The sequence below is a fragment of the Suncus etruscus genome, chromosome 8 (genome assembly GCF_024139225.1).
Source record: "Suncus etruscus isolate mSunEtr1 chromosome 8, mSunEtr1.pri.cur, whole genome shotgun sequence".
NCBI lineage: Eukaryota > Metazoa > Chordata > Mammalia > Eulipotyphla > Soricidae > Suncus > Suncus etruscus.
Window position 1 is genome coordinate 46,641,166 of NC_064855.1, and position 288,358 is coordinate 46,929,523.

General features: G+C 38.9%; 2 protein-coding genes and 1 pseudogene across 3 annotated transcripts; 1 reads left to right on the forward strand and 2 right to left on the reverse strand.

The window, feature by feature from the left end:
- Positions 1-235: 235 nt before the first annotated feature.
- Positions 236-29,606, reverse strand: HSPH1 (heat shock protein family H (Hsp110) member 1). Of its 2 annotated transcripts, XM_049778771.1 has the most exons (18): positions 29,396-29,606; positions 26,753-26,810; positions 23,786-23,926; positions 22,716-22,838; positions 20,780-20,879; positions 18,614-18,747; positions 18,028-18,272; positions 16,792-17,020; positions 15,047-15,153; positions 13,533-13,666; positions 10,887-11,086; positions 8,990-9,121; positions 6,605-6,742; positions 5,383-5,508; positions 2,935-3,042; positions 2,726-2,845; positions 1,830-1,991; positions 236-1,121 (listed from the first exon to the last, which is right to left on the reverse strand). In XM_049778771.1, the coding sequence occupies exons 1-18, from the start codon at positions 29,500-29,502 to the stop codon at positions 915-917; spliced, it is 2,571 nt and encodes an 856-aa protein (XP_049634728.1). In that variant the 5' UTR covers positions 29,503-29,606; the 3' UTR covers positions 236-914. The 2 variants fall into 2 exon arrangements, with proteins under 2 accessions (XP_049634728.1, XP_049634727.1); XM_049778770.1 differs by lacking the exon at positions 8,990-9,121 and having other exon boundaries at positions 29,396-29,530.
- A 63,285-nt stretch (positions 29,607-92,891) lies between these two features.
- On the forward strand, positions 92,892-233,057 carry B3GLCT (beta 3-glucosyltransferase). Its single transcript, XM_049778461.1, has 14 exons — positions 92,892-93,005; positions 94,101-94,140; positions 100,749-100,858; positions 126,846-126,922; positions 127,370-127,481; positions 137,003-137,139; positions 143,304-143,367; positions 148,472-148,591; positions 151,389-151,458; positions 156,490-156,603; positions 161,641-161,740; positions 165,655-165,774; positions 203,850-203,994; positions 231,115-233,057. Exons 1-14 carry the CDS (start codon positions 92,892-92,894, stop codon positions 231,280-231,282), a joined length of 1,491 nt encoding a protein of 496 aa, XP_049634418.1. The 3' UTR covers positions 231,283-233,057.
- On the reverse strand, positions 190,131-190,290 carry LOC126016688 (uncharacterized; annotated as a pseudogene).
- Positions 233,058-288,358: the final 55,301 nt, after the last annotated feature.

Genomic DNA, 288,358 nt, shown 5'->3' on the forward strand with positions numbered 1-288,358 from the left:
ACGAACTTGAACACAAAGTCACTTAGTCATTTGTTATAATAACCCTATCTCCTTTCCTTTTTTCATTTTGTTTTGGAAACACCTGGTGGTACTCAGGGTTGGCCACTGGTTGGCCATTGTCTGGGGACAATGTAGTCAGGGGTCAATGATTCAACCAGCCTCCTACATACAAATTACAACCCACTGAGCTATCTCTGGATCCTCAAATTCCATTTTTAAGTCAGTGACAAAACGGTTTAGAAATGACACCATAAGATGAACTTTATTTTAAAGCTCATAAAAGGCTTCACAATATCAGTTACAATCACTATTTCTTCCATTCTATACCTTCACATGACAATGTATTGTATAACCAGAGATATATTTTAAAGTTTATGTTCTGCATGCTGCTAACACATTTCACTAGTGTTTTGATGCCTTACCAATGGATTTTTAATATCAAAGAAAAAATCATATTCTATTAGACAGAATTTTAGAAAGCCCTTATGAATCAGACAGTCTTGTTTATAAACACCCACACCCACGCACATGCTGAAATGGAGAGTAAAATGCAAGAAAACTACCTTGGCAAGAACAAATGCTTAAAGATTTTAATTACAGCCCTCTTGAACAAGCAGTACAGTTTATTTTCTCCAAAAGACAAGTCAATTTCATCCTCAGTGATGCAAATGGTAATACTGCACAGAAGCTTAGTATGAATTCACAATTCCACAGGAATCTGAAAGTTACCAAGGCAATTTTCCCTTTTAGGATTGTAAAGACTACATACTTAAGCTTTCCTTTTTCATATAATACACAGATTTTCTAAACATCCTTAAAAAAGAAAATATAAATAGTCTTCGTATGTTATGTAGAATCAAGTACTATGGCAAAAATATTTTATTAATTGAAGAACTAAGCCAGTTTAATGTTATCTAGTCCAAGTCCATATTAACAGAACTCTTCTCATTAGGGTAACATTCACCATTCTGATGAGGTGGCTCAGCACCAAAATTATTTTTGCCTTCTATATTTTCTTCTTTTTTATCAGTATTTGGACCATTAGGAGTTCTTTCCAGTTTGGGTGATTCAATTTTTGGTTTAGGTTGTGTTACAACAGATTCACAAGTATTGTTCAACTCCTAAAAAGGGAAACCAAAACTAGTTACTATCGGGTTAATTTTCAACTACATTTTTAAATATAAACTAGTATTCTTCATTAAACATTACATATGTAAGTGAGCATTCATTCCTTTTATATTACATTTGCCCAAACCATAGCTTAAAATTTAATTAAGAGAAAATTATTTGATATATCAGGAACTGGTATCATAAATGACCTCATATAATACAACATACACATACACATACTATGCAACTGAATATTAGAATCCCCAGACCTAGGAAAAAAGAAAATGGTTCCCCATAGATTAAATAATTTAACCTTAGGTTTAAGGTCTTTAAAAAAAATCAGTGAGCTGGAATTCAAGCTTAGTCAATGTCTTCAAAGCCTCATGTTTCCTTAACCTTCACTATATTAATATCCTCCCAGAGAGAAAATAGTTACTTTCTTTTCTCCTTTCTCCTAAGCCATAAGCATTCAACAAGGCCTTTTCTAACAGAATATTAACCTGGGATGACATCATCTCTACTATTAGGAACCTCCTAACCCAATTTGACTTTAGCACTGCACTTAACCTTGTTTATGGTCAAGTCTCTCTACTAAGGCAAGTTAGATACAAGTCTATATAAAAAAATATACAGTCATTAAAAATATAGCTATGTTTAGAGTTAAAAATTGAGTCCCTAAGAAAACAGAGCAGGGGACAGTATTAAGCACCAATACTCACTTTTATTTTTGCTTTTATTTCCTGAACACGTACAACTGGATCTGAATCAAGACTCTTTTTAGCCTGAGCATTCATAACATTATTCATCCACTCCATTACTTCATTAACAGACTTTTCAACCTTTTTCATTTCAGACTCATCAATATGGTTATATTTCTCATCCTAAATGGGAAAATCAAAGCCAAAATGTAGAAGTTAGTATAATAGTAGTGACCTTCAATTTGAAAATATTTTGGCTTGCTCTTCAAGGCTGTGTTCACCCTTGAACATGTAACTCTCCCTTGCTTATCTATTTCTTTGCTTGAGTATTTCTGCTCTGTAGAAGGTTGCTTTCTCCTCAATTACATACTTCTTTCTCTTTCCTATCTTTCTAAATAAATTTCAATAAAACTTATCTTGTTTCACAAATACACAAAATGAGTATTTTTTAAAAAGCCAATTTTCCTGCAAAGTGGTCTCCAATACCAAACCAAATCTCTCATTTTAAGAATCATGATGGGGCCAGATTGATAGCATAGTGGTAGGGCGTTTGCCTTGCACGTGGCTGACCCAGGACCCTGTGTTCGATCCCTGGCATCCTATATGGTCACCCAAGCCAGAAGTTAACCCTGAGCATCAATGGGTGTGCCCACCCCCTAAATCAAGACTCATGATAGTGGGGGCCGAAGCTATATTACAGTCGAGTGGGTAGAGAGCTTGCCCTGCACAAGGCTGACATTCCATATGGTCCACCCTCCACTCCGCTCCACCAAGAGTGATTCCTAAGCTCAGAGCCAGGAGTAACCCTAAACACCACCAGATGTGGCCCAAAAAAGGGGGGAAAAAAAATCACAGAAGTTCATAGTTAAATTCACTGAATTCTAGAATAACTTCCTTGCTACATCTCGAAGACTTACCTTATTTCTGAAGTCAGCAGCTATCTTGGCATAATGCTGCAATCTCTGACCTAGTTCTTCAAACATTTTTGGTCGTTCTTCAGCTTCTTGATACCGAATTTTAATTGGAGTGCCAATTTTCTAAAATCAAATGTATTATATTGTTATGTCCTAATTACAGTTCAGTAGTCACCATCTGAACCACATTCCCAGGAATAAAATGGACCTACCATCAACTCCTCTAGTTTGTCCACATAGGCTTGTTTAGCTTGGTCCTCTCCTTCTTCATAGAGCCAGTTTTCAGTGTCTGTGAGCAATCTCAAAAAATTCTGATGATCCTATATATATGAAATATAAAAATTAGTACGATCTTAATTAAATCTTCACAATAAAATGAATTTATTTTTAGACGCCTTAAACATAAGTGACAATTTAATCTTATTTTTTCTAGGCAGGTTTTCTGATTATCTTGGTTCTTCTCATTGCAAAGCTACCGAGTTTAATACTGCCCCTATTAGCTCCATGCAATAATTTATATGAGAGAAGCAAGTTACATACTTTGGCATACATAGACACTTGAGGACTTTTTGTAAATTGCTTTTATTAATCTACCTGCTGTAATATGTAAGAAATAGAAATGTCTTCCTGTTCCAAGACTGATGGAGGGATGGAGGATGAGGTCTTTCCCCTCCAGCTCAGAGCACGCGTCTGCCACCCTGTCCAGCCGACGGTTCTGAGGTGAAACGGCGGGTAAACAGCTCGCAGACAGTCAGGCTTGTGGGAATATTAGCTTTATTCGGTGGACAAGACTGAAGTCCAAAGACTCAGCATAAGTTCCAGCCAAAAGCCTCTCGCCTTCCACAGACCCTTGTTTTTACCCCCCAGAATCAGGTACCACCCAATGGTAGGATCAGATACCACTCAATGGTGGAAGCAGAATCAGGTACCACCTTAGGGTGGGGGCAGAATGCCAGGTCACACCCTAGGGTAGGGCCAGTCACGATCAGGGTAGGGTCAGTAATATAATAACCCCCTAAAGTATTTACATATACAACAATTCCCCCTTTTGTTTAGGGTAGGGTCAGTAACATAATAATCCCAAAAATATTTACATACACATCTTCCTGTACCTTAGAAATCCAATTTTGGTATAATCTATGCATTCAAATGTGGTCATGGAAAAGTAATCACTTTTCTACTTCTAGAACAATCTTTGTTTTAGGGCCATAACCAACTGTGTGCCCATTGATCTCCCAGCAGGGAGACTTCCAGAGACCACGATGTGCTGGGGACTGAACCCAAAGCTTTTGCATGCAAAGCATATGTGCCAGTCCTCTGGTGCATCTTTAAAAAAAAAAAAATAGGGGCCGGAGACATAGCACAGCGGTGTTTGCCCTGCAAGTAGCCGATGCAGGACCTAAGGTGGTTGGTTTGAATCCCGGCGTTCCATATGGTCCCCTGTGCCTGTCAGGAGATATTTCTGAGCAGATAGCCAGGAGCAACCCCTGAACACAGCCGGGCGTGGCCCAAAAACCAAATAAATAAATAAGATAAAATAAAATAAAAGCCAAAAAAAACACATTAAAAAAAAAGAGGCCAATGAGAGTATGCCCGGCAGTATGGACCTAATAGTTCTCTGCTCTGGCTCAGCAGTACTTGGGTGTCAGCAAGGCTAAAGGAGCAGTGCTGGGGACCATGTAGCCAGTGCCAGAGATAAAGAAATGAGACTCACATATGCCAGATGCTTATGCTTATGCTTGACCTTTTCAGCCATTCCCCAATCCAACAATTGGTTGTTACTATTTAACTCAAAATGATCAAATATCAAAATTAAAGCACATTGTCAATTCCCATCATTTGTGATGTGGAAAAAAAGTTCATAACAAATCCATTTTGGGGGTGGGTGGGGGCCCACACATGGCTCTGTACTTAGGAATCATTTCTGGGGAACTTGGGAAACTACATGGAATGCTGGGATGCTGGAGATCAAACCCAAGTCAGCCACAGAAAGGCAAGCTCCCTACTCACCCTGCTATACTAGCTCTCTAGCCCACAAATTCATATTTATCTATTCTAGTTTTGTTTAGCTCTACTTCAGGATTCCAGCCTAAGACAGTATTTTATACAGTAGAGCCGGGAACTGTAATATATTACAAAGCAGCCCAACATCTTAGGACTATTAAAATTAAAGTCTTTAAATTTCAAAAGCAATTCCTAAGCCATTCTATATTTATCTAGCCCAATTTTCCCAGAAACCCCCGTCGTGCTTCAGATAAAGACTTTGAGAGCTTAGAAAAGATGAGTAAGTAAAAAGTCTTATGGAGAGAAAATAGTAATAGAGCACCAACCAAGAGAATCAGATTCAAATTTTTAAATGTTAATTTGAGGTTCCTAGAAGTGTTTTTTTTTAATTTATCCATTTGTCTTGCCCCTGAAATGATGTCAGAACCTGAATAAATATTTGGTAAATTCTTTTTTGTGGATTACCAAAAAAGCCACTGAGATAATCTAGACTGTAATAAAAGTGCACTTCACCCGGAAATCTCTCTCTAGTTTATTTATGTAATTTCTACATTAAGCAATTCTGATTAAAAAGCCCTAAGCAAAAATTTAAATGTCAAATTGATAATAAACAACTTTATATGCAATTATCTCAATTAAAACACCTCTAAACATACCTGTTCACATATAAAATTTTCATAGGGTCCACAAAGCTTGTCCCTAAATTCATACACATATTCCTCCACTGCGTTTTTAGCATCATTTCTTTCCTTTTCTAATTTATCCTGCATTATCATCTTTCCCTGTCAGGAAACAGAAAAAAAGGTTAATTCCTTTCATTTATCTGCATGCAACTAAATTTCAGCTCTTTAGAGTCCCATATTAAAATCAATAAATACAGCAAAAAATTATTATAGTTTATTATTATTATTATACAGTTTAACTTTTACCTCATAAAATAAGTTCTGCACTTAGAAATAGATCCTGGCAGGCTGGGAGACCATATGGGATGCTGGGTATCGAATCGAGCTCTGTCCTGTGTTAGCCACATGCAAGGCAAATAAATGCCCTACCACTCCTGCCCCGAGATCCTTTATTTTCTAAATTCACATATAACTCACATTTTTTATAGTTATACCTAATTCTAAGATTATATTATAATGATCATACCATCTAGATGTCACGGCATCTTTAAAGCAAAGATAAATTATTTACAAAACATTTATTTGAAAACTAAGTTCAGTGTTGCTAGTTCAACAAAGGAAAATGATATCTCAATTTTTAATACATATTCCAACATATTTTAACAAAAAAGTCTGAACTGGTCCGAGAGGACAATGCCTGTCCAATGATTTTTGTGCTAGGATAACACATCAATTTTTTTTTTTTTTTATAAAACTAGCAATCAATTTGTTTTGGGATCTGGTTTTATATTTGGGGGAGGGGGTCACCTTAAACATTGCTTAGGAAAGCAGCAATGCTGGGAGAATTCAACCAAAGGCCCTCTCAATTTTAAACCAAGCATAGAACTAGGGCAAAGACAGGGGCCAGAAAGATAGTATGAAGGTGGGCATTTGCCTTGCATGCAAAGGACAGTAGTTAAATCCTGGTATCCCATATGATCCCCCGAGCCTGTATTTCTGAGTGTAGAGCCAGGAGCAACCCCTGAGTGCTGCCAGTGTGGCCCAAAAACCAAATATATATACACACATATAGACAGCACTGTTGTTAAAATGAAATAGAAAATCCAATAGGTTTGCCTCCATCCTTTCCTGAGAACTGTCTTAATACTGTAATCTGGTTAAGGTTAATAGCCATATATGTAACAGAATATATGTAACAGACAAAGCCAACAACTAAACACAATCCAAAGTAATAATATTTTATTTAAACACTTACCTCTGTCTCAATATACATGTTAAGAAGGTCTTTCCCTAATTGCCAGACCAAGTTGGCCTCAATTGGTAATTCAACATTCACCACCTTTATTTTGGCTTTTTTAGCTTCTGGAGGCTGGTCAACTTTCTTTTCATTTACCTGAAGAAGAGGGAGAGATACAAAAAGAAATACTTAATCTTTGAAAACTAAAAGCACCTCTTATACTTTAGTGATGCCCTTAGACAAAAATAAAACCTCCAAAGTTATTAGTCTAGTCCCACTTGTATCTGGGATACACCATTACACCCTTTTCTTTCAGAATTCTCTATGCTGTTTTACCTATTTTCATATTGAACTTAAGTTTCATTCCTCTAAATTCTTCTCCACAGAGCTTTACTTTCTAACTGTACATGTCTTAAGTCTACAACTCTCTCAACCCCACACTACAAAGTGCAAGCTGTAACTAAATTAACACATCTTAAATTTAATGCATTCATACATCAACTCTTTTTATTAGTCCCAATAAAGCAAAGTTTTACCTGCTTTAATTAAAATTAGCACTATACTGATGATTGCTTTTTAAAATGTTCTACTTTGGAGTACACACACACAAACACACACACACAATCTTATTTCCCAGAGTCTTTGCGTTGTATCATTGCTTATCAGTCCCTCAAGGCAGAGATAAAGAAATCTAAAATGCCAAATGAAACAATGAAATGAATGCTTAATTAAGTATCTTGTGTATTCTTTGTGAAAAAAATGTCTTCCCCCCAAAATGTGTAAAACACAGGGCTAAGGAAATAAGTACCCCCTATGGCCCTTAATCTTCCAAGTCCCTTTGCAGTTGGTAGCACAAATGAAAGAAACAGTATTTAATGTTTCTAATGAGTACCATGATTGGCTGGAATAGTAAAAAAGGAATAAACAAGCTCATGAAGCAAAACCCATACTGTGGTGGTATAAGTGGAGGAGATATAAAGGTTGTTAAAATTCTGAATCCTTTACAGTAAGAAACTGGCAACCAAAAGAATTTCAATGATTTCCCTAACTCAGATGGGGTCATACTACATGTTTCTCAGACTTCTTACTCAATGTGACTTACATCACATCTATGAAGTACTATAGTTCATCTGGCCATTTTTGACCTAATCAATGAGACACATAAAGTACCCATATTTTCTTCCCTCCAATGAACATGAGACCCTTCCCACGTAACATGTGTGCTATGGGGACACACACCAGAAAGAACAAAAACGAGGCAGAGGACACCCACACTCAGAAAAACAGAAATGCAATAGCTATTTGGGAAACAAATGGTTGACGAAAGGCTATGCATGGTAGCACAACAAAAAAACAACTACTAACAAAACCATTAAAAATGACATAAAGTATTTGATAATGACATGGATAAGGTATATGGAAAATATATAGAAAAATGTTCCAAAATGTCTATCTGTGGTCCCACCCACAACATGATCCCAAACACCATTTTCTACAGACACAGAAACTACTGGCACAAATTTTTAAGTGTTACATTAAGTGATGAGAAGTAATGCTGAGACCATTACCTCAAAAACAGCTAGCTGCTCCTCCATCATTACAGATTAAACAGGAGAAATAAAAGGATTTCAGAAACCAATTCAGAACCTACAGACCATGACCAATCAGGCCATGGGAAGATTCAAACCTGGAAACTTTTACAAGCATAAAATGCATTTGATCCCACTGACCTATATTTCTTTGAGAGTTGAGAGTTCTATCCTAAAAATATGGGGGTGGGATATGTGGGGCAGAGAATCAAGTCACCAATAAAAAGTAATTTACATGCACCTTGAGCCAAGAATGAAATTCTGCACCACATACAGTGATCTGGAGTAACAATGGAAACCTCCAAATATCCATCTGACCATGAATTTTAAAGGTCTGAGATAATACTAGTTTTGCTAGTACTTATCAATGGAAGTGAAACAAAATTAATAATGACTTTAAAACATATCCTGGTTATTACTGGATCGGCACAATTACTGTAAGCCTGACTAGAAACTTGAGAAAAGTTTACTGGGCTCCTATTACCCATGTATTTATCATTAGACTGGAAATGAATCACACAGCATGGGGATGCACCCCTGGCATAAGCATATTCCTCGGACAGCAAATGCTATGTGCATTGCTTAGATTGGCAGTTTATCAATAGAAGCTTTCAGGTCTAAAGTAGTTCCCTTTGTTAAGCATAAGTACTTCGAGCTGGTTTTAGTTAGAAAAACCACATTGAAACAGAACAGGAAAATAATATATGGAAGAAAGCAACTTGATGCTTTCTCTTGAAATTATAGATTTAATGATACCATTAATAATTACATGTTGCAACACCATCTAATGGAATGAACTAGAAGAATCACTCACTTTGTCAGCATCAGGGATTTTGTTTTCTTCTGAGGTAAGTTCAGGTGAAGGGGGAGACTGTGAGGTTTGTTGGCCATCAGTTTGTACCTGGGGCTGTGTTCCAGCTTCACTGTTGTCTTGCTGGATATTTTTCTGAAATGAAAGCCCAGGCACAAAGGATGTAGAAAGCAGGTGTACTTGTATAAATTTAAAAGGTTATCGGGCACCAAAGACAGTACACTGAATTTCTGAAATCTTAATAAGTGGGGAAAGATACTGGAGATAAAAGTAAAATGAACAGATTTTTAAAAACTTCTTAGAAATTTTAAACCTTCAAGAAATCCTTTGAATGACAGCAGTTAATAAAATTAAACATTAGTAGGCATTTTGATTGGTGTGATGACAATCAAGAATGCTCCCCTTAAGACATTCTCGCCTTCACCTAGCCTTGCTTATAGACATTAATAAAAAAGCAGAGGAAACATTTTTACTGCACTCTGACCCAGAAGCAACCTTCCAAAAGCTAATTTCAACAGCAGCTATCATCTATTTTGACTTATCTCTACGCCAATGAACTGAACAGTTAAATAAAAAAATACTTAACTATTTGTTTGGGGTTTTTCGGAGAGTGGAGATTTTAGCATTTCAGCTCATATATGCAAGGCCCTTTCTGTCCCGATTTAGAATTAATACAGCCATCTATTTCTAACTCAAAAAACTCTCAGGACAAAGAAAGCACACGTTAGTAGATCTCAATTCCCAGTAAGTCAATTCTTATGATGAACTTCTTCCATCTTTGAGAGAAACTGGAAACATTCTAATTAACTATTTTTTGCCCACTCTAAATCTCTCATATTTTTCTTTCAGAGCTTAAAGATCCTAAAGCAAACACTAAATATTCAGAAATAAAGCATTCCTGATATGCAAACATATCCACAAAAGGTTGGGGAGATTGAAACAACAGGCATTGATAACTGGCGTCTGTAGTCAAATGAGAAAGATTACGGCACGGGTCATTTAACTTAGTATACTGAAGTTTTCTAGATGACAACAAAATGAAGGCTCAGGCGTTAATGCCCCCTTAAACATCCTAAGAAAGTCAATGGTGAAACTATTTTCCCATCCCAAGATGCCACACTTTATCCTTTCCCCCTTTTTTGGGTGATGCACACATCCAGAAAGAAATGCTCAGGGGTTATTCCTGGCTCTGAACTCAGGAATTACTCCTGGCGGTGCTTTGGGGGACACCATATGGGACGTCAGGGATCAAAGCCAGGTTTGGCTACATGCAAGGCAAAAGCTCTACCCACCATACTATCGTTCTGGCTCTTTCTTATTCTTTACTGAACATTGTACCATCTGCCTTTTCATTTAAGCTATAATGCAGCTTATTACCCAGAACTATAACCGTTATGTTAAAGCTTATTAAAATTCTTCTGTTCATCATGTAAAACTACCACTTAAGCTTAAAGAACGTGAACACGAGATATCAAATTTGTATTCTGCTAGCCATCTCTACAATATAGCAAATCATATAAGTAAAAAGCAAACAAGTTAAGAAATACCAACTATGCCATACAATTAAAGAAAATAAGTTTCAATATTTGGTAGAAATTTCAATAGTTATTTTATTTTTAAGACCCATTTTCTTAATGACTTACTAGTCAATATTTGACCTTTATGATATGGTCCATATCTCTCCAAATAACTTTACTTTAAATAAAGCTATGGAGAATTGAATCACATTTCACTAAATCCCAAGCTGTAACTCACCTAGACTCTGCTATTGTCATTACCCCAAATTCTAATCAAAATGAAGAAAAACCTATTTTAATCCTTCCTTTTACCCTGAGCCTTAAGAGTTTAAAATTAAGTCAGCTATATATCCAAATCCAAATACTCATGTATACAAACTTACATCAGTGTCTGAACTTTCAGGTTGTCTCTCACTCTGACATTCCATGTCTGATTCCACTTCGTTCTCTTCCGTTGGAATTTTCTCCACCATTGATGCTGTGGAGATGGTGAAGATGCCATGGGTATTGACCCGCACTTTGACTTTCACTCGAGATTTTTCCCCATCTTTCTGCGCAGAAACATTCTGAACTATGAATCGACCTAGAAAAAAGTGTAAGTGATCATTTTAAAATGGAATCTAAATCTCTATAAAGGAAAATAGAAATATAAAGACAAAATTTAAATAAAACCACAGCTGTTCTAACATCTGTCCATTTCCTCTACCAACTCAGAAACCCTTTTAATGTGTTCTGTAAAGAGTTTCCTTTTAGGAGAAACAGGTCTTCCAAACAATGCTCAGAGAGCCAGGGAAATCTCCTTCAGCACATGGTAAATGGCCAAGTAGGGTGATAGTGGAATAATCAGACAATGGTGGGGAGTCACCTGGGACACACCTTAAAGGCCTACATTATGCATTGCAAAGGAGTCAAATCTGGGGCCTTGCACTAAGCACATACTCCAGCCCTTTGCGGTATCTCCCCCCCACCAGGGGGGAGAGATTTGTAGGCATAGAGCATATTTTTAATACAGGTAATTAGTCTTAATATGCATACATCTTCAAAAGGAAGGGCAGTCTTGAGAATGTTTTTATTTAACAATTAGGACATATACTGAGTGTAAGGAACTGATGACAAGCAGTTTCTTCCATATTTTCCAGATGGATGAGCACAAACCAATCATGAAAAGCTATCAGAAAATATTCTAGGCAGATGATACCAAGTCCACTCTGCAATTTAATTACAAGCATCTTTCAGATCATTCTGTCTGATGTAATAGTGAAAACCAATTTCCAATTTTTAACTAAGAACAGTAAACTAAAATCTCTATCGAAGTCTGAAATTATGATTAATACAGCTGTTCTAGAGGCATGAAGAATCTTTAAAAGCACAAACTGAGTGGCTCAGATTATTGTGTAACATGGGCATTTAGAAACCCCCCCACTAAGCCTGAAACAGCTGAGGCAATCCCAAGAAATCTGCTATTAAGGACCACTAGGGAGATAGGGCCCAAAATAAAAGGCATAAAAAATGCCCAGGGAAAGCATGACCTTGTGAACTTCATCCCAGGCACTTCACATACAGCAGAGGTAACCCTGACCACACTATATAATCTAAGGTGTCTAGCGGGAGGAAAAATAAACTATATAATCTAAGGTGTCTAGTGGGAGGAAAAATAAATCGGTAGTTATAAACTGCAGACTGCACTAGACAGATAACACTTAGGACATTTACCCTGCAAACAGCTGACCTAGGTTCAATTTCCAGAACCACATATGGTCCCTTGAACCCCACCAGAAGTGATTCCAAAGCCCAGAGCCAGCAGGAAGCCCTGAGTACCACTCAAACACCCACACACAGAGAGGTCACAATACTCATTATAGTACTCAGGAACTACCAGAGTCGTGCTGAGGGGCCATGTATTGGGGGACCACAAATGCTACCACTTGAACCAGTTCCCTGGTTCTTTAAGCTTTATAGTTTTGGTGATAACAAAATTCTGATGCCATGTAAAGAGCTTGTATTTTATCCACTACAGACTACACAATTAATATACAGACTTCAACCTGTTGAAATCAAGATTTCACAAACTTTTTACCTACCAACTAATTTTGGGAGGAAAGAAGCCTACATAAAAGAAACCTACATAAAAGTAAACAAAACTCCTTTGGGTCAGTGCTACTTTAGTTTTAATAAGGAAAAGAATAAAAATAACCAAATGATTCCTTCAAATAAATTCATTACAGAAAGCATAGAGATTTAAGAATGAGTCCTAGGGGCTAGAGCAATAGTAATAGTGGATAGGGTATTTGTCTTACACACAGCTGACATGGGTTCGATCATCTCATATGGTCCCCTGAATCTGCCAGGAGTAACCCGAGTGCCTCCAAGTGTGAACCACAAAACCAAAACCACCTCCCAAAAAAAATGAATCCTAACAAGGTCTAATAGTATTAAGTCTATTTCTCCCCTGCAGCTCAATAAAGACACGTGCCCATGTCTCAATAAAGAGACATAGGCACAAGAGAGATACCTGGAGTGACTATGGGTCAGGGGAATACTGGGCAGAGAGATAGTACAGAAGCTTGCCTTAGAGGTGGTGCTCCTATTTGATCTAGCATTGTGTGATCTCCCAAACAGCTGGAAAAGCCCCATGAACACCGTCAAGTGTGATCCAGTATTTCCCCATCCCCATAAAATAGGATACACATTTAAAAAATAGCTTCAATGGTTTCTTTCTGTGTCAAATTTTAAAATGGATGTTATGTCTCACATATAGAAAAGATCATTATTAAAAGCAGGTGATCCTCTTCTAATCATTATCACATTAGAATAGAAATTTTAAATACATGTACTTGGAAATAACCGTTCATCTATACAGGCCAATTTATTCATCAATAAACTTAAGTCGTATCTCCATCACTACTATTTTAAACTGAAATTATGTTTGTACGGAATTTTGTTCCACTCAACATACTAGGAATAAAAATAAAAATTCTTAAATTTGTACACAGTTGTCTTGAAAACAATATACACAAGTAACAGCTTACCTATTTTTGCTTCTGGATACGGGACTCCTTTAGGATCAGAATAGAAAGCTTCCAGTTCAAAAGGCCCCCTTTTCAGGAAGGTAAGAACTTTAGAGAAAGGTGCAGCATGATTTCGACTGAACACTTCATGGACACTAGGGAACGGAAAAGATACTTATTTAATTCAATCCTAAGAAGTTTCCAATGATATTTTTATAAGCAACAGGAACAAAACAAAACACAAAGATTTCAATGGAATCATAAAAGAGGAAGTAAACTGGAACTATCACATTGTCTGACTTTGAAATATATTACAAAATGACAGTAATTAAAACTGTAATATACACATCTATGAAACAGTATTCAAAGTCCAGAAATAAACACACTAATACTTAGATCTATGACAAAGGAGCTAACACCATGAACTAGGAAAGACTTAAGGTAAACAGTATTATGAAAATAACATCGCATGAAAAAGATAAATTTGGAATACTCTAACTCCAGGTACAAAAATAAATTTAAAATGGATTCATGACCTCCTAGATGTCAGATCCAAAATTAAGTACACAAAACACGAAATATACAGACAACCAATCCCAATAAAAGTGAAGTAAACAATAAATAAACATAAAGTAAACATAAGTAAACAATATTAAACTAAAAACCATTGATATAGCTAAGACAAAACAAAAAAACAGCCTACTGCTATTATTTATGTATAACATATACAATATATATAACATATATGAAAACACATACTGTATATATGAATGACATGTTGTCAATAACAAATGTACAAAGCACACAACTCACCAACAAATTATGATTTTTTTAAATAGAATGGGCCAGGAGATAGCTGGATCACTTCTCCCTGGTGTTCATGAGTTATTGAATTCATTCAATATTCAATACTACAAGACCCCAGCACCAGCGGCTGGGTATATATAGCCTTGGAGATTGGAGACCTGAACACTGGCCCCTAGTTTTGCTAGGCCCGAGCAGTGTCATTTTACTGAGCCCAGGCATTGAGCCATCTGGCTATATATCCTAAGAAGCATTTCCAGATTCCATGACCATTGTTTGAGAGGCACCATACCCCTGCCCCTTCATGAAAATGTATATTTGGAAACCTCTGATCATATGGACCCACCAAGGGCCCCTTCTTGATGTGTTCCAAATACTGAAAACAGAACAAAAATTGGGTAGATACCACTCTGGACAGGACACATAAAAATCAAAGAAGCATAGGGAAAGATGCTTATCTAAGGTTGTGAGGGAAATACAAATAAAAACCATAAGAACAGTCTTAACTCACCTATGAAAATGACTTATGTAAAAGTGATTAAGTGTTGATGAAAATACAGAGAGAAAAGAACCCATATGTACCACTGGTGGGAATGGAAATTGTTACCACCATTTTAGAAAGCAGCATGTAGCTGCCTCAAAAGCCAAACATAGACCTACATGATTCAAAAATCCCATACTTTCTCTTGTACATTAAACTACTGTAGCTATTATTATTCATTGCTACATACCCTTCAGGTTCTTCTGAATCATGGTTCCATACCAGAGATATTGGAAAAGGGACTGCATCAGTGACAGAAAATTCTCTGACCTTAAATGCCGGGGAAAGGATTGCACACTTAAAAAGAAAGAAAAAAATTATCAATGAGCACAGAATAACTTCAACGTAAATTCAAGTCAAAATGACCTCAGTAAAACTCATTTGAATAATTTTTGCATGAATACGTCAATCACTAAACATAAATTTAAACAACTTTTAATTTTATTATAGTAACTGATTTATCAGCAAATGTAATAGGGCATTTAAAAAACTACTTGTCTTTCTAGAAATGCCCTGGTGATTCAATTACAAGCTCTATCTTTTGAATGTGGGTACATACGAATAGCTGTCCACAAATGACCACAAAACTAAATATAAATAGTAAGGACTCAAAAAGTCAAAAGTTTCAACAATTTTAATGACTGAGCAGTGGTACACTTACATTTAAGAGTAATCTAACGGAGATAGTTTTTAAATTAGCTACATAAAAATGACAAAATAGATAATTAAACTGAAGGTCAGTTAACTTCTGAGTAGCGTAAGTCTTCAAGAGAGCCCCCACAAATGAGTTGAACAGATGGTACAGCAGGTAAAGCACCTGCTTTGCATGTGGCTGACCTGCATTTAATCCACAGCATCCCATATGGTAAAAAGGGCATAGCAAAAATTGGTTCCTGAGTATACAGCCAGGAATAACCTGAGCATCGCCAGGTAAGCCTCATAAAAGAACTGTTTTTAAAAATGAGCAAGCCCAAAAGAAAGTGTCACTGGCAGTGCTTTCTTTAAATTGTAATGTCTGAGGAAACAGAAAGTATATGGCAAACAGTAATAATCCCTTAATCAAGGATAAAACAACCCCCGCATAAAACACAATAGTGTTCAGATAATAAATTTTCAGTAATAATCAGTATCTACAAGTTTTACATTCTTTTGATTATAAAAAAATAGACTAGACTAAATGTGTCTGTTGATCTAATTTTAAATTGCAGATGGGGGCGAGTAGCACAGAGGTAGAACAGACTCTGGTTGGATTGCCGGCATCCCATGTGGTCCCCTGAGCCTCTCAGGAGCGATTTCTGAGCGCAGAGGCAGGAGTACCCCTTGAGAGCCACTGGGTGCGACCCAAAAATGTCCCCCCAAATAAACTGTAAATGGATCCTATTTCAAACAAGGTAACTTAAGTTTAGTTACATCTACTTACAGTTCTAAGACTTTTTTTTCCTAATCAATGTAACTTATACATGTGGTATCTTTGCTTTGTCAAATGTTATTCCTCTGAGTTACTTTATTTGATGAGCAAGTTAGAATTTGTAGAAGGAGCAGGTATCTTATAAAGCCATCTGTTGTTAACCCTACAAATTCTGCCCCAAATCAAGTGTTTATTGTACCAAATTGCCATTCTAATTTTCCCCAATGTGCTTTGTAGCAAATGTCACCACCACACAGCTAATTAGTACTCTACAGCTGTGTTTTCTATGATCTTCTCAGAATTATGCCTGTTCTTAATCACTGGTTTGGCAGTTCCATTAATTTAATTCTAGATTTCCGTAGATGTTCCAGAGTTGAGTCAAGCCTCCCCATGGATTTTAAAGTAACTTTTATATGATGCTGAGGGTGGTTCTGGTTACAATACAACCCTATTACATGAAATAAGGCAGAAAATGTTTAAGGAAGAAACAAGAAAGAAGAGGGAAGGAAGGATGGAGAAAGCAATACCTGTAGCGCACATCCTCGAGCGACTGCTTCGTCTGCATTGAGAGTTGTACTGACATCTTTCCCAAAGAATTTGGCAATTTTTTCTTTCACAGCTGGAATTCGCGTTGTGCCTCCAACGATCTCAACAGCACTCACATCTTCTAATTTAAGCTCAGTTTGTTCCATCAACGAATAAAGTGGAATGTCTATCTTTTGCAGGAGTTCAGCACAGAGTTCCTCAAATTGTGTTCTTGGTAAGGAAGCGAGAGAAATACTTTAAAAACTATTTTTTAAAGTTATCCTAAGAAATGTCCTATTTATAAACAATTAACTTTATCAAATCTAACAAATTTTTTAAAAACCACTGATACATTACCATTAAAAGAAAGTGGCCTTTATATTAAGACTGTCATTTACTTCAATGTTTTATGTAATCCCACTGTTATTTTTAAACTCCATGTTATTTAAAAGTATTTCTATGAATTATTTCATAAAAACATAATTATTGGCCCAAAAATGCAGAAAAGAAGCAAATACTCAAGAGACATCACTTTAAAAATAGCTAGCATAAATCATAGAATATTTTTTGGTTTTGAATCACACCTAGGAGTGACCCCTAAAGGTTTATGGGGCACCACTATACACCGTGCCAGGGGGAAAAAAAGGCCAGAACAGAACAGATAACAGCTCTATACAAGGTAAGTGCCCTACCACCTATAACATCTCTCTGGTCCTAATATATCTTTTTAAAAACCTTATTAGAAAAAAGGATAGTACAGGGCTTAAAGTACATAACTTGCAAGTGATTAATCACGGTTCAATTTCTGACACCACTTACGGTGTCCAGGCACTGCCAGAACTTACTTGGAGCAGAGAGCCAATAGTCCCCTGACCAACACCACATGTGGCCAACAACCCCCCATCACCAAATTAAAAAAAACAACTCGGGGCCAGAGTGATAGCATAGCAGTAGGGTGTTTACACGCACACAACCCAGAATGGACCCATTCAATTCCCAGCATTCCATATGGTCCCAGGGCCCATCAGGAGCAATTTCTGAGCACAGCAAGGAGGAACCCCTGATCGCCACCAGGTGTGATCCAAAAACAAATAACAACTAGTTCTACTGTTAAGATTCTTTCAAGAAGATGGTATGAAAGCTTGATATGCTGTCCAGGATTTAATAGAACAGCCAGAACTAATATCAAGGTTCAGAAAGACCTTTCTACTTTATGTAGCAAAATTTTCAACACAAACCTGTTCATCTTTCCTGAAACATCTTTGTCATTCATAAAGCACTCTATATTCAATGGTATATCTGTGCTATTAGAGCTCATTAGCTTTTTCAATTTTTCACACTCTTGATACAGACGAAGGAGAGCTCGAATTTTGGATTTTGCATCCAATTTGTACTTAGTTTTAAATTCTGCACAGAAATGTTCCACCAACTTTTCATCGAAGTTTTTTCCTCCTAAGAAGGGATCAAAAGCTGTTCCCAGCACCTAATTTAGTTAAAAAGAAATAACCCGATTATTATTTTTTAATCATACTTATAACTTGAATCTTAATGCGACTCAGACAACTGAAAAATCAGTTAAGTTCTATTTAATTTATAACATAAAATCCAAGTTCCTCAGGAGTAGGAACACAAAATCAAATTAAACAAATTTTGACTTTCAATAATTTCATGGGAAATGTGATTGCCTGTCTTTCCTAAGAATAAAGATTAAGCTAATTACACCATCTTTATGAAGATCAACATTAAGAACTGTAAATTACCAAGAAAGTCAATAAACTCAGTAGCTTTAAATATTGACAAATATAATACATTTTTGTCAGTTACCTTCAATTTTCCCTTGTTAAAAGCACATGCAGAAACTTGAAAGGCTGAGTGTCCCATATCAACAAAAACCACTATCCGAGGTTTCTCATCTGGGCTTGGGAGATCCTGCTTATAAATGCCGTAATTCAAAGCAACTACAAAAAAAAAGGTTATGTTTCAATTCTTTGGTTCACATTTTCATAGACATTTCACTGTTACAAATATATTGGTAACAGTATCACATTGTTACCAATATCACATACATGATACCTAAGTATATTACAAACATTCCTTCCAGACGTAATTCCAAACTAATTTTTGGCCCACCAACTACATCTTTCCTTTTCTGATCAGCGCTATATTGCACCTCAACATATACACATGAGGCAGATAAAGCACACATAGTAAAAATATGATGAAATATGGGGCTGGAGCGACAGCAGGGGAGAGGGTACTTGCCTTGCAAGAGACCAGCTCAGGTTCAAACCCCTGCATCCCTTATGGTCCCAAGCCCACCAGGACTGATTCCTGAGTGCAAAACCAGGAGTAACCCGAGCATCACCAGGAGTGGCCCCAAGAGGGGAAAACGCACACACGCACGCACGCGCGAAATGTTTTCACAGGCATTTCCACATAGGCACAAATGATATGGAATTCATTATAAAATATTTACTTTGCTATTCCAGAGAATTAAGAATCTAATATATAACTAACTGAAACTCTTACTACTTTTTTTAGATATCACATTTTAGTCAAGTAACTAATCTATCCTATCTTCCTTAGCTTTACTCAAACTTTGAAACTATTACAATATTAATCATTTGTCTTTTATAGCTACTTTGTTTATAACAAACATGTTAAAAAAACTAACAAAAAATATGTTAAAAACATGATAGAAGGGGCTGGCAAGGTGGCGCTAGAAGTTAGGTGTCTGCCTTGCAAGCGCTAGCCAAGGAAGGATCGCGGATCGATCCTGCAGCGTCCCATTCGGTCTCCCCAAGCCGGGGCAATTTCTGAGTGCTTAGCCAGGAGTAACCCCTGAGCATCAAACAGGTGTGGCCCGAAAAACCAAAAAAAAAAAAAAAAAAAAAAAAAAACATGATAGAAAACTCTTCCTTGCTCTACCCAAAAACACTAGAGTGTAACTGGCCCTCTGTTCACTTCTAAACATAACTGATAAAATCTTTAGACCAAGATATCTTAAACTTTTTCTACTTATACTTTATACCTGAAAAGTTTTATATGATCCCATATATATAGGCATAAAAAAGGCAAATATTTACTGAAAATTAATTAATTTTTCAAGTTCCCATTTTTTGTTACATGACACCACACCCATCCCCATCCTCCAATATGGGTCACACACTAAATACTTTTAGAAGTAAAGTTCTAGACAGTACTTTCCAGATTTATTTGTTCTTTTCAGGAGGGTAAAACAAAAATAATGCAGTTCCCAGGAAATTAATTGAAAAAAAAAAAAAAAAAACAATGAGCCTCAACTGCACTGGAGGTTACTACTGCCACAAGTGGTATCACTCAATCTGAGAAACTGCTCTAGGAGAACTTTTGTACTTTATTCATCACTACATCTGACAAAAATAATGTTTGGGAAATGGGACAACTTAACTTAGTTTTGAGATTCAATTCCAAGTTGTGTATATTTGGCAAGTAAATGAGATTTTTTTAAATCTAAATAAATACTTGGAGTCAAAGCAATTATGAAACCCCTAAAGATAAGGTGTTGGCAAAACTTATTTCCTAACCAAAAAAAAATAAAGTTAACATTCCCAATTCTAGAGATTGAAACAAGTACATTAACAACTTTTTTCCTAGGGTGCAATAATTGAATCCCAGTTCAATCCCCAGCACTGTACTGAGAGGCGACTCCTGAGTACCAGCCTGGAGTAGTAACTTAGCACTGCCAGATGGGACCTGAGATCCCAGTCCATCCCCCAATATTTTTGTTTAAATAAAAGCAATTTCACACTGAACACAGGCATCTATCTGAAAAGCAGATAATTCTACCTTGAAATACATGAGGTCTCTGCACTGAGTTATATATTGGGTCCAAGAATATTTTTCAATCGGCTGTGTTCCAAAATCTACATGCAAAAGACTAATATAGCACCTGGTGTGCTTTAACTCTAGGTTTGACATTTCTACAAGAAAAGTAGCTTTTTTCCTTACCAGCTGTCATGTCATTCATAAGCCTCAGGCAGTTCAGGCCAACAATTTGAGCTGCATCCAATACAGACCGTCTCTCTGCATCCGTGAAGAAAGAGGGAATCTACAAGCAAGATAGAAATGAATTTAAAAATAACTGCAAAACACAAATCTCTCAAACCACTTTTAATAATTTTACAGCAATTCACATAAATTGTCTAGTCAAGTCACAAAACAACTTAAGAATCAACTTCTAGGGCCGAAGAGATAGCACAGTGGTAAGGCGTTTGCCTTAGACGCAGAAGGACAGTGGTTGAAATCTTGGTATCCCATATGGTCCCCCAGCCTACCGGGAATGATCTCTGAGTGTAAAGCCAGGAGTGACCCCTGAGTGTTGCCGGGTGTGACCAAGAAATAAAAAAAAAAAAGAACTAACTTCTAGCAAGTTCTTTTTATTTTCTTTAAATTTCATGGGAGAAGAAGATGCATACTCAGTGGTGCTCAGGGGTTGGGTCGCTATCCACTTCCAGCCAGAAAGTATCTTAGCTTTTAGAAACAGGTATTTATTTTCGGTTGAGATACACCCAGCAGTGTGTGCCAGAATGACAGTGGAATTGGCCAAATGCAAGGAAAGCATCTTAACCTCTGTATCATCTGTTCAGACCCAGTAATTACTTTTAAAATGAATGTCATAAAATTTTAATATCAAAGTGGACTTTAAAACCAAATGTTAATCTGAAATTAAATGATCAAGAGTACTTCTGAGACATGAATCAAATAGGAATGTTTAAATTTAAAGGTATAAAATATCTTCAAACTAGTCATTCTAATTTCTACTAGTCTTTCTATTGACAACTGGAAATTATAACAGTCAACATTTAATTTTAAATATATTATATAGGCCTGGAGAGATAGTGTACATAAGGTAGAACACTTGCTTTGCATATAGATGACCTTGGGTTCAATCCCTGGCACACCATATTGTCTACTGAGCCATGCCAGGCCTGATACTGGAGCAGTCAGAAGTAGGCACTGAAAACACACAGATGGTAAGCCAAACACTAACAAAGAAAAGGGTTTAAACAATAGTTGAGGATTACAGGAGGATATATATGTATGAAAGTATAAAAGAATTCCTTAAAAAATAGAAACAGGGATCACTCAGTGACGAACTATATTATACCATCCATGTCACATGTATAAGGTTTTATCCCTTATTTATTCCTTCTGCTACAAAAAGAAAAGTAAATAAGTAAGTTGAACATGCTGTTCACTTGTTTGTCTCTATGTTTCTTTGCTTCTTCCACTCTGGAGAAGCTTGTTCTCTCTTAAACATATTTCTTTCTCTCCCCCCTCACATCTTCGTAAGTTTCAATAAAAGCTATCTTATTTCACCAAAAAAGTATATATAAACAAATAAACAACTCCTTTGAAGGCTATCATGTCAAATGAAGTCAGAAAAAAACAATTATCACATTATCTTTTACTATGTAGAATCTGTGTTCCAGCCTATGGGGGAACGGGAGGGTCTAGGAAGGTGACACCTGGTGAGACTTAGAGGTCTATGCAAAGCCAGCATTCTAGCAGGGTCCCCCACATCCCAAACACTACACCAGGAGTAGCCAAACCAAGTTATTAACATAACGCTTCTCAACTATGGATGGGATTCCAAACAGCACCTGTGTAAGTATACTAGCTGTCTACCACGGTACCAACTCCATTATTTTCCAGTTTGATCTGTGTACAATATCAAAAAGCTCCACAGGTGATTTTTATTTGCATCTCTGTCAAGAATCCCTGCAACTTCTAGATAAAATACTCACACCTACTGCAAAATGCTTTTGTACTTCAGAACGTTATTCGTTAGTAATAGAACAGCTTACACACTTTTTGACAATTAAGTGTAACCTATAAGGCAATTAAAAATAAAACCCAATGTCCTGCGAATATTCCTACTTACTGAAATAACACAATCTGTCACTGGTTTCTTGAGATTATTTTCAGCGGTTTCCTTTAACTTAGTCAACAGCATGGCAGTTATCTGTTCCACACTAAACAAATGTTCTTCATCCATGTACATAACCTATATTGAAAGAAAAGTTTTCAATATCAAAGTACTTAAAGCTACATACTAATATAAACTTCAAAATATGTTATTCTCTTTCAGGAAATATAACTACGTAGTAAACAAGAAAAGGAATGAGGCTAAGAAAACAAGTAACTTTTCCTTAGAAATAAGAGATTAAAAAAAAAATAGAGCAGCTCTTCCCCTATTCAAAATACTAACCAAAACATCATATAAAGTAAATTTCCACTGTCATTAAAAAGATGAATCATTGGGATATCTTGTACCTATCACAAGACAGAAATGCCTTCAATAGTTTAAAAAAAAGAACTCTACTGTGTTCTCCAACCAAATGCAAGTAGGGTGGTACATGCAGACTACTGTGTGATATAGCAACACAATTTAACTTTTTTAAACCATTAAGAAAACCTCAGCTTTATAAATTACAAGACATTTTAAGAATCACAAATCAGGTATAGCTTGCCGGCAAAAGTGCCTGCCGTGCAAGCCTGAGGCTAGTTCAAGTTTAATCCAGGCCCAACCATATGTTCAAATACCCTCCAAGGCTCTTTGCTGGCACCACAGCGAAGTTTGCTTCAGACTAGAGGCTGAGCCCTTGGGAAGCAACAGCACAATCAAGTATTCAAACACCTCAGTTAATTATGCAACTTTTCCCACCCCAATCCAAGAGAAAGTACAACTAATGTGCAATTTGGTTATCTCAACAAAGGGAAAAGGAAGAGTATATTTTTAAGTTAAAATTTAAAATTACAAAAAAAAAATTTTTTTAATTACAATAAAATTTTAATTTTATTGAATTAAGTAGCAGTATATACAATTAAAGAAAAACTAAAGAAAAGAAGAATTGAAAAAAAATTAGTCTAATTAAAGAAACTGAGTTGAGAGTTTAAGATCTAAATACTTTCCTCTATAGATAGGAATCTAAGGTTACTCAATTCCATTACCTTTATTCCAACTCCACCATTTTTCATTGAAACCAAATCGTAACTTAAATTTCCTTTTTCCTTTTGAATGAAGGGGTCACTGAATGCTCGGCCATGGAATCTCTTGAAGTTAGATACTGTATTATTTGCATGAGTAATTTGCTGGGGAGAAAAAAAAGATTTTAATTTTTTTCTAACTTCAACACCAATTAGTGTTTATTGTCCAATAACAATTTCACAGAAAATAATTCATATTACGGGTGTGGCCCAAAAACCAAAAAAAAAAAAAAGAAAAGAAAAGAAAGAAAAAGAAAATAATTCATATCACAACACCCCCCCAATTATTCCTAAAACATAAAGGGGACATGTGTACCTCCTGTGTACATCTTAGATGTATTCCCTTAACATTTATAACTCTTTTTGAATATCCTCTTATACAATTTTGCCCACTGGTTTTTTGTTTGCTTGTTTGCTTTTCCTTTTTGAGATCTGTTCAATAAGCAATGCTGGTAGAAGAGTATCTCTGTATAGAATTCATGTTAGAACCAAGTTATGGGGAATGTTGGACTTGCTCCCTTGGCCCCCAGATGCACCAACAATACCTTGTGCATTGTTTCTCTTTTGCATAGGCACATTAAAATGGGAAAATATTACAAACAAGTTCTTATCTAATAGAGATGGGAACACAAATTTGGTAATGCAATTAGGCCTTAAACCCTGAAAATTATTGGCATAATGATTTGGCTTAGGCCTCAGAAGAATGGACATTGCCCGTACACCCCTGAACAATGAATACCATCTATGGAAACAACCACAATTGTCTATAACATTACCAGGATGCAAACCTCTACCAGGGAAGACCCTACCACTGCTCTGGCATTGACTTATTCCAAAGACTACTCTCAACACTTAGACAACTTAGTGACAACCTGCTTACAGGGCAGGTCTCTCTGCAACTAATGGTGAGGTTAAACTAGAGATGCTCCATATCAGCCTGACTTCGATGAAGGAAGTGCACAGAATCCAGAATCTTTAAATACAGGAACCTGACACCAACAACAGCTAAAGTGCAAAAAGTTTCATGAGGATCATGGAGAACTGTTAAAAAAGTTATTTTTTAACTTTTCCCAGAGCCTTGAATTTCCCAGCTATGAATGAACCCCCCTCTCTCTCCTCTCCTACAGAAAAGCCAGGAGGTAGATTAGGTAGAAAAATTAAGATGTAATAAACTAAGGGGCCAGAGTGATAGCACAGTGAATCGGGCATCTGCCCTGCACATGGCCGACGACCAGGGTTCAATTCCCAGCATCCCATATAGTAACCTGAAATGCCAGAAATAATTTGTTAAGTGCAGAGCCAGGAGTAACCTGAGTACTGCTGGGTATGTCCTCCAAAATTAAAAAACTAAGATCTTGACATTAAGAGTTTAAAATTTTTTATCTTTTTTTCTGTTCAATAAATTTCAAAAGTCTATAAAAGTATTAGTGTCAAACAATAAGAAATTTAAATGTTTATACACTAAAATTCCAAGTAATTCTAATATTATGAAAAAGAATGTTTAGCAATCTATAGGCTAGATAGATTTGTAACTCAATTGAGTATCCTGAGATAACTGAGAAAATGCAACAGAATCTTAGGTCTACAGTATGGCCACATTTTAGGCAAACCATTGTTTTATAGATGAGAAAAAGAAGTAATGGGAGAAATAGAGGTCTGAGAGAGTTATAGCTATATATCCAAAGGAGGCAGGAGAAGAGTGGGGGCAACTGGTCATCAGGTGGGGGATTGCTGAGTATGGGAGTATCAATGAAATTTAGGGGGATTAGTGAGATATTACATGCTTAAAACTCAACTATTAACTTTGTAAACCATGGTTCTATAAAAGAATGCTTAAAAAGTACTTCTTTAGTATTAGTACTGTTGTTATTCCTTTCAAGTATTACCTATTCTCTCCTTTTTTCCTCTTTTTTGTATCTCTTCTTACTAGCAATAACATAGATTTATTAGTCTCATAATAGTTTTATAGTGCTTAAATGGATTTTTATTCATCCTCTCAAAAATAATTTCATTCTCATTTTTCACTGTTTTTATTTCTCCCCAGTCAAGAGTTCAACAGCTATGTAATTTTTGTAGCCCATTAACTAAGTAACATGTGAAATCAATTTTTTAAACATAATGGGGGCATGGGAGATAGAATAAAAGACTGAAAGCAAATACTCTGCACTTTGGAGGTCTACCACACCCCAAGGCCCCAGCACTGAGGAGAGGTGAGGCCCAGAGAGAACAGAGTAGGACTCAAAATAACAAACAATAAGGACAAAACTAGGGAACACTCCCCAAAAACCTCATTGAGTCAAATATACCTAAAAGGTTATCATTTCAATATACCATTAAAGTTATTTTATATTTTCCTTTGAGGTCGTCCAAATCTCCTGTGCAATTTTTAGCCATTTCATTCATACTAGGCACATTTTAAGTGCTGAACAGCCACAAGAGTTAATGCAGAGTATAGGTTTAGACACAAAGTTCTCTCAGTCCTACCTTAATTAAGAAACCAGAAATGCTTTTAAATACAGAACTTCTGACAAGTTCCTTCTATAAAAGAAATAACTAATAACTCTATCATGAAAACCTTCACATGAAACTGCCCGAGATATTAGAAGGTAGCAAAGTTATTAACAAATTAAGACTGGCAAATTAAAATTCAAGTAGATATTACTAAATAAAACAAGAGGAATAGAAAAAAACACAGCCTCTAAAAGTTCAAAGGACATCTGTTGAAAATTCCTAGAAGCTCAAAAATAAACAGACACGGGTACTTCATATTTCTATATGTTCTTGAGATCTTACTTTCAAAACTTGCCCCTTTAAAAGTGACCAAGAGTCAGGGATGTGCCCACTAATAATGCATGTTCGTAATGGAAGGACCCTGGGTTTGGTTCACTGTGCCAGAGGAAAAAATATGATCAAAAGCCTTAAAGAACATACCTGATTTTTGGCTGCAACTCCAATTGTTCTATTTTTTGATCCAAAAGATATGACTGATCTAGAAAAAATAAAAACCACATTTTAAAAATAGTAAAATACATAAATATAGGCATCTCAAACGGGAAATATCTTATACTTTGGGGTACGATACTCAAAAGGGGCAGATTCCCTTCCTGCTACTCCAGTTGGCAGCCCTGGCCAGCCCTCCACAGAAAGCTGGTTCAGGGAACACAAGAATCTGGGTAATTCTCTAGGGTCCCCAATTGTTAGGTAGTGGATATGAATCCTAAAACTACTGTGGGTATTTTTAGGAGTGTTTACTAGGCTCTAAGCACTTGATTAACATGGTGTAACCTCCACTTCTTGGTCACCACTCTATACAAATCCAAATGTTGCTGTCATGGCTACTACGTGTCCTTTACAATCTGCATCTTTGGAATCTAAACAAATACACTTAAGATTTGGCTTCTGGAGTCCTATATGGCCAACTCTGCTTTAAACAGCCAAGTATAAATGTCACAGATCTGCTGTACCATCAAACAACCAAGCAAAAATATTCTGAGACAGGGATGAGTTATCAGCATAAAACTAAGACAATTTTGAAGAGATATGACTTGAAACAGAACTGCTTTCTCAGCAACCAACAAAACACGGAAAGGCAACACAGAGCAGAGGAATAAGAGTAAGTGAAGTAAGTGTTAAAGAGCAGGTTAGATGTAATTCTGAGCTGAACAAAATGGGGCCACTGAAGGCCCTGGATACCAAGTTGAAGTTGTTTCCATTTGCTCTAACAGAGATACCCTAGACTAGAGGAATAGAAACAAACACAGCCTCTAAAAGTTCAAAGGACAACTGCTGAAAATTCCTAGAAGCTCAAAAATACAAACATACACGGGTAATTCATATTTCTATATGATCTAAATTATGTGAGCAGTTGCTGAACAAAGCTAAAGTCATTCAAAGAAACCATTAAATCTTTAAAATATATCCGCAAAGCATCACCAGAGTAAAACATTTGCAAAAAAAAAAAAAAAGTAAATTTATTCATTTTCCAAGGAAACAATCTAGTCATAGTATACATAAAGTAACAGTTGCTTCATCAAAAAATATGAACGGGGGCGCCTGGAGAGATAGCACAGCGGTGTTTGCCTTGCAAGCAGCCGATCCAGGACCAAATGTGGTTGGTTCGAATCCCGGTGTCCCATATGGTCCCCCATGCCTGCCAGGAGCTATTTCTGAGCCGACAGCCAGGAGTAACCCTTAGCACTGCCGGGTGTGGCCCAAAAACCAAAAAAAAAAAAAAAGAACGGGAACTCCATTTCCATGTTTTTAAAAGCATACCTGCTCTTTAGAGATAACTAGTTGCATGCACAATTGTTGTGTTCATTTTTTCCTATTTTTTTTGGATTACAGAGAATAAAGATTATAGCTAGGCATGATATTGGGGATACTGTATTCCTTACTATCCTCATTACGAAACTCTTAGCACAGCTCAAGGTGGCAGGAGATTTGTATAGGTCCAAACTGCTTAGAAAATAACCAGCCCACCCAAAACCCTAGTTTTCAGATGTTCGCTAATTTAAATTTTTCTATATACTTTTCATAGACTTGCCCTCAAATACTCTAAGCCCATCATTTTTTCCCAGAGGGGTGGTGGTGAGGAAAATGTTATTGTTTGTGCTTAAAAATCTTGGGTTTTAAGGCGTTTGAAAAATAAATCCATGCTGATATTAATTTATCCGAAAATCTGATAGATGCCTTCCTCAACAGCAAGTCAATGTGCAAAAAAAAAAAAAAAAAACCAAAACACTTCCGAAAATAAGCGTCAACCTGCTCTCGCGGGAGGACAGGGGTGGGTAGTGGTGGGAAAAGTCCCTTCTTTAAAAGGCGATCCCGGGGCTCTGCCCTACTGCCGGGCACTTACTGGGCCCTAGCCACCAACCTTGGCAGCCAGCACAAAGGCAAGCACAGCTATTCGGATCTCTCCTTTATTCAAACCGTGGGCAACTAATTGGGGGGGGGGGGGGCTGGAAACACGACTGCTAGATTTTCTTGGGTGGTTGGTAGAAGACAACAGATGATTAAGAAGAAGAAAAAAGGCCGCTTGAATTCTTCATCAACTGGCGCCGGGGCCTGCAACACGAGCCCAGAGAGCCTTGCGCGGGTGGGGGGCGCGAGCGAGAGTGGATCGGCGCCTCAAAAAGGGCGATTCAGCCGAGTGCCCAAGAACAGTCCGCCCCCCCGCCCCGCCCGCAGGAGCTCTCTGGAAGCTTCTAGCTCCTCTGGCGATTTCACAAGCGAACGGAAGGAAACGCCGCGCCGCCGCGGCAAGGCGGCCCCGGGGAAGAAGGCGCCGGGGGCGGCCAGCCGCCTCTGCCCAGCCGCCGGAGACGGGGTGCGGTGGGCGGGCGGCCTGACGCTGCTGAGTGCAAAGAAAGCCAAAGGGGCCACGGGGCTGCGGGCTCGGCTGCCCCAATAGATAAGAAGCCCGTCCGGTACACGCTCCTTGGGAGACTCCCCTGGGACTCCCGAGAACCCATCCCTCCCGCCTCTCCCCGTTCGGGCAGGCAGGCCGTCTCCTCCAGGGCACCCCCCCAACACACACACACAGTCCTCGGCCTCCTCGGGCCCCCTCTCACTCACGGGGTGCAGCGGTCGCTGAACTCGTTGGCGATGGTCTCGATGCCGCCGGCGCGGGCCACGGCGATGTAGCAGCTCTGCGAGCCGACGTCCAGCCCCACCACCGACATGGCCGGCTCGTGGACGGATGGGCGGGTGGGTGTCCAGGCGATGTCCCCCCGGTGGCCGAGTCCTCCTCCGGCCGCGTAGGAGCCGATCCGTCCGCTCCGGGTCCGCGCAGGTCGGTTTCCGGCGCTGCCCGGGGATGGCGGCGTCTGTTCGTCCGGGCCGGTCGCCGACGAGGAGATGCTCGCGCGGTGCGGGAGGCAGATAGCTCCGCGGTGGCGGTGGCGGCGGCGGCGGCTGAGCTCGGGATCTGCAGCTCGCTCTCAGGCGCGGCGCGGCGCGGCGCTCAATCTGGACCCGAAGGGGGAGGGCCCGATGTCTCGGCCTTATGTATCGCGCGGCTCCGAACTTTCCAGAATCTGCGGCACTTACTCACCCGCGCCTCCACCGGCCCCGACACGTGCCACTTCCGCTTCCTTCTCGAGCCTTCTCGAAAGATTCCACCCAATGGCCGGCCGGTTCCTCTGGACACGCCTCCGTCGTTATGGCAACAGAAAAGTCGCTTTGACGCGATTGGCTGGAGCTCGCCTCGCTGGCCCCACCCCGCGCCTCCCCTCTCCCCAGCCCCGCCGGAAGTTGGTTTGGCCGTCCGAAAGAGACAACGAAAGGGGATTAGACAGGGTCGAGATATTTGAATACGCTAAGGTGGGCAGCGCCCACCTCTTGGACTCTGCTCAAGGAAGGGCGAGCACACGGAGACAAGATCAAAATCCGGTGGACCTTAACGCCGCCATTCCTCGCTGGGGCACAGACGAGCTTGCCGAAGAGCACGCCGGCAATCGTAGTCCAGCTGCGTGCCGGCCCGCGCTCTGCATCCTGGGATGTGTAGTTCTGGCCTTAGTGCATTCTGGGAGAGGGCTTTGTCTTGGGAGTCTCCTGCGAGAGGCCGGGTTCTCTCAGTCGTCTTTTGCAGTTTGTGTGCAAACTCCGATTGCTTGCGTTTTGTATTCCCTCCTTTTGTCTAAATACCTCTATACACACGCACGTTAAAAGTTATTACCTGGCACATTATACCTTAAGAGGAATTCCACTGTAAGCCGATAATCTTGCACACTTTTTATCAACTGTTCACAGCCTGTAGGTTATTATTTATTTGGTGAAATAAAATATCCGCATTTGTTTAAAGGAAGTGAATTTAAGATGTAAAAATTTGATATTTCTTTCTACTGATTTTTTTTATATATCTGACTTGCAACAGACTTGGTTCTACCCTGCCTGCCACACCTAGTTATTATGTTTATTAGATAGGTTTTGCCACTTTGATCTGAAACAGCTTTCATCTCAGTCAGTCTATGAAGAATGACGTTCCTGTGACCTTATTTTCAATAGAAAAACAATTTTGAAAAGAAAAACAGCGCACATCTGCTGCTACATGTAGGATCAGATCTTTTGTGCCCCTCTGAATCTTGACATTTGCCAGGTAGATACTTGCTTCCTCTTGCAGACATAGAGAGATTTTAGTGAAGTTCAAACGTGTAACTGGTACTAGTGACCTAAAAAGACAGAAACTTAGACCTAGATCTTAAAGGGCATGATATTCTTGGAAGGTGAAATCAGATATTACACAGAAAGTAATCCTATGTGTGGTATTTTGTTTGTTTGATTGGTTGGTTTTGTGTTTGTTTTTGCTGCTTAGGTCTGCAGCTAGAGGACTACTCCTCAATGCTTCAGGTTAAGTCAAGAAAAAGTTAAGTTGGGGAGGGTGGGGGATGAAACATAAAACAAGAAAAGGAAGGAGGGAGACAGGAAGGCAGCCACTCAATTCAAAGATGAAATTTAGGGTGCTAGGGGCCCTCATAGCTACAACCAGAGGTGCTGTGAACTGGGATCATGTTGGGACTCAAATAAACTCAGACCTCACACCAGACTTGTGTGCCACTATTGCACCACTTTAATTCAAAATACCAGTAAGTGGGGCCGGAGAGATAGCATGGAGGTAAGGCGTTTGCCTTTCATGCAGGAGGTCATCGGTTCGAATCCCGGTGTCCCATATGGTCCCCCGTGCCTGCCAGGAGCAATTTCTGAGCCTGGAGCCAGGAATAACCCCTGAGCACTGCCGGGTGTGACCCAAAAAAAAAAAAAAAAAAAAATACCAGTAAGTATGTCTAGGCCTGGAGAAATAGTGCTGGGGTTAAGGCGATTTCCAGGCATACAGCCTACCTAGAGTTTGATCACAAGCACTCTGGGAGTTGTCCTTGAGCACAGAGCCATGAGTAAACCTTAAGAACAGCTTGAGTGGGGCCGGAGAGATAGCATGGAGGTAAGGCGTTTGCCTTTCATGCAGGAGGTAATCGGTTCGAATCCCGGCGTCCCATATGGTCCCCCGTGCCTGCCAGGAGCAATTTCTGAGCCTGGAGCCAGGAATAACCCCTGAGCACTGCCAGGTGTGACCCAAAAACCAAAAAAAAAAAAAAAAAAGAACAGCTTGAGTGTTACACCACACACACACACACACACACACACACACACACACACACACACAAAATTAAAAAGTAATTTAAAAGTAAAAAAAATAAAACAGGCATAAACCAGTGCTAGAACGGCCCGCCCTCCTCCCAAAGCACATTCCTTTAGTGTAGGGAGAGGTAGGGGGAAAGCCTGATGACCCCTATAGAGTCCACCTGGACCAGTGCCCAGGGAAGACCTGGAGTCCAGGGGAGAAAGAGGGGGACCACTGGGGGCCTGCCAAGCCTCCCAGCACTCCCCAGGTTAGGGAGAAGGCCTCTGGCATAGGGACTCAAACCTCATACCTGCAAGAGCTGGCCTCTAGAATCAAAGGGGAAACCTGAAGCCAGATATCTGCCCGCTCTCCTCCCCATGCACCTCCCCATTGGAGTACAGAGGGAGGGGGGAAGCTTGAGGACCCCTAAGAGTCCACCTGAACCCACTTCTGGCCATCTGAGCCGGCACCCAGTAAAGGCCTGGAGTCAGGGAAGAAAGAGGGGGATGGCTAGGGGCCTACCAAACCTCCCAGCACTCCCCAAGCTAGGAAGAAGGCCTCCGGCATGGGGCCTCCTCAAACGCCATACCTGGCAAGAGTTGGTCTCCAGAATCAGAGGAAACCGGAAGCCAGATATCTGCCCGTCCTCCTCCCCATGCACCTTCCCCCTGGAGTATGGAGGGAGGGAGAAAGCCTAGGACCCCTAAGAGTCCACCTGAACCCACTTCTGGCCATCTGAGCCAGCACCCAGGGAAGGCCTGGAGTCCAGGGGAGAAAGAGGGGTATGGCTGGGGGCCTGCCAAGCATCCCAGCATGCCAGAAGTAATTTCTAATTGAAGATCCAAGAGTAACCCCTAAGTGCCACTAGGTGTGGCCCACCCAAAAAAATGCATTAAACACCTTGATATCAGACCTGAAACCATAAGGCTCGTAGAAGAAAATGTAGGGAGAACGCTCCATGACATTAAAGCTAAAGACATCTTCAAGAATGAAAAGCCACTGGTCAAGAAACTGGAAGCAAAGATAAACAAATGGGATTGCATTCAACTAAGAATCTTCTGCACCTCATAGGAACCAGTGACCAAGATACAAAGACTGCCTATAGAATAGGAGAATCTATTCACCGAATATGTATCCGATAAGGGGTTAATATCTATGTTACAAGAAACACTGGTAGAGGGGCTGGAGAGTTGGCACTAGAAGTAAGGTATCTGCCTTGCAAGTACTAGCCAAGGAAGGACCGTGGTTCAATCCCCCGGCATCCCATATGGTCCCCCCAAACCAGGGGCAATTTCTGAGCGCTTAGCTAGGAGTAACCCCTGAGCATCAAATGAGTGTGACCCCCCAAAAAAAAAAAAACAAAAAAAATATATAGAAGATCAAAAAATGCTCCACATCTTTAATTATCAGATTCAAATCAAGAAAACTGAGATACCATCTCACACCTCAGAGATTGGCACACATAACATGAACAATCAGGGCATGAATGCAGGGATAAATAGACTCATTCACTGCTGTTGGAAATGTTAACTGTCCCAGCCTTTTTGAAAAATAATATGGATATTCCTCAAAAAACTAGAATTTGAGCTTTCACATGACCTAACAATACTACTCTTAGGAATATACCCTAGAATCCCCAAAACACAATGCATTCTTAAGCTCATCACAGCACTATTCACAATTGCCAGAACCTGGAAACAACCAAAGTATCCAAAACAGATGAGTAGCTAAAGAAACTCTGGTATATAATGGAATACTATGCAGCTGTTAGAAAAAAATAAAGTCATGAAATCTGCTTATACATAGATATGAAAACTATTGTGCAGAGCAAAAGGAGTCAGAGAAAAAGGAATAGACAGACTAATCACATTTATTTATGGAATAGAAAAAGACAGACTGTAAAAATATCCAGCAATAATAGAGACTAGGCCTAGAGGATAAATCCATGATAGGAAGTTTGCCACAGATAGAAGGAGAGTGCAGTTAAGGCAGAGAAGGGATCACTGTAATTATTATATGATCGTTCTGTACAAGAACTGGTGCTGAAAAGAGATAAAGTTATATGCATGATATCCCTTCAGCAACAATATTGCAAACCACAGTGTCTAAAAAATGATAGGGGGAGGGAAGGAGAAAGAGCAGCAGGCAGAGGAGAGTGCAGCGGGCAGGAGGGAGAAAAACAGGAGGTTGATGGTGGGAAATGTGCACTAGTAAAGGGATGTTATATACATTGTATGACTGAATATTATGACCAATTTTGTAACTGTGGAAAAAAACCACAACTGTATTGGGGCTGGAGCAATAGTACAGCATGAAGGGTGTAGGCCTTGCAGGAGCCTGACCCAGTTTGATCCTCAGCATCCCGTATGGTCCCCCAAGCCTGCCAGGAGTGATTTCTGAGCACAGAGCCGTCAGTAATCCCTGAGTGCCGCTGGATGTGGCTCCCAAAAACAAAAATAAATAAATTAAAAACAAATAAACAAAAAAAAAACTGTCACGAACAACCTTATAAACCATGGTGCTTAAATAAATAACAAAAAAGGAAGTATTAGAAAATCAACCATTTGGGGCTGGAGAGATAGCATGGAGGTAAGGTGTTTGCCTTTCATGCAGAAGGTCGGTGGTTCAAATCCCGGCATCCCATATGGTCCCCTGAGCCTGCTAGGAATGATTTCTGAGCATAGAGCCAGGAGGAACCCCTGAGCGCTGCCGGGTATGACCCAAAAACTAAAAAAATAAAAATCAAAAAATCAAACATTTAGTTTGATAATAGGTATTAATCTATCATAGCAATGATAGTAGTAATATAAAAAATCCACAACAAAACTTTGACTCCAATCATAATACTGTAGATTCTATATTGTATATTTTCATAGTTTCTATTTAATTTCATCAGTTCACCTTATTTAAAACAGGTAAGTATGGGACCAGAGCTATATAGTACAGCAGGTGCTTGCATCTTTCCTGGCAGAGCTCAGAAAACTATACAGTGCTAGGAACCAAACCCAGGTCTCCTCATGCAAAGCATATGCATCTGGCCTGTTGACCTATTTCTCCATCTCTGGATACCTTTTTGATATACCCAGATCATGTAAAATTTCTCTAACCAAAGCGGTGACAAGTAGAAAATGTTTAAAAACCCAGATTAAGGAAAATATAATGCCAGGCCAAGGATGGTTAAAGTATTTCAATTTAAATACTTAAGATCTAAGCCATTATCTCATTTTTTATTTAAACCAATCAGCAAATCTGATTCCCCATGCCCACTGCTTCAGGAATAGGCAAGTAGCTTGTACAACCCAGTCAGGTGAATCAGCTCAGTGAAATAAAAGAGCAAGACTGATTACTCGGCTTTTATCACCATCTTGAAAAGAACACCAGCTTTTGAAGTGGGATAGATGTTGAGGTCCAAGGCCTGGAGCAATAGTACAGAGGATGGGGTGCTTACCTTGTACATAGCCAACCCTGGTTATATCCCCGGCATCCACGTCTTCTCCCTCGAATCACCAGGAATGATTTGTTTGTTTGTTTGTTTCTTGGGCACACCTGGTGAGGCTTAGGGGTTTCTCCTGGCAGGCTCGGGGGACCATATGGATGCTGGAAATCGAACCTGGGACTGTCCAGGATCGGCAACCTGCAAGGCAAATACCCTAGCACTGTGCTATTTCAGAGCCAGAGAAACCTTGACCATTGCCTCCCACGCCCACCATTGGTGTTAAAGAACCAACACAAAAGCTGGGGCCCGAGGTTTAAGCCAATACTGAGATCCACCCAGGGTCCAGATTTGCATGACATAAACCATACACATTTTTTACTGCTTAAACCAGTTTGAATAGAATTTCTGCTATTTACTACTCAAAACATCCTTATTCTAGGACCAAGAAGCTAGTTTAAACTAGTAAAGATTATGCCAAGGACAATAACGCATAATAATACCTGCAAGGTATTATTACAGTTAAGATTCTACTATTTGGCCTCCCAAGCATCAGCAGATATTCAGAGCCAGAAATAAAACCTGACTCCAGCTGGGTGTAGCCTAATGCCACTCCAGTGCAATCTGCACAAAGAGGACAGTTTTATTAGTTTTTGCAATGCTGGGGAATTAAACCTAGAAACTCACTCATAAAAGGCAAGTGCTCTAATGCTGGGCTTTATCTCTAGCTTTTCAGAATACTTTTTTTTTGGGGGGGGGCACACCCGTTTGATGCTCAGGGGTTACTCCTGGCTATGCGCTCAGAAATCGCCCCTGGCTTGGGGGGCGCGGTCCGTTCCTTGGCTAGCACTTGCAAGGCAGACACTTTACCTCTAGCACCACCTCACAGGCCCCTCAGAACACATTTTTAAGGGAAAATATAGTAATGCTTGATTTCAAAACAGACTAAAAGGCAGAGGGCTAGAACCTGACCCTGTTTCTGTCAGACAGCTCTGCCTGTACTGACCCCCAAAAGCAAGGGAATAGGATGTCTCCCATTTAACTGCAGAGCATGTTTGGTGTTCTGAAACTATTTCCTGTTAATTCCAAGGTGATAATTTTGTCTGTGGTTGAGAAGTATTTTTGTAATTATATTTCCTTTAGCCAGTTATTTAAACACAATTCAACATATTTTTGCATTACTTATGTTCTTGCTATGAATTAATAATTACTAATAATTGGAAAGTATTGAGATATAATTACCTTAATTTTTGTGTGTGGTTTTACATTAAACCCTTTTTAATAATATTTAAAAGATGTTTGTGTGTGGTTCACCATAGTATCTTCACCATAGTAGGAAAAAATATTTTATTTTCTGGATAGCCAGGATCTTTGTTGCCCACCATAATATTGTGATGTTCTATCCTGAAAACTAAATTCATCTGCCCAAAATAGATTCTTCTTTTTATTATTCTGTTTCTTCAGCACATGTCAGAAAAATAAAAGAAAGAAAGAGGAGGATTGAGATCCTGTGTATTCTTTATTCTCAACTATAATGGGGTAAATTCAAAGTTCTGCATAAAGATGAGTCATTTTAGTGCAGACTATTTGGAGTTTCTCTATTGAGACCAAGTCCCTTGTTTAAGTGGGGAAACGCCCACCACACTGTTGATGCATTTGATCATGAATCAGATTCTGAAATGAGGGTGTAGATGAACTCCAGAGAGGTCAGCAATCTTGGGGTGGCACATAAAGTTCTTGGAGCCAAGTGTATATTCGGTTTCCCAAATGAATTAATTATCCACTCGAGAGGGTGGTATGGTAGAATAAATAACATTTGTAGCATCTGTTTTTATTGGGCAGGTTGGGCTTGCCCAATTTTGTTGGGTGGTGCATACCTCATTAGTGCCAAATGAAATGAAATCCCTCTTTCTAGACACTTGAAAAGAGCTGGCTTTTTAATTGCCAAGAGAAATCTTGGCAAGGATGGCTATATCACTAAGCATCAGCTGTCTCATGTGGACAAATAGAATAACGTGGAAAAGAGAGTTATGAGAATTGAGTCACATAAATGCATGTTGCTTTGTTTAATTCTCAACATAAAAACAATTTAAAAAGAAAAAGGAAATTTCTTGTCAATTGTGATGATGAGTTGCCTCTTTGTAACAGCACCATGCCTTCCAGCTGCTACCTCCACCAGTAAACACAAGTTTTAGTGTGTGCAAAGAAGAAAAAGTAAGGCACTGGAGATAATCTCTGAGAGAAGGGGAAGCATAATTACTGTCCACATGCTAATGCTATGACTAATGACCCTGAAACCTGCTATCTACATTGTCAAATATTAAATTTTATTTTCCCGAAGGAGTTTTGTAAATTGCTATTTCTTTAAACTATACAAGTGTTATTCTACTTTATATTTGCTTGCTAAGACTCTCTTCTTCAAATAGTTCATTTTTTACCAATTTATTATTTATTGAGAATGTAATTCTAACGACCCTCACCCCTACCTCTGAGGTTGAAACAGAGACAAAAAATTCAGGAAAATCTATCTTTGACTCCTTACCTATTTTTTGTATTTGTCTCCAGCTTCTTTAGTTACAATTGATTGGTTGCATCTTTTAAATGTGTTCTGGGATTTTCCTCTGCCATGCATTTTAGGCATTTTAGGATCTGCTCTCTCGTTGGCCTTCCAAGGGCACTGCAGTTTCTTTATTCTTCACATCCCAGCATCTGTCCTTCTTTCCTGAAACAAAGCACTAGAGATTATGTTCTTCCTTACACATGGCTCTGGCCATGTATGATCTTCCAAAATTGAGGACACTTCCTGAGGAAGTGGAAATATAATCCTAGGTGTATTAATTTGGAATTAGGCAATAAAAGAAAAGACTGTTTACTCTAAATGGGCTACTAGAAGACACCTCATTGCTATTGTGACCGAGGACAGATAGAATTTTGAGGATTCCACCTGTTTTAGGATCAGAGCCCTTCCTTGGGAGCCAAATATTCTGTGTTGGTGTTTGTAAATAATGGCTTGTGGATTGCTTGGCAGGGATCTTGAAAAAAGGACTAGTGAATAAAGGAGCCTTGAATTGTTTCCAAGAACAGTGCCAAGGATCTTGTTGATTTTCTTCATGAACAGTGGTGCTCTTGGAAATGAATCACAACCAAATAAAAGTTATGGCCAAACCTTTGTGCTTTTAACTGGTTCCTTACAGATTACAAAATTAAAATATCTGACTAGCCTTCATCTTGGAGTCTTCATCTTCATCTTTTCTAATTAGGCAGTTTGCCCTCTAGTGACTCAAAGTAGCCCCCAACTTTTCCCTTTAGCCTACAGACCTGCCCTTGAATATTGAGACGAGTGCTTTGAATCTAGTCAATATTCATGAACTGGCCTACCAGCTGTGGCTTCAGGTTAAAGTGAGAGTTCCAAGTCATTATATTAAATTGATTGGAGTCATCCAAACCTGTGTGTGAATCCTGCCACCTGCAACCTCTCTTGGGCAAATTCTTTCACCTCTCTGAAATCTGACTTGTAGAACCTGATTAGGAAATCGAACTGCATTGTGGTATTGTGGGGACCAAAAAGGTAACACAAGAATAATGCCTACCACAAACTTAATAACTAAACAGTGGATGTTATTGGATTGATTAGTTCATTTCTAATCACTAAGGCACCTCCACTTTATACACACCCTTAGCTTCATCTTCCTTATAATTCTCTCCCAGTAAGATGACACTAAACTGTGTCCTTACTCTCAACTTTCAGAATGCTGGTCAGTCTCACTGCTTAGATCATCAACAGTCCATGCATTCCAAAAGCTTGTGCTACTATCTTAGCAGATATTTTGAAATCAGAGTATCAAATTTAATTCTGAGAATCAAAATAGCAGTCTTTTTTCACACTGTAACTATGAGACCTAGGTAATCCTAATACTACTGGTATGTGTGGTGGTGGTGGGGGCACACCTGCAGGGTGTACTAAGGGGTTGTTCTTGGGGTGCTGGACCAGAGGGACCCTGCATTGGCAGAGATAGAACCCAGACTCACACATGTGAGAGCCTGTACTCCAGCTCTTGGACATATCTGCCCACTGGCTGGAAAAGATTCTTAAGATTCTAAACACCACAGATTTAAATTTGACATTATTCTTGAAAATTAACTTTATTTTATTTTCTTTATTTTTATTACATAGTTCTTTTGGGTGGATTTGGCCACACCTGTCAGTACCAGGGTTTATTTCTGGCTCTGCACTCAGAAATTGCTTCTGTTAGGCTCAGGGGACCATATGGGATACTGGGCATTGGACCTGGGTCAGTCCTGAATCGGCTACTTGCAAGGTAAATGCCCGACTGCTGTGTTATCACTCTGGCTTTGATTTTCCATCACATACTTCTAAAAGCTCTTTCTTCTGTATTGTCTTATAATACATTATATTTCTGTTTAATGCCATTGCTCTGGTGACGGTGCCTTTTCTTAAGTATCTAGTATCCTGCACTAAGTGGATTAGTCAGTCACAGCAATGGAAGTTTCCTCAAGTCTAGTCACTCATGCATTCATCCAGCAAATATTTGTGGAATTCTTCCCAGGGAAAAGCTATTATGGAAAAATTATTGTATTCGATTCAAAGATTATTAAGTACAAAACAAAATATTTTCTTACCTGTGAGGGTCAGGAATTAGAGAGGTAGAAAATGAATATCTGAGGAATTTAGAGGCCACCAAGCTGAGTTCAAACTCAACTTTCTCATTGTAACTGTGTCAAATGCCTATAAATTTGATTTTTTTATCCCCTAACTCTTTACTACTGCACTTTCCTCAATGCAGATAAGTCCAATTAACCTGGCTGGAACATTTACAAATCTTGTGACATCTGAATTGTTTTGCCTAGCTGATTGACAAGCTGTTCTAATACCAAAATGGTGCTATGTTTCTTTGATGCTTCTAAATTAGAGTAATATTAAATCTCATCTCAAACACCAGCCCAACAATCTGTGTGGTGGCAGATGGACCACAAACAAGGAGAATCTCGGGGGCCGGCGAGGTGGCGCTAGAGGTAAGGTGTCTGCTTTGCAAGCACTAGCCAAGGATCAGGACCGGGATTCGATCCCCTGGTGTCCAATATGGTCCCCCCAAGCCAGGGACGATTTCTGAGCGCTTAGCCAGGAGTAACCCCTGACCATCGAACGGGTGTGGCCCGAAAAACAGAAACAAACAAACAAACAAACAAACAAACAAACAAACAAGGAGAATCTCTCAAAACATTTATGGGATAAGAGCCCATCCTAATGTATCTGAGACTAGAAGAGTAGAAGTGTAAATAGATAGAGGAACGAGAATGCTTATGCAGAGAGCAAGAATGTTAGAAATGTGAATTTATTCTCTTTGCCACCCAGGGGAGCCAGAGACTCATAAAAATCTTGTACAAAGCTGCCAGACTTAAGAAGCAGGGCGGGGAAAAGCAGTATTTCAGTCAATGCTCTTGCAGTTGAAGGCAATAAAAAAGTCAACCAACAAAACAAAACAATAAAAGGGGGAATTTATTGATTCCCATAACTTGCAGTTTGGGGTGCATCTGGTTTGGGCTAAGTTATATCTAGTGCAAGTGGGCTCATTGGGATTTGCTGTACTTTTCTACCTCATGTCCCAGAGCTCTGATCTATGTTGCTTTTCATTGGCTTTGAACTGCTTTTACATTGGGCCAAAGCCCAGCTCTGTAGCTCCAGTCTGGCATAGTTATTACAGCTGGAAAGAGGAGAGCTAGTGGGCATCAAATGTGTTTGAACATAGTCTCCCAATGGCCCTCTGGATAGGTACCTTCTATTTAATCTTCATTTTACAAATGAATAAAGCTAAGCTGTTCACTGCTTGCTTGAAAGTCAAAAGGTGGTGCCATATGTTGGCCACCAAAGTCCTGTGTGAATAGAGAAAGGTATATGAGGAAAGGGATGAAATTGGCCCTAGCAGGTTCGCATAGAGGGCAATGGAAAAGTGATTTTCAGTTAACACTTTTCCATTCTTCAAGCACAGTCTTATTTGCAAATCCCTAATTGTCTCAAAGAAAAAAAAGCAAAGTTTCATTCATTTAGAAATTACAGGTTGCTCTCTGGAGGTACATAATTTGTGGGTCTGGACTGTGCTGAGGCTTCATGAATCTAGACTGAGCAGTTTTCCTGCCTCACCTAAGGACCTAGAGGTTGCTCTCAGGTCTTGAATTTTAATTCTCCTACTGTATTCTCATACTGTAGAGAGTGCTCCTCCTTCCATCACTCTATTTCCCTGTAAATCAGGCAAATCTGCTAAATCTTGTCAGAGAGGATACATTGAGACCAGCAGAGGGAGAAACAATTTACCTCCCTTCCCCCAAAGAGATGAATCCGGAAGGAAGCAAATTGTGTCAGAGAAAGGTAATGAATGAAGGAATCAGGATGATGGACTTTGACTTTGTACTAATCTACAGATATCCATAAAAGCAAGAATCTGGAACCAGAGCCACTGACATTCCCTTTTCTCCTCAAAATGAGGCTTATGCTCAAGAGGTTATTCAGGAACAACTCATCCACAAGGAAATCTGAAGCCAGAAGGCAGCCTGGCCCCGGAAATGTGTCTCAGTGACCTGACTCCAGTTACTGTGGAATTATAGCACAAGCTCTAAGGCAGATGATTTTAAGCTATTTGGATTTCTCAGAACTTTAAAGAACTGCATGCTAAAAAATGAAAATTTAGCTGACCACTTAAATATAAGGGTTTCTATGAGTGCTGATAATATGTAAGTAGAACAAAGCTTTTCTGTGCTTTTCTTGCCATTGCTACATCATTGGTTTTCCATAGAAAATAAAGCCAGCCAGGGTTCACAGAGGCCTTTTCTATAAGCCCAAGTGTCAAATCTTTGGTGTTGAAGAGCATCCTGCTATTGGGGCTACCAGCAAACCTGGAGGCATTCCAGCCTATTTACTCCTGAATCTACACTCATCTATTATTCATTCCACATTCTTTTTTTTTTTTTTTTCTTGCTGGTGTTGTTCTTGTGGTGGTGGTGGTGGTGGTGGTGGTGGTGGTTTGTTTGTTTTAATTTTTGTTTTTGGGCCACACCCAACAGCCCTCAAGGGTTACTCTAAGTGCCAGGACTAAAAAGGGGGAATGATGAAGTGTGTGTGTGTGTGTGTGTGTGTGTGTGTGTGTGTGTGTGTGTGTGTTGTAGAGTGTGTGGGGTTTCAGGTATTCTTAGTGAGCACAGAAGAAACAACGAACAAAACCCACAAAGGAGTAGTGATCGAGAAATAAAAGCTATTTCTTTTTTTTTTTTTTTTGGTTTTTGGGTCTCACTCAGCAGTGCTCAGGGGTTACTCCTGGCTCCACACTCAGAAATCGCTCCTGGCAGGCTCGGGGGACCATATGGGATGCCTGGATTCAAACTGATGACCTTCTGCATGAAAGGCAGATGCCTTACCTTCATGCTATCTCTCGGCCCCCCCCCCCCCCCCGCTTTTTAAGGGCTATTTCTTGATGCCTAAGAAAAAATTTATACCCCCATTAACTCCTGCTACTTGCAGGAAGAATAATGCCTTCTAGGAAGAGTCCAAGATATGATGTGGGCAGAAAAGAACTTCAAGTAGACTTTATGCTCTGCCTTAGCATTTTAATCCCTTTCTTTTTTTTTTTTTTTTTTTTTTTTTTTTGGTTTTTGGGGCCACACCACCTAGTATCGCACAAGGGGTTTGACTCCGGCTATGTGGCTCAGAAGTTGCTCCTGGCTTGGGGGGACCATATGGGACACCGGGGGATCGAACCGCGGTCCGTCCAAGGCTAGGCGCAGGCAAGGCAGGCACCTTACCTTTAGCGCCACCGCCCGGGCCCTTTAATCCCTTTCTTATCACCTCAAGTCACCCATGAGAACTCTGAGTAATTATGAGGACCTAGAATCCCCTTATCAGCATTTTTCCACATGGCATATCCCAGGGTGTGGAAGAAGAAAAGTCCTATCTTTCCCTTGAGACCAGTGTATTCTCTTTTGTGTTCATGTTTATATTAATCCTACTACTTTCAAAGAGATGCCTGTGTCGAACCCCATCTCTATTGCCTCTGCTGGGGAACTCATTGAGGACCCTGGGGGTCCTTTGTGGATTATGTTAGCTAGGTCTTTCACAGCTTCTGCTACTTTTCCTTTTATAAGGCCCCCCCCCCGTCTTTTTTTCTTTTTTTGTATATACTTACTGTATATGGTAAAAAATTAAGATACATTATTGGGGCTGGCGAGGTGGCGCTAGAGGTAAGTGTCTGCCTTGCAAGCGCTAGCCAAGGAAAGGAACCACGGGTTCGATCTCCCGCATCCCATATGGTCCCCCCCAAGCCAGGGGCAATTTCTGAGCGTTTAGCCAGGAATAACCCCTGAGCATCAAATGGGTGTGGCCCGAAACCCCCCCCAAAGATTAACATATTAATATATATAAATTCTTTTGAGATAAAAATTCTTTTCCCCCCTCTGATTTTATTTTGGTTTGAGTTTCTTTGGGGGCAGCACATTGAGGCCGTACCTGGTTAAACTTACTCCTGGCTTTGTGCTCACGGATCATTCCTGGCAGTGTTCAGGAGACCATATGTGGTGCATGGAATAATCTTGGGGTTGGTTATGTGCAAGTCAAGCACCTTAAGTTTTTTTTTTTCTTAAAAAAATAACATTAGCATATGTCCCTAAAGGAAGTCATCCCTATGGACCTAGGAGATGATTCAAAGGGGTAATGTTCATGCTTTGCATAGCGGGCTGGGGGCTGGAGGGTCAAGCCTCAGCACCATGAGGTCATCTGTGGACTACTTGGTGTGGTCCAAAAATACATACACACAAAATAATTACAAAAGTGATTTGGACACTGTGCTACTGTTTCTAATGGAGAAGCTGACTCTGTACCCTTCACAGAGTACCCCTTCTTATCCTTTCTATCCTATCCTATTCCCTTCACATAAGAATCTGTAAGGTGGGCTTTTGAGCTCCTCAATACTTTTTTTGTTTTTGTTTTTGGGTCACACCCGGCAGTGCTTAGGGGTTACTCCTGGCTGTCTGCTCAGAAATAGCTCCTGGCAGGCACGGGGGACCATGTGGGACACTGGGATTCGAACCAATCACCTTTGGTCCTAGATCGGCTGCTTGCAAGGCAAAAACGCTGCTGTGCTATCTCTCTGGGCCCTCCTCAATACTTTTATAAACATCAGTTAGATGTGACTCCCAGAGGCCTGTAGACTAGATCTAGATAGGAAATGGGTCACTTCTTGAGGATAAGGCTAATGTTATTGAGGATCAATTTCAATGCCCGAATGCATTTATTTGGTAGGCAATGTGTGTGTGTGTGTGTGTGTGTGTGTGTGTGTGTATTATAAGTAAGTAGTGTATATATATATATATATATTTATATATAATGAGTATTAGGTATAAACTCTATCCAAAAATACCATCTTAGTATATAAAACATTTCAAACTTGCATTTATCTAAGACTTTTTATGCTTTCATTTCTTCTTCCTACATACATTGAAGTTAAAGTTGAAGAGACTTAAGAAGATGTTTTTGGTTTTCCTCTCTTTTTCACAGTCTGGCCAAAGCAGTTTCAGGGACTTAGTAGATTTTGGATTCTTTATTGAATGACTTAGCCTGGACCAGGTACAGTTGAATTACCATGTACACTTGAATTAGTGTTGATTCATCAGTCCTTGTGTGGTTTCAATGGGTAGCTCATTTTTAGTTTATTCACCTCTTTCCCAGCATCCTGTGGGGGTAGAGCTTTCCCTTTACATTTGGTTATCAACATATGAGTCATATAACCTTTTAGTGAAAGTCTTTAAGACTGTGTGCTAATCGCTACGTCTCCTTCCCTGTCATGGGTCTATCTTGTTCCTGAGTGAGAATAACTTAAAACAGAGTGAGCATAAATTGAGTGGAAAAGTTTATATTTGTTCTAGGGTTTTTGTTTTTGTTTGTTTTGTTTTAGAATCACACCTGGAGTGCTCATGGGCTTAGTGTTAAGGAACGATACAATGAGGGAGTCAAATTGAAGTTTCTCATTGGTAAAGCATCATTTGAATAATCTCCCTGCTTGTGCTTCTAAATAATCTACCATGGCAGGGCTTGTTGCTAAGGGAGAATGTGATCCATCCCTGCAAATCTGATTGCCTAATCTACTAATGATTCCTTCAGACTGTGTGCTATCTCCCCATCCTCTGCAGCCCTGACATCTTAAAAAAAATTTTTTTGAGGGGGACCACAACAGTACTACTTAGGACTTACCCATGGTTCCCTGAGCTCAGTAACAACTCCTAGAAGAGTTTATATAGGGAATTAAGCCTGGGCCAGCCATGTGAAAGGCAAACACCCTACCCATTGTGCTATCTCTCTAGTCCTTGGCATTTTAAAATTGAAAAGGAAGAGGTAGAAAGCAGGTAGCTTAGCCTTGATAAATTGCATTCACCATGAATGTGGCCCATGTGCCTCTACTTCTAATTCAAGCAGTACTTCCACTAATATTCCTAGAGTGTGGGCCATTCAGGATTTGATCCCTATGGGAAAGGATAAATGAGCAGTTCTGTAATCCAAACACCAGTTCAGAACCCTAAACACACCTTTCCTTAATAGTAGAATGCAATGTATTATTAATTTCTTTGTGAATAGGATTTCCTAAACAAAAACAGCGATTTAAACAGTCACCCTGCTGTTGTTCCCAAATAACTGTTAGCAGAAATTCAATGTTGTCTTGAGGGAGAAGTAAATAAAACAAAATTAAGAGTAAGTACTCAGTCAACACTTATAGAATGATTTCAAATAAGGCTTTTTAAAAGTTGTATTTGGGGGATTTATTAGAAGGAGACTGGGCAATGAAGCTATAGCATCATGTTGTAGCTAGATGCTCACTGAGCCAACTCCCAATCAGGCAGGTGCAGAAAGCATAAGCTTTTGGGCTGGGTAGCCTCATGAAACTTGCATGCCTAATTATTATGTTAATACAATGTTGGCCATTTTGATCAACTATCAGCAATGTAAATTCAACAACTAGAGTGAACACTAGAGAAGATCCCAACATAACACTACTTACTTCCTAATGGTAAAGTTCTATTTTCTACAAGTATTTCACAGCCAGATAATTTTCATAAGAAAAGGCACTGAGCCTTGAATGCCCAAGCTGAATAGAAATGGAAATTGTGACTATTTAAAGTATATTCCTATTGTTTTTTTTTTCCCCTCTCATTCAAGATTTGTCTGAATAATTGGGCTCTTGGCTTGTTTAGGGGAGCTGTTCACATTTGCAAATTAATGATCCTTTCCTAGCTGAGAGAGGGTAATGTCCAAATTCCTCATTTTAAAAACAACCCAGATCTGGAAATTTAAATAGTTCCCAATCCTGATTGGATTGTCATTCATTTGGCCCTGAGGCATAAATGTGAGGCTGACAGAAGAGAACACCAAAGGGAGCCAGATAATTACAATGAAAGAAGACAGTGCACTTGGCTCATAAGCCACAGATGACTCTGTCAATAAACCACTTTCTAGAGTCTGTCATTACAGAAATTATGGGAACTTGGAATATCTATGGAAAACAATTTCTAGACCTATATGACCTAATCTAAAAGATATTGATAAGTATAGATAAGGCAACTGGATAAGGTATTGAAGCAGAAGTAATAGAAGATAAAAGACAATGAACATTAGAGTCAGCTCAAATGCTGTTTGTTCCAGGGGCTGGATGGAGGCATTAGGTAGCTGGAAAAGAAATAAATGTCTTCATGTTTATTTTTCTATCTTATACCTTGAGTTTGCTATTTTTAGATATATATACTTGGCACCGTGACCTGAATAGTTTATGTACCTATAAGTAGATAGAGTTTTTGGTATGTAAGAAATGGTATAAAGGGCAAGGTGATTGAGATAGAAACCAGGAATTATCTGTTTTGAGGTGTGTGGAAGACTCAAGGTAACCTCCTTGAATGTGCAACCTTCCATCTGAATCTTACATGTAGCTTGGGATTTTCCCCTGCAGAAATTCTAGGTAGGTTGGAGAGATAATGTACTGTGGGTAGGGCACTTGCCTTACACTTGGCTGACCTTGGTTCTATCCCCAGCACCCCATATTTTCCTTCCAGTCTGCTAGAAATAATCTAGTCCCCCAAGACTGCCAGGAGTGATTCTTGAATGCAGGGACAGTAGTAAGTCCTGAGTACAGTCAGATGTGGCTCCTCAAAACTCAAAAACCAAAAACAAATAAACAAATAAAATGATGAGGTCTATCACAGAGCTTGTCAGGTTCTGAAAGAACATAAAACTTTCAAACAAAGCAAGGCAATGGTCTTTAAAACAATCCTAGTGTTCTAATAATGGTAATGTCCAGGGCCTGGAACCTGGACCCAGGAGAAGCCTCAAAGTGGGAAGCAACCTCTTGGCAATCAGGAGCTCCAAGTTTCATCCTCAGCCCTGCAAGGAATGACCCCCAAAGTATCGAATGGCAGTAGCTCCTAACACCATTCAGTGTGGACAAATGATTCATTCAAAAAACTAAGGCTACCAAAGAAAGGGAAGAGAATGAGAGTTGTACAGAAACATGATAGGCCCAAAGCACAAATATTTACTCTGTTGAAGGACATGTTATATCAATAATAACAATATTAAGTGAATATACCATAATACTTTTACAGATCAAGGCTGAGTTCTGGTTCTGTGCTCAGGAATAATTCCTGGTGGTGCTTAGGGGATCCCATGCAGTTCTGGGATCAACCTGGATCAGCTATATGCAAGGCAAGCACCTTTCCTATTCTACCATCAATCTGGCCCCAGCAACCCATTTTTAAACCATACATCATGGTATTCTGGATGATCAAATCTTTTGACAGGCCCTCAGACCCACCTGTGTGAATATTTTCCTTTGATGCTAAGTGTGAGTTTTCCTCTGTTGAAGGAACAAGAATGAGAATAACTTCTCTCTTGGCTTGCTCTTCAAACTGGTATTTCCCCCTTAAACCGGTAACTTACTTTCTTGTCTTTTTCTTTCTTTCTTTTTTTTTTTCTTGATTCTACTCTGGAGAATTTTTTTTTTCTTGATTCTACTCTGGAGAAGCTGTGTTCTCTCTTGAACATATTTCCCCTTTCTCTCCTTTCACATTTTTTCTAAGCAAGTTTCATTTAATAAAAGCTATCTTGTTTTACACACATAAAAAAAAACACACTTCCTTCTTTTAACTGTCTCTTATAGTATAAAATGTAGCCTTGAGCAAGAGGACTTTTTAAAATTAAATTACCATGAGATACAAAGTTAAAACGTTGTTGATAGTTGAGTTTCAGTTGTACACTGTTCCAACACCCATCTCTTCACCAGTGTCCATTTTCTGCCACCAATTTTCTCAGTTACCATTCCCTCTGTGTTGTCTCTTCCCCTACCTCCAGTTTGGGCCTATGCAGACACTTTTCTCCTCTCTCTCTCTCTCTCTCTCCTCTCTCTCTCTCTCTCTCTCTCTCTCTCTCTCTCCCTCCCTCCCTCTCTCTTTTACTTCTCTCTCTTCTCACTTGCTCACTCTTTCTTTAACAATTGGATAATAATGAGTCCATCAGCAGTCTATAATAAAATCCATATTGTTGGTTAGCACAAATATTGATTGCAGACATGTAGTTAAACATTTTTTTTTGAATTTGCTTTTTTAGAAAATCTGGTAATATTTCTTTCCTAGTTTCCTGTCTCACATAACAAATGAATAGGGACTAGGGAGATGGTTCAGAGAGCTGGAACCACATACCTGGCATGCTAAACTCTGAGTGTGATCCCCTGAGTATCACTATAAGTGACCATTCTTGGCAGATATCTTTTTTTATTTTGGGGATCCTAAGCAATGCTCAGAAGATCTGGGGTCCATACCTGGCAGTGCTCAGGGGGCCATGTGGTATCTGGGATAGAACTGGGGTCTCAGTGCTTGCAAAGCATGTTCCTCTGACTCCAAATTAAGGTACTTTAAAAACAAATTTGCTATTCTTCTCTGAAAAATGTAGTCTATGATTTAACCTGAAGAGCTAAAGAAAAAGGAGAAGGAAGTGGAGGAGGAGGAAGAAGAAGAAACATAAGTAGAAGCAGAAGTAGAAGAAGCAGAGGAGAGGAGGAAGAAGTGGAAGAAGAAGCAGAGGAGGAGGAAGAGGAAGAAGAAAAGAAGAAGAGGAGGAGGAGCAGGAGGAGGTGGAGGAGAAGAGGAGAGGGAGAGGAGGAGTAGGGAGGAGGAGAAGAAGGAGAAGGAGAAGAAGAAAAGGAGAAAGAGGAGGAGAAGTAGGGGATGAGAAGGAGAAGGAGAAGAAAATGAAGAAGGAGGAGGGAAGAGGAAGAAGAAAATAAATAGTAGAAGAAGAAGAAAGAAGAAAAAGAAAAGAAAGAAGAAGAAGAAGAAAAGAAGAAGAAGAAGAAGAAGAAGAAGAAGAAGAAGAAGAAGAAGAAGAAGAAGAAGAAGAAGAAAAGAAGGAGAGAACTTTGTGCCTTTCTTCTGTGAACATAAGACTGTGCCTTGTGTTCTCATTTTTCCAGAAATTTGTTTCTGCACCACATCTTGCCCTGGAGTCCTAGCATAGCATCTTTACCAAGAAGGACAATAAGGTGTTTGATGTATGAAGAACATAGAAAGGGTGAATGGTCAGCAGTGCTGGACTCACCAGTCCCTTCTCTCCTCTTTTTTAGACCATGAACAGCTGCAGTTTCCTTCCCCTGCTGTGACTCTGTGAAGATTAGTGAATTACTGAGTCATTGTCTCTGGCAGTTCTTGCCCTCAGCTCTTGGTTGCCCAGTGTGATTCCAGTGGGCAGCAATGCCCATGCAGATGTAAGTTATGATGGTAGCCAACCTGGAGACCCTTAACAACCAAAGAGAACTTGCCTGGAGGTCGTTGGACTAATGACAGACTTAGTATTGAATGCTTTTGTGGACTGGTAGTTCACGTTTTGCATGCAGAAGGCCCTGGTTCATGATTCCCCTGAACATTTACCAAGAACAGCGCCCAAATTGAAAGAAACAAAAAAATAATGTCTTTCTAATTTTAAGCCACTGAAATTCTTGGGTTGCTTTTCACCATAGCAAAATTTGGTATCATTGATGCGTTGTTTTATTCTGTATTTCGGTTTTTCCCTCTTCTCTTTTCTTTGTTCCTGTGGCATACTTGCTTGCACACTTAATTTCGGTGCCCACTGGGGGAGCATGGTTATGAGCATGGTTGTGGTGCTCTCTGGGGTATGTGGACTTTAGCTGTGATGTCTCTCATCCCTAGTTGCATTACATCAGAAACCACATGATCTATCCTATAGCTTGGATAATGGCAATACTGGTAGAATAGTCTCAATCCTGGGGTAGTGCCGTTTACTGAACTCAAGACCTCATGCCTGCATGGCAGGTTCTTTGCCTCTGAGCTGTCCTGGAGTGTGAGCTTGACAATATACTTGATCTTCAATTCTTGTAGATTCTGGGTCCAATGAGGTGACTGAGAGCCAGAGTGAGATCCTTTGTGAAAAGGTGTAATTATGACTACAGTGCATTGAGAACTAAACAGAGGGGGTTAGGTCAGCAAATGATCTCCTTCCGTTCATGATACCTGGAGCTTGATGCTCTCCATGCTGTGTGTTGCTCTGCTGTTTATAGTTACAGACAGCATAATAAAATCTGTATGTTCTCAAGAGTATCTCACAGAAACAAAGAGAAAGGAAGGAGAAAGCAAATTAAGTTAGCAGAGACACAAGTAAGGGCTTTGGAAGCAGCAAAGCACCAAGGCTGTGCTGGTTTCACCATTCATAAAATTATATGTTTAAACTGAGTTTTCACTCTTTCTGGTTTTAGTACTCCTTTAATATAGCTTTCTGGACAACAGTAAGGGGCTTGGGATTAGCACTGTCAGAGCTGTGTTTTCCCTCCCTCCCTCCCTCCCTCCCTCCCTCCCCTCCCTCCCTCCCTCCCTCCCTCCCCTCCCTCCCTCCCTCCCTTCCTTTCTATTTTGGGCCACACCTAGAGATGCTCAGCATGTACTCCTTGTTTGTGCTCATGGTTCATTCTTGGCAGTACTCCAGAACCATAAGCAGTGCTAGGGAATAAACCAGGTGAGTCAGTGCCTTAATTCTTGTACATTCTCTCTGATCTTATATTTTTCTTTTAAAAAGGAAAATATAAAAACATCCTTATTTCCCACTTCCCTCCATTGGTGTTGATAACATCTGGGGGCATATCTATGCTTTGCCAAGGTACTCCCACACAAGTTTTTAGCTCTGTGTTTACTATGGTTCTCACTCCTGCATGGTGCTCATGCAGGAATCACCTTTCCTGGATAAGGTGCTCCCTGGTCAATCATACCATCTGTGGTGCAGCTGGAATGTAATTGTAGCACCGGGTTTCCCGAAACACAGTGACTCTAGTCTGACTGGCACACTGGGACATTGAGGACTGAAGTATAAACCATTGCTTTTGAGGCAGGAGCTTCTTAACTTTAAACTTTTTTTCACTTGTGACTCCTTTTTTTTTGGGGGGGGGGGAATCACACCCAGTGATGCTCAGGAGTTACTCCTGGCTATGGGATCAGAAATCACTCCTGGCTGGACGACCATATGGGACACCAGGGATTAAACCCAGGTCTATCCTGGGTCAGCTGCATGCAAGGCAAATACCCGACCAAGGTGCTAATTCTTCTGCTCCCAGGCCATCTTCTTTGAAGAAATGTCTATTCACTTCTCCCCATTTTTGGATGATTTTTGTTGTTGTCATTGTTAAGTTCTGTCAGTACCTTGAATAGCTTAGATATTAACACCTTATCAGATGGGTATTGTGTGAATAGTTTCTCCCATTCTGTGGCTGGCCTTGTATCCTTGTCACTATTTACTCTGAAGTGCAGAAGTTTCTCAGTTTAATGCAGTCCCATTTGTTTATCTTGCATCCACTTGCTTGACCAGTGATGTTTCCTCTTTGAAGATGCCTTTAGTCTCAGTGTCATGGAGTGTTTTGCCTATGTTTTCTTCTTTGTATATTATGGTTTCATATCAATGTCTTTAAATCATTTTTATTTGTCTGGTTGACCTCTATATTCTGAATTATCTTGATCGAGGACTAGGAGAGAATGTAAAGGACTAGTGTGCATACTTTGCATGTGGGATGCTTAAATTTGATGGCGCTACATGGCACCATCTTAAAGAAGAGTTTCTAAGCACTACTGGGTGTGGGTCTCCTCCAAAATTATAGAGGACACAAAGAATTTGTGTTTGTGTGGTCTACTTCTATGAATATTTGCTGTATTTTATAAGCCTGAAAATTTTAAATTAGTTATTAATTTAAAACAAAAATAACAATACATAACCTCTTTATGCTATCTTTTAGTGATAAGTAACTATATTTTCCAAAAGAAAAACATTAGCAATAGGGGTGCTACAATTTTTATTTTCTGGCACTTTCTTTAATATCTGATTTGATAGATAAGCACTTTTTTATACTTGCTTTTTTATTTTATCTGTTGAAATATATTGATTTAATGAAATCACTAAAGAAAATCTAGTCTCAGAAAGAAACATAGTTGGAGATGGAGAGTATTTTATTAACCCTTATGTGTAAAAGTGGATGTCTTTGATATTATAGACTAACTTGAGACAATTGGCAGTTTCTGAAATGTTATTACTGCAATGTGGAATGTGGAATCTAAAAATGTATCAGTGAATTTTCATATTGTGTTACCTAAAACCTGTTGGTCTCTCTTTTTTTTTTTTTTTTGGTAAGCTTTTAATATTCCTTATTGAGGGCTGGAAAGATAATACAGTGGTTTAAGGCAGTTGCTTTGTAGTCAGCTCACCCAGGTTCAATCCCCAACACCATATATGGTCTCCCAAGCATCACCACCAGCACAGTGACCCCTAAGCACAGAATCAGAAGTAAGTCTTGAATATTATTTTATCAATGAATAAAAATTATTAATTTGGTTTGGGGGTCACACCCAATTATGCAGGAGGCTCTTGTAGGTTTGGGCAGAAGTTAACCCCAGAGCTCCCACATGCCAGACCTGTGAATGTCTCCCCAGTTCCCTAATGGAACTTTGTTAGTTTGTATTTTGGGGCCATACTTAACAATCCAATCCTCAGGGCTTACTCCTGGCTTTGTACTGAGGAAACATTCCTTGAGGGGCTCGAGATGCCATTTAGGGTACTGGGATTTGAACCCACATTGGAATTGTGCAAGCCTTACCTATTATCTCAGGCTCCTGAATGAAGCTTTTATAAATTTACTCCTGATTCTATAACATGTTCATAGATCATTCGGAAAATATTGTTTCCCAGATGTTTGCATGCAGACCTTGTCAGTGTGAATGTAACTCATCCCACAATTAAAAGGAAAATAAAAACCAATGCAGCTGCTTCCTACAGTGATCTCACTAAAAAGGTTTTCAAGGACCAGGAAGCAATTAAGCTCATGAGTCTAAGTTTCTCATTTGAATTTCTCATCAAGGCTTGGATTTTTACCATTGGCCACAAATAATCTCAATCATGTTCCTTGTGGTGACAGTCTTGCTTTCTTTTTGAGAAAACCTTGAAAAAACAAGATCCAAGACTGAATCAGCATAAATTATAAGTCTATCAATGGAAAATGAACCAGTAAAAAATAAGCCAGTCCAGTTTGCGACTACAACAACCACGGAGTGCTCCTTCTTGTTTTATTAGTTTGTTTTTCTGTTTGTTTGTTTTTGTGTCACACCCAGTAATGCTCAGGATTTATCCTGACTCTACACTAAGGAATGATTCCTGGAAGTGCTCAGGAGTAATGACCATATAAGTTATTGAAGTTTTATCCCGTGCTATCTATGCAAGACAGGTGCTCTACCTACTGTGCTATTGCTCTGATCTCAGAAGTGCTCCTTCTTGAAACCACTCTGCACTCTGATGAGTAACAGAAATATTTTCAAGCCATAGTTTGTCATACATCTTAAAAAGCTCAGTTCTTGGGGGGTATAATTGAACAAACTGAGTAGTATTTAAAATTTTTTATTCAAAAATTTTATTAAAGCACCATGATTTACAAAATTATTCATAGTTGAGTTTTTTTTAAATTATTTTTTATTATTTTAATTATGACAACAAAGATGCAAAGAAAGAGGACCGGGTAAAGTTACAGTGGAAGCCCAATCACCCATAAACAGAATTCTCGGTAGTCCCATCGATGATATCCCAGCCTTGAACTTTCAGCCAAAGAACATTAAGAAAAACAAAACTGAACCCCTGTACAGTACAATTACTTTGTCCCTCAAATCCCCAGTTGTAGTACATACTATTTCTTAGCAGCACACAATATAATCTAAAGACATTAGACTTATGTAACTCCTTAAACATTGAGGGCAACGTACATTTCTCTAGTTCCATGCACACGGATCTCCAGGTGGGTTCCTGGGAGGAGCTGATGAGTTTTAAACATACTATGATCCAACACTGTTCCCACCACCAGAGTTATCTTCCACCAGGGCTTATAGCTCCCCCTCCCCCCGCATAACCCAATTCCCCTTTCCCCACCTTCCATGTTTTCAAATTTAGTCAGTGAGGTTTGGATTTCTTGCTTTCAGAGTTGTTGACTCTGTGGTCTGGATGTTTCACTGTACCACTCCTTTATACCATAGATGTACTTGGATTGCCTGATGCCTGCTCACTCTTGCTTCCTGTCTATTTCTTCTTCCCCCTCCAGTTTTATCACTTTTCTGTCTCTATACTCTAGGGCCAAGGGTAATCTAGGAAAGCTCCTTTCAAACATTGGCATGGGGCCTGGAGTGATAGCAGAATAAGTAGGTCATTTGCCTTGTACATGACTTACCTGGATTTGATATCTAGCATCCCATATGATCAACGGGAACCTGCCAGGAAAAACCCCTGAGCACTGCTGGGTATAATTTAAAAACAAACAAATTGCATTCCCTTGCCCAGTTATTCAATAGATCTCATATAAATGAGATCATCCTGCCCACAAACTTATTATGTTTTGTTTTGTTTTTTGATTTTGGGGCCACACCTGGTGACACTCAGGGGTTACTCCTAGCTCTGTGCTCAGAAATCACTCCTGGCTTGGGGGACCATAATGGGATGCTGGGGGATAGAACCGCAGTTTGTCCTAGGTAAGCTGTGTGCAAGGCAAATGCCCTACAACTACCCCACTGCTCCAGCCCCCAAGCTTACTAGTTTTTATTGTATCTTCAATGATCTTTCCAGTGACTCTGACTTTCCCTTCTTCAACTTTAGTGCCATTGACTGTCACTGTCTTGATTAATGTGCTAGTTTTTAGCATTCTCACCACCTCCTTTATTGCACTACTGTGATAATCCAAAAATAGAAAAAAATGTTTTATTATGAAGTTTTGTTATAAAATTTAATTTTAACTGGACCAGAGTGTGGGCACATTAGTAGGGCTTTTGCCTTGCATGCTGCTGACCCAGGATGGACCCTGGTTCGATTCCTAGCATCCAATATGGTCCCCCGAGCCTGCCGAGTGATTTCAAGATTACAAGAGTAATCCCTGAGCACAGCTGGGTATGGCCTCAAAACAAAACAAAACAAAATTAATTTTAATCTTATGGACTTGGACACCTTCAGTTTGGGAGACTTCTTAAGAGGACTGTGAACCTCACAAGGTGAATGCATATTCTTAAACAAGCTACTTACATTTTCTGAAACAGGACAAAGAAGGTACTTTGAGAATTAAATGAAGTATTATTTTACAGGAAATAATGTGTGTAAAGCACTGAATGTAGTACTGGGTATATAATGTTTATGAAGTGTTAGATGTCCCTATTAATCTATTGATAATGTGAAGGTAGATCGCTTAAACCAGAGGTAACGATAATCATCTTTCATTTTAATCCATGAACTCATTCCTCTGGCAGATCTCCATTTTAGTTAATGGCCCCATCTGTCTCCTGCGGTCACTTTCTCATTCCAGCCAATATCGACTCACTCTCAAGCACCACTGATTTGACCTCTGCCACAATCTCTCTGTGATCTCTCTCTCATCTATCCCTGTAGCTGACCTCACTGGGAAAGAAGATGGTTTCAATGAAAGAAATTGCCATGAAAGGCAATTCTGGCTGTCCTTGGCCGCCTGAGACTCAGTTTATTTTATTTTATTTATTTATTTATTTATTTATTTATTTATTTATTTATTTATTTATTTTTGGAGGCTACATCTGGCAGTGCTCCTGGCTCTGTTTTCAGGGATCACTCCTGGTGGTACTTGGGGGACTTAATGGGATACTAGGTATTAAACCAAGCCCAGCTGTGTGCAGGGCAAGCACCTTACCTGCTGTACTATCTCTAGCCCCTGAAACTCATTTTATTAACCTGTAAAGTTGGAATAAGAATATCTTTTGTAACATGATTTGAGATTGTTAAAGGATAGAATATATTTGTAAACACTTGGTAAAGTACGTATATGTGTCCAGTTCAAGTTAGTCTTTCATTTTTTTCTCTCTTTTCATTCGCCCCCACCAGTCTTCTTTCACTTCACCTCTCCTAATCTATCCAGAACAGAGTTGTATTTAATTGTTCATTATTTTTTTTGCCTCACCCAGTGGTTTCCAGGAGCCACAACTACCAGTGTTATGGGGACCTCATGTGGTGCTAGAACTTAAATCATTGTTGCTGTCATAGCTGCATGTAAGCCAAGTGTTTTACCTCTCTATGATCTCTCTGGCTCCAGAACATTACTTTAACTTTATTTCATGAAATAGATAGCACCTCCAGCCCCTGCAGATGTTCATCACATCCTGGGTTCTTTGACATGGGTTGCAGAATGAGACTGAAGAAGCCTTCAGAATAGGTTTAATATTGGTGGCTTTTGCCCTCCCCCTGAGAAACACCTTTCCCGTCTCTCCAGTGCCCTCACTGATACTCCAAAAGTGGAAGGCCCATTGCACATCTAAGGTCCTAAAGTGTGACAACTGAGATCCTCTTTAAAGTGGCCTCTGGGTTGGGTTTGCTTCCTAGTTTCTAATGCTAGTCTCTCAGCACCTCTACTATCAGCTCTGCCTTACTGCTCTTTTTGCCCCACCTTGTTGCAGTTCACCTGCCCCAAGTCTTCTATTCCTAAACTTGTGAAATGTCTGTCCCTCAGGCATATCAAGTTTCAGTCTCACAGGCCAGTGAGGCTTATATTTCTCAGGTGGATGAATCCTACTATCCCTGTGGTCTGTGATTTTTTTGTCCTTCAGGCTAGGGAGGCTTCAGCCTTTAGGTGTGTGAATCCTGTCCCTCAGGCATGTGAGATTTTTGTCCCCCAGGTAGAAGCTTTCTTCTCCCTGTACTTGTCATGTTTTATTCAGTTACTTTTTAAATTTCTACAGTTTCACAGCTCATTATGTATGGTCCACCTCAGTCCTCTCAATGAGATTTACAATCTCTTCCCAACCAGAGCAGGCCTTGTGAGGGGCTCACAGCTGCACTTATGCTATAACATGTTTGCTAATGAATAAATGAACATAAAATATGCTATTTTTTTAATTTAACTTGTTAACCAGGACCCTGCACCTGAAAGCTCTAAAAAGAACAACTAATTGTTATCAAAACACCCCCTACACACACTTTCTGTGCTGAATAAGTCAAAGGCAGACACTATGTTGATAGGCTCCAATGACTTCTGATGTTTTTAAAATCAAGAGCATGGCTCAATGATGCTCAGAGAGAGGACAAAATAGTCAAGTGGATCATCTATTTCTAATCACAAGCTTATAGGAGATAGTCCACTCTTATTGATGAACAGTTATACCACCCTGTCTTCAAAAGAACAGAAAATGAAATGTCCTTGTCCTGAGGGTTTGCTAGCCAACAACTTCTGCTGTTTTTCCTGAATATTATTTTTTTGGGTTGATTTTATAAGACACCTTTGGTTCAGTCAAAGATTGGTTCAATATTTGGAGTGAGAACCCAGTGCAACAGAATTGAGTTTCACCCATAATTTTTGAATTGCTTTGGGAGCCCAGGCAGACAGGTCCCTTGAGCATACTGGAGAAACCACCTAATTTAGGTCATTAAACCTTCCTTTTGGGTGGGAATGGGGGTGGGGATTGGAGGCTGTGACTGCCAGAAATACTTTGGGAAAGGATGATTCTGGCTTCCTGCTTTCCAGTCTCATTCTTCTCCCACAGGTGACAAAGCATTTGGTGCCCCAAAGGCTAAAGCATCGGGAGGTGATCAGTTGTTCTATTACCAGGCATTCTGGATTCTGAACAGAGGTAGTCAGTTGGGAGAGGGTGAGACCAAGAGTAATGATCACTGTGAATTATGTCCTAGGGACCTCATTTTATTAGACTATCTGGCCCACTGCTAACCCCTTTGTGAAAATAACCTCTAATGCTACTTGTCGTTCCATAAGTCACTTGGATGTGGGCAACAGAGCCCCCTGAAAGAAGGTGAGGACCCTGTGAAAATGGAGAGTTGGGCACTATGTCCTGGTCATTGCTGGGACAGAAATGAAATGGCAAGGAGCCTCTTCTAAGTGAAAAAGATGCATGCCAAGTACTGGACGCCATCCCTGACTTGCAGCTTAGGAACCTTTTGTTTTTCATTTTCCAACAAGGCCCAGATTTAGTGTGAATTCACGTGCGTGAAAGACAGAGAGAGAGAGAGAGGGGGGGGGGAGGGAGGGAGAGGGAGGGAGGGAGGGAGGGAGGGAGGGAGGATGAGAGAGAGAGAAAAAGAGAGAGAGAGAAAAAAGAGAGAGATGTGCTGGACCAAGGATCAAGATCTAACACATGCGAAATCTATCCCTGGCAAAGGTCATCAATTCAGGGGTCTTCATAAAATTCTCTTTTGCTTTTACCTATTTTCATGGTCTGCTCTGTATGTTACCATCTATCTGTACAAACTAAACACAACTTAGTTAAATGAATCAAACATACTTTGCTGCTCTAACCAGACAGTGAGCTCTTAGGCCCAGTGTCACCTTCCCCCCTCCCCCTCAGTGTCACCTTTTATACTTCTTTGTAGCTGTCCCAGAGTCCAGCAAAGCAGCATAAGCTAGACTTTCACTATTAGAGGAATGAATAGCATCTAGTCCAAAGAAGAGTTAGTATAGATCAGAAGTCATCTGTTGGGAAGATCCTATTATTTAGCTATCTATAATGATTATCTTTATGTGCTAGTACAGTATTAGAAAAACCATCTTAAAGAATTATCTGAGGGCCAGAAAGATGTCTCAAAGGCCCAATTTGCATGCTTTGTATGTCTGAGGATTAAGTATTCCTCCTCCCCTCACCACCTAAAGCACCAATCTGGGAGTAATCTCTGAGAACTGTTTTGTGTACCTCTCCTCCCTCCCAAATATCAGCCTATTTCAATCATTTTGCAATAGGGTCCCCCACTAAGGGTTTATTTCTTACCCACCCCACCCCACCTCTGGAGAATTAGTATGTTTCTAGAGGCCAGCATGTGAATGTAGATGGAGGTAAGGTGAATGGATATCAAGAAGATACAGTTATAACCCGTTCTTTTCCATAGCAACATCTCATCACTGATGAGATTTCACTTCTGGTGAGGGTTTTCCAGTTATAGTTGGTACTTATGGTGGCAGAAGAGGTGCTGAGACAGCAATGTATTTCTCTGTATCTGTTATCCTGGGTAGGCTTAGTTCCAGGAAACTTTATTTGTGATTGGGAGCGAGAACTCCCAGCAAGTCCATTTATCATAGAACTAGAGTAAGTGAAAGGTAATCCTTTTTAAAATGTGAGTTATGGAGCTTTGTAATGTGCCATTTATCTATGTCTACTGTGGAAAGAACAAACAGGGCATGTTTATTATTTAAACAGAGGTTGCTCTGTTGTCTTTTGCATTCTATTTTCCATAGTGCTTCAGCATATAGTGATGCTCTAACATGATGAATTTTGATGAAAACATTGATCTAGCATTGCCAGTTACCAAATGCGGAACAGGTATGTGAGAACACATATATGGTAAGCAAGCTGTTTAATAATTAGGGCCATTACTATTTTAAACATACCTTGGTTTAATTTTTATTATCCGATATGTGTGAGAATATATATTCTTGGGAGAAAGCTATGAGGCTTTGAAAGTAAAAACTCTCTAAAACTCTCAAACAAGCAGGTGACTTTCAGAAGGATGGAAGGGATCAAGGCAGTTAAGCCATGTATTTGGAAATCCTTATTAACAAATGAAATGGAAGTATTCTTTCTTGTGTTCCTCCTGCTAAAACTGCAACGAATGTCTAATGTGTGTTAACAACTTAGTCAGATGGAACAAAATGGCATGATCCCCATTCACACAAAAATAGATGACATAATATAATTAGTGCCCAGGTTATTTTTTGTTTTTGGTCCACACCCAATGGCGCTCAGGGGTTATTTCTGATTGCGCTCAGAAATCTCCCCAGGGCAGGCTCCCGGGAGTCTATGGGATGCCTAGAATTGAACCTGGGTCTGTCCCAGGTTGGCAGCATGCAAGGTAAATGCACTACTGCTGTACTATAGCTCTGGCCCCTCGTGTCCAGTTTGAAGAAAACAGAAACTAGAGAAAAATTTATTGTGTGCAGTCTAACTTAAACACACACACACACACACACACACACACACACACACAATTGCAGGGGCTAGAGAGATAGTGAGGTCACCAGGAAGAGTGATTGAAAACAGTCAGGTGTGGCCCAAACCAAAGACCGACCAAAACAACAACAATAACAAAACTCTAACCACCACCATCATAAAAGAACTGCAGCTGCTTTTGTACAAATAACAATACTGTCCTAAGGCACTGAAGGCAGACCCCCTCCACCCATAGCAGGTGTACATACTTGGAGTCTCGAGCCAATAAATACTTCTCCAGCACTTTTTCTCCAGCTCCCACACATTCTAACCCTGGAATCTGTTTTCTCTTACTGTCTTGCAAGTGGACAAAAGCTCATGCTCCGTGTGGAAGATGTTGTTGTCAACAGAGTACTAAGCAGAGTCCCAGAATATAGCAAATCCCCCATCCCCAGGAGGGCATTACTAATGAAAACGCAGGCAGGTCTGTCCTCCAGCGAGTGAAGGTCTGAACTTAAGTAAATGACAATCACTTAGCCAAGTCTGCTCTATTTGGAGGAGACAGAAATGAGTAGTTAATGAGGGGAAAGTGGGGAGGAAGGGGCCTATACCAGGGAGCTCAGGAACACAAAGCAGGTTTCTAGTTTTAAACTTAAAATTGATTTCCTTTTGTCCACACATAAGGAGGCCAGATCTCTGCCAGGAAAAGCCCCCTTACACAGAGATTTAGCATATATCTATTCCAATTCAATTTTTATTAGAAGCTTGAGATTAAAAAAAAAATTACACCTTCATAGTAAACATTTAAAATTACATTTGAAACATATGATATTTTGCACAAACTTGTGCAAAACAGGCTAAATTCCTGGTCTAAGCTATGGGCTAAATTCCATTTAAAAAATCAGGTAAAGGAGTTATATGTGCTGATCAAAAGCATCTTCATCAAAGTAGAGTATTGTTGTCAAGAACATTAAGCGTTGATTTAAAGGAAAGAAGAGGAAAAGAGATTCTTTCCCTGCCTCCACTCTCGACTTTGGGGGCTGCAGAAGGAAGGGGTCTAGGACTGCCCTATTGCTGGGCATGCAGAAAAAAAAAGGGGGGGGGAGGCGAGCAAGGCAGAAGAGCATGCAGGTCAAGGGGGCAAAGACAGGTACGGGGAAGAGGAGGTAAGGAGAAGAGAGACTCCTGGAATTCTTTCTTAGCCTTGGAGCGGGCGGGACCTTGCCCAAGCCCAGCTCCGGGCGGGCGCGGCGGGGTCGACGGGCGCTTTTGCGAGCGCGCCCGGGGACGCTCCCGCCGCCGGCCGCCAGAGGGCGAGTGCGGAGCCGGCGGAGGGAGGAGGGGAGCCGCGGATCAGGGTCAGCCGCGGCGTTGGCGGCGGCACGGGCGGCAGCGGCACCGCACGGCTCGGCTCGGCTCCCCGCGTGTCTCCGGAGCCCGCGCCCCGCAGCCTCCCGCGGCCACAAGATGCGGCCGCCCGCGCGCTGCGGCCGCCACCTGGCGCTCCCGGCGCTGCTCTCGTGGCTCGCCGGCTCCTTGGGTAAGTAGCGGTGGCCCGGGAGCGCACGGGAGACGCGTGGGGTCCCTTCCCGGCGCCGCGCCCCGCGCCCCGACTCTGCGCACCCGGGGAGGCGCCGGACGGCCCAGCCCTGCGCTGCCCCGCGGGCGGACCCTCTCCGCCCCGCGCGTCCCGTCCCTGCGCAGCGCCCTCTCGCGGCGCCCACTCGGGACGGGCTCCCCGGGACCTCGGGGCGTGCCTGGCCCCGTCGCTGTCGGTGGCCCCAGGGCCGCGGGGGTGCTGCCCGCTCCCCGGCCCACGATCGGCGGAAGGAAGGCGCGGCGTCCACCCCCGCAGGAAGCGCCGAGTCTCCACGCGGCTGCAAGAAACTTTGGAGGGAGGGAAGCGGCGCAGCGGGCCCGCCCCTCTGCCTTCCGCCCGCGTCCCGCCTGCCCCGCGCCGGCGCCCCGCAAGTCCGCTGCCGGCTGCTTCCAGGTCGGGTCCGTGTTCCCGGCCGCCCGCCCGTGTCCCGCGCCCCGCTGCCTCCGGGCTGGCACGCGCTGGGTGGCGAGGGACAGCGCCCCGCGCGCCCCCCTGCACTCGCGACCAACTTGACTCCAGCTCCTGCAACGACTTCTGCATCCACAACACCCTGGGGTTCCACCCCCGGGGAATCCGAACTGGGCCCTCCAGTTTGCGGGTGCGGTCTTGGCATGCATGCGGGAGGCCGAGCTTTCCCGAATCTGGAGTCTTTCAGGAGGAAAATGAAGAGAACCCATATCTGGAAAACAATGCCTGTTGGGTCTCCTTTTCTCTCTGTAGATGGCCCTAAAAAAGCAAGTTATCTCTTGCATTTGGAAATGATGCGCTAAAAGTCGCCCTCCCCATCATGGCAAGTGACATTCCTGAGGAAATGTTGTATTTCAAGTCTCACATGATTTTTGAGATAAAAATGATTTTTTTTGTTCTTAGTTTAGAACTCAGACTTTCGTTTCTAGTATGTGAAGAAAGAGGTAGTGGTTTTCAGATTTTTAGAAATGGCAGAATGATGCCACTTTGGGAAAAAAAAAACACAGCGTTTTTTATTGCATAGTGCTGTCTCTGCTGCCCACCGCCCTTGGTTATTTGAATTTAAAGTCTCCTGCTGATGAAGTGCCTTTATTTGCATACCCCTGGCATTTCTATAGGTGCTCACTCAGGAAGAGTGAGAAAGCAGAGTGAGATTAATTGTTAATTAATTGTTACATGCATGATTAAGTAAGCAACAATGTAATTAAAAACGTGCGGGCACCTTGGACAGAGAAGGCAGTAATTGATGGCGGAGAGCAACTGGACTTGGCGGAGTCAGCTTTAGTGGAAGAAAGAGTATTGGGAAAGGACAGTCACTTTGGGAGAAGGGTCACTGCAGTGAGGGGACCTTGGCAGGGTGACTGGGCCACATCTGCAGGCCTACTGCCTACAAGTTTGCAACTCACAAAATGGGGTGGGTGGTAGCAGAAATTGGCATTCTATTTATAGCACGGCACTTCATAATGCTGTACAGGAGATATAATATTTGTATATAATATCCATAGCATTCAGACAGAAATGTACATTTGTATTGCTTATGTGTATCTGGTTGTTTATTTTTTATTGCACTAAAAGGACTATTTGTACTGTCCAAACTTGGACATGGAAGGACATACAGAATGAACCGAAATGTCAACACGTTTTAAGAAATGTATATTAGCTAGAGAAGTTGTCAGATAAGCACAGTAAATAAGACATAAAACCTACTAAAAGGTCCCTGTGCGATGTTTGGCTTTGTGAACTGGCTTTCATGAATTGGTGCAGATAGAAAGCAGGAAGCTGTCTGGCTCTGAGGTCTGAAGTAAACCATCCATTTGTTCTGTTGAGCTCTGCTCTGGGGTTCTGGGGAGGGGCATCAGGGGAAGTATGAGAGTATGTATACACTACTAATACTATGCATTTTGTAAGCTTGCTGATAGAGACTCCTCTTGTGATTTTTAAATTTCATTTTTTAATTTTAATAATAATTTTAAAATTGAATCACCATGAGATACAATTATAAAGTTGTTCAAGGTTGAGTTTCAGTCATAACAGTGTCCAACACCCTTCACCAGTGCACATTTTCTGCCTTCCATGTCCCTTGTTTTTCTTTAGCCCCCCTCCTCTCTCCTGCCCTATCTCCCTGCTTGCAACTACAGCAGACATTTTTCTTCTTGCTCTCTCTCACTCGCTTTCTCCCTTTTTTCTTTTTAGACGATGGTTTGTAATATTGTTATTTAAGACCTATCATGCATTTAACTTTATATCCTTTCAGCATCCAGTTCTTGTCCAGAGTGATTGGTCCCAATGATCATTATCATAGTGGACCCTTCTCTGCCCTAACTGCATTCCTTCGCTATAATTGGCAAGCTTCCTAACATGGACTGGTCCTCCTGGCCCTCTATTGTCTCTATTGTTTTGGGATATTATTACCTATTATCTTTATTTATATCCCACAAATGAGTGCGACCATTCTATGCCTATTCTTCTGACCCATTTTGCTCAGCATGATCATCTTCATATTATCCATGTATAAACAAATTTCATGACTTTATTTTTTACCTAATTGCTGTGTAGTATTACATATGCCATAATTTTTGATAAAGAGACTCTTTAAGAGGAGTTCTGAGACATGTGAACTATCCTGGTAGCTCAAAAATATCTTAAATGGGGCCTGGAGAGATAGTATAGCAGGTAAAGTGCTTGCTTTATACGTATGTGGTCAACCCAGCTCTATACTTGGCACCCAGCTGATCCCCTAAACTTTCCCAACCCTTGTTCCGCCCTACCTCCCCCCGAGTGATCCCTGAGCTCAGAGCCAGGACTAAGTCCTAAGCACAGCCAGGTATGGCCCCAAACAAAATAAACAAAAGCCTCAACTATTTCCTTATATGTTTGGCTTGCTTGTATATGGTTTAATATTTCCCTGTTTGAGTTTTCAGAAAATAGCCAATAGAAAAAGTTTTTTAAAATCCATATAGGGACAAGAACACAACAAATAAGGGCATTTGCTTAGCACACAGCCAACCTGGGTTTGATCCCTGGCATCACATATGGTCTCCCAAGCCCGCCAGGAGTAATTTCTGAGTACAGAGCCAGGTAATCTCTGAGTGCTGCTGAGTGTGGCCCCCAAACCAAAAACTAACTCCCCCCCAAAAACAAAACAAACCCAACCATATAATGATAAGGACAAAATTCATTACAATGTCATTGCTGAAAAACAGAATATTTTGGGGGGGGGGCATGGGCACACCTGATGTTGGTCAAGGGTTACTCCTGGCTTTGCACTTAGGGGATCACTGCTGGTGGGTCTCAGAGGACCACATGGCATGTCAAGGATCGAATCTGGGTCAACAATGTGCAAGGCAAGTGCCCTACCCATTCCACTCTCTCTTGTGCAAGAATTAAAAGACTTTCTTTTCAAGCCTCAAAGTGTGTGTCTTTCAGTGACTGTTCATTATCAGTTTTCTTATAAAAATTGGAAGGGATAGTTATATATATATATATATATGTATTATATATATATATATGATATATTAGAACTTCTTATTTCTCCAAGTTTTCACATACTGATTGCTGTAGCAGGCACTGCTGTCTGCTTACTCAGTTACCCATGTCCCTGGTACAGGCCCACAAAACTCTTAGATGATCTAGAGTCATGATGATGGTCCTATAAGTGGGATTCTAATCCTCTGGGACTGGTGTCCTTATGAGCGGTGGAAGAGACCCTGTGATGAAAGTGAAAAGAAAAGGTCACAAGAAAGCTCAGGAAGGAGACATCCATTCTCAGATCAAGGACAGAGACTCAGCAGAAACCAACCCTGCCTTCACTCTGACTGGGATCAGAAGCAACTTCTGGAGCTGTGCAGAATGAATTTCTGATGGTTAGCACATAGATGCTGGTGCAGAGATTAGTATGAATTAAACCACATCCAAGTGTGAGCCACTGGTGGTATATGCTGGCATCAGTGCATTAATCCCTCATGCTACGGTTTTTGGTTCTGGCAGCTTAATGTGTTGATTGAGGGGAAGAATAAAGAACTGGTGTTGGTGTTTGTGGCCAGGAGAAAGCATTTTCTAATAGCACTTGCAACAGGGTAGCCAGTGGGTTAACTGCAGAAATTTCTGAGTGGGTTTCTTGGAGAATAAAGCTTATTTACGAGGTTAGCCCAGCAGTGATGCAGACTGTTGTTTCATTGCCCTTTCACTATTTGTTACTAATGTGATGTTGCTGGCTGGAGCAATGGTGGCCATTGTGTGACTATGAGGTGCCTTGGGAATGGACACCTATAGTAAGGGTGGTGGGGCAATGAGGAGAGTGCTCCTTGGGTCCTGTAGAGGCACTGGCCCTGCCTATACTGGTACTGCCTATACTGGCCCTGTGTTGCATTAAGCCCTTTGGATAGGCTTGGATGGTGATGGGATGAATGGTGATGGGATGAATGGGAGGGACCTTTCTCTGCCATACCAGGCCACGTGGCTCCAGTCCCCTCCAGCTGGCGGGTATCTGGGTTTAGGAGAACAGGCTTCGAGGTAGATCATCTTTATTTGCCCTGGCCAACATGTGTGGCCTATCATAACCATTTACGCTGGATCCTTATTCAGCCCTGCATTCTAACTTGTCTTTCAGCCATCTCTCCTGCACCTTCTCCAACTTCATCCAGGCAAAATCCCCCTTTTTTCCCCTTAGGCCAAACCTTTTGTAACCTTCCCAAGACCCTTCCCAGAAATGGGAGGGTCTTTCTTGTAGGTAAGGTAACATGAAGAATGGGGGGTGTGGTAACAGTCCTGGAGCTCTTTTTTTTTTTTTTTGGTTTTTGGTTTTTGGGTCACACCTGGCAGAGCTCAGGTGTTCCTCCTGGCTCTATGCTCAGAAATCTGCTCCTGGTAGGCTCAGGGGACCATATGGGATGCTGGGATTCGAATCACCATCCTTCTGCATGAAAGGCAAATGCCTTACCTCCATGCTATCTCTCTAGCCCCGGCCCTGGAGCTCTTATTTGCAGACTTTTGCTAAAAGTAAAAATAATCTTATCTGGTTGAAGTTTCTGCTCTTCAGATCTTTTGTTGTAAGCTGCCAAGTTGTATCCTAATTAACTTCCTTAAATTGATACATATAGAAATGTATTTGATCCAATGATAAAATAATTGCTATTAACTTTTTTTTCTGGTGTTTGGGTCACACCCAGTAGTGCTCAGGGGTTACTCTTGGCTCTCTGCTCAGAATGCTTCTGGCAGGCTTGGGGACCAAATGGGATGTTGGGGATTGAAACTTGGTTGACTACATACAAGGCAATGCCCTAACCACTGTGCTGTCACTCCAGCTATTAGCTTTTATCTCCTTTATTCACATCTCTATATACATTGAGAATATATATATATATATATATATATATATATATATATATATATATATATTTGTTTGTTTTTGGGTCACACCCGGCAGTACTCAGGGGTTACTCCTACTCCATGCTCAGAAATCATCCCTGGCAGGCTCAGGGGACTATATGGAATGCTGGGATTCAAACCACCAACCTTCTGCAAGCAAGGTAAATGCCTTACCTCCATGTTCTCTCTCCAGCGCTGAGAGAATATATTTTTTTAGCACCCACCAACATTAGGGATAATTTCATTCTGAGCCATATCCTTTCATTGCAGTGAGTTAGAAGTCTTAGGGTACCAAGAGCCAGATATGATTCAAAGAGGCTTTGAGTTCTTATTTTCTTTTATTTTTTCACCATTTTTTTTTTTTTTTAATTTCTGAGCAACACCTGTCAGTGCTCAGGGCTTGCTCCTGGCTCTGGGCTCAAGCATCACTTCTGGCAGGCTTTTGGGGACCATAAGTGTTCTATTTGAACAAGACAGCAAGGAACTTACCCGCTACTCTCCAACTATGACTTTGTATTTCTTATTTGAAACCCTAAGTTTCAATATTGTTTCTCAACTGTTGCTGGCACAGATGTTCACCCTCTGGCTGAAATCTGTCTGAACCTAGCCCAGGTCCTTAAATTGGCCGAAGTCCTGGATTGACTAAACAGTTTGCCTGTACCCTGCAGTTAGGCTCATTGGGGATGAAGGGAGAAAGCTTGATAGAGCCTGATTGTTCATTAACTTCCTCTATGCCAGATGCCCCCAACATATTTGACCTGCTACTGCTTCTTAGAAAAAATAATTACTCAGGCCCCCTGGAAATCTGCCCTTTTTAGGCGAATAACACCCGCCTCTCCATTGCTCCCTAAACTACTCCCACTTCCCATCATACCAGTGCTCTTCCACCATTCCAGGCAATGTCACCAATTTTGGGAAACAGCTCTTGTAGCAAGCATGTTTAGTGCAGTACCTGAGACCACCCTATTGACAGATTGTCTGGAGTGTTGAGGCCCAGGGTTTTGCTTTTCTTTAAAAACCAAAGATGTCTAAGTGCAGTGGGATACTAAGGGTGCATTTGCAGATGCTTTGTATTTTTTTTCCTTGTAGTATTTGGTATCATCCATCAGATGTTTCTTAACGATCAGTATACAGGCCACTGGTTTTTCAGTTATCAGTTATAACTCAGACCAGTATATTGTTTTTTGGTTGTTGTTGTTTGTGGGGGGCACACCTGGTGACGCTCAGGGATTACTCCTAGCTATGCTCTCAGCTTCTGGCTTGGGGGACCATATGGGATGCTGGGGGATCGAACTGCGGTCCATCCTAGGCTAGAGCAGGCAAGGCAGATGTTCTGGTCCCCAGTATATCGTTTTAAGCCACCCTCCATAAGAAAGTCATTTGAGAAGCAGGGATTCATTGACTATCACTGATTAAGAATCTGCCTTAATACCACATTTCCTGTTCTCAAGGGGAAAGCAGAAAACAGACACCCAAGGAAATCTCCTCTCATTGAAGGCACTGATTTTCAAAGTGACAATTTAGAAAGAGTATCTAAAGGAAAAGCTGCCAATTTTCGCAGGGCAGGTGACCTCAAGCACTACCTCGATTCGAGTCGAAGCTGTGCTCAGAGCAGTGGCAGGGCGTGCTAGGTGCACTGAATTGCAAGAGATAGATGTGAGGCTTTAGCCAGTTCTGGAACAGGGGTGACTCTGGCCATTTTCCCTTGCCTCACAAAGCCTGTTTATGTTGAATGACTTTTTGAATGTAGGAGACCAGTCCAGGATAGGATTTATTGCTTGCTCTGGTACTCACTGGTCTGCAGAAAACACACTTCCCTGTTCTCTTTCTTTGTATAAACCCACTTTGTGATGATTGCTTTGAGGACCTGTCTGTTATCTTCCAATTTGGTCAATAAAGCTCTTTCTCAATCTTCACCATGTCTCTCAATTGGTTTTTTCTGAGCAAGTGATTGGCCCTTAGAATGCAGTGGAATCAGACTGATGGATACTGTGTAAACTGTGACTTAAAATGTATGTGACCTGGCACTGTAGCAGTGATAGTTGGAAATGATCACTGGACAAGAACTGGGTGCTGAGAGGAGATAAAGAGATATGCGAGTTACCCCTTCGGTAACAGTATTGCAAACTATAGTGTCAAAAAGAAGTAAAAAAGGGAAAGGGAAGGGGTGAAGGGAAAGAGAGAGAGAAAGAGAGGGAGAGAGAAAGAGAGAATTTCTTTCACAGAGGTGTGCAGCAGGGAGGCTGGGAGGGAAACGGGATATTGGTGGTGGGAAATGTGCTCTGATGAAGGGTGTTGTACATTATATGACTGAAACTCAATTTGAACAACATAACTGGAAAATAAAACCAACTGTATTATGAACAACCTTGTAAAACACTACAGTGTTTAAATAAAGTAATTGAAAAAAGTATGTATTCTGGAAAATTCGATAGAAGTTGAGGAAAAAAACAGTTTATATCTGCAAGATCAGACCTCTATACCCCAACCAAAGAGTGAAAATATTATCAAGCGGGATTTGAATATATCTTAGGTACAGCAATCTCATTTTCTTTTAGGGAGATGACTTGTTTTTACTTCCGAAGCAGTATTTTATGATATGAATTGGCGACATGTTTTGGTTTACTTCATTGTTCCTGTCGGTAGCTCACAGTTACCAATACTTTTATTGACTATTTCTTTTCCCAGTCTTGAGTAGGTGCACAGTAGTGGGATTGTTCTTGTGTGTGAGATGAAGTAAAAGAAGGTAAATAGCTATGGCCCCATTCTGTACATGTCTGGCTCTACAGTCTGCCTGTCAGTTGTAATCGACTCCAACTTCACCTTGGAGCTGGTAGATGGCTCAAAGAGCTGGTTACATGTCATGCATTTGCGAAATTTTGATTCAATCCTGGATAGCACTTGAGCACCTCCTGTTGCGACCTTGGTGGTCCTCAGCCCCACAGTGCCACCAGTGGAGTACCAGAGCACTGGCAGCAGAGTATTACCTGCAGTGGTCACAGGGCCCCAACACTTACTTGGGAGACCTACTTCCCAACTTCCAACTTAAAAAGTTAAGTAGTATTTTGTACATTTTATAATATAAATTAAATTATATAAATCATAAAAGTTATAATGGTAAAGTTTCTTATGACTTTAAAATTGGGGGAATGGAACTGTTTGCCAGTGCTCAGTATTTAGTCCTCGCTCTGTGTCCATGGATCACTCCTGTCACTCATGGTGGGCTTGAGTAATCATATGGGGCGCTTGTGATTGAACACAGGCAGGTCACAAACAAGCTAAGTACCTTAGTCTCTGTACTGTCTCTCTGGACCCCTTTTCTGACAGTGCACAGGGTCACTTGGTGGTGCTTAGAAGTCATAGTGATGCTGAAGATGGAGCCCAGAACTCTCAGATGCAGGGTATGTGCTACAGTTCTTCAGCCATCTCCCTGGCCGCAGTTTTCTTCTTTTAGGTCGGAGAAGGAGGCAGAGACTAAGGGACTTAGTGAGTTCCTGTGACTCAGAGTCACAGGTCCGAGATTTATGAACTGGAATGGAGCTCATGTGGTATAAAAGAGCCCAGGATTTCTCAGAATAGGTGATATTCCACTTCCACCATCTGGAAACAGGGCACTGGTGTGATTCAGGTGTTAGTAGGCTCAGAAATGAAGCCTGGAATTACTACACTCTTGAGTTCATCTTACTCACCAACCCTTCTGACTTGTCCTTCAACTGTAAGTCTCACACAGCCTATGGATTCTACCTTCAAGTGCACCCAACACTTTTCCTTGCTCCTTCTCCCCATCAGGCACTCTTTTCTCCTGAGGCCTTGCTCTCTCCTTGCCTGGTTCTCTAGCTTCCAAAGAATGGAGTGACTTTGTTTTGTCCCCAGATGGGCCATTCTGCTTACCTCAAGAAACCCAGTACACAGTATTTATGTTTAGCACTCCTCTTTTTAAACTTCTCCCAAGGTTTCTCGTGGTGTTTTGTATTGAACCAGACTTCCAAGCCATACCCCATTCATAGTATGAGCCTGGCTTCTCCAGCTCAATCTTTGGTTGAGCCACTCCCTCCCTATTGTGGTCCAGGCCCTGAACACAGAGCAAACAATATTTATGTTTATGATGCTTTGCATGCAGAAGTGTGGTCAGAAATGGTTTCCACATCCTGTACTTGACTCCCTGCTTCCTGGAATTGACTTCTGAGCTTCTCTGGATGCATTTCCTGCCTCCATGGAAGCCTCTCCTTTCTCCTTTTCTCCTAGGTCTGGGGGAGATGTTCTTTCTGGTTCTCTCCTGCCCTCTGGCTCTGCATTCTTAGTCATTCTCAGTCATTGGAACCTTAGAACAGGTGATTCTGCAAAAGCCTTTGAGACGTTGATGGTACTTTCACATTTGCGCATTAAGCTTTCTTAGGGAGTTTTGTCTATCTTTAGTCCCAGTGCCTCACACGGTGTGGCCCGAGACCCACAGCCCCTGATTTTCTGTTGAAGAAATGAAGAGTCAGTCCATGATGGCAGTGACAGGGGCTGCTAACACTAGAGTCCTTGGCCTGTCCTGGGCCCTGTTCTGTGACCTGGAGCCAAGCCCTGGTTCTTTAACTCCTGTAATAGTGCCTCTTATTCCTCCTGTGAGTGGACAGTGGTGTCTAGCATGTCCCTGATCTCCAGGACAGTGGGTTATTCTGAGGAGGACAAAGATAGGGAGCAAATTAGCTCTTCTTAGAGATTCAGGACAGGTTGGGAGAGGGGTAGAGCATTTGTGTGTATAGTTTTTCCCTTTCTGCTGCCATGGGATTAGCCTTAAAGCAGGTAATGGAACTAAAGTGAGTACATTGGCTGTGAGCTGTGCTTTAGGGAGCTTAAACCCCCAGTAGAAGACTTGGAAAGAAACCTGGAAGCTCTGGGGATGGAGCTGTGCCCAGTGAAAGTAGGTCACAGGAAAGAAAGTGATGCCCCACAGCCTTTCTCCCACTGGGTGTCAGAAGTGAAAGTGGCACAACACCCTCAGACCCTGGGGACATCCCAGCACCCTAGACAGTGCCCAAGCTGACTGACAGTTGTGAATCCAGACTTCTGCAGGCTCTCCATCCTGGCATTGCCCTATGCCTGGCTATAGAGTCTCTTGGGAACTATTGTCTTTGTTTGCTTGTTTGTTTTTAGTTGAGTCTAGTTTCCATCACAGCAGTTAGTGGGAGACTTTGGGAGGACAAAGGGACATAACAGTCTGGAGTTTGGAGGTCCAATCCCCTTTCCTGCCTGTGTTCCCTTGTTACTCTGAAGGAATGAGGAAGGATACTTGATTAGTGTTACTTAAATGCATGGCAATTAATTCTTCTCCAGTTTCCCTGCACTCTCGGGCTTAGCCTAGCCTATAAATCTCAGTCTCAGGTTGGTTGTAAGATCTTGATTTATCCTCCCGGATAGGTATGCTAACGCATTAGTTGGCGTGAATTATTTAAAGTTATCATGAAAAAGGTCTTATTTCTATTGCCTGCCCTGATTTGCACTTTAAATATAGTTCCCTGTAGCAATTCACAGGAATTCATGTTGAAAATAGAAAAGGGAAAATTACTTTTAAACAGCAGTTTGGCATATAAGAGCATGATTTACCTGAGAATATTTTTCCAGCTGCACATTAAGGCCAAGCTCTCAAGAATAATTTTTTCTACTGCATCCGGAAATTAGTGTGAAACCAGACAACAAACATTGTGCCCCAGGTGGCCACTCCCTTTGGCCCTGTGCTTTCTCCCTCCTTCCCTCCTGCAGGTGGCATTAAACGACAGACTTGTGACAATTGTTAAAAGTGACAGAAAATTAATTTTTTCTTTAATAATTTTTTTATTTAATCACTGTAGTGATTTCATCATTGTAGTATGAACATAGAAATGTTCATAATTGGGTTTCAGTCATCGAATGTGACAGATAATTTCTTACCTCTCTTCATTTTTGGGAGGAGCCATATCTGGCAGCGTTCAGGGGTTACTCCTGGCCTCAGAAATTGCTCCTGGCAGGCTCGGGAGACCACATGGGATGCTGGGATCAAACCTGGGTTTGTCCTGGGTCAACCATGTGCAAGGCTAACACCCTACCATTGTGCTATCACTCTGGGTCCTTTACCTCTCTTCAAATGAGAAAAAAAATGTTTTTCTTATTTTCTCCCTATTATTATTTTTTTGTTTTGTTTTTGGGTCATAACCCTAGAATCCCAGCAGAGCTCAGGGGTTACTCCTACCTCTGCGCTCAGAAATTGCTCCTGGCAGGCACAGAAATTGCTCCTGTCAGGCACTGGGAGACCATATGGGATGCTGGGATTTAAACCACCATCCCTCCTGGTTCTGCTCTGTGCAAGGCAGACACCCTACCCCTGTGCTATCTCTTCGGTCCCTTTCCTGTTTGTTTGTGTGTTTTGTTTTTTTAATTTGTCTCTTCAAACTATAAAATCTGATAATTTGCTAGTAGCCATTCTTTAAGTGGCTTGTTATATGAAGATTGAATTTTCCAGTAATAGCACAGTATATTCTGAGCCTTTAAATGTTGGGTGTGGGACAGGAAGCAGCTGAGTTCTAGAGCACATGTTTCTCTGTGAGACCCTGGATTGGATCCCTAGCATAACACAAAAACAAAGGCAACCCCCCCCAAACCCCAAAATGAACCCCAAATCTCTTTGGTTTCTGGATTATGCCAGTTATGGAAATATAATGATCAAACCACTTTTGTATTTTGTTTTGGTTTTAGGGTCACACCCAGCAATGCTGTCAGTTTTATATCCTGGCTCTGCGCTCTGGGATCATGGCAGGAACCATAGGGAGTTTTGGGGATTGAACTCATTGTATTATCTCTTCAAACTCCAAATTATATAATGTTGATGGTTACCTAATAAGGAGTGTATAAACATATGATTAGCTCTCATCAGTAACTGATGCATTTCTTATGTTGCTGTTTTACATATTATTTCTGTTATGAGAAAAAAAAAGAGGTCTTCATTTTATAGCAGAGTGGAAGGAAACAATAGAATTTTAAAAAGGATATAGTAACTAGGCCTATCTATTTCTGGGGAAAGTAAAAAAACAAATTGAATTTATCCTTTCTCATTTGCCTTATTTAAGTAAAGGTATGATTTTTTTTGTTTTGTTTTGTTTTTGGTTTTTGAGCCACACTTGGCAGTGCTCAGGGATTACTCCTGGCTCAGTGCTCAGAAATAACTCCTGGCAGGCTCGGGGGACCATTTGGGATGCCAGAGATCGAACCTGGGTCCATCCCGGATTGGTTGCTTTCAAGGCAAGCATCCTACTGCTGTGCCACTGTGCTATCACTCCGGTTCCAAAGTATGATCTCTTAATTGTGACAAGCAGGAATTTTTGGATTACTTGTGGGAATACCTTTCCTTTAAACAGTAACACTTTAATAATATTAACTGTTTTTTTCCCCCAGACCCACCTGATAGTGTTGGGAGTGATGGTACTTCTTGGTTCATTCCTGGAACAGAACATATCTTTTGCAGAAGTGCTTATGGATAAAATAGCCTTCACTCCTTAGGTGTTTATGAAAGTTGATGCACTCACTAACAATGTTCAGAACCAGTTCTTAATTCAGGCACTTTTCCTTCAGTGTGTGTTCGAAGGGGGTTGGGTTCTTTGGTGATAGCTTGCTGTATGTTTTCACAAACAGCTTTGACCTTATAAGAAGGTAAAGTAACAGTAAATCCTGGCTGTTGGTTGATGAGATATTGTGTTCAATTGAGATAATTATATTTTTCTTAATAAAAACTAAATCGAGCCATTGGGATTTTTGCTGTTTATGTCTGAAATTTGGAATTGATAGGTTTGGGAAAATGATGCATTTTGTTTCTTTTGGCTTCCTAAGTGGTGCTTAAGGCACTCAGGTGCCCCTCCTGGCAATACTCAGCTAACAAGGCCAGTAATTCGACAATGAAAGCATCCCAGATGAGTGGGGGTCTCCAGGAGTGCTTCCTGTGATGCTCATGAGAGCAAGTGATGCCTGGGATTGAACCTGAACTGATGTTCTATTTCCTGGCTCTGGGAAAGGGGTGTGTTTTAATAATACAGTTGATTGATAAGAATGGCTTCCCTTCTGTAAGTTGTCAGGAGCAGTCCAGCAGTTGTATGATATTGGGTGCTATTAACTTACCATATTACCTTTATATAATGCTTATTAATCTATTTTTATATATTCTTAAGGTTTTTAAATGTCTATGCTACTTTGGTGGTAAATAGAACCAGGGTATTAAGTGTTCAGAATCACAATATGAATGACATTTGAGGTAGATCACTTCTTAGAGTTTAATGATTTTTGTCTGTGTGCTATGTACCAAAAAAAAAAACCAAGAAAGCAGATTAAATTCTGATGAAAATATATAAACGGGGAGAGAGTAACACAAAGTGTCTGCATCTAAAAGACTTGTATTTGTTGATTCATTATTTATTGAATTATTGACTCATTATTTATTGAATAAATATTTATGGAGCATTTTCTATGTGTTGACTGTGACCTTGGTTCCAGAGAAAACAGTAAAATTACGTTTTTATGCCCACTGAGCTTATAGTAGACTGATAACACAAGTAATAAACAAATGGGTACATATCATTTACATATTATTATAGCAGTGAAGCTCATGGAGGAAAGAGGTGGAATGACTATTCCTTACGAGGTCTCTGACATACCTTCCATCCTCTAAATTCTGCAATTGAGTAGAGGCTCATGTGCCTTACCTTTCAATTTCAATCTGCATTTCAAAATGTCATTCTACAAATGGAGGTGATTAAGCCATCTTAGTCCTTTGCTTCTTATGTGAATATGCTTTAATTTCTTATGTAGTACATTATAATATTTCTTACACAAAGCAATCCAAAGCCACAAAATTTATGCAACTCCCTTAACATTAAAAGATGTAGTATTGGAGTGAGTGCAGGAGGTCGCTGCCTGGAGCGAGTGGAAAGTGGCCATTCAAGGGAACCTGGCGCTCCTGGAACAGGCCAGAGTGTGTGCAGGGGGTAACCGACTAGGGCAGGTGGAAAGCCGCCATTCAAGGGAACCCTGAGCTCCTGGAACAGGCCAGAGTGTGTGCAGGGGGTAAGCGACTAGGGCGGGTGGAAAGCCGCCATTCAAGGGAACCCTGAGCTCCAGGAACAGGCCAGAGTGAGTGCAGGAGGTCACCGACTAGGGTGGGTGGAAAGCGGCCATTCAAGGGAACCTTGAGCTCCCAGAACAGGCCAGAGTGGGTGCAGGAGGTCGCAGACTGGAGCGGGTGAAAAGCAGCCATTCAAGGAAACCCTGAGCTCCCAGAACAGGCCAGAGTGGGTGCAGGAGGTCACCGACTAGAGCGGGTGGAAAGTGGCCATTCAAGGGAACCTTGAGCTCACAAGACAGGCCAGAGAGTGAACCTACACTGTCTGGCTTGAAGGGAATGGTGATTGGTCAGGCTTGACTGAGGACGAGGGAAGGTCCAAAACTCAGCGACATCACCCAACATACTCACAGAGAGCCACATCCGGAGAAGAGACCCAGCCCCACACCACAGGTGGCAAAAGCGGGCTGAAACCTGAAGGCACTGCACTCCAAGCCAAGCCAATAAATGCAAAGAAAGATGGGTAAACCAAGGAAAACATTAACAACAGGGGAGATGGAGAGAAATCAGAACAAGTTCCCAAGTCCACCAAAACGTGCAGACCCAAGAGAGGAAGACCTAAACACAGCCATGGGAATAGAAATCCAAGCCATGCTAGAAGAAAGGAAAGACACACTCGCCAGAGATTACAATAAATTAATAGATGAACAAATGAACCAGTTTAAACAAGAATTTCTACAAAATATGAAAGACTCCATTCAAACAGAATTAGAAGAAATTTGTAAAACCGTAGAAAGCCAGAAGAGCAGAATCGCACAGCTCGAGAATCACATAGAACAACTCAAAGATAAACTGCAATGAAAAGACAACAAAGAAACCAACAAAGAAATAGAAGGTAAAGCACTGGAAGTAAAAGGCCAGTATTTAATGAACAAAGACAAAAGAAACAATCTAAGAATTGTAGGTATACCAGAAGGGGAGGAAACAGCGAAAGGGGAAGAACAATTAGGGAGATAATAGTGGAAAATTTTCCCACCTTCTGGAAAGACACATCTGAGCAAATCCAGGAGGTTAAAAGAGTCCCCAACAAAATAGACCCTAACAAACCAACTCCAAGACACATCGTAATTCAAATGGTAAGAAACAAAGAGAAAGGTGACCTACTTAAAGCAATAAGGTAGAAAAAAACCTCACATACAAAGGAAGGAACATTAGAATCAAACCAGATCTCCCATATAAAATACTTCAAGCAAGAAGACAGTGGAATGATATATTTAAACAACTGAATGAAAGAAAATTTCAACCTAGAGTCCACTATCCAGCAAAACTCTCATTAATATGGGAGGGAAGACTAAAATCATTCTCAAACAAAAATGAACTTGCACTATTTGCGCAAACAAAACCGACCATAAATAACCTACTCAGAGACGAATTATACAATCCAAACCCCTGATTGTAACAACCACCCTAAAGAACACAACTGCATAACAGCCCTCTCTGTCAATAATCTTCTTAAATGTTAATGGACTAAACTCCCCCATTAAAAGACACATAATAGAGAACTGGATTAGAAAACATGAACCAGATTTTTGCTGCCTACAAGAAGCACACCTACAAGTACAAGATAGGCACAGGCTTAGAATAAAAGGATGGAAATCAATTATCCAGGCTAATGGAAATAAAAAATAAGCAGGGACGGCCATTCTTATATCAGACCAAATTGCATTCAACCTCAAAAAAGTGATCAGAGACAAAGAGGGTCACTACTTACTGATCAGGGGAACACTATACCAAGAAGTGCTAACATTGGTTAACATCTTCGCACCTAATGCAGAGCCAGCAAAATATGTACGGCAATTGCTTGCAAAACTGGAGAAACACATGAAGGGAAATGTGATAGTAGTAGGAGACCTTAATACTCCACTATTACCACTGGACAGATCCACCAGACAGAAAACTAACAAAGAAATAAGAGCCCTAAATGAAAAATTAGAAGAACTAGTGCTAATAGGCTTATATAGGGCCCTCCACCCCCCGAAAGCAGAATACACATTCTTCTCAAGTCCACATGGAACCTTCTCCAGAATAGACCATGCCTTAGGATACAAATCTAACCTGCATAAAATCACAAAGGTAAGGATCATTAGAAGCACCCTGTCAGATCACTATGCAACAGAGGTCAAAATTGACTGTAAAAAGAAACAATGGAGAAAACCCAACACTTGGAGATTAAACAACATGCTGCTCAAAAACAGCTGGATCAAAGAGATACTCAAGGAGGAAATAAAAAGATTCCTTGAGACAAACGACAATGAAGAAACAACTTGTCAAAACTTGTGGGACACAGCAAAAGCAGTAATCAGGGGGAAACTCATAGCAATACAATCCTATGTCAGGAAAGAGGAAAATGACAAAATTAGCAGTTTAAAGGACCATCTAAAGGAGCTGGAACAACAATAACAAAGAAACCCAAACACAACCAGAAGACACGAAATAATAAAAACCAGAGCAGAAATAAACAACATAGAAACTAAGAAAACAATACAGAAAATCAACGAGACCAGGAGTTGGTTTTTTGAAAGAATAAACAAGATAGACAAACCACTGGCAAGACTCACCAAAAAAAGAGGGGAACACCCAAATAAGCAGGATCACATATGAAAGGGAGAGATTACAACAGAACTCCAAGAAATCCAACACATCATGAGGACATATTATGAACAACTATACTGTTAGGCTAGAGAACCCAGAAGAAAGTGATAGATTCTTGGAAAAATACCAGTTTCCAAGACTAGAAAAGGAGGATTTAGAAAGCCTAAACAGGCCAATCACGTCGGAGGAAATTGAAACAGTATTTAAGAAACTCCCCAAGAACAAAAGTCCAGGCCCAGATGGTTTTACAGGTGAATTCTATCAAACATTCCAAGAAGAATTACTTCCACTGATCCACAGGCTCTTCCAAACCATTGAAAAGACAGGAATCCTCCCCAATTCCTTTTATGAGGCCAATATCACTCTGATTCCCAAAGAGGACAAAGATACCACCAAGAAAGAAAACTACAGACCAATGTCACTAATGGACATAGACGCAAAAATAGTCAACAAAATCTTAGCGAACCGAATCCAGCACTACATCAAAAAGATTATACACCATGACCAAGTGGGTTTCATCCCAGGGATGCAAGGCTGGTTCAACATACACAAATCAATCAGCATCATACACCACATCAATAATAAAAAAAGACAAAAACCACATGATCATATCAATCGATACAGAGAAGGCATTTGACAAAATCCAAAACCCATTCATGCTGAAAACACTAAGCAAAATAGGTCTGGAAGGAACCTTTCTCAAGATAGTTACAGCTATTTATGAAAAGCCCATAGCTAACATTATCCTTAATGGTGAAAAACTGAAAGCATTCCCACTAAGGTCAGGAACTAGTCAAGGATGTCCACTCTCTACACTCTTACTCTACATAGTCTTAGAAGTCCTAGCAATAGCAATCAGACAAGAGAAGGGAATCAAAGGAATTCAAATAGGGAAAGGGGAATTCAAACGATCTCTTTTTGCAGATGACATGATGATATACATGGAAAACCCTAAAGAGTCCACAGTAAAACTCTTAGAAACAATAAACCAATACAGCAAAGTGGCTGGTTACAAAGTCAATACACAAAAGACAGTAGCATTTCTCTATACAAATAATGAAGTAAAAGAGAGAGAGAGAGTAAGAATACAACTCCATTTAAAATAGTATCAAAAACATCAAGTACCTAGGAATCAACCTTACAAGGGAAGTGAAGGACTTATACCTGGCAAACTTCAAAAAACTTCAGAAAGAAATTGAAGAAGATTTTGGGAAATGGAAGAACATCCCATGCTCATGGGTAGGTAGAATCAACATAGTCAAAATGACTATCCTACCCAAACTCCTCTGTAGATTTAACGCAATCCCCATCCAAATTCAGACATCATTCTTTAAAGACTTAGAACAATCAATCATAAAATTGATCTGGAACCACAAAAGACTCAGGATAGCCAAACACATAATAAAAAATAGGAAGCTGGGTGGCATCTCCTTAGCTAACATGAAGCTATACTATAAAGCCACAGGGATCAAAACAGCATGGTACTGGTACAAAGACAGAGCCTCAGACCAGTGATTTAGAACAGAATTTCTAGACATAAGCCCCCCAGATATACAGTCAACTGATATTTGACAAAAGAGCCAAGAACTTGAAATGGGACAAAGAAAGTCTTTTCAACAAATGGTGTTGGTACAACTGGAAACACACATGCAAGAAATTCAAAATTGACCCATATCTCACTCCTTATACAAAAATCAACTCAAAATGGATCAAAGACCTCGAAATTAGACCCGAATCTATAAAGTTTATAGATAATAAAATAGGTAGAACACTCAAAGACCTACTTATCAAAAAGGTCTTCGAGGATGGAGCACCAATGGCAAGAACTTTAGCGTCAAGCATAAACAAATGGGACTACATCAAACTAAAAAGCTTCTGCATGGCAAAAGAAACCCTACTTAACACAAGAAGACAGTTAACTGACTGGGAAAAAATCTTTTCACCCATCATATCAGATAAAGGACTGATATCCAGAATATACAAAACACTCAGAAAGCTGAGCTCCCCAAAACCAAATAAAGCCATAAAATATGGGAAGATGAAGTGAATAGACACTTCTCTGAGGAAGACTGAAAGATGGCCAACAAACACATGAAAACGTGCTCACGTTCGCTCATCATTAGGGAAATCCAAATAAAGACAACAATGATGTACCACCTTACACCAGTGAGGATGGCTCACATCAAAAATAATAGGAACAATCTATGTTGGTGGGGATGCGGCATGAAAGGCACTCTCATCCACTGCTGGTGGGAATGCCCCCTAGTCCAACATCTATGGAGAACAGTCTGGAGAGTGCTCAAAGAACTCATTTGACCCAGCAATTGCTCTCCTAGGTATCTACCCCCAAGTTGGAAGGACATTCATTTCAAAGTATGTGTACACCCCACTATTTATCGCAGCATTCAGTATAATAGCCAAGTCTTGGAACCAACCTTGATGTCCAACAACAGATGAATGGGTCATTAAGATGTGATATCTATACACAATGGAATACTACATGTCAGAATGATACAATCACAGACTTTGCAGCAACGTGGATGGACCTAGAACATATTATGTTAAATGAAATAAGCCAGAAGATGAAATATAAACACAGAATGATAGCACTATTCTGAAGCACCTAGAACATACACCTTATATACAACTAATACTCAACAATCAAATAAGAGGGTTTAACAGGGTAGAAACCCCAAACACTGTAACAGTCAACATATACCGGAGAGCAGTGCCCAATACACATGAAAGAGGAACAACACAAACTCTTGACTACACACTATACCACAAAAAAACCCCAGCAACAGCTGAAACAGCAGCATAGAAAGACCAGGTAAGTAATCAGCCTTCTACTACAAAGGCCTATAATAAGCCTTTAGGGATCTTATACAGGATTACAGTAAAGGATACCATGGGAAACCACTGACTCCAATGGAAGCATTCCATAAAAATATGTTTTAATGCCTTAATCTTTCTATACTTAAAATAACCTTTCAACTTTTCTGTCCACAGGCGTTCTTGGATACAAAGGGTGGACAAACTAAGATTGCATCTCGGGGCTCAATCACACGAGATACCATACCTAGCTTGCACTACGAGAATGTCCCAATAAAACTCTTTAACATACCCTTTATCTCTAGGTAATACCTTCATTTAGGACTTGAAGCATGTGACCACCCAGACCACTGAAGCAGCAACTGTGACCTATAGACTTATACTACAGGCCCTACTCATCGAACACATTCAAAGAAACTAGCATTCCCTCGCTCATTTCTCTACTCTTCTCACTACTGTTTATTTTATTTTTTCTTTTTCTCTTCTTTTCTTTTTAATTTATTTTCTCTTTTCTTTCCTGCCCCTTCCATATACTTTCCCCTTTCACCCCTTTGAAAATTCGACTATCCCTTCAACCCGCAATCCCATCCAGATTCCCCACATTAAAACTCTTCACCCTCAGTTCCTATTCCATTAGGCATCAAGAATGACCTCCTACCCCAGCGAACCAGTATCCAGCACCCAAGTGAAGGGACAGCCAGTCAAACCCACACCTCGCCCCCTACAAGAAAAGGCAACCAACTCCCCTGCTGACTCATGCTGCATGGTCCTCCTTACCAACCCTTCCTTAGGTGGACTGTTACTTGAAACCGGACTTAGCTCTACAAGTATCCCCCAATACATGAACTCTTCCCAAGTCCTCCCTGCTGCAAATCTTTTGCCAATCTCAAGAAGGTCAGGTTGGGAGATGAAAAGACGCCCGGGAACCCACACACCACAAGAAAATCTCAAAAGACAATGGGGAAACCTATACTACCATCATAAGTATAAGATCTGTATTACACTACCTCTTTACCTGCTTTTCCCTAAATGCAAGATACTTTCTTGCATCACCTTGTTCCTTTAATTAATTTTTTACTTCATTTCTTTTTTGGTTTTTTGGTTTTTGGGCCACACCCAGCGGTGCTCAGGGGTTACTCCTGGCTGTCTGCTCAGAAATAGCTCCTGGCAGGCACAGGGGACCATATGGGACACCGGGATTCGAACCAGCCACCTTTGGTCCTGGATCGGCTGCTTGCAAGGCAAACACCGCTGTGCTATCTCTCCGGGCCCTTTACTTCATTTCTTAAACATCTTTCTTCTTGTCATATATATATACATATATATATATATATATGAGCACATATTTTATTTCTATTTTTATCTTTTTTGGGTGTGTGACCTGTTTTTGTTTTCTTCTCTCTCCACCCTCAAATTCTCCGGCAAAATAATGTAGCACTATTTCTCCCTGCAAAGGCACACTAAAAAAATGGGAAATTTTACGTATAAAAATGAGCTCTTATTTGTTAGGGATAAGAACTCATACTTGTTTATAATACAGGGGTTTCTCCCACCTTGAAAATATGTCATGTGGACCCAACTTAGACCCCAGGTGATTAGACACTAACCATCCAGCCTTGAACCCTGGACCACAGACATATAAATGACACACTTTTTCACAATAGCCACAGGAAACAAATCCCAACCGGGACATCCTTAATAGTACTTGGACACCAACAAGTGCCAGCTCTAACATGATACCCTGACAACGAGGAAAATGGGAACAACTTGACCTAACAGCAAGTTATCCTACCTCACCAGCTAATGATAAGACAAAATCAGAAGACTTGTCACCCTTTGGTCTATCCAAATGTCAAGATCGCAATTTACAGATGACTGGCTGACAGAACCATGGCCATGCTGTATGTATCCTGGGATCTAGGGTGAGCTATGACCTGCATAACAACTATGATCCCTTGTTCCAGAGGTCTGTCTGAGACTATTGCAAAAGAAGGGGACCTCTGGAAACATAACGTAGGATGCTATCCCAGGCCCCTCCTAGGATCAGCACAAAGATCAGGACTGCCAAACACAGAAGACGGATTAAAATGACACTGAGGGAACAGAATTTCTAGATCCACAAAGAAAGACATAATCATAAGTTCAACTTCTTGACTCGTGCAGATACCGAGACCTCTAGATACAGAGGTCTGATGTTATCACCCAGGATGGAGCAGAAGTCTTCCATACACCACAAAAGCACCAAGGGGAGAGTAAATGAACCTGAAACGATTCTATAGTTAATCCCATGACAATATACTTCAAGGGTGGAGAAACCCTGTATCTCTTAGGCAAAGGAAATTCCTTTTCAAATGACCCCAATATTTACAGTGCATCTGCAGGAGGGGAAAAAAAAAGCACAAAACAATTTTTATTATTATTTACTTATCTATTTTTTGTTAATTTCATTGTTGCAGTCTGGTTATTGAAGTGGATGTCTCCATTTATATTTATTTATTTTCTTCTTTTCTTTTCTTATGTGCTTTGCCACATTTTTTTTTATCTCAATACCATGGCTTTTATATGGTGCTTACCCTTGTTTATTTTGTTTTGTTTTGTTTGTTTGTTTTTTTGGAATGCTCACTGGATATTGTATTTGACAGTTCTTTATGTACTGTTGTGGTGTTTCACCTTCTTTTTCCCCTTCGTCTCTCAAACCAAGGATGTAAGCCTCTAGAAGGACTTCGCCCATTTCCGGAGTATCTGATTCTTTTTTTCTTTTTTTTTCTTTAGGTTATTACTTTTCTCTTCTTCAAACAAAACCGCATAACTTGAACTATCTAGTCCCGCCTCCTAATTGGGGGGGAACAAGGGAGGTACCAAGACCAAATAGGTGTAAGACCACTAAGTAGTAAGCTAGGCACAGAGGGTAAGGGAAGAGGATATGGAAAGAAGGACTGGAACGGAGGTGGAGGGAGGACAATTCGGTGATGGGAATTCCCCTGATTTTATGTTAATATGTACCTAAAATATTATTGTCAATGATATGTAAGCCACTATAATTAAAATAAAAATTATATTAAAAAATAAAAAAATAAAAGATGTAGTATTGCTGACCAATTGATCATAATACAATAATTCATTAAGAATGAGTCAAAGGAGCACAGCAAAGACTGTTAGTGGGGAAATTGTTTGCATAGGCCCAGCAAAATATAGGGGACATGGAAAGAAAAAGCCTTGGCCTAAATACAAGGAGACCTTACCCCTGAAGTTTTCTGGCATAAGACCAACTCTAGCCTTCAGGCATATTAGATTGTCCATCCCAAGTCATTGTCTGTAGTGCCAATACACTTTTATTTTTCACACAGTCACTGTTGTTGGTGTAAGGTTTCTGTAGCCAAGGATCTCGGAATATGTCCATATCCTATATAAGAGTCAGGATGATGCAGAGCACCCTTTAGTTTCACTCACAAAGAACCCATAAAGAACGCCTTTAATTTCTTTCTTTTTTTTGATTTTTAGGGCCACACCTGTTTGGTGCTCAGGGGTTACTCCTGGCTACGCGCTCAGAAATTGCCCCTGGCTTGGGGGGACCATATGGGACGCTGGGGGATCTAACCACAGTCCTTCCTTGGCTAGCGCTTGCAAGGCAGACACCTTACCTCTAGTGCCACCTCACTGGCCCTGCCTTTAATTTCTTATAGCAAATGTGATGGAGAGAGAATTTGAGGCCTGAGATCAGTGCAGGTGGATGTGGAGACACAGAAGCAAGTCTGTTTCCTAAGCATGTTCTCCTTTGTTATCAGGAAACCCCACCACTGATGCTTTGCATTACACCATTGCTCTTTGGAGCCGCCTTTCCTACCGTTTTAGTACATTGTTGTTCTATGGCATTGTTGGCTGATTCTCAAAAATGCCAATTGGAGAAAGCAAATGAAATAAATGCTTTCTCTTAACTCTACAGGAGAAATGTGCTGCCAAAAGACGGTACTATTTTTGGTCTGGTTAACTAACTTTCCTGTTCGGCTTATCATTTTACTTTATATTTTCAAAGTGTTATTGTCACTTTATTATTATTTTAATGTAGAATCTAAATGGATCTCTAGGGATGCACTCTCTATTTGTGGACTCTGACTCAGAAACACGAAACCATTCTAAATGAAGAATGGCTGTGAGTTCCTTTGCTTCCCTGGCCCATTGCTTTAGCAGGTTCTTAACTCTCTCATGCCTACTGGTCTGGTCACAGCTTCTGCAACACGCTGTCAGCCCTGCTTGTGCCAAATTTAGCCCTGTTGCTGGCCAGGTTCTGACAGGGAGGTGAGAGTGGGAATTAGCACTTCTTCCCACTGCAGTCTTAGGAGTTCTTTGCTTGAGAAGCACCTGAATTGATCTTTCTAAGAAGTTGTATTATGTCTGTACCTATTTTGTGGTTTATTTCTGCAGACACACATCCTTTATACAGATTTACTTTCTTCAGTGTAGTATTTCTTTAGCTTGGTAGCTCTGCATTGATGAATAATTTTGGTCTGGAGATGCAGGTAGTCAGAAGTATTTGTTTGTGGCAATGCAGCTGCTGAAAAATGAGCAGAATGTGTCCTGGTGAAGCATCAGTTTTTTTTGTCCTTTTAAGCAAAATTGTTGAAAGTGAGAATAAATCTTAATTGCTAATTTTAATGTAAAAATATTTTCTTTTTTTCAGCTTTTGCTTTGGTTTCTGAAGATGTAAAGAAAGACGCCAGGCAGTCTAAGGTACTCATTTTAATGATCTAAACCACTGACATTCATTTACATATGTTTTAAATGGGAATAAAAATAATTGCATCTTTTGGCACTTTGCCAGATTTTTTTAAAGATTGAATTAGTGAACACTTACTGAATTAGTGAACATAGTTTGAATCCTAGAAGTAACCTACAGAAAGACTGACTCCCTCCCCAAATCTATTAATAGTGAAAGCAAATCCATTAACTTTTTTTTTTTTTTTTTTGGTTTTTGGTTTATGGGTCACACCAGGCAGCGCTCAGGCTCTACGCTCAGAAATCACTACTGGCAGGCTCGGGGACCATATGGGATACCGGGATTCTAACCACCTTCCTACTGCATGCAAGGCAAATGCCCTACCTTCATGCTATCTCTCTGGCCCCCAAATCCATTACCTTTTAAACTTTCTTTTCTTTTCTTGGGGGGGGGGTTGGGGCCACACCCAATGGTGCTCTGGGGTTATACTTGGCACTATGCTAAGGAATCACTTCTGGAGGGCTCGGGAAACCATATGGGTTTCTGGGGATTAAACCTGGGTCAACTGCATGCAAGGCAAATACTCTATCCATATCCACTGTACTATTGCACCGGATCCTTAAACTTTATTTGAAGAAGAAAATTGTTGGACAAAAATGATGGTATGATTGACTTTTATGCTGCTGGCCTAGGTTGGACCCCTAGTATCCCAATATGGTCTTGAGTCCCGCCAGAAGTGATCTCTCATCTCAGAGCCAGTAGTAAGCCCTGAACACAGCTAGATGAGGACCCAAAACAAAAACAAACAACAAAGATATTTTGGGTAGAGATAATATAGAGCTTAAGGCACTTACCATGCATGCATCTGACCCCAGTGACTCCTGAGTATGGAGCCAGGAGAAGCCTCTGAGCTCTGCTGGTGTGGCTCCAACCATACTCGCCCCTACCCACAAGGGAGAAAGTAAAAGAAGAAAGCTATTTTGAAATGGAGTTAGACATTTTATTTTCCTTTTGTTTGGGGGCTAAACCTTTTAGTTCTCAGAAGATACTTCTGGTGATACTCAGCAGACCATCTAGTTCTGGGGTTTGAACCTGGTCCTCCTGCATGCAAAACATGCTGTGTTGTTGTGCTATTGGAATGAGACATTTTAAAGATCTTGCTTTGATTTTATAGATTTTTTCCTCCCAGTCTTTGTCCGTTGGTTTCATTTTTCCAGTCTGCCAAAGAAGGATTATGTGTCTCCTAGGTTCTTAGAGCTTTACTAGCTCTCACCTTGAAGGCGGACTATGTGTGAGGAGGATAAGCTGAGGGCAAGCGGAGAGTCCCTAAAGATGATTGCCAACTTCCTGCCTGGTTGTCTTAGTCTTGGGAACCTCAGAAAGGGGACAGAACTTATATTTCAGAGGAGCAGCCTTTGTCTCAGTGGCATTTGAGAGCTTTGTTGAACTGCTACCATTTTGTTCTTTGCCTGAATCAGTTCAGCAGATGAGAAACAGAAAACAGTCTCCCTAAAATCTGACTTGTTTCCTATTAAGGTGACCAAAGTTTAACATATTGGTGTAGGAGGACCAAGAGGTTAAGATGTTAAGACGCCCGAAGATCACATGTATTGGCGGTGCTGCTTGCTGAGGGTTGCAGTCATTTAGTGTGGGCTCTGTGGGTAGGTTCTGTGGGTAGCACTTACTGGGGCATACAGTTCTATCAATGGTGTTCTTTCTTCAGAGGTTTCACCCTTTAGTTGGGTGCTTATATACACTGGCTATATGCTGGGATTGCATAGTATCTTGTAGTATGGGTGTCCTAGGCAGCAGTGCCAGCAGACCATACTCCTTACATATCAGTATCACAGTCTCTCTGCTGAAGTTGATCTTTCCTAGCTACTGAGCCATACCTAACCCATTGGCTATTTAATTAATCACTAATCAGTTCATCAATTAACTAATTTGGTTTTTGTGTCATACCTGGCAGACTCGGGGCTTACTTCAGACTCTGTGTTCAGGTATCACTCCTGTTGGTGCTTGGGGACCATATAGGATTCCACGATCAAACATAGGTCGGCAGCATTTAAGCCAAGTGCCCTACCTGCTATCTATTATTGCACTGATTGCAGCTTTATTTTTATCTCATAGGAATGAGGATTTCTTATTGGACGTTTCTTTTATCAAGAATTTTATCTGTTCTAATTATACTATTGGATTTATTTTACCTCAGAAAGAAAGAAGAGAATAATTATTCCCTCTGGTTTTAAGATTCTTTTTGGTTAATAGAGCATTTTTTGATGTTTCACTTAATTTATTCTTCATGATGATCTTGTTATTCACCAAACAAAGTGGGTAGTTCCATGTATACAATACAGGAAATCTACCCTCTGAGAAGAGAAATGATTTGACAGAGGTTACATGACTATTAAAGGGTGAAGTTAGAATCAAAATTTTACAAATCTGTGAATTTTTACATTTTACAGCAAAGGCATTGTAATGTTTAAGTGTGTGTGTGTGCTTGTGTGTGTTTTCATAATGAGGCTCATTTAGAATGAATTAAAGTGTTACCTAAAAATTACTGAGGAAGAATTAAAATTTTGTATAATGAATTTATAAATTATAAAACATATAATTTCATGCAAAATGAGTTATCCTCCCCCCATATGTGGGTTTTAAGGAATCTTTCAAATGAGGAACTGCGTCTTTTGCCTACATACATAAATACAAATAGAGATAGAGGGGGAGAGAGAGAAGGAGTCCTCCTCCATGTGTGTCTATTTCCACTCCCTAGAACAGTGCCAGCCTCTATTTCAATGTTTACTTTTAGATAACTCCAGTAGTCTTTCAGGAGAAACCTGAACAAGTCTAAGTTAAAAAGAGAAACCCTGGGGTCTAGAGTATTAGTTCTGCGGGTGGGGCACTTGCCTTGCATGTGGTCATCAGGATTCAATCTCTGGCACCTTATATGGTTCATTGTGTACTGCTAGGACTGATCCCTGAGTGCAGAGTCAGTAGTAAGCCCTGAGCACTCTGGGCATGGTCATAAAGCCAAACCAAAATAAAACAAAAGAAACCAACATATAAAAATAAAACCCTAGGGCCGGGAGCAGTGGCGCAAGCAGTAGGGCGTTTGCCTTGCATGCACTAACCTAGGATGGATGGTGGTTTGGTCCCCCGACATCTCATATGGTCCCCCAAGCCAGGAGCAATTTCTGAGTGCATAGCCAGGAGAAACTCCTGAGCATCACCGGGTGAGGTCCAAAGAGCAAAAAAGCAAAACAAAACAAAACAAAAAACCACACAAACACACACACACACACACAAAAACAAAAACAAACAAAAAAAACAACAACAAAAACCAACCCCAAAACGCAAAAAAAAAAACAAACCCTATGAAGTAGGTCTTATAGGTATTTTTTTTATTATTTTATAGCTGAGAAATTGAGGTCTGTCTTAGTAAGTGAGTAAGTGGTAGGAACAAATTTAGGACAGAGGACAAACTTACATCCCAATGATGAACACATTTTGACTAGTTAATTTTATTTAGTATTTAGGATGGTGGTGGTGGTGGTGGTGGTTTGAGTCAGGGTAAAAGATGTTCTTTTGTTTTTCAAAAGATTTTTTTTTTTAATCCAGTGACACTCAGGGGTTACTCCTGGCTATGCGTTCAGAAATCGCTCCTGGCTTGGGAGCCATAGGGGATGCCAGGGATCAAACCCAGGTCTGTGGGTCAGCTGAGTACAAGGCAAACACCCTTTTACTGCACTATCCCTCTGGCCCCTTTTCAAAAAATCAAATTCTCTGGCAGAATATTTTATTTCTTAATGAGGAATTTATAAACTAGGCATCATATATACATTGCAAATGTTCAAATCTGTGTGCTTTAAAAAAGTCAAGTCTATACAAAAATCAAGTCTATACAAAAGGCATCTAGGGTAGGTGCCTAACCAGGACATAAAGTAGATGCCTCAGGAACAAATAAATCTCTTTCAGTTGACTTATGCAACCTTGGCAGTGAGCAGATTTTGATTGATATTGATAGTCAGTGTCAGAAACATGATGCTGCAGAGATATTAAAACAAACCATGTGTTTCTTCTTAGTAAAAAGACTGAGTTTTCTTATGAGGGAAGCAGGAGAGAGAATTGTGAATGTTTTTTGTCAATTTGTTCATTTAATCTAGTTTTCTTTCTCAGAGGGGAATTTACTCAAGATCATTTTGATTCTGTCTCAGTTCACCTAAGTCAGCCATTCCTTAGATATTTTATTTTTCACAGTTTACATATTGCCCATTTGAATAGCTCATCATGCTGTGCCAGTAGAATTGTAGTGCCTAATAAAAATTAGAAAGGTTACCTTTTTTTTAGTTTTGTAAGAAATAATACCAATTAGTCAAAAGTCTAGTTGGTATTATAGCTTAAGTCACCCAGCATGGAAGCAGTGAGTTCAAGATGCTTTTTGAACTTTTGTTAGAGCTATCTAGCTTAGTTACACAATATGTTCATATATACAGATGCACATTATTTTATTTTAAAATTTTATTTTATTGAAACAATTATGATCTACGAAGTCCTTTATAGTTGAATTTCAGATATACAGTGAATCAGGGCCATTCCCACCACCAGTGTCGACTCTCTTCACCAATGATCCCAGAGTGCATGGATACACATTTTTAAAAAATTGCACCTGAAGGAAAAGAATGCCACATGGAGGGAAGGGACATTGGAATGATTTCAAAGACCTGGATTTGACTCCTTCTGCGACTGGCTGTTCATTGGGCAAATCCCTTCTCTTTTTTTGTGCCTCTTCTTTTCATTTTTACATGGGGGTTTTAGGTTGAATCATTGCCAGTGTTGTTTTTCTTCCCATTTTAATTGTGAATAAGCACAATAATATAAAGAATTTAATCTTAACTATTTTAAGTGTATATTTTAGTAGCATGAACTGTTTATTTTGTTATGCAAGAAATCTTCAGAACTTGGGGCTGGAGAGATAGTACAGCAAGTAGGATACTTGCCCTGCACGTGGCTAACCAAAATTAAATTGTTGGCATCCTCAGCTTGCTAGAAGCAATTCCAGAACATATATCCAGGGAGGAACCCCTGAGCATTGTTGGGGTTATTCAAAAAAATTTTTATAGACTCTTTACTTGCAAAACTGAAATGCTATTCTGAAACAACTCCATTTCTCTTCCTCAGCTCAGGGTCTCTGACATCATTGTTCTACTCTGTCTCTGTCTCTGTCTGTCTCTCTCTCTCTCTCTTTCTCTCTGTTGTTGTGGGCCATATCCAACAGTGCTCGGGGCTTATTCCTTATTCCTGGGATAGGGGCTCATACCTGGTGGGTTTAAGGAACCATCTAAGGACCATGGACCTAATATGGGTTGGTTGCATGCAAGGCAGGTGGTCTATTTGCTATATTATAGCTCTTACCCCTTACTCTATTTAAAAAGTTTTGTTTTGTGGTCACTCTGAGCAGTGCTTCAGGGCATTTTCTCTTTGTTTTTGTGCTTAGAGATCACCCTTGGTGGGCTTGAGGGGACCATATGGGATGCCAGGTATCAAACTTAGGGTGGCTATATGCAAGGCAGTGCACTATCACTCTGGTTCTCTTTTAAGTCCATTTGACTACTCTAGAGACCTCATATAAGTGGAATACTACAGAATCTGCCCTTTTTGGTGACTGGCTTTTTTTTTTTTTTTTTTTTTTTTGATGATGTTCTCAAGGATCACCTACCTTGTACTATATGTAAGAATTTCTTTCCTTTTTAAGGATGAAAATTAACTTCATTGCTGGTTCCCCTTTGTCCACTGCAGTGTTATTTTTAGATCAAGGGTTAGGCATGGGCACCTGTGGGTCTGAGGTCAGCATTCTTTTCTGTGAGCAGACTGCAGAGAAAAGGAGGACCCATGCTGACTTACGGGCTAACACGTGGCTTTGGTTCAGCATATTTAAAGTGGCTTGAGCTTTCTGATCTTGTTTAGTGGGCTATTCTCCAATGTGTATGTTTTATCAAGACTAAGTGACTTGTCACATCAGCATGTAGGGGTTGGGGAGGGTTTCTTCTCTGCTCAGGGTATTTTTGCTTCCAGACAAAGCTCCTCTCAAAAGAGGATTTTTAAGCTATTTAACCCTATTCTCCCTCCATATTCTCATTGTGTGCCATTCTAAGAGGATGCATTTTTGTGTGACTATATCTTAGCTTTTAAGCTGTTCCTTATTTAGTTCAAGGCTCAAAATGGCAGTTCTTCCTGCAGTTTATGAAGAAAATGGAAGGTTACTTGCCACTGTCCAATTGTTATAATTAGAGCATGTGGCTGCCAAAAGCAGAGAAGGGCAATTAGTGAGACCATTTTTTCCTTGTCTGTCAGAGAAGACAATGAAATGGTGGATTTAGCTTGTGACACTTGGCACTTTGTAAGTGATGGTTTTTGTGAACCTATCCACTGCTTTTCCCAAGCCTAGGAGTAGGCATTTTTGTGGCCCCATTTGAATCTCTGTGCTGAAGTGCCACTGCTTTGCCATCTCTCCCTGGCTCCTGAGATGGCTGGAACTGCAGCCTAACTGACCACCTCCAGGGTCCTGATTAGGCTGCAGGAAGAGGAACCTGGGTTCAGTTACTGCTGGCAGTGTGTCTGATACCCAATGGGACAGTGCTGTAATTAGTAGGATTCTTCTTTAGGGGGAACACATGGCCAGAATAAACAGTTTTTGAGTTCACAAGGTTTTCATTCAGAATATTAGGAACTGGTTAAGTTCTGTTTTTATACCAAAGAGAAAAGCCTTAGCTTACGTAAATGGTTTGCCTGAGAAGTGATTTGCCTTCGATACATAGGGAAGGGACAGTCCCACATAGGAGACTTATAACATGTTATTGAAGCATATCCTGACTGCTGGCTCCATTAGAATTTATCTTTTTTAGTACTTTTCATCATTTCCAAGATATTTTCTATAGTGTCTTTCCATGTGTTAACATGTACTAGATACACCTCTTTGCAAGCTGCTACTGATTTTCTTAACGTAGTCTTTTTCTTTTTTATTTAAAATGCAGAATTTGGAGAGAAATAATATACCACGGAACAATGACATAGGTAAGTAACTTTTTGAAATTATTTATTAGAATTTTTTTTGGGGGGTGAGGTGGGACCCACACTCATCAGTGTTCAAGATTTATTCCTGATTCTGTCCTCAGAATCACTCCTGGCATGTGTTGCCAGGTCAACTGTATACAGTGCAAGCACCTTACCTGGAGTATTTTCTCTTTGAATCTTTATTCTCTTTTTACTATGTACTCATACCCAGGGATGCTTCTTATAAACTGTATCTTAGTTTTTCTTTCTGATTTACTTATGGGGTAAATTTTCTTAAGCAAATACTTTGTCTTCAAAGTATTTTGTGGTTTCCCTCAAGAAATGCTGTGTTCTTGGTGTGTGGGCTGTTTTCCAGTCTCTTTGCTGTATGGAATTGTTATTTATCTAATCTTCCACAGCACCAATTCTATTCTCATCTTCTGTAACCCTGTCCCAGAGCTTATCCATTTTGTCATTCACTTTGTTTACTGAGTTTTTCAGGCCTGTTAGTTGACATGTTATTTCAGTTTGGAGTCTTGTGATTTCTGTCTTCATATTTGCTTGATTCATATTAGTGTTCTGTTCAACTCGATCCATGGTTTCTTTGAGTTCTTTGAGCATCTTCCATATTGCTTGTCTAAAGTCCTTATCTGAGAGGTTGAAGAGTTGGTTGGTCATTATCTGGTCATCAGAATTGTCATCTTCATTCTCTATGTCTGATGCTGGCCTGCGTTGTTTCCCCATGTCACACTTGTATTGTGGGTTTTCTACATGTTGTGGTGGTATTCATTGGCTAAATGATGTATGCGGTCACGCTCCTCTGGCTTCGCCCTTTCTGGGTGGGTCGACTTGCCTCCAAGGGAGGGGAGTCCTCCGTGGATAAAGCTTCTCACAGGATCAAATCTTAGGCCCGACCACGCAGCAGAGAAGACAGTCTGGAGAGAAATGCTGGTCTTCAGTGATCCAGCACAGTTCTTAGTGTGATGTTTTCTTCTTGTTGTGATGGTGTTCTTTCCTTTGAAAGAGCACAAGGCCTAGTGAAGCGGAGCGGCCATGCTCTTCTGGAGCGTCTTTTTAGCCCACTCCAAAGAGGTGCACACGAGAGGACAGGAGGCAGAGGCACGTAGGCAGCACTCACAATTTTTCACAGTTGGGCCCCACTGGGCAGGCGTAGTTCGTAGATTTTCCCAGACTCGAATTTGCCACATTTTATGAGTCATTTGGACCAGGAGATATATTGGAGTTGCCCTGGAGGCTCTGAAAATACTCAGGGCTGGCTAAGAGGCTCATAGAGTTGGAGAGCCTTATCCTCTATTTCAGATCACTGCTTAATCACTAGTCATCATTGAAAATTATTTTGGCCAAGTAAAGCATGGTATATGTATATATGTTCATATTTATCTCAGTCATGAGTGAGTATACTGCTTGTTACTCATCTTTTATCAGAACATCCCTGCAAAGCACCTGCATGATGAAATCCATTTGCAGGTAATTTCTGAGCATGAAAAGATTAGTGGAGTTGTGCTCAGCAGCGAAAAAATAGATAGCCTTTGATTCCTTTCATCTTCAGAGAAGAAGCATTTCTCCTGCAGGGACCCTTTTCTAACCATTGCTTAGATTCTATTGCCTTTCCTTAATGCTCTCTGCAGCTTATCCATTGGCTTTGGAGTGGCAGCATCATTTCTGTTGCCTGGCCTCATTTCTTTATCTGCCTTCTCTAGCCTGTCACACTCATCATTGTTGTCAGCACTTAGTGTATGACCAATTTCTTGCTCAGTCTTGGAGGAGGGATGGTGATGATCTGTCTTGAGTTGTGGCAGTGTTTACTAAAGGGAAATTGCAGTGAGTTAGAGACGTGCCACTAAAGTGATGAGGGCATGGTGGAAAAGTAGTATTTGGATTGGGCAGAGGAGTTTAAGAACAGCTGATTAGGCAGCCCTGAGAAGGCAGCTGATGGGCCTTGGGATTTGGACCCTGCCAGCCTTTGATTCAGTTAGGAAGGGCTTAGGATACATATCAGACAATAGTTCTTGGTGCTTATTAACAGATAGCAAGATTTTTAAGACTGCAAACTGCTGCAAGCACCAAACTCTCCTAACATGTATAATAATGATCATCACAGTAATTTTCACTCATTTTTATCAGAGTTGTAGAAACTGGGTCTGTGCTCCCTTTTTCGCCTCGTAATTGGCTAAATTCAATGAATCCCTATGAATTCACCTCACCACAATGAATCCTGTTCTTTACTATACTTGTTCATCTTGTCAGGGATTTAAATTCCATACCCCTTCCCAGACCTTCATTATTCCCTGTGCTGAAAAGTCCTTCAACCCTTTCTCTGAGTTCCCCGTTTTTCTCTGGAAAGGACCTAATAATCCCTGGGGTCTTTGATGGCTCTGGAAGCCTTCTACTAGTTTGAAAACTATTTATTTATATCCTCTGTTTCTGAGTGTGCTATATATAAGCTCTAACTGATTAGATCTGGCTGAACCAATCTCCCTCTCAACTGCTATCACTGAGTCCATCCTCTGTGATTTTCTCAGAAATGCCTTGTGATTCTCTGCTCACCACTCAAGGGATGCTGCAGGAAAAAAAATAAGGTGGGCTGCGGTGGTCCACATTATGCAGACACTACAGCAGACACTCTTCTTCTCTTTTTTTCTCTTTCTTTCCTTTCCCCCCTTTAAGCACTGTGGTTTGCAAAACTGTTACTAAAAGGGTATCATGCTTATCACTTTATCTCCTTTCAACACCCAGTTCTTCTCAAAAGGGATCATTTCAATTGTGTAGATGTTCCATAGTTTCTTTATCCACTCATATGTTCTTGGACACTTAAGCTGATTCCATATTCTGGCTATTGTGAATAGAAACAGCTGCTTTTTAAAGGGCAGCTCAGGATGCACCTCCTCCCAGAACCACTCTTTGCCCGTGTCCTGCTCTCATGTCCTTATTGGTGCCCTTCCTTTGTGGTGGCAGTGCACTGTGGATATTGTCTTCTGGCAATGCAAGGCTCGTGTTCATTCATCATTGTATCCCAAAGCCTTATTCTTGGAGGAGACACAGATGTTTGCTAGATGGAAATACTTAGCATGTGTGATAGCAACTAGTGCAAAAGGAAGGTGGTGATTTCTTGGTCGCTATGTTTAAAAAAGTAGAAACAAATTGAACTCACTCAGAGCAAACCCAAGTCTATGAAAAGAAGAATTGGCATCATTTCCTTCCTCTAAATCCTCTTCCCTGCATGGAAGAATTATTGTTGAACAGTATGAGCTTTGCTGATTTGGTAGATGTGGCAGGAGTTGCTTCTGGAGGTGAGTTTAGGATTAACTCTTTGAAAGATAGTTCTGCTCTATAAAATTTTTAATAGAAATTATTTTGAATATAGAAAAGCTACAAACATATTTACCACATTACTTAAAAAATTCAACATCACATAGAAGCTCAAGCTTTAAGTTTATTTTTGGTTTTGTGTCATACTTAATCTGTTAGGGGGCTGTTCTAAACTGCTCAGTAGTGACCCTTGGTGGTACCCAGAGGACTATGTGATTCTAGGAATTGAACTGGGGTCAGTTGCCTGTAAACAAGAGCCTATCTCCTGTATTACTCCCTGCTTTATATATATATATATATATTATATTATTATATATTATATATATTATAAAATATATATAATATATATATTATATTCCTTTATTACATATTTTCTTTATTCCTTTTTATGCATATTGTATTTATATTTTTGAAAATCATTGGTTTATGTTATTTCTGTGCCTCTTTTTCTAGTATTCTATATGTAAAATTAATCTGATAGTCATTTGGATTTCTACAAGTATTATTATTCCAATTTGTCATTTCTTATTATATTCCACAGGTTATTTGGTTATGTCTAATTTATTTTTCACACAATTACTTTAAAAACATTTTGGGGGGCCCAGAGAGATAGCACAGTGGCGTTTGCCTTGCAAGCAGCCAATCCAGGAACAAAGGTGGTTGGTTCGAATCCCGGTGTCCCATATGGTCCCCCGTGCCTACCAGGAGCTATTTCTGAGCAGACAGCCAGAAGTAACCCCTGAGCACCACTGGGTGTGGCCCAAAAACAAAAACAAAAAAAATTGGGGGGCTAAACAGATAGCATGGAGGTAGGGCGTTTGTCTTGCATGCAGAAGGATGGTGTTTCAAATTCTGGCATCCCATATGTTCCCCTGAGCCTGTCAGGATCAATTTCTGAGTGTAGAGCCAAGAGTGATCCCTGGGCGCTGCTGGGTGTGACCCGAAAACCAACCAACCAACCAACCAACCAACCAACCAACCAAACAAACAAACAAAACATTTGTTATGGGGCTGGAGTGGTGATGCAAGTGGTAAGGTGTCTGCCTTGCCCATGCTAGCCTAGGATGGACTGCGGTTTGATCCCTGGCATCCCAGATGGTTCTCCAAGCCAGGGCTGATTTCTGAGCTCATAGCCAGGAGTAATCCCTGTGTGTCACTAAAACACCCTCAAAAACACCCTCAAAAAAGAAAAAAACATTTGTTATATATTTTTTTTATACGCATTTGAGAATTTTTCTTGGGTGATTAACAGGAATGAAGTTTCTAGATCACTGCATAGGTGCATCTTCTCTATTAAATTTTGAAAAAAATCACTTTCAAGTTTTTTTCTTTTTTAATATTTTAGATGTAGTGGCTTCAGATTATATTTCAGTTGCATTCAGTTCCATTTCAATCTTATCTCTGTGTTTGATTTAGAGAGTGAAGCAGCTGACTTAAAATAGAGACAGGTATATGGAGTGTTTGAATGGGTAGGAACTCATATAGGAAAGGCTATATTCAGTAGGTTCTTCAGTACTTTTTTTTTTTTTTTTTTGGCTACACCAGCAGCGCTCAGGGATTACTCCTGACCCTGCACTCAGGAATCTCTCTTGGCAGGCTCAGGGAACCAGATGGGATGCTGGGGATAGAACCCGGGTAGGCCATGTACAAGGAAAACACCCTACTCGAGGTGCTATTGCTTCAGCCCTCTTTTGGGGGGGGGGTATTTTTAGACACTAACTGGCTCACTGTGGAGCTCTTTATTCTATGACTGTTTGTGTGAATGGAAAAGTAATGGAAACTGGAGCTGAGTAGCAGAGCTCCAATATATAGTAAATTAAAGTTGAAACAAACTTAGGGTCCTTGAATCAAGGTATGAAAGGGAAGAGCTCATCATGAGGAAGGGCTCATTTTATTTTCTGTAAGTGGGCCAGAAGCTACAATTTCTGTGACATCTGCCTTCTGCCAAACCCTGTCTAGTGGCAGAGTGCTGACACAGTGGCTGTTTCTGCCTATTTATTACACACTCAGAACCTGGGGATGCCTACCGTGCTTCTCCAGCATGGAGACATAAGCAGCTGTCTTTGCTGGCAAGATATCTGGTAGAGTTTCTGGATCAGGAGGACATGATTTGCCAATAAGGGTTTCTTGCCTGCTAACAGTTGCAAACTACCTGGCTGCCTTGAGGGCACTATCCAGTAGCTTGGCAAACATGACCAGTATTGTGGAGGGCTTTTGTCAACCTGTCTTGCTGAAGTACTGCTGTTGTTGAACTGTGCTTGTTTGGTGGTAACACTTAATCCTGGCTTGGTGCCTTGTGAAATAGGGATATGGGTGAAATTATTGAATTTTTAGTTTACAAACTCTGAACCCAAGTGACTTTAGAGCATCTGTTGAGTGCCACTTTAAAAAGAGTTCCAGAACATTCTTGAGGCTTTGTATTAGTTTTTTGGGGCCCTGGAGAAAAGTACAAAATACATGTGACTTAGATAGCAGAGATTTAATATCTCCCAGTTTTGGAGGCTGGAAGTCTTAGGTCATGGTACTTGTGGGTTGGTTGCTTCTGAGGCCTGATACCTTGACGTGTAAGTGGCTACCTTGTCTTTGCATTTCAAAGACATCTTCCCTGTGTGTATCTCTAGAATTTCATTTCTTTTTTCCTTTTTTTTTTTTTTGTTTTTGTTTTTTATTTGTTTTCTGGGTCACACCTGGCAGCGCTCAGGGTTTACTCTTGGCTCTACGCTCAGAAATTGCCCCTGGCAGGCTCAGGGGACCACATGGGATGCCGGGATTCGAACTACCGTCCTTCTGCATGCAAGGCAAACACCTTTACCTCCATGCTATCTCTCTGGCCCCTTACGATGTTTATGAGGACACCAGTCATTATATTAGGACTCCATTAATGTCCTTGCTTTAATTTGTGACCTCCATAGAGAGCTTTCTTAACAGGAAGAGCACAATGTAGGATTATGTGAATTTCTAAAAGTCACATTCAAATTTTGGATATTTAGCTACCAGGGAATAAAGTATTGTAGATTTTTCTGCACATTCATAGTTTTTCTTTTTGACAAATACAGGAACAATATCATAGTTTGTTATTGCAGGTTTGGTCCACTACATTGAGCTTGTTTACTTGCTAATTTCTAAGAAGATACAGAGATCCAGTCTAAGAAGTTTTTGTCCAGATTATATATGGAATGATTTTCTCCTTGAGTTATTGCCTTGCAGATTTTTTTCTCTTTTTTAAAAACTTGTTCTCAGTTTTATCTTGGTTAGACAATAAATACTTGAAAGATTAAAATACTTCCTTTTTGTTCTAGATTTAAAAGAAATTGTATTTGTCATCCAGAGTCAAAGTAATTCTTTTCATGCAAAGAGAGCAGACCAATTAAAGAAAAGCATCTTGAAACAGGCAGCAGATCATACACAGGTATGTAGAGGAGGCGTAAAAGAGCTGCTAATGCTTCCTTTCTTAATGTATTTCTATTTTCCAGAGCTCTCAGTTTATAGAGCTCAGTTTTATTTTGACAAGAATAACTCTTTGACTTACCTAATATTTTAGCACTGCTTATTATTTAAGATGCTCTAGTTAATTACTCGTGTAAAATGTCATACTCTAAATTATATTTATTTATTTGTAAACTTTATTTAAAGACCGTGGCTTACTAAGTTCTTCATAACACCATTGTTTCAGGCATTCAGTGTTCAAAATACCAATCTCATTACCTGTGTGACCTTCTCACCACCATTTTCCTAGTTTCTCACTCACTCCTCAAGTCTGCCCATTTTGCAGGCACAAAGTATTTTATTTTATATTGCTGTCACAAGAAAATGGCTAATGGAATTATTGAAAAATACTTTAGTGAAATAAAATTTATTAACATTGTCATATCTCTTTATGGTGTCATTAAAGTCATTGAGGGTTTAGTTTGTTAGTAGTTGAACTTTCTGTATTACTGCTTTTGTTTATTGAGCTTGGTTGACTTCTGTGCTACTTTCCTGTTCAATTTCATATGCTCCTACCAGGCTGTCAGTATTGTGGAATTTGAAGGTATCATAGGCTCGAACTAGGAGCTCCAGGAGCTGTAGAACTGGGCCGATAAGTTTCGGTGACTTGGCTTGACTTGTATCTCTTCTAAGATTAGTGGTGAAGCTGCGCAGCTGTGTAGTTGTTTACATGGCTGTGGCTGTGGTTGTGGGTGTGGTTGCTGGGGCTTCTGTAGTACTGGAGCATGTGGAGGAACCCCTTTATCCATACTGAGAAGACCCCAGAAAGAGTTCTCAGCCCCCAAACTATTGAACCTGCAATTTTTTCATTGGTTTGGTGTATCTGCAGAGATTAGTCATGAAGCAGTCATTTGCTTCATGGGTCATTTGCATGGCTTGCATGCTTTGAGGTGTGTGGCCACAATTCTTGGGCTTTTGCTGGGCAGGGATGCTGCCCTCTTCCCTCCCACAGGCTCTCCAGGGTTCTCAGCCTGAAGACTAGTGTACCTCTAGTACACTAAATTCTAGTAGCTTGTCTTGTATCTCTCAGATTAGTGGTAAAATTGTGAAGCCGGAGCTATTGCTTACATGATGGTGGTTGCGGGATGTGGGTCTATATTTATTTATTTCTTTTTCTTTTTTTTTTATTTAACCAACTTTATTACATACATGATTGTATTTGGGTTTCAGTCATGTAAAGAACACCACCCATCACCAGTGCAACATTCCCGTCACCAATGTCCCAAATCTCCCTCCTCCCTATATTTATTTTTTAATTTAGGAGGATGCTATCATTGTGCCAGGCTCTTATGGCTTTTGTCATAAAATATGATTAAAGGAAGTAAATAAAACCTTTTAGAGGCAGGGCCTTCAGTAACAGAGATAATGCTCACATATTTTGGGAAGGAGTTCTAAATCAGTTTCCATATTTTTGTATTGTCAGTGACCTTAGAGGGGGACTTCCTCTACCACCCTTAATTTTTTAAAATGGGCTATTATTCATTGAACTTTTCATTTTATTTTTTATGTAATATTTGAAAGGATGGTGGCAAGAAAGAGTGACACATATGGGAGACATTGTAATAAAGTTTAAAATAAGACAAGAATATCTAAAGCTGTCTTAGGTATTGCTGGAGGTTTGGGAGTAAGAAAGATCCACATGCTCACTATGTCATTTAGTCATATTCTTCTCACCTATACAGTTCCTCCTGGCCTAGGGGTGTGGCTCAGCAGTAGAGCACATGCCTTATTTGGGTGAGTTTAGGGGTTCAATTCCTGACATTGAAGAATAGAATAAAGAAAGCTATTTCTCCAAGACTACAGTGCTACATTACTATGTCTTTGGCTTAAGTGCTTTTGTGCAGAGTAATGACACTTATTGGTCTTTGCAGTGAGATAACTTTAACAGGGCATGTGTGTCTTTGACGAATTGCCTTTTCTGTTGGTGGGTGCTGGGAAATGAAGGTTAAAATAGCTGTAGAAAAATATCAACCTTAATGATAATTCAAGGCCAATGTACTGCTGAGAATAAGGTTTATTGTGTTTAATCTTTAAAAACTTTACATACAAAATCAATTTAGTTTTTTTATGCACCCCATTCCCCAGCATCTCCATATCCCTGCAAAGACAGGACTTTGGTGCATCATACTTCTCAAGGAAAAAGCAAAATCTCCTGTAATAGAGAGACTTCTATTTACTTGTTTATTTTTATAATTGGAGATTGGAGCAGTCCTATGAAGTAAAAATTTCTTTGTTATGCTTGACAGAGATATAAGTAGTAAGGCAGCATCACAGTTCTAGCCACAATACCCTATATGGTCCCTTGAGCATAGCCAGGAGTGAATTGCCAGGAGTAACCCCTGAGCACCACTGGGTGTAACTTAAGAATCAGATTGAGATTTTTTTCCTTGGCCTGGAAATTCAGCTTTTCAAGAGTTTATTCTTTTCAACCTTTCCAGGATAGCAGTCTTTCCTGATTTTACTTGAGTAGACACCTGTGTGGGGTAGTCCAAAGTAGGCTGCTATAGGGAAGGGGGGACCAACAAGCTGCATTCCTCTGTCCTTCCTCAGCTACATTAAACATAGATGGAATTTAACTCAAATGGGACTTGAGAGTTATCCCAAACTATATGATTAGTGGTGTTGCTAAATAGTGACTTACCATTTTGTCAGGCTGAAATTTGGCATTTGTATCTCAATGTTACTGCAGATGTCCTGAGAATCACTTTCCATTCAGTAGAGGTATTTTTATGTGCAGTAGATTATTTTAGTTTCTTTAAATTTAAATAAAATTTTTGGAATCATGATTTACACAACTGTAAATTATAGTTTTATACATAAAGTAGTTCAACCCCACACTCTCCACCAGGGTGTATACCAGAGTGTCCCCATCCCCAAACTTGCCCTTCTCTTACCTCCACCTGGTAAGCTTAATTCTGTAAACTAGTCAAAGGTTCCACTGCCTTTGGCTGTTTGTTGTTCCTTTAATATGTGTCTTTGAGATATGAGAGATTAGTCTGTGCCTGGCCTCCTTATTGACTTTACTCAGCACGATATTCTCCAGATCCATCACATAGTTGTAAATTGCATGATTTTGTCTTTTCATTTAGCCATGTAGTATTTCATTTTGTATATGTATCAAATAAAAAACGTATCAGAAAAAATATATATACTTATTTTTGGTTTATGGGTCACACCCGGCAGTGCTCAGGGGTTACTCCTGGCTCTATGCTCAGAAATCGCTCCTGGCAGGCACGGGGGATCATATGGGATGCCAGGATTCGAACCACCGTCCTTCTGCATGCAAGGCAAATGCCTTACCTCTATGCTATCTCTCTGGTCCCCAGAAAATTAATATATTTTTTATCCAGTCATCTGTTTTTTTTTTTGTTGTTGTTGTGTTTTTGGGGGGGGGCATGCCCGGTGGCGCTCAGGGGTTACTACTGGCTCTGTGCTCAGAAATCACTCCTGACAGGCTTGGGGGACCATATGAGATGCCAGGAATCGAACCTGGGTCCTTCCTGGGTCTGCTGCATGCAAGGCAAATGCCCTACTGCTGTGCTATCTCTCCAGCCCCCAGTCATCTGTTCTTTTTTTTTTAAACACCGTGATTACAAATATAATTGTAGTTGTATGAATACAGTCATGTAAAAAATACCCCCCTTCACCAGTGCAGGATTCCCACCACCAATTTCCCAGATCTATCTACTCCCCATCCCACCCACACCTGTACTTGAGACCGGCTTTCTTTTTCCCTTATTCATTCACATTGTTATGATAGTTTTCAGTGTAGTTATTTCTCTAATTGCACTTATCACTTTATGTGGTGAGCTTCATGTCATGAGCTGCACCTACATGGGAAGATGGGGGAAAATAAGGGTTGGGACTGAGGCAGTAAAATATTAGAAATGAGATTTGTAGGGCGGTATCAAGGTCACAATACAAGATGGATGTTATGGATATATAAAATATATGCATACAATATTATCAATAGAAAAACAAGGAGAAAAAAATTCCAATGACTGTCCCAACAAAACCACTACTGAAACGGCCTGCCCTCCTCCCAAAGTGCATTTCCATTAGTGTAGGGAGAGGTAGAGGGGAAGCCTGAGGACCACTAAGAGTCCACCTGAACCCACTTCTGACCATTTGAGCTTGCACCCAGGGAAGGCCTGGAGTCAGGGGAAAAAGACAAGGACGGCTGGGGGCCTGCCAAGCCTCCCAGCACTCCCCAGGCCAGGGAGAAGGGCTCCAGTATGGGGCCTCCCAAACCCTATACCTGGCAAGAACTGGTTTCCAGAATCAAAGAGGAAACTGGAGATCAGATGTCTGCCCGCCCTCCTCCCCATGCACCTCCCCCCTGGAGTACGGAGGGAGGGGGGAAACCTGAGGACCACTAGGAGTCCACCTGAACCCACTTCTGGCCATCTGAGCTGGCACTCAGGGAAGGCCTGGAGTCAGGGGAAAAAGACAAGGACGGCTGGGGGCCTGCCAAGCCTCCCAGCACTCCCCAGGCCAGGGAGAAGGGCTCTGGTATGGGGCCTCGCCAAACCCCATACCTGGCAAGAGCTGGTCTCCAGAGTCAAGGAGGAAACCAGAAGCCAGATGTCTGCTGCCCTCTTACCCATGCACCTCCCCCCTGGAGTATGGAGGGAGGGGGGAACCTGAGGACCACTAAGAGTCCACCTGAACCCACTTCTGGCCATCTGAGTAGGCACCCAGGTAGGGCCTGGAGTCCAGGGGAAAAAGAGGGGGTAGGCTATGGGGCCTGCCAAACCTCCTAGCACTCCCCAGGCTAGGGAGAAAGGCTCTGGCATGGGGTCTCCCCAAACCCCGTGCCCGGCAACGCTTGCATAAGCTCAGTTTTTCTGATCTGTTAGTTCAGTGTGAAAATTTCTAATTTCAGTTGACAAATCTTGATGCTTAATTTTGCTCCAGTCAAGTCTATCGATGCTTTTTTTTTTGAGCTCCCTGAACATTTTTCATAATTCTACTCTAAACTTCTTATTTGAGAGGATACCTATTTGTTTTCTACTTTTTAGATTATTAGAGGAGCCATCTTGATTTCTGTAAATATGGGGTGTACTGCAAAATTACTCCATTGGCAAGGCTGTAGATTGCTTCTTCAAATGTGCAGAAATGGAATTCAGGGGTTACAAGATAAGCGCAGCCGTGGAGCAAAGCGGAGCGGCTGCATTTCGGGTGTGGGTCCAGGAGAGGTTATAGTCCTTGGTGTGTAGGCAAGCTCAGCAGAAAAGAGGCAGAGAGCATGGCCGCCGTGCTTTATAAGTCTTTGGGTACCCAATCACATGGCAGGAATTGGCCCCACGGGCGTTGGGTGGGGACATCTTACCGGGTGTGGGTCCTGGAGAGGTTATAGTCCTTGGAGTGCCTAGGCAAGCTCAGCAGAAAAGAACCAGTCATCTGTTCTTAAACACTCGGGTTTTTTTTCAGATTTTGTCAATTGTGAATAGTGGCCAGGTTAAAAAGACACCCAGCAGACTAGAAGGAAATACTTGCTCACTACCCGTGAAAACCAAGCTATAAGTAAGCCCTGAATACCATCTATGTATTCCCTAAATCAAACCAACCAAACTAAACCAAACAAACCAAAAACCAAAACTGGGAGGAGAAAAATAGAAATTTTGTTAAGAAGACATACATTTTGGTGAAAGGATTGGTGTTAGAACATTGTATACCTGAAACTCAATCATTGTAATTTGTACTTCATGGTGATTCAATTAAAATAAAGGGAGACATACAGATGGCAAATATGTACATGAAAAAATATTCTGCATTTTGTATTTAAAAAAACAAACAATACAACTATAATATGAGCAACCTTGTAACTATGGTACTTAAATCAAGTAAATAAAAATATTTTTATCTATTTTTAAGTTAGGAATATGCATAAAACAACACAAGAGCTTGAAACTCTGAATGCTATTAACAACAGAATATCTGAAATTAATTATGTAATTCTTTTTTTTTTTTTTTTTTTTTTGTGCTATTGCCAGTGGTGCTCTCAGGGCTTACTCCTGGCTCTACAATCAGGGATCTTCGTGGTAGGCTTGGAGGATCATATAGGGTGCTGGGGATGGAAAGTGGGTCATTGCATGCAAGGTAAGCACTATGTCTGCTTCCCTTCCCAACTATTTTTTTTCACAAAACAAATTTATTTTTTACTTATTTATGGTATAGCCACCTTTGATATGACAGGCATGCACATATGCATATACAACCAACATGCCTGCACTGTGTTTAAAGCATTTGTTCTTTGAAGACAGATACTTTGGTTTTCCCTCCTTTTATCTCCTCCATGTCCTCTATTAAACATGGTGGTCAAATACAAAAGAAATTGAACAAATGGAGGTTAAGCTTTGCATTAAGTAAATGTTTTACTTAGGTATTTTTTTAATGATTATATTGATAATGTCAACCCACCTCATGAAATCTAATAGTTATTAACTTCTTCCATTAAAACTACAGAATCTATCTCTCTCCTTCTGACTGAAACCCAACTATGAACCTATGAACATACTTGTAATCATGGTGCTTAAATAAAGATATATATATATATATATATATATATATATATATATATATATACACCCTACAGAATTTAGAGAGAAGAGTAGAAAAAACCAAACATAACTTTGAGTTGATGCTTGAAAGATATGATCTCAAGTGACTGAAAGACTGTGGAAAAGCAGTAGGTAATTCAACTGACTGCTTTATTACAGACAACAATGGCTTGAAGAAGCTGAAGATTTTCTTTCTTTCTTTTGTAATTTTTTTTTTTCTTGAACCAGGCCTGGCAGAGCTCAGAGCTCCTGACTGGTGGTTTAGGGACCAACCAACTTGGTTGGTTTAGGGACCAAGCAACTTGGTTGCTTGCATGCAGTGCTAGCACCTGGCCACTGTACTATCTCTTCAACCCAAATCTATCTCGTGAGTGACTGGGCTAGGCGCCAATGCTGCAGCTCCTTCCCTGTGTTACTTTGCCTTCAGCATTTTGTCCTCATCTACAGCAGTGCTCCTCAATTATTTTCTGTCATGCCCCCCTAGGAAGAAAACATTTTTTGTGCCCCCCACACGACTGTACATAGTATATTTATTAAAAAAAACTTTAACCTGCAAAACAAAAATATATAAAATAATTTGAGCTGATTTTTTAATCAGAGGTGATGTCTGGATTAATGGCTACAATGAGCACATTTTGCAATGCATAGCTTTTCGAAGTGGGGTTTGAAGCAGGGCACAGCAACTCTCAGCTCCAGAGACATACAGAGACATAAACACGGGGCTTAGCTTGTTATGACAATTTTTGCCGAGGTCAAATGTGCCCCCCCTTATGGAGCCTTGTGCCCCCCTGAGGGGCGCACCCCACTATTTGAGAACCACTGATCTATAGGGATATGTTCTAGTATGTGGTGGACATGCAGCTTTCTTTCTTTTTTGTTTTTGTTTTTGGATTGCAACTGGTGGTGCTCAGGGCTTATTTATGGGTATGCATTCAGGAATCACTCCTGGTAGGCTTGGGGGACCAAATGGGATGCCAGGGATTGAACCTGAGTCTGCTGCATGCAAAGCAAGCGCCCCTTCCACTGTACTTTTGTTCCAGCCCACAGCTTCCATTTAAAGATGCGTGTTGCTTGTCTTTATTGCTGTAGTGCTCACTGGTTATTTAATTTGATATTTCTCTCTGTATTGTTGTGTTGTTTCAATTACCATTTTCATGTCCTCTCTCCTACTGAAGTTGAAAGCCGCTAGACTCTGCCCATTTTCAGCTTATTTGATCTTATTTATTTATTTTTACCACATTCTATTGCTTTTCTTTCCTTCAAACAAAACCACATAACTCAAATTATCTAGCTCCGCCTCTCAAATAGAGGGGAAAACAGGGAGGGTACCAGGACCAAACAGATATATGATCACTAATAGTAAGCTAGACAAAGAGAGGACCACCTACTCTAGCAGCCCAGGGGGTGATGGTGGGGGATATGGGTTGTAGGAAGGGAACGGGGATGGGGGAGGACAAATTTGGTGATGGGTATTCCCCTGATTCAGTGTTAATATGTACCAAAATACTACTGTGAAAGATATGTAAGCCAATATGATCAAAATAAAAATGAAAAAAAAAAAAGGAGTCTACCTAAAAATAAAAAAAAAAAACCTTTGAAAATAAAAAAAATGATTTGACTTTGAAATGGCACATATTGTGAGTCTAGCTAAAACTTCAGCTGTTCTGGTCACTAAATTGAAGAAGGTAGGAATGAGAGTTGGAAGACAAAAATTAACATCTGCTAAAATCATGATGTTGATCACACATCAAGGACTCATTATGTCTGTTGAAGAACTTATATTTTCATTATTTAGAGACTCTGTGGGCAAGTTTATAATGGACATACAAGAAACAACAGAGATTAATTCTTGCAGTCAAAGAATCTACAATCCAGGAAAGGAGTTGTAGGACCTGTAAATGGGCAATTTTATAGCAAGGCAGAAATATACACAAAAAGAGAAATAGTTTGGGACTGAGGTGATAGTACAGGGAATAGTATATTTCTTAGATATTAGCCCCTTATCTGATGGGTACTGGAAGTTTCTCCCATTCTGTGGGTGACCTTTGTATCCTAATCACTATTTCTTTTGAGCTACAGAAGCTTCTCAGTTTAATATAGTTTCATCTGTTTATTTTCGCTTCCATTTGTTTGGAGAGTGATGTTTCCTCTTTGAAGATGCCTTTCATCTCAATGTGATGGAGTGTTTTACCTACGTGTTGTTCTGTATACCTTATGGTTTTGGGTCTGATATCAAAGTATTTAATCCATTTGGATTTGACCTGTGTGCATAGTGTTAGATGGAAGTCTGAGTTTAGTTTTTTGCATGTGGCTGACCAGTTATCCCAATACCACTTGCTGAAGAGGCTTTCCTTGTTCCATTTTGCATTTATTGCCCTTTATTAAAGATTAATTGATTGTATGTCTGGGGAACATTCTCTGAATATTTAAGTCTATTCCATTAATCTGAGTGTCTTTATTCCAATACCATGCTGTTTTTTGTTTGTTTGTTTTGGTTTTTGGGCCACACCTGGTGGTGCTCAGGGGTTACTCCTGGCTATCTGCTCAGAAATAGCTCCTTGCAGGCACGGGGGACCAAATGGGACGCTGGGATTTGAACCAACCACCTAGGTCCTGGATCGGCTGCTTGCAAGAAAAACTCTGCTGTGCTATCTCTCCGGCCCCACCATACTGTTTTAATGACTGTTGCTTTGTGATGCCTTTCATATACCTTTTTTTAAGAGCTGCTCTAGCTATTCATGGGTGTTTATTATTTCAAATGAATTTCAGGAGTGTTTGATCCACTTCTTTGAAGAATTTCATGGGTATCTTTAGAGAAATTGCATTAAATCTGTACAATGCTTTGGAGAGTATAGCCATTTTAATAATGTTAATCCTCCAAATCAACAAACAGGGCATGTATCTCCATTTCCTTGTGTTCTCTTTTATTTCTTGAAGCAGGGTTTTGTAGTTTTCACCTCTTAGTTAAATTGACTTTGAGGTATTTGAGTTTGTATGGCATTAATGTGAATTGGATTTTTTTTAACATAAAATTTTTATTTAAGCACCATGATTACAAGCAAGTTCGTAGTTGGGTTTCAGTCATAAACAGAATAACCCACGTTCATCAATGCAACATTCCCACCACCAATGCCCCCCTCCTCCACCACAGGCATTCACCACAGGCATTCTACTTCTCTTAATATTTAACATTGTCATGGCAGCTGTTAGTGTAGTTATTTCCCTAACAGTGTTCACCACTCTTTGTGGTGAGCTTCAAATTATGAACCAGACCTTCTGTTCCTTCCAGCCCTTAACTCTATTGTCTTTGGGAAATATTACACTAATGTCTTTAATCTTTCTCAAAACCCATAGATGAGTGAGACTATTCTGTATCTATCTCTCTCCCTCTGACTTATTTTACTAGCATAATAGATTCCATGTACATCCATGTATAGAAAAATTTCATGACTTCATCTTTCCTGATGGCTGCATAATATTCCATTATGTATATATTTCACAATTTCTTTAGCCATTCATCTGTTGAAGGGCATCTTGGTTGTTTCCTGAGTCTGGCTATTGCAAATAGCGCTATGAATATAGGTCTGAGGAAAGGATTTTTGTATTGTATTTTTGTATTGTTAGGGTTTATCCCTAGGAGTGGAATAGCTGGATAAAATGGGAGTTTAATTTCCAATTTTGGGAGGAATTTTCATATTGTTTTCCATAAAGGCTGGACTAGACAGCATTCCCACCAGCAGTGAAAAAGAGTTCCTTTCTCTCCACATCCCTGCCAGCACTGCTTGTTCTCATTCTTTGTGATGTGTGCCAGTCTCTGTGGTGTGAGATGGTACCTCATAGTTGTTTTGATTTGCATCTCCCTGTTGATTAGTGATGTGGAGCATTTTTTTCATGTGTCTTTTGGCCATTTGTATTTCTTCTTTGAGGAATTGTCTGTTCATTTCTTCTCCCCATTTTTGATGGGGTTATATGTTTTTTTCTTAGTAAGTTCTGTCAGCACCTTGTATATTTTGGATATTAGCCCCTTGTCTGATGGGTATTGGGTGAATAGTTTCTCCCATTTTGTGGGTGGCTTTTGTATCTTAGGCACTATTTCCTTTGAGGTGCAGAAGCTTCTCAGCTTAATATATTCCCATCTGTTTATCTCTGCTTCCACTTGTTTGGAGAATGTTGTTTCCTCCTTGAAGATGCCTTTAGCCTCAATGTCAGATAGTAGTTTAGCTACGTGTTATTCTATATACCTTATGGTTTCAGGCCTGATATCAAGATCTTTAATCCATTTGAATTTGATCTTTGTGCATGGTGTTAGCTGGGGGTCTGAGTTCACTTTTTTTGCAAGTGACTAACCAGTTGTGCCAACACCACTTGTTGAAGAGGCTTTCCTTGCTCCATATTTTATTTCTTGCCCCTTTATCAAAAATTAGTTGATTGCATGTCTGGGGAACACTCTCTGAATACTCGACTCTATTCCACTGATCTGAGGATCTGTCTTTATTCTAATACCATGCTGTTTTAATAACTATTGCTTTGTAGTACAGTTTAAAATTGGGGAAAGTAATGCTTCCCATAGTATTGCTTTAGTTATTTGTGGGTATTTATTGTTCCAAATGAATTTCAGAATTGTTTGATCCATTTCTTTGAAGAATGCCATAGGTATCTTTAGAAAGATTGCATTAAATCTGTATAATGCTCTGGGGAATATTGCCATTTTACTGTTATTAATCCTGCCAATCCATGAACAGCGTATGTGTCTCCATTTATTTGTGTACTCTCTTATTTCTTGAAGCAGGGTTTTTTTTGTTTGTTTGTTTGTTTGTTTTTTGTATAGGTCTTTCACCTCTTTAGTTAAGTTGACTTCAAAGTCTTTGAGTTTGTGTGGCATTAATGTGAATGGAATTGTTTTTTTAATGTCCATTTTTCTCTATCATTATTTGTGTATAAGAAGACCATTGGTTTTTATGTGTTAATTTTGTAGCCTGACACTTTGCTATATAAATCTTTGTTTTTAGTGACTAGGGTATTTGTCTTACATGAGACTGACCTGATTTGATCCCTGGTACTTTATATGGTCCCCTAAATTCTGAAAGGAGTGATCCTTCCTGGGCACTGCTGGTTGTGGCTCAATAACAAAAAAAAAAAAAAAAAAAAGACGGAAGTACTTCATGACTCCTTATATTTATATTGCTAAAGATATTAAATTATGACAACCGAATACTGGAATGGTTTTTTACATGGTTTTACATGTACATGAAAAACTAAATGGAAAATTACCCCAAATAGGTTGAGGAGGGGAATGATGTATGTTCTGTGGGATGGACACAGTGGGGAATGGCAGGATTATGACAGAACTGGAAAGTTCCAGAGGGACTTGAGCACAAAGGAGCTTCCTGTGGTCCCCAGCCTTTGTTTGAAAACACTTGGTATTTTGAGGACTTACTTAAATTTTAGAAAATCGAGCCCCTCTGGTACCTGGCAGTATTTTCAGGGGAAATAAAATAAAATATTTATTTTTTATTTTTAATATAAAATTACTTTAAAAGTTGTTTATAATGCATTAGCTTCTGCCTTCAGCGTTCTAACACTAATCCCACCACCAGTATGACTTACTCCATCACTGTCCTCCCTAGTTTTCTACCCATCTACCAGCCTGTCCCCTTGCAGGCACAACGTAATTTACTATATATTGTCTGTTACAATTAAATGGTAATTGAATTATTGCAAAATCTTTACTAAGAAAATTTTTGAACATTTTTATATCTCAGAATGGGGTTATTAAATCAGTATATGAAGGTTTGCTAAGTTGCTAGTTGTACATTCTGTGTTGTTTTTGCTTGTTGAATTTAGGTGGCTTCTAGTCTCTGTTACTTTCATGTCTACTTGGTGTGGTCCACTGGAGTTTTTTTTTTTTTTTTTTGTTTGTTTGTTTTTGGCCACACCCGGCAGTGCTCAGGGGTTACTCCTGGCTGTCTGCTCAGAAATAGCTCCTGGCAGGCACACGGGGGACCATATGGGACACCGGGATTCGAACCAACCACCTTAGGTTCTGGGTCGACTGCTTGCAAAGCAAACACTGCTGTGCCATCTCTCCAGCCCCATACTGGAGTGGTTTTTGAGGACTTTGGAGGTATAATGTGGCTGCACTCTAGGAATTCTGGGATCTGTGGAGCTGGGTATAGTGAGTGAGTTTATATGACAATGCTTGTGGCTTCGGGGCTTCTAGAAGTACAGAAGAGCAGGAAGAGACTGCCTACCCATATTCCAAGAATGCCCTAGAGTTTTCAGTCCAAACACTGGTGTGCCTGGTTTTTGTCAGTTAGGTACTTCTGCAGTGGTGACACAGTGAAGTTGGGCCATTAGTGTGGTAACATCTGTGGGGTTTAAGAGTGGCTGCCAGGTCTTTGACAAGACTGGAACTCAGCCCACTCCCCACCCAGAGTTGAGTTTGTCTTTTAAATCCATCCCTCTGGTGAGTGTAAGAAAGACACAGTAGACTCTTGGGTTGTTTTCTGCTAGAGGAGAAAGGTGGAACAACAAAGGTGAAGAGCAGGGCGGGAAAGCAGCAAGAGCTCCCAGCAGGATGTTGGCTAGGGTAGGTCTTCTCAGACTGAGGACCAGAGCTTCTAGTGTAGGAGGTAAATCTCAGCAGAGGTGTCTGTGGCTCAGAGGCTGGCTTCTTGATTTTAGCTCAGCAGAGAGGTTTGACTGTAAGATGGCAGGATGGGAGTTATCAGTGTATAGAAGTGGACACTTACAGGGGCTGTTTCTAGGGGAACTTTCAGGAGTTTTTGGAAGCAAAGCAGTATTAGAAGGTGGGTAGTGAGAAAGTTCTTGTTATTTTTTTCTTTCTTTTTGGCATTTGGGCCACAATTTGTGGTGGTTAGGAATATTTCCTGTTGAGTTCTCATGGTTGCTTCTGAGTGCAGTGAGGACCCTGTGGTGTCAGGGATTGAATCTGGGCCACCTAACATGCAAAGCTATACAATAAGCCCTTTGAATTATCTCCTCATCATTTATTTTTACTGTGTGTGCATAACTGAGTGTGTGCACACACATATGGGTGGCTTCACTCATGTAAAGCAAGTGTTATACTCTTTTTTTTTTTTTTTTTTTTTTTTTTGGTTTTTGGGCCACACCCGGTGACGCTCAGGGGTTACTCCTGGCTATGCGCTCAGAAGTCGCTCCTGGCTTGGGGGACCATATGGGACGCCGGGGGATCGAACCGCGGTCCGTCTCCTAGGCTAGCGCAGGTAAGGCAGGCACCTTACCTCGAGCGCCACCGCCCGGCCCCAAGTGTTATACTCTTAAACCAAAAACACATCTCCTATTTCTTTTTCCAAATTTTCTTTATAAGGGCACACAGCAGAATTTGCCATCTGAACCTTTTTAAGTGTGCAGATCAGAACTGTCAAGTACATTTATGCTCAACAGACAGATTCCAATAACTTTTTATTTTTACCTACCCATTATCCTCACAGTCCTCTCTCCTCCAGCACCATTCTTCTTTCTCTCAGAATTTTACTATACCAGGTGCCACAAATGAGTGGTATCAGAGAGTGTTACCTCTGTGGGTCTTAGTTCATTTAGTATTCTTTTGGCTCTCCACGTTGTGTCAGTGGGGAGCATCTCTTCCTCTGTAAGGCTGCATATTGCTATGATTTCACCTGGGGCAGATTATGGCCCTTGTCTTTGTCTAGTCCAGTCTGTTTAATTTTTATGCCCATAGGTATTACTTTCTTGGGGTGCTCATTGGGTATTTCATGTGACTCCCCAACAGAGCTTATTGCCCTGTAAGTTATCTGTTCTGCTCTCTGGATTGGAAGGAGGCAAGCAAGATGTGCTTTGTTCTCTTGGGTAATGTCAGATATACACAAAAAGAGAAACACTGTCTTTTTTTCTCTCTATATGTACTCTTACTAATTTGGTAGTAAGGCCATACCTAGTAGTACTCAGGGGCTACTGTTGCCCTGTGGCCCATCTCCCCCAGCTCCTCACCTTTGTTGCTCCACCTTTCTCCTCTAGCAGAGTCTGACTCCCTGCTCCAGTCTCTTCTCTTCTACTGTGTACTTCTCACAGCCACCAGAAGGATAGATTTAAAAGGCAGACTGCTCTAGGCAGGGTAGTGGGCTGAGTTCCAGTCTTGTCAAAGCCCTGGCAACCACATTTACACCCCACAGATGTTACCACACTAATGGCTCAACTTCACTGCATCATCACTGCAGAAGCACCTAATTGACTAAAACACTGGGCACACCTAATGGTGTTGGGAGCACCCATGGTATGCTCACAGTACATTCACAGTGGGGTATGTAGTGTGAGGGACTGCATATGCAAAGTCTGTACCCCTGATCCCAATTATTTTTTTCTTGCTGTTTATTTTTAAAATTTTTCATTGGTTGGCCACACCCAGCAGTGCTCAGAGTTAACACCAGACTCTGTGCTCATGGATCACTCATGTAGAACATAGGGACTATGTGGGATACTGGGATTAAATTTGGGTTGGCCACATGCAAGTTAAGTGCCTAACCCACTGTACTGTCACTCTGACCCCCGATTACTTTTTTTTTTTTTTTTTGGCCACACCCAGCGGTGCTCAGGGGTTACTCCTCTGGCTGTCTGCTCAGAAATAGCTCCTGGCAGGCACGGGGGACCATATGGGACACTGGGATTTGAACCAACTACCTTTGGTCCTGGATTGGCTGCTTGCAAGGCAAACGCCACTGTGCTATCTCTCCGGGTCCCCCCTGATTACTCTTAATTAATATTGTTCTTTTATTTTTCGACTGGACAACCTGTGACTGAGATTGCCACTAGGTGGCAATATTGGTTTTATGTTTAAGACAGGTAATTAAGTGTGCCATTAACTATTAACCCCTCTTCTTGAGCATTTACTTACTGTAATAAATGGAATAAAGAAATAAAGGAAACCATTATTAAAATATAGAGGATCTGTTTTATTATTGTGGAATTCTCTGTGGAAGCCAGTGAAGCATCTCAGAGTAGTTAAGACAAAACTTTTAACACTTGGATTTAATTTTCTCATCAGCTCCAGAGAGCTATTATGGCTTAGATCATTATGAATTTGAGTTAACAAGTTTTTTGGTAGTAGAAATGGCTAAAAGGTTTTTAGCTTTTGTGACTATCCCTCTACTGGTTCATTTTTCTCTTTGTATATAAAAATTGTTTTTTTTTGGTAAATATTACTTAGTGTCTAAAACTTGATTTTGTGGCATGACTAGATATTTTAGACTCACCATTGTCAATTGCTGATGACACGTGGGCTGATGATAGGACATCTGATCTTGAACCTATGTAAAAATAGAGACATAGGGACAGTAGTGAGGATGGGATTAAAAAGATTGTACAGCAGTGAAGGTGCTTGCCTTGCATATGTCCAACTCAGGTTCAAGCCCTGGTACCTGATATGGTCCCCTGAACCCACAGGAGTGATCCCTGAACTTACAATGAAGCATGGATGTGTCTAGTGAGGCCTTGACTCATTTGTTTTAAAAGACCTTCATTCCTTTAAAATAAGGCAGGGGATTAGAACAAAGCCTACCATGAGTATGAGGAAACTTTTACACAGAAAACCATTATTAACAGTATTTTAATCAATAACATTACTTCAATCAATAAATAAAGTTAAAAAAAAAGAAAGAAATTCCCTTGTTCTTAGGAAGGAATCAGCAGGTCAGGTATTAGCCTTGGAAGCTGAGGAATAGTGATTCTGGCAGCCCTGTGTTGTGTACATGCTCTCTCCATTGAAGGTCCTGCCCACAGTGTCACATGTAAGTGCTTCACCTCCTGTGGAACAGGGTGTCCAGAACTGAGGTCCTGGGTCACAAAGACCTCAGTTGTGAAGTCCTCAACTCACCAGTTCTGCTTTGTTTTGTTTTGCTTTGCTTTGTTTTATTTTATTTGTTGGTGGTGCTTGTAGCCTACTTTTGGCTTTGCACTCAGGGTTCACTCCTGGTGGGGATCAAAGAACCATTTTAGGCTCCAGATATTAAACCCAGATTAGCTGATTGCAAGCTGATTGTGCCTTACCCATTATGCTGTCCCTCCTGCCCAGCTCATTATTTAGATCCTCTCTAGATTTGTCCACCATCAGCATTCACAAAAATTGTTTTAGTGAGGGAAGAATCGACAGTAAGTTTTATCATTTGAACATTTATCTGATAGCCCAAAATATCTATTCCTCCCACACTGCCAGATGTCTAGAACTGCTGCTTATTTATTCATTACTCCTGTCGGGTTGCACTTGCTTACAAAATCTGCCAAAAATTAAGGTGCAAAAATTTAATGGTTTTTGTGATTTTGCATCTGCTTCTAGTTGTTCTCTTTGCTTCTGCAAGTCATTGCCTGAGCCTGTTTTGCCTCAAGGTGCTAAAATGTGTTCTTATTAAAAACAGAAACATTTTTCTTCTTTCTAATATGAACACAAAAGCAAGAACCTGAGCTAACTTTCTTATCTGGAACTTATTACTGTCCTTGGAGTGGTTATTAGAGTGGCAAAACTATTTCCCAAAATTATTGGGTCATTGTAAATTGTCATTTCAAAAACCAATTCTGAAGTTTTATAATACAGTTTATAATGACTTTAAAGAATATGATACCTGTTTCTTCTAATCAGTGTGCCAACAGGCTTTGCCATTCTTTTTTTTTTTTTCTTTATTGATTGATTGGTCCCCGGGCCACACCCCGTGGCACTCAGGGGTCACTCCTGGCTCTGCACTCAGAAATTGCCCCTGACAGGCTGGGAGACCATATTGGATGCAGGGAACAGGCATTTGGGAGAAACAGGTTTCTCCCAAATCGGCCTCATGCAAGGCAAACACCCCACCACTGTGCATCCCTCTGGCCCCAGACTTTGCCATTCTTGATTGTGGTGTAACAAAGTGTTAAAAAGAATTTCAGAATTATATCCTGGTTCTTTGAATGGCTAGGTAGATGATAACTAATTCATAATATAAATGAATATTTTATATTGCATCATGTAGCAGAAATTAGAATTTCAAAATAAGTGGGATTTTTGAAGATGCTCAGGGGAGGGACCATGTATTACCAGGGACCAAACTTGGGGCTACCACACATCTAACCTTTGAGTTGTCTCCCTAACTCTATATTTTATTTCAGATGTCTGTGAAATATAAACTGTGTGCCGAGTACAATTTGACTTTTGTGAAGCTAGATATAGCACAACTGATAGGGTGCTTGTCTTGTATATTGCTGACCAGGCTTGATTTTTCAGCATCCCCTAGGTTCACCACCTAGGAAGCTGGCTGAGGAAGAGCGTCTCTGGCAGCAATGTGTTGCCCACTAAATCTCTGAGCTAGGAGTAAACCCTGAGCATTAATGAAAGTGGCTAAACACATGTATCACACTATTTGACTTTTTGGTTTGCTTGAGGCAAATGCCCTGGTGATGCAAGGGGAACCATATGGGAAGCTGGATATTAACCTGGGTTGGCTGTGTGCAAGTGAATGCCCTATCCACTGTGGTATCACTATGCCCCCTTCTCTTTCTGTTTTTGTACTTGAAAAAGTCCTTCTTGAGTTGATGTTTGTGTGAAAATCTGGAACAGGAGCCAGCCATCTATGGTAAAGACTGTTGGAGAGTCTGTGTGGTAAGACTGTTTTTGGAAGGTCTTTCCCCCTTCCTTTGGTGGTTTGGGGTTCAATTTGTTTTCAAGGAGATCCTAGACTTAGTAGTTATACAGACTATAGCCTATGTGCATTAAGTGCCTTAATACATGTCTAGAATAATGGGTATCATTATTGTTCTCCAGAGATAGTTCAAAATGAGATTATTGGGGCCATGGATATAATTTAAGAGGTTAGAACATGTGGATGGCCCATGTTCCATCCTTGGTTCAGTACATGCTGGGAATATCCCTTGAGAATGCCAGGTGAGGCCCCCAAACAAACAGTAGTAGCCCTCAGCTCAAATAAAAAACAAATCTAGGAGTTGGAGCAGGAAGAATTGCCTTGCATGTAACTTCCCTGAGTTTGATTCTTGGTATCCCATATAGTCCCCTGAGCAATACCAGGAGAAATTCCTGAGTACAGAACCAGAAGTAAACTGAGCATTACCAGGTGTGGCTCAAAACAAAAACAACAGCAACAACAAAAACCCCAAACTCAAAAAACCAAACCTAACTCAAAGATTAAATTGGAAATAATAAAAAAGCTAAGATATGGTGGTGGAGGGCACTGTAACTTGGCTGTTGTCAGTGTTGGCAATTACACACAGTATAAAACTATATCTGTGTGATTCCATCATGTTGAATTTGTGTTTTGGAGGTGTGTGTGTGTATGTGTGTGTGTGTATGTGTGTGTGTGTATGTGTGTGTGTGTGTGTGTGTGTGTGTGTGTGTGTGTGTGTGTGTGTGTGTGGGTCATACGCAGCAATGCTCAGGGATCACTTTTGACTTAGTACTCAAGTTTGGGTATGCAAGGATTCAAACCCAGGTCAGAAACATTCCAGGCAAATGCCTTACCCACTGTTTGATCTCTTCAACTCCCAAAAATTCTGCCATAATTATAAACCATGATAATGAAAAAGTGTTATTGTGATGTTTTGATTGTTTAAAGTAGCTTCTAGAAGTCCTAGTTTTGAAAAGTCTGAGGTTTAACCTAAGCACAGAGCAGGGGTTGTGCTTGATTAAGTTGTCCCTTTGGAGAGGAGTCAGCCATCCAGTGATTGCTGGGAGGGACAGGGATGACAGAATCTGGAGTAGAGGTAGGGCCTTAGATATGGACTAAGCCATGAAAACATGATGGCTTCATATTTGAGGCAACATGCAAAACTGGAAAAAAAGGAATTCAGGAGAGGGATATGTTTATAAGGGTTTTTTGGAGAGGTTATATTTTAGTTTTTGGTTGGGGGAGGAATGGTGTATTATATGAAAATATTTCTGGTAGATACAACGGGCTACATTTTTTGCTTTAGACAAAATGAGGTCAGAAGAACTGTGTAAATCCTAACCTAACCCCCTAACCAATAATGAACTTTGAAGAGAACAGACAATTTGAAGCTTATTGCTTTCTTTTGTGGTATGAACTTTAAGTACTGGAAAAATTTCAGACTTCTAGAGAATAGATTCTTTTTTGCATGCTCACAAAAATTTTTGAATAATTACTCTTTTCTTGAGAGGAGTAGTAAGTCTGGGGCTAGAGTACAGTAAGTGTGGTGCTTGTCTTGCATACGTCCAATTCAGATTCACACCCTTGAACCATATAGTCCCCTGAGCTAAACGGAGTAAGCCCTGAGCACACACTGGAGTAAGCCCAAAGCACAACCAGATGTTGCTCAAAATCCAGAAAAAGGAAAAGAGTAGTAAGACCTTGTGTTAAAAAAAATAAAAATAAATACATTTTAATTCTATTAAATAAGGCAGGAACCAAAGTAAAGTTTACAAATTAGTATGAAGAAGCTTCAGGAGACCTGAGTTAGCCCTTTCTAGAAAATTCCTTAATGGGCCAGGAGCAACGTGAGATGCATTGTTAAAAGGCCAGCCTTGAGGGCCTGTTGCTTTCTTTTATTCGATTTTGCTCTTTAGGGGAGAGTAATTAATTCCTAAAGACCATTTCTAGGGGTTAGAAATGGATAGGTCCTAAGTAATTACATTATTTACTGAATTAGAGGCATTATATGTTGCTGTTGAATAATAAGGAATCTGTTAATCCACTCATTTAATAAATCTATATTCAATATTTAGTATATTATGCAAGGGCCTGAGAAAGCTGTCTCAGGACTAAATGGTACATTAAGTCCACTTCTTCGGGATTTTGCTCAGTAAGAATGAGTTCCTCACACCCTGTTGTCTTGAACATTCATTCATCGATTTATGGCTCTCCAGCATTTAAACCCCTTCTCTGTTCTTGGTAATTCTAACCCCTCTGACTCTAGTGGTAGCTGGGGTTGGCCCATGGATATTATCAGAGGTCAGATGTGGGGGTTTCACTAAGCTCAGGAGGCAACAGGCTATGAGGAACAGTGGGCAATTAAGGTTCTGAATATGGAGCCAAGGACTCAAAGAAGGTGATTATATTAGAACTCAGTCTTTGGTGGAGCCATTGTGGTCAGTGACCAGTGATTAGAGTGTTTAGCATGGGCAAATGTGAGTAGTACCATTGGAGTTATGATGCCTAGAACAAGGCCTTCTTGCTGATGAGTCACTGTAGGTAGCCCGTGCCCTCCACAAGTTTATTCTAATGGGGGAAACTCTACTATGTGATTGTCACTGCTTGAAATAAGAGCAGCACTGCCCCATTAGAACTCAGACCAGAGGTCGCCAGTTTGGCCTAGAAAGGTCAGAGAGGGCTTGTTATGTTGTTTGAAAGAATAAGTGTGCCATAATTAAGAATGGCTATTAAAATTATAGAATTGCAGTGCATCTGTGCTGCCATGGAAATATTTCCATGACAATTTCATGTCATTCGGTAAACAGGGTCCTGTTTATTTTGTCTCCTTACCTGGCACTCCTTTTCTAAATCCACTTATCCTGATTGCTCATTTCCTTTGTTAGAATGCGATGTTGGAGATACAAAGTGTTGTAGGCATTCTTCTTTCTCCCTTCACAGGGATTTGTTGTGTTCCTAGTACCTGTAAACAGTAGTTGTTCAACAAACGTTGTATAGTCAGTATATCTATATGAAGAACCACCATGAGCTCATCATGTGTCAGGTGCTTAGATTTCTCAGGACTGTTGTCACTGCCTTATTAGAGGTGAATTAAAAGAACCACAGGGAAACTAAGGAGGAAAGCAAGGATTTTGATATAGATATAGATATGAATCAAAAAAGTATATCTAGTAATGCATTTCAAAGTAAACAGCTTAATTATATTTTATACATGGTGAGGTAAAAATTTTTTTCTCTTGGTGGAAAAGGACAGTTAATGATTAGGCCAGGTATCTGGGAAAAAATCTTATTCTTTAAATGATGACTCCTATTTCTAAAAGGCATGTTATTATTACTTCACATATAATCAACTGGACATAAATACATCCTAGATTTTTAGTCTGGTGAATGTATCTGATATATGTTCCAAATATCATATACTTTATTAATTTCCTCATATATCTCCTTTTTATGGAAGAAATTCTAATAATAAACAGATGTTAATTTTCATCATAATTTATTTGTTGATATAAAAGCTTCATGCAGTGCTTAAAAACTATATAATAGTTAAAGTTGGAAAATACAGTCTTTAATCAGAATTTAGTTTTTCAGAATCTTTACCTAATTCTGAACAAATGTTCTGGATTTTGCTTTTTCCTTTTAGTAGTTGGTCTGAGTAATGATAGTGAATTAGACCATAAGCTCATGTGCTGCTATATTTATATTTTAAATTAAAGTATGGACAAGGTGAAAATATTGATATTCAGTCTCTTGAAAAGGGGAAAGCCAACAACATGTTACTAAATGAGTTGTATATTTTTTCTTGAGAAGCAGAACCACTAAAATGGCTTGATACAACATTTCTCTACTAGTTGAATTTATAGTATTTTAAATATTCATCCACATAAATGATTTTGTATGCTTAATATTTTTTGTCATTAAATTTTAATCATTCTTACCTCTGTATTAAAAGTAACAAACTTTCCATTCTCAAAACATTTTTAGATTGCTTTGAGTCAAATATAGAGTCAAACCTGATTCCCAAGTGAAAATGATACTATATATGAGAGTCTAGTACTGAGATAGAGTGTTGGTTTTGAATTTGTTCTCAGTAATTATTATTTACCTTAAATGTGGACATATTATTTGATAAAAGTTAAATTCAAAGCAAGTATTGATTGGAAGTATGAGAAGGCTTTCTGACTCAAAGTACTTATAAGTATAACAATAAATGCTTTGATGAATATGATTTTGGTTCAATGAGACAAATAGAGTTGACATTAAAATTTATAGTTATCACCATTTTAACTTTTGATTCTTTTTATTTATCCACATTAGCTTATTAGAATTTTGTTTTGCGGCTGGTCCGATAGCAGTGGTTTATCAGAACTTACTAACTTTAGTATCACAAAAGTTGGTATATAACTCCCCTACTTGCTCAAATTGACTGGCTTAGAAAAAAAAAGAGCTTTGTTTTGCTTAGTTTTGTTTGTGGGCACACCCTACAGTGCTCAGTTTTTATTTCTAATTAAGATTTGCTAGTGCAAGGCAAGCATTAACCCTTGTACTATTTTTCTGTCCCTCTCTTTCAATTATCTGAATTTTTAGCTCCTTCATGCTTCTTTCTGTTATTGCACTTTCTCATTACTCAGTTTTGTCTTACCTTTCTTACCTTTATGCTTGAAGAAGAAGCATTTTTCAAATACAATTATCATTTACCTTGACAGCAAGCTCAAGTATCTTTACTATAAGAAAAATTTACTCCAGATGGTTCTTGTAGTAAATTTTATAGCTCTTCATTTTTTTGAATTCTTCAGCTCCTTAATTATTTATATATTTGCTTATTATTAAATATTCTTTGCATATAAAATGCTGTAAACTGATGCTATAGCACCTCTTAAGGATGTATAAATCTTGCAGTAGTGTTAGAGTAGATAGAAAGAACAGTAATTAATGTCATTCTAAGTGGTAAAAATGGAACTAAGGTCACTTGGAAAAATCTTGTAAATTTTTAGTTTTCTCTAGAGCACTAATACATGTCATGCATGTTGGAGGATGAGTGCATTTACACATAGAATACACACATATATTTATATTTATACATTTATATTTTAGAGTATATGCTTTTAATATAATGCTTAATTATAAAACATATGATTATTTACACATACATAGTAGGAATAAAAGCTGCTGTACCCTCTTGAGACTAGGTAACAAAGCTTTAAGATAGGAGAACTCTCAAAGAACTGGAGGTAATACCTGTCCTCAAGAAACAAATAGCCAAAAAACGTTCAAACTTTTGTTTACAATTAAATGACCTTGGGCCAAGGATGTACTACTGTACTATTTATTGGTCTTATTTTCTTCTGTATTCAAATATCCTTGGAGACGGTTATCAGCACATTAGTTTTTGAAATGTTTCTATTTGAAATTTGGGGATAGTAAAAACATGCTTGCCATTTTTGTGCTCACCAACTGAAGCAATTATGAAACCCAAGCATATGATTCAATAAACCACAACTAATGGAGATAGGTTGGTTATGATCTTCCAGGAATCCACAAAGTTTATTTCAGTCTTTAATTTAATTCCTATCTTAGTCTGAGTGAAGCTTTGCCTGCTACACATTGGCTGTTGTAACAGAAGTTATTTGTGAATTTGTCTTTGTGTCACTGCTAGGACACTACCTCACATTGCTTTCATGAGGTTCAATTTCTAAATGTTGATATCACTTATTTATTTTCTATAAACAGCAAAGCTTTTACTAGGAAATGTTTTACCTGTTAGGAAACAGACTTTTTGATTTGCATTGATTTTCCCTGAAAAAAAAATTTTTTTTAAAGTAAGCCGTGCTTTAACTTCATTATAGGATTTTAAGAACATATATGAAACAACTATTTTGGGGGAGAACTGAGAATGTCTTCTGGAGATTCTCAGCCAGCCATACTGGCAGTTCAGTGCTAGAACCTAAGCAAGCAGTGCTGCATGGGCCTGAGGTATAGATTTGCCTGGGCCATCTCAGTGGTGCTTGCGGCCTCTAGGATCACATCTAATGAAGTTTGGAGGTCTTCAGGACTGTACCAGCAAATACTTGTATCATAGTTCACTTGGGGGACTGTGTGGTGCTGGGACCTATCTAATCAGGTTTGACCATGTGCAAAACAAACCTCACATTTCTATACTAGCTCTTTGGCTCCAGTATGGAATATTTTTGTCATCTTTACAAATGTAATTTCACTTTTCTAATTTCTTTCTAGTCTCTGTTTATATAGGAATTTGTCTCACATCGTTGGAAGCATTAGTGCTTTTCCATTTAACATTTAAGCAGCTCCATTGTCACAAAATCTTTATTACTATAATTTCAGTTGCAATATAGTAGTTCATTTTCTAGATTTAAAATAAAACATTTTTTTTAGTATTTGCTGTTGTTTCTCTGGTTCATATTAGCATGCTTCCACAATTCAGTTTTATGCAAATATGTTATTTATTCTCTTCACACATTATTTTTCTTATATAATCCTCATGAATATAAATTTTTACATATAAATTTTTCAAGAGAACAAAAATTGGTGTTTAATTCAGAAACAACAGTTGGAAAGCCATGCACTATATAGGGTAAATGCTATCCAACCTTTAGTTTTGCTTTTTCTAACGTGCCATGGTGTTAAGTCTGTTATAACTTTGATTACTGAGCTTTTTTTGCATTTAGTAATTGTACATGGAAGTTAAAATAAATGCTAAATAGAGAAATGAAACCTATTTGATATCCAATTTCAAAGATTTTTAAAACATAAACATTTTTTCCTAAAAGAGAAACCCCTGATTTTTAAGACCTAACTGGAATCTACAGTAATGCAGTAATATTTCATATACGTAAGCATTTACTTTTAGAGTTTTATTAACAGTATTTAAGAGGATATAGTATAAAACACACAGAATACACTAAAATTTGTTGAAGGGTGGGGTTTTCAAGTATATTTGATACCTGACTTTTAACTTTTAACAACTTAAAATGTATTAAATAGAACTTTACTTTAAAGCTTAACATTCATAGCCTGAAAAATATTAGTCTTTATCTTTAACCATGTATGTGTGGTCATATTGGTTTACACTTAAACCATTTATATTGGTTACATTGTTTTACAACATATTCATACACCATTATATAGTGCTTTTTCTTACATTCACACATTTTACTTTCACTCATAATTTTTTAGTTCCTATGTTTAATTCCTGCTATGTTTATACATTTTGAAATTTCGTCCTTCTGTGGTTATTATTGTTGCTTGAATAATTCAGGATCACCTGTTTGGTCATTAGGCAAGACTTCCTGCTGTAGTGTTTTGTGTTTGTAGCACCCTTTATAAAATCTTTCTCTTTTACATGAAGCAAATGGGATATTTTTATTGCTTAGCCAAACTATTTTATTTTCTGTACACTCTCTGTGTTGTGTAAAAACTTTCTATGCCTCTGAATTATCCCTGATTACTTCTAGAATTTAAGTTTTGATTTTCTTAGTAGTTTTGCACATCTCAGGTTGGCTAGGGGAGGCACTAGTCAGTGTTTGGGTGAAAAGAAGGAGTGGGGATTAAGTTGAAACCCTTCATTTCTATGATTGCTGAAAAAAAGAAGGAAGAAAGGTGTGAGAATAAAGGCTTCTTAAACTCTAATGGGAATGATAACATTGTATTTTTACTTATTTCTCTTCCTTAATAATTGTTTCTTCAGGAACTCCCTAGAGTCCTTCTCCTTCATCAGCTGGCAAAGCAGGAAGGTGCATGGACGATACTTCCCTTGTTACCACAGTATGTTAAACTCAAAACATGTAAATTATTGACAGTTGTTTCCCTGAATACTCATGTTCTTTATTTTTCTCATTAAGAAGGTGTGTTCTTATACACAGACTTTAAGTGAAATGCATCTGAACTCTGTTTTTTATGATGACTAATTTAATAAAGTTTCTTGGTGATTATTCACTTCGTTCTTAAAAGATAAAATAGCTTTATTTTTATATATAGAAATTATATTTTCTCAATTTAGTTATAGAAAAAATTGAGGAGCTCTAAATATTTTTAAATCATTTGTAATACACTTATCAAGAAAAAAACTATACATTGAAAAAAATTACAGGACCCAGCTAGACTTCTTGTTATTTTTGTATGTCTTTCAACTATTTCTGGCTTTTAATTTTTAAACCTTACTCTATACTATGTTATAGAAGTGATTATTATTGTTTATTTCTTTTTTGTCAGTTTTTCTGTGACATATAGCAGAAATTCGTCATGGATTTTCTTCTGTGAAGAAGATACAAGAATAAAAATTCCACAACTCTTAGAAATACTCAGAAGATATGACCCATCAAAGGTATAAATCTTCAGTACTAGTAGTATTTGTTTTGGGGAAGTGCTGAAAGGGAAATTAAAATTTTATTATAAAGTATTATTATGAGTTTAATAATGCAACTTAAAATGGAAATGAGTGAAATAATAACTGAATGTCTAGAACCAATATTTAGTAATTCTTTGAAGTATGTAGCTCATAGGGATGGAATTTATAATGAGCCATTTTAAAAGAAAGTCTGAGTATGTGTTAGAATTTTCAGAATTGTAATATTTCAGATTTAAGAAATAAGTTTAAATTTATGTTAATTGTTTTCTTTACCAATATGGCCAGGTAGTATTTTGCTTATTTAATTGTTATTTTTAGAGGTTATTTTTATTGGGGGAGCTGACATACCTGCCAGAACTTGGGGCTACTTCCAGCTCAGTGCTTATGGATGGCTTCTTGCAGTGTTCCAGGAGACCAGGAAGTACTTGTGTGTATACATATGAATTTATACCATACACATATGAGTGCCAGCTGGATATCAAGCTCTGCATAATAGGACAAACAGGCATAGGATGCTGACCTCAATGATGACACAATGCTAGAGAGGAGAGGCATGAGACATTTTGTAATAAGGGACTCAAAGGATAAAGGAGGCTGCCTATTGCAGGGCATTAAACCTAATCTGGGACAATCCTGGCAGGAAGTGGCATTACATATTTGTTCTTTGGGATGCATAGAAATCAATAGGAAAGAGTGTCCAGCCAGAGGGAACAATTTTTGAGAAGCTCTGGAAAGGTGAGGCTCACTGCTGCTTTCATATTTTCCTTTTTTTTTGTTTGTTTTTGAGCCATTCCTGGTGGTACTCAGGGGTTATTCCTGGCTCAGAAATTACCCATGGCAAGTTTGAGGGGATCATTTGAGATGCCGGGGATTGAACCCTGGTTGGCCTGTGTGCGAGGCAAATACTCTAATTGCTGTGCTATTGCTCCCACCCCTATATTTTCATATTTTATTTTACATATATAAGGTCCCAATTGGATCCTATTTAAGTTCTGAATTTCTAGAACCAAGCAGAAAATGTTTAAGAATTAGTAGCTGAGCAATAAATATTCATGAATGATTGAATGGTCAGCCCTTTAATTCCAGCTTTCCTGGTGCATAGTATGGTATTGTTGTAGGTTTATATGGTCCATATTGTAGAAAGTAAGGTTTTTCATTCCTCACTACCCTGATCCCTAGAGGAAAATTTTTTTTTACTTGCCCTAAATTGTTTTATAAAGAGTTATTGATAATTGGTTTATTGTACTGTATAAAATTTGAGATTTTAACTTTTTTATTTTAAAACATTTTAATAGCACCCATATGCAGAGAGATTAAATATATAATTACAAAAGCGAAATTACAGACTACTGTATTTGAAACAATCACTTTTTTTAAGGGCATTCCCACCACCAGTGTTGTCTTCCTTCCACCCCTATTCTCAGCATGCATCCCATATCCTCTCCTTTGCCCTCCAGGCTGCTAATATAAGTGGTCCCCTCTGTGTATAGCTTGTTGTAGAATGGATATCGATTCTGTTGTCGTTGAATTTGGATTTGGTGTTTGAGTCTGATCATTTTTTTTTATTTCTACTCAATCTTCATACAACCATCCATTTTCCCCCCTCAATTTATGAGGCAGAATAAGATAATTCAAGTTATGTGGTTCTGTTTGAAGGAAAAAAGAAAGAAAAAAAAAACCAACCAACAAAAAAAACGGGAGGCGTTCATCTAGACTCTTTTAAATATCAATTTAAAAGAAGAAAGGGAAACAAGAAGGAAAACATAGCAGAAAGACAAAAAATACAAAAAACAGAAACAAAGAAAAAACAAAACAACAAAAAAACAAAAATCAAAACAAAAAACCTGAAACCAGCGACTACAAAAAAGCACCACAGCAATAAAAACAACAATAAATAACAACGAGCACACAATAAAAAGAAAAAAAAAGAAGAGAAAAAAAATGAATTGTGCTTCTTGGTTGTTTCTTTTTTTTTCCTTGCATAGGCACAGTAAATATTGGGGATATTAGAAAGGGAATTCCCTTGGCCTATGTATGTTTATGCCTAAATACACACATATTACAAATTCACATGGTCTCCTTTTCTTCCATCTTCCCTATTTGGTAACCACCAATATTTTTTCACAGCATCTGAGAGCTGTCCAGTTATTGTTTCTTATTTCTGATTCATTTCACCTAACATAACCACCTCACGTTTCATCCAAGTTACTGCAATAGTCAAGTTGCCTTTTAAATGAAATGAATAGAATTTCATTAAGTTTATGTGACACAGCTTCATTATCTAGTCATCTCTCATTGGACTTTGTGTTGGTTTCATGTCTAAGTTCTTGTGTATAGTGCTGTGAGAAAGCATAAGGGTGTATATATCTTTTCAAATAAATGTTTATATTCCTGGGATGATTACTCAGGAACAACAATGTTAGATCGCATGGTGTTTGTTTTGATTATTTTAGTTTTCCTGTTCGTTTTGGAGGGCTCCACCTTGTAATGTGGTATGCTTGGATAACCATGTGGTACAAGAGTTGAACCCAGGGCCTCTACATGCAAGGCAAGCATTCTTCCCATTTTTAAGGACTCTCCATAACATTTATTAGGAAGTCGGCATCAGTTGATACTCAAATAGTTTAAAAGTTTCCTTTATTCTCAGGACCCGGAGAGATAGCACAGCGGCATTTGCCTTGCAAGCAGCCGATCCAGGACCAAAGGTGGTTGGTTCGAATGGTGGTTGGTGTCCCATATGGTCTCCCATGCCTGCCAGGAGCTATTTCTGAGCAGACAGCCAGGAGTAACCCCTGAGCACCGCCGGGTGTGACCCAAAAACAAAAAACAAACAAAACAAAACAAAACAAGTTTCCTTTATTCTTATGTACAGCCATTTATATATCTGCAAAATTATACTGGTTTGAGATGATATCTCTTTTTCATTTTTCTTTTCTTTTCTTTTCTTTTATTTTTTTGTTGTTTTTTGGGGGGGGCACACATGAAAGCACTTGGGTTACTCCTGGTTCTGTGCTCAGAAATTGCTTGTGGCTCGGGGGACCATATGGGATGCTGGGGATTGAATTTACATCTGTCCTGGGTCAGCCTCATGTAAGGCAAATGCCCTACCACTGTGCTACCATTCTGGCCCTCATTTTATTTCTCTGATAACAAGTTGAACTGTCATTACTTGGAGATGATAGTATAATATTCCTAGAAAACCCTAAAGGTACCATTAAAAAACTTGTAGGAAGGAACTGGGAGATACTATAGTGTATAGGCCAATTTTCCCATATTATTTGATCTCTCAGCATCACTGGATGCAAAACTGGAGACTCTTGAGCATCTCTGGATATGGCCCTGGAGATTTGTAGCACTCCAGGGAAACTGGGGGATCTCTGGCACCAATTTCTCAGGCTCTTCTTGCATTGAACTGCCAGTTTTGCTAGCTGAAAATCACCAGTGGGGCACCAGTAGCCTTAACAGTGGGGCTTCTTGAATTTGGGAGGTTCTCCATTCTGCTCACCAAATAAATAAAAAACCATAAGTCTTTTAAAAATACAATTTACTTAATTTTCTTAAAATATCTTTATTTAAACATCTTGATTACAAATATGATTGTAGTTGGTTTCAGTCATGTAAAGAACACCCCCTTCACCAGTGCAACATTCTCACCACCAATGTCCCAAATCTCCCTCTTTTACACCCCCAACCCCACCTGTACTTGAGACAGGCTTTCCACTTTCCTCATTCATTCACATTGTTATGATAGTTCTCAGTGTAGTTATTTCTCTAACTGCACTCACCACTTTTGTGGTGAGCTTTATATTGTGAGCTGGACCTTCCAGCCCTCATCTCTTTTGTTTCTGAGAATTATTACAAAAATGTCCTTTATTTTTCTTAAAACCCATAGATGAGTAAGATTATTCTGCATCTATCTCTCTCCCTCTGACTTATTTCACTCAGCATAATAGATTTCATGTACATCCATGTATAGGAAAATTTCATGACTTCATCTCTCCTGATGGATGCATAATATTTCATTGTGTATATATACCACAGTTTCTTTAGCCATTCATCTGTTGAAGGGCATCTTGGTTGTTTCCAGAGTCTGGCTATTGTAAATAGTGCGGCAATGAATATAGGTGTAAGGAAGGGATTTTTGTATTGTATTTTTGTGTTCCTAGGGTATATATATCCCTAGGAGTGATATAGCTGGATCAAATGGGAGCTCAATTTCCAGTTTTTGGAGGAATCTCCATATTGCTTTCCATAAAGGTTGGACTATACAGCATTCCCACCAGCAGTGAATAAGAGTTCCTTTCTCTCCACATCCCTGCCAGCACTGATTGTTCTCATTTTTTGTGATGTGTGCTAATCTCTGTGGTGTGAGATGGTACCTCATAGTTGTTTTGATTTGTATCTCCCTGATGATTAGTAATGTGGAGCATTTTTTCATGTGTCTTTTGGCCATTTGTATTTCTTCTTTGAGGAATTGTCTGTTCATTTATTCCCCCATTTTTTGATGGGATTAAATGTTTTTCTTGTAAAGTACTGTCAGTGCCTTGTATATTTTGAATATTAGCCCCTTATCTGACGGGTATTGGTGATAGTTTCTCCCACTCAGTTGGTGGCTTTTGTATCCTTGGCACTATTTTCTTTGAGGTGCAGAAGCTTCTCAGCTTAATATATTCCCATCTGTTTATCTCTGCTTCCACTTGTTTGGAGAGTGCTGTTTCCTCCTTAAAGATGCCTTTAGTCTCAATGTCATGGAATTTTTGTCTGGGGGGGGGCACACTGATAGTGCTCAGAGCTTACTCCTGACTATAGTTAGAGGCCATTCATTGTGGGCTTGGGGGGCCATGTGAGACTCAGTGGCTCGAACCCAGGCTGTCCCTTGTGAAACATGCTAGTGAAATAAAGCCACTAATTTTAATTTTTTATATTTTAATTTAAAGATATTGACTTATTGGGGTGTTTATAGGAGTATTAATATTTATAGGTTTGGAAGGTGTGGTGTTTTCAGGCCACACCCATCACCCAAGGACTAATAACCTTTTAACATAGTCATTATTATCTCTGTGACCCCACTGTGTACTTTTGTCCCACTCTATAGTCTCTGTCATCCTTCTTTAGATAACCTCAATTTTGTTGTCAGAGAATGTCAGTGTTCTTTAATGATGAAAGTACATTATGATTTCTCTTCATGCTTTTGCTTTTAGGGTAGATAGAGATATAATTCAAGAAAAGATTGAAAGGTTAAATAATAATTCCTCCAAAGGATATAATTATAAATGTCACTCATTTTATCCTTTCAGATGATGCTAAGCAGCATGTGTACTTTGCATCTCCTCCAACTTAATAATGTAAAACTTTGTTTTCCTTTGACTTGAGGAAAACTCCCAAATATTTTTAGGGATGTAGGAGTACTGTTCTCTTGTTGTTCATTTTACCTGGAGATTATTTTTTTATTTTTCATAGCTCTAATTCTGTACAGAAGATGGTGACTCAGTATGTTTTTAGTGAAAGTTGGACTGATAAATTTAAAAGTTCAAAGCAAGTTCATGAAAGTACTGAAAGTACTGAACAGAGGTAAAATGAGATGCTTTTCCTTATTTTCCAAACTCTATGAGAAAAAAAGAGTGTTTTATTACTTTTGAAGCTAGCATTAGTCAATAAAAAATAAAAAAAAATTGAAGTTAGTTTAAGCTAGTGTGGTTTTTCCCTGCTTCTACTGAAAGTTTAGAAAAAGGCATAAAAAAACCCAGCTTTTCTATTGACACAATCTGTATTAAAATAATAATTATGTGATATGTTGGTGTATCAGTTATTTTTCTTGATTCTGACACTTTCTTTTATGTCTTTTTGTCATTCTTACTAATGCCAATTTATGCTGTTATACAATATTTTCAATGGAAAATAGTATTTATTAAAGTAATTCATCTCTATTAGATTTTTTTTCTGGATGATTTCTATATCTTGGTAGAGTAATTTATTTTCTACTCTGGGCTTTTTATATAAAAGTACTTTTGCTGAAGTGTCTTGGCCTTTTCATTTTTAATAAAGGTGAAGCACAGGTGCTAATAAAACATAAATCTAAATAAACAGAACATTGGGTTATATTTTTACAGTTTACCTTGAAATAACTGACTACTGTGTAATAAAATTGTTAATATAGAGAATTAATTTTCTATTGATTTCATTTTAACTTATTCCTTTTAGTAGTTTATAATGTAATCCCCTGAAAAAATACTAAAACATTTTTAAAAGCTTCTATACTAGATAACAGTTAAGCTGTGACACTGAGAGTTATACATAAAAAATGTATTAAACATGAAGTTGTATTTTTTTAATTTTTTATTGTGACCAAAGTGCATTACAAATCTTTCACTGCATAATTTATGGTACATAGTGACAATGAATGAGGGGCATTCCCACCACCAGTGCTATCCTCCCTCTGCCCCTGTTCCCAGCATATATCCCATATTTCTCCTTTATCCCCCAGAATGCTAGTGCAACTGGTCTCCACTTTACAGCTTGTTGTAGATTGAGCATCCATTCCACCATAAATGGAGATAAAAAGGATAAGAAAAAAAGGGAGAAAAAAAATTTGGTAACAACTACAAAAAAAAAAAAAGAAAAAGAAAAAAAGAAAAGAAAAGAAAAGAAAAGAAAGAAGAGAGAGAGAAAAAAAGAAAAATGGAAGAGAAAAGAAAAAAATGCACCCGGCAAATAAAAATAAATCACCAAATAATAACTACAAGAGTGAAAAAGAAAGAGAAAAGTGGAAGAAAAAAGAGAAGTAAAATAAAGCAAAAAACTAACAAATCAAAACAAAACAAGAAAAAGTAAAGGTGCTGGAGTGGCAAGGTTTGGTTTCCCACCACTTCTTTTTTTTTTTTTTTTTGCATAGGCATAGTAAGCATTGGGGAAGAAAGGGAATTCCCGTGGCCTAAGAGATTCAGGGTTTCTCCATCCTTGAAGCATACCACCATGGGATCAACCCCTGGCTCCATATATACTCATTACCCCATCCCAAAGGCTTTTTTGTGGTGCCAGGAAACTTTCCTCTCAGTTGTGTGTGAGAAAATCAAGCCACTGTAGCTAGCGATCTTGTATAGGTCAGGGTCTAGGATAGAATCTTTACTGTTCTAGAGGTTCCTATTCATCATTGTTGTTGTGTTCAGTCTTCTGTAACACTTGCTCCCTGTTTCGTTCAGTCCCTAAGCCGAAGCCTAGGATATTATGGATCCAAAGGTTCTGCTCAGTCTCTATTGTCCAAGTTGGGCCTCTGCAGTAAGACATCTTGTTGTTGTTGTTGTTTTATGAGTACTGGGCTACAGTCTAGGGTAGGATTTTCCTTAATGGTCCCAAGGTAGGTTCTGTTCAATCACGGTTATCAAAGTCAGTTTTCTGTTGTTGGTGCTCTTATTTTTCACAGTTCAAAGGACGATACCTCTTCTGATTTCCATTTAGTGTTAGGTGATGTGATAGGACAACTGGGTCTTAGGTCAAGTTGTCCTTTCCTCGTTGTCTTATCAAAACTGGCACAAGTTGGTGCCAGAGCAGTGTTATAAATCTCCCAGTGGAGCTTAGTTCCTGGTGGTGTTGCCTGGAGCTGTATCAGTTCTACGTCTGGGATCGGGAGTTTGGGATTGGACTAACACTGTCCAATCTCCTGGAGACTGCGTTGTATCCATATGACACATGTTCAGGATGGGAGGCACCCTTCTGCTATAAGAAGTGTGAGTTCTTATCCCTAGAAGATAAGATCTTGTTTCTGTGTCTATGGTTTCCCCTTTTATTTTACTGTGCCCATACAAAAATGTATGGTATCATACTGTGTTGCTGGTGCTATTCTGAGTAAGGATGACAGGTTGCACACACAGTCTCAGTGGTCTGGTTTTGATCTGAGCTTTTTATCCCAGTCAAGGCTTTTTGTACCAAGCAGCACCAAAAATATGAAGTTGTATTTGAAACAGAAGATTTGTAACAGTGAAAAACTAGAGCACTAAATGTTAATTGTGGCTGGAGAGATAATATAAAGGTTAAGGTGCTTAACCTATATCCACCATACTGCTTTGAATCCAGGCACTGTGTGTAGCTCTTGGGAACCACCAGGAAGTGGTCCCTTAGCACTGCAGGGTATGCTCCCAAACACATAGCAAACATACATTTGGGGCCATTGTACAAAGGTTAAGGTATGTGCCTTTGCACTTGACAATACGGTCGTAATAAGTGCACTGGGGAAAAAAGTAAAGTAGAATAAGATATCAATTGTGGCAGTCAACTGATCAATATATGTAGGGTGTAAGTTATTTTATCTCTCTGATCAGAGGGTAAAAGAGGAAGTGAGCCATGTACTCCTGTATCAGACTGCTTATTGTTACTTCCATCTCTCCGTTGAATATGAACTTCAAACTCAACATGTTTGAAATTGAACTCCTAATGCCCCTTAACTCTTATAATTTAGTCTTCCTTATCTCAGAAATGGTGTATTGTTTAATCAGATGCTTGTATAATAAACCTAAGATAGATTCCTATTTTCTCTCAATTCTATGTTTAGTTGTATAACCTTCCCAGTTGTGTTTCTCATTCAGTTCTTCAATTTTAATACAGCCACTCTAGTCGAAGGCACCATCTTTTCTTGCCTTCACCATTATTATAACCCTGTGGCTAATCTTTTAGATTCTACTGTTGCCATGCTTATACTATATCCTATCTGTAGTTTAGATTTATCACTTACATACTGAAAAACTTCCAATAGTTTTCCATTCCACACTAGGTAATTTCACTAGGTATGGAGTGTGTAAAAATACTATTACAGTGACTTTGCCTTTTATCATTTGCTTATTGTTTGGCTTCAAAGTTGTGTTCCCTCCTGGTATAGAATAAATGTTAAAAATGTTAGTTGATAACAATTAATGATCATTGCTAATTTAACAAATCAATACGTATACAAAACAGATGTTGATTCTGGAATAAAAATTAATTTTTTCATTTTTTGTACATATCTGTCAGTGCTTATTCATTACTCCTGGTTTTGCACTTAGGGATTACTTATGGCATGGGCCAGGGGACAGTTTGTGATGCCTGGGATTGAGCATGGTCACTACAATTAAGGCAAGTACCATGCTTGCCATACTGTCTCTCCAGCTACTGGAAGGAAATACATTTTTTTTTCTAATCTCAGTTGAACATGAAGAGCATTTTCTTACTCTTAGTACATATTTTAATTGAAATATCTCACAAATAACCACTTTTCAATACTTAAGGTACATTGGAAGTTAACATTTTAATCACTTTATATTTATGTATATTTATATTTATATATTATGATTATGCTGAATTGTTGACTCTGCGTTAAATTATGTGTCTGTTAAAGTTCTTTTAAAGTATGTAATTTGTGCTGATTCTCTAGCAACCAGACTATTTAGCTAAAATGATTACATCCTTGTTTTATGATCTTACATGGAACGACATTTTTTAAATTGACATTTTATATCTTTATTTAACAGGAATGGTTTTTGGGGAAAGCATTACATGATGAAGAATCAACCATCATTCACCATTATGCCTTTTCTGAAAGTTCTACAATTTTTAAATATCCAGATTTTGCTGCTGGCTGGGCCCTTAGTATCCCACTAATAAACAAGTAAGCATTCATTAGAATCTGTGTGTATATTTGTGTATATATCAACTTTCATTTTGCTGAATATTATAACTCATAGGTTGCCAGTGATGTGTTAAGCCAGAGAAAGTATGTGGTAGACTGGAAAGACCTATAGCAAGAGCCACACAGCTGCAGGTTCTTGTGTCAAATCTTTCAGACTAATCATTTACTCTCTGTGTTCCCTCTTATTCACCTGCAGAAAGAAAATGATACATTTCAGGCTAAGGCAAGCCAGCACTTTAGGGCTCTGAGAACTTGATATCAGAAATATTTCTGTTGTTAGTAAACAGTTGGCCTTGATGATCAGAAAGAAAGGGAATCAGTAATTTTTTTGCCCTTAAGAATTGACCAGTTGTGTGTCTGAGTGTCCATAGTTTATCAGGGGCCAGGCAGGAGGGACAGCCGTCAAGTTACTGTAGATCATCCTTTTCAGCTATTTGTGTGATTCAGCACAGATGTGAAAAGTGAGGCTAAAAAATAATTTCAAGAGAAATATGGTTATTCATAGGGTTTCTCTTCAGTTAACTTGGATGAGCTATTTTGTGTTTTTGGCTTTTAGGGAGTAGAAAGTTGATAGAGCAGATGGAAGGATTCTTTTTTTTTTTTTTTTTTGTGGTTTTTGGGTCACACCCGGCAGTGCTCAGGGGTTACTCCTGGCTCCATGCTCAGAAATTGCTCCTAGCAGGCACGGGGGACCATATGGGATGCTGGGATTCGAACCGATGACCTCTTGCATGAAAGGCAAACGCCTTACCTCCATGCTATCTCTCCAGCCCCGATGGAAGGATTCTTAATGTTTCTTTCCTACCTGAATTGTCTCCTCGGGATTGAAATTTTGAAAAATGTTTGACCTCCTTGTCTACTACTATACTATCATATGTGACTCACCAAAACTTCTTTACCTTTTCCTTCACTTAAAATTTTGTTTTTCTGGGGCCTGAATGATAGTGTAGTGGGTAGAGCTTCTGCCTTGCATACAGCTGTCCCACTTTTGATCTCCAGCCTCCTATAAGGTCCCCTGAATGCTGCCAGAAGTGATTCCTGAGTGCAGAGCCAGGAATAAAACCCTGAGCATTGCCAGATATGGACGCTCCACTAAAATTTTTATTTTCTTTAAGTTTTAGCCACTGTTATTTACAGCATTATCAATGATAAGATTTAATGTATACAAAGTTTCAATTCTACAACTTCCAGGAGGGATCTTGTTTTCATCCACCATTGTCTTGGTTCCTCCATTAACAACCCTACCTCATCTTTCCTTATGGGAAGATCAATCACTTAGATCTATCAGAACATATTTTTGTTTCTTTGTTATTCCTTACTCTGCTTCTTATATCATACATATGAAAGAGATTCTGCATTTTTCCTCTTCTGCCTGAAGTTTCATCTATGTAACAACAAATTACATGATTTTATTTTATCTTAAAGCCTAGTAGTGCCCTATTGTGTATATGTGCCCTAGTTTCTTTATCCAATTATTTGTTCTTAGACATTGGGTTTTTTTTTTTTTTTCCAAATTTTGGTTATTGTGAATAGTGCTGTATTTGTATGCATGCACGTCATTTCTGAACAGGTTTTGGGCCCATGGAGTAGATGTTAAGTAGTAAAATTGCTGGGTTATATTCTTAGTATTTTGAGGAATGTCATATTGTTTTTTGGAATGGCTGAAGTAAGATGTATACTGGCTAGTTTATCAAGGAAAAAATTCATATCAAAAAAATGAGATAACTTCTCACACCAATGAGATAGACACATATCACAAAAACAAAAAAAGCAATCAGTATTGGTGTGGATATAAGATAAGAGGAACTCCTTTCACTTTTGAAAGTTTTTTTATGATATAAACCCTCCTTTCCATTGGAAAATCCTACTTGTTCCTCCAATGACAATAGTGATATCTTCCATTTCTCCCAAATGATAACAGTAGCACCCCTCCCCCACCTCTTATATACTATACTTATATACGTATATACTGTACTCTAGCCCTTTTTGGGGAAAACTATGGGATATAGGGTCCATCAGGTAGATGACCTGAGAAAGATTATTTTATCAAGTTGAGTTCTCTGGGGGGTGGAACTCATAGATTGAGAGGTTGATCTATTGGCTTAAAGGATCATGACAGAAGACGGTTCTTTTTGAGAATCAAAAGAATCAGGGACCACTCAATTTTGTGATACAAATGGAGCTTTTGGAAAACGTTCAATCTCAAATTTCTTCATTAGACTTTCCCTTCTGTGATACAAATTGGAATGTTTTTCTGGAAAAACCTTCAGTCTCACATTTCTTCATTTAGATATTCCAGTCATTCTAGAAGCCATAATATACTTTTGTTCGTATGCTCTGTGCTGTCAGAGTGTGTATTCTTTCAACTCAGACTAAGAACCCTGACCCATCTGCTTGGTGTAGGGCCTATTGGACAAGATGTCTATTTCCAGATATTCCAAGCATGCCTTAGAGGCATGCTTGCATATTCCTTTTTCATTCTTAGAAGGTGGGGGAAACACCATTCCCTTCACAACCTCTAATGATTCCCCAAAGCTCTTTTGTCTGAAAGGGTAAGGGCAATAGTGATTCTGCCACTCAGGGGCATGGTTACTCTCCAGTGTATCTTAGAAGATTGATTGTAGCATGAAGACTAAAAGCTCCCAAAAGACACTCTTTCCAACAGTGTTGGATTCATTGGTTTACAGCCAGTTCAGTTACCTTGCTATTGCCTGGACTGGTCATGAGCCATGAACCACTCATCCCAGGCTATGTTACTGTTCCTTTGCTTCTCAGTCTTTAGCTTCCCAACCCCAGAAGCAAGAGGGAGATTCCCCTTAAGTCCTTCTGTTACCTTGTCTTTCTTTAGCATCACAACATGGAATTCTGTAGGCTGACTTCTTTATCAAGAGGCCTGGGTGGTCATGGTCTCTCAGACTTGAAAATTTTATATTCTTCATATATAATCTTTCTTCTTCCCTTGGAGAACCTAGTAGATCCCTTGAGATAGGAACAGTACATCTATAAGATGTCCTCTGAGTACTTTGAGCATAGAAAGTGCCTTCTGCCCACAGTGCTAAAGAAGAAAGGGACAGTCTAATGCAGACCTAAGGCAGTGAGTGGGTCTAGGAATTGAACATTTCTCTGGAGTTTACATCTTTTGAGGGCCCTTGCATTTGCCAAATCCTGGCAGTTTGGAGAGTTTCTCCTTCCTTTCCATTATAATTTTCCTAGCTCTTGATATTGAAATGAACCTAGCTTTTATTGACTGTGAATTCTTGCTTTCCTCTCTACTTAGTCTTATTTTTGGAGGTACACTGTCTCCTGGTGGTGGTAGGGTATTGAAGACCAGACCCAGAGCTCCTTGAATTATCTACCAGCCTTTAACTTTCTTTTTTAAGCAGCTGGTTGGTTGTGATATTTGTTAAAATGTCTCTTTACAGCCAATATTTCTTTGTTACCGGAGAACTTAGTCTAGCTCTTACTTCTTGGCATGCTGATAGTAAAGCAAAACCTGTCTGAAAAATCTCTTGTTTCTATGTGTTCTGCCCTCTCTGCATTATGTGACTGAGTACTAGAGGTTTGTGAACTTGGGTTCAGTTTCGTCATTTCATTAACTAAGATATTATACCCAGGCCACTGGAAGAATGGGAAGTAGAGGTAGTCATATCTTTAAGTGCCACTGAGGGGCACACTATGCTTGTTTGCTTGAAAAAGTTAGCTATTTAGGAGGTACATACATATGACTTGTTTCTGAAAGGAAGGCCATAGTTCAGATAAATCTGAGAATCTTATTAATACTTTTCTTTTGAATTAAGTAGGCACCTTGACCACTGTTAGGATTTGAACACATCTGTAGGATGGCTGGCAGACTTGCAGTGCCACATAAGGCCTTAGTCATTACTAAGAAGTTGGTGAGATTGAGGTAATCGTCAGTTTTATAGTAGTCTCAATAAATTATTCAGAATAGTCACTTAGGGGCTGGAGATAGAGTACATGGGGGGTAGAGTGCTTGCCTTGTATACTACCAATCCAACTTTGATCTCTGGTACAACATATGGTCCGTTGAGTTCATCCCATCAGAAATGAATACTGAGCACTTGAGTTAAGAGTAAGCCCCAAGCTCAAATTTAAACAAACAAAAAGGTCACTTAAAATGTTCCTGTGCATATTTGTTTGTCCTTTAATCAATCAATCAGTATTATCTCAAAGAAATTTTATTAGCAGTATTCACATTTCCTACTCTCACTTTTTGAGGAAAATATTTGAGTAACTGAATGAGAAAGAAACTTTAAAGTAAAAATTATTTAGATTATGCTTAGAAGAATAATTCAGAAGTATTGCTTGTCTTAAAATACAGCCTTAAAAGAGGGGGCTTGTGGTGTGTGGCCAGTCAGATAACATATACTGTAGGGAATTCTGAGCACAGCTTCCTGTTCTTTGCCTATGGCAGTAAGCCTAGGATTAACTTTCTTCTGCCTTTGGAATTTGAATGTTGTTTGATCAGATTGTGAATGCTCTTGGCATGAGTTCAAATTCCAAAGTTACCTTGACAGAGTTTATTTAGAAAAATGATTTCCAACCAAGAATTAAACTGGACAAGATCCCATATGTCAAGACAAATGTTTTTTATTTCATATTATCAAAACTATATTTGAAGACATAGCCGATTTCTGTATCTTTATTCATACTCACAAATCTATAAGTATGTAGTGAAGAGAAGTGACAAAGATTATAGAGGACCTCTTTGCCACCATGCTATATTTATTTAGCCGGGACATAAATATGACTAAACACAAATTATATCCTGTGCTCTCTGGATCTTCTATTTTAAAAGAAATCTTTGTGATTCAATCAAAAACTGAATCACAAAGGTAATTTAGTTGAAAACTCAGCAAAGGTTGCACTGGAGTGTAATGCAATGGACAGGGTTCTTGCCTTGTTCATTTATCTGTGGTCCTTCCTTGGCATCCTATATAGTTTCCTAAGCCCCACCAGGAGTAATTCCTGAGCATAGAACTAGACTTCTTAGCATTCTTCGCCCAAGCAAACAAAAAATTCAGTAAATGTTTTTAAACTCACTACAACTTTTCCTTTAAAATTATGAATTTCTTGGTAGTTAAACATGGGAAATTTGTAATTGAAAGTGGTGATCTGATTTTAGACTTGTAGCAAACAGAGAACTCAATGGCATTTGGGCGATGTTGTTAAGTATATAATCCTATTTCCCTTTTGAAATCAAGGATTCTAAGGCCCTCATCCTTTCTGGGTATTCACTACTCATTTTGACAAAGCATGATGGTCAGTGCTGTTGATAGAGATGTTGTCTTGAGAGGAACATGTATCCAGACCATCAGGTGTTAGAAAGTTCATGGGACTGCCCTTCTAATACAGAAGCAAAGGAGATTTCTATTTCTTCTGATGCATAAGTAAGGCAAAGTTTCTCACAGAAGCTGCCCTTGAGTTTGGTTTTGAAAAGGTTGCCTAGTAAAAGCCGGATAAGGCTGTTGTAGGCAGCTGAGGGAAGAGAGAGCAGAGGAGGCTGTGCCCGTGCATGAGTGAAGTAGCTGCAGGTAGATGAAGGGGATTCTGGGTTCTCCCCTTGGATACTTTGTCTTCTCTCTGTGGTCAGGGATCAAGGATTTTTTCCACATTGAAGAAAATGACTTAAAAATCAACTTATAATCTTCCTTGAAACCACATCCTTATTGCCCTAAAAACTCTGAACTACTTTATTGAATTTTAAAAGTACAAATCTGAGAGGTAATGATTTCTGTTTTTTGGTTATACACTGTTTTTTCCTCTTATTTTTTCTGCCATTTAGTGTAAGGTATATAAAATAAAATTTATGATTTATTTTAAGACATTGTATTGTAGTGTACACTATTATAAGGTACTGTGTTATATATATTATATGTGTACAATATGTATGATATATAGTTCAGATTTTAAAATAATGAACGCTATGTTTATAATAAAGAAACACACCCATTTCCTAATCAGAAAATAGTTATATTTTAATAATCCTTTAACTGAAAGACATTAAGCTCTTATTTTTATTTTAAAATTTGGAATTCTGTTAGTTTTCAAATATCAGATATATTCCCTTATGGGTTGTTTTTGTCTATATTTTTTTAAAAAATCAAATTATTTCTATTTTCTAGGCTTACCAAGAGGTTAAAGAGTGAATCTTTGAAATCCGACTTTACTATAGATTTAAAACATGAGGTATGTCATTATTTAAAACTTCTAATAATCAAGAATTTGTGTCTTTTGATATAAAAGATGTTTTGTGTTCCTTAATGGTATATCTCTTTAGACCATTCAGTGTAGTTCCAGTCATCTCAATGAGTAGACTCTTCATTTTATTCAAGTTGGTGGGGGAGAAGCAGTGGAAAAAAGTGTCATATTAAGATTTATAAAACTGTTATTTTTGTTTGGGGGCTCATACCTGTGGTGTTCAGGGTGTTATTTCTAACTCTTCTAGATATCACTCCTGGAGGTGTTCAGAGGATCTTATGTGGGGATGGGAATTGGAACCAAGGTTGGCCACATGCAAGCCAAGTTCCATAATCCTTGTATTATTATATCTTCAGCCCCATCTTTTTTTTTTAATTGAGATGTTTAGATTCAGAGGTGAATTTCTAAAGCATGCCAAAATGTCATAATAAGTATTGCCTATCTGACTCTGTAATTTGGATGTTCATATACTTTCATCTTGTCTCTGTGCTTGGTTCTCTGGGGGCAGAATTGAGCCATTGTGGCATGCTGGCCTGGATTCCCTATAATCCTGAAGCTATGAGCCACTGTCTTGAGAAGAACGTGTTGGGTGTCTCATTCCTGAGTCGTCATCATTAGGATGGTGTCCGAGCATTTCATTCATGAGTATGTCTGAATCCAAAGGTAGACCTGCTTTTCATTTAGAAGGAATCAATATCTCAGAACATTACAAACCCATAACTCAGGACAGTGATGTTACCACCCTGTCAAGAACCAATAGGCCACATTTTAAAGTGATGAAATAGCTTCTTTGAAGAGTAATCTAACTTCTTTGAAGAGTAATCTATTCATAAAATCATTGTCCTCTTCCAAAGATAAGGAAAGAATGACTAGTTTAAAACCAGGGTGTCTTCCAGATATTTTGTTAGTTTATTTAATTAGGCATTGGGGGTCATATCCAATGCTTCCTAGTGTTTGGGTTTGCTCCTGATGTTGGAGATCAATCCTGGATCTGTTGCATGCAGGGCAAGTTCTTAAACTATCTCTCTGGCCCCTACCAGATAACTCAAATGAAATGTCAGCTATGGAATAGATAACTCGGCTTGGGAATCTATTAAATATCAGTGATATATAAAAAATGTTTCTAACATGTGAAAATTATAAAGACCAATTAACAAAATGTCTTTGAAGTTATCTCCTGACTTAAGAGTTAGAACTGTTCCCCTATTTCCTTGAGGCTGCCCAGATGCATCTGCAAAGGAAAAAATTTTCTTGAATTCTCCCATATTTTTCCTCACACATTTCACTGCATAATGAGTTCATATGTGTGAGGAAAAATAAGGAGTGTGCTATATAGTTTTATATCCTCTGGAACTTGATCAAACAGAATTGCACAATGAATACTGTTGTGATTTAAAATTCTACCGTGTTGATGTGTGGAGCAATAACGACCTTATTTTCACTTTCTATGCTGTCTCTCATCAACTGTTGCAGTTTATTTATCTATTCTCCTAGTGTGGTTCTGGCATGCTCCTGGTGTTTGCTTTCACAGGTATTGCCTCTCTGAGTCGCATTAACATGCATCATAAGGCTCATCTGCAAGAGTTTCACTCAGGCAGAAGTTCAAACTGTTTTCTCTGACTCACTTAAATTATTTTTCCTCCGTGGTAACCTAGTGTATTGTAATCTGTAACTGATTTTAACAGTATTATTATTGTTTGTATACTATTCACTTGAAGTATGTTAGGCAAACTTTATAGTCTTGTACATGTTCATCTCATAAACAGAGATAGAGTTATATATTCTCTAATTTGGAGTCATCGTACCTTTGTAATATGTAGATTGAAGAAAAATAGATTTAACCCAATACAATAATCTCTAAGAAGTTTTATGCTTACAAGGGGAGTTGTCAAATGATACTCAAGAGACTCCTGATGATTTCTGGCCAGTTGGGCTGGGTGTTTAATGCAAGGATCCAAAGGACAGAGGGAGGGAAGAAGTGAGGGAGGGAGGAAGAGAGAATGAGAGAGAGAAAGAGAAAGAAGAGAGAAGAAAATTGTCTGCCATAAGGCAAGCAGGGAAGAGGGCAGGGGAGGGCATAAGAAAAGAGGGTACTTTGGTGGTGAGAAATATGCACTGGTGAAGGGATGAATTTTGGACATTGTATGACTAAAACTCCATCATAAACAACTTTGTAACTGTGATTGTAACTGAATCATGGTGATTCAATTAAAGAATTTATTTTTATTTAAAATAAATTAGTGGCTGGTTGAGTTGCCAATCATAATTTCTGGGAACCACTAAGATCTCGGATGGAGGATGGGGGGTTAGAATGAGGGGATGAAGGAGAGCAAGGTTTTAGTTTGTTGTTTTTAAACATATTAAAGGTTGAGGAAACCTTACATCAAGTCTATGGGTGCCTCAATTTTGGTTCCAAATCTCTGAGTAAATTTCTAGCTCATTTCTTCCATTCCATCCATATGTCTTAAAATCTTCAAAGTCCAAACTTATTGTAGGCATTTGACTTAGATTTTTTTCCCTCTTACCTCTTGTCAGAAACAGTATCACCAAAATTCAGCTGATACAAACTGTCTAAAAGGCATCTAAGAACCCTTTTTACTTTGGGTTTACTTTTTTATTTTATGATCAGTTTGTTAAGTTTAGCAGTGTATTGAAAATAACTTTGGGGATGGGTTTTGGGTCACTTTTGATGATTCTCAAGGTGTTGTAACTTGGCTCTGGCTCAGAGATGACTCCTGGTACTGTTTTGGAGGACTTTAGTGGGATGCCAGAGATTGAACCTGGTTTGACCATGTGCAAGGCAGGTGCCATATCCCCTGTATATCTAGCCTCTGTTCCCCATGTATTTCCCATTCTTTGAAAGTTTTCTGGCTCTTGAAAATTATTTTAAGGATATTTTAATCTAATAATTCTAGGTGATTTCAGCCATTTGATTATTTAAAGTTACCATACGGCAGGGAATCAGAATCATATTTTTTCTTCTATATTTTTTAAATTAATTTAATTTAGACACAGTGGTTTAAATAGTTGTTCACAATACAAGTAAATTCTGACATTCATATTCCACCACCAATGTAACATTTCCTCCACCCTGGCCATTAATTTCTCAGCCTCCACAAAGCCTGCCCCTGACAGGTGAATAATTTACTTAATGTTTTGTGTATTCCTACAGGAATTAAAATTAAGGGGGTGCTGCATGGCCACATAATTTGTGCTACATGGTCCAAAAATCCAACGATATGCAGCACTGGGCTTAAAAGCTCAGATGGTTCTTATGGTGACAGTGGTGGTTCATAGGGGACCTTCGAAAGGGCCCAATTAGTTGCGAGTTTGGTATGTTCATGAATTTTTTCATCTATTTGAGCCTCTCTTTTGAGAGTTATTAGTCTTTTTTAAATTAATATATCTACTTAAGTACCATTATTACAAATACATTTATAGTTGGGTCTTAGTCATAAAAAAGTGCATTCCCTTCACCTTCCCCCTACCAATGCACCCCATCTCTCTCCTGCCCATCCCCTGCTTATATTTGAGACACGAATTCTATTTCTCTTACTCACTACCATTATCATGATAGTTGTTGGTGTAGTTATTTCTTTTTTGTTTTTGTTTTGTTTTGTTTTATTTATTTATTTATTTATTTTGGCTACACCTAGCAGCGTTCAGAGGTTACTCCTGGCTCTGCTCTCAAAAATCACCCCTTGCTCAGGGGACCATATGGGATACCTGGGATCAAACCTGTGTCTGCAAGGCAAATGCCCTACTGCTCTGCTACCACTCTGACCCATGGTGTAGTTATTTCTCTAACCATACTCACCAATCTTTGGTGGAAAATAATATGGAGATTCCTCAATAAACTGGAAATTGAGCTCCCATATGATCCAGCTATACCACTCCTAGGAATATACCCTAGGAACACCAAAATAATATAAAAATGCCCTCTGCACACCTTTGTTCTGAATAGCCAGAATTTGGAAACAAACCAGATACTTGACAACAGATGAGTGGCTAAAGAACTGTGGTACATATACACAATGGAAACAGCTGTCAGGAAAAATAAAGTCATGAAATTTTCCTATACATGGATGGACAAGGAAACTATTATGTGAGTGAAATGACTCAAAGGGAGAGAGATAGACACAGAATAGTCTCACTCATCTGTAGGGTTTAAGAAAAAAGAAAAGATAGTATGGTAATATTATCCAGAAATAATAAGAGATGAGGTTTGAAAGGACCATAATAATGAAGCTTACCACAGAAAGTTACAATAAGTCTTTGGCATTGGCCAATTTTACATATTTGGCAGAAGGCTCTGGTTTGTGGGCATGACTATTGGGATTTCTGGAAGTATAGAGGTGTGGGGTTGGGGTGAAGACAGCCCAACAGCTACCTGGATATGTCGTCCACAAAATACCTGTAGTGTAGTGCTTCTGAATTATTTTCTGTCATGCTCCCCCAGGAAGAAGAAAACATTTTTCATGCCCCCTCGCGTGACTGTAAATAGTATCTTTATTAAAAAAACTTTAACCTGCAAAACAAAAATATATAAAATAATTTGAGCTGATTTTTTAATCAGAGGTGATGTCTGGATTAATGGCTACAATGAGCACGTTTTTGCAATGCATAGCTTTTTGAAGCAGGACACAGCAACTTTCAGCTCCAGAGACATACAGAGATATAAACACGGAGTTTAGCTTGTTTTGACAGTGTTTGCCAAGGTCAAACACCTTTATGGAGCCTCGTGTCCCCCCCCCTGGGGCGGCATGCCCCACTATTTGAGAAGCACTACTGTCGTGTTTGGCATCTAGGAGTATCTGTGGAGATGAATAGAGAAGCTGTCTCGTTATGTTTTAGAATCCTTAAACAGCTTATGACCAATTTGGCAGTTTTAGAGGTCAGAATTATTTTTTAGTTAATAGTATTTGATTAGTAAATATTATATTGCTTTATATGAAAATCATTCTTTTGGTGAAAAGAAAGTTGATAGTTATGTCATGAAAGTGGGGCCTACTTGCCCATGAGATTATTTCTCTTGGGTACTTTGTACTGGCTCTGCAGCTTCCTTCATTGCCCATCTCCTTCCTTTTGACAGATTGCCCTTTACATCTGGGACAAGGGTGATGGAACACTCCTTACATCAGTGCCTGAGTTTTGTACAGATGCTGTGGATCCTGACTGTGCTACGTCTTTTCAATCTTTTCTACCTCGTTGTGTAAGTACTAGGAACTTGTAGTGTTTTGTAAAGCACAATTAAATGTACACATATACATAATGTTGACTTGATACTCTACTAAATTTTTTCTTACGATTTCTACTAATATAGCCCAATAAGGTAAACAGTATGATAGGAGAAAAATGAGGATTGTCACTGGCACATCTCTCTCTAGAGTCTAGAGCCTTCTTGTGTGGTACAGGAGAACCTCATTTTTGGTGAGAGTGGGTCATACCCACTGTGCTCAGGACTTGCTCCTAGCCCTGCACTCAGGCATCACTCCTAGAGGCTTGAGGACCATTTGAAGTTACCTTGTTTTATTGTGTTATATCTTATCCTACTTTGTTTGCTAGAGCTTTTTTTATATTTTGAAATTTTGGGACAGCCCTGATTGAACAACTATAGGTACTATTTTATCAATGCATATGTTGACAATCCATATGTCTAATTAAGGTCTCTGCATTGTTTGTCTATTTTTAAGACAATGCTGTTGCATGATGGACTTCAATAGCACAAAGATAATTAAGTGCACTACTTTAAATTAAAAAATGAATGTGCTGCTTGCTTGTGGCTGGATTTGTGGAACCAAATCCACAGTGTTCCCCAGGTGTGCCTCTACTGTACCACAGCTCTTTAGAGCCTGTGTGCTAGAAGACATTGATTTTTAAATTTTTTCTTTTTTTTGCTTTTTTTGCTCCTTTTTGAAGGTAGGGCACATCAGGTGGGCAAAAGGAGAGAGAGGAGAGGACAGGCATGAGAGATAGCTGGGAGAAGAGAGAAGATAGGTGGGAGAGAGGAGAGATAGGTGGGTGAGAGAGAGAGAGAGGAGAGAGAAGGTAGGGTACATAGGGTGGGCAGAAGGAGAGGAGAGAAGGAGAGATGAGGGATAGGTGGGAGAGAGAGGAGAAGAGGAGAGGAAAGAGGGGAGAGAGAGAGAAAGAGAGAGAAGGTAGAGCACATCGGGTAGGCAAATTTTTAAATTTTTTATTATATATTTACTTAAGCACCATGATTACAAACATGTTTGTAGATGGATTTCAGATATAAAAAAGGACAACCCCCTTCACCAGTGTAGTATTCCCTCCACCAACGCCCCATTGCTTTTGGTGGTGATTTAACTTGTGTTTACTGTAAACTTTTATTTATCTAAAAAAAATAGGCAATTTTGAGATGTTTCTTATTACAATTGAATCTTTTTTTTTTTTTTTGGTTTTTGGGCCACACCCGTTTTAATGCTCAGGGGTTACTCCTGGCTATACGCTCAGAAGTCGCTCCTGGCTTGGGGGGACCATATGGGACGCCGGGGGGATCGAACCGCTGTCCATCCTACGCTAGCTAGTGCTTGTAAGGCAGACACCTTACCTCTAGTGCCACCTTCCTGGCCCTTTTGTTTTTGTTTTTGGGCCACACCCGTTTGATGCTCAGGGTTTACTCCTGGCTATGCCCTCAGAAATAGCCCCTGGCTTGGGGGAGCCATATGGAACACCGGGAGATCCTACACTAGTGCTTGTAAGGCAGACACCTTACCTCTAGCGCCACCTTCCTGGCCCCTACAATTGAATCTTTATCCCAAACCCATGCTCATTACCTTCTAATTCCTGACCTTGCTTTGATCACATGTGAGACTGTTCAGAATTTTAGGAATGTACTTTCTTGATATGTCAGACCCTATCCTATCTTCAAGATGTGCCTAAAGACTCTTGACATTCACTAGGTTAACAGTTCTTCCTCAAAAGGGCAAAGTATAATTTTTATCCTCAAATGTTTGTTTTTCTTATGTCATTCACACAAAAGACTTTGTGTTGCATTTTTAAGGATAAATATGTCTATACACATGTGCATGTGCACACACATACAGTTGCAATGAAAAAGAAGCTGTAATGTTTGCACAGTTTCTGAAGGGGAAACCTGTCTTTCTAGGCATTATTCTTACTTATACTTTAATGCTTGTTTAAGACATGTGGAGGGCTCAACTTACTGGTATCTGAAGTGACAGGACAGCTGGCTTTAGGTGTTATTATAAATCAGTTTCAAATGTGGGAATCATTATTATTAGTACAATCCAAAGGCAGGTGGTCACAGGGTCAGAATCCTCTCTCTCTTAGAAGTTCATTGCCTTGGGTGATGTTTGCCCACAGATCTTTCTATCCTCCCTCTTTCTCCAGAGTTAGGGTTTAGGACACCAGGATATGCCTCAGGTGCTTGAAGTAATTTTACCTTTGTTTAGGAAAGGACACACTGAAATAGTTTATTCTTGTTTGGACAATAAATGGGCCATTGAAATCTTTAAAACATGAAAGATAGTCCAGGCACACTAAAGAGCCATTTCTTACTTTGCACTAAAACATCTCCTTCCTGTCTCCTTTGTTTAAAGTCTTTAAAGCTGGAAAAAAGGTAAGGGATGATAAATTGCATTTATTGGAAAACTACTGTTGTTCAAAAAATAGTAACCAAAAATAAATAGTAACAATAAGGTCAGCCTTACTGGAGATCACTCTTCCCATTTTGTTAAAGAGCTTACTAAAGTTCAGAGCTGATAAACTTGTCCAAATGACACCAAGTGAGTGTTCAAATGGCAGAGCTGGGATCCAGGCCCACGGCTGGCTGCTGTCAAAGACTGTGTCAGCTGTCCTCAATCAAGTTCTCTTTCCTCAAAGTTTAATGTGGGAAATAGGTTTGATAGCATTGACATTTATGAATTTGAACTCTAGAACATGTGAGAGCTAGTGTGGGTGTAAAGTTAAGGTAGCTGTGACTCATATGCATCATGGTTTTTTTTTTTTCTTCTGTCTTTTAGGGAAATCCAGTGAAGAAGGAGGATATTTTTGTTGCAGTTAAGACATGCAAGAAATTTCATGGTGATAGAAGTATGTTTGGGGATACTCATTTTTACTCAGTTTTCATAATCCAAACCACCATTTGGGAAAAGTGCAAAACATACATAAAATAAATCTAGGAGAGGAATAGTGGCTCATCTGATGTTGAAGTAGAACCTGCTGTTTAATTAGTATTTCTCATCAAAGGATTCCAGTCACCAAGTTGAATTGATTGACTCAATCTTAGTAACTAAGATTAATTAGTAAGAACAACTTTTTATTGAAACAGGAGTTATCGTGGCCCTCTAAACTAGTGGTTAGAGAAGTATTTTAAAGTGGAAATAAAAATACTAAGTTGTGGTATTCTTGAAGTCATTACGTGAGTAAAAATTCATTTTGCTTATCCACAGAATCTCAACTGACTGAAGAACAGTAGAGGAAATTTCCAGATGACTGAATGCCAAAAAAAAAAAAAAAAAGAATGTATTCTTGAAAACCACTGCTTTTTTTTTTTTTGCATTTATTTCAAATGTATGCATTGACATTCTAAAATAAAGATATGAATTCTCTCCTGAATTTACATTAAAAGAAAGGTAAAGGGTGCCTTAAAAAAGTAATGGTCTCTTAAGGAAATCTTAGATGTTGTGATTACAGTTTTGGCATCCTTACAGAATTTTATTAAGTCATGGTTATAACATATTTTTTTTAAAGAGCACATCCTATTGAATATAAATAGCCTTAATCTTTTTTTCTCCTTGTTCCAGATAACTTTCTGAAATTGGAAATTAGTCTTTTGGGTTTTCTAATTTTAGCATCTTTAAAAAATTTTTTCCCATAGAAAGACTGGCGATATCATCAAGGGTGTGATATTATTTCTAAAACAGCTGTCATTTTTACAGGATTGGCATTTGGGGGATTTTTTAAATATAATTTAAGTGATCAAGTAATATTTTCAAATTGTATTTTAAAGGGGCTCATTTTCCAATTAAAAGAGTATTATATTTTGTGATAATAATATTGTCCTAGACTTTGGCATGAATGAAACCAATCTATAATCAATCAACAACATTTAAATATAATCAACAACATCTTAATGGGGCTGGAGTGATATACAGCACATAGGTGAACCCAGGTTCAATTCCTAGTATTAATATGATTCCCCCGAATTCTGTCAGGACTGATAGGTCCCTGAGTGCAGGATCAGTCGAAAACCCTGAACATTGCTGGTTGTTGCTTTAAAAGGATCTATAAACTATCTTGGTTACCTAATTAGTTACATTAAGTTCTAAGTCTTTTTAAACTAGTTTAAATTTATACCATGAGTCCTAAAATGTTAAGAATAAATGTAATAGTTAATATAAAATTTTATTTTATCATATACTTAACCAGAGTTTAACACTTTTTTGCCCTTTTTTCAGATTCTAACGTGCCTTTTTTTCCCTTTAACCTCTAAGGAAGTAAACTTTTAAACAATATTAACATTAAGGATAATGGCTGGTGGTTGGCTGGCAGGGTTGAGGTATGATTTTCTCCTGAAATATATTTTTCAAGTGACAGGGATCAGTCCTGTTGTATTTTTTCATATTCTACCAAAATGAAAAATATCAGCTAATTTTAATTTAGTGGAAACGGAGGAGAAAAATTGGATAGTCTAGCTTATTGCCTTTTTTTTTTTTTTGCATAGTGTTTAACAATGCTTCTAAATAGTCATAAAATGGTTTTTATAATGTCTGGAACTGAAAATAAGGGGAAAAACCTACTATTGAATAAAAGTGATGAAGAATGGAAAAAATTGCTTTTATATTTAGATTTTGAGTGATAAATGTTTATTTATTCTTTCCTCCATTTTTGCTTTTTGGACCATATCCCAGTGTTGCTTAGGGGTTGCTTCTGGATTCATCCTCAGGAATTATTCATGGCAGGTTGGGGTGCCAGGAATAGAATCTAGGTTGGCCACATGTAAGGCAAATACCCTCCCAGCTTGGATCCTCTAAGTCAAAGGTTTATATAAACGGCAAAATCTTGGTCTTAAGAGATAGTACAGTGGCTAATGTGCTGATCATGCATGTGACTGACTTGGGTTCAATCCCTGGTGCTCCATATGTTTATCTGAACTGTTCCAGGAGTGATCCTTAAGCACAGAGCCAGAAGTAAGCTTTGAGCAATTCTGGGTATGCCCTTATCCCAATAAAAACAAAACAAAAAAAATCTTAAGAATTTATTAAGAGCATTAAAAACAAACCTAGGTGTACTGAAAGGAGAAAGTGGAGGTGGTGGATTGGGTGAGGGCTTTTCAGTGCATTGTGGTGACAAGATTATTGGTACATGGTAATGGGCTTGATGTGGTGTATTTCTCAAACATACAATCTTGAGAATGAACATCACCTCAATAAAAAGATACAAAAGAGATAAAACATTCTTTCAAGAGTTAGATACGAGTGTTGAAACATGAGATCCAAAGGTAATAGATTTTTTGGTTTTGCTTTTTGGTCACACCCTTTGGCATTCATGACTTGCTCCTGACTCTGCACTCATGAATTATTCCTAGTGCTCGGGTGACAATATGGGATGTCAGTTGGCTGAATGCAAGATAAATGCCCTACCTCTTTTAGGTGTTATTGGGTTTCTATAGAAAACAATTGTTAAAAGTAGATATTTTTTTTTTAAAGATAATCTAAGGCAATTGGATTTTAAGGATTCTGATATTCCTTTTGCTTGACAACATGAAGAGGCTCAGTGTCTCCTCTAGAATGTCTGGTCTAGCTACCAGTTGGCTCAAATAATTACACAAAAATTGTATTAGTTAAAATGAAAAGACACCAGTAGCACTCAGAATGTTCTTCTTTTTTTTAAATGTATCTCATTTTTAAATGTATCTATACAATCTCATTTCATGACAGATTTTCCTTGTGATGTAATACTTATATTCAATCACTTGCTGTGATAGAGTGAACAAGTGACAAGCTTGTCCCTAACTCTTGTAGACTTTTGCATAGGGAGTTAGGATGTGGGAATTCTGGTCCCCAATTTGCCTTTACAGCACAACTGACCTGAATTTTTTGGGACTTTTTTCTTGAATATTTTAGGGACCTAACACATGATAAACAACACATGATATTCAGGCTACTGCTGTGCTTTGCTTTGACTTGGCTTGTGTCTGTGAAAGACTTTTCTATATTTAATAGCAATGAGTGTAGTAAGGTGTTGAAATTTATAGATGATCTAAAATATGCATCCAGCTGGGAGTTTAAATTCTACCTCTATTTAAAAGTATTACTGTATAGTCAGGCAGAAAACATGGACTGTTTTCCTCAGCCCATTTTTCTTTCTCTTGGCACTCTTGGTAGAAAGCCTTGAAATGAAAAAGGGCAAATAGCAGTGAAGTTAAAAACAACATTGTGTATTTCTTTGAAACATAGAGAGTCTGCAATCTCATAGAGAAATTGCAGTGGACTTACTTAGTTCATAGTTGAGTGTGATGCCTCAATATTGAGTAGAAAAAGACAGAAATGCCAGCTCCTTCCGGGATAAGGGTGAGGGATGGAGCATTTTGCTTGACTGGGAAATAGATTTTGAGTTGATAACAAGACCAAGTTCCAAAATTTCTAAAAGTTAGTTTACATGGAACATAGATAATTCATGAGAGTAGGAGCTTGTTCTGTTCATGACTGGCCCTCATTTGACCTCTGGCACTTTATATAGTTTCTCAAACATCCCAAGAGTGATCTCTGAGAACAAAATTACTGGCTGTAGCCTGTCAAACCAAAATACATTCATATGGATATACACACATAACATATTTTTAATGTGTAAGAGACCTAACAACGGAACAAACATTTAATTACATGTGTATCTTGATTCTGATTTAAATGAAATCTAGTACTTTTTGGACACAGCAAAAATGCATTCTTTATTTTTTTTTGGCTTAAGTAATACTTATTGATGTTATTAAAACAGGAATACTCCCTGTGATGAAAGCATTTGTGAGGATTTTAAAGAAATTTTAAAAAATGATATGTTAAAGCACTTGAGCATGTAAAATTATATTTAAGCAAGAAAGTGTTCTGAAGTTTTAATATTTCAACTCTTGGGTTATGTGATTTTTATTGTGTGATGTGAGCGGTAGTGAATATAAAGAAATTTCTTTGCCGCATTCAGCCATGCAGTTCCTAAGCATGTGTCAGGTGTCTCACGACAAATAGGTTCTGAGACACTCCTGCTATCTCCCTCTTGTTTAGGAGGTTAAATGACTATTTTCTTGAGTTCCTGTTTTTACAGCTCCTGAGTTCCTAAAATTAAACATTTCATTCCTTTCCAATTAAAAAACAAATACCTCTCCGCTGTCATACTGCAGTGATCTAAAGCAAACAAATCTGAGCAAATTTAACAATAGGAAAATGTGGTAGTAGTGGTTCTCCAATTCTCCCTGTCTTTAACTAGAAAGGTTTAGAGATATTGGTATTAAATCCACACAGAAGGCAACACCCTCTGTTCGAGGAAGCGATTAATTGAAGAGGAAAGGTATAAGTTTTTGGCTAGTTCAGTTCTGCTGTGGCATCTGGACAACTGAAGATATTCCTGATTGCCCTGAAAGGTGATTTCAGATCAGCCAGCGGGGATGTCTTTCAGCCACCCATATGCCTCTTTAAAACCAGAAATTGTAGCTAAGTCCTGATTTGTTTCTCTATATCCCCATGCTCAAGAAGGGAAAAGCAATCTGAATTTTATGATCCTTGATTTGCATACTGAGACAAAAAGGTGCATTTGTCAATTCAAAGAGCCGATCTCTTAACATCAGAAGAGTCATTCATTTTTGATTGTGTGTTAGTGTTTGTATAATATTCATTCAAGTGTCAGGTTCATTTTCATTTGTAATCAGAATTTTTTACTTACATTTACCAGGGTTATACATGTGAGTAATTTTTTTAGGACTGAAAAATCATAGGAAGATGCAAGCTCCAAGTATTTAAGCATTTGATGAATCACAAGTACTGATATTTTTCCTTTATAGGTCATTTTGCTGCCATTTTGAGATCCAAAACATTCTCTAACAGTGTCAGTTATGTTTCTTCTCTGTTACAGTTCCCATTGTGAAGCAGACTTGGGAGCATCAGGCCAGTCTCATTGAGTATTATAGTGATTATGCAGAAAGTACCATTCCGACAGTAAATTTGGGAATTCCTAATACAGAGAGAGGTGAGTTCTGAATTCTTGCCACTTCTCAGACTCAAAATATCTAGTTGATCCAACAAATTGGTATATAAGTTAAATATTTTATGAATAGTATGATTTTTACATACTTTTTTATTCTTTCCTTTCCTCCCAACCTCAGACTTGTAGATATGCATCAATTCTTTCATGTAAAGAAATGCTTTATCGTATAACAAAGGTTTTACATTTTGAGGTCACATTGATAGAATTAAACACATGACAGGAATCATCAGAGTTTAACAAAAAGTTATTTGTGTCTTTATAATTTACTGTGGCCATATGGGATTACTTTATACTTCTTTGTTCATACTATTATCACTATTATTGTTTGTGGTAATGGGGCTCAATCCCAGTGATGCACACACGCCTAGCTATAAAACAAGTGTTCTACTTGTGAGCCACATAACTGGTCCCTGCTTATCTTAATTTTGTTTCCATAAATAGTTTCATTTCCTCTGTAACCTACTGGTTGTTTAGTAGTGAGCTCTTTAATTTCCAAGTGTTATTTCTCTGTTTTTCAATTCTATTTTAAGTGAATCATTTCTGAGAAGATGTAAATACAATTTCTATTCTCTTTATTTTATGGAGATATGTTTTGTGTCCCTTCATGTCATCTACCTTGGAGAATTTTTCATGTGTATTGGATGAGAATGAGTATTCAGCTTCTTTTTTGGTGGGGGAAGGAGAAAGTATTTTTATTTTAAATATTATTATCTTGAATACATTTGGTTCAACAATTCAAAAGAATATACTATTACAAGATTAGTATGTGGCAGTCATAAATATTAAGCTTTATTCTGTTACTTTTTCAAATGATTAAAAAGTTACATCATGGCAGAGCTTAAAAATATATTCTTTTACCTTTTTTCTCATATAATTTGACAAATTTTTTTTTTGCATGTTTTTATTGTGGCCAAAGTGAATTACAAATCTTACACAGTGATATTTAAGGTACACAGTAACAATAAATGAGGGCATTTCCACCACTAGTGTTGTCCTCCCTTCATCCCTGTTCCTAAGCATATATCCCTTATCTTCCTCCTTTATCCCTCAGAATGCTAGTGTAACTAAAAGCATATATGTTAACACTATTGTAAACCATTTTTTTTTGCAGTTCCAGATATTTTTACTAGTGGTTTCTTACAGGTTTAGAGTCAAAGGAGCACTGCAAAAACAATGTTAGAGTGGCAATTATCGTTTGCATGGGCCCACCAAAGTATGGGGGTCATGGAAAGGAAAAACTTTGGCCTAAATACAAGGAGATCCTACTCCTGAAGTTTCCTGACATAAGACCATTTGTAGGCTTCAGGCAAACTAGTTTGTCTAATCCCGGTCATTGTCTGTAGTGCTCATACAGTTATATTTTTCACAGTCTCTGTTGTTGGTATCATGTTTCTGTATTGAAGATCCTGGAATCTGTATATCCTACATTGAAGTCAGGATGGTGCGGAGCAGCACCTAATTTCAACTCACAATTAAAGGGCAATGCAGAAAGCCCTGTCCAGTACGCAGGTCATTGTTATTGTTTAAATCTTCTCAGTGTTAAGGGAAGACTCTTTTGAGTAAATCGATGTCAGAGCAAGAGTAGGGTCTTCCCTGATAGAGGACTGCTTCCAGGTGATGTCATAGACAACTTTGGATGTTTTGTAGATGGCTTCCCTGGTTCAGGGGTGACTGGAAAATGCCCAAACCTCTGAGGCCTGTGACAGGTCATCATGTCAATGTTCAGGGTGTAAGGTTCCATTGCACCACAAGATTTGTGTGTTACTATCTCTATTAGATAAGAACTTATTTGTATGTATAGTATTTTCCATTTTAATGTGCCCATGCAAATGCTCTACCACTGTGCTGTCTCTCTGGCCCTTCAGATCTTCCAAAGTTGGTTTTGGGTTTATAAAGTTCCTTTGCTGTTGTTTATCTGTGAATCTGTGTTTTGTTCTTTCAAATATAAATGAGAGTGTGAGGTGTTCATTTTATTGAGTGTTTTCACTATATCCAATCACTGCCTTTTGTTATAGATGGTTTCCTTTGGTAAATCTGCTATAAATCTTAGGACATTCCTTTGTATGTGAGTTGTTTTATTGATCTTGCTGTTTTCAGTATTTTGTCTATGCTTTTCATCATTCTGATTAGGATGTGTCTTTGAGTATTTTTATTTGGATCTTTTTTAGCAGGTACCCATTGAGCAACCAGGAGTGGGTACATATCTCTCCAGTTCTGGGAACTTTTCAGCAATGATATCTTTGAATGTTGCTTCTTCACAGAGGTTATCTTTCTGGCCCTCTGGGTCATCAATTATTTGTTCCTCTTGAATGCATCCCAAAGTTCTCGTCAGCTGTTCATTTATTTTAGGACTTTCTATCTCTGTTGTTGTCCAAAGGCATTATTCAGCTTATCTTTGAGCTCACTGATTCTGTCCTCCGCAGTTGATACTCTTCTGATGAGTTTTTTTGGTTTCCCAGATACTTTTGAGAATGAAAAAGTAAAAGTAATAATCTGATTATCTTTTTGTAGAGAGTACTATCTTAAGTACTATATTAAGTTGGGGTGGTGTCATTCACAGTGCCTTTATTGATAAAATACAGTGTAGAAATATGCCATTTCTATAGTTACTAATAGTTTGACAAGGTTAATATTTTACTGATTCTGTTGCTCCTGCTTTGGGAAAAATTGTAGACTGAATTTTTATTTGTTTTTTTTTATATTAATATCTTTATTTAAACACTTTGATTACAAATATGATTGTAGTTGGGTTTCAGTCATGTAAAGAACACCCCCCTTCATCGGTGCAACATTCCCACCACCAATGTCCCAAATCTCCCTCCTCCCCATCCCACTCCCACCTGTATTCTAAACAGGCTTTCCACTTCCCTCATTCATTCACATTGTTCGGATAGTTCTCAGTGTAGTTATTTCTCTAACTGCACTCACTCTTTGTGGTGAGCTTCATTTTTTTTTTTTTTTTTTTTTTTTTTTGGTTTTTGGGCCACACCCGGTGACGCTCAGGGGTTACTCCTGGCTATGCGCTCAGAAGTCGCTCCTGGCTTGGGGGACCATATGGGACGCCGGGGGATCGAACCGAGGTCCGTCCTAGGCTAGCGCAGACAAGGCAGGCACCTTACCTCTAGCGCCACTGCCTGGCCCCTGTGGTGTGTTTCATACCATGAGCTGGACCTTCCAACCCTCCTCTCTTTGTCTCTGAGGATTTCATTTTAAAAACGTCTTTTATTTTTCTTAAAACCCATAGATGAGTGAGATTATTCTGCATCTATCTCTCTTCCTCTGACTTATTTCACTCAGCATAATAGATTCTATATACATCCATGTATAGGAAAACTTCATGACTTCATCTCTCCTGACAGCTGCATAATATTCCATTGTGCATAGGTACCACAGTTTCTTTAGCCATTCATCTGTTGAAGGGTTTCTTGGTTGTTTCCAGAATCTGGCTATTGTAAATAATGCTGCAATGAATATAGGTGTGAGGAAGAGATTTTTGTGTTCCTAGGGTATATCCCTAGGGGTGGTATACCTGGATCATATGGGAGCTCAATTTCCAGGTTTTGGAGGAATCTCCATATTGCTTTCCATAAAGGTTGGATTAGATGGCATTCCCACCAGCAGTGAATGAAAGTTCCTTTCTCTTCACATCCCCGCCAGTACTGATTGTTCTCATTCTTTGTGATGTGCACCAATCTCTGTGGTGTGAGATAGTACCTCGTAATTGTTTTGATTTGCATCTGATGATAAATGATGTGGAGCATTTTTTTCATGTGCCTTTTGCCCATTTATATTTCTTCTTTATCAAAGTGTCTGTTCATTTCTTCTCCCCATATTTTGATGGGATTAGATTTTTTTTCTTGTAAAGTTCTATCAGTACCTTCTATATTTTGGAGATTAGCCCCTTATCTGATGGGTACTGGGTGAATAGTTTCTTCCACTCAGTGAGTGGCTCTTGTATCCTGGGCACTATTTCCTTTGAGGGGCAGAAGCTTCTTAGCTTAATATGTTCCCATCTGTTTATCTCTGCTTCCACTTGTTTGGAGAGTGCTGTTTCCTCCTTAAAGATGCCTTTATAGACTGAATTTTTAAAAGTTGATCTTTATTTCACTTTCGGTTGGCTTAATGATAATTTATTCATGTACTTATTTGATTTATTTATATTCAGGCTGACCTAATTATTGCTTATATTTATTCTTGAGTTCCAAAAGGAATTTGATATAGCTTTCAAAAATATACACTATAATGGTTAAAATATATAAGGAAGTTAAGAATAAGGAAAATTTTATCAAATTGAGTAACAGTATTGATTAGTAAATATTTAGTTAATATAATTGTGCCACCAAAAATAAGATGAGGAGTATATTCTACTCATTTTCTCCTCCCAAACATTTTATTCTTCTCCTGACCCCCATTTTCCATCGAAAGATAGTCATTTATCTATGGCTAAAGGCTGTAACTCCATCTTATTTATCATTGTCTCCAGTGTAAGTTCTAGAACCTTCCACAGTATGTAACATATCAGAAGTTTAATAGCAAACATTTACTACAAAATAAATGAATGAAAGTATAATAATATTTTATTGTTTGCACCATCTTATATTTGGTTGTAGTATTTGAAATTCTAGTAGTTCCTTCAGAATAAAATATCTCTAAGAAATAATGTCACCTTTCTGTAATTTATGTGATTCTTAAAATGTCATTTGTTTGGAAGGAAAATACTTCGTCTCCCTCAAATTTTCTTAACTTGTCTAAATTTCTTTCTCTTTTCTATCCTCATTTCCTTCTGTGGGAATTGAATTGTTTATTTATCATGAACTCTAATTCCCCTCTGGTTCATTATGGAATTAGAAAAGGTCGATTAATTTTTTTTAATTATGAAGGTTTATACCACCATTTAGGGCTTTTACTAATAGTACTTTAAAGCTATATTAAATGTTTAAAAATAAACTATGTTTTTTAAAGAAACTAACATATTTTTTTATTTTTCTTTTCTTTTCTTCTTTTTTTGGCCTTTCCTAGGTCATTGTGGAAAGACATTTGCCATTTTGGAAAGGTTTTTGAATTATAGCCAGGACAAAATTCCATGGTTAGTCATTGTGGATGATGACACATTAATAAGGTAAAGGGTCATTCTCATCCTGGAATGCCTTTAACTCCTTTGCATTTTTAAAACTTTAGAAAACTGAGAGGGCTGGGATAAGAGATCTTATTTCTTGATATAAATGTAGTTTGGTTACTGGTACAACATAGTCCAATTAACACTACTGGGAATGTATTGGAGTACTGTAACAAGAATAGCCCAGAAAACTTTCTGGTATGGGTTTATTTTTTTTATCCCAACCCCCTAACCTTTCATAAAAACATCCAAAACCGTGATATCCAATCTAAGGGGAGTATTTTTTTTAGTTACTATGGTAATAGGGAATAGATTTACCCTATCAACTAATAATCACAAAAAGGAGCAAAATCTACCAAATAGTTTTTAAGATATTAGACATTAGTCAACAAAGGACACTGATCCAGAGTATAGGAAGCAAATAAGATGATCCCTCTAAATCAGGGGTCTCAAACTCGCGGCACACGGGCCATTTGCGGCCCTCCGTACAACATTTTGTGGCCCGCTGCCGGCCTTCAGATATCGCAGTATTCGCGATTATTCGCTTACCGAATAATCGCAATAAAAATCACATTAGTAAGAAAAATAATCGCATTAAACATTCACATACCCCGAGCAGTTCCGTTCGGGGTATGCAAATGTTTAATGCGATTTTTTGTGATTTTTTTTTTTTACTAATTCGATTTTTTATTGCGAATATTCGGTAAGCGAAATCCCTTATGCGGCCCTGCCTCACCCCTACTTTGCCTCCTGCTGCCCCCAGGTAAATTGAGTTTGAGACCCCTGCTCTAAATGCACCAGCACATTGACTTTAGAGTGAGTTTAAGTCATTGCCCAGGAAGGGGAAGTCAGGGGAAGACTGGAGAATCTTTAAGTTGAAGATTTGGTAAATCTCACTAAATAAACTTCAGGACTTGGAATGCTGGATTTAAGGACATTTTATTATGGTTTTGGCTTCTTTCTATGTAATTAATTCTATGTAAATCATTCTATGTAAGTGGTTTGTTCCAGTTTTCTATTTTCTTCAAGTTCAGTCTTGGAAGATTGTATGGTTCTAAAAATATTATCTTTTTCATTTCTTCTTGATCTTCTGGTTTAATGACATAGTATATTCATAGTTGCTTCTTCTAATACTTTGTATTTCTTTAATATTTTCTATAAACTTTTACTTCTATTTCTAATTTAATTTAGTAGGACTTTTTTATTCTATGTCTAGATAAGGGTTTTCAGCTTTTTTTTTTTGAAAACCAACTCTTTGGTTTCATTGAACTTTTGTATTATTTTCTTGATTTTCATTTTCTTTGCTTTTCATTTTTTGCAGTGATAAGAATTGAAATAACACTTACTTACACATCAATCATTCTACTGCTGAGCTGTATCCCTGGCTTTCTGTTTTCTTGGTTTCTATATCATTTAATTTCCATTCTAATTTTTTTTTATTATTTTCTTCCCTCTGTTTACTGTGAGTTTCAGTTTTTTGTTGTTTTTTTTTGTTTGTTTGTTTGTTTTAGTTCTTTAGTATGTTAGGTTAGGGGCTTTTAAATTATGTTTTCTATTATTTTTTTGTTTTTACTTTTGCTGTAAAACTAAGTTTCATTCTTAGTATTGGTTTTGATGTATTCCATAGATACTGGTAGCCTGTATTTTTATTTTCATTTGTTTCCATGGATTTTTCAATTTTTTCTTTGACCCATTAATTATTTAATAACATGTTGTTTGGCCTCCAGTTGTATTGAGTATTTCTGGTTCTTGCTTTTTGTGGTCAATTTATTATACTTTTAGAGCATTGTGATCTAAAAAGATATTTGATAGGATTTCCATTATCTTAGCATATTAACACTTGTTTTGCTTCCAGCATATATTCAGTCTTCAAGCATTTGCTTATACTATATTATATTATACTATACTATACTAATACTATTTGTATACTATAACATAGTATATACTTATACTATACATATACTAGAGGAGAATATGTATTTGACTTTGGGGCACTTAAGACTTAAGAGCTCTTTACCTGTTTTATTAGTCCCAGCTCTTTAAATTCTTCATTTAGGGCCACAGTTTCTTTAATAAATTTCTGTCAAATGATGAAAATAGTGCAGTTAAAGTTTCCAACTACTGTATTACCATCTGTGTATGACCGGAAGTCTATTGTTTTAAGAAAATTTCTTTCTTCTGCTTGGTGCATATGTGTTGATCATAGTGAAGTTCTCTTCACTATTAGATACCTATTTAGGTATCATTTCTGATGACCATTTCTGATATTTTTAAGACAGCATACTGCATATGGTATTTTTTATATTTTTAAATTAATTTATTTAAAGAAAAGCATTACATAGTTGACATAACTGATAAAAATATTTTAGGATAACCAAAAGCAACATGTTTTTTTTTTTAAAAATAGAAAATTGAAAGAAAAACTAAAGAGATGGAAGAGAAAGGAAAGAATATTTTTGAAAACTATTGACTCACAATGAATTCATTGAAGAACCAGCAGAAAGTTTAGTAAACTCTTCTTTTTTTTTTTTTAAATACAGCATATGGCATATGGTATTTTTTAAGACTACATATTACAAATGGTAGTTTTAAAGCCTTTTACTCTGTTTTTATTATAAGAGGTCAAATGTGTCTTTTATTTGTTTTTCGTTTGTTTTTGGGTCACATATGGAGGTGCTCATGGTTTACTACTTGCTCTACACACATGGATCACTCCTAGCAGTGCTTAGGGGATATATGGGATGCTAGAGATACAACCCAGGTTGTCCATGTGCAAGGCAAGCACTCTGTCTGCTGTACTAGATCTCCATAAGGGTTTCTTTTTTAAGCAGAAAAGCTTTACTTAAAAAACATTTTTTATTAAATCTCAGTGACTTCAAAGTTATTCATAGTTGAGTTTTATACATTCAGTGTTTAAACACCAATCCCATCACCAGCATCAACCTACCTTCACTACTGTTTCCAGGTTCCTTCCCATACTTCCCTACCTGCTATCTTGACAGGCACCTTTTAAATTTGGTCATTATAGTTTGGATCTCATGATTTCAGTGTTGTTGACTCCATAGTTTGGATATTAGCTCACTCGGTCCTTCCTTAATATCATCAGTGTACCTGAGTCCTCTTGACATCTGGCACTCATTATTTCTCATCTGTCATTCTCCCCTTCTACTCTATTTATTTTATTTTTTCACTATACTCTGGGGCCAAGAGAGATCCTGTTAACACCACTTTTAAGTGATGTCATCCTATCCTGTATGTATCTTCCTAACATCTTCCAGTTTTATCCATGTTTCAGTAAATTGCATAATTGCATAATTTCCTTACAGATATATAGTTTCCCATTGTATACATATACCACATTTTCACGATCTACTCCTCTGTTGTTGGACTTCTATGTTGATTGTAAAAATTCACTATAATACTGAGTGCTGTAACAAATAATGATGTTTCTAAGTCCTTTTGAATGAATATTTTTCTCTTCTGGGGATAGATACACAAAAGTGGAATTGATGAATTATATAGGAGCTCAATTACCAAGACCTTTATATGTTTTTCATAACCAGACAGCATTCCCACCAGCAGAGGATGAGAGTTTCTTTTTCACCACATCCCTGCCCACACAGATTGTTTCAAGTATTTTTGATATATGTCTGTCTCACTGGTATATGATATCTCGTTGCCTTGATTTGGATTTCCCTAATGATAAGTGATAATGAGCATTAAAATTCTTTAATTTTTAAGTCAATCATGATGAAATACAGTCATTCATGATTGAGTTTCAGACATAAATCACTCAGATTTTATCTCTAAATGATTTCAGTATAGTCAAGAGCCCTGGGATATCTGTACAAGTAGGTACTTCTTCTATTAACACATTTGTATTAAGGAACTTTGGTTTTTATTCCCTCTGCCATTAGCATCTCCAGGCTCCAGCATCTGCTCAGCTGTTATGATGCCAGTGAGCCACTATTTCTGGGAGAACGCTACGGCTATGGCTTGGGCACTGGCGGGTACAGCTATATCACTGGAGGAGGAGGGTAAGTATGAGCATGGTTTTCTCAAAATATTCTATATAATCAACTTCTGTCTCTCTCCATGATGGAAAAAGATGTCTGTAGCACTGGGATAGATACTGATAAGTACTTTATAAGTAGTAGTTATTTAGTAGGAAAGTAAATGCTAAATTATCTAAATATGAAACAAACCTACAGCAAATCATAACTCTTAAAGACACTACGTAAAATGCAAGTCAGGGAACTTTATGGAAATATTCCTATAGCAATGATTTTATCTAAAGGCAGCATACAATTAATTTTAATTGTTTAAATGTGGAAAAAATGGATATAGATTTTAATTTCAGAAAGCAAGTCATTAATCTTCAATTTTAAATGCTTAGACTTGGCAAATAGTTTAGACTTGACTCATTGAGTGATATTTATGTGGGTTTATAGGTTTTAAATAACAGATAACAGTCTTTGTTAAATGAAGCATCTGTCTTTTCTCTTCTGGGAGAAAGATTGTAAGTTGACTTAGATGGGTGGATTAATTGAGGAGTTAGTCTTTTCTAGTATATCTATAGTCTTTGCCTTTGCTCTGCTTAGTGAGCATCTGAGCTATTATTAAGTATATAATTTACATTCATTCATTATGAATTTGTTGAATGTCAATTGTATGACAGACACTAGATTATAAACTTCTGAGGAGCCTGGATTTTATATTCTTATTTTGCACTATAGAGCAATTCCACTGTAGAATCTCAAGAATTATCTACCTATTTGTCTGTTTGGCTGATCTCATGATGGATAGAGATTAGCTATAGAGCTATATCCCTATAGAGCTAGGGATATTTTGTTTTTAGGCTACACCTGGTGGCGCTCAGGAGTTATGCACTCAGAAATCACTCCTGGCATGGGGGACCATATGGGATGCTGGATGATCGAGCCATAGTCCGCCCTAGTTCAGCCACATGAAGGCAAATGCCCTACCACTGTGCTATTGCTCCAGCCCCAGATCTAGGTTTTATATGGAGATAACTTGGTTTGAGTAAGAAGACTGGTCTCTGTAGTAAAATCAGTAATGGTGTGCCATTTATCATTGGTAATAGGAGATAGGAATCTGTATATACCTTTAAAAATACATTACATTTAAGGCCAACAGGAACTGGTTTCTTTGTTGAAAAGGCTCAGATTATTTGCACCCTTAAGATAATGCATTTCATTTTCTGGCTAAGGTAATGGATAAGGATCAGGAAGTGTCACCTACGAAGCCAGAACTTTTCAGCTTGAAAGAAGCCCTGATGATTGTCTATTGGTTTCTCTATATTACAACACAAGAACTTTAATAACTTTTTTGACATTGAATTGATATTTTGTGCAGTTTCTGAAGATAAGTTGTTTTTTTTTTTTTCTTACCAGTTTGATTAGTTATTTCTCACAGTCTAATGCCAGATTGGTGTATACATTTTTTAGTGTTTCTGCTTCCTTACACATCTCAAGCTGGGAAACAGGTACTACTAAGATCATCATGGTAATTACATTAAATATTTTTATATAACACAATTATTATTTTATGTGTATATACCTCCCACTGACTCATTATTCTCAGCTAAATACTCTCCATATACATTCGTACAATTCAAAGCTTCATTTTTTCTAAGAGTTGCATAGTATTCTGTTGTGTAGATATACCATACTTTCTTTTTTATATATTTTATTTAAACACCTTGATTACATACATGATTGTGTTTGGGTTTCAGTCATGTAAAGAACACTACCCATCACCACTGCAACAGTCCCATCACCAATGTCCCAAATCTCCCTCCTCCCCACCCAATACCCGCCTGTACTCTAGACAGGCTTTCTATTTTTCTCATACATTCTCATTATTAGGACAGTTCAAAATGTAGTTATTTCTCTAACTAAACTCATCACTATTTATGGTGAGCTTCATGAGGTGAACTGTAACTTCCAGCTCTTTTCTCTTTTGTGTCTGAAAATTATTATTGCAAGAATGTCTTTCATTTTTCTTAAAACCCATAGATGAGTGAGACCATTCTGTGTTTTTCTCTTTCTCTCAGACTTATTTCGCTCAGCATAATAGATTCCATGTACATCCATGTATAGGAAAATTTCATGACTTCATCTCTCCTGACAGCTGCATATATTTCATTGTGTCTATGTACCACAGTTTCTTTAACCATTCATCTGTTGAAGGGCATCTTGGTTGTTTCCAGAGTCTTGCTATGGTAAATAGTGCTGCAATGAATATAGGTGTAAGGAAGGGATTTTTGTATTGTATTTTTGTATTCCTAGGGTATATTCCTAGGAGTGGAATAGCTGGATCATATGGGAGCTCGATTTCCAGTTTCTAGAGGAATCTCCATATCACTTTCCATAAAGGTTGAACTGGACGGCATTCCCACTAGCAGTGGATAAGAGTTTCTTTCTCTCCACCTCCCCGCCAACACTGTTTGTTCTCATTCTTTGTGATGTGTGCCAATCTCTGTGGTGTGAGGTGGTATCTCATACTTGTTTTGATTTGTATCTCCCTGATGATTAGTGAGGTGGAGCATTTTTTATGTGCCTTTTGGCCATTTGTATTTCTTCTTTGTCAAAGTGTCTGTTCATTTCTTCTCCCCATTTTTTGATGGGATTAGATGTTTTTTTTTTTTTTTTGTAAAGTTCTGTCAGTGCCCTGTATATTTTGGATATTAGCCCCTTATCTGATGGGTATTGGGTGACTACTTTGTCCCACTAAGTGGGTGGATCTTGTATCCTGGGTGCTATTTCCTTTGAGGTGAAGAAGCTTCTCAGCTTAACATATTCCCATCTGTTAATCTCTGCTTTCACTTGCTTGGAGAGTGCAGTCTCCTCCTTAAAGACGCCTGTAGTCTCAATGTCCTGGAGTGTTTTGCCTACGTATTTTTCTATATATCTTATGGTTTCGGTCTGATATATATATATATATATATATATATATATATATATGTATGTATGTATGTATGTATGTATACTAGGCCTCTATCTTCCATTTTGCCTTCTCAGGTCTAGTATATTCTTGTTGGGTTTCAGTCTGGTTGACCTATCCAGTGTTGACAAAGCCGTGTTGAGGTCCCCCACAATTGTTGTGTTGTTATTGATATTATTTTTCAGATTTGTCAACAATTGTATTAAATATTTTCTGGCCCCTCATTCGGTGCATATATGTTTAGGAGAGTGATTTCTTCCACTGTACATACCCCTTGGCTAATACAAAATGCCCATCTTTGTCCCTTACAACTTTCCTGAGTATAAAGTTTGCACCATCTGATATTAGTATGACCACTCCAGCTTTTTTATGGGTATTGTTTGCTTGGATAATTTTCCTCCAGCCTTTTATTTTGAGTCTATGTTTGTTCTGACTATTCAGGTGCGTTTCTTGTAGGCAGCAGAAGGTTATATTGTGTTTTTTGATCCATTTAGCCACTCTATGTCTCTTAACTGGTGCATTTAGTCCATTGATAGTGAGAGAAAGAATTATCCTAGACTTAATGCCATCTTTTTTTTTTCTTTATTTTTGTTTATTTAAACACCTTGATTACATACATGATTGTGTTTGGGTTTCAGTCATAAAAGGAACACCACCCATCACCAATGCAACATTCCCATCACCCAAGTCCCAAATCTCCCTCCTCCCCACCCAATCCCCGCCTGTACCCTAAATAGGCTCTACATTTCCCTCATACATTCTCAATATTAGGACAGTTCAAAATGTAGTTATTTCTCTAACTAAACTCATCACTCTTTGTGGTGAGCTTCATGAGGTGAGCTGGAACTTCCAGCTCTTTTCTCTTTTGTGTCTGAAATTTATTATTGCAAGAATGTCTTTCATTTTTCTTAAAACCCATAGATAAGTGAGACCATTCTGCGTTTTTCTCTCTCTCTCTCTGACTTATTTCACTCAGCATAATAGATTCTGTGTACATCCATGTATAGGAAAATTTCATGACTTCATCCCTCCTGACAGCTGCATAATATTCCATTGTGTATATGTACCACAGTTTCTTTAGCCATTCGTCTGCTGAAGGGCATCTTGGTTGTTTCCAGAGTCTTGCTATGGTAAATAGTGCTGCAATGAATATAGGTGTAAGGAAGAGATTTTTGTATTGTATTTTTGTGTTCTTAGGGTATATTCCTAGGAGTGGTATAGCTGGATCGTATGGGAGCTCGATTTCCAGTTTTTGGAGGAATCTCCATATTGCTTTCCATAAAGGTTGAACTAGACGGCATTCCCACCAGCCATGGATAAGGGTTCCTTTCTCTCCACATCCCCGCCAGCACTGTTTGTTCTCATTCTTTGTGATGTGTGCCATTCTCTGTGGTGTGAGGTGGTATCTCATTGTTGTTTTGATTTGCATCTGTCTGATGATTAGTGATGTGGAGCATTTCTTCATGTGTCTTTTGGCCATTTGTATTTCTTCTTTGTCAAAGTGTCTGTTCATTTCTTCTCCCCATTTTTTGATGGGATTAGATGTTTTTTTCTTGTAAATTTCTGTCAGTGCCTTGTATATTTTGGAGATTAGCCCTTTGTCTGATGGGTATTGGGTGAATAGATTCTCCCACTCAGTGGGTGGCTCTTGTATCCTGGGCACTATTTCCTTTGAGGTGCAGAAGCTTCTCAACTTAATATATTCCCATCTGTTAATCTCTGTCTTCACTTGCTTGGAGAGTGCAGTTTCCTCCTTTAAGATGCCTGAAGTCTCAATGTCCTGGAGAGTTTTGCCTATGTGTTGTTCTATATATCTTATGGTTTGGGGTCGGATATCGAGGTCTTTAATCCATTTGGATTTTACCTTCGTACATGATGTTAGCTGGGGGTCTAAGTTCAATTTTTTGCAAGTGGCTAGCCAGTTGTGCCAACACCACTTGTTGAAGAGGCTTTCCTTGTTCCATTTAGGATTTCCTACTCCTTTATCAAAAATTAGGTGATTGTATGTCTGGGGAACATTTTCTGAGTATTCAAGCCTATTCCACTGATCTGAGGGTCTGTCCTTATTGCAATACCATGCTGTTTTGATAACTATTGCTTTGTAGTAAAGTTTAAAGTTGGGGAAAATAATTCCTCCCATATTCTTTTTCCCAATGATTGCTTTAGCTATTCTAGGGTGTTTATTGTTCCAAACAAATTTCAAAAGTGCCTGATCTACCTCTTTGAAGAATGTCATAGGTATCTTTAGAGGGATAGCGTTGAATCTGTATAACGCCTTGGGGAGTATTGCCATTTTGATGATGTTAATCCTGCCAATCCATGAGCAGGGTATGTGTTTCCATTTCCGCGTGTCCTCTCTTATTTCTTGGAGCAGAGTTTTATAGTTTTCTTTGTATAGGTCTTTCACATTTTTAGTCAAGTTGATTCCAAGATATTTGAGTTTGTGTGGCACTATTGTGAATGGGGTTGTTTTCTTAATGTCTATTTCTTCCTTATTACTATTGGTGTATAGAAAGGCCATTGATTTTTGTGTGTTAATTTTGTAGCCTGCCACCTTGCTATATGAGTCTATTGTTTCTAGAAACTTTTTGGTAGAGTCTTTAGGGTTTTCTAAGTAGAGCATCATGTCATCTGCAAACAGTGAGAGCTTGACTTCTTCCTTTCCTATCTGGATTCCCTTGATATCTTTTTCTTGCCTAATCGCTATAGCAAGTACTTCCAGTGCTATGTTGAATAGGAGTGGTGAGAGAGGACAGCCTTGTCTTGTGCCAGAATTTAGAGGGAAGGCTTTAAGTTTTTCTCCATTGAGGATAATATTTGCCACTGGCTTGTGGTGGATGGCCTTAACTATATTGAGAAAGGTTCCTTCCATTCCCATCTTGCTGAGAGTTTTGATCAAGAATGGGTGTTGGACCTTGTCAAATGCTTTCTCTGCATCTATTGATATAATCATGTGGTTTTTATTTTTCTTGTTGTTGATGTTGTGTATTATCTTGATAGACTTACGGATGTTAAACCATCCTTGCATTCCTGGGATGAAACCTACTTGATCGTAGTGGATGATCTTCTTAATGAGGCATTGAATCCTATTTGCCAGGATTTTGTTGAGGATCTTTGCATCTGCATTCATCAGCGATATTGGTCTGTAATTTTCTTTTTTCGTAGCATCTCTGTCTGGTTTAGGTATCAAGGTGATGTTGGCTTCATAAAAGCTATTTGGGAGTGTTTCCACTTGTTCAATTTCATGAAAGAGTCTTGCCAGGATTGGTAGTAGTTCCTCTTGGAAAGTTTGATAGAATTCATTAGTGAATCCATCTGGGCCTGGGCTTTTGTTTTTGGGCAGACTTTTGATTACCATTTTTATTTCATCAATGGTGATGGGGGTGTTTAGATATGCTACATCCTGTTCTTTCAACCGTGGAAGATTATAAGAGTCCAAGAATTTATCCATTTCTTCCAGGTTCTCATTTTTAGTGGCATAGAGTTTTTCAAAGTAGTTTCTGATTACCCTTTGAATCTCTGTCATATCAGTAGTGATCTCTCCTTTTTCATTCCTAATACGAGTTATCAAGTTTCTCTCTCTCTCTCTTTCTTTGTTAGGTTTGCCAGTGGTCTATCAATCTTGTTTATTTTTTCGAAGAACCAACTTCTGCTTTCGTTGATCTTTTGGATTGTTTTTTGGGTTTCCACTTCGTTGATTTCTGCTCTTAGCTTTGTTATTTCCTTCTGTCTTCCTATTTTTGGGTCCTTTTGTTGAGTACTTTCTAGTTCTAATAGCTGTGTCATTAAGCTACTCAGGTAAGCTCCTTCTTCCTTCCTGATGTGTGCTTGCAAAGCTATAAATTTTCCTCTCAGTACTGCTTTTGCTGTGTCCCATAAGTTCTGATAGTTTGTGTCTTTATTGTCATTTGTTTCCAGGAACCTTTTGATTTCCTTCTTGATTTCATCTCGGACCCACTGGTTATTGAGTATGAGGCTGTTTAACTTCCAGGTGTTAAAGTTTTTCTTCTGAGTCCCTTTGGAATTCACAAATAATTTCAGAGCCTTGTGGTCAGCGAAGGTAGTCTGCAAAATTTCTATCCTCTTGATCTTATGGAGGTATGTTTTATTTGCCAGCATGTAGTCTATCCTGGAGAATGTCCCATGTACATTGGAGAAGAATGTGTATCCAGGTTTCTGGGGATGGAGTGTCCTATATATATCCACTAGGCCTCTTTCTTCCATTTCTCTCCTCAGGTCTAGTATATTTTTGTTGGGTTTCAGTCTGGTTGACCTATCCAGTGTTGGCAAACCAGTGTTGAGGTCCCCCACAATTATTGTGTTGTTATTGATATTGTTTTTCAGATTTGTCAACAGTTTTTTTTAAATATTTGCTGGCCCCTCATTTGGTGCATATATGTTTAGGAGAGTTATTTCTTCCTGCTCTACATACCCCTTGATTAATATAAAATATCCATCTTTGTTTCTTACAACCTTCCTGAGTATAAAGTTTGCATTATCTGATATTAGTATGGCCACTCCAGCTTTTTTATGGGTGTTGTTTGCTTGGATAACTTTTCTCCAGCCTTTTATTTTGAGTCTATATTTGTTCTGACTATTCAGGTGCGTTTCTTGTAGGCAGCAGAAGGTTGGATTGAGTTTTTTGATCCATTTAGCCACTCTGTGTCTCTTAACTGGTGCATTCAGTCCATTGACGTTGAGAGAAAGAATTGTCCTGGGATTTAATGCCATCTTTATATTGAAATTTGGTGTGTCTTTTGGTCAGTCTTGTCTTAGATTAGGTCTTTCAGTTTTTCTCTTAAGACTGGTTTTGAGTATGTATGTAACTTTGTTGGGTGTGAAATCCAGCAGTGTTCAGGTGCTACTCCTTGTTCTATGCTTAGGGAATATTCATAAAAAAAAAAAAAAAAAAAAAAAAGACTGGTTTTGAGTCTGTAAAGTTTCTGAGCTGTTTTTTTGTCTGTGAAACCATGTATTCTTCCATCAAACCGGAAAGTGAGTTTTGCTGGGTACAGTATTCTAGGTGAAGCATTCATTTCATTCAGTCTTGTCACAATGTCCCACCACTGCTTTCTGGCATTGAGTGTTTCTGGTGACAGGTCTGCTGTAAATCTCAAGGATGCTTGCTTGAATGTAATTTCCCCTTTTGATCTTGCTGTTTTCAGAATTCTGTCTCTATCTGTGGGATTTGTCATTGTGACTAGGATGTGTCTTGGGTTGGTTTTTCTTGGGTCTCTTTTGGTTGGTACTCTTCGGGCATGCAGGATTTGATCACATATATTCTTTAGCTCTGGGAGTTTCTCTTTAATGATGTTCTTGACCGTTGATTCTTCCTGGAATTTTTCTTCCTGGGTCTCTGGGACTCCAATGATTCTTAAGTTGTTTCTGTTGATCTTATCATAGACCTCTATTTTCATCTGTTCCCATTCTTTGACTAATTTTTCCATTGTCTGTTCATTTGTTTTAAGTTTTTTTTCCAATCTCTCCTGTTGTATGGAATTGTTATGTATCTCATCTTCCACAGCACCAAGTCTATTCTCAGCTTCTGATACCCTGTCCCAGAGCTTATCCATTTTGTCATTCACTTCGTTTACTGATTTTTTCAGGCCTGTTATTTGACATGTTATTTCAGTTTGGAGTTTTGTGATTTCTGTCTTGATATTTTCTTGATTCTTATTAGTGTTCTGTTCTATTCTATTCATGGTTTCTTTGAGTTCTTTGAGTATATTCCATATTGCTACTCTAAAGTCCTTATCTGAGAGATTGATTAGTTGGTTGGTCGTTAACTGGTCATCAGAATTGTCATCTTCATTCTCTATGTCTGATGCTGGCCTGCATTGTTTCTCCATTGTCACACTTGTATTGTGGGTTTTTCTACGTGTTGTGGTGGTATTCATCGGTTATATGATGCAGGCAACACACTTCTCTGGCTCCGCCCTTTCTGGATGGGCCGACTTGCCTCCAAGGTAGGGGAATCCTCCGTGGATGAAGCCTCACACAGGATCAAATCTTAGGCCCAAGCACGCAGCAGAGAAGACAGTCTAGAGAGAAATTCTTGCTTCTGTGATCCAGCCCAGTTCTTAGTGTGGTTTTTTTCTTCTTGTGATGGTGTTCTTTTTTTAGAAAGAGCGCACGGCTGCGTAGCGAAGTGGAGCTAAGTGCCTTCTGGAGCCTCTTTTCAGCCCACTCTCAGGAGGTTCACGCAACAGGATAGCAGAGAGACACACACAGGCAGCACTCACAGTTTTTCACAGTCGGGCCCCACTGGTCAGGCGTAGTTTTCACTCGCTCGCTGGGCAGCTTCAGAATGCTGTATTTTTGGGGTTCACTTCCCAGGACTCTGAGGAGAGTCACTGGCTCGCTGGGTAGCTTCCGAATGTAGTTTCTTTGGGGTTCGCTTCCCAGGGCTCTGAGGAGAGCTTCCAGAGTTCAGGAAAGACAGAGAAGGGTAGGACAGGGCTTTCTTCCGGTGCTCAGTTTCCTCAGAAGAAGCACAGCCAGGTGGAGACTCTGCAGGTAGAGCAATCAGCACTCTGCCTGGAAACCCCCACATCCAACCATTTCTTACTCACTTACTGGCTCGCTGGGTAGCTCCCGAATGTAGTTTCTTTTGGGTTCGCTTCCCAGGGCTCTGAGGAGAGCTTCCAGAGTTCAGGAAAGACAGAGAAGAGTAGGACAGGGCTCCCTTCAGGTGCTCAGTTTCTGGTTCGCTGGGTAGCTTCCAAATGTAGTTTCTTTGGGGTTCGCTTCCCAGGGCTCTGAGGAGAGCTTCCAGAGTTCAGGAAAGACAGAGAAGGGTAGGAAAGGGCTCCCTTCTGGTGCTCAGTTCCTCAGAAGAAGCACAGCCCGGTGGAGACTCTGCAGGTAGAGCAATCAGCACTCTGCCTGGAAACCCCCACATGCAGCCATTTCTCACTCACTCACTGGCTCGCTGGGTAGCTTCCGAATGTAGTTTCTTTGGGGTTCGCTTCCCAGGGCTCTGAGGAGAGCTTCCAGAGTTCAGGAAAGACAGAGAAGGGTAGGACAGGGCTCCCTTCTGGTGCTCAGTTCCTCAGAAGAAGCACAGCCCGGTGGAGACTCTGCAGGTAGAGCAATCAGCACTCTGCCTGAAAACCCCCACATGCAGCCATTTCTCACTCACTCACTGGCTCGCTGGGTAGCTCCCGAATGTAGTTTCTTTGGGGTTCGCTTCCCAGGGCTCTGAGGAGAGCTTCCAGAGTTCAGGAAAGACAGAGAAGAGTAGGACAGGGCTCCCTTCCGGTGCTCAGTTTCCTCAGAAGAACTTAATTCCATCTTTATATCGAAATTTGGTGTGTCTTTTGGTCAGTCTTGTCTTAAATTAGGTCTTTCAGTTTTTCTCTTAAGACTGGTTTTGTGTCTGTAAAGTTTCTGAGCTGTTTTTTTTTTCTGTGAAACCATGTATTCTTCCATCAAACCTGAAAGTGAGTTTTGCTGGATACAGTATTCTAGGCGAAGCATTCATTTCATTGAGTATTGTCAATATGTCCCACCATGGCTTTCTGGCCTTGAGTGTTTCTGGTGACCGGTCTGCTGTAAATCTCAAGGGTGCTTGCTTGAATGTAATTTCCCCTTTTGATCTTGCTGTTTTCAGAATTCTGTCTCTATCTGTGTGATTCGTCATTGTGATTAGGATGTGTCTTGGGGTTTTTTTCTGGGGTCTCTTTTGGTTGGTACTCTTTGGGCATGCAGGATTTGATCACATATATTCTTTAGCTCTGGAAGTTTCTCTTTATTGATGTTCTTGACTGTTGATTCTTCCTGGAAATTTTCTTCCTGAGTCTCTGGGACTCCAATGATTCTTATGTTGTTTCTGTTGAGCTTATCATAGACTTCTATTTTCATCTGTTCCCATTCTTTGACTAATTTTTACATTGTTCATTTGCTTTAATTTTTTTCCAGTCTCTCCCAGTGTATGGAGTTGTTATTTATCTCATCTTCCACAGCACCAATTCTATTCTCAGCTTCTGTTAGCCTGTCCCAGAGTATCTATTTTGTCATTCACTTCGTTTACTGAGTTTTTCAGGCCTGTTAGTTGACATGTTAATTCAGTTTGGAGATTTGTGATTTCTGTCTTCATGTTTTCTTGGTTCTTATTAGTGTTCTGTTCAACTCAATTCATGGTTTCTTTGAGTTTGTTGAGCATCTTCCATATTTTTGTCTAAACTCCTTAATTGAGAGATTGATTAGTTGGTTGGCTGTTTTCTGGTCATCAGAATTGTCATCTTCATTCTCTATGTCTGGTGCTGGCATGCGTTGTTTCCCCATTGTCACACTTGTATTGTGAGTTTTTCTACGTGTTGTGGTGGTATTTATTGGCTACATGATGTACACAGCCACACTCCTCTGGCTCCGTCCTTTCTGCGTGGGTCGACTTGCCTCCAAGGAAGGGGAGTCCTCCTTGAATGAATCCTCACACAGGATCAAATGGTAGGCCTGAGCACGCAGCAGAGAAGACAGTCCAGGGAGAAATGCTGGTCTTCAGTGATCCAGCACAGTTCTTAGTGTGATTTTGTCTTCTTGTTGCAGTGGCATTCTTTCTCTAGAAAGAGTGCACAGCCGCATAGCAAAGTGGAGCAAAGTGCTCTTCTGGAGCCTCTGGGAGAGAATTTTCTGGGCCCTTTTTGCCCATGCCCAAGAGGTTCAGGAAACAGGACAGGAGACACACACAGGCAGCACTCACAGTTTCTCATAGTTGGGCCCCATGGGCAGGTGTAGTTTCATAGATTTTCCCAGCCTGACGTCACAAACAGGGGATCTGCCTTCTGCAAAGTACTGTTTATAGCTGGTTTTCATGTTTGGAAGCAGTTCCTTGCCGTTCAGGCCCTTGAATGAGCTTCTAGGATTGCAAATTTTCTGGGCTGTTTTCGACCCACTCCCAGGAGGTTCAGGAGACAGGACGAGAGACAAACACATACAGGCAGCACTCATAGTTTCTCACAGTCGGGCTCCACTGGGCAGACCATAATTTCTTTATCCACTCTTCTCTTCTCAGTAACTTGGGTTGTTTCCAGATTCTGGCTATTGTGAACAGTGCTGTGATGAATATAGAAATGCAGGAGGCTTTTCTGCATTAGGTTTTGGGGCTCTTGGGGTATATTCCTAGGAGTAATAGTGCTGGGTCATATAAAAGCTCAATTTCTAGAATTTTGAGGAATGTCCATATTGTTTTTTCAAAAAGACTGGGCCATACTTCATTCCCACCAGCAGTGAATGAGATTTTCTTTTCACCCACACCCACACCAGCCCTGGTTGAGTTCTTGTTCTATTGATGTGTATAGTCTCTGTGATGTGAGATGATACCTCATTGTTGTTTTGATTTGCATCTTCTTTATGATTAATAATGTAGAGCATTTTTTCATGTGTGTTTTGGACATCTGTATTTCTTTGAGAAAATGTGTGTTCATTTCTTCTCCATATATTTCAATAGTGTTAAATTTTTTCTTGCTAAGCTTTCCAGTACCTTATATATAATAAAATTTAAACCTTTTTGAGGTGGGTATTGGGTAAATAGTTTCTCCCATTCTTTCGGGGGGGGGGTCTTTGTATCTTAGTCATCATTCCTTTGAAGTGCAGAAGCTTCTTAGTTTAATGAGTCCCTTTGCTTTATTTATTTATTTTTGCCACAACTGGTGGTACTCAGGGGTTACTCCTGGCTCTATATACAGAAATCACTCCTGGAAGTCTCAGGAAATAATGGGATGCCAGGCATCAAATCCAGATCAGTCACTTGCAAAGGAAAAGCTCTACCCATTGTGGTTTTGCTTCGACCCCATTTACTTATTTTGCACCCATGCTTGGTCAGTAGTTCTTCAACCTTGAAGAAGCCTTTAGCTTCAATGTCATGGAGTGTTCTGCCTATGTTTTCCTCCATATATCTTATAGTTTCAGGTGTAATATAAAGGTATCAATGTCTGTAATCCATGTTGATTTTCCTTTTATGCATGACATTAGAGGATTGAATTCGCATTTTTAAATATAGCTTACCAATTTTCCCAACACCATTTGTTGAAGATGCTTTCCTTACTTCACTTCATATTTCTTACCCTTTTATTAAAGATTAATTGCTCATACTACTGAGGGTCAGTCTCAGAATATTCAAGTCTATTTCATTGATCCAAGAGTGGTTTACCATGCTGTTTTAATTATAACTGCTTTATAATATAGTTTGAAGTTGGGGAAAGTGGTCCTTCATTTGTTTTTCCAAGGATTATTTGGCTATTAACAGAGGTTTATCATTCCATGCGAATTTCAGTAGTGTTTGATCTATTCTTTGAAAAATGACATATTGTCAGGCCAGTCGCACAATGGATAATGCGTCTGACTACGAAAATAACAGTTATCTTTAAATATGTTGGTGCTTTTTAAAATTTTGTCATTTTAATTATGTTAATCTTCCCAATCCATGAGCAGGGGATTTGTTTTTATTTTCTTGTGTCTTTTTTAATTCTTGAAGTAGTGTTTTGTAGGTTTTTTTGTATAGGTCTTTCACCTCATTACTTAAATTGACTCCAGGTTATTTGATTTTATGAGGCACATAGTGAATGCGAGTGCTTTCTTTTTATAAATAATATCTTTAAGTACCATGATTAAAACCATATTTGTAGTTGGATTTCAGTCATAAAACGAACACCCCCCCTTCACCAGTGCAACATTCCCACTCTTCTTTTCCATTATTTGTATATAGAAAAACCATAAATTTTTGCAAATTATTTTTGTAGCCTGTCACTTTACTATGCAAGTCTATTGTTTGTAGAAGTAAAAACAGTCTTTAGTATTTTGGTAGAGTCTTTAGGATTTTCTAAATATAATATGTCAACTGCAAACAGGGAGAGCTTAAATTAGTTTTACTTTCTGAATTCTAGTTTTGGTCACCCCATTCTCTCCCTATATTACTTACAAAAACCATTTAATTACCCAGTGACTTGTTTTCTACCTATGAATTTCTGCTGTACCTGGTTTTCTACTGTTTTGCCCCAGTTTACTTCTGTTAGACATTTTAATGAAGCACTGTGGTTCTCTCTGCTATTGTGAATGTCTTCATTGTTATTGCTTTGCTTGGATTTCTTTTCACACTCTTTCTATTTTTGCATCAATACTAAGAGATAACCATTCATATTTTAAAAATCCAGATAAGCCTGTATTTGACTTCATTTTAATCTCTTTGTATAATCTACAGCTGAAGGTAGAGCAGATTTTTTTTTTTCTTTCTTCTATACACCTATACTGTTCTCTGCTCATGAGGGGTTCCTGAAGTTTGCCCCAGCTTGCTCTTGCTACTTTCCTTTCAGGAAGTTAATTGTCTTTCTAGAAATTATTTTCCCATGACTATTGAATATCCACTACCCTTTAACAATTAATTTGAATTTAATTGAAGGGTCCCTGAAGTTTGCCCCAGCTGTCTTCTTCCCTTCCACTAAGTTAATTGTCTTTCTGGAAATTAGATCCCTGAGACTATTGAGTATCCATTACCCTTTAACAGTCAATGAATTTTTATTTTACTTGAATTTTTTGTGTGTGTTACCATGGAATAAGTCTTACCACCTTTTATAGCCTTCTATTGTCTTTGAGATAAAGTTTATTTTTCTTCCAGGCTTACCAGGTACTCTTGGCCTTGGCAGGTGCTTTTATCGTCTGTATTTATCATTCTTCTCACTCTTTTCTCGAAAATTTATGCTGAAATTATTTTAGTTCATTAGTTACTGTCTTTTCCCCTTCTTTTACTAAGGTCTGGCATCTGCTTGTCTGAAACATTGTTTTGTCACCCCCAGTCGCCTGCCTCTGATTCCATTCTAATTTTAAGCTTTTGGACTCACTATAAGTATCATTTTTTTGGTATCTTCAGACATACATAGCCTTTCAAATATGATGCTTTTCTAATGTAATTTCATAGCATATTATGCAAACCATTATAATTTAATTGCCTATTTATTTTTCTATTTGCCACCTAAGTTATGAATTATTAGAAGGCAGTACTTGTGTCTCATTTCTCATTTCCCACTTACTAGCATAAAAATTAATTTTTTCAAGATTCAATGAATAAATGAATAAACAAATGGATGAATTTTGGACATTGACCTATATAGAACTAACTCTAACCAGGATGACACTTTTAAATAGACTTTCACAAAGACCCAAAAACATTTCCCATGATGTCTCTTTTATCAGCCTCTCTTAATTGCTGCTTAGTTTCTCTGGTACTACACTAGACTACTGATGATCTAGCTTTAGAACCAACATTCTTTGTATTAATTTTTATTTTATTTTTTTGTTTGGGGGATATATCTAATGATTTTCTGCAACTTTTTCCAGCTTATGAGTCTCTTGGCAGTGCTTGAGGAACCATGTGGTGCTAGAGATCAAACTTGGGACTCCTGTATTTGAGTATTTGCTACAGCTGCAATATTTTATGTAATTTTCCTATAATCCTTCCTTCCTTCCTCCCTTACTTCCTCCCTTACTTTCTTTTTTCCCTGTCATCGGGAGTAGAGCCTATGTTTTATATCTTTGAATCCCTGGGTTGGATCCTTAGAACAATACTATTGACACCATCTCCTGCATACTACTGCTTGGTGTGGTCCCTATAGCCCCAGAGCACTTCAGACCCTAGCACAGAAAGAAGAATGTGGCTGCCACAATAAATAAACAAGCCAACTACCAACAACAACAACAACAAAGAATGCCCCTCCTAGGCTCTCACCTGTCAGAGTCAGAACTAAGGCAAGATTGTGGACACCAGTGAATATGTAGTATTAATTGGAAAATTGTATAATTTGCATCATAATACCCATTTTTCACATTGTTGCTTTCTCCTTGAAACTTTGGGTATTTTGGAGATAACTAATTTATTAACCAGTTTCTTATTTGAAAATACTAGTGCTCACCTATGTTTTGGTTAGGGAGCTGTGATGGGTTTTACACTGGTCTCTTTGGCAGCTTCTTTTGTAAAGGCTTGGTATTCTTACTCAGGGAGATAGCTTAGGTTCATCAGATAGATAGAAGATATTGTATGCAATTACCTGTGCTCAAGGGCCACAGCGCAGAGAAGGGACTCGGTGCCTTGCTGCAGGTAATGGGAGGGAGGAAACCTGAGTGCAGGGCCAAACCTTGGCCGGGTTGTCGCCATTACCGTACTTAAGGGCCACAGAGCAGAGAAGTCACCCGGTGCCTTGCTGCAGGTAACAGAGAAGGGAGGAGACCTGAGGGCAGGGCCAAACCTCACAATTGCTACCATTACCCACCTCTGCGCTTAAGGGCAGAAAGGCAGAGAAGGGACATGGTGCTTTGCCACAGATAATAGAGGAGGGCAGAGACCCGAGGGCAGGGCCCAAACCCAGTAGAGTCGTGGCCATGTCTCCCCACTTCCCCCCACACCGACTCTTCAGACCTGAGAGTCTGTATACCATACAGGTCTAGACAGGCCAGACCTAATACCTATCTCCCTCAGATAACCCACAGCCCATAAAACACCATGAAACCATGAAGTAGGTTGGAATACCTCTGCCATACTTTGACAAGCTCAACTAGGAAAAATAAACTAAAAATCAAATCTACCTCTAATCACCTCTAATACAGTAAGTTTAGCAGACCACTTAATTAAACAACCCAAAACTTCAACATTCTAAGCCAGGGGTCTCAAACTCGCAGCCCACGGGCTGCAAACGGCCCTCTGTACAACATTTTGTGGCCCTACTCTACAGGAATCTTTTTTTGTTTTGTTTTGTTTTAGTTGTTTGGGTCACACCCCCCAATGATCAAGGCTTACTACTAACTTTGCACTCAAGGATCACCCTGGCTTTGCCTCCTGCGGCCTGCAGGTAAATTAAGTTTGAGACTCCTGTTAAGCCATCAAATGCATAGAAATTTGGATAAACTAAGGAAGACACTAGTAGCCAGGGATAGAGAGAGAAATCCTAGCAAGTTTCCTAGTCCACCAAAATGCAGGAGCCCAATAGATGAGGACCTAAAAGTGGCAATGATTGTCATAGCAATAGAAATCAAGGAATCACTAGCCTGCAAAATTAAGAAATCTATAGATGAACAATTTAACCAACTCAAAGAAGAACTTTTACAGAATATGAAAGAATCTATACAAATGTGATTAAGGGAAATAAAAAGTATTTTAGCAAACCATAATAGCAGAATTACACAGTTGGAGAATCACATATAGAGTATCTTGAAGAAAAACTACAAACCAAAAAACAAAGAAGTCAATAAAGAAATAAGAGGTAAAATGTTAATAAACTTAAAAAACAAACAAACAAAAAAAGAAATAATCTAAGAATTGTAGGAATACCAGAGGGGAGAAAACAGAGAAAGGGGAAGAACAAGTAGTGAGGATAATAATAGCAGAAAATTTTCCCACCCTCTGGAAAGACGCACAGGTACAAATCGAAGAGGCAAAAAGAGTCCCTAATAAAATAGACCTTAATAAACCAATACTAAGACATACAGTAATCCAGGTGGCAAAAAAAACAAAGAGAAAGATGAATTCCTTGAAGCAATAAGGGTGAAAATATCCTCAAGTACAAAGGAAGAAACATAAGAATCAAACCAGATCTCTCATTTGAAACAATCTAAGCAAGAAGACAGTGGAATGACATATTCAAACTACTGAATGAAAAAAACTTCCAATCTAGGGGTCGGAGAGATAGCATGTAGGTAATGCGTTTGCCTTGCATGCAGAAGGTCAGTGGTTCGAATCCTGGCATCCCATATGGTCCCCTGAGCATTCCAGGAGCGATTTCTGAGCATAGAGCCAGGAGTAACTCCTGAGTGCTGCCGGGTGTGACCCAAAAACAAAACAAAACAAAAAAACTTCCAATCTACAGTTCACTTCCCAACAAAATTTTCATTTATATGGGATGGAGAACTAAAAACATTCTCATACAAAAAAGAACACACATTATTTGCACTAACCAAACTGACTCTAAATGAACTATTCAGAGATAAATTACACAATCCAAACACCCAACTATAACAGTAATCACCCTACACAATACAATATCACAACCACCATCTCTGTCAATTTTCTTCCCCATTAAAAGACACATAGTAGATGGTTGGATCAGAAAACAAAATCCAGATATCTGCTGCCTACAAGAAACACACCTAAAAGTACAGGATAGACACAGGCTTAGAATAAAAGGATGGTGGGGCCAGAGCAGTAGCACCGAAGTAGAGTGCTTACCTTGCACACAGCTGACCTAGGATGGGCCTCAATTTGATCCCTCACTGTCCCATATAGTCACCAAGCCAAGAGAGATTTCTGAGTGCTTAGCAGGAGTAACCACTGAGCATCACAGGGTGTGACCCAAAAGCCAAAAAAAAAAAGAATAAAAGGATAGAAATCAATTATTCAAGCCAATGGAAAACAAACAAAAAACTGAGACATTCAACCTCAAGAAAGTACTCAGAGATAAAGAGGGTCACTACCTTCTGAGCAGGGAGGGGAACACTAGATCAAGGAGTACTAACTCTGATCAAAATTTATGCACCAAATGCAGAGCCAGCAAAACATGTAAGGCATTTGCTCGCAAAGCTGGAGAAACATGGAAGGAAATGTGATAGTAGTAGGAGACTTCAACACACCATTATTACCACTAGAAAGATCCACTAGGCAGAAAACTAGCAAAGACATAAGAACCCTAAATGAGAAACTAGAAGAACTAGGACTAATGGACTTATACAGGGTCCTCCACCCACAGAAAGCAGAATTGACATTCTTCTCAAGTGTATATGGAACTTTCTCTAGAATAGACAATACCTTAGGATATAAATCTAACTTGCACAAAGTCACAAATATAAAGATTATTAGAAGCAACCTATCAGATCACTATGCAACAGAGATCAAGATTGACTGTAAAAAGAAGCTCTGGAGAAAATTCACCTGGAGATTAAGCAACATGCTACACAACAAAAACTGGATGAAAGAGTAAATCAGTGAAGAAATAAAAAGATTTCTTGAGATGTACGATAATGAAGAAACAATTGTGGGAAAATCTGTGGGACAGAGCAAAAGCAGTAATTAGGGGGAAACTGATAGCGATACAGGCATACATCGGGAAAGAGGAAAATGACAAAAACAACGGTTTAAAGGGACACGTTAAGGATCTGGATGAATATCAGCAAAGAAACCCACAGAAGACAATATATAATAAAAATCAGCAGAAATAAACAGTATATAAACAAAGAAAACAATAAAAAAATCAATGAGACCAGAGTTCATTTTTCAAAAGAATAAATAAGATAAGCCATTGGCAAGACTCACCAAACAAAAACAAAACAAAAAAAAGAAGGAAAACACTCAAATAAATAGGATCACAAATGAAAGGGGAGAGATTCTAAAAGATTCCTTCCCTGAAGGAAGCTGTAAGACTGAGGTGCCCTGACATGCCTGAACAGGGTGAGTCCTGGTCACCAACATTACTGAGGGCAGCAGAGTGCCACGGGTTTGAGCCCAAATTCATCACAGAATTCCTGAAGGAAGCTGAGACTGAGGTGCCCTGGATATGCTTGAACAGGGTGAGTCCAGGTCGCCAACATCATTATTGAGGGTGCTGGAGCACTGCAGTTTGAACCCAAATCCACCACTCCAATTCAACAAGTGCTTGAAGTTCTTGCCTTAGCGATTAGGCAAGAAAAATATAACCAAGGCGTCCAGATAGGAAAGGAAGAAGTCAAGCTCTCATTGTTTGCAGATGACATGATACTATATATAGAAAACTCTAAAGTCTCTACCAAAAAACTTGTAGGAACAATAGACTCATATAGCAAAGTGGCAGGATACAAAGTTAACACACAAAAGTCAATGGCCTTCTTATCTACTAATAATAAAAGAGAAGAAATGGATATCATAAAACCAATCTCATTTACATTAGTGCCACATGAATTCAAATATCTTGGAGTCAACTAAAAATATGAAGGACTTTTACAAAGAAAAATACCAAACCTTGCTTCAAGAAATAAAAGGACTTTCGGAAATGGAGGTATATATGACCTGCTTATGGAATGGGAGGATTAACAAATGAAAATGGCAATACTCCTCAAGGAATTGTACAGATTTAATGCAGTCTCTCTAAGTATACCTATAACATTCTTCAAGGACGTGGATCAAACACTCCTGAAATTCATCTGGAACAATAAACAACCAAGAATTACTAGGGCAACCCTTGGGGAAAGGAATATGGGAGGCATCACTTTTCCCAACTTTAAATTGTATAACAAAGCAATAGTCACTTAAACCCTCAGATCAGTGGAATAGACTAGAGTATTCAGAGAATGTTACCCAGTTATATAATCAATTAATCTTTGATAAAGGGGCAAGAAATGCAAAATGGAGCAATAAAAGCTTCTTCAACAAGTGGTATTGGCACAATTCGTCAGCCACTTGCTAAAAAAAGGACTCAGACCTGCAGCTAACACTATGCACCAAGGTCAAATGCAAATGGATTAAAAACCTTTATATCAGACCTGTAACCATAAGGTATATAGAACAACATGTAGAACTCCAGAACATTTGAAACTAAAAGCATCTTTAAGGAAGAAACAGCACTCTCTAAAGTCAAAGCAGAGATATACAGATGAGACTTTATTAAGCTGAGTAGCTTCTACCCCTCAAAGAAAGTAATGCCCAGGATATAAAAGCCAACCACAGAATGGGAGAAGCTATTCAACCAATACTCATCAGATAAGGGGCTAATATCCAAGATGTACAAGGTACTGGCAGAACTTAACGAGAAAAACAATCTAACCTCACCAAAAAAATGGGTAGAAGAAATGAACAATTTCTCAAAGAAGAAAGACAAATGGCTAAAATGAAAAAAATATGAAAAAGTGCTCCACATCACTAAGCAAATCAAAACAAAAATGAGGTTCCATCTTATATCACAGAGACTGGCACACATCACAACGAGAACATTCAGTGCTGGTGGGGATGGAGAGAAAGGAACTCTAATTCATTGCTGGTGGGAATGACATCTAGTCCAGCCCTTATGGAAAACTATATGGAGATTCCTCAAAAAACTGGAAATTGAGCTCCCATTTGATCCAGCTATACCACTCCCAGCGATACACACTAGGAAGACAATAATACAAATAATCCCTTCATCACACCTATATTTATTGCAGCACTTTTCACAGTTGCCAGACTCTGGAAACAACCAAGATGCCCTTCAACAGATGAATTGCTAAAGAAACTGTGGTACATATACACAATGGAATATTATGCAGCTGTCAGGAGAGATGAAGTCATTAAATTTTTCTATACATGGATGTACATGGAATCTATTATGCTGAGTGAAATTAGTCAGAGGGAGAGAGAGACACAGAACAGTCTCACTGATATGGGTTCTAAGAAAAATTAAAAACATTAAAATAATTCCCAGAGTTGAGGGCCGGAAGGTCGGCTCCAGTTATGAAGCTCACCACAAAGAGTGGTGAGTGCAGTAAGAGAAATAACTATGCTGAGAACTATCATAACAATGTCAGTGAGTGAGGGATGTAGAGGACTTGTCTTGAATGCAGGCAGGATGGGGTAGGGGAGGAAAGAGATGGGGTCATTGCACGGGTGAAGGGGGGTGTTCTTGTTATGACTGAAACCCAACTACAATTGTTTGTAATTGCATTTTTAAATAAATATATTATTAAAAAAGAGGGAAAACCCAAATAAATAGGATCACAAGTTAAAGGGGAGAGATTACAACAGAACCCCAAGAAATCCAACACATCATGAGGGCTTATTATGAACAATTTTACTCAGTTAGGTTAGAGAATCCAGAAGAAAATGACAGATTTCTGGATAAATATCATCTGAGACTTAACAAGGAGGATTGGGAAAGCCTACACAGGTCAATTGCATCTAAGGAAATTAAACAGTAATTAAGAAACTCCCCAAGAACAAAAGTCGAGGTTCACATGATTTAACAGGTGAATTCTATCAAACATTCAGAGAAGAATTACTACTATTGATCCTCAGGCTCTTCCAAAATATTGAAAAGACAGGAATCCTTCCTAATTCCTCTTGTGAGCCTTATATCATACTCATTCCCAAAGATGACAAAGACACTGCCAAGAAAGAAAACTACAGACCAATCTCAGTAATGAATATATTGAACTCCAAAAAAACTAATAAAGCATATAAAATGGGGAGAAGAAATGAATAGACACTTCTCTGAGAAAGATCAAGAAATGGTCAATAGACACATGAAAACATGTTCATCATCACTCATCATTAGGAAATCAAATTCAACAATGAAGTACCACCTTACATTAGTCAGGATGGCACACATCAAAAATAACATGACTGTTAGCTTGGTAAGAAAGGAACTCTCATCCACTGCTCGTGGGAATGCTGCCTAGTCTAACCCCTATGGAAAACAATATGGAGGGTGCTCAGTAAACTCAGAATTGAGCTGCCATATGACCCAGCAATTGCCCTCCTGGATATCTATCCCAAAGACAGAAGACATTCATCCCAATGTATGCACTCCACTATTTATCACAGCACTCAACACAATAGCCAAAATTTGGAACCAGCCTTGATGCACAACAACAGATGTGTGGATCATGAAGATGTGGTATTTTTACACAATGAAATACTATGTAGAAGTTAAAAACCATACAATCAGGGGTTTTTCAGCAACATGTATGGATATAGAAAATATTATGTTAAATGAAGTAAACCAGAAGAAGGATAAAAACATAATTATTGCACTTCTCTGAGGTATTTAGAATATATACATATAATACTCCATGAAGAAACACAATTGTCTAAACAGTAGAAACTCTATGCACCATAGATGTCAGCATATAGCGAGAAGTGTTCGAATCAAGTGGAAGAGGGGCAACACAAAGTTTGACTATCCATTATATTATAGATACCAACAACAATGAAAACAGTGGTTTAGAGTGAACAGGTGTGCAATCATCCTCTAACTCCAAAGTCCTATAATAATATTCTAATGTATTTATTCAAGAACCAGGTCCAGAATATGATTGAAAGCCAGGGACTCCCGTAGTAGTGATTAATAGCAATATGTTTTAATGCCTTAATTTTTCAGGTATAAAATGACCCCTTGACTTTTTTGTCCATAGTGGTTCTTGGAAACATAGGATAGACACGCTAATTTTACGCCTCAGTGTTCAATCATACTAAATACCTTATACAGTAAGAATTATGGTAATATCTTGATAAAATACTCCAATTTATCCATTACCTATTGTTTATGTTTTCTAGAAGGACCTAAAGCATATGAACATTTAGAACACTGAAACAGTCAATGGCGCACCACACACTTGTTACAGGTCCCACTCATCAAATATGTTTTTTGCAAATTACCATTTCTTTTTATTCTCTCTTTCATTTATCTTTTTCCTACTTCTTTCCTTCTCTTTTTTCTTCTTCTTCATCAATTCAATCTATGTTAAATAAAGCCCACACTGTCATTTTCTTTTTAGGAAAGAAACTTTGATACATAAGATGTGGCAGACAATACTACATAGAGTAGCTACCTCTTATAGTTCTCGCTACCACATTGCTTAGTACTTAACTCTAGACGTGAAAACTATGCTTATTCTAAAATGCTCCAGCAACTATCTAACCCTGAAACCTTCATTTAGCAAAGCCCACTCCCATCATTGATGAAGTGCCTAGATATTGAAAAACCTTCCAACTCCCAACGCACTGGCCCAATTTCTTTTTTGTAACTTATTTTTACCATATTTACTTATTTTTCTTTTCTCTTCTTCCTTATCTTTTGTGTATCCTTTCTTTCCCTTCTAATCTATACCTTAGCTTATCATTTCTTAATTGTAGCTTACTTATTTCTTAATTCAATTCTTCCTTAAGAGCTCAGACCCATCCTATCAGGGTCAGGCCTCCAACAACAACTTGAGTAGATCTCAAATGTCTGTCTCTATGTGGACATGAGTTTGTATACAGTGGACTCTACTCTGATTGCTAAGCCTAAATTGTAAACAAACCATGCCTAAAGTGTATATAGCTCTTCTTATATATTATCCCTCCTCCCTGCCTTTAGAAATCCTTCTATCCTTTCATCCTCCGATCCTAAACTGATATCCCTCCTTATTTAACCCCTTTACCCTCAGTTCTTAACTCATTAGGTAGCAAGACCAACCTCCTGCCCCAAAGCCACCACCCAGCCCTCAAAGCGAAAGGACACACTCTCAGTCCCACATCTCATGCCCCGGCAATTAACTACAACCAACACTCCTACTGACTTATACTATGTGGGCCTTCTTCTCACCCTCCACAAATGTGGACTATTGCATGCTAGGGGATTCAACTCCTGAAGGACTCCCAGCTCAAGGACACTGATCCCTTACTGCTGCAAATCATTTCTCAAACTCAACAAGACCACGGTGTGGGATGAAAAAGTGCCCTGGATTTCACCCCCCCCCCACACACACATACACACACACACGCACAAGAATATCTCTAAAGATCTGTGTTTTTTTTTTTTGAGGTGTATATGGGGTGCCTTTACTGTACCTCCTCTTTCTATACAGCCAGTGTAAAGAACACAGCCTGTGGTAAGAATTGGGAGGCCTTATTTTATCTTTTATTTATTTTTTTCTTTTCTTCAGGGCAAACTAAAGTTGTTTTTTTTCTTTTTGTTTTTTTTTTTTTTGTTTTTTTTAAGTAAGAATTCATTTAAAGGACAAAATTGATTAACATAATAAGGTAAACTAATATAACATAATATAGTGACATAACATAACATATAATATAATTAATATAATAATAATACATGTAAGTCAAAGAAAGTTTCTGATTAAAAACACAATTTTCTTTTTTTTCCATAATGGCTTACATATCTTTCACTGTAGTATTTTGGGTACATATTCACATTAAATCAGGGGAATACCCATCACCTAATATGTCCTCTTCTCAATCAAAAATCAAATATACTGAAAATAGGCAGAGTCCTGTCTAGAGGCTTCCAATCTCAGTTTGAGAGAGGATGTGAAAAAAGTAATTAAAATACCACAACAATACACACACACACACACACACACACACACAAAATATCGAATTAAATAACCGATAAGCACCACAACAATAAAAACAGGCACCACACAATAATCTCGGTTCTGAAATCAAATCATACTCAAGTGCAAAAAGAAAGAGAAAGACAAAACAAAATAAAATAAAATAATATTGGAGACATCAACCGTAATCTCCACACCAAAATAAAGACGTCAAAAAAAATAGATCATTTATTCTCCTCTTGCTGCTTTCGTGGTATGTGGAAGACTTCTACTTTATCTTGGATGGTAAAATCAGACCTGTTTCTAGAGATCTTGGTGGCTGTGCAGATCAGGGAATGGAGTTTATGAAGTCTTTCTTTGTGGTTCTAGCAGTTATGCTTCTTCAATGTCCTTTTTTTGTTTTTTATGTATTCTAGGTGTTTCAGAATAGTGCTACCATTCTGTGTTTTTCTTTTGTCTTCTGACTTACTTCGTTTAACATAACATGATCTAGGTCCATCCACGTTGCTGCAAAGTCTGTGATTGTATCATTTCTAACTGCCATGTAATATTCCATTGTATATATGTACCACATCTTAATGATCCATTCATCTGTTGTTGGACATCGAGGTTGGTTCCAAGATTTGGCTATTATACTGAGTGCTGCAATAAATAGTGGGGTGCATACGTATTTTGGAATGAATGTCTTTCCATCTTGGGGATATATGCCTAGGAGAGCAATTGCTGGGTCAAATGGCAGCTCAATTCTGAGTTCTTTGAGCACTCTCCAGACTTTTCTCCATAGATGTTGGACCAAGGGGCATTCCCACCAGCAATGAATGAGAGTTCCTTTCATACCACATCCTCTCCAACAAAGGTTGTTCCCATTATTTTTGATGTGAGCCAACCTCACTGGTGTGAGGTGGTATCTCATTGTTGTCTTGATTTGGATCTCCCTGATGATGAGTGAAGGTGAGCATGTTTTCATGTGTTTGTTGGCCATCCTTCTCTCTTCCTCAGAGAAATGTCTATTCATTTCGTCTCCCCATTTTTTTATGGCTTCGTTTGGTTTTGAAGGACTCAGGTTTCTGAGCGCTTTGTATGTTCTAGATATCAGCCCTTTATCTGATATATCAAGTGAAAAGATTTTTTCCCATTCTGTTAGCTGTCTTCTTGCATTAAGTAGGGTTTCTTTTGCCATGCAGAAGCTTTTTAGTTTGATATAGTCCCATTTGTTTATAGTTGATGCTAACGTTTTTGCCATTGGTGCTCCATTCTCAAAGACCCTTTTGATATAAAGGTCTTCGAGTGTTCTGCCTATTTTATTCTCGATAAACTTTATAGATTCAGGTCTGATTTCCAGATCTTTGATCCATTTTGAGTTGACTTTTGTATAAGGAGTGAGATATGGGTCGATTTTCACTTTCGTGCATATGAGTTTCCAGTTGTACCAACACCATTTGTTGAATAGGCTTTCTTTGTTCCATTTCATATTCTTGCCTCTTTTATCAAATATTAGTTGGCTATATATCTGGGGGTTTATGTCTGGGAATTCTGTTCTAATCCACTGGTCTGAGGTCCTGTCTCTGTTCCAGTACCATGCTGTTTTTATTACTATGGCTTTATAGTATAGTTTCAAGTTAGGTAAGGAGATACCTCCCAACTTCTCATTTTTCAGAATGTGTTTAGCTATCCTGGGTCTTCTATGGTTCCAAATGAATTTTATAATTGACTGTTCTATTTCTTTAAAGAATTGTGTCTGGATTTGGATAGGGATTGCATTAAATCTATATAGCAATTTGGGTAAAATAGTCATTTTGACTATGTTAATTCTACCTATCCATGAGGATGGGATGTTCTTCCATTTCTTTAGATCGTCTTCAATTTCTTTCTGAAGTGTTTTGAAGTTTCCCTGGTATAGATCTTTCACTTCTCTTGTAAGGTTGATTCCTAGGTATTTGATATTTTTTGATACTATCTTAAATGGAATTGTATTTTTAATCTCTCTCTCCTCAACTTCATTGTTTGTATATAAAAACGCTACTGTCTTTTGTGTATTGACTTTGTATCCAGCCACTTTACTGTATTGGTTGATTGTTTCTAGGAGTTTTTCTGTGGATTCTTTAGGGTTTTTGATGTATATCATCATATCATCAGCATATAGAGCTAGCTTGTGTTCCTCTTTCCCTACTTGAATTCCTTTGATTCCCTTCTCTTGTCGGATTGCTATTGCTAGGACTTCTAAGGTTATATTGAATAAGAGTGGAGAGAGTGGACAGCCTTGCCTAGTTCCTGACCTTAGTGGGAATGCTTCTAGTTTCTCGCCATTAAGTATAATGTTGGCTGTAGGCTTTTCATAAATAGCTGTAACTATCTTAAGGAAGGTGCCTTCTAACCCTATTTTGCTGAGTGTCTTTAACATGAACGGATGTTGGATTTTGTCAAACGCCTTCTCTGCATCGATTGATATGATCATGTGGTTTTTGTCCTTCATGTTGTTGATGTGGTGTATAATGTTGATTGATTTGCGTATGTTGAACCAACCTTGCATTCCTGGGATGAATCCCACTTGATCATGATGTATGATCTTTTTAATGAGGTGTTGGATTCGGTTTGCTAAGATTTTGTTAAGTATCTTTGCATCAATGTTCATTAGTGAGATTGGTCTGTAGTTTTCTTTTTTGGTGGTGTCTTTGCCTTCTTTAGGAATGAGTGTGATATTAGCCTCATAAAAGGAGTTGGGGAGGATTCCTGTTTTTTCTATGGTTTTGAAAAGCCTATGGAACAGTGGTAATAAGTCTTCTTGAAATGTTTGATAGAATTCACCTGTAAATCCATCTGGGCCTGGGCATTTGTTCTTAGGGAGTCTTTTAATTACGTCTTCAATTTCCTCTGAAGTGATTGGACTGTTTAGAGTTTCTAGGTCTTCCTTTTCCAGTCTTGGAAGAGGGTGTTTGTCCAAGAATCTGTCGATTTCTGGTGGGTTCTCTAGCCTAGTTGAATATAGTTGTTCATAATATGATCTCATGATATGTTGTATTTCTTGGGGTTCTGTTGTAATCTCTCCCCTTTCATTCGTGATCCTAGTAATTTGGGTGTTTTCCCTCTTTTTTTTGGTAAGTTTTGCCAATGGTTTGTCTATCTTATTTATTTTTTCGAAAAACCAACTCCTGGTCTCATTGATTTTTTGTATTGTTTTCTTAGTCTCTATGTTGTTTATTTCTGCTCTGGTTTTTATGATTTCTTGCCTTCTGGTTGTGGTTGGATTTCTCTGTTGCTGTTGTTCCAATTCTTTGAGGTGATCTTTTAAACTGTTGGTTTTGTTATTTTCCTGTTTCTTAACATAGGCCTGTAATGCTATGAGTTTCCCCCTAAGTACTGCTTTTGCTGTATCCCATAAATTCTGACATGTTGTCTCTTCATTGTCATTCGTCTCAAGGAATCTTTTTATTTCCTCCTTGAGTTGTTCTTTGATCCAGCTGTTGTTAAGCAGTATGTTGTTCAATCTCCAGGTATTAGTTTTCCTCCATTGCTTCTTCTTGACATCAATTATAAGCTCTGTTGCATAGTGATCTGAAAGGGTACTTCTAATGATCCTTACCTTTGTGGTCTTATATAGGTTGGCTTTGTATCCTAAGACATGATCTATTCTGGAGAAGGTTCCATGTGGGTTTGAGAAGAATGTGTATTCTACTTTCTGGGGATGGAGGGCTCTATATAAGTCTATTAGCCCTAATTCTTCTAATTTTTCATTTAGAGCTCTTATTTCTTTACTATTTTTCTGTTTGGAGGATCTGTCCAGTGGTGATAGTGGAGTATTGAGGTCCCCTACTATTATCACAATTCCCTTCATGTGTTTCTCCAGGTTTGTCAGTAGTTGCCTCACATATTTTGGTGACTTTACATTAGGTGCATAGATATTGACCAGGGTTAGCACTTCTTGATCTAATGTTCCCCTGATCAGTAAGTAGTGCCCCTCTTTGTCTCTGATCACTTTCTTGAGGTTGAATACAATTTGGTCTGATATAAGAATGGCTGTCCCTGCTCTTTTTTGTTTTCCATTGGCCTGAATAATTACTTTCCATCCTTTAATTCTAAGCCTGTGCTTATCCTGTAACTGTAGGTGTGTTTCTTGCAGACAGCAGAAGTCCGGTTTATTTTTCCTAACCCAGTTCTCTACTATGTGTCTTTTAATTGGAGAGTTTAGTCCATTAACATTTAGGGAAATTATTGATAGAGAGGACTGTTGTGCAGTTGTATTGTGTGGCGTGGTTGTTGTTACAATCGGGGGTTTGGATTGTGTAATTCGTCTCTGAGTAAGTCGCTTAGGATCGGCTTAGTTTGCACAAATAGTTCAAGTTCATTCATATTTGTGAATGTTTTTAGTCTGCCCTCCCATATGAATGATAGTTTTGCTGGGTATTGGACCCTGGGTTGGAAATTTCTTTCACTCAGTCGTTTAAATACGTCATTCCACTGTCTTCTTGCTTGAATTATTTCAAATGGGAGATCTGGTTTGATTCTTATGTCCTTTCCTTTGTACTTGAGGTTTTTTTTCTCCCTTATTGCTTTCAGGAGTTCCTCTTTCTCTTTGTTTTTCGCCATTTGGATTATTATGTGTCTTGGTGTGGGTTTATTAGGGTCTATTTTATTAGGGACTCTCTTGACTTCTTGGATTTGTCCTAAATTGTCTTTCCAGAGGGTGGGAAAGTTCTCTGTTATTATCTCCCTGACTACTTGTTCTTCCCCCTTCCCTATTTCTTCCCCTTCTGGTATACCCACAATTCTTAGATTGTTTCTTTTGTCCTTATTCATTAGATATTGTATTTTTCCTTCCAGTGCTTTGCCTTTTTTTTTCTTTGTTGGTTTCTTGATCATTTTTATATTGCAGTTTTCCTTCGAGTTCATCGATGTGCTTCTCCAACTCTGTGGTTCTACTCGTAAGGCTTGTTATTTTGTCTTTTAAATCCTTCACTTCTTTTTGTATGGAATCTCTCATGTTCTTTAACATTTCTTCTTTAATTTGGCTTAGTCGTTTGTCCATGAATTTCTTATACTCGGTTGCTAGGGTTTCTTTCATTCTGTTTAGTAATTCTTGCATTTCCTTCCTCATGGCCGCTTTTAGGTCTTCTTCCCATGAATCTGTGCGCTTTGGTGGACTTGGAAACTTGATAGGGCTTGTCATGTTGTCTCCAGTTATAAGGGATCTCCTTGATTTACGCATAATACTTTGTATTTAATGGTATGTTTTGGAGTACTATGGCTTCTAATTTCGGTCTGCTTTGGTCTCCTTCCTGAAGGTTTTTCTAGAGGAGCCTGTTGGGTGAGTTTGTTGAACCTAGCCCTTTCTCCTCCCCTTTGATCCCTAGAGTTCAACCTTCCTGCAGTGGGTTTTGTCCCCTTTCTGCTCCCTATTTCTGTCAGCGGTGCAATTCCACTCCTGGCCACAATGGTTACTGGCGCTGTTGAGCCTAGCACTCAATCCACCCTCCTTTCTCTGGGATTCAATGGAGCTTCGCCCCCTCCAATCCTCCCTTGAAGGAGTTCCCTCAGTTCGATTCTGCAGGCTCTATCTACGCCCTTGGGAAGTCCCTGGTTCGATCCAGGGTCCAGGGGGGTGGACTGTTCTAGGTCACCTGCGAGTCTAGATGGTTGGCCCTATCTCCCCGTCTATTCGGGTCGCTCAACTTGTCTTTCTAGGCGCCACCCTGGGGGGAGGGTCCGGCACCAAGCCTAGCAAAAAGTCAGAAACTCACTCACGCCTCCCCAGCCGGCACTCAGGAGCCTCTGAGGGGAGTGGCAGGCCCAAACGCCAAGCAAAAGTCAGAAACTCACTCACGCCTCCCCAGCTGGCACTCAGGAGTCTCTGAGGGGAGTGGCAGGCCCAAACGCCAAGCAAAAGGAGATAAACTCACTCACGCCTCCCCAGCTGGCACTCAGGAGTCTCTGAGGGGAGTGGCAGGCCCAAACGCCAAGCAAAAGACAGAAACTCACTCACGCCTCCCCAGCCGGTACTCAGGAGTCTCTGAGGGGAATGGCAGGCCCAAACGCCAAGCAAAAGGAGAGAAACTCACTCACGCCTCCCCAGCCGGCACTCAGGAGTCTCTGAGGGGAGTGGCAAGCCCAAACGCCAAGCAAAAGTCAGAAACTCACTCACGCCTCCCCAGCCGGTACTCAGGAGTCTCTGAGGGGAATGGCAGGCCCAAACGCCAAGCAAAAGGAGAGAAACTCACTCACGCCTCCCCAGCTGGCACTCAGGAGTCTCTGAGGGGAGTGGCAGGCCCAAACGCCAAGCAAAAGGAGAGAAACTCACTCACGCCTCCCCAGCCGGCACTCAGGAGCCTCTGAGGGGAGTGGCAGGCCCAAACGCCAAGCAAAAGTCAGAAACTCACTCACGCCTCCCCAGCTGGCACTCAGGAGTCTCTGAGGGGAGTGGCAGGCCCAAACGCCAAGCAAAAGTCAGAAACTCACTCACGCCTCCCCAGCTGGCACTCAGGAGTCTCTGAGGGGAGTGGCAGGCCCAAACGCCAAGCAAAAGGAGATAAACTCACTCACGCCTCCCCAGCTGGCACTCAGGAGTCTCTGAGGGGAGTGGCAGGCCCAAACGCCAAGCAAAAGACAGAAACTCACTCACGCCTCCCCAGCCGGTACTCAGGAGTCTCTGAGGGGAATGGCAGGCCCAAACGCCAAGCAAAAGGAGAGAAACTCACTCACGCCTCCCCAGCCGGCACTCAGGAGTCTCTGAGGGGAGTGGCAAGCCCAAACGCCAAGCAAAAGTCAGAAACTCACTCACGCCTCCCCAGCCGGTACTCAGGAGTCTCTGAGGGGAATGGCAGGCCCAAACGCCAAGCAAAAGGAGAGAAACTCACTCACGCCTCCCCAGTTGGCACTCAGGAGTCTCTGAGGGGAGTGGCAGGCCCAAACGCCAAGCAAAAGGAGAGAAACTCACTCACGCCTCCCCAGCCGGCACTCAGGAGCCTCTGAGGGGAGTGGCAGGCCCAAACGCCAAGCAAAAGTCAGAAACTCACTCACGCCTCCCCAGCTGGCACTCAGGAGTCTCTGAGGGGAGTGGCAGGCCCAAACGCCAAGCAAAAGTCAGAAACTCACTCACGCCTCCCCAGCTGGCACTCAGGAGTCTCTGAGGGGAGTGGCAGGCCCAAACGCCAAGCAAAAGGAGATAAACTCACTCACGCCTCCCCAGCTGGCACTCAGGAGTCTCTGAGGGGAGTGGCAGGCCCAAACGCCAAGCAAAAGACAGAAACTCACTCACGCCTCCCCAGCCGGTACTCAGGAGTCTCTGAGGGGAATGGCAGGCCCAAACGCCAAGCAAAAGGAGAGAAACTCACTCACGCCTCCCCAGCTGGCACTCAGGAGTCTCTGAGGGGAGTGGCAGGCCCAAACGCCAAGCAAAAGGAGAGAAACTCACTCACGCCTCCCCAGCCGGCACTCAGGAGCCTCTCAGAATATCTCTAAAGATCTAATGAGGAAACCTGTATTTTCTTTATATATTTTTGGGGGGGAGGGTCATACTCGGCAGTGCTCAGGGGTTACTCCTGACTCTATGCTCAGAAATTGCTTTTGCCAGGCTTGGGGGACCATATGGGATGCCGGAATTTGAACCACTGTCCTTCTGCATGCAAAGCAAACACCTCCATGCTATCTCTCCAGCTCCTCTTTATATGTTTATTAATCTATACTAATACCTCTTAGTGCATTTATTCCCAAATATAGGGTAGCATCTTTCATCACTTTATTTATTACTTTTTTAAAATTTATTTTTATATATTTATTCTACTATATATATAATTATTTTTATAATTTCACCTGTTTTGGTTTTGCTTGGTATGAAAACCTAGATGAAAAAGTCTTGCTGCAGTAAAAGCTCATGCCAAAACCAGGGCACAGAGATTATGTAGCCTGTCATTTTACTCCTAAATGCATCAGCAATATAATATGGCACCATTCCCTTTTGCAAAAGCATACTAAAAAGGGGGAAATTTTATGTATAGAAACAAGCTCTTAAATAATAGGGATATGAACCCATACATTTTATAATACAGGGGCGCCTCCCACCCTGAACATGTGTTATGGGGACACAACTTAGACTCCATATGATTGGACAGTGAGCGCCCAACCCTGAACCCTAGATCTCAGACATAGAACTGACATACTGCATTTTCAGCTTATAAGACGACTTTTGAAACAAAAACTGTCAACCGAAAATCAGGGTCATCTTAGATGCTGAATATATCCCGAAAAATGTTTCAATATGCCGCCAAACGAAAATTGTTTGAATATTGCCACGAAACGAATTTTCCAATTGGATCCTGCACCAATCACTGCAACGCTGCTTGGACCGCCTCTCTAACTCAGCCAATTCAAGCAGGCATTTTAGGCATGCAAATTAGACAATGTTCTGGACCCGAATCTACACTATAAAAAGCCTGCTCAGATTGGCCAGAGTCAGAAATGAAGTCTATTACAGTATAACCTCTGAATCTTTGCTTGTTATGATTGGCTCACTGTGGTACATACAGTTGTAGCACAGGAACGTTATGTCTTATACAGTGAATATAGGCCTAAATCTATGTTTTAACTGTAAAATTAGGGGGTCGTCTTATATGCCCCGTTGTCTTATACGCCAGAAAATATGGTAGTTCTCTGCAACAGTCAAGAACCAAATTTTCCCTGGGAAATTGCTAATACTGCTCTGGCACCAACTTGTGCCAGTTTTGATATGACATCTTGACAATGAGGAAATGGCAACAGCATGATCTAAGAGCACGTTGTCCTATCTCATCACCTAACAGAGGAAATCAGAAAACACATCGTCTTTGATCTATGCAAAAACCAAGATCACTAACTACAGAAGACTGACTTTGACAACCATGACTGGGTAGAACTTATCCTGGGACCAATAAGAAAGACCCTAGCCTAGATGTTGGCCTAGGATTTTTACAATAACCAATATCTGTAATTCCAAAGGTCTGACTTTGACAACTGCGACTGAGCAGAACTTCTTGAACCATAGTGAAAGACTTTATCCTAGGCTTCATCCTAGGATATGTGCAAAAACCAAGACCACTAATTACAGAAGACAGCAACAGTGATGGAACAGAACTTCTAGAACTATATAGAAAGACTATTGTAAGCTTCGTCCTATGACCTGTGCAAATACCAAGATCTCTAGCTACAAAGGCCTAATTTTATCATCCACAGTTGAGCGGAAAGTTTCCTGGCACTATAAAAAGACCTTGGGATGTGAAAATGAGCATGTACGAAACCTGTGGTTGTTCCCATGGCAGAATGCTTCAAGGGCAGAGAAACCCTGTATCTCTTAGGCTAAGGAAATTTTCTTTCTAATTTGCCCAATAATTACTGTGCCTTTCCAAAAACAAACAAACAAACAAAAACACAAAACCTTGCCACATCCGCCCTCCTTTCTTTTTTTTTTTTTTCATTCTCATTATTTGGTTGATTTTTGTTGTTGTTGTTGCTGTTGTGCTTTTTTGTGTCATTGCTGGTTTTGATTTTTCTTTTTTTTTATGGTTTTCTTCTTTTTCCCCTTTCTTCTTTTAAATTGATATTTATAGCCTCTAGACAGACTCCTCAAAGGTTTTTCTTTTTATTTTCTTCTCTTCTTTTCTTCCTCCCCCCCCCCAACAGAACCACATAATTTGAATCATCTTGTTCAGCCTCATAAATTGAGGGGGGAGAAATAGATGCACCAGGATCAAACAGTCGTATGAACATTGAGTGGAAATAAAAGTTCAGATTTGAACACCAAACCCAAAGTCAATGACAATAGAATTGATAACTAATCTACAATACACTTTATACAAAGGGGACCAGTTACACTAGCAATCCACGGGGCAAAGAAGGAAGATATGGGATGCATGATGGAAACATGGGTGGAGGGAGAACAATACTGGTGGTAGGAATGGCCCTGATTCATTATACATGCACCCTAAATATTACCGTGAAATATTGTAATTCACTTTGATCACAGTAAAAATTAACAAAAACAACAAAAAAGAATTTTAATTTGCTTCTTTTTTTTGTTTGTTTAAATTACTTTATTTAACCTCCATAGTTACAAGTTTGTTCATAATAAAATTGCTATTTTTTCAGTTACAAAATTTGTCATGATTGGGTTTCACACATAAAATGTGCAACATCCTTCACCAGTGCACATTTCCCACCACCAATATCCCCAGTTTCCTCCTGCCCTCTCCCTTGCCCACCTCTGTTGCAGACATTTTTCTTCTCAATCTTTTTTTTTCTTTTGTTTCTTGTGCACTGTCTTTTCTTTCCATTGTGAGTTCTTAGTTTGCAATTAAACGTATAGGGGAGAGAAGAAGGAGGGAAGAAGGGGGAAAATCTATATCTCTCATTTCAATTATTTTTGTTTTTAAAAATATCAAGGAACTCATACTGCTAGTAATATAGCTTTAATAGTAGTACTTCAGTATTTTTAAACATGTTTAGAATATTTAAAGGTGGGAAGCAGAGCCAGTGTACCATGATATGCCTGGTAATTTTTCATTTTGGAAGATAGCTTCATTTTGAATGAGCCCATCAGAATACTAACAGACAGTGTTATTAGGACCATTCAGCAGCAGTAGGTAAAAATAGGAAAAACTGATTAGAATCCATTGTATGCTTTTATTTTCCTACCGAGTTTTTCAGAATGGGCTCAAATAAAATGCCTGTCTTTTCTTTCTCACCCTACTGGATACAGACAAAAAGAGAACAATGAAATATTTTTACTTATATAGAATTTAAGAGAGAGAGTGCCGAGGCTGGATGTAGTTGCTCTTCCTGATGTGGCAGCAGACAGAAAAAGGGAAATTCTTATTTCCGGTGATTCCCGTGCCTTTACCTGGGCTCCTTTTTCTGGGCTTAGGTAGCTGAGCAGGAGTCTGATTCAGTTATGCAAGTTGTGAGGCATCCAGTCACTTGGTGGACACTGGACTATGCCAGAGAAAAGCAATTTAGAATGCTTTTACAGACTTGAGGTTTTCCTTGTTGGCATATTCTTACGAACTTTGTTCCTTCCTGTGCAGTGGTATTTCTTTGTATTATCTTAAATAAAGAGCTTCATTTTCCGCTCTTTTGGTCATATAGCATTGTATATTTTGACCTTTAAGCAAGAACAAAGAGCAAGTCTTTTGTGTTCTTGGATTTGGTCACTAATGCTGCAAGAGATGAGCCTCACTGAATGGCATTCAACTTTTTTTAATCGGGTTATATCCAAATTCTTTATTCTTTTCTTTCTTCACATAAATGACCTTTAGGAAGAGGACCTTAGCATGGGTAGTTCTGCTCTCTTTCACTTGATTCAGAACTTGTATTGAGTGTTTGCTGTGCGGAAGTTCCTATCATTGACCAGGGGAACATTAATGGATTTGTTAAAGATTTTGTCTTTAAGAAAGTGCTAATTGGAAATGAACTTCTGAAGCTACTCAAGATATGAAATTTTTGATTATTACTCCAGACTCTGAATAGAAACCAAATCAAGATGGATTATAGAAAGGACTGCTCTCAGGAACTTGGTATAGAAATGTTGAGAATCCTTGGAAAGGCTTGAGGACTCAGAGGAAAATGAGTAAACATGGGAAGCAGCTGTTGCCCCTCAGGCTGGAGCAGCAGAACGTGTGTGTGTGTGTGTGTGTGTGTGTGTGTGTGTGTCTGTGTGTGTGTCTGTGTGTGTGTCTGTGTGTGTGTCTGTGTGTATATTAGAGCACTGTTGTATGGGTTTCTGTCAGGTCCGGGGGCTTCATCTAGTTCAGAGGGATGACTGGCCCCATGCTGAAGAGAGAGCTCCCTCACATGGGCCTGTTCATGCCACCTTGTATGCTCTGCTGGAGCTGGTGACCATTGTTGTCCTCTGCTTTTTCCACATGGAGACACTGCCAGTGCCAGAAGCAGCTGCCCTCCCGAGGGCTGTAGCTCTTTTTAGAATGAAATAGATGTTTAGCTTCCAAGGAAGTCCAGAAAATAGTGTTTAAAGTTTATAGTTAATATAGACTATAGAGGAAAGCTCAGAAAATGGGAATAGGGGCCGGATGGATAGCACAGTGGTAGGGTGTTTGCCTTGCATGTGGCTGATCCAGGATGGACCTCAGTTCGACCCCCCAGCGTCCCATATGGTCCCCCAAGCCAGGAGCAATTTCTGAGTGCATATTCAGGAGTAATCCCTGAGCATCACCGTGTCTGGCCCGAAACAAAAAAAAGGAAAAGAAAAGAAGGAAGGGAGGGAGGGAGTGAGGGAAAGAGGGAGGGAGGGAGGGGGAGAGAGAGGGAAAGAAAGGAAGGAAGGAAGGAAGGAAGGAAGGAAGGAAGGAAGGAAGGAAGGAAGGAGGAAGGAAAGAAAGAAAGAAAGAAAGAAAGAGAAAGAAAGAAAGAAAGAAAGAAAGAAAGAAAGAAAGAAAGAAAGAAAGAAAGAAAGAAAGAAAGAAAGAAAGAAAGAGAAAGAAGGAAAGAAAGAAGAAAGATGGGAATAAGTCTGATAGAGACTATGATAGCTGATCAAGTAGAAATGCAGCCCTAGTTTGAGGCAAGTCTCTCTCTCCCTCTTCTCTCTCTCTCTCTCTCTCTCTCTCTCTCTCTCCTTTCTTTCTCTTTTCTCTTTCTTCTTTTTCTTAGTATCATTGAAAGAAGCTTCTTCAGACTGGAATCACATGGACAATGGATGGCGTTTTAAAAAAATTAGATTTTAGATCATTGTCACCATCTTTATGAATGTGTTACATAGTACTTCAGGGTCCATCTACCTGCTGGGAATGTTAGCAGAGTTTGTTACTGAGCTCATCCAGTGTCTTTTTGTTTTTATCTAGTGTTTTGAAATAAAAGACCTATTCAGATTTTATAGTGACATGTTAGAAGTAAAATACTGCATATATTATATTTAAAAGATATGTATAAGAAATAAAATTTCCTAGAGGGGTGAAAGCCTCTTAAATGTGATTTTACTACAAAATCACAAAAGCACAAAAGCGTTTTCCTTCAGAGTAACTATTAAGTATAAAACACTGCTAACAGTATCTCTTGTCTTTATCAGAAAGGTGATCTCTTGATTTGTCTTCACCATCAGTGATTGCTGTTCTTATATCATCTTTGTTCCTACTCTGTCTAGGATGGTCTTCAGCAGAGAAGCCATCAAGAGACTTCTCTCCAGCAAGTGTCACTGCTATAGCAATGATGCTCCTGATGATATGGTCCTGGGGATGTGCTTCAGTGGGCTAGGAATTCCGGTGACACACAGTCCTCTCTTCCATCAGGTGAGAACCATATTTTTCATCCTATCACAAAGGGAGCCAGGGGATTTTCTTTTCCTATAAGGATCTCATGTGCTCCTCATCTACTCTTCTGGAAGCAATCTTCAGTACTGTGTGAGCAGGGTCCAACAAGATGCCTTTCATGGACCTTTTTGTTTAAATGTTGATTCTATTTCATGTGTAGAATGAAGATGGCCGAAACACCTAGAAAACTAAATGTTTTTATTTTGTCTTTTTTTTTTTTGGGGCCACACTGGGCAGCAGCAACACTTGAATCTGTGTTTAGAAATTGCTCCTGGCAGGCTCTGGAGACCATATGGGATGCCGGGAATCAAACCTGCATCAGATCTGCCAAAAGCAAGGCAAATGCCCTAGAGCTGTGCTATTTCTTCAGCCTCCATCTAGAAAACTAAGTGGTGTTCACTAACTGGTATCCTTGTTTGTGGTACTAGGGAAAAACTCTTACTTTTGTTTTTCTTTAGTGGCTTTCTAGTATCACTAGATGCTATGTAGAAGGATAAGACTAATATTGCCCTATTGGACAAGAGTATGTAATTCTACATTGTCCTCGGTTTTCACAAGGTCCATTGGATACCTTTTTGATGAATTATTGGTATCCAGTGTTGCTCAGAACTTACTCCTGACTCTGCTCAAAGATCTTATTTGTTGGTGTTCAGGGGACTGTATTTCATGCCAGGGATCAAACTGGCGTGGACCACATATCAGGGAAGTGACTTAACTTCTATAATATCTCTCTGTCCCAAATTAGTTGCCTTTTAATCTGGCTTTTCTCTTTGGGTTGCATCTGAGCTGATTGAATAAGTTTGATTAAATTTCAGAATAATATTTTAGAAAGCTTTTATTTGGGAGAAAGGGAATATAGAAAAGTAGTATTGAGGTAATGCTCAGCAGGGATGTTTGGTGCAAATAATATCACCATATTGTGGTCTGGAGCTCGAGCAAAGGGAATCCTGTCTTTAGTAGTTTAAGAATCAGGTCAGTTAATGTTCTTATATTCTAAGAATAGTAGCAAAGTATTTCTTCTAAAAATAACCATAGCCCTCATCTATTTAATGTTCTCCTTTAAGAAATCCAAAACTTTTTGGATATATGTATATTTTAAGTTCCTTCCTTATATTGAAACTAAATTCTTTTTAAAAATTTTATCTTTTTATTTAAGCATCATGATTACAAACATGTTTGTAGTTTGGGTTTCAGTTCTAAAAAAAAAGAATACCCACTTTCACCAGTGCAACCTTACTGCCACCAATACCACCCACCCCCTGCCTGTATTCAAGACAGGCATTCTATTTCTCTCACTCACTACCATTGTCATGATAGGTGTCAGTGTAGTTATTTCTCTAACTGCACTCACCACTCTTTGTGGTAAGTTTCATATCATGGGCTGGTCCTTCCAGCCCTCATCTCGATTGTCTCTGGGTTTTATTATAATAATGTCCTTTATTTTTCTTAACTCCCACAGATTAGTGATACTGTTCCTTATCTCTTTCCCTCTGACTTATTTCACTCAGCATAATAGTTTCCATGTCCATCCATGTATAGGAAGATTTCATTACTTCATTTTTTCCTGATTGCTGCATAGGATTCATTGTGTATATGTACCACTGTTTAGCCACTCATTTGTTGTCAGGTATCTGAGTTGTTTCCATATTCTGACTATTGTTAATAGCGCTGCAAAGAATACAGGTGTGCAGAGACATTTTTGTATTGTGTTTTTGTGTTCCTAGGGATATACCCTAGGAGTAGTATAGCTGGATCATATGGGAGCTCAATTTCCAGTAATTTTTTTTTAGGAATCTCCATATTGTGGAACTACATTATTAATTTAGTATCTAATGTAGAAATTGAGCATGGTAGAAATAAAGCTATAAAAATAACTTGGCAAAGAAATATTTGCATTACAAAGAAAATCAAAGTTCAAATCTGCAGTTTTGAGACTACATAGGAGGGATTAAAAATAGACTACAATAATAAGAAATGGAGGTGAAACTTCCTGGTTCTAGTTAGAAGCCACTTAATCATCTTTTTTTGTTGTTTGTTTTTTTGGGTCACACCCAGCTGTGCTCAAGAGTTACTCTTGCTCTATGCTCAGAAATCACTCCTGGCATTCTTGTTCTTCTGCATGAAGGCAAATGCCCTAACCTCCATGCTACACTCTGGCCCTTCACTTAACCATCCTTTTAAATTTTTGATTGAACCTTAGCTATTTTAAACCAATTTTTGTGTGTATCAACTTAGAAAATGCAAGTTATTCTTACTTTATTCTCGCTGTGTCTGAGTGTGTCACTCATATAAAGAAAAGTAATTAAAACTGGTGGTGCATTAGGGAAGTTAATTTATCACTGATTAATAGTGGCAGGCATAATATATAGAGTTTCATGCAATTTTTTTTCACTTAGAAAAAGATATAATATGTAAGCAAAGTTGATAAGTGAGGAGAGAAAGAAGGGTTATATTCTCAGCACAAAATTGTCAAAGTAACCATTTATGGGGCTCTGGAGACCAACCCACAGCTCTGAGAAGCATTTATCCTGATAAAACTATTCCTATTTGGACTAGAAATAGCAATCTGAGACCTTTCTTCAGTCCCTTATCCACCATTCCTTCTCTGAGCTATAGAGAGAGTTTGATCCATCAGTTAAGCCTGATGGAAAAAGTTTGCTACTAAAGAAGGTTTACTTGAGTCTGGGAAGGAGAAATTAAAAATTCAGACGACCCTATCAGTTTAAAATTGTCAAAGTTGGTAGGGAACAAACAGAAAATATGTCTTTTAAAAGTCTTTAAAAGTCTCAGGTTATGTACTCAGTTTTGGTAAAGGCTGTATAGCCAGAAATTTATGGGATGGTGTCTCTCAGAAATGGGATATAAAGAAAGCTAATATGGGATTGAGAACTAGGTCATATAACTTGGTTTACAAAGGAGAAGGAGAAGACATAAAGGGAGAGGACCCTGCAACAATGGTGGAAGGGAGTGGACAGTCTGGTAAAGGGCGTGTTATTGAAAGACTCTAGGCATGAAACCTTACCACTAACAGTATTATAAATCATGATACTTGAAAAATAAAAAAATTATAATGCTTAAACATAAGGTATTATTATCAAATAAACCATACCATGACTGATTATTTAAACATTATTTTAAAAGAGAGTAATAGTACTCAGCAACAGAGAGAAGTAAGAGAGCACAAGATTCTAACCCACTGGAGCACTATGTGTATGCACAAGAGACAGTGGAGTGAGCTCAATGGAAAATAAAGGCTAAGCATATTTGAACACTGAAGTGTGAACCCGTACTGAGGTTAAAACTTTATGGGCTTGAGGCATTTGAGTACAACCCTGGCCTATATCGTAATCTAACCACTAATCTATTGAGGTTTAGGAGTGACTTCCAGCAAGCCAATTTCATAAGTTTAAAAGAAAAATGAAAACTTATACAAGAGTTGAAACAGCAGCAATCAGTATAGGGGGGAAAAAATTAACAGGTTAAGTTCAGGTAAGTTATTTAAAGACAGAATCTTGGGGCTGGAGAGATAGCATGGAGATAAGGCATTTGCCTTGTATGCAGAAGGATGGTGGTTCGAATCCTGGCATCCCATATGGTCTCCTGAGCCTTCCAAGAGCAATTTCTGAGCATAGAGCTAGGAGTAACCCCTGAGTGCTGCCAAGTGTGACCCAAAAACCAAAAAGAAAAAAAAATCTCAAAATAGATCAGAGAGTTGCTATAATGCATTATCCAAAAGAAGTAGTTTTTCAACAAATTATTTTGCACATGGGAAGAATCAAACTTATGGGGAAAAAGTAGTCCTAAAACTAACCCAGTGGGTATCAAGATACTGGATTCAATAGACAAAAAGACTTTAAAAAAAACTTAAAAAAAACAACAACTTATGGTCATAGTATGAAAGGGAAGTCAGAATTAATGAGGACTGGGGAGAGATTATTCAATTGGGTAAAGCACATGCCTGTCATGCACATGGAAACCCACTAAAATGCAGGCCTTATTCTTCAGCATAGCATGTACCCCTGAGCACCAGTCGTGCCCTAGTGTGCCCTTGAGCATCGATAATAAAAAAAAAGAAAAATATGAAAATTAAAATAAAATATTGGTGTGAATAACCTCAAAACATAAAAAGTTATAATAGAGAATTTGGTAACAAAATTCTGTAACTAAAGTAAGAGAATTGTCTGAGATGAACTTTATCAGTAGATTTTTAAATTTGTCTCTTCTTTAAGGGAGTTTTATTAAAAATGTATTTACCATGCTTAATGAGATATTTTTATAATAGTTATTTTTCCCAGAGGTACAAAGTTAAAGTTGCTCATGAATGAGTTTCTGTCAGAACAATTTATAATACCCTTCACCAGTGCACATTTCTGTTACAAATATTCCACTTCTCTGCCCCTTCCTTCTCTGATTGTCTCTGTAGGGACATTTTCTTCTCTTTTCCTTCCATCACCTTTTAGGACATCGTGGTTTGCAATGGTGTTATTGAAGGGATTATTATGTATATGACTATAACCTCCTTTTAGCACCCAGTTTTGTCCAGAGTGATCATTTTCAACTATAATTGTACAAAGTGGTACTTCTCTGCCCTAACTGCATTCCCCTGCTACTTGTGGCAACCTTCTTACCATGATCTGATCTGATCCTCCTGGCCTCATTTCTATTGTCTCTGGATATTTTCACTATACTATACTATCCTTTTTTTTTCTATAGCTCACAAATGACTGTGATCATTTGATGTTTATCCCTTTCTCTGTGGCTCATTTCACTCAATATACTACTCTCCATATCCACCCATGTATAAACAAATTTTCATGAGTTGTTTATATTTTTCTAACAGCTGTGTATTATTCCAATGTGAATATGTATCACCATTTCTTCATCCACTCACCTGTTGTTCTTGGTCGACTTGGGTTGTTTTTTAGATTCTCACTATTGTAAATAGTGGCTATTATGAACCTAGGAATGAAGAGAGCTTTCTGCATTGCGTTTTGGGCTCTGAGAAAGTATTCTTAGGACCGGTATTGATGGTCATAAGGAAGCTCAATTTCTAGGTTGGGTTTTTTTTTTGAGGAATGTCATACTGTTTTCGCAAAAGGTTGGATCAGTTGAGAGTTCCTTTCTTCCTGTATCCACACTAGCACTGGTTATTCTTATTCTTATTGATGTGTGCCAGTGTTTGTAGTGTGAGATAAAACCTCATTGTTGTTTTCATTTGCATCTCCTTGATAATTAATGATTAGAGCATTCTTTTTATGTGCCTTTGGCCATCTGTATTTCTTCTTTGAGGAAGTGTCCAGCTCTTCTTCCTATTTTTTTGATGAAGTTAGATTATTTTTTCTTGTTAAACTCTAAACATACATGCCTTATATGTCTTAGAAAATAAACCCTTATCATATGGGTGTCGGGTGAATAGTTTCTCTCATTCTGTGGGGAATCTTTGTATCCTAGTTGCTGTTTCTTTATGAGGTACAGAAGTTTAAGTTTAATGTCATGCCATTTGTTTATCCTTGTTTCCACTAGCTTGGTCAGTAATGCTTCAACCCTCATGGTACCTTTAGGTTCAATGTCATGGTGACTTCTGCCTACTTTTTCCTCTGTATACCTATGGTTGCAGATCTGTGTGTGTGTGTCCATGCTCAGAAATTGCTACTGCAGGCAGCACGGGGGACCATATGGGATGCCGGGATTTGAACCGATGACCTCCTGCTTGAAAGGCAAACGCCTTACCTCCATGTTATCTCTCCGGCCCCTGGTTGCAGATCTTATATCAAAGTAGTTAATCTATTTTGATTTGACTTTTGTGCACAATGTTAAAAAAAGGTCCGATTTCAATTTTTTGCATGTTAATTGACCAGTTTTCCAGTACCACTGGTTGAAGAGGCTTTCCTTGCTTCATTTGTATTTTTTTACCCTTTTATTGAAGCTTAATTAATCATATACCTGAGGGTTGGTCTCAGTATATTCAAGTATATTCCTTTGGTCTGAGGGTCTGTATTCTAATACCATGGTGTTTTAATGACTAATGCTTATAGTATAGTTTGAAGTTGGGGAAGTGATCCTCCCATCTTTTTTTCCCAAGGATAGTTATTTGTGGAAGTTTATTGTTCCATATGAATTTCAGGAGTGTTTTTTTCTATTTTTTTTTGAAACATATCATGGGATTTATAGGGATTTTATTAAATCTGTACAGTGCTTTGAGAAGTATTACCATTCTAGTGATATTAATGCTCTCAATCCATGAACATGGCATGTGTTTTCATTTTCTTGTGTTTTCTATTTCTTAAAGCCATGTTTTATAGTTTTCTTTGGATAATTCTTTTACCTCTTTAGTTAAGTTCATTCAAAAGTACTTGATTTTTTGAGGTACAACTGAATGAGATTGTTTTTATTAATTTCTCATCTCTTTCACTATTTGTATATAGAAAAGCCATGGATTTTTGCATATTAATTTTGGAGCCTGCCACTTTACTATACAAATCTTTGTTTCTAGAAGCATTTCTGTAGTGTTTAGAATTTTCTACATATGCTGTATATAGTCATCTGCAAACAATAAAAATTTGGCTTCTTCCTTATCTGGATGCTTGATATATTTTTATTTCAGTATTTCTAATAGGCACATACATTCTGTATTATATTGAATAGAAGTGGTGAGAATGGGCAACCTTGTCTTCTGCCAGATCTTAGAGGAAAGGCTTTTAGTTTTTCCTCATTGAGTATAATGATTTTTGTGGGCTTGTATTAACTGACTATATTGAGGAAATAGATTTCCTCAACTCCAATATTTTGAGAATTTCTGTCATGATAGGTGCTGGATCTTCTCAATTAGTGTAGATTTGACATGATAGAAGAAATAACAAGTCTGAAGGTACATGATTAATAGAATTAATCATGATATGAAACGTACCACAAAGAGTGGTGAGTGCAGTTAGAGAAATAACTACACTAGCAACTACCATAACAATGGTAGTGAGTGAAAGAAATAGAATGCCTTTCTTGAATACAGGCAGGAGAGAAATAGAATGTCTTTCTTTTTTTTTTTTTAATTTTTATTTTTAATTTATGAGAACAAGGGTGCAAAGAAAGAGGACAAGGTAAAGTTACAGTTGAAGGACAATCACCCATAACATAATTCTCAGAAGTCCCCTTGCTGATATCTTAACTTTGAAATTTCAGCCAAAGAACATTAAGATAAATAAGACAGAATCCATGTACAATTATTTTGTCCCTCAAGTCCCCAGATTGTAACACATTATAATATTTCTTAACAGTACACAAGGCAATCTAAAGCCATAAAACTTACGTAACTCCTTAAACATTACAGGCATAGTATTTTCTTACATTTCCATATACATGCATATTAGCTTAAGTTAACCTCAAATTTTAAGTGAGTTCTTTTTAAGGATTAGAGTCAAAGGAGCACAGTAAGAATGGTGTTAGAGTGGCAATTGTTGTTTGCATAGGCCCACCAAAATATGAGGGACATGGAAAGAAATAACCTTGGCCTAAGTACAAAGAGATCAGACCCCTGAAGTTTCCTGGCACAAGACCAAGTCTAGGCTCCAGGCAAGCTAGATCGTCCAATCCAATACATTGTCTGTAGTGCCAACACACTTTTCTTTTTCACACAGTCTCTGTTGTTGGTATCATGTTTCTGTATTAAAGATCCTGGAATCTGCATATCTTACATTAAAGTCAGGACGTGGAGCATCCTCTCCTTTCACCTCACAATCAAAGGGCAATGCAGGGAGCCCTGTCCTGTAAGCAGGTCGTTGTTGTTGTTAAGTCTTCTCAGTGTTAAGGGAAGTCTCTTTTGAGCAGGTCGAAGTCTGAGCAGTGTGGTCTTCCGTGGTAGAGGATTGCTTCCAGGTGATGTTATAGACCAGCCTGGATGTTTCGTGGATGGTTTTCCTGGTTCAGGGGAGAATGGAATATGCCCTTTTTTCTGAGGTCTTTGCCAGGTCGTTATGTCAATGTTCAGGGTGTAAGGTCCCTTTGCACTACAAGATTTGTGTGTTCCAATCTCTATTAGATAGGATCTTATTTGTATTTATAATATTTTCCCATTTGAATGTGCCTATGCAAATAAGAAGCAATGCCACATGGTGTTATTGGCGCATATGGGGGCCATAAGAACAATTACAATGATTCCCATGACATGGTTCAATCATAAGCATTAAACTGGGGGAATCTTCCACCAAAATTCCTTGTTAAACAGCTCAAAAAGAGACGATAAAAAGTGGTTAAAATCATCACTGTATAAGACAACATTTAGTAAGAATTATAGCTGTCAGAGAAAAAACAAAAAATATTCTAAAGAAATACATGACAATTTTATGTATCTTGAAACAGTTTGGGGTTGTCACACAATGCACAGTTTTGGATTGTGATTAGGATTGTACACTACTGAAGTTAAAAAGAGTAAACTAGGATAGTGATGTTTTAGAGGGGGTTAGAGAGTTAAGGAGTAAAAAAGAGCTTTGTAGGGGTGTGGGAAAGGGGAGAATACAAAATAAACATTCTGTATACGGAAAACATAACATAAGAATAAGGAATATTCTGAATACATTAAGTACATGAAGTACGCGCGGGGGCATGAGCCCCAGCGCGGTTCTGTAGTTTTTGGATGCCGAGGGAGGAATATCTCACACCCTCCCCCCAGGGCCCGATTAACCAGGCATGGCCCTGAAGACCCGCCTGGTGTGGGGGGAATCTTGTTCCCCTGGACTAAGTGGTCAGCCCAGGGGTCCTATGGCTAGCTGTCCTGCCCAGAGCCCCCAACATACCAGGCAAACACACCAAAAATCCTGGCATTAAGAGTGTTCTGGGCCCAGCCGAGCCTCTGTAGTTTTTGGATGCCTAGGGAGGAATTTCTCACCCCCTCCCTCCAGGGCCCGATTAACCAGGCGTGGCCCTGAAGACCCGCCTGGTGTGGGGGGAATCTTGTTCCCCTGGACTAAATGGTCAGCCCAGGGGTCCTATGGCTAGCTGTCCTGGCCAGAGCCCCCATCATACCAGTTAAAAGCCCACGAAATCCTGGCATGTGGAGTGTTCTGGGCCCAGCTGAGCCTCTGTAGTTTTTGGATGCCTAGGGAGGAATTTCTCACCCCCCTCCCCCCAGGGCCCGATTAACCAGGCGTGGCCCTGAAGACCCGCCTGGTGTGGGGGGAATCTTTTTCCCCTGGACTAAGCGGTCAGCCCAGGGGTCCTATTGCTAGCTGTCCTGCCCAGAGCCCCCAACATACCAGGCAAACACACCAAGAAATCCTGGCATTCGGAGTGTTCTGGGCCCAGCCGAGCCTCTGTAGTTTTTGGATGCCTAGGGAGGAATTTCTCACCCCCTCCCCCAGGACCCGATTAACCAGGCGTGGCCCTGAAGACCCGCCTGGTGTGGGGGGAATCTTGTTCCCCTGGACTAAGTGGTCAGCCCAGGGGTCCTATGGCTAGCTGTCCTGCCCAGAGCCCCCAACATACCAGGCAAACACACCAAGAAATCCTGACATGTGGAGTGTTCTGGGCCCAGCCGAGCCTCTGTAGTTTTTGGATGCCTAGGGAGGAATTTCTCACCCCCTCCCCCCAGGGCCCGATTAACCAGGCGTGGCCCTGAAGACCCGCCTGGTGTGGGGGGAATCATGCTCGCCTGGACTAAGTGGTCAGCCCAGGGGTCCTATGGCTAGCTGTCCTGCCCAGAGCCCCCCATCATACAAGTTAAAAACCCACGAAATCCTGGCATGTGGAGTGTTCTGGGCCCAGCCGAGCCTCTGTAGTTTTTGGATGCCTAGGGAGGAATTTCTCACCCCCTCCCCCCAGGGCCCGTTTAACCAGGCGTGGCCCTAAAGACCCACCTGGTGTGGGGAGAATCATGCTCGCCTGGACTAAGTGGTCAGCCCAGGGGTCCTATGGCTAGCTGTCCTGCCCAGAGCCCCCAACATACCAGGCAAACACACCAAGAAATCCTGGCATGTGGAGTGTTCTGGGCCCAGACGAGCCTCTGTAGTTTTTGGATGCCTAGGGAGGAATTTATCACCCCCTCACCCCAGGGCCCGATTAACCAGGCGTGGCCCTGAAGATCCGCCTGGTGTGGGGGGAATCTTGTTCCCCTGGACTAAGTGGTCAGCCCAGGGGTCCTATGGCTAGCTGTCCTGCCCAGAGCCCCCAACATACCAGGCAAACACACCAAGAAATCCTGGCATTCGGAGTGTTCTGGGCCCAGCCGAGCCTCTGTAGTTTTTGGATGCCTAGGGAGGAATTTCTCACCTCCTCCTCCCAGGGCCCGATTAACCAGGCGTGGCCCTGAAGACCCGCCTGGTGTGGGGGGAATCTTGTTCCCCTGGACTAAGTGGTCAGCCCAGGGGTCCTATGGCTAGCTGTCCTGCCCAGAGGCCCCAACATACCAGGCAAACACACCAAGAAATCCTGGCATTCGGAGTGTTCTGGGCCCAGCCGAGCCTTTGTAGTTTTTGGATGCCTAGGGAGGAATTTCTCACCCCCTCCTCTCAGGGCCTGATTAACCAGGCGTGGCCCTGAAGACCCACCTGATGTGGGGGGGAATCTTGTTCCCCTGGACTAAGCGGTCAGCCCAGGGGTCCTATTGCTAGCTGTCCTGCCCAGAGCCCCCAACATACCAGGCAAACACACCAAGAAATCGTGGCATTCGGAGTGTTCTGGGCCCAGCCGAGCCTCTGTAGTTTTTGGATGCCTAGGGAGGAATTTCTCACCCCCTCCCCCCAGGGCCCGATTAACCAGGCGTGGCCCTGAAGACCCGCTTGGTGTGGGGGGAATCATGCTCGCCTGGACTAAGTGGTCAGCCCAGAGGTCCTATGGCTAGCTGCCCGGCCCAGAGCCCCCATCATACCAGTCAGAAGCCCACGAAATCCTGTTATGTGGAGTGTTCTGGGCCCCGCCGAGCCTCTGTAGTTTTTGGATGCCTAGGGAGGAATTTCTCACCCCCTCCCCCCAGGGCCCGATTAACCAGGTGTGGCCCTGAAGATCCGCCTGGTGTGGGGGGAATCTTGTTCCCCTGGACTAAGTGGTTAGCCCAGGGGTCCTTTGGCTAGCTGTCCTGCCCAGAGCCCCCAACATACCAGGCAAACACACCAAGAAATCCTGGCATTCGGAGTGTTCTGGGCCCAGCCGAGCCTCTGTCTAGAATGTCTTTCTTGAATACAGGCAGGGATGGGGGAGAAAAAACATGGAGGGCATTGGTGGCAGTAAGGTTGCACTGGTGAAGGGGATGTTCTTTTTATGACTGAAACATAACTACAAACATTTTTGCAATTATGGTACTTAAATAAATACATTATTAAAAATAATAGGATACTCATCCAAAAAAGAGAGAAAGATTAAAGAAAAGTAAATATAACTGCAGAAACAAGTTGAAATGTCAGTATTCCCACTGTATATTAATGGGAGTTCAGAAGGAAGAGTATAAATGTAATAAAATAGTTTATATTCTTAGAAAAATAAGGGCAAAACTTTCCAAATGGAGTGAAAAATAATACTCAACAACACCCAGGTGGATAATCCTAAAAAGAACCATGTGTATGCATACTTTGGTCAAATTGTTGAAGAACAAAATAAAACTTTTGAAAGCATCTGTATCCTTTTTGTAAAGTATCTGTACCTTTTTTGTAAAGGGAAACATAAATAGCAACTTTTTGGTGCAAAGAAATAATATAGTGACAATGGGTAGGGAGATTGCCTTGCACATATCTACTTAGAGTTGATCTCCAATACCACATATGATCCCCAAGCCCACAAGGAGTGATCTCTGAGCAAAGGAAAAAGCTGTAGGCACTGCTGAATGGGGCCACAAAACAAAAACAAGCACACACACAAAAAAGACATTTGGAGAATGTTAGTGGAAAATAAAAACAGGAGTAGTGGTGACATAGGAACAGTGAGAGAGACCTCTGGGCACTTTGTTGGAGGTGGCGGTACAGTAAATTTGTACATCAATACAATAACATTACTGTAGTCATATTACATAGATTATAAAAATTCTAGGAATTTAAAGCAAGCAGCATAAGTAAATAATAAAACAGTAGAAATTAATGAAATGAAAGCAAAAGGATTCAAATGATAAAAAAGCTGGTTCTTTGAAAAATAACAAAACAATAAAATTTATAAACCATTAATAACCCTAGTAAACCAAATCAGAAATGAAAGGGGAATTGCTACAACAGACAATGCAGAAATTCAAAGAATCACCAAGGGTTCTTTAAAAATCTATTTTTTTATGCTTCGCATTTTTTTTTAGATATCTTTAAACACCTTGATTGCAAATATGATTGTAGTTTGGTTTCAGTCATGTAAAGAACACCCCCTTCACCAGTGCAACATTCCCATCACCAGTGTCCCAAATCTCCCTCTTCACCTCACCCCCCACCTGTACTCTAGACAGGCTTTCTACTTCCCTCATTCATTCACATTGTTATGATAGTTCTCCATGTAGTTATTTCTCTAACATACTTATGCTAGGGGCCTGAGCGGTGGTGCAGTGGTAGGGCATTTTCCTTGCATGTGACTGACCCAGGAGGGACCAAGTGATTCAATCCCCCAGTGTCCCATATGGTCCCCTAAGCCAGGAGCGACATAGCCAGGAGTAACCACTGAGTGTCACAGGGTGTGGCCCAAAAAACATAAAAATATATATATTTTTTATGCCAGGAAACTGGAGAATCTAGAAAAAATGGATACTTTTCTGTTGTGGGGCTACACCCAGGAATGATCAATGCATACTCCTGGCTCTTCACTCACAAATCACTCCTGGCAGGACTCAGGGGACCATATATGTTGCTGAGGATTGAATGTAGGTCATTTGTGCACAAGGTAAACATCCTTCCTGCAGTTCTATCTCATGCCCAGAAGTGAATATGTTTTGTATTCTTATAACATTCCAAAGTTAAATTAAGAGGAAAGGTAACATCTGAATAGCCCAATTACTACTCAGAAAATTGAAATGGTATTCAAGTCTCCTCCAAAACAAAAAACCTCACAGTTATTAAGTGACTTTTAATAGAAATTAGAGACTTGAAGATTTCTAATTTTTTAAAAAAATTGTAAACAGTAATTCTTATTTACTAAAACTGCCTTCCAAAATGAAAATTCACCAGTGCAACAAAAGACATTCTCAGGTAATAAAATGTGATAGATTTGGTTGATTCTGGTTCTTTCTTACAAGAAAAATCTAAGGGAAACCTTCAGGTTTAAAGGAAAAGATGCCACTTGGTAATTGACATATGTAGGAAGATTAAGTGAAGGAAAAAAAGAAATAATTTGTGTGTATAAACACCTAGATAGAGATATATGCTCTTCTGTTATTTAAACAAATATAAATTTGTTTAAAACAGTAATTATAGTATTGTGTTATTAAATTTACAAAGTAGGTGAATACATTTAATTATAATAATATTTTATATGTAAAAATATGTAGAAAGAAGGAAGTAAATTGTTTTCAGCCAACCATAAGAACATCTTGGTTGTGAAAGTCCCCAAAGATGGAGGGAGAGGTTACTGAAACTCATAGATGTTTAACAAAATTATAGGGTCAGTAAGCAAAAGCAGTTGTATTGTTTTAACAATGAGCAATCTGAAAATGTTATAAAGAACGTATTATTTAAAAATAGTATTAAATTAATGAAATTAGTCTTATTTTTTGCCACACCCAGTTTTCCTTGGGAATTACTCTTGGCTCAGTAGCTCAGGGATTACTCTTGGCAGGGCTCTGAGGACTATTTGGGATACCAGAGAATGACTCCAGGGTAGCTACATTAAAGATTAGTATCCTACTATTGCTCTGGCCCCAGAATAAAAAAGTTTAAGGATATTATGCCATATATGATTTAAAAAATAAAAATTCTTTTTTTTGTGTGTTTTGGACCACACCAGTGGTGTATAATGTACTCTGACTTTGTACTGAGGGATCATGCATGCAGTGCTTATGTGATCACATGTGGAGTTGGAGAATTGAACCAAGTTGGCCATGTGAAAGTAATAAAATATTTCTGAGAGAAATTACCATCTAAATATATGGAGAATATCAACCACACTTACAGTTTAGAAGACTTAAATTAGTGATGGTGGTAAGATCATTGGTCAAAGCAAGGGAGATGTTGGTTAAAATCTTTTGTATTTTTAATACTCATTAAAATGAATTAATTATTGCAGCCAGCGGCTTCTGTCCGGCTGGACTTCAATGAGCTAGCTTCAGGGAAGTGGGTAAAACATGGCCGGCATACAGAATAATATTAAAGAAATGATGAAATGAGAGACCACAAAAATGGATTGTATGGAGATCCATGTTTCTGGCAAGCTTGTGACAAATTTAATATTTAAGCAGTGAGTTTTATAAGGGGTAAAAGCCAGTCATAGGTATTGAGAAGAATGTTTACAATTACAAAGCAGAGTTAAACAGTAAACAATAAATTAAGCTATGGGTGTGATCAGTGAGAATTCTGAGTTACAAAGGACAAGGTCACAACTCAAGGTAGCTCTTTAATAGAGATGCCTAAGCATGGCCGGACAAATTAGTTTATAAAAAATTTCTGTTTTTCTCCATTGAGGATAATATTTGCCACTGGCTTGTGGTAGATGGCCTTCACTATATTGAGAAAGGTTCCCTCCATTCCCATTTTGCTGAGAGTTTTGATCAAGAATGGGTGTTGGACCTTATCAAATGCTTTCTCTGCATCTATTGATATGATCATGTGGTTTTTATTTTTCTTGTTATTGATGTTGTGTATTATGTTGATAGATTTACGGATGTTAAACCAGCCTTGCATTCCTGGGATGAAACCTACTTGATCGTAGTGGATGATCTTCTTAACGAGGCATTGAATCCTATTTGCCAGGATTTTGTTGAGGATCTTTGCATCTGCATTCATCAGTGATATTGGTCTGTAATTTTCTTTTTTGGTAGCGTCTCTGTCTGGTTTAGGTATCAAGGTGATGTTGGCTTCATAAAAGCTATTTGGAAGTGTTTCTGTTTGTTCAATTTCATGAAAGAGTCTTGCCAAGATTGGCAGTAGTTCCTCTTGGAAAGTTTGATAGAATTCATTAGTGAATCCATCTGGACCTGGGCTTTTGTTTTTCGGCAGACATTTGATTACTGTTTTAATTTCATCAATGGTGATGGGGGTGTTTAGATATGCTACATCCTCTTCCTTCAACCGTGGAAGATGATAAGAGTCCAAGAATTTATCCATTTCTTCCAGGTTCTCATTTTTAGTGGCGTAGAGTTTTTCAAAGTAGTTTCTGATTACCCTTTGAATCTCTGTCATATCAGTAGTGATCTCTCCTTTTTCATTCCTGATACGAGTTATCAAGTTTCTCTCTCCCTCTTTCTTTGTTAGGTTTGCCAGTGGTCTATCAATCTTGTTTATTTTTTCAAAGAACCAACTTCTGCTTTCGTTGATCTTTCGGATTGTTTTTTTGAGTTTCCACTTCGTTGATTTCTGCTCTCAGCTTTGTTATTTCCTTCTGTCTTCCTATTCTTGGGTCCTTTTGTTGAGCATTTTCTAGTTCTATTAGCTGTGTCATTAAGCTACTCAGGTAAGCTCCTTCTTCCTTCCTGATGTGTGCTTGCAAAGCTATAAATTTTCCTCTCAGTACTGCTTTTGCTGTGTCCCATAAGTTCTGAGAGTTTGTGTCTTTATTGTCATTTGTTTCCAGGAACCTTTTTATTTCCTCCTTGATTTCATCTCGGACCCACTGGTTATTGAGCATGAGGCTGTTTAACTTCCAGGTGTTAAAGTGTTTCTTCTGAGTCCCTTTGGAGTTCACAAATAATTTCAGAGCCTTGTGGTCAGTGAAGGTAGTCTGCAAAATTTCTATCCTCTTGATCTTATGGAGGTATGTTTTATGTGCCAGCATGTAGTCTATCCTGGAGAATGTCCCATGTACATTGGAGAAGAATGTGTATCCAGGTTTCTGGGGATGGAGTGTCCTATATATATCCACTAGGCCTCTTTCTTCCATTTCTCTCCTCAGGTCTAGTATATTCTTGTTGGGTTTCAGTCTGGTTGACCTGTCCAGTGTTGACAAAGCCGTGTTAAGGTCCCCCACAATTATTGTGTTGTTGTTGATAATATTTTTCAGATTTGTCAACAGTTGTACTAAATATTTTGCTGGCCCCTCATTCGGTGCATATATGTTTAGGAGAGTGAATTGCTTCCTGCTCTATGTACCCCTTGAAAGCCTTCCCTCTAAATTCTGGCACAAGACAAGGCTGTCCTCTCTCACCACTCCTATTCAACATAGCACTGGAAGTACTTGCTATAGCGATTAGGCAAGAAAAGGATATCAAGGGAATCCAGATAGGAAAGGAAGAAGTCAAGCTCTCACTGTTTGCAGATGACATGATACTCTACTTAGAAAACCCTAAAGACTCTATCAAAAAGCTTCTAGAAACAATAGACTCATATAGCAAGGTGGCAGGCTACAAAATTAACACACAAAAATCAATGGCCTTTCTATATACCAATAGTAATAAGGATGAAATGGACATTAAGAAAACAACCCCATTCACAATAGTACCACACAAACTCAAATATCTTGGAATCAACTTGACTAAATATGTGAAGGACCTATACAAAGAAAACTATAAAACTCTGCTCCAAGAAATAAGAGAGGACACACGGAAATGGAAACACATACCCTGCTCATGGATTGGCAGGATTAACATCATCAAAATGTCAATACTCCCCAAGGCATTATACAGATTTAATGCCATCCCTCTAAAGATACCCATGACATTCTTCAAAGAAGTGGATCAGACACTTTTGAAATTCATTTGGAACAATAAACACCCTCGAATAGCTAAAGCAATCATTGGGAAAAAGAATATGGGAGGAATTACTTTTCCCAACTTTAAACTGTACTACAAAGCAACAGTTATCAAAACAGCATGGTATTGGAATAAGGATAGGTCCTCAGATCAGTGGAATAGGCTTGAATACTCAGAAAATGTTCCCCAGAGATACAACCATCTAATTTTTGATAAAGGAGCAGGAAATCCTAAATGGAGCAGGGAAAGCCTCTTCAACAAGTGGTGTTGGCACAATTGGATAGCCACTTGCAAAAAATTAAACTTAGACCCCCAGCTAACATCATGTACAAAGGTAAAATCCAAATGGATTAAAGACCTCGATATCAGCCCCAAAACCATAAGATATATAGAACAGCACATAGGCAAAACACTCCAGGACATTACAGGCATCTTCAAGGAGGAAACTGCACTCTCCAAGCAAGTGAAAGCAGAGATTAACAGATGGGAATATATTAAGCTGAGAAGCTTCTGCACCTCAAAGGAAATAGTGCCCAGGATACAAGAGCCACCCACTGAGTGGGAGAAACTATTCACCCAATACCCATCAGATAAGGGGCTAATCTCCAAAATATACAAGGCACTGACAGAACTTTACAAGAAAAAAACATCTAACCCCATGAAAAAATGGGGAGAAGAAATGAACAGACACTTTGACAAAGAAGAAATACGCATGGCCAAAAGACACATGAAAAAAATGTTCCACATCACTAATCATCAGGGAGATGCAAATCAAAACAACGATGAGATACCACCTCACACCCCAGAGAATGGCACACATCACAAAGAATGAGAATAAACAGTGTTGGCGGGGATGTGGAGAGAAAGGAACTCTTATCCACTGCTGTTGGGAATGCTGTCTAGTTCAACCTTTATGGAAAGCGATATGGAGATTCCTCCAAAAACTGGAAATCGAGCTCCCATACGATCCAGCTATACCACTCCTAGGAATATACCCTAGGAACACAAAAATACAATACAAAAACCCCTTCCTTACACCTATATTCATTGCAGCTCTATTTACCATAGCAAGACTCTGGAAACAACCAAGATGCCCTTCAACAGACGAATGGCTAAAGAAACTGTGGTACATATACACAATGGAATATTATGCAGCTGTCAGGAGAGATGAAGTCATGAAATTTTCCTATACATGGATGTACATGGAATCTATTATGCTGAGTGAAATAAGTCAGAGAGAGAGAGAAAAACGCAGAATGGTCTCACTCATCTATGGGTTTTAAGAAAAATGAAAGACACCCTTGTAATAATAATTTTCAGACACAAAAGAGAAAAGAGCTGGAAGTTCCAGCTCACCTCAGGAAGCTCACCACAAAGAGTGATGAGTTTAGTTAGAGAAATAACTACATTTTGAACTGTCCTAATATTGAGAATGTATGAGGGAAACGTAGAGCCTGTTTAGGGTACAGGCGGGGGTTGGGTGGGGAGGAGGGAGATTTGGGACTTGGGTGATGGGAATGTTGCACTGGTGATGGGTGGTGTTCCTTTTATGACTGAAACCCAAACACAATCATGTATGTAATTAAGGTGTTTAAATAAAAAAAAATTATGCATTAAAAAAAATTTCTTTTCTTTTTTTTTTTAATTTATTTTCTTAACTTTATTTTGAGGGTATAGAAACTATTCTGGACTAGAAGCAGATTTTTAAATAAAAAACATCTCAGGTGCCTGGCTTTGCTGTGAGCCTAAGTACAGCTATGACAGGCTGCAATTTTAAGGTAGAAAGACCAGGCCCAGAAAACATCCAGTTCCTGGAACCAGAACCTAAGAGTAAATTCCAAGAAATGCATTCATATAAGGCTAAACAGCAGCTGAGAGATGAGCAGATGACACTGCAACCTGGTTCTGCAGCAATGGACAGATAGCCAGATGACATTGCAACCTGGATCTGGGGGCACACAGTCCACCCAGCTGTCTGTTTGATGCTACACATGAACTACAACCAATCCTAGTCCAACCTTGTACTAAGGACCAATAATTTTAAAGATCAATACCCAGAGGCAGGAATCCCCTAGACTGAGCTTTATGTACTCTAAATTTTCCAGGTGAGCCATTCTTGGGGTCCTTATTTTTAGGTGATGCTGAACTTGTCCCTAGCATGTTGAAATAAACTCCCTTACATTTACATTTTAAAAACAGAAAATAAAAAGGATTTCAAGCCTTTGGGGGAAAAATCGCAGGTGGAGCTGGATCAGTAATACAGTAAGGTAGGGTTTTTGCCTTTCACTTAGCTGACCTGATTTGAGCCCTGGTACTTGGTTCCCCTGGGACAAAGAGTTTGGCTCTCAAACATAAACAAAACAAAACAAAAACCTTGAAGTTTTATGCTCCCATTCACACCTCCCCTTTGACCTACTTTTTATCTCTAGAATAAGGTGCTGAGAACCACATCAGTTGTTTCACAGATTTATATAAGCTATAATATCCATAATACTCATAAGTACAAGCAAAAACAATTAACTGTGTTTGTTAAGGTGGAGGAAGCTGACCCTTTCCTGTTCTTATTTCTATTCTTTTGTAAAAATAGCACCTAAGGAAATAGAGACTCCCCAGAGGTCTCATTCCTTCTTGAAATGTAAATGAATCCTTAATGTGATAGTATTCACCCTTTCCCAGCAATTGATGGTTAGCTTTGGACTTCTTTCAGTAGCATTGATCAAACTTCTCTAAGAGATATGGGAATTGTCATTTTGCATCAGAGCAATTAACTAGACAAATGGCTTCAGATCTAATATTCATGAATATGGGTATTTTGTGGACAGAGGATTTTTTTTACAGGAAACTTAGAGAAATTTTATTTTCTCACCTTCCACAAATGAATCTAGAGATACAATATATCTATATTAAATCATAACAGGTTTAATTGATAAGCTCATTATAAAATTTATATTTGAAAATAAAATAGTATTTTGAAAGAGGAGACTAAAATTAGAGAAGGAATTACACTTGCCTGATTTCAAAAAAAATGCAAGACTATAATTAAAAAACCATGTGAAGTTAGTATAAGGGCAAACATACGTATCAATGGGCAGAATCAACCATGTGAAGTTAGTGTAAGGGCAAACATATGTATCAATGGGCAGAATAGAGAGTCTAGAAAAAAACCAAAAACCCATGCACTTAAGTAAACTGATGTTTGACAAAGATGCCAAGGCAGTTCAGCAGAGATATGGAATAAATTGTGATGAATCTGTAACTTAAGAGCAGAATTCTGGAAGGCTATAGAGATAAGATCAGCTCTGGTTAAGTCCTTATTCAACCTTGAACCTTATGGTGAATAAAGTTCCTGCGAGTTTCTGCTTGGTACAGTCAGTTACCATGTCAGTTCTTCAAGGTGACTGTCAGACCACTTTGGCCATTGACCTAAACCACTGAAAATGAACAACTAGAGCCCTGAATCTTATGGAAGCTGTAATATCATCTGGGATGAGATTTAGCTCTTTAGAGTCTAGATTAAAAAGATATAATTGGCCATAACCTCAATGACTGTATTTTTTATTTTACTGAAGGAATTTATTAAATCCAGAGACAAGCTACAGCATCTGAAAATGTTGCTGGACAAAAGCTAGTAAGAGGGTACTTTGGTTCTTTTTCTCTACTTGAGATAGAATTCAGGGACCAGAGACTGTATATAAGAGATCTTTAAGATATAGAATTGAAAGGGACAAGAAGTTTTTGCTTTTATAAATACGTATAGTTTAAGTTTGAAGTTTCTCTAAGCTTACAAGGCGTCCTGTTTTGTGACCTTCAGAGCCACAGACTAGCATTGACTGAAAGAGATAAGAATCTGGCTCTACTCAAGGAGGGCAGTATACGCCCAATTCGCTCATGCTTTCTGTTATTTTTGCTTGCAAAACTTTTAGTGGTGGTCTGTTAAGCTTTAGCTATTGTCTCTGTGTAACTTTTAGTGGTGGTCTGTTAGGCTTTAACGATTGTTTCTTTGTCTGCTAAATATCTCTTCCTTTTAACTGGTTTGTGCTGTATTCCTAAGTAATATGTAACAAATGGAATACTACTTCTGTGACTTGTGCTGTCCCTTTGGAAAAGTGTTCTATTATAAAAACACTGCTTAAGTAATGGTTTGGGGTCCGGGCACTGATCCTGGTGTCACCCTGCACCAGAAAAATAAATCACCTTTTGCAAATTTGCATGGCTTCCGACTCTCCTTGAAACGCTGGAGATGCGGCTCAAGAGAGAGGGACTGATCCCTGCACCCCAACAGAATACGTTAATATGTGGGTGTAGATGCCTTTTTGATTGTGTTGTTGAGTTCTGTGAGTTCTTTATGTATTTTGAATTTTTAATTTCTTGTCAGACTATACTGTGCAAATAATACCCTTTTGCATACCTTCTCATTTTGCCAAGTTTCTTTCACAAACGATTTTTAATTGGTTATGCCCATTTGTTTATTTTTGTTTTCTTTACCATGGAGTCCCCAAATATACTTTATAGATTATTGTCAAAAAGTGCATTGCTTACATTTTCTTCACACCCAGTGATGCTCAGGGGCTATATACCCAGTAATACTGGTGTAGGGGAGACCTTATGGTTAAGGGCTCCTGATATGCCCTGAATCAAGCCTGGGGTTCTTGACCTTTAGACCTTCATTCATTCTACTTAAAATTAATTTTTTATTGTAATATATAGTGGTTTATTTTTGTTTTTCCATATGGTTGTCCATTTTTTCTCAAAAGCACTCAAAACTGACTTTGCACCATTGAGAATTCTTGCTTCTTTTTTTGGTAAATTAATTGTCCATGTGTGTGGTTTTCTAGGTTTTGTTTCATTTATTGACTTGTCATTTTATTTCAGTTTCATGCTGATTTAGTTCATAGTATAATTTTGTAATATAATCTGAAATAAAGAAGCATTAATACTTATATTTCTGTTTTTGCCATTTGAGGTATTTATAGTTCAAATAAATTGCATGATATTTTGCTCTATGAGGATTTGGATAGGGATTTCTTTGAATCTACAAATTATTTTAGGGAAGTAACCATTTTACTGATGCTAGTGCTTCCAATCCTAAGAGCACACTTTTTAAAATATCTTTTTATTTCTTTCAAGAATGTCTCAGTTCAGAAATACAGTTATGATCTCCATTTGTTATATTGTTCATTGTTCACTAAGCTTTATAGATAACGGATTTGATTTTTGACCTTTTCAATCTGATTTTAGCTATCTCTTTTTAACTGAATGCAGCTTTCAGTCCTTTCACCCTTGTTCACATCTGTTCTTTTCTTCCTCATCCTATTTCCTTGTCTATTTGGGATTTCCCTTTGGCATTTTGGAGTCTAGAGTTGTGATTATTTAGGAGATATCTTTTTATTCATTTATTTAAAAATTGTTTTGGGGCTGCAGAGCAGACACAGGGTGATGGTGAGTAATTTATCTCATTTGTGGAAATGTGTGCAATTTTTCTTCTGTGCTATACTACAGACAAATCACCAAACTATAGATTAACCCTTTGTTAGCCCTTGGTGTAATGAGAAATTTCTTTATGGCTTTCTCTTTCCAGGAAGTGGGAGGAAAAGGAGCAAGGTAGCATCTTGCCCTTCATTTGTATTTTGGTCCCAAAATATAAATACAATTTTCTTTTTTACTAATCGTTTTAATCTTTTTCTTTTTTTATTTTATTTTGGGTGTCACATCCGGCAGCACTCAGGTGTTACTCCTTGATTTATGCTCAGAACTCGTTCCTGGTAGGCTCAGGGGACCAATGAGATGCCAGTATCCAAACCGGGGTCAGTCCTGTGTTGGCCGCATGCAAAGCAAACACCTTACTCCGGCCCCTAAATACAACTTTCTATGTTACTTTCTTTTGGGAAATTACCAATATGAATGTTTTAATTAGATAAGTTATATGAAAAGAAAGAAAAATTTCATCTAAATAAATAATAGACACACACACACACACACACACACACACACAAAATGTTTTTGTTTTTTGGATCAAACCTGGGTATTTCCTAGCTCTGCACTTAGAAGTTACTCTTTGAGGGTTCAGAGGACTATAAGGGATGCCAGGGATTGAACCTGGCAACATGAAAAACAAGTGCCCTACACAGTTATTGTTATTATTGCCTCTGTCTATTTTGAGGTATTACAGATGTGATTTTAGATGTAGTTTTTCTCTTTTTTGATGACATCATTTACCAGAAATGATCACATTCTAATGCTTACCAAACCAGTATTTCTTTCCATACATGGGCCCTGTAATACCTTTTATTTCCCTGGTATATGTATTTTAAAGAGGGAAATATGCACAGATTTGTTTCTTCCTGTTAAGTCCGTTTGGGTCTCCAACATTTTATTTTTTTAATGTAAAAAAAAAGCAATTTTTTGTTCTTCCTGCTTTTTGTTTCTTTCTCCTGGAGCCATTGTTGAATTACATGAAAGTTAAATTGAGATTATATTTCTCTTAGGTTTTCTTCTCTGCCAGTAAACTCCCAAAGGGCCTTGCTAATAATCATCCCATGATAAATTTTCTCAACTGCTATTTAGAACTTTCCCGGCTCAATTAGACTTTCTTCCAGTATGGATTTATTTTTCATCTCAGGCATACTGTCTTTTCCTTTAAAATTTTTGTGGTTTTTTTTTCCCCTATTTTCTTTTGTTATTGTTGCAGTGTATGGTGCTTGTGGACTTGATGGTAATGCTAATTAGGGGCTCACATGTTTGATTATGATCCTCTCCAGGGGTAGGGTCACACAGTTTTGTCACCGTGTATCCCCACTACAGCTGCTTGGCACTGCACTTTACGACGTGGGCTGGTGCCAAGTACTAATCTTTGACCTGAGGCTTGCTAAGACTTAAAGTGCTTTACTGTTGAGTCATATCCTTGAACCCATGGATTTTGAGTTCTATGAACCCTGAGAATTTGTAGAGGGTATTTAAATAGCTATTACAAAAATTCTCCCCATGCATTCATTTGTAGACTTCTCACATATAGTTCTCTTTGAATACTCAGTTATGTGGTATAGTGCCTCTACCAGACAAAGTCCCCACAAAGAGCCCAGGATGATAAAATGCTCAATTTCCCAGGGAGAGGGCATAGGGAGTAGTTTTCTAACCCAATACCTGCTGCATCCCTTCCTATGCTCCTCACACTATCTCCAGTTAGAACTTACTTAAAAAAATATTTTATTGGAACTTAAGTCATATACTAAGTTTCTCCCCACATGGGGAGTTTCTTCTTTCTCTACTTTCCAATAAATATTTCTACCTTCTTAAAAACTTTTTTTTTTTTTTTTTTTGGTTTTTGGGCCACACCCGTTTGACGCTCAGGGGTTACTCCTGGCTATGTGCTCAGAAATCGCCCCTGGCTTGGGGGGACCATATGGGATGCCGGGGGATCGAACCTCGGTCCGTTCCTTGGTAGCGCTTACAAGGCAGACACCTTATCTCTAGCGCCACCTTCCCGGCCCTCTTAAAAACTTTTTTATTGATTTTTTTATTGATAGAGATTTTGTGATTTACTATAGTTAATTAATGATGGTTTCCCATGTACTCAATTCTGATACCACACACATCACTTTTGAACCCACCTCCCTTCCCATGGACCCCAAGGCTCCATCATTTCAACCCTCCTCAACAATTAAATTATATGAATCAGGGGCCGGGAAGGTGGCGCTAGGGGTAAGGTGTCTGCCTTGCAAGCGCTACCATAGGATGGACAGCGGTTCGATCCCCCGGCGTCCCATATGGTCCCCCCAAGCCAGGGGCAATTTCTGAGTGTATAGCCAGGAGTAACCCCTGAGCGTCAAATGGGTGTGGCCCAAAAACCAAAAAAAAAAAAATTATATGAATCAGTTCTATTTTACTTTGTTGCTACCTTGCTATGTATCTTTAAGTCCCACATATGAGATGTAGCTCTATCCTAATTGAGTAAATGATATCCTTTAGTTGCAGCCATATTGCAGCAAGTTGCCCGATATTTTTCCTTACAGTTGCATGCTGTTCCATTGTGTATATGTACCACAGTTTCTTGACCTATTTATTTATTTTGGGGTATTGGGGTTGTTTTGATATCTTGTCTATATTACTAAATAGGGCAATGAATATAGGTGTACCTATGAACTAATGTTTTGGTATTTGGGGGATAAATGCCAAGAAGTGTTATTGCTGAGTCATGTGGTAGTTTTATTCTTTTTTTTTTAAATAGGTCTCCTTGTTGCTTTCCATAGAGTCTGAACTAGATGACATTCTCACTAATTGTGGATGAGGATTCCTAGAAAAGAAGATCTTCTGTGCACTCTAAATTACTGAAGAATCATGATACTCTATCTTTCAGGGTTATTTCAAGGATTGAACCCATTTTTAAAAAAATTCTCAAAAATAGACAAATAAAATAGCCAACGGAAGACTTGTCTTCCTTCCCTTTCTCCCTTCCTTTCTTCCTTCCTTCCTTCTTCCTCTGCTTTTTCCTTCCTTCCTTCTTCCTCCCCTTATTCCTTCCTTCCTTCTTTCCTTCTTTCTTCTTACCTTTCTTCCTCCTTCCTTCTTTCCTTCTTTTACTTTCTCTCTTTTTTCCTTTTTATTTCTCTCTTCTTTCCCTTCTTTTCTTATAGGAGGCACACCCAAAAGTGTTCAGAGCACAGGGCCTGCTTCTGTGATACTTTTCCCTTTGGTGCATCCCTGATGTTTAGTGCTCAAAATCTATTAGGGATATACTCAGTTGTGCTCAGGGATTAAGCTCAGGGCTTCACACATGCTAGATGTGTGCACTTGAATTGTTCCCCTAGCCCAGGGAAAACTTACTATTCTTTAACATCTTAGTATTTAATTTTTCTGAAGTTTGTACTATTTTGGTGTTGAGAACCCAGTAAGTTACTAAGTATCGACAAGTGAATTATAATTATGTACATTTATAAATAAGTTAAACCTTGAGAGAAAATGGATGCTTTGCCCAGAAGCATCCAGTTAGTATCTAGTTTCTGGTTTCTTCCATACTCCGATTACTGATTACTGATTCAGTCTTCTATATTATTGTACTTAAATTTTATTTTTTCTAAATAATTTTGAAATGATAATACAAAAACTTTTTAGATCTTCTTGCAGAAGTTTAGACTACTCAAAATTTCTACTGACACTTTCTGGAGCAGGACAAGATGCTTTGGTAGGAAGGAAATGCAATTTGCTTTCTGCTCTTCCCTGTTGAGGTCATAGAGTTCTGAACAGGAAGAGTAAACTCTAAGCATTCTGCCTCAGACTACACATCCCCCCCCCCCCATATGTGGGCAAAGAGGAACCTAAGAAGTAATTTTTTCTGACATTTTTGCAGGTGCCATAACTAGCAACTTTAAACCACTCAGCAATGCTCAAGGATCACTCCTAGTGGGACTTGGGGGATCATATACAGTACTGAAATAAAACCTGGGTTGGCTACGTGCAAGTCAAGTGCCTTATGCCTGCACTATCTCTCTGGCCCAGTCAGAAATTATTTTAGATATATATTATTATTTTAGGTACAGATTACAATTATTAAAATAGCACCACTGCATATAAGAAACCCTTCCTTTTTTTTCAGTTTTTACTGAGTGCCAGTTGCACAGATAAAAGTCTGATTAGTTGTTTTCAATGCCTCTCCCTCAGCCCCCATTCAAATTCTAGTTTAGATTTAGTTTGTGGTAGTTGGGCACTCTCAGTGAAAGAAAATTTATATTAACACTATAAAGAAACATTTGTGAATGCACATGGTAATTTCTTCCTAACATCCTGACTAAAAAAAATGCATATTTTTTAATTCATGGCATCACTGTTTTTGAAGCAGAAACCGTTCTTGAGTGAAGAAAGGCAGTAAAGAGTTCTAAAATCTTTGTGCGTTTGAGTGGACATTTGACAGCTAGGACTGGTTTCTTCATAGAACTGCTGCAGGGCATTAATATGGGGGGGGGACTGCAATGCTTTTCAGTATCATAAAGGGAAGATTTTTCTGCAAATTCATTTCCTCTGTGGCCAGTCTTTTGCCACAGTCACTATGGCTGAGGAACCTCCAGAGGCATGACAATAAACATTAAAATAAAAAGTAATGCGTTTGGAGTGATACATTGGGGATACTAAAATAACTGTAGACAGAAATATTAAAAAAGCCCAGTGCTTAGATTTAAGGAGAAGACAATGAAAACTATTTTCCTTCTTGCTTTTAAATTCCTATAACAATATCAAATCCTAAGGAAAACCATGGCTTTGTCTTCAGTTAATGTTCTGAAGCAAAATTGCTTTCAGTGGTTAAGTTTTTGTTCTTCCTGCAGGCTCGACCCGTGGATTACCCTAAGGACTACCTTTCACACCAGGTGCCCATATCTTTTCACAAACACTGGAACATCGATCCGGTCAAGGTGTACTTTACATGGTTGGCACCCAGAGAGGAAGATGAAACCAGGCCGGAGACTCAAAAAGCCTTTAAAGAAGAGTTATAGGAGTATGAAGAGCTCAGCCTCGGAAACAAACCAGAAGCTGAGATTGTGGCTCCATCTTTACATACTGGGAACTGACTCTACCACAGGGGCAGTAGAGTATCCTCAGCCAGAGATGGAAATAATGTATGTGCTATATTTCTGGAAAGGGGAGATGAAATCATGGGAGAAACTATTTTTCTGGGAATAATCACTTGCTTTTGCATTATGCAGCTATAGTAATACACAATGAGTACTTTGTGTTTTACAAGCTGTGATCCAACAGCTTGATGACTACCCCAGGAAAATAATGGAACCAAAAGACTCTTTCCTGCCCCATTTCTTGATGATAATGCAAGTTTCAGTGGGCGTGAGATGGGAGCAGTGCGACTCTCTATTGTTATAGAGAGAAGCGAGAAAGTGGAGTTAAACTGTATAATTGATGATGGCAATTTCTGCCTGGAATCTCAGAAGGAATATACTATATCAGAGATCATCCATAAAACATCATAAAAGTCTAGACATGAAATTCCCTTAAGTCCATAATCAGGGTTGTTATGTTTTATCTATTTTTCTGTTTGTACCTCATAAAGCAAGAATAAAAAACCTTCCACTAGAGCTTTTATTTCTTTACAGGGTTGTCTGGTGTTTGATTTCTCCTCAATGTCCTATTTTTATGACCTGCTTATAATATGAACATACACTGTCCCTGCCAGGGTACAATTCTTAATATTTAGAAACTATGCTGTTGTATTTTATTTAAGTCAATGGACTCCATGTAAGTCTCAGGAAGTTAGTTTGTACTTGACACTTTATTCTCATTTTTTTTACATCACTTTTGAATTTTTTCTGAACCAGAGTAACATCCCCACTGAACATCCTCACTGAACCAAGATGTGCTGAGGGATTGTGTAAGTCCTTTGATAAATTTTCTTGGTTCTTATAGAATGAAATTTGCATATTATATTTTAAGAGGCTCTAATTTTCAATTCATGCCCTTACTATATTAGTAATTTAACATATTCATGAAATTTTTAAAGTTACTATTTATTTTAATATTTTAATAATCAGTTTTCCAAAGATAATTGCATTAAACTTGATTCTAGTATCATAAACTAATTTGGTATAGTGAAATACTATCCTTTTAAAATTTTTTTAAATTCCTCTTCATTGACTTTTCTTATAATATATTTATAGCCAGGCACAAGGGTCTAAAATCAACTCACCTTAAGTATCTATGAGTATTGTTTTAAATGTCTTCTTGCAACTTTGCTGTGACTCAATTCCAGAAGGATACACTGGTATTTATCACTTGTCCAAATTGGCAAATACCAGAATGGATGTCTTTTCCATGAGAAGTGGATATATTAAATTTAATTTTTATGAGCGTGAATTCTTGTTGGCCTCACCCAGGAAGATTGGGTTCATCAGCTGAATGAGAACACCTCAAGACTCACAGATCCTGCCAAACTGTTGCTGATAACATCAGCATTGTTGTCTATTGGGATGTCATTGGTGTCATATGTAATAATGAAGGTGCTGTTCCCTGACTCTGGGGAGAGGAGACTTTTGTTCTTCTCACCTCTGCCTATCAGCTATCACTCTCAAAAAACAGCATCTGTGATGCAGGGTTAAACAGCATCTGTATGTGAAGAGCCACATCTCGCTTTCATTTGTGTCATGATCAGTGCCTTCAACTGATGCCACAGCATCTCTACTGGTACTTTTAGTGTTTTTGTTAATCATATTTATTTTGGAACTCTGTAAGCCTAACCACGAATAAAAGATCTTGGCCTACATTTCTGGTTATTTGGTTGCTTCATTTGTCCCAGTCTAGAGTAGAAATTAGTGAATTCAGAGGTATTATTGGCAGCTCAGTTAAAAGGTTTAAGAAAAAAATACAAAGCTATTCTAGCATATATTGAAACAAATTGATACAAAGTTTATTAAACCTATTTTAGAGCAGAGCAGGTAACATCTCAGGGACTCTGGGATCTCTCCTGTAAAATATTTAGTAAGTTGGTCTGGGGTGTACCTGAGAATGTGATGTTACTTGGACCCTATGGGTCCAGTGGCCACTTGGGCCACCCTAGTGGTTCTCTGTACCTCCAGAGCTATTCTTGGCAGGGCTGGGTCCAGTGGTGTGGGGATTGAACAGATTCTTATGCATACAAAGTACTCACCTTAGCCTCTGTACTATCACCTTGGCCCCTTTTTTCTTTTATAAACTGAAATACGATTTTTTTTTTTACCAAATGACTATTTTATCCTAGAGATGTCAACATTAAGAAATAAAATGTGGGCCCGGAGAGATAGCACAGCGGTGCTTGCCTTGCAAGCAGCCTATCCAGGACCAAAGATGGTCCCCCAGTGCCTGCCAGGAGCTATTTCTGAGCAGACAGCCAGGAGTAACCCCTGGGCACCACCGGGTGTGGCCTAAAAACCAAAAAAAAAAAAAAAGAAAAGAAATAAAATGTGTGGGCTGGAGCAGTAGTGCAAGCGGTAAGGCACCTGTCTTGTGCGAGCTAACCTAGGACAGACCGCAGTTCAATCCCCAGTGTCCATATGGTCCCCCAAGCCAGGAGCGATTTCTGAGCGCATAGCCAGGAGTAACCCCTGAAAGTCATCAGGTGTGGCCCAAAAGAAGTAGTAGTAGTAGTAGTAGTAGTAGTAGTAGTAGTAGTAGTAGTAGTAGTAGTAATAATGTGTGAAATAGGAATCTTATTTTTTTACTTCTGATATAAACAAAGCATATTATCTGACTGTTGGTTTTTCTTTTTGTTGTTGTTGTTGTTAATGTCTAACAGGTAAGTCAGAATCCCAGAGACACAGACAGAATTTTCTTGGGAACATAAAATATCACTAGGATGCAAGTGATGCTATGTCAGGTAAATAAATATCAATAGCCGATGGATTCCTGTATAAGAATACCTCTAGTGCTTCTACCTCCTTATCTATTATAACTGCCTGTTTTCTTATTAAAAAATTAGCACACATTTTAAGAATGTTTTTCTTATTTTTCATTCTAATCCAGATGTAATATCTATGAATTAGAGGGAGTTTATAGCTTCATTTAGCCACTGTTTGTTAGATATTTATATTCTAGATGTTCTAAGGTTCACTTTGCCCTGTTAAGACTATCCTGAGCATCTTTGGGTCATTGGCATAGAGCAGGTGTTGTTTCATGTGTCCAGGCATTTTATAATTATGTTTTCTGTGATGTGCTTACTGTCTACCTAGTCAGTGAGCTCCATGTAAGTCAGGAAGTTAGTTTGGTCCTGACACTTTACTCTCATTTTTCTAGAGAAGATGAAGACTAGAGAAGATCCAGACTTTATCCCGGCCATTGTCTTTAGATGCATTTTAATTGAACCAACTTAAAAGGAGTAGGGAAGGAAGCATAAGAGATAGGACAGCAGATAGGGCAAATATCTTTCACATAGACAACTAGGCTTCTTTCTGAATCCACGTATTTACCATTAGCCACTCTGGTCCCTGAGACCAATCAGAATTAAGGCCTTGAGCATCATTGAGCAAAGCCCGTCCCCTTAAAAATAAGAGAATTAGGGAGGTACCAGCGATATAACTCAACAGTAGATATTGCATGTATGAGATGTGTGAAGCCTGTTTGGGAAAGCTGTCTAGTCCAACCACTATAGGAAACAGTATGGAAGACTCTCAAAATCAAACTGCCATATGACCTAGCAATCCCACTTTGGGGTATCTATCCCCAGGACAGAAATACTTTTATGCAAAATGATGTATGCACACTGCTATTTATTTCAGCACTCAGTACAATAGCCAAGAGTTTGAAACCATCCTATGTTCAACAATAGATGAGTGAATCATGAAGATGTGGTATAGATAGATAGATTGATAGATAGATAGATAGATAATAGAATACATGGCTGCAAGAAATGATAAAATCATAGATGGAACTGGAAGATAACATGTTAAATGAAGTCAGAAGAAGTATAAATACAATATGATTTTACTTATATGTGATATTTAGGATAACTGCATGAAGAAATACAATGTCTACAGGGGGTTGTTGAGAACACTAGGCCCCAAAGTATAGTGAGAAGGAAAGAAATTGAGTGGGTGAGGAGAAAGATAAATATAAGATGATGGAAGATGAGCCAAAGGGTCTCAAGTGCATTGGTAGTGTTAAGAAAGTCATAGCCGGGGCCAGACCAATAGCACAGCCATAGGGCTTTTGCCTTGTAAGAGTCCAATCTGGGACAGACCCTGGTTCAATTTCCTGCATCCCATATGGTCCCCTGAACCTGCCAAGAGTGATTTCTTAGCACAAAATCAGGAGTAATTCCTGAGTGCTGCCAGGTATAGCCCAAAACCCCTAAATAAACAAATAATAATAAAAAAGAATGTCAGAGTCAACAATAATGAAACCATGAGACAAACTTAAGATGATTATTATGATGGCAGGCTGGGGTGGGTGGTGGTGGTGGGGATGGAATTCAGGAATATTGGTGAAGTTAATATTGTTGGTAGGATTATTCCTGAAATATTGTATGTCTAAAACAGAACTATGAATAACTTTGTATATTCAAATGGTTTCAATAAAATTTTTAATGGAACATAGTTAAGTTCAATGAATGGTTTAAAATTTTAAAAAAAATAGTGATGGAAGATCTTGGGCACTTTGGTGGTGCAGTAACTTTGTACATTAAAGTCATAGACTTTAAGCTACTATAACCATGCTACCTTAATTAGGATAACAATATTTAAAATTTAAAAGTCACATTTAGAACAACTATAATTTGAATCACCCCCTTGAAAATTTATTATCATTCTTTAAGATGCCTTCTTGGAAAATCTGTCTTTTATTGCCAGGTCAGATAAGCAAGTTAAGAGGGATGTTTAAGGAATCACTATTTTTATATTTTTCAAATGTGATGTGGTTAATCTCTAATTCCTCCAGAAATGCAGTCCTGTTTTTTATTTAATTCTTTTCACGGGTAAGGAAAGTTTAATAACTATCACTCATCTTTTCTACCTTAATAGCCTTTATGGTTTGGGTGAGAAGAGTTATTGTTGTAGGTCTGCTCTAATTATGCATTTTGAAATTGGATAACTTTCAGTGATGCCAACTGTGAGACTAATTAGATGTTAATGATTATTAATCACCTGATCCATGAACTGGTGTCAATTTAAAGACACTGTGAACTAATCCCTAAAATGTCTAATTATTTCCCTTTCCTTACTTCATATTCAGAATTGGGCTCTTAGTGGAAAGCAGAGACAGACACAGACCCGGATCTTGTAGGCCTGAGGCAGCAAGTCTGATCCTTGGAACTGCCGTTACATTGCTGAGTACAATCTGCTATGGTGCCACAAGATGTATGACCCTCAGTGTACAATAAGAAAATGTATGATTCTTGGACACTACAAATGTGAACCCAGAATGCTATAGCAAGAACATTAACGGTAGTACAAGATTACTCCACTCCTCAATGTCTTTGTCTGAACTCCTGAGTTGAAGATGGAAAATTAAGAAGTTGATATTGTTTTTGGAATGCAAGTCAGATTTATTATTATTATTGTTATTGTTATTTTAAATCGCTATAAATTACAGAGTAATTCAAATTATCAGGTTTCAGGCATACAATGTTCTAACAGCAAATCATTTACAAGTGTTCACTTTCTTACACCAATATCCTATTTTCCTCGCATCCCACAAACTGTCTCTAGGACCTGCACTTTTCTCCTCCACAATTGTCCTAGTAGTTCTTTCCCTAACTTACTACCCTTTCTCCCATTCCAGTGGCAAGCTTCCTACTGAAGACCAGTTATATTTCAATTACTAGACCTCCGGCACCTTCACTTATATAGATCTGCTAAGAATTTAATAGGCTATACATTCATTAGTAGTTTTCCACCTATTCTGAAATTGGCCAATGCTATTAGTCTCTTCCAGTTAGACATCTGGTTGTTTGAGGGTTGTACTCAGAGCTAATAATACCAATTTCTCATTTCCTTTTATTTTTTTTAAAAGATAAAGTAGGGGCCAGAACAATAGCACAATGGTAGGGTGTTTGCATTGCATGTGGCCAACCCTGGAGGGGTTCTATTCCTGGCATCCCAAATGGTCCCTGGGCCTGCCAGGAGCAAATTTTGAGCTCAGAGCCAGGAATAACCCCTGAGAGCTGCCAGGTGTGACCTGAAAAACCAATACATACATACATACATACATACATACATACATACATACATACATACATACATACATTTTAAAAAGATAAAAGTATATTTTAAGATTTTTTTGGGGGGGGCCACACCCGTTTGATGCTCAGGGGTTACTCCTGGGCTAAGCGCTCAGAAATTGCCCCTGGCTTGGAGGAACCATATGGGACGCCAGGGGATCGAACCATGGTCCTTCCTTGGCTAGCGCTTGCAAGGCAGACACCTTACCTCTAGTGCTACATCTCCGGCCCCCATTTAAGAGATTTTAAAATAACATTTAGTCTTGGGGTCACAACCAGCTATGCTCAGGGATCATTCTGGTGGGCTTGAAGACCATATATTCTATTGATTTATTGGATTTCAAAACTTTATAGATCTCAGAAATGCAACTTCACGCATGTGTGTGTGTGTGACACAACATACATAAACATCTCCATTTTAGGGGAACTCAGGAGACACACAGGCATATTCCGGATTTCCCTGATATGGAGAACTGAAATAACCCCCACAGCGTTCCTCGAAAGGCCCACTGTGGATGCTTCTTCCCCTGCGTGGATAGTTGAGGAATTCCCGAAGAGATAAATTCATGTTTAGAATTACACTTTTTGTCATTATTTGGCTATCCTTTGTAAAAATCTCAGGCAAAAATATGGTGTCAATCAAATTATTTTCAGAAATCCCAGCACCAAAGATTACTAAGAGAATCCTTTTCTGGATAATATTTAGCACCAAAATCAAAAACAATATTTTTTCTCATTTTCAAATATGTCCTTGCAGCCTTAGTTTCTGGTAAACAAGGGCATAGCCAGAATACAGATCCTGGGCTATTGATTCTTCTCAGAAAATGGGAACTACACCTTAAGAGATTTGGCTCTTTCTTTGACCTCTAAAACAATAGAGATCACCTCAGTGAAGATCACATTCCTAGATTTTTTTTCCTACTTCTTAATAACCTCTTATTTTGCATTTGAAGTTAGTTTGCCAATAGCTGCCTTGAGTTGTGACCTTCTCCTTTGTAACTCAGAATTCTTACAGCTCACACTCATAGCTTAAGTATTGTGTACTGTTAAACTTTGCTTTGTGATTGTAAACATTCTTCTCAACACCTATGTCTGGTTTTACCCCTTATAAAACCCCCTGCTTAAATATTAAACTTGTCTCACATCTATGCCAGAAGATGCGGGTCCCCATATACAATATTTGTGTGTGGTTATCATTTATTTCATATGTTGCCACCTGTGCAACCCACTCTTTCTGAAGTGCATTCATTGAAATCCCACTGGTGCTGTAGGACAGAAGCATCCTTCAGTGCGCGCGTGTGTTTGTGTGTGTGTGTGTGTGTGTGTTTGTGTGTGTGTGTGTGTGAGATAAGGGAGATTGAATCCAGGTACCACACACATGCAAGGCAGTACTCTAACACTGAACTATATTCCAGGCCCATATCTTCTTCCACATAGGAAGGTCACTGGTTTCCACTTTCTAGCTTATTCCTCTTAATGTAATTACCTTCAACTTCATCTATATTGTTTTACAAGACCCCATATTCATTTTCAAAATAGCCTTTTTTTCTATATTGCTCTCTTCTTTGTGAGTTAATGAAAACTTTGGCCAATCTATTTGTCTAATTACCTTTTAATATTTTGTGAGCTATGTTTTGATAGTTCACATAGTTGTGCTATGCAAAATTAGGTATATTATTAAAAAACTAAAATAAAATTGCTAACTTACTCATTTGAGCTAGCTAGATGAATCTAACCAAATACCATAGTGATTTAATACTTGTCAACATTCATTTAATAAGTATAGAAATGAACTCCTAATCATCAGAAATTTTAAATTACATTTTTCTCCTTAAACTCATGCTCAGAATGATCAGAAGTCATTTATTAATAATCCCATCATATTTTTGGCAGAAATATATTTAAATTACTGGTTTTATAAAAGTTTTTTCACAAGCAACAACAATGAAATCTAAACTTTAAATGAGCCAGTTATACTGTCAGATTGAGGGACAAAAGATGGTGGTTGGGATTTACTCTGGGAACACAGTATAGGAAGATTGACACTGGTGGTGGGATTGGTCCTGATTCATTGTGTGTTTGAAATCCAACTATGAAGGACTTTGTAAATTACAATGGTTTCAATAAAATTAAATTTAATTTAAAAATATAAAAATGTTGACTCTGAAGCTTTAAAGATTAAAAAATTTACATTTATTGTTATAATTATTTATTATGAAAATATAATGGATCCAACCGACTTATATATTATACCTATAAATAATAAAGTGTCTTATTTAAAGTGCTACTCTTAATGATATTGGTAAAGTTTTATGCAACTTTTACGATATTTATAGCTGAATGTTATTTATTAAAAATTTTAAAGCAGGGGCTATTTTTAGGAGAACTTGGTCAGTGTCTGTGTTTGGATTGGCGATGTTAGGGCCACCAGGGTCACACCCTGGAATGTTAAGCTATTACTTCAACTAAGGAAGAAGTAATGTGGGAGATATGAGACCCAGGTCCTCACACATGCTAGACATTTGAAATATCCCCATTCCATATTTATTTATTGATCTAAGCATATAAGTAGGTGGTGATGGAAAGAACATTATATAATATTTTATTTAAGTCTTTTAACCCTCCTAGTTATGTGCCCAAAATTACAGTAATGATTTTATCCTAAATAATTAAAATTATATACTAATTAATAACTTTATTATCATTTTCAATGAAAAATAAACTTTTGGGGGGTATATTCAGCAGTGCTCAGGGAGAGGATATGCCACACAATCTTCTTGGAAGTTGCTCTTGGAGGTGCTGGGATGGGGGTGTGTAGCTCATGGGATGCTGGGAATCAATCTGGAGCCTCCTAAATGCAGAGTGTGTGCTCTAGTCCATTGAGCTATCTTTCTGTTCCTTCATCTTATAGCTTTATTGACTAAAATGCATTTGAAGCTGAGGAAATTTTATAGGATTTTACTTAGTCTTTTTCCATAGCTGATGTAAACATTTTGATTGTAAACCTTTTTCTTTCTTCTTAACACTCAGAGGTGTGTCTCTCCAGTGCAGTGTATCTGAGTACGAGTAAGAGAATTAGATTTTCATTTATAGAACCAGAAGGGAGATTATGAACAAGGATGCAGAAAGGGAGGAGTTGTTCCACATGAAAAAGTTCAGTTTATATACAGTGTGGATACAGGAACTATTTTTGTGAAACATAACTATTTACATGTTAACTGCTACTAGAGAGAATTTCGTTCATATAAATTTTATGATACTGGAGTTTGGATTTTTATTGCTGCCAAAAACAACTTTTCACTGGGTTTAACTTATATGCAAGGATAGGTATACAGATTTCACCAGATGGTCTATGTAATTAACCCAAGAGTGCCTGCAAATATTCAAAGAGAAATTCACAAAATAAAAAGAATGCAATTTAAAGAGTTATACCAGAATCCTGCAATTATATTTGTGAGCTTAAGCACTTAACATGATGGACAATATCCCTATCATCAGAAGGTGATTTTTAAAAAAATGAGGCTTACCCATAGTTATACTGAGTGGTAGGGGCAAGTACTATTGGGCATCACTGATGCTTATAGACAGCATCCCTGCAGCCTGTAGGTGTGGGATAGTGTTCAGTTCATTGTTGCAAAGGAGTCTCTCTAGCTCAGTGAGGACTGCGCTAGAAATACAATGAAGTCCCTTTGGCACTTTCCCAGATAGGTCCTGGATGGCAGTGGACCTTGCTGGATGCCCCTGGGAAAGTTGGATCCATGGTCTAACATGCTAAGGGTCCAGTTTGATGGGAGCTTCTCAAGGCTATATACCTTTCTCTGAAACCCTTTTTCTGGAAGTTCTGCCCATCCTATGATAAACCCAGCAGCCTGATTGTGTGGGTTGGTGAGGAAGAAAGGACGGGCCCATATTTCCTGGGGTCTTTGGAGCTAGGACCTGATCACTATGTTTCAGTAACTTCTGAATTCTCCTTGGAAGCTCAAGCATCAGAATTGGGCTTGCAAAGCACAACAGGTGTAGGGGCTACTGGAATCTTAAGAAGCTTGAGCGATAGTACAGTAGAAGGGTACTAGCCTTACTTGTGGCAGACCTGGGTTCTGGCCTAGGCTCCACATTAAGATCCACATTAAGAGTGATTCCTGAGTGAGAGCTAGGAGTAAGCCCTAAGCACTCTGAGTGTGAGCCAAAAACCAAAGAACAACAACAAAATGATAGTTACGATTGGCAAAGTGGCGAGGCAGCTTGCCCTCCAATCTCTATATAATTTCAATCAGCATGGTTTCAATCTTTGTGATTTCACATGGACAAAGTAAGGACAAAGGAATCTGTAGAGAAGATGTCACACACTGGAAGTGTGTAAACCTCTCCTTGGAGCTATTTCCATCCCTGAGGCAGGCCTTACTTGTTGGGCAACCCCTAGAGCTCCAGAACTGGGCTGAACTGGGCTGGGCTAGACTTGCTAAAGTTCCACTCCCCTATTTGATCCCAGTGCTTCAGTCTTGTTCAGAACCATCTTAGGATCTTACCCTGACCTTTCTGAGTTTTTCTTTCTGTCACTTATCCTTTTGGATACTCTATAATTTCAGTTGTAATACTTTTTCAAAGGTGCTGGCTCTGGTAGAAATACAATATTCATGTGTGTGAATAGGAGACTCCAGGCTCCTGTTTGTCTGCCCTCTTGCTTCTGCCTTCTTTACGCCAATTCTTAGAGTTTTAAATATCAGCTATATACATTGTTAAATCTAGAAAAAAGACTCCATCACAGAGCTAGGGCTACAGTATTTTTGTTTGTTTTGCATTTTTGTTTTTACCATAGACTCTATGGCATAGAGTACATCAATGAGCTTCCAATAAATGATAAATGAGGAACAAGATTCAGATTGATAAATTGACCCAAATTTAATCCCTGGAACTCATGTGTCCTGCAAACCCCCCAGGAGTGATCCCTGACAGCATGTGCCAAAAGTAAGTCCTGAGCATCACTGATTGTGGTCTCAGAAGCAAAATAAATCAGGAATGGGAATATGATGAAGCCTTTTTTAAATTTTATTAAAGGAGCATGCACCACATAGTTGACATAGTTGATTGTAATACATTTGTTTTCAGATAGGTGAGAGCAGAATTATTTGAAAAAGAATAAAAAAGGAAGCTGGGAATAAAAGTAGAAATATAGCAATAAGAAAAATTGTAAAAATTATCGTATCTCCAATAAAGTCATTAAGTCATTGGCAGACATTTTAGTAAGCTCTTATTGCTAACTAACCACTCTGTTACTTCATTTGTTTCGGAGCATTAAATGACCTCAGCTACACATTGGCATCTAAATTGATGTTTCTTTGGGGATAACAGCATCAAACACATGAAGTTTTTGCACTGTCCAGGATATTGTAGGGGCGTGTTCTTGGTTTTCATGTCTCTTGGAAGTAGGATAATGTGTGTATGTAGGGTGTCCACATTCACTCCAAAAAAAGAGTCCTGGTGATATTAATCCTAGCATACCTGGAGTTTAGTCAGATTGGTGTTTCTGTAGAGAATCATAGAGGAGTGGTGAAGGGGGCCATAGGAAAGGCAGCAATTATGGGTGATAGACGCAACAGGTGTGAAGCCTTCTTAAAGGTTAAGGCTTAGATTTGGTCAATGGGCCTTTGAAATACTGAAGAATTTTTAAGTGGAAAACACTGGGCAGTGTTTGGGGCTGCTTGTAGAGCTAATTAGGATGTTCTTTAGAGCATAGGGAAGTGATACAAACCCATCTAGTTTTGTGTTGGCTACCGTGACTGACTCAGTGGTTACTTTTGCAAAACTCCCTGCCATTTTTTTCAGTGCTAAGTGCTGTTTGCTATAAGCCCATATACCAACAGGAAAAAGGCAACCATCAAGTAATAAGTAACTTCTCAGCCTAGGGGAGGAAGACACTGCCTGATACCATGGAGCCAAGTCTCCCTATAACTTACATTCCTGAGTTAATAGCTAAACCTCATCGCCCTATGCAACAGAGCTTGCCCCACCATAAAACCTGCTGAGAGTTCCGGAAAGTGGTCTGCAAACCCTACTTTAGGGGACCCCGCAGTTTTGGGTGAAAACTTGGTTGTGGGTAAGTCATTCAGACAGTAATTTAAGGAATTACCATATTTGGATCATGCTCTTATATTTCCAGAGGAGAGCATCTTTAACAACAGTGGGTCAATGGAATGTAGGTTAGAGGGTGGCATCCTGGGGCATGGGTAGTCTCTCAGGGACATCTCTTCATAGCACAACTCTTTTGGCCCTAACCATCTCCTTCTCAATGAAAGCTTACTCTTTTTCTTTCAGAGTGCCTGGCACTGACATTGTCCAAAACTTTAGCTTTTTACTTTATTTACAGTTGTCTTCTTCTTATGTAGCACAAAATAGCAATTATTTAAAGAAAACAATATATACAGTCTGTGGAAGGAAGCCAAATGACTTCTTTTTCTCTTAATACTCAAGCTACTGCATTTTGGTTGAATAATTCTATTTATTTATAATATATACTTTCTATGGAGTGTTGAGCCATTTTATTGAGATTATTTTTCTTCCATAAAGGCAAGGTATCTCTAGAATTTTTTGAGTTGGGAGTTTGCGTCATAATCAGTGGTGGTCAGGATATATTTCTGTCTTTGTGCTCAAGCAGATTCAGCAGGCCATATGAAATGCTACAGATTAAACCCAGGTTAAGCCATATGCAAAGCAAATGCCATACCCTCTATATGATTGCTCTTACCCTCTTAAAATAAATTTTAAAATCTACCAAACACTTTGGAAAAAGTAGCAACAGGTCCGACATGAAAATCACCTTGGAGAAGATATGAGCAATTTATGGTCAAACATGTGAACAAAGGAATTGGATGTGTTCAAATGCATTACTATATTCAAAGAGTGCTAATATCCCCATAGAAACTAATTATTTTATTTTCTTATGACCACTATGATTGGGAGAACTAGGAACATAAAAACTAAACTCTTAAATTGACAGATGGGTCATAAATAACAAATGTGTTCTCTCAGTGAGGGTTCAAAATATCTTGCAAATGATCTAGTCCATAAACTTGTGAGCACACAGCTTTCATGTATAAAATATGTTATAAGATGGCCTTCCTCTTTTTAACTCAAATCCAGCAACCAGCTCCATTACTTAAGACTAACTGATAAATGATAGGACAGATTGGATATGATGGCTGCTGGGACCTAACTTCCCAGGGAACTGCTTCCTTTCGATCTAGGCCAAAGATCCCAGCCATTGGAAAGGAGGCAGTTCCCCTTCTTACTGTTTAGGTCCCAGTAACCCCTACTATACCTCTGCTATTATTTATCAATTAGATTTTAGTAATGGATTAAAAAAAGAAAATCCATCTTGTAATTTATTTGTTACAATGACCATTGTCATTGGTGTGGGCCCATTAATATGGTAAAGGTCTGGTGTGTAGGCTGTTGGGACCTAGTATAAAGGGAGGGTCATCTCCCTGCAAGAGTTTGTAAGGAGTCTTGAGGGAACCCTCAAAGTGTATTTTAAGCTTGACCACTTTATACCTGACTTTAGTGCCAAGTCAAGTATATGTGTTTTGGAACCAGGATGCTAAGGTTGAACTCCAGCTCTGCTACTTATAGACCTCAACCAAGTTATTGAATTTCATTTGGGACAAAGATAATAATTGGACCTCAACTAGCAGTAGCAAGATGTGAAAATGTCCCATTCACCATATTTCCAGTGAGTCTAAGCAGGGTCAAATGCAAATTAATAAAACAAAACAGTCATGGGGAGTAAAGCATGGAGTCCGGTGACTTCTAGCCTCATGGCTTCCAGGCCTCCAAACCAAAACCTTTCTTTATTGATCAGTTCATATCCCAACTGGGAGAAGGAGGGTCAAGTAAGAGGCATAAATACCTATCAAGCTAATCTAGTCTAGGTGGACCTTTACATATCAAAAGGATTGATAAAAAGAAAAGAAGAAGTTGGGGAATGCCTTTGTTTTGGGTAAAAACAGAGGGTTTCAACAGTAAGAATGAGAGGTGGTTGATAGACATTTTAGGACAGTATCTAATAGATAGTGTTTATAGATCTCCTGTGCAATAAAACGTGTACCTGCTATTTTGGGTAATGGACTATTCAGGTTCATATTTAATTTGTCAAGACTTGTCAGGGACACATATAGCATTCTTCCTTTATACCTGGGTCACAAGACTGATGCAAACATGTTGAAAAACAGATGTGTTCCCTAAAGTTTTTTTTTAAAGAATTATTTTGTTAGGGGGCCATTCCTTGTGCTGCAGAGACACAAGGGCCACTCTTGAGTGTCAAATGATGTCGAGTATCATAGTCAGATACTGGCATATATAAAGCATGTGCACTACCACTTGAACCTACCAGCATCCCAAGTTTTAAACTCAACCATTTGAAGAATCTTTTGCAGGATGAAATAGTCACAGAACATGCTCCAAATTTGGCAATATTTGCTAACATTTTATGAAAAAACAGACTTAGAATAGGGGAGTGGCCTAGGGAAATCTATGATGGTAAAGTATAAAGCTTAAGTAGAGATCAGGAGAGGATGCCTGCTGGAAAATGACATTGCTGAACCATTAGTCATAGCAGAACAGAGCAGAAGCATTCATGTTTTCTAAAAGAGATGAGCTTATTAGCATGGAAGGAGGGGAGGAAAAGCCAATGTTTCCTGCACGGATCCTTTATAGTACTTTCCTGACAAAACTTATCCATGCTGACTGCAAAGGAGAAATAGTGAAATGAATTAGCTTCTATATGCTAGAGTAGGTAATAAAAGATGAGTGGGTGTTGAAAGGCTGTTAACTGATAGTTGGCATTGCAGGGAATGGCTTTGAGTGCATTAGAGAAACACTGATAACACCTGTTTGTTTAAAGCTTAGAAATGGGCTTCTGAGAACTGCTGTCATACAGGAGGAAAAGCAGAAATCAGCAACCTACTTTAACATACACCATTAAGATCCAGAAAGGAAATTGTAGTGAGCACTGGATATGAAGCAGGATCTGTTATTAGAGGCTAAGAGCTCAGTAATCAAATTAGTTCTAGGGATTTCCTTTCATTTGTTTCTATGTTCTCTAAAAAAGAGAAAGTTGTGTAAGGGCTGGAACACAGTTCCAGAAAAGGAGCTAGACCTTTCTAAAAGGCGAATGTGTGGAAACTCCCCTGGGGCAAGGTAGAAATTCCCGTAACGATGGCTCATTGTAGGGAACTTTCTGGTATAACTATCATGTGATATCTTGTACTTTTCCACTACCTCAGAATGTCTTAGCAGATATTATGCCCTTATAAGGAAATGTTAAATCGTCCCCTACCCCCTCTCCCCTCCTTATGGTATATAAGGATTGACAAAGAAAGCCACAGGTCCTTTGTCTGAGCCTGGTTACAGCAAGGCACTGGACCCTGGCCAGTCAGAATAACCTGGAGCTTATTTGTGTGCCTTACAGAGGTGTCTGCCTCTTCACTTCCCCGCACCGAGACCCTTATCGTAGGCCTGACGAACCTAACAGTTGGAGTAGTGCTTTTCTTTCCTAAAATTAAAAAATAGTCTTAGCTCTAGGATTTCCTTTTATTCATGACCTGTTCACAAGGAATCCTTACCTGACTCCTCCAATTTCTTAACTACACAGATATGCGGTCAGACAAATTGTAAAATAGGGACCCTTTTTCTTGGGCCTCTATTAATGTAGGTGGACTATGAAAAGTTTTTGCAGGGACCCAAGGGATAGAAAATTTTTTATTTAAAAATATCTGGAGCTGGAGTGATAGTACAGTGGTAGAGCATTTCCTTGACTGCGGCTGACACAGGATAGACCAGGGTTTGATACCGGGCATACCATATAGTCTGCAAGCCTGCCAGGAGCTATTTCTGAGCAAAGAGCCAGGAGTTACCCCTGAACACTGCTAGGTGTGGCCCAAAAACCAAAAAAAAGTCTGAAGATTACCACAAGAGGGAGGAGAGATAGGATGGGAGTTGTGAAAACACTGGGAAAATGGTTGTGGGTAGTGGACATCTTGGTGGAGGATACGGTGTGGGAATATGCTATTCACAAAATCCTATCTTTGATAGTATTGTAAACTATGGGGATCAAAATGAAATTAATTATGAAAATTTCATAAATCATTGTGAACTGGTCTATTGAATAAAGATTCAGGATAATGAAAAGCAATTGCTTACATGCTTGTTTAGAATACTATCCAAAGCAAATAGGAAGGCCTTTGTCCTATGTTCTATATAAGTCAGAACTACCCTGAGTCATTTCACAACATTATTCTGGATGTCCAATATCATGTGTTGGTTAGTGGGAGTCATTCATTCTCCAGGCAGTCCTTCAAGGACTGAATCTCCAGACTCTGCAAGAAGGAGATTCTGAGCATTGTGAAGTGCCAGGTCCTCTGTATGAAATTGAAGGCTGGAAATCATTGCCATGAGAAGAAACTAGAACTCATGTAAGACATGATAATGTAGACTCAGGACATCAATTATACCTTGTGGCCTCAGCAGGCAGCAGGCTTCTAGAAGACCCCTTGAGCTCAGGTTGCCAATTATGGGACCAGTGGGAGAATCTGGTTCCCTGATCTAAGGGTGCTATAGCCTTTTGTATGTCTGCCTCATTGTTACTGGACCAAAGCATCACCCACTCACTCTCTTCATTTACCACAAAGAAGTACAATGTACTTGAGCCATGGAGTAATTTGGTGGCAGCTCCTGGATCAGAATACTAGTCCTTAAGTCAATGACCATCCTTTCATGCCATGTCACTTATGACTTTTCAATTTTCAGCACTTTATTCTATTATCCTGGCTTTATGGGCTATATCTTTGTCTCTTCAGTGTTGGTATCCTCAAGCCCTAATCCCCAGTGTAGGTGTTTCTGGAAACAAGGCCTCTAAGAGGAAGTAATTAAAGTTAAATAATTGGGACAGGGTGTCCAATAAGATTAGTGTTCTTATATAAGACGCCAGGGTTTGCTCTCCCCATCTTTCCTCTTTCCCTTCTTTCTCTTTCCCTCCTCCTATCCCTCTCTTACCTCAAGACAAAAGCATCAAGGAAAAACCTCTATGAAGATTAGTAAGAATATGGCCGTCCATCTAAATATCAAAAAAATTTTTTTCAAAAACTATTTGCTGGCACCTTGATCATGGACTTTCAGTCTCCAGAACTGTAAGCAAATGTAGTTTTGTTAAAGTCATAGTCTGTGGTCTTATCTTCCCTGGGAGTGTTCTTATATTTCCAAAATCATCCTCCCAATTTCTGTGCAAACCAATCCAAGGATGCTTGATTTTAGATATAATAATACTCAGCCAACAATGATGACTATTAGTGCTTTTAATTTATTGACACCACTTCTGGATGATTTAATACAAATAAAATTTTAATTTAACTTTTTTTAATTTTTTTTTTTTTTGGATTTTGGTTTTTTGGCCACACCCGGCAGTGCTCAGGGGTTACTCCTGGCTATCTGCTCAGAAATAGCTCCTGGCAGGCACGGGGGACCATATAGGATGCCGGGATTCGAAACAACCACCTCTGGTCCTGGATCGGCTGCTTGCAAGGCAAACGCCACTGTGCTATCTCTCCAGCCCCTATTTTTATTTTAAAAAATTCTAATAATATCTTTATTTAAACACCGTGATTACAAACATAATTGTAGTTGGGTTTCAGTCATAACAAGAAAACCTTTCACCATGCAACCTTCCCATCACCAATGCCCCCATCTCTTCCCTCCCTCACCTGCTGCTTGTATTCAATACAGGCTTTCTACATCCCTCACACACACTTTGTTTATGATAGTTCTCAGCATAGTTATATCTCTAACTGTACTCACCACTCTTTGTGGTGAGCTTCATATCTTGAGCTAGTCTTTTTGACCTTCATCTCTGTGAATTATTTCAATGTCTTTTATTTTTCTTAAAACTCATAGATGAGTGAGACTATTCTGTATGTGTCTCTCTCCCTCTGGCTTATTTTACTCAGCATAATAGATTCCATGTACTTCCATGTATAGGAAAATTTCATAAGTTCATCACTCCTGATGACTGCATAATATTCTATTGTGTATATGTACCACAACTTCTTTAGCCATTCATCTGTTGAAGGGCATCTTGGTTATTTCCAGAGTCTGGCTATTGTAAATAGCACTGCAATGAATATAGGTGTGAGGAAGGAATTTTTAAATTGTATTTTTGTGTTCCTAGGGTATTGTTGCAAGTCAGCCCTAGATGGGGTTGACTGATGGAGGGATAGAGGATGAGGTCTTTCCCCTCCAGCTCAGAGCACGCATCTGCCACCCTGTTCAGCCAGCTGTTCTGAGGTGAAGCGGAGCGTAAAGGCTAGCAGACAATCAGGCTTGTGAAAATATTAAATTTATTCAGAGCAGAAGACTGAAGCCACAAGCCTCAGCATTTGTTCCAGCCATAAAGCCCCCCCCCCATCTTCCACAGACCTTTGTTTTTATCCAACAAAATCAGGTACCACCCAATGGTGGAAGCAGAATCAGGTACCACCCTAGAGTGGGAGTAGAACCTCAGGTCACATCCTAGGGTAGGGCACAGTCACCAATCAGGGTAGGGTCAGTAACATAATAATCCCATTAAAATGTTTACATACACAACAACAGGGTATATCCCTAGGAGTGGTATAGCTGGATCATATAGGAGTTCAATTTCCAGTTTTTTGAGGAATCTCCATATTGTTTTCCATAAAGGCTGGACTAGACAGCATTCTCTCCAGCAGTGAATAAGAGTTCCTTTCTTTCCACACCAGCCCCCAGCACTGCTTATTCTCGTTGTGATGTGTGTTTGATTCTTATGTTGGTTCCTTTATACTTGAGATTTTTTTTACCCCTTACTGCTTTAAAGAGTCAGTCTCTTTCTTTGATTTTTACCATTTGGTTTACAAAATGTCTTGGTGTTTTATTGTTATGGTCTATTTTGTTTGACACTCTTTTTTCCTCTTGGATTTGTAAAGAAACCTCATTTGCAATGGTGGGGAAGTTCTCTGTTGTTATCTCCCTCACTACTTGTTCTTTTCCTTTCCCATTTTCTTTCCCTTCTGAAATTACTGTAATTCAGAGATTATTTCTCCTGTCTTTGTTCTTTAAGTAACTTACATTTTCTTCCAGGGTTTTATCTCTCCTTTCTTTTTTTGACTTTTTTAGCATAGCTGGTTTATAATTTGTCTTCAAGTAAGTCTATGTATTCTTCACCTGTGTAATTCTACTATTATGGTTTTGCTAACATGCTTTTTAAGTTCCATAAGTTCCATATGTATGAATTCTCTCATATTCTAAAAGAGAGATTGCATTAAATCTGTAAGTGCCTTGGGGAGTATTACCATTTTAATGATGTTAATCCTTTCAGTCAATGAACAGGGTATAATATATATTTTTTTTCTTGTGTCCTCTTTTATTTCCTAAAGCAGTGTTTTGTAGTTTTCTTTGTATAAGTCCTCCACCTTTTTTATTTGACTTCAAATTATTTGAGATTCTGTGGTGCTATTGTGAATGGGATTGCTTTTTAATATCTATTTCTTCTCTACCATTATTTGTGTATAAGAAGGCCATTGACTTTTGCATGTTGATTTTGTAGCCTGCCACTATGCTATATAAATCTATTGTTTCTAGAAGCATTTTGGTAGAATCTTTAGAATTTTCTAAAAATATTATCCCGTCATCTGTGAACAGTGAGAGCTTGACTTCTTCCTTTCTTATATGGATGCCCTTGATCTCTTTTTCTTGCCTAATTGCTATGGCAAGTACTTCCAGAACTATGTTGAATAGAAATAGTGAGAGAGGGCAGCCTTGTCTTGTACCATATTATAAAGAAAAGGCTTTTATTTTTTTCTCCATTGAATATAACATCAGCCAGAGGCTTGTGGTAAATTGCCTGACTATATTGAGAAAAGTTTCTTCCATTCTCATCTTGCTGAAAGTTCTTATCATGAATGGGTGTTGGAACTTATCAAATGCTTTCTTTACACCTATTGATATAATCATTTTTAAAATTTTTTCTATATATTGAGATGGTGTAGTATTACATTTGTTGACTTGCAGATGTCAAACCATCTTTGTACCTCTTGAATAAATCCTACTTGGTCATGGTGTATGACCTTCTTGATGAGGTGATGAACCCTATTTTCTAGGAATTTGTTGAGGTTCTTTGCATCAGGCTTTACCAGGGTTATTGATCTGTAGTTCTTTTTTTCCCCTGGCATCTCTGTCTGCTTTGATATTAGGGTGATGTTAGCTTCGTGAAACTATTTGAAAGTGTTTTGTTTCTTTAATTTCCTGGAAGAGCCTGAAAAGAATTGGTAGTAGTCCTCTTGAAATGTTTGAAAGGATTTGTTATTGAATCCATCTGGGCATGGGCTTTTTTTTTAAATTTTTCAATTTTGACCAAAGTGGATTACAAATCTTTTATAGTAATATCTTAGGTACATAGTGACATTTAGGTACATAGCGACAGGGGCATTGTCCTCCCTCCACCCCTGTTCCCAGCATGCATTCCATATCCCCTTCCTTTACCCCTGGACTGCTAGTATAATGGTTCCCTCTGTGTCTAGCATGTTGTAGATTGGGTATCGATTCTGTTGTTGTTGGCTTTGGATTTGGTGTTTAAGTCTGATCATTTTTTTTATTTATACTTAATGTTCATACGACTGTTTGGTCTTGGTACCTTCCATTATTTCCCCCTAAATTTGTGAGGCAGAAAAAGATGGTTCAATTTATGTGGTTCTGTTTGAAGGAAAGAAAAAAATAAAATAAAATGGGGCAAAAATCAAACAAGCAAAAAATGAGAAGAGTCCTTCTAGAGGCTATAAATATTAATTTAAGAGAAGAAAGGGAAAAAGGAAGAAAAACATAACAATACTAAAAGAAAATAAAAAAAAATTAAACCAAAAACTGGAAAGGCACCACAGCAATAAAGAAAACAACCAAACAATAACCACAGTCCTGAAATAAAAACAAAACAAAGCACACACAAAAAAACTCCAGAAAAATAAACAAACAACAATAATAACAAAACCAAAAAAATTAATTTGTGCTTCTCTTTTTTTTCTTTTTTATTGCATAGGCAAGTAAATATTGGGGGAGATTAAAAAGGGAATTCCCTTGGCCTAAAAGATACAGGGTTTCTCTGCCCTTGAATCATACTGTCATGGGAATAACTATAGGCTTCGTATATTTCTTTTACTCTTCCCTAGGTCCTTTTGTGGTGTCTTGAAAGTTTCTGCTCCATTGTGGATGATAAAATCATGCCTCTGTAGCTAGAGATCTTAGTATTTTCACAGGTCAAAGGATGGAGCCTAGGATGGAGTCTTTCTTTATGGTTCTAGGAGTTCTGTTTCATCACTGTTATTTTAATCAGTCTTCTGTAGTTGGTGGTCTTGGTTTTTGCCCAATCCTATGATGAAGCGTAGGATAGAGTCTTTCACTATGTTTCCAGAATATCTGCTCGGTTGCAGTTGTCTCAGTCAGACCTCTAGCAATTAGAAATCTTAGTTGCTGTACAGATCATAGGCCAAGGCCTAGACTAGGGCCCTTTTTTTTTATTGGTCCAGCCTTTGTTTTTCAGAAGACTTTTGATTACCATTTTAGTTTTCTTAATAATGATGTATCTGTTTATATATGTTTATATATGCTAGATCATCTTGGTTCATCCTTGGGAGGTTATAAATCCAGGAATTTATTCATTTATTCCAGGCTTTCTTCTTTTTGTGGCATAGAGTTTCTCAAAGCAGTATCTGATTAACCTTTGAATTTCTATAGTATCTGTACTAATCTCCCCTTTTCATTTCTAATTAGTTTTATTAACTTTCTTTCCTTTCTTTGTGAGTTTTGCTAGTGGTTTATTGATCTTGTTTCTGCTCTATTCTTTAATATTTCCTCTGGCTATTTTTGGTTCATTTTGTAGATCAGTTTCCAATTTTATAAGCTGTGTCATTAAGTTATATATGTATAACTTTCTTCCTTTCTGATGAGTACTTACAAAGATATAAATATTCTTCTCAGTACTGCCTTTGCTATGCCCACAAATTCTGATAAGTTGGGTCTTCATTCTCATTTGTTTCCAGGAATCTTTTGATTTTGTCTTTGATTTCATCTGTGACCCACTGGTTGTCCAGTAGTGAGCTGCTTAATTTCTAGGTGTTAAAGTTTTCCCTCTGTCTGTTTGTAGTTCACTTCAAATTTCAGTGCATTATGATCCAATAAGGTAGTTCATACAATTTCTATCCTCTTTATTTATGGAGGATGTGGTCAGCATGTCATCGATATTGGAGAATAACCCATGTATGTTGGAGAAGAATGTGTATCCAATTTTCTAAAGATGGTGAGCCCTATGTATATCTATTAAGCCACTCTTTTCCATTTCTCCCTTCAGAGTCAATATATTCTTGTTAGGTTTTATCCTATCAAGATGTGACAAGCAATGTTGAAATATTCCACTATTACTGTATTGTTATTGATGTCTTCCTTTAAATTTGTCAACAAATTTTAAAAATAATTTATTGGTTCCTCATTGTATATGCTTAGGAATGTTACTTCTTATGGTTGTACATATCCTTTGATTAGTAAGAAATGTCTATCACTATCCCTTTTAACTTTTTTAAGTCTAAAGTCTGAGAAACCTGATTTTTTTTTTGTGGTTTTTGGGTCACACCCGGCAGTGCTCAGGGGTTATTCCTGGCTCCAGGCTCAGAAATTGCTCCTGGCAGGCACGGGGGACCATATGGGGTGCCGGGATTCGAACCGATGACCTCCTGCATGAAAGGCAAATGCCTTACCTCCATGCTATCTCTCCGGCCCGAGAAACCTGATTTTTAAAGAAGTATTTAAAGGACCAAAGTGATGCAAAAGACTACCTCACATTTGGGGAAAAGCAGGTAATGAGGAGGTGTAATACAGGTCTTATGCTTATGTTGGAAGTACAGGTTTTCCCATTGTCTTTTGGGTTTTTCTTGTGGTGTGTGGGTTCCCAGGCACCTTTCCATCACACCCCCTGACCTTCTTCAGATTGGCAAAAGATTTGTGGCAGGGAGGTCTTGGAAGAGTTCTTGCATTGGGGATACTTTTGGAACTAAGTCCGGTTTCAGGTAACAGTCCACATTAGGGGGAGTTGGTAGGGAGGGCCATGCAGGGAGAGTCCGCAGGGGAGTTGGCTGCCTTTTCTTGCAGGAGACGAGGTGTGGGTTTGACTGGGTGTCCCTTCGTTTGGGTACTGGGTACTGGTTCATTGGGGTAGGAGGTCAATCTTGATGCCTAATAGATTAAGGACTGAGGGTGAAGAGTTTTAATATGGTGGGAGGTCTGGATGGGATTGAGGGGTGAAGGGGTAGTTGGATTTCCAAAGGGGGAAAAGGGGAAGGTATATGGTAGGGGTAGGAAGGAAAAAAAGAGAAAATACATTAGAAAGAAAGGGAGAAGAGAAAAGAAAAAAATTAGAGAGAAGAATAGAAAAAAAAAAGAAAGTAGTGAGAAGAGAGGAGAAAATAGCAAGGGAATGCTAGTTTGCTTGAATGTGTTCGATGAGTAGAGCCTGTAGTTTAAGTCTGTATGTCGCAGTTACTGCTTCGGTGGTCTGACTGGCCATGTGCTTCAATTCCTAAAAGAAGGTATAACCTTGAAATAAAGTGTATGTTAAAGAGTTCTCTCAGGACCATCTTGTAGTGCCAGCTAGGTATGGTATCTCGTGTGGTATCCCGAGCTGCCATCTTGGTTTGTCTACCCTTTGTATCCAAGAACGCCTGTGGACAGAAAAGCTGAGAGGTTGTTTTAAATATAGTAAGATAAAGGCATTAAAACATAATGTTATGGGATGTTTCCATTGGCGTCAGTGATTTCCCGTGTTATTCTTTACCTGTGATCCTGTATACGATCTCTAAGGGATTATTGTGGGCTTTTGTCGTAGAAGGCTGATTACATACCTGTTCTCTCTATGCTGCTGTTTCTGGTGTTGCTGTTTTCTTTGTGGTATAATGTGGTCAAGAGTTTGCGTTGTTCCTTTTTCATGTATTTTGGGCACTGCTCTCTCGAGTATATGTTGTCTATTACAGTGTTTAGAGTTTCTACCCTGTTAAAACCTATTATTTGATTGTTGAGTGTTAGTTGTGTATAAGATGTATGTTCTAGGTGCTTCAGAATAGTGCTATCATTCTGTGTTTATCGTTTGTCTTCTGACTTACTTCGGAGAAACCTGATTTTTAATATAATTTTTATTTTGATCATAGTGGCTTACATATTGTTGACAATAATATTTTAGGTACATATTTACATAAAATCAGGGGGATTCCCATCACCGATTTGTCCTCCCTACACCTCCGTTTTCGTCTTACCTCCCATATCCTCTTCCCTCACCCCCAGGGCTGCTAGAAAATGTGGTCCCCTCTCTACCTAGTTTACTACTTAGTAGTCTTGCACCTGTTTGGTCTTGGTGCCTCCCTTATTTCCCCCTCTAACTGGGAGGCAGGACTAGATAGTTCAAGTTATGTGGAAACCTGATTTTTTACGGCCACTGTAGCTTTTTAAGGGAGTTGTTTGCTTGGATGATTTCCTCTAATTTTTTATTTTTGTCTATATTCGTCTTGACATTTCAGATGTGTTTTGTAGACACCAGAACTTTCAATTCAACTTTTTGTCTTTTCTTTCCTCTGTGTCTTTTAACTGGTGCATTTAGTCCATTGACATTGAGAGAAACAATTGTCATGGGATTTTGTGTCATCTTTTTGTAGGAGAATTTTTTGCAACAATTGGTCTGTCTTGTCTTAAAGTAGAACTTTCAGTTCATCTTTTAAGGCCATTTATGAGTCTGTAAAGTTCCTGAGCTATTTATTTGTGAAGCTGTTTATCATTCTTTTAAGCCTGAATGTAAGTCTGGCTGGGTGAAGACTTGGTGAAGGTTTCATTTCATTGAGTTTTGCCACTATATCTACAACTGCCTTTAGTCCTTGAGGGTTGTGACAGATTTGCTGTAAATTGTAAGAATGCTCCACTGAACATAATTTATCTTTATAATCTGCTATTTTCTGTATTCTATACCTATCTGTGGTATTTGTCATTGTGACTAGTATGTGTCTTGGGGTGCTTTTCTTTTGATCTCTTTTAGTTGGTAATCTTTGGGTATGCAGGATTTGATTGGATGTACTCTTTAGCTCTGGGAGTTTCTCTGCTATGATGGCCTTGACTGTTGATTCTTTATGAAGATTTTGTTCCTGGGTTTCTGGGATTTCAATGATTCTGATGTTGTTTCTGTTGAGTTTATCAAAAACTTACATTTTTGTCTGTTCACATTCTGTGAGGAATTTTTTCATTATTTGATCATTTGTTTTAAGTCTGTTTTCCCTATCTCTTCTATTGTATGTAGTTATTATGCATCTCATCTTCCAGATCACTGATTCTGTTCTTAGAAGTTGTCACTGTTTTGGAGAAGCATCATTTCACCTATCATGTTTTTCAGTACTATTTTTTTTTTTGAGGGGAGTGTTTGGGTCACGCTCCACAGTGCTCAGAGTTACTTCTGGCTCTGTACTCAGAAGTGGCCCGTGGCAGGCTTGGGGGACCATATGGGATACTGGGATTCGAACCAGGTTCCATCCTGTGTTGGCCACATGCAAGGCAAACACTTTACTGCTGTGCTATTGCTCCAGCTCCAGTACTGGTTATTTTCATTTGTAGTTTTCTCATTTCTACTTTCATATTCTCTTGACTCTTACTTATGGTTCACTCAGTTTGTTCATGCTTTCTTTGAGTTCTATAAGCATCCTCCATATCTTTTCTCTTCTTTAGTTACATTTAAATAATAATGTAAATAGGTGGTTGGCAATTTTAGGGTCATCAGTGCTACCATCTTCATTCTCTAAGCACAATGGAGGCCATATCCTATATATGCTTCCTGTTAGCAATGGCTAGAAGAGAAATTATCTGACAATTAAAGGAAAGAATGAAGGAGTTGTCCATTTGTAGTATGCTTATATCTTTTCTAGTCTGATACATCATTTGTTGTTAGAAATTAGCAATTAAACTTGCAATTGCTATCCCTTCCTTCTACATATTTTCTCAATTTCGCTGACTCATGGGACAGGTGTGTGTGTGTGTGTGTGTGTGTGTGTGTGTGTGTTGTGGGGTGGGGGGAGGGAATGGAGAGGGACACTTAATGAAGGACCTTGACTTCTTCAGGATACTCTGTTTATCCAAGTCAGAGACAACAAGAACTGATGATGGTCAATTGACTTTCTGTTATTCTAGCACATATTTGCTCGACTATCCTGCTAATGGTCTACCAGACTGCTAAGCTATGGTTTATAGTATTAGAAGAGGAAATAGCCTTGCAGAGATAGCTTAGTGAAACCATAAGAATGCCTAAGCATTTTATTAAAGTTATATTTAATAAATTTATATGTCTATCTGCTACTAATTTTGCTTCTCTGATTGAACTCTAATTACTTCCATTCTGCTGAGAGCAGGAAACTGTTAAAACTGGACAATAGTCTAGAATGGGTTACGTTTGTTATATATATTTGCAGCCCACCTGTTGCTGCTCTGTTATTCCTTTCCCTGAAATGGGTCATGTAGTTCAGCATAGTTTTATCTTTTTTCTTACTTATCCAATTACATGCTTCTGCCTTTTATCATCTCTACTTCCACAAGCTAATGACATTTTGTGAAATACCCATATAAAAAGGTTGACTTCTGCTTATAACTTCAATAGAAACTTACAGTAAGTCAAATCAGTACAATCCATTATCTAATTTAAACTGAAGAGACAGTATGAGAAAAATAATAGGTAGAAAAAGCATTCACATCAAAAGTTGATCCATCATAAGAGAGTATAGCTAAGAAGTTATGTCCTTCATTGGTTCCAAATACCATACTCAAATTACATGCCTATAAATAAAAATCTTGAATAAAGTAGAGGAGTTTTGTGTTTTAAGTTAAAATTCTAAGTGACTCTTATACCAGCTAAATTAGAAAATTTGTCTTATATTGTCTTCTCTGTGTTAAACATAATTTTGCTGAGTGGAGCATTTAATATTAGTGAAAAGCAAACATATATTTTCCCAAACAAAGTTCTGCTATATTGGCTACTCCATATGACTAAATGTAAAGACTCACTTGCTATAAACTAAGAATTAGTGGGTCTGAAGCAGAGGCATCACAAGGATTAAGAAAACCAGACAGCCATAAGGGATAAAAACATGGGGTTTAGGGGACTTTCAGCCTTGTGAACTGATAACATGCCTAACCAAGTTTTCTTTATTGAGTAGGCTTAATCCACATGGTGGGGAGAGGGCAAAGTAACAAACAAAAATACCAATTTCATGCTACTTAAGCCTAGGTGGGACTTTTACATCTCAAAAGGGGTAGGTGAAGGGAAGAGGAAGCAAAGGCAGTGTCTATGTTTTGGGTAAGCAGGGTGTGATTTCTATGTGTGTAGAAACATCTCCCCCTCTTCTGTTTACTAACCACATAAAATTGGGATGAGCTAGATAAGTTGTGCTTTTCAAATGAATTATTTTTCCCCACAAAAGGTAGTCTCCCATAGTAGTAGCAACACTAGCAATAACATGGGCAAGCAGCTCCAATATACCCAAAGCAGAGCTTATAGCAAAGTGTTAAAATTGGTTGTTATTTTTCATAGGCACAGTAAAATATGGCATAAAAACTTTTAATGTAAATTAGATTTAGATCAGGGTGGCCTTTCCTAGAAAGCATTTAGTCATACTTTTCAACTTCAGGTTCCATGCCAGTCTTTAGTTTTCTTAACCACAGAGGGTCCTTCTTTTAAGTCTTGGGGAAAGTAAAGACTCATTTTCCCACATTTTCTTCTACATAGTGGATATCAGTGTAAGACATCAGGCTTAAAGTTCTTGGGCACTTTTAGTCTCATGTAGTTGTCATGTTGGCATGAAGCCTATCCTGGTTCCATGTTGTTGCTAGGATGAAATAAAGCCTGCCTAAAGTTTCATCCAAGACCAGCAGTAGGACCTACATTTTAGGATGTACAGTTAATTTCAGAGTAACTAAAGTCTGTCAAGCCATATGACAAATGTTCATTGTTTAGGACCCACCTGTAACATTCAAATTTTAGAGTTTCCAGGTCTAATAGAAGGGAACTCTTTCTTTCAGTAAGACATTCCATTTTACTGGATCTGTGCAAAACAAAAAAAGGATATTGTCCCAAAGTACTATTGGAGGAGAAGAGGACTATGGCTTGGTTGTAGTATCTATCCCTCAGTTGATGCCATTCTCCACTATCCCCGATCCATAAGTTTAATAATAACATAGCTATGTAAGAAATACTCATAAACACACACACACATCTCCCCTTTGTCTTCTATGATCAAGTACAAGGTAGGTCAGGTCTGGAGTAATATTTCAGCTACTGAGGTAATCTGTCAGTGGAGAGTAGCAAGAGAGGCAACAGAAGTGTCGATGATTTCTTGTAGTTGCTGAGTGGAGTCATGGGTAGAGATCAGTCTCTAAGCCAGGGCCCACTTGAAAAGCTGATCAATGTGGTCAGGCTGGCCTCCAGTGGCAATACACCATGATGTGTGAGAGAAGGAAAGGAGCATATCAGATATAGATGTCAATCCTTTTATTCCATTGGCATGATGCTGAAAGGGTATGGGGCACTCCAGAGCCTCCAGAGCACCAGGAGTGTTGAGCTGCAAAGCTAATGGGATTTAATAGGGACAGCAACAAAGTCAGGATAGGGGAACACAGGGAAAACTATAGAAAGGGATTCGCGAAGGACTTGTGAAATGGCAGGGAAGGGGTGGAAAGGAAATTGTTTAAGTACAACAAAGACAGCTTTAAGAATTGACTATAGGGCATCTCTATGAAGCAACCAGACCACTGGTACACTAATTCCATATACACCAGGAGTGGAAATAGGAAAGAGTATGAAATATGGGCAGGGAACACTAAATCATAGGATTGGAACAGGTTGGAACAGGTGAGTGGGCTGTAAAAAGAAAATAAAGAACTAAGGTAAAAGGTGATAAAAGGTTACCTGACAAATGGGGCACAGTGTTAGGGCATTTGCCTTGCACACGGCAGACCCAGAATGGATGCCAGTTTGATCCCCCGCATCCCATATGTCCCCCAAGCCAGGAGCTATTTCTGAGTGCGGTAACCCATCCCTGAGCACTGCCCAAAAAAACCAAAACCAAAATCAAACCAAAAAAATAAAAAAAGGTTACCTGACAAATGAAATGGAATGGTAGCCTAAATCAGTAAACCTAACAAATGGAATGTAATGGTGGCCTAAATCACTAAATCACTACCACACTATAACATGTAAATAGCATCACTGATCCATTGCCTTAAAATAGGGGAAAATAAGGGAGGGTACCAGGACAAACCAGATATATGATCACTAAGTAGTAAGCTAGATACAGAGGGGACCACTTATTCTAGCAGCCTGGGGGGTGATGGAGGGGGATATGGGATGCAGGATGGGAACAGGGGTTGAAGGAGAACAACTTTGGTGATAGAAATTTCCCTGACACATTATTAATATGTACCTAAAATACGACTGTGAAAGATATGTAAGCCACTTTGGTCAAAATAAATTTTTTTAATAAAATTATTTTTTAAAAAAGAAATTCAATAAAAAAATCTGTACTGAGTGATCAAAAAAAGAATTGACTATAAACATAAAGGTGGCCACTACATATACAGTACACACATACATAGTTGATCAATCAATTTGATATAGCTATTATTCTGACCCATTTAGTGCAGTAGGAATGAAACTAGAATGGGGCTGAGAAAGAAAAGGACAGTTCTCACAGCAAATCAGAACTTGTCCTACATTTTCCAGACCCACACACTTGATACCAGCCTATATTATGTGAAAATGGATCAAAGCGCTTCATTCAAGTAAGGCCAGCAGTTATGATCTGGTATGTCAATTTAAGACAGTGGAAGTAATATAATCAGTTCTTCTATTCTGAGGAAGGGAGATAATATTCTCTTAGATACAAGAAAAGGTTGCTCTAGTGACCTTTGCCAGAAAGATAATAAGAAAAAATTTAACCCAGTTACTATAATTTTCTAATACCTAGGAATTAGTGCTTGTGAGTGTAGATGTAAAAGCATTACTGGTTAAATTGTGCATACATCATTTTCAAACCAATCAGTTTTTCCATATCCTTGTCTTTATACATATCACAAAAACTTTTCCATAGGCTTCTCTGAACAGAAAAACATTAGACCTTTCCTTACACATACTTAATTTGAAAACAAGTTGCTAAACATTCTTATACTGAGCACTGTAATATGAGTCTGGAGCATCCAAAAAAGTTCCTTTTCCATAGACTTCTCTGAACAAAATAATTAGAACATTTATGCAGATGTACATAATTTGATAAGTTGCTAAACATTCTTACACCTCACAGCACAAAATCATATTCTTCTTGAATAAGAAGAATTAAATAAGTTCTACAGATAAACAAGTTGCCTTAGGATATACAGTCAATATTCATAGAATATAGAAAACATTCTCCAAGGTTACCAAGAACCATTAAAAATCTACTAATAGTATCTTTCCCTCAAAATTGTGCAAACTAATTAGCAATGTTGTCCAAAAAAAGCTAATCATAATAATTGGCAACATATCAAACCACTAGAGTTAGATACAAATTACCTGTTTGCAACAGGGCATAGAGCAATGTGATTAGGATTAGGTATTCTCAGTTGGGCTCTTTCTCCTTTACTCATTGTCAAGAATGCTTCATCCCAACGTCTGATAACTTAACCTATTTCAACTTTTAAACTTAATAGTCTGGCATTTTTCTTCTTCTTTGAAATTGTCTGAATAGTAGTTTCATAAACAGTTCTATCTTGTAATGTTTCTATTGGGTCTTGGCTGGATTTGGTCTCACTATCCCCCCCCCCACCCTTTTGTGGTAGGTTGTAGAGGTTGCCTGGGATGGAAACACCTTTGGTACCTGGGCTGGAATCTGGGCAGGGATCCCTACTCATCTCCCTACTGATGGTTCCCTTCCAGTGGACTGTCTCTATGGTTTCTACCCCATCAGTGAACTTGATAAGCTGCTACTGGTTGGAGGGCCAAAAGCCTCATACAAGGCATCTTTAGTAGGACAATGGTAGTGGGCTCCAATGTCTGGGATGCTATCCCAAGTCTTCACTGTCTGGTTCTGCCCTGTCTGATGGTGCCTCTGCCACCATAGGTAGCATTCCCTGAGCAAGGCCAGGGAATGAATCTGTGAAAACTTTGTTGATGGGGAGCATAATCGCTGCCTTTCACTGACACCCCCTCAGGCCCAGTTATATTAGCAGCTCTTATTCCCTTCTCTCCTTCCACAACATCAAAACTCCATATTCTCTCCATCTCCAATGCTACACATAGGCTTCTTGAGATTGTTTCTCTTGATAGCTTTCCTGTGAACAAAGACTTCCTCTTTGGTATCATTCCTGTGGATGAATCTATAACCATTCCAGTTGAATCATTTTGACAGTGTTCGGGACTTGGATTATCAGCTCTGGCTGTCCACCTGTCTCCAGGGTTGGAATGTGGGAGAATCTCTAAGGGCATGACACTTTCAGTTCAATGTGACTAATGCTGGTAAATGCAGTAGGGCAATGTGAAGAAGATCAGAAGGAGGGCTATGTATGTTGAAACTCTGGTAAAGGGACAACACATTCATGCAGTATGAGGGGGCCATTGCGGCCCCCCAGGGACCTCAATCCCGACCCGCGGGAGAGGCTGGAGACCACAACAGTTATTCACGATTCACGAAGGGGATTCCGGCCTGAAAGAAAAGACGGATTGGGAAGACAAGGAGACTCAAGGCGAAAAGTTCCGATCAAGAGTCCGTTTATTTGGGGAGGGGGATAGCCTTTTATAGTCAGGCCAAATAAAGAGAAAGGGGCAAGGCATTCTTGGAATAATTGTAACTTTCCACAGGCACATCATGTTTTTTCAAAATTAACAAGGCTGTACATCACGAAGTTGGCATTCATCAATCATGAGGCCCATACCATCTTAGAGCAACTAAGTATAAGATCTAATCTCTGCCCAGGCCCACCAGCCTCTATCCTTATGGGAACATCTTGGTGCCTGTGGTTGACTCCCCTAGCTCTGAGGAATGCAGTGACTCCCCTTTTCTTTAGGTCCAAGGGCAAAGGCCACATCTTGCTAGCTGCTCAGGCTGGCAGCCTCTGCTAATTGTCACATAGGCACTTTTGCTCAGACTTTCAGAGACTCCATTTTGATTTTAGTATAAAGGGCTTTTAGTTATGCCAAACAGTCTCCAACAGGCCATCATGGTAGAAAACTTGTTACCTCACTCATCATTTTTTTTTTTTTTATCTTTTTGGCTATATCTGATGACGCTCAAGGATTACTACTGGCTATGCACTCAAAAATTGCTCCTGGCTTGGGGGACCATCTGGAATGCCAGGAGATTGAACTGTGGTCCATCCTAGGTCAGTGAATGCAAGGCAAATGCCCTACCACTTATGCCACTGCTCTGGCCCCTCACTCACCAATTTCATCCATGTATGAGATCTCTGTTCTCAGGTCCTTGTTCCAGGTGCCAGATGTAAATATTCACTTGTCATTCAATTCTGAGTGAGTGGATCTGAAGCAAGGGCATTGCAAGGATTAAGAAAACTAAACAGCCATAAAGGAGAAACACATACTTTGGGGGTTGGGGGGGCCTTCCAGCCTTGGTGACTGAAAGCATGACTTTCCTCTACAATCTCAATTGACCGGGCTCAATCTACATGGTGTTGGAAGGACAAAGTAACAGACAAAAGTGCCTATCTCATGCTAATCAAGCCTATGTGAGCCTTTTATATCTCAAAAGGGGCAAGTGAAGGGAAGAGGAAGCTAGGGCTGAGGCTTTGTTTTGGATAAAGCAGAGTATAATCTCTGAGTTTATAGCAACAACTAAATATGTACTTGTATATTTAGAGGCCAGAAGAGGCAGGGATAGCATTGATGGTCTATTATAAATATAAAACGTTAAAAAGTTGGGGCTGGATTGATAGTGCAGCGTAGGGAGTAACCCCTGAGCATCACAGGGTGTGGTTAAAAACGAACAAAAAAATGTTAAAATTTTTCCTTTGGGGCTGGAGAGATAGCATGAAGATAGTATGCTTGCCTTGCATGCAGAAGGAAGGTGCTTCGAGTCCTGGCATCCCATATGGTCCCTTGAGTTTTCCAGGAGCGATTTCTGAGCGTAGAGCCAGGAGTAATTCCTGAGCACTGCCGGGTGTGACCCAAAAACAAAATGTTTCCCTTTTTTAGTATTCTTATGGTATTGGAAAGAATCCCTTTTCTGGGGGAAATGAGCAATGGGGATTATAAAATAAACACCTTTAGATTTAGGTTCTTTAGATGCTTTGGATTCAGGACTGGATAATGACTGTGATACAGTTTGTGGGAACTGAAAGGGCAGAGATGACCAAAGTTTTCACATTTATCCCAAAATTCTTCTGAGGCAGGCAAGTTGAGGTGTTCTTGGGGCTAGCAGAAGAATGAAGATTGTGAGATAGATTGACCAGTAAGAAAGCAAAACATTCTTGGATGGACATCAGAATGTTCAGAGATTCATGCACTGGTGTTTGTTTTGCATTTGGCATTAGAGACATTCTTTGTAAAGCAGTGAGTCAGGTGGCTGTAGAGTTGCAATGGGAGTCAGCCTGGAAAAAGTCTCTGGAAACAGAAGACTGATGAAAAGAAAACAAGTTGGCACTGTCAGAAATGTGAATCTCCAATGTTGCTTTGAGATATATTTTATAAAGTAAATGATTGAGTTTATGTACTATACTTTTTCCCCTATGGAACTTGTATTCTGGAAACTTGTCTGTGAACTTATTGTGTTCTTAAGTCATTGGTGCCAAGAACTCAATGTGAGCAAGCCCAATGCGCATGAGATTCTTGGAAGCAAAGTGACAAAGGATGTCTTCACAGTGATTTGGAAAGAAATACTTTAACAGGAGTTATAGAACTCAAGAAACTAGCTTCCAAATATTTTTAGAAGGTCCTATGTGGGCCTGCGTAATAGAGGAACTTGAGTATTTCTTGAAACTGATTTAGTAACTATGTCCATAATTTTTGTGGCGATCTCTATTAAGTAGTTAAATTTATTAAATTCTGATCTTTGCAAAGGAATCTTGATTCAGGTAAAAAATAACCTTTGGTCAGACCAAGGTCAAAATCATACCTCTTTTTCTAAAGAATTTACTAAAAGCATATTAGGTTATAGTTTGTGCAATTGTAGTTGTAGAAGCTGTAGGGATAACTCACATCACTTGCCCACTAAATCATTATGCTCACTGAGTATATCTGCTTTAAGATGGAGGATACATGTTAAGACTGAGGCTGCTTCTTCTCTAATGGTTGGCTCTCAGCTCAGTCACAACTTCATCTCTTGTGAGTGGTGACTTCAGGAAGGTAAGTAATCAAGACATAATTCCTTGACTAATAAATAGAGGCCCTGGCATTTATATATTGTCAACTACTGCAACTCTGTTGATGAAATACTAAGAATCATTTCATACCTCCTGGTCACTGAAACTGTGGTGAACCATATAAGGTACATACCTAGGTTTCTTCTGTTTATATGACAAGCCTCTGTTTTTCCATTTAATGTTGAATGATTAAACAAAGACAAGGAATAGACAGGCTCAGGTATAGATTGGGTTTGAAAGGAGCAGACAGTTAATTTTGGGGAAGGGCTGAGTCAAGCAGATACATAGCATTTACAATGTCTGTGGTTAACATGAAGATACCCCTTTAACATTAAGTAGACTTTTTGTGAAAAGTCAATTCATAAAATATAAAGAATTAGCTCTTAACTGAGACTGGCCATTTTATAATTGGCAAATGGTGAATGTATTGAAATAGACAATTTTACTGGGTCTTTAAATTGGTGCAGTAATACTGAATATGAATAGAGGGCATTTTCTGCTAGCAGGACACCTATGCCATCTTGGGCACCTATGCCAGACTCTCAGGAGATCTTGTGTGTAAAGGTAGGAATGAAGCCCTAATTTTTCAGTAAAATTTTTTCTGCATAAAAATACTAGTGAAAAGTAGAGCATTATGTCTTTATAGCTAAGAATAGTAATATGCTGAGAAGATATAGGCTATTCCTTTTGTTTTATTCCTCCCACTGATGTTTGACTATTTGTGCAAAAAAATGCTGACAATTAAAATCTCTCCCAGATTTTTTGAAAACTCAGACTGAAATCTCTTTCCCTGATGCAGATGGTGTAGGTTGTACACAGCTCTATTAATTCACTTGGTTTTATGCCTTGCTTGATGCCACTGGTCAAGAAGAAAATATTTAATATTCAATATTTTAATATGGTATTTAATGTTTGCAAAGTCTACAGAGTGTCCAAATTGGTATTTCAACCTGCTGCAAAATAGCTTATGGTTTTATAAATTTAGTTCTTGAGGATGATTGTAAATTAGGCTTTCCTCAAGCTGCCTTGAATTATTTAGTGGAATCAGCTTGTTGCCAACCTTAAGAATGTTTCTGAAACCCAAGAAAAATGTAGAACTTGTGTAAAGTGAGGAGTGATGATAACCTTACAAAATATGACAGTATTGTGCTTGATTCTAAATGACAAGATACGAGTCCTATAGAATCTATAATAATTGCTGAAGTCTCTAAACTTAAGATAATCTTTAAAATGATAAAGAAAAGAGCAGTATCTCCTTCTTCCCATGCAATGATCCTCAAATTGTTGGTAAAGAGAAGGCAAAGATTAGATTAATATCCAAACAAGACTTGTTCATGAATCACCATTCTATAATATGTATTTTATGCAAGTAAACAGAATATTTAATGGTGCTTTTTGAATCATTATTGTGCATATTTTTACAGACCTTTTTCTCCCTTTGTCTTTGTTACTAGCTCATATTCACTTATTATGATGTGAACAGTATGGCTATGATGCTAACTTGCTATATTAATGTGTGAAGAAAAATATTATCAAATTTAGTGAACTGTAAATCAAAACCATTTTTTCTTTTCAAATTTTGGAGAATTTTGGGTTTTTGTGTTTTGTTGGTTTTTAATAGGAAGAAAACTAGTCCAGCTCTCATAGATATTTAAAAAAATTTTATTTATTTTGAAATCATAGAGATATAACTAGAATTTCTAGATGATGTCAAATTTTACTTTGATATCAGTATTTGAAGTTTTTGTAAGTTATCAAGTTATTTTGGTGGTGGGTTGAATTAGTGTTAGCTACTATCATGTTTGCCAATTGTTTCAGGCAAACAAGTTGGGGTCAGAGACCAAGTTTCATAGTATCTTAAAATTTGAAAAGATTTTCTCATATATCTAACTGACACAATTGTTTTTTGCTATCTCTTGGAAGAACATTGACTTACAATAATTTTACTAGTATTCGTAGTTGTCACTGAAACAGAAACATGCCTGTGTTTTTAAGAGAATATTTTATTTCTGGTGGAATCCATGCTTGGTGATTATGGGTATCAAATCCAAGACCCTATTTGTAAAAGTCATGTGCACGACCACCTGGGTCACATCCTTAGCCTTGTAAACTTTCTGAAAACACCATGCTGTTTCTCTTACTTTAAAATTTTTGAAAGCAAAACAATATTCCAAAATTTTAAACTTTAAACTATTTTTCTCTGTTCCTGGTAAAGCAAACTTTATTAGGGCCCTTAGGCCAAAGTTTTATCCAGATTCTTCTGAAGCTAGAGAGCTGAGAGGTTAGAGGGGAGCTCTTGTAGTACAACCACTCATTCCAGTCCAGCCATCACATTCAGAATCTCAGAGAGAAGGCACAGTGAGGTATGGAAGAGAAGGACATCCTTGGAAGAAAGACCAGTAGGTGTGATCATCTATCTAATAAAAGGTTCTAATCTTCCCATCCTTGTAAGACCAGAATTACACATCATTTCTTGGACCCTAGCTTTCTTTTTAGATTTGGAGCTAGTTCTCTGACATTTTTCACTGGACTCTGTCTCCAGCTCACTGAACCCATTATCCTATTCTTTATCCAGCTTTTTCTTCTTAGCCAGGCCTGCCGTATCTGATATCCAATCATTGGATTCGACAGCAAAACCCTCCTCAAGGGGCACATCTTGATTGATATTCTCTCCTATTTCGCTGTCCTCTGCCTCGGGCTTTTCCACTATTTCTTTCTTCCTCTTCTTCGGTATCAGCTTTTCACAGAGGACTAGTGTGAATGGTAACTAAAGTCAGCCCTAGTATCCTCATGGAAACTCTTAAGTAGTACAGAGGGCTAAATTAGGTACAGCTGTGTGGCCAGGTCTGGAACCTTTCTATTTCTCTGGCCTATCTGGGCTCCTCTCAGGGCTCCCATCCCAGGCTCTCACACATGGTCTCATACTGCCTTTCCTTTTGTTTCATTAATAGGCAGCTTTGTTTTCCAAAGTATTTTTTGTGGGTTTTGATTCCCATTTTTGGACCTCATGCTTGAATATAGATTTTGACACTTCTATCAATAACATGGTTTTCCTTTGGTGATGCATTATGAAGTTCTTCCCAAAAAGTCAAATAAAGGAAATCACCCCTATTTATGAAAGTGCTCTTCTATCTAAAGATTTAGTAGTGCACTTTGATACACGATCCAACTACAAAGTATTCTCTCAGCTTGTTTTAGGCCACTGACCAGGGCTTTAAAAGCAGAGTATTCTGGGTTTTCCAAATGGAGTGGGGAGTGGGGGTCATACCACTTTGATGTTAGTCAGAAAATTTGTCACGATATAATTTTACCCACCCAGCTTAAAATAATTTACTGTTTAAAAATACTGTAAATTGTATATTCAATCCCAGTCTTTATGTGATGCAGAAATGAAATAGGCTATATTGTCCTTTTGATACAACTGATTAGTAACTGAATGCTGTGTAGAACAAAACTCTTTGCTCTCCATCTCAGACCAGGAATTGTTCATCTTTTAGCCAGTTTGATGTTAAAATGGGATTTAGATATTAAAATCTTGATTCTGAAGGACTGCAGTGTGATCCAGATGACCTCATCTGTAATATGCTCATCAAAATCAAAAAGTCCAATCTGGTCAAGTCTCTAGAACTTTATGTTCTCTGGAAGTGCAAGAAGCAGAGATAAATAATGTGATGATGAAACCATCACATAAATCCAAACCAGGAAGCATCTATCATACAACTGGCTTGGATTTTGACATTAAATCAATGTCAAAGAAAATGGGAACAATTGTTATGGATCCTGAGATATTAAAAAAATCCAATCTTTGAATCTTTTAAAATTATTTCTGTGAACTGTTAGGAAAATATAAATTCATTATTAGATACTTGGCAATTAGGTTTTTAGGTGTTACAATGGTATTATTTTGCTAAATATCTTTGTGATATAAATATTTAAAGTTATATTTAATAGTGTGTCATTTATTTTCAATTATTTGGCACAACAAAATTAAAGTAGCTGTGGCCAGCTTTTAATTACTGGAGACTTGTTGAATCTAAAGGATGAGTACTTATTTGTATGGTGACTTTTATTTGTCCTAATGCTAAAATATTTATTTTTATTCCAAATATATTTAGAAAAAAGGAAAGGGAAAACTTTCTGACTTTAGGAAGCTTCCTGCTTCCTGAATTTCCATATTTTATTGTCATATTAATTTTCATATTTCTTTATATATTTCTTGTTCAGGAAATGCCTGGTCATTCTAGTCCAACCTTCCTCTTTTAGTTTTCTCATTTAGCAAAAGCAACATGCAATCCCAATGCTCTGCATGAAAGATTACTATTTTATAAATATGCCATGAATCTGCCCCAATCCTTGGCCTCTATCCTAGGCAACAGCCTATTTCTTTCTTTTTATTTATATATATATATTTTTTTATTTAAACACCTTGATTACATACATGATTGTGTTTGGGTTTCAGTCATGTAAAGACCACCCATCACCAGTGCAATATTCCCATCACCAATGTCCCAAATCTCCCTCCTCCCTACCCAAACCCCGCCTGTATCTAGACAGGCTTTCTATAACACTCATACATTCTCATTATTAGGATAGTTCAAAATGTAGTTATTTCTCTAACTAAATTCATCCCTATTTGTGGTGAGCTTCATGAGGTGAGCTGTAACTTCCAGACCTTCTCTTTTTGTGTCTAAAAATTATTATTGCAAGAATGTCTTTCATTTTTCTTAAAACCCATTCTGTGTTTTTCTCTCTCTGACTTATTTCACTCAGCATAATAGATTCCATGTACATTCATGTATAGGAAAATTTCATGACTTCATCTCTCCTGACAGTTGCATAATATTCCATTGTGTATATGTACCACAGTTTCTTTAGCCATTCATCTATTGAAAGGTATCTTGGCTGTTTCCAGAGTCTTGCTATGGTAAATAGTGCTGCAATGAATATAGGCGTAAGGAGAGAGGACACGCGGAAATGAAAACACATACCCAGCTCGTGGATTGGCAGGATTAACATCATCAAAATGGCAATTTGGTTTGTTTGGGTTTTTTTTCTTTTTTTTTCTTTCTTTTTCTTTTTTTTTTTGGTTTTTGGGCCACACCCGTTTGACGCTCAGGAGTTACTCCTGGCTAGGCACTCAGAAATCGCCCCTGGCTTGGGGGAACCATATGGGACGCTGGGGGATTGAACCACGGTCCGTCCTAGGCTAGCACAGGCAAGGCAGGCACCTTACCTCTAGCACCACCTTCCCGGCCCCAGAATGGCAATTTTGATGTACAGATTTAATGTGATCCCTCTAAAGATACCCATAACATTCTTCAAAGAAGTGGACCAGGCAATTTTGAAATTCATTTGGAGCAATAAACACCCTAGAATAGCTAAAGCAATCATTGGGAAAAAGAATATGGGAGGAATTACTTTCCCCAACTTTAAACTTTACTACAAAGCAATAGTTATCAAAACAGAATGGGATTGGAATAAAGACAGGCCCTCAGATCAGTGGAAAAGCCTTGGATACTCAAGAGAATGTTTCCCAGACATACAATCACCTAATTTTTGATAAAGGAGCAAGAAATCTTAAATGGAGCAAAGAAAGCCTCTTCAACAAGTGGTGTTGGCATAACTGGATAGCCACTTGCAAAAAAATTGAACCGCAGTTAACATCATGTAAGAAGGTAAAATCCAAATGTATTAAATACCTCAATATCAGACCCCAAACCATAAGATATATAGAACAACACGTAGGCAAAACACTCCAGGACATTGAGACTACAGGCATATTCAAGAAGGAAACCGCACTCTCCAAGCAAGTGATGGGAATATATTAAGCTGAGAAGCTTCTGCACCTCAAAGGAAATAGTGCCTAGGATACAAGAGCCACCCACTGAGTGGGAGAAACTATTCACCCAATACCGGTCAGAAACGGGGCTAATCTCCAAAATATACAAGGCACTGACAGAACTTTACAAGAAAAAAATCATCTAATCCCATCAAAAAAATGGGGAGAAGAAATGGACAGACACTTTGACAGAGAAGAAATACAAATGACCAAAAGACACATGAAAAAATGCTCCACATCACTAATCATCAGGGAGATGTATTTCAAAACAACTACGAGGTACCACCTCACACCCCAGAAATTGGCACACATCACAAAGAATGAGAACAAGCAATGTTGGTGGGGATGTGGAGAGAAAGGAACTCTTATCTACTGCTGGTGGGAATGCCATCTAGTTCAACCTTTATGGAAAATGATATGGAGATTCCTCCAAAAACTGGCAACAGCCTATTTCTTACTGTCCTCCCTCCTCCACAATTACCTTTTTCACATCTCTTCCACTGCAAAGTCATTTTTCTAAAATACAATTTGATCACCTTGTTTTCCTCAGACTCCGCACTGCTTAAAAGATAAAATCCAAGCCCCTAATATGATGTGCAAATCCAATGAGCTGACTCTCCATCTTTGCTCCAGCAACAAAGAACTTTACTTCTATGCTCTTTTGCTTCTTCTTCTTCTTCTTCCCGATTGACTTCTTATGAACATTCTGAAAGGAATCATTTAATGAGAAATACCCTTTGTTGAGATAGTTCATTAATCAGAATGCTACAACAATGGACTAGAGGTCCTCCATACACAGAGCTCTTCATTTTATAATACATGTGAGGCAATAGCTTGTGGTGCTTGAGTTGAAATCTCATGTCTGCTATCCATACCCCTATGAAGTTTTGGACAAATTACCGTATTTTTTATTCTATAAGACACACCTGACCATAATCTGACCATAAAACACAGTTTTTAGACGAGGAAGACAAAAAAAATCAAATAGTCTTAAATGAAAGCTCTATATGTGACGGTGAAAGTGCATTGACCTGGTTGCTTGTACTATGCAAAAAAGAGGGCATAACACTGTGGATGTCAAGTGATTAGTATATGTTTTCCTCCCTTAGGCTTCAGCTCCAGGTGGTGTTTGCTCCTTAAGATGCACAGACATTTTCCTCCATCTTTTGAGGGAAAAAAATGTGTTTTATGGGTCATCATTGTAGTTCTCATCTTTGGAGTCAGGACAGGATTCAAGATGATGCTTATGCTGAGATCCAAATGAGTCTAAGTATGTAAAGTTTAGAATAGTGTTTGGCACATTATAAGCTCAGTACATGTAGCTATTAATATTATATGAGTTATGTTTTCTTTGTCTTACCTAGATGGTGAACTCCTTGAAATGAGGAACAATATTTGTATATAGTACCATATACCAGTCCTCATAAATGCTAATTTTTCTCCCTTCTTCTCCTTCCCCTTCTTTCCCATATTTTATGACCCTTCTTCCTCCTTTTAATTTTTATTTTGTTATTCTAAATGCATGCTCTCACCCCTATTTTACAGATGAGGAAACTGAGGAAAAAAGTTTAAATAGTTTGTTTATATTACACATGCCAATTCAGTGGAAACATCTGGGCTATGGAGTTCCCAGTAACCAACTCCTAATGGAAGTTGGTTTATGCACCCATGTCCTTTTGTACATGCGTTTAACACCTTATTGCTATTTAATGTTCATTGTTTTTGTGGAGTGAGTGAATGTGAGCAAGTTAAAATGAGGAAAAGGGAAGTATAAGGAGTCGAGTTTTAAAGGATTCTATATGGACCTAGGTATAACATGTTCTGAATATTCAGGCTGACAGTATAAATACAGTAGTATTTTGAGAGTGTAGGCTTCATTGGAAGCCATGAGTATTCTGAGCAGACTAAGGAGCACAGTTTAAGGATACATGCACTAGTTCCTTGAAAGTCTTGCATTTTTTCTGAAAATTCATATTAAACAGTAATTGGGGTCAGAGCCATTTTGTTCCTTGTAGTGATATTCAGCATTTTGGGGACTCTCCTTCCATGCTCTAATTCTTAAAAGTACTCAGTTTTTAGAATTATTTAGTAGATTCCCTCATGATAGGTCTTTTGAGCAAGAATTGAAATGCTAGAATTTCTTATTTCATAGTTGAATATCTTGTTTCTTTGCTTAGATTTCCAGTTTGAAATTACTTAATGGTAATTTTCCCTTCCCTGAGGAAAGAGCAGTTTTCCTCTTGGTAGTGAGCAGGCTACTTCAGAAGTAGCTCTCTGTAACCGACCCTTCTGATATGTATCATAACTATATTATCCTATAGTATCAATTTTATTGTAATTATTTTAGGTCACCCATGTTTTCCAGTTCCTTTCAGGATATAATCTGTGTGAGAGCTGAACCAGTGTTTTAGGTACCCAATAAGTACTTGTTGAATAAATGAAATGGAGACACTAGGGACATAGAAAAACAAAAGATTTAGTAAAAGCAAAAGAGACCATGGATGTATACCATACTGTTCTACTAAAAAATTTCTTTGTGCTTTTTCATTTTAATAGGTATTAAATTATTTTTATTATTCTGTATTTCTAGTATAGTATCCACAGTTGACCTATAGACTAAGAATTTGGTAATGCATGCTCAATTTTCTATTAATTTCATTCTACCATTTCTCACATTCACTCACTCTATGTTAAAGATGATGCTTGATGCCTGGAGATGTCAGGTCCTGAGCGAATTTGTGACCCCGCTCAGGTCGGCTTAGGGTGGGTGGAAGCGGGTACCAGAGGTGTCCGGAGTAAGGCTTTCAAAAGCGACTGTAGTGAGATGACTCTTATAAGGGGAAAAGGAGTATTTAAACAGTTACACAGTTAACAGGATTTGCCTGAGCGAGAATCTTGAACAAAGAGAAGGGAAAGTTCTTATTGGTCAGATGTATGACCTATGTGACTGGGAGAACATGACCTACGTGGAGGTGGGTTCCATTGTGACATACCATGTGCTTGTTCTAGCAGGTGCTCATCTCCCTCTTACCCAGTTGGGCATTGGACCTCATACAGCCTACAATGTACCTCCTTTCAGGGCCTTTGTTTGGTGGACGTGAGAGTCTGCTCTGCTAGAGTGGCAATCTCAGTGGGGTCTAAACCTGCCTCAGAAGAGCCCCGGCTACCTCTCCCCTCTTTTATTATATTTAGGATGTTATGAAATGTTCAGGTGTTTGGGGAATAAGGGGCTCGTATCTCTGGACTGTAAACGGATGCACCATCACGCCAGTCAGGTCATTTCACCTTACTCGGGTCTTGACGAAACTCACGAGGTAGCTAACAGAAAGAAAATAAGAATATTTATTCTTATAACAGCAGCATTGTTTGTTTAAAAATATGTTTGCCTCTCCCTCTTTGCTATTATCAGCATCAGTGCTTGCCTGTTTTGCAGGACAACCTTAGCCAAAGAGGTGATCTGTTGGAGAAAGCCAGTGAGGCTGTGGAGTTATTTCAGTCCCTGGGCTAGAGCCCCAACTCGAGAGTTCAACAGAGGTGGTCAGTCCTGACGGTATCAGCAAGGGAAGGAAGATGGCTCTGTTCGTCCTGGCTCGTAGCAGTGACCAGGACATTTCATCAGGTCCACAGAGGGTGACCGGGGTACCACTACCACTAGGTGGCGCTTATCTGAAGCTGGAGGAGAGAAGTAGTAGAGAGTAAAATTACAACAACCAGAGTAAAAGACCCGAAGGGGACCTGTGCTACAGGGAGCAGAGGTTATCTGGCTGTGGGGTCCTCCCAGCAGGGGATTCCGGGAAGAAGTGGCAGTGTTCTCCCATAGTGTCGGCAGAGTTTCTTGCAGGGGCAGGATATCTGAAAGATTAACAGGGACAGCAGCAAACGGGTTGAGACAAGAGAGGTGCAGAGAATGCAATTTTGGGCTTCAGAGGCGTTTGCAGAAGGCAGAAGGTGGAGTGCATATTGTAGGTATTTTTGGCCAAGTAGGGAAGTGCAAATAAGGGCTTCCAGAACTCTGAGTTGGAGGTCTTTGTTCTTGTTAATCAAAGAGTCTTGAAAATTAATCTGCCTTCGTAATTCTGTTTGTGATTTAAGATTGAAGCATCAAAGCAAAAATTTTCTTCTCTTGTTGCCCTAAAAGACTTTGTTTTGAAGCTCTTAGCTTTAACTATGCTGCCTGTAACTCAACCTCAGTTCCCCAGGAGACCCTAATTAGTTTCTTGGTTGAGAAAAGTATAATTTTAATTTAGCAATCTATAATAATAATTTAAAAAAACCCAAACACCACTAAGGCTAATTTTAAAATGAGGTTACTAGTTTATTTTTTGATTTATAAGGAATAATTAATAATGAATCTTGATAAGGCAGATTATGACAAAATACTTGATGTATTTTTTTAAGGAATATTTCATTTAAAAGTACTTAATTTTTTATGTAAAAAACCTGTCATGCTCAGGATATGTTACAAAAACTAAAATTACTTTAAGAGAAACAGTACAAAATATTAACTAAATTAAAAGATAGTGGTGCTTCAAGAATGATTTTCACATATTTGAAATAGTTATTAGTATAGAGTTATTAGTCATGTAACTTATGAAGCTCTTTAAAATTAGTTTCTTATGGCTGAACTTTCTGTCTGGACCTGTCAGAGGATTTTCTTCTCTCTCTCTCTCTCTCTCTCTCTCTCTCTCTCTCTCTCTCTCTCTCTCTCTCTCTTTCTCTCTCTCTCTCTCTCTCTCTTTCTCTCTCTCTCTCTCTCTCTCTCTCTCTGGAGAGGAAAAAGTAAGTTTCTTATATATCCACCATCAGTATCATGTTTTCCCTATAAATCTCCATCCCTTCATAATCTCCAATTTCATTGAAACCATCCCTTCCTACTAGACTAGGTTTTAGTTATGGTACTTGAGAATTTGTGGGTAGCAGTAATGTCTAACAATTCTCACAAGGAATGTGTAGCCTGTAAGCATAATTGTCTTTGTTGGCAACATTGAGGCTGGTAAATCTAATGCCATTTACTTTAGGTTTGGGGCTACACCCAGTCATGCCCAGGGCTTTCTCTGGCTCTGTTCCCAGGGATCATTCCTGGTGGGAGTTTGGGGACCCAAACCCCTAGGTACTAAGGATTGAACCTGAGTCAGCTATGTTCAAAGAAAAAGCCCTAACTGCAGTACTATTGCTGAGGCCCACATCATCTGTTTTTATTTGTCCTTTAAAAAAGACTGTTCTATTACATTACACTGATATCTAAAAATGCTTATTTTTAATAAAAATAGTTATTGATATTCTTTAGTTCACCTATTTTGGTTATAAGTACACATATTTGCCCTTCTTGTTCAAAGTAGCATTTCAAGACCTTCAAGAAAGCACTCTACCTTTGTTTCCATGTGGTTAGCATAAGAATGTCAGTAGTAAGTGATCTTGATATAAAGTATCACAACTAACTGGGAAGAATTGTTGCATTTCATTGTTTTTATAGAATCAAAAATTTTATGTTTCTTATTCCATTGACAGCTGCAAGGCTTAAAGCTTTTGTTCTTATAAAACAATTGACATGTGAAACTTCACCCTGTCTTTAATATTTTCTGATATAAGATCAGAATGAAATATGAATGTCATTTCTTTCCAAAATCCTTAGCCAATATTCAGAGCTTTCTGTGATGTCTATTTAATTAAAGTAAAATTCTTTCCTTTATATTATACAACAGATGTATTTAGGAGACTATGTACTAACAATCAGGAAAAAATCCAGTCTTTCTCTGTTGCTCTGGAAAGGTCCCTTACATGCTGGATACTTTGATTATTTTTAAAATAACTCCATCTCTAGACATTCAAAACCCAAAGATGCCTTCTCTCGGTCCTTTCATGGGACTTTTTCATAAGACAGAAATAATATGGTATGAGTATTCAGGGAAGGGATTTCCATTGTCCAATTGAGTGTGACCCACTACAAAATATTCTCATCCCTCACCAGAAAATGCAACTACACTTCAAGTTGAGTTGAGCTTCTTGAATATTTTTTTCTGAGCAATACCTCTTCTGCAGGGTAAAATAAATGGTTCCCTTCTATCTTATGCTGAGTGTCAGTTAAAAATTAGACATTTTAAAGTGAGAAATGACCATTAAATCTTCATAATGAAGCTATCCAGAGGATACAAAGTGGTGTGTGTATAGTTCAAAATGAAGCAATTAGCAAAAATTGATTAGACCTTATTGCCTGACCAGTAGAATGAAAAAGTTGTTTTAAGTGTGAGCAGCCAGAACACCATTTCTTATGAATGCAAGTCAATTTTAAGTGCGATTCAAATTAAAAAAAATAAGATCAATACTGAGTGATTTTATTGTCTTCTTCCTAGGAAAGTGTTTTCCTATTCATGCCCCATTTATTAAAGCAAGTCAGGATAGGATATTCTAGTACTCTCTAAAAACAAAGCCTTATCCCATTAATCCACTGAATAAAATTATTCTATACTTCCTAATTGCTTACTGAAGAATGCCTGGCAGACAGATTTCATCAGCTGCCCATTCTTGACCCTGTTTGATTACATGACGTAGGCTTCTATATATTATTCACATTGACTTCCTGGACATAGTGCCTTCTATTTTGGAATAACACTATTTCCTCTTTCCTTTCTTCTTTATTAGTTCTTCAATGTAGAGGTCCTTCAGAAAAGCATAATTAGGTTACCCTGTTTTGCTACAACATTAGAATATTTGTCTCAGTATCTTTCTGTGTATATTCTAATATGCTCACATCATGAAGGTGCAAGTCTACTGTAGACCAGAACTGTATTTTTAGCTCATTATATCACAGTATTCAGCATAATAAACCATTAGATTCTATTACCTAAAAGCAAGCAACTTAAGCTCTCTTGGAACTAGGAGGAGGTTATGAAAACATGTGTCGAAAGGCAACTTAGGTAAAGAAGTGTTCCTATCTGAGAGCAGAATGTTATAGTCTAATCAGGAAAATAAGACTCAGTGTAATCATTATGCTAGGATTAAGTAAAAGCATGGTGGACAAAATAGTATCCCAGGATGCCTTGTAGTCACATCATATACCATGCTTGGGGTGGAGTCATCAGTGAGTGGCATGGAACTGATTTCATAGCTTTGGAGCCTCTTCATTCTCTATATCTAAGTAGGACTGATGGATACTCAACATTGAAACTCAACATGGAGGGTGGCCATCTTAGATACCTCTCCAAAATCTCTTGAGAATTCAATGGAGGAAATTTGAATGGACCGCTTTCTTAATTGAAGAATAGGATGGGCATACTTCAAGTAGTCCATGTAAGGGACATAGAAATATATATAAGGTTCTAGAAACCAAATTTATTTTATCACATAGTGTTATAAATTCAAAAATATGAATGACATGGATAAAGAGAACAACTCAAAGAATGTATATATACTGAACAAAAAATACTGCAGAATATTTGACTCTTTTTTTTTTTTTTTGGGGGGGTTTTGGGCCACACCTGGTGATGCTCAGGGGTTACTCCTGGCTATGCACTCAGAAGTTGCTCCTGGCTTGGGGGACCATACTGGACGCTGGGGGATCGAACCGTGGTCCGTCCAAGGCTAGTGCAGGCAAGGCAGGCACCTTACCTCTAGCGCCACCGCCAGGCCCCGAATATTTGACTCTTGACGTCCATCTAGGAACAAATGAACAAGTGGTTCTTTCAACTTATTGAAGCTATCACTCTTCCATAGATTTTGCCACTCATTAGTCATTATTGGATTAATTTACTTGTTCTTAGCTAAAATAGAAGGAAATTACAGTGGGAAAAATTTCATCTTGGCTGGAACTTCAGTAAGGCAGTCTACTGAAATTCTGAATTTATATAGAACCATACAGACATAGAAGAGAAGAAATATTGATATTCTAAAATTGGCAAACTTTTATTAGGAAGTTGTCAGTTTACCAAGTTTTTCTGGAACTCTGATCCAACTGCCTATTTTTTCTTAAAACCTTCCATTCATTCACTTTCCTAAACTTACACTTTGCTCATTTCATTTCTTGAAACTACTCATCACCAGGGCTCAGTATTTTCTTTTTACTCTACCCGATGTTCCTCATCTTCCCTATATCTCTCTCCTGAATATGGAATAACTTTAGCTAGTATGTTGATTATTCCTAAGTTGTTTCTTTCTACATATATGTTCTGAAGACCTATATAGTAGCAGTATAATCTGGAATGCTTTACAGATGTCTTAAATTCAGCACCTCTTTTCTCTCTTACACCTAACCTGCAATCTCCCCTACCCCAATTTTTTTCAGGTAAAACTAGTGATTTGATATTTTCTTGCACAAAGGCAAAGATTGGTTACCCAGACTCCTCCACCCTCCCTTGCCATCTCCTCTCCTTAATCAACTATCAAGTTTTTTTGCATATCTTATCACTTTAAATCTCTCTGCACCCCCCCCTTTTTTTTTAGCAATTTTATTTTTGCCTCTTAGACTGATAAAAGTCACTTCCTTTCTGGATTTCTTTGTCCAATATCACACCCTTACGTTCTATCTTTATTGCTACTTTTGTGAATATTTGAATGTGAAATGTAATTTAATAACTATTCTCAAGGGTACTATGTTCCAACTCTCCACCCTCTGGCAGCACCATATCTCCTTGCAGATGGGCTCCCACTTTACAATCAATTATTGCTCTCTTACTTTTCTTCCCCAGATGCTGGAAATAATACATCCTGTACTTCCCCTTCAAAAGCTTGTATCAAAAGCTTGTATGACATTATCAGACTTAAATTTGGGCATACAGGACATTTTACAACAATAATCTCAACTCTCAAAAAAACAGAATTGCAGATTTGGGCATATTAAATCCAGTTTCTTTTTTTCCAATTAAACTAAAATATTATTTTCTCAATTGCTTTCAAATTTAAAGTTTATTAGGGTAGAGGGCAGTAAATGTTCTATTACCCAAATTTTGCTTTTTCTCTCCACTTTAATTTGCTTATTTTTTTTGGCTATGACATGAAGTGCCTGGGGAAAGGGAAATAAAGTGCTTCTAGGCATCAGGAAAAAGATTTCTGGTCCTTAGAGGCCATATCTGTGTCTTTGCAGTATCTAATGAGCACAGTGCCTAGGCCAGATGGTCATGTGTACGCTGCTAGGGTCTACCAGTTTGTAGTTCTACAAACTGACAAGCAGAGACCCCCTTGCTACTGCTAATTTCTCTTTTCAGACCTTGGAACACTTTCCACTCCCAACTCCCACTACACCACACACACACACACACACACACACACACACACACACACACACACACACACACACACACCACTATCCTTCATCATATTTCAAAATCTTTTTTGAGCTTCAGGAAACATGAGAGCACCATTTCTGCACCTCTGGGAAGAAAGAATAGGACTTAGGGGAAGCTTTTTCAGATGTGGTTTCTCTCTCTCCTCTTTCAGTTATGAGTTTGGCTACACCAGTCATGAACTTTCTCTTCAAAGTAACCCTCAAGAAAGTACTCTTGTTTTCTATCTGTTCACTAATATTTCATTTGAAGAGCTGTCTTTAGCAGTGAGAAGTCAAGCACATGTTATTTGTATTCTTCGGTAATGTGTTTCTTAGGCCATACATTTATCATTATTTTCCTCTTAATTAATTTATTTATTACACTTTTGGTGATTTGGTCCACAACTCAATGGTGTCCAGCGGTTACTCCTGGCTCTGCACTCAGAAATTACTCCTGACAGACTCAGAGTACTACATGAGATGCCAAAGATTGAACCTGAGTCAGCAAGGTAACACCCTACCCATTGTAGGCTCACCATTTCTTTGTGAAGCTAGAAGTCTGACAGGGCAAAAAGGAAATAGCTTCAATAAATTAGGGATCTGCTTCTTTTTGATTCATATTCTAAAATAATTTCTAGAAATTTTATGAAATATCCAAAAAGCCAATAACTCCCATATTCTTTTTGCTCAGGAATCAGTTAAATGTCCACTGTTATAGGAGATCATAGTTGTTGGACCACACAAGGTGCTGCATTGTGGGCCCTGGCTCTTGTCTCTTAGAATATCCTCTCTCCAACATTCAATTTCATTGAAATACCATGTCTTAACCACAACAGAACCACTACCTGACTTTCAGCTACTCTGAGTTGCATGGAGGCTTGATGGAGATATGTAAGAACTCATATCCTTCTAGCTCAGACCTTTATGCATTTCTATTTTGGAAGCCTTGCCATTTCTCTAGGAATTTACCCAGGAAAATAAGGCATTTATTTTTTTATTGTCCCTAATTCCAGGTTTTACTTAGAGTTTAGGTTCTCTTTGTTCCAGAGACTCGCACCCATTAACATTCCTTTTCTTCTCTTCCACCTCAGCAAGAGGAGTCTGTTCTCTAGGGTCACGAGGAATGTATTGAGGAAAAGGGTCTTGTTATAACAAACCAGATTTACTCTCAAACCTTTCAATACAAAAGTTTTCCTATTCCATAGTGGTCTAGGTTTTTGAAACTCAAAAGGAAGACACTCTTTCTTTCAACTTTCTTCACTTACTTCCCTTTGCCAATTGCCATTTGACTCTCACCACTAAGGCAATGACCTGGACAGGTCTGCAAGTCAGAGGAATACCAATGTCACCACACATCCTGGTTGGCCCTTTATGGCTTTTCTAGAGGGTTATATTGACATTTTCAATAGAGGAATATGCTTAAAAATTGTTTATAAAATGAGGTCTTGAGGGGCTGTGCTGAATGTATTTTGATTTACGTTTTCTCTCTTTTCATTTGAATCATTTGTACATTACTATCTCTCTAAGATCACTGACTTGGCCTACTCTATTATCCTCAGCTTTCTCTAGAATTTTGGTTTTGAGCATTTTCATATACTGTCTTTGTATCATTTAAAACTTCAATTTATACCTTTTGTCAGATTCACTTGAGTCCCCATTAATTTGCTCTTGAGTTTCTTTGTAGTTTTGGTTGGCTTTTTTGAGTTTTCTGTGTTATTTTGATTTGCCTTTGAATCTCTGCCTTTGAGTTTGTTGCAGCATTTTGAGCTCTGAGAGGAATGGCAATCTGTCATGTCTTTAGATTTGATTCAGAAGAATGGTTCCCTTCCTGTAGATCTCATACTCTCTTGAGGTCATAGACTATCTGGCTTTATATAAATTTCTTCTTCCCATTTTGCTACTTCAATTTTTTTCCGTCTTGGCTCAAGTGACTTTTACTTTTTACAGCAGGTGGCATTGCATTTTATTAGATCTGACTTGATTTGGCTTTGTTTGATTTGGGGACCTTGGCTGGCTTTTGAAAAACACCTAGGTTTTATTTATTTACAGTTGCTGAGAAAGCAGGGGGAGGAGATGGAGATGTTGAAAGAGGGTCCACCACTACTGGGAAATTGCTCTGCTGGTGGAAGGTGGAAGGTGGCGCCACTAACAGAATTTCCCCTTAGAATCTGTGCACTTACCAAGATCATTACACATCCATTGTATTGTCTGGATCTTTCTCTGGTGCTGAGGTGGCCCTACAAAAGGAAATCCACTCAATCAAGGACACATGCTCCCTAGTTCTAACTGAGACAGCTTGTCTTGTCATCTGTGTTCCCCCAAGAAAAGCGGCCTCTGCTATCTCTCCACATCCATGCTCCCCCATTATCTTTCTCACAGTTTGTGTCTGGGATGCCAGAGCTGACTCTGTCTCACCCTAAACTGCTGAGTTCTCAGTACTCAGAACCAATTCATTCCAGGTAATAAGTGATGTTCTTGGGAGTAAATAAGGGAACCTCTAATACATCACCTTGACCTCAGAAGTTGGGGTAGTTTTCTAATATTGATTTGTATTTAGTACATGATCAAACCGTGATTATGAAGCCTTCCCAGTATCCAAGAAAAACCATTTTAGGAACATTTTTCTTGTTTGTTTGTTTTTTCAAGTTTTTTTTAAATATTTAAACACCTTGATTACAAATATGATTGTAGTTGGGTTTCAGTCATGTAAAGGACACCCCCCTTCACCAGTACAACATTCCCATCACCACTGTCCCAAATCTTCCTCCTCCCCATCCCACCCCAACCTGTACTCCAGACAGGCTTTCCACTTTCCTCATTCATTCACATTGTTATGATAGTTCTCAGTGTAGTTATTTCTCTAACTGTGCTCACCAGTCTTTGTGCTGAGCTTCATGTCATGAGCTGGACCTTCCAGCCCTCCTCTCCTTGTATCTGAAAATTATTGTAAAAATATCTTTTCTTTAAAACCCATAGATGAGGGAAACTATTCTGAGTCTATCTCTCTTCCTCTGGCTATTTGACTCAGCATAATAGATACCATGTACATCCATGTATAGGAAAATTTCTCTTCTGATGGCTGCATAATATTCCATTGTACCACAGTTTCTTTAGCCATTCATCTGCTAAAGAGCATCTTGGTTGCTTCCAGACTCTGGCTATTGTAAATAGCACTACAATGCTATGTTTGTATTGTATTTGGATTTTTGTATTGTATTTTTGTGTTCCTAGGGTATATCCCAGGAGTGGTATAGCTGGATCATATGGGAGCTCAATTTCCAGTTTTGGGGGAATCTCCATATCGCTTTCCATAAAGGTTGGTTGGACAAACAGCATTCCCACCAGCAGTAAATAAGAGTTCCTTTCTCACCACATCCCCACCGGCACTGCTTGTTCTTGTTCTTTGTGATGTGTGCCAATGTCTTTGGTGTGAGATGGTACCTCATAGTTGTTTTCATTTACATCTCCCTGGTGGTTAGTGATGTGGAACATTTTTTCATGTGCCTTTTGGCCATTTATATTTCTTTTTTGCCAATTGTTTGCTCATTTCTTCTCCCCAATATTTGATGGGATTAAATCTTTTTTTTTCTTGTAAAGTTCTGTCAGTGCGTTGCATATTTTGGATATTAGTCCCTTATCGAATGAGTATTTGGTGAATAGCTTCTTCTACTCAGTGGGTGACTCATGTATCCTGGCACTTTTTCCTTTGAGGTGCAGAAGTTTTTCAGGTTAATATAGTCCCATCTGTTTATCTCTGCTTCCACTTGTTTGGAGAGTGCTATTCCTCCGTTAAAGATGCTTTTAGTCTCATGTCATGGAGTGTTTTTACCTATGTGTTCTAAATATCTTATGGTTTCAAGTCTGATATTAAGGTATTTAATCCAATTGGATTTTACCTTCATACATGGTGTTAACTGGGGGGTAAGACTCGCTTTTTTGCAAGTGGCTAACCAGTTGTGCCAACACCACCTGTTGAAAAGGCTTTCCTTGCTCCATTTAGGATTCATTGCTCCTTTATAAAAAGTTAGGTGATTGTATGTCAGGGGAACATTCTCTCAGTACTCAAGCCTATTCCACTGATCTGAGGATCTGTCTTTATTCCAATCCCATGCTGTTTTGATAACTATTGCTTTGTAATACAGTTTAAAGTTGGGGAAAGTAATGCCTCCCATATTCATTTTCCCAAGGGGTGCTTTAGCTATTCGAGGGCGTTTCTTGTTCCAAATGAATTTTTAGAAATATTTATCCACTTCTTTGAAGAATGTTATGGGTATCTTTAGATGGATCACATTAAATCTGTACAATGCTTTGGGGAGTATTCTATGTTAATGATGTTAATACTGCCAATCCATGAGCAGGGTATGTGTTTTCATTTCTGCATGTCCTCTCCTATGTCTTGGAGCAGGGTTTTATAGCTTTCTTTGTATAGGTCCTTCAAATTTTTAGTCAAGTTGACTCCAAGATATTTGAGTTTGTGTGGTACTAATGCGAATGGGGTTGTTTTCTAAATGTCCATTTCTTCCCTATCATTATTGATGTATAAAAAGGCTACTAATTTTTGTGTACTAATTTTGTAGCCTGCCACATTGCTATATGAATTTATTGTTTCTAGAAGCTTTTTGGTATAGTCTTTAGGGTTTTCTAAGTAGACTATCATGCCATCTGCAAACAGTGAGAGCTTGACTTCTTCCTTGCCTATCTGGATTCCCTTGATATATATTCTTGCCTAATTACTATGGCAAATACTTCCAGTACTATGTTGAATAGGATTGGTGAGAGAGGACACCCTTGTCTTGTGCCAGAATATAGAGGAAATGCTTTTAGTTTTTTTTCATTAAGGATAATATTTGCCATTGGCTGGTGGTAATGACCTTAACTATATTGAAAAAAATTCCTTTCATTCTCATCTTGCTGTGAGATTTTTATCAAGAATGGGTGTTGGATCTTATCAAATGCTTTCTCTGCATCTATTGATATGATCATGTGTTTTTATTTTTCTTGTTGTTTATGTTGTGTATTATATTGATAGATTTACAGATGTTAAACCATCCTTGCATTCCTGGGATGAAACCTACTTGATCATAGTGAATGATCTCCTTGATAAGGCATTGGATTCTATTTGCCAGGATTTTGTTGAGGATCTTTGCACCTGTGTTCATCAGGGATATTGTTATGTACTTTTCTTTTTTGGCAGCATCTCTATCTGGTTTTGGTATCAAGGTGATGTTGGCTTCATAAAAGTTATTTGGAAGTATTCCTGTTTTTTCAATTTCATGAAAGAGCCTGGTTAGGATTGGTAGTAGGTAGTAGTTCCTCTTGATAGGTTTGAAAGAATTCATTTGTGAATTCATCTGGGCCCGGGTTTTTGTTTTTGGGAAGACATTTGATTACCATTTTAATTTCCTCAATAGTGATGGGGGTGTTTCGATATGCTACATCCTCCTTACTCAACCATGTAACATTATAAAAGTCCAAGAATTATCCATTTCTTCCAGGTTCTCATATTTTGTGGCATAGAGTTTCTCAAAGTAGTCTCTCATTACCCTTGAATCTCTGAAATATACATAGTGATTTCCCCGTTTTCATTTCTAATACAGGTTATAAGTTTCTCTCTCTCTTTGTGAGTTTTGCCAATGGTTTATCAATCTTGTTTATTTTTTGAAGAACCAACTTCTGTTTTGGTTGATCTTTTGGATTGATCTTTGGGTTTCCACTTCATTGATTTCTGCTCTTATCTTTGTTATTTCCTTCTGTCTCCCTATTTTTGGTTCCTTTTGTTGATCATTTTCTAATTTTATAAGCTGTGTCATAAGGCTATTCAGTTATGCCCCTTCTTCCTTTCTGATGTTTGCTTGCAAAGCTATAAATTTTCCTCTCAGTACTGCTTTTGCTGTTTCCCATAGTTTTGATAGTTTGTGTTTTCATTGTCATTTATTTCCGGGAATGATTTGATTCCTTCTTTAATTTCATCTCAGACTCACTGATTGTTCAGTAGCAGGCTGTTTAATTTCCAGTTGTTATAGTTCTTCTGTGTTCCTTTGTAGTTCACATATAATTTCAGAGCTTGTGGTCAGTGGAGGTAGCCTGCAAAATTTTTATCCTCTTGATTTTATGGAGGTATGTTTTATGTGCCAGCATATGGTTTATCCTGGAGAATGACCCATGTATACTAGAGAAGAATGTGTATCCAGGTTTCTGGGGATGGAGTGTTCTATATATAACTACTAGGCCTCTTTCTTCCATTTCTCTTTTCAGGGCTAGTTTATTTTTGTTGGGTTTCAGTCTGGTTTACCTATCAAGTGTTGACAGGGCTTTGTTGAGATCTCCAACAAAGCCCTGTGTGTACAGATCTGCAGTGCAAAGTACACCTGTGCCCCCTAAATTTATATCCACCGACGCAGTTCTAAACATAAATGTATAGAACCTTGTTTCCAAGCCTTTGAGCTAAAATGCTAAGTGTATAGCAGAATGAATTACATCATCCTGCTACCAACCTCACATTTGTCCACATATCCCTCTTGGCTAGTCCAAAGTTGTCTCCCTCACTACCCAACCCCAAATCATTGATTCCATTTTGATTCTCATCACATAGTATAGTAGAGTTTATTTGTGTACTTTCACCATATTGGCAAATGGAAATCAGATTCAGGTCAATAGACTAGGCATGGGCCTACCAAACAAGATAATCTTTGAGGGAATACAAATGCAACCTAGGAAAAATAGTGTAGATATGAAAGAGAATAGCTGCTTTCCTCACATCAAGGATAGACTGACTTTGAGCTGTTAGAGTCTCAGTCTATGCTTCTAGCAGCAGATTGCTTCTGTAGAACATTTGGAACATTCTTCCCATCAACACTAGCTTTATCGACTTGGAGTTCTTAATCTTTCTTAGTGTTAAAGAATACATTAACACAGTACACTGCCAACACAGCACTTGGGTATGGGCTTTCTATCCTGACTTATGGCAAACTCTGTAGACTGATACCACCTGAAAAAACTCACCATGTCAAAGCTATATACTTGAACACGGTCAGACACCTGGGGGAATGACAGTAGGGTCTCTTACCATCAGTCTAGAGGAACAATATTGCAATCCTATGTAACTTAACACTTGAGGGAAATATACACATTTTATCCAAAAGACTTGTGCACCTCCAAACCTTAGCTCTTATATCCAGACCTAAGTCTAGCCATATTTTGGGGGATCTGAGCACTGAACATGGTGTTAGCTTTGTAACAACTTTGCTTTAATATCCAGGATTACAAGCATATGGTATTCTATAAATAAAATGAGACATTGGGGCCTGAACGATGGTGCAA

Excerpts from the sequence above, each read along its gene's own strand:
- B3GLCT (XM_049778461.1), top strand. The coding sequence starts at position 92,892 with ATGGGCACCTGTGGGTCTGAGGTCAGCATTCTTTTCTGTGAGCAGACT. Across the intron at positions 100,859-126,845 it reads AGGCAGCAGATCATACACAG|GAACTCCCTAGAGTCCTTCT; the intron begins GTATGTAGAGGA and ends TTGTTTCTTCAG. Across the intron at positions 161,741-165,654 it reads GATGATGACACATTAATAAG|CATCTCCAGGCTCCAGCATC; the intron begins GTAAAGGGTCAT and ends CTCTGCCATTAG.
- HSPH1 (XM_049778771.1), bottom strand. The coding sequence starts at position 29,502 with ATGTCGGTGGTGGGGCTGGACGTCGGCTCGCAGAGCTGCTACATCGCC. Across the intron at positions 15,154-16,791 it reads CTCGAGGATGTGCGCTACAG|TGTGCAATCCTTTCCCCGGC; the intron begins GTATTGCTTTCT and ends TTTCTTTTTAAG. Across the intron at positions 1,122-1,829 it reads AAATAAAAGCAAAAATAAAA|GAGTTGAACAATACTTGTGA; the intron begins GTGAGTATTGGT and ends TTCCCTTTTTAG.